Source organism: Cydia strobilella, chromosome 18 (genome assembly GCF_947568885.1).
Source record: "Cydia strobilella chromosome 18, ilCydStro3.1, whole genome shotgun sequence".
Taxonomy (NCBI): domain Eukaryota; kingdom Metazoa; phylum Arthropoda; class Insecta; order Lepidoptera; family Tortricidae; genus Cydia; species Cydia strobilella.
This window is the reverse complement of record NC_086058.1, coordinates 6,766,770-7,005,529: the sequence shown is the minus strand read 5'-3', so window position 1 is coordinate 7,005,529 and position 238,760 is coordinate 6,766,770. Positions and strand designations below refer to the sequence as shown.

Here is a 238,760-nt window from a genome sequence, read left to right as displayed (position 1 = left end):
CTACTGGGTCAACGTTTTGTTTAGGTATTGAAGGAGGGTTTAAGGGTTTATCATTATTTACTTTTACTTTATGTCTAAGTAGTACTATGGATTGCTTAGCATTAAGATAAAAAATATGTTTTTATGTATGGATTGTTGAAGTAGTTTCGTAGTTCTCGATAGCGTTCTTGTATTGTACTCTGGCTGCGTAGCACACCTTAGCGCGTAGCAGCATCTTTCCGCTTTGTAGCAAAACTGTGGGGGATAAACCTATCACTATTTAGCAGAGATCTATAGCACAGTGAAACCAAGAAAGTGAATACTCGAAATTTATTCAGACTTTACATGAGGGCTGTTATTGACCGACTGACGTATCTAAAAGTAAACAATCAATTCTAGAACCGTTGCTATACACATATAAGTTACCAACGTACTTACACGCTGTGTTAACTCATAATGTAACGATCGCATTGTAATAATTGTAATATTTGTAATGAATAATGAACATGAAGAATAATTTAGTTGGATATATTGGTTTATTATTGTACCTATTGTATTGTGACCATTTTGACTTGTAACCTTGGCGTTACACTTGCCGTGTAAACTTGGCGTGGGGCTGCAGAGGAAGAGGAGTGTCGGTGTTACGATGTGCCGTTCTCCCTGTCCTCTGCAGCCGAGTTGTGGTTTTGCGGCAGAACCATAGACCTGATCTGTCGCCGGGCGCCGGGGAAATTCCTGGCGCCCGTGGCTTCCTTGTGGCGGGCTCGGGGGGGTCCGCTACAATACAGAATGGAAGCCGAGGAGGAAGGCACGTCTTACCATCTGGCGCGCCTAGCGTGAAGGGCCTTCGGGCATTAGCGAAGGAGCTGCGCTTGTGGGCGGCTGCCGCCGGTGGGGTCGCGGATACAAGCGCAAGCGTTCCTGTAACCCCACCAATAGGACGGCGAGGCGGCATATGGGGGGTTTTTTAGTGGGTACACCGTGGGCCTCATTAGCCTAGACGAGAGTCCCACATAATCACTCGGGTCACCCCCCGCACCCGGGTGGTATGCGTAATGCATTTTTCCCTCCTAACAAAAAAAAAGGTTGGATTATGTAAATTTGCGAAATGAAATTTCGCCCGACTAAAAATATGGGATAAATAGTTTGGGAACTGAAAGTTTGTCAAGTAATTTTCGCCGAAACATCAGTAAACCATGTACATCACATGTACATTGACACTTCACGCCAAAACAAGTGCTGCCATCTTGTGGGCTACTTTAGAAGGGGCGCCCTCTGGTCGCATAATCACTTTTGTCATATTTTTAATTGTCATAACACTTTATGCATAAGATTGTAAGTCATAAAAATCTTTAGTCAGAATTATTCCTGAGTATAACTGGGTTTTTGTCATAAATGAGTTTATGTCATAATTACTTTAGTCATGAATTGAATTCGTATAAAATTTTAAGTCATATGCTTGATATCCATAATTGTTTTTCGTTCGAAGTATTACAGTGCATACTATTAATATAGGCATAAAAAAGTCATATATATAGTGGTCATAATATGTTTTTTTCATAAATGTTACAAAGCATGAATAATAAATATGTATGGTTGTAAGGAACGCATGAAGCAAATATTACTTTAGTCATAATTATAACCACACAAAGACCGTATAAAAGAGGAGATCGAAGGAGAGGAGCGACCTCCAGTAGGAGTATTTAATAAAAGAAACTAATCATAGATGTAGATTTATTTAAATAGAGAAACTCCTCGAAAAAAACCTTTTCCCTAATCTCCGTCCAAACACTTAATTCGACGATTTCTGCGTCGTTTGTCCTTCGGACAAGTAAAGAAACCTAACGAACCTGACCTACCTAAGGTGCCTAAGGTTGTATGTTTATACCTCGCGCCAAAAAGCTGACGTCTCCTGTGCTGCCCCCTACAGTTTATGCACGCTCCCTATAGGCGCAACAAGATTCTACAAATATCACATTAACATAATATTTCAATACGCCCCCTTAATGTGCATATTCAAAATAAATTGTAACACAATAAAACATACAAACAAATCAAAGTGATATCAAAGAACAACTGTAAAAAAATAAAAAAAACAATTAACAAGCAATGCCTAAACCGCGCATGCACGTATAGTGTTTTCTCTACGCAAAGCCATCGTTAATATGTCGGCAAACATTGAGTTGGTTGGTAAGTACTTTAACTCAATACTCTTATTGTCCTTTAATACACTTCGTATAAAGTGGTACCTTATGTCAATATGTTTATTCCGAGAATGGAACATTAGATCGCTCGCAAGACAAATCGCCCCCTGATTATCTACATGTAAAGATAATGGTGCAAACTTACGTAACCCAATTTCCGTAAGCAAGCTGTTCAAGTAAATTGCTTCCTTCATTGACGAGGCCAAGCTTACGTACTCGGATTCACAGGATGAGGTACTGACACATTTCTGCTTCTGCGACTTTCACGATACGCATCCACCTCCTAACATGAAAACATAACCGGAGTAAGAACGCCTATCTATCAAACATCCTCCCCAATCAGCATCCGAGTAACCATGCAATGATTTACCTGTCTTTTTGTAAACAAGTCCATATTGTTTTGTATGCTTTAGGTATCGCAGCATACGCTTTGCAGTATTCCAACATTACTCATTAGGGTAATCCAAGAATTGACTCAGTACAGCCACGGTATTCGTAATGTCAGGTCTCGTTCTCGTAGAGAGGTACATCAACGAACCTATAATTTCACGATATGGGTACTGTTCACTTTCACTGCACTTACTCGCAGGTTTTTCTATCTTTTGTTTAACTTCTATAGGCGTAGATATTGGTTTACTTTTATCCATATCCATCTTTCCTAGGGGGTAACTGCACAAAAGATCCCTATGGGTCGAAGTGTATCCGCAAGGGCCCCCGAAATTATAAGATAAGATCCATATGAAATTTAATTAATACATCATCAATGTATTTTTCTTGTGACAATTTCATGCCTTGTCACATCTGTCAAACTCTACGCCTAACATATATTTCACAATGCCATAATCTTTCAATTCAAACTTAGTGGCCAGTTCCTTTTTTAAATGTTCAATACATTCACTCTTTTGCGAAGCGACGAGAATATCATCCACGTAAACTAATACAAAGAGTTTAGTTTGCGAATCTATATTTTTAAAATAAAGACACGGCTCATTTAAAGCTGTTCGTCCAGTCTGATGTTCCACTGTCGACCAGCTTGCTTAAGCCCGTACAGCGACCTTTTGAGCCTGTACACACTGCATCCAGACCTCAGGTCGCATAACATCTTGCTAGCTCTTTCATGCAAAACTGAACCTGGCTGCTCCAATCGTGTTAGATCTTGCAAACATTCGTCTAGAAGATCTGGCACTCATGTATATCTCCTCTTCTAGTAATCCATTTAAATATGCCGTATTAATGTTCAACTGATGAATTTCAAGATCTAGTTCCACTGCAAGTGCAACTAACAATCTTACCGAGTCAAGCCTAGCGACTGGCGCAAAGGTTTTCTGGTAATCGATGCCGTAACGTTGGCTAAAACCTTTCGCGACTAGTCTGGCTTTCTTCTTCTCAGTTCTGTCGACATTCAACGTCGTTGTCAATATGTAACGGCAACCAACAACATTTAGACCTATAGGTTTCTTGACAACATCGAAAGTATCGTTTTTGATTAAATTTTTTACTTCTGAGATTATTGCGTCTTTCCATCCTTTTCGCTCATTACTGGATAAGGCCTCCTTTGGTGTTATTTCGGCCACTCCAACGAAATACTCGCATTCTGATGAGTCATCAGTCGACTCAACACCTTCTTCCAAGGAAACCTGTGGCTCTACGTCAACCATGTTGTATATCTTCCGTGGACGCCCAATATGACCTCGCTCCAGTCGCGGTCGCCCTGGACCTCTCTTTACTATCCTCCCCCTTAGCGCGTAGCAGCATCTTCCCGCTTTGTAGCAAAACTGCCCAACCACGTGTGAGGAGAACCCCGGTAAGTCGGTAAATTGTGCGTTGAAATGTAAAACTTTCTGCCAACCACTTACAAATTTTAATGAGCTCATCAAATTAACACAAGTTCGCACGCAAGCTCAATTCCTGAATCAAGCCGCGAACTTGCCTGCTGACATTACAGGCACAATATTGTATAACAAGTTACGCCGTAACTTAAACTATTTACCTAGTGAGCAAGTTTCGCGTGCCGACCGGATGCCGCGGGCGTACGGCGAGATTATAGATAATACGCACTGGAGATGATTACAGTACGTCTGTAGATACCCAGATTCGATTAAATATTGCACGAAAAAACAATTCAGGTACCTAAAGTAAACCCGGAAAGCCTGAAAGGCTTAAATAGCGTATAAAATAATTTACATGGTGGAGTATTTAGATTAAAAGAAGGATGTTGTAATACTTACCTACTCTCGTACAAATAAATAAATAAGTGAAAACATTTTTATATCAACAATTCAACGTGTAGGTACCTATAGATCTATTTTTAACATCTTACTTAATCGAGTTGCCGATCTTATAATATTTTTTAGTTTCTTTACTGCTTTTCTTTTGTTAGATTATCATACAAAGGGCATTTCATAACTTCATTTCGTAAGTAATTTTGAACCTTATTGTAGCAGTTCAGTTCAAAATATTTTTCAGGCTGTAATCGAGTTAGTATTTGAGATTTGAGCATTATACAGCAAACTATGGGTTATTTATCAGAAACACTATCACTCTGAGGCTGTTAAGTGTGATCACCAACCACTTGTCGCGTTAGCCACAAAAGCCGCTGCTTCAAATTGGATCTCGTTGAAATAGTTCAACGCTGTGTATAAATGGATTCTTGGTGGTCTTTTATTACACATCTATACCGCCAAAATGGCTTATTATTTCGATGCTACGGTGGAAAACATTTTATGAAGGATACCCCTATATAATCTACCTACCTATTAATAATACTGTTATCTAACTAACTATCTACGTACAAAAGATTACTACAATCATAACTCATTCTTTTGGCTTTGATGTAGTCTTGTAACAAAGATAGATATAACTCCGTAATAGATGGATACAGTCTAAGGAAAAAACGTGCCTTGAAAATCACGAAAATTTGATTCTCGATCAGATGGCGCAACTAGTTTTGGCCTACTCTCGCATAGAGGGAGCTGACGGTTTCGTTTGTTATTTATAATTTTAAAGCATGTCAGTGAAAGAACATGGGTCAAAATCATATAAAAATAATTAATGCAAATAAAAAAATCATTTATCCATATTTAAATACATTTTAACGTATTTTTATAAATCTTCATTTTTAGTTTTAAAGTATGTCGATAGATGGCAGTGAATTTACAGTGGTTACAAAATTGACTATGACAGTATCGCTCTATCTTATTATATCCTCTTTGCTTGTAATTAAATAGCAACATTTAGCCTAGCTGGACGTTAGAACAAACGTTGGAATGTAACCTACTGCACCGTACGCTGTGCCCGTCATATTTTCGTCTCCGTGAAGCGTTGCCTAGCAACGCCACAAGCCTAGAGTCAAAGCCGGAAAATAATGACGTCCCGAAATATGACAGCTCGCTGTTTCACTGCAATACGACGCCGGAAGATTAGCAAATTTAATGTGTTATTTCTACTTTTTGATGGATGGTTCTTCAAGATTTTTCGTGGTGTTCCTGGTGAAGAGTATGGTTGCCAAAGTTTTTAAACAAGTTTTCAAGTTATATTGTGTAGTTTCAAGTTAAAAACACTTTTTAATGATTTTGCTCAATCGCACCCGCTGTTCCAATGCATGTGCTAATTTAAAATGAAAAAACATGAGGTAATATATTTCTGTAAACAATTATACAACATGTAATTTTGACATGAGCATTTAAGAAATAAACACAAACCTAGGCTATCTACAACTACATATATTTATTGTATTGTGTGTAGATATATTTAGTCACGTATAGTGAAATACGAGTATGTAATTTTGTGAGCAGGCTGGCATAGTTATGCGGTCAGCGCATTCCAGGCTGCATCTACAATCCAGATACGACGGAAATTAAACGCTTCATTACGTCCCCAATACAGCCTACAACGTTACATGCACATGCACATGCTACATGTGACGTGCATGCTTAATAACCCTATTTTCATAAAGGCGGAGCAATGTCCAAAAAGTTACGTTACTTATAGCACAAAATAATTATGCGACATTCCGAAAACTGCGGGCATGTCTAGCACGGTTTTTTTTATCGAAATGTAATTTGTAATTCGAATTTGTATTATTTTTGTCAAATATTACAAATTTATAGAAATAATCCTCTCAAAGTGGTCAAGTTTCAACATTATCAAACTTGGTACAAAATCCGTTATGGTTTTTAATTACACAGACGCTATTGCAACTGAACAGATGTCAAGTCGAACAGGGTTACAATCCAATAGTGGCAAAAACGACGGCCCTGGAGTAAAGGTGTGGCTGTTTGAGCAGTATGTTTTTTAGGGTTCCGTACCCAAAGGGTAAAAACGGGACCCTATTATTAAGACTTCACTGTCCGTCTGTCTGTCTGTCACTAGGCTGTATCTCATGAGCCGTGATAGCTAGACAGTTGAAATTTTCACAGATGATGTATAACAACAAATACTAAAAATTATATTTGTATGGAACCCTAGGTGGGCGAGTCCGCTTCCCACTTGTCCGGTTTTTTATTTATTCAATTCCATCTGCGAGTCAGTATCCCCGTGATGGTGACACTGCTGCAGCCGCATCTATTTTCTGACGGTTCGGATAAAACTTAAACGATGATTATTAATGATGTTGATAATTAATAGGTCTGTAGCCAAATCAAATAATATTCTTGCATTATTAAAATGAATACATAATAATGTCCTCTTCAAATTGGAAATAAAAAACAAACAGGAATAATCGATAATTTTAAACGACAAAATAAATATTCGGTATTCGATTCCATACTTCGGGCGGGTGAATTTTAAAAGGCTTATTATTGGGTGTCACGACTTGATATACGGACGGCTCGGTAGTGGACTCGTAATCAACTATCGATTTTCATTTTCACCCTTCCGTTAAGCATAATATATATATTATATCTGCGCACTTAAGTTACGTGGGCTACGATAAGTTGTAATTGATTCATTGGTGTAAGTTTTACGTATATCTTTTTTCTGATATTACCTAAGTATCTAAAGCTTTACTTAAAAAAATGAATGATTAAATTAATTGTATAGGTACCTAGTGTTAAAAAGTTTTCTATTACCCTTTGCCCTCTCGCCTTCGCGTCCAGTGCATGAGCACAGCGCACACCCTCCCGGTTCCTCAGCTAAATCAGCTCCGAATCCTCGGAACTTGCGTACAATACAGGTTAGTCAGGCATGCAGCCCCCTATTTATGAAAAATAACTAATTGAAGTAAGCTCGCGTTTCCCCGCCATAGCGACAGGCATTTAAATTAAATAGTATTACTGGCATTTGTTTCTGCCCCATTCTTACCTACATTGAAAATAAAAGGGTCTTCGTATATGTGTAGGTACTCTTTAACGTCAAGCTTTCGTTTATGTGTGCAAGTACGAGTGACTAGCTTTATTGGAATGCTTTTATTACAGCACTTATTCCAGCACTCGTAGACACAGATATTGTTGTTCGTGACAATAAATAAGACGTAAAATTTTATTTTACAGCTGTAAACGAAAGAAGCTAACGAAATTACATTCAATTACGGGCTGCGTCGCGGCATTCCTCGCCCGCAATAAAGGCCGCAAACCAACGTTCCTGGCGTAAATTTTTCGGACGTAAAACTGTAAAAGTGAAGTTAGTGAGATGTAGAGCGACAATAAATGTTTATAGAGGTAGGACGCATCGTGGGCCGCCCGCCCCACTCAATTAAGTTTTCGCAAAAGAAAAATTAAAATTCGCCGTTCCTCATTCACAGAGCAAACACGAATAAGGCAAATTAAGTGAGCATAATAAGGTTTCCCTAAAATTAGGTCACGCAACCAAAGTGAGTCTTGGAGAGCCTGCGTCTCGTTATAGGAATGGAACATCGCCGCCGTACTTAATGTAATTAAATTTTGAATTTTTAAATTTTGTGGACTTTCTTGATACTCAGGAATGCGGTCGGATTTAATTTTTCTTATTTTGCCAGCGCCTATTTAAAGGTTTTTTGCTGGTTTAACCATCTTTGAGCACTTACACGTAGCAAGCTTTGCAACGACGTTACGACGAATCATTAGTTAGTGGGTATGAAAACACCAAAATGAAATCGCATAGACTTGCATTAATAATATAATAATAATCTTATACTTATTATTATAATTTTCACCCTTCTTACCTTAGTAAACCATAATTTCCCGATGTTATTACGATATTTAATACCACAAATGCACGGTGGGACGGCCATAGGCCATAAGTCCCCAAAAGTAATTATTCGATAAGCCGATAATTCGAAAAACGGAAAAACCAGCTTTCTAAAAATATATACGTTTCATTTATTTATTTTCTTTATCACTTCGTTTTTGACCCTGCAATTCAACACAATCATTAGTTTAGTGCAATCGCTCTTATTAGTGACTTGACCGATAAATAGTCTGCGGGTGTGATTTTTCTGGAGTCCGTGTAATATTTATTTTAACTATTGAAGTGGCATGAATATACAAGAAAAAGGTATGTTTCATATTTTTTTGTATATTTGTGTATACTTAACGTCACCTATTTTAAACTGTGAGCCCTCTACGCCGTAGGTTTTTAATTCTCGTTATTTCATTGAATACTTTTAACTTTACGTCGACCTATAAATTAAAGGGGCCTAGACCAAGCATTAAGAATTACATAAAAAAACAATAATTGTTATTATGTATACTTTTGACGAAATTAAAATAGGCTGCCGATTTTGGCAAGTTTTTTTTTGTGTAGAGGTTCTACGAAATAACACAATTTTTATATGTTTAATTTTGTGAACAGAAGAGGCTTTTCTCTTCTTCGATGTTGGTGTATTATGTTTTAATTTGTTATTATACTACATAACCAGAATTAGAAATCTATATTATTATCTATATTATTTTAACTTTTAAAATAAAAATAACAGTAAATATAGCTAAAACCTACTTATGACCGCCGTTGTTCCAGAGGGCGGTCCCACCGTGAAATGCCTTTGTAAATAATTGTCATTCAAGCCAGGAACCGGAATCACCCACTAACATAACCAATTTTCTTACCTTTGACAAAATCACGGTTGCTCTCTTTACCTATTACGTAACATTACCCAAAGGACGCACGCGGAGCGAATACGGCCAACCCCAAACATGTGGCGTACCGTTCATGCGCTTTTGGTTCATATTCATAAGTGTTAAAGTACATTTTGCCGTGCGGCATCGTTTGCCGGCAAAAGGCAAGCGATTACAAGACGTTATATTGAGCTCTATGTGCAGGGCGTTAGGCCTATAATTAGTTTGTGTATCAAGGAATCTGGGAACCTCATATGCTCGCGGCTCCTGCTCTCGTAAAAGGAGTCACGGTGCGCTGTCACCTAAAATAGAAGGAAGTCAAACATATGAATCTCGTAGATCCTTACTGCCTTGTGACTTTGTACGGCGGAGCGAGCAAATTAGAAAATCTTTTGGAGAATAATTTAAGAAGTAAGCCCTCCGCGGTTCCCTGGGCTAAGTTTGTTTCGTCTCCGCGGCGCACGGCGATCAAAGCCGAATGCTCATTCCGACTTGTTTAATTTGGCAGTGCAGCGGCGTTGTAAATTGACAAGATTACGTGGAAGTTTGTTGAGACATTTGCTCAACCTGTAAAGGATTGCACGTTCAATGATATTTGCATAAGCAATTAGTGTACGTGCATGCTGTGCTGTTCCATGAAACAGGTATACAATATTTAAAATGCTTACTACCTAGGTAATACAAAAACGTTCCGTTTGGTCTTATAGACACTAAATGTAAATGATACGTAATGTAAACGTAACCTTATTTATAACAAAAACTGTACCTAGGTACTTATTGATCCATATACATATTAAATTTAAATAATCGAAATTTTTAACTTGATTATGTGAAAAGCATTCTGAATATGATGGAAAAAGCCAAGGTGGCACCTGTATGTAACTACATTTTTATTTATTTAGAATTTGTCGAAGAGTAAAATTAAGTCAACCATGTCTTCGTTTGACTTCCATGTCTGACTTTTATAATTTTGTTTTCAAATTGCTAAGGGACCTAAGTTATTGTATTTACAGATTTGTAATTTGTTATTTGCCAGTGCTGGTCAAAACTTTACGTGACCAGAGGGTATGAAACAGCGTATTGTTACGTTATGAATGTTCCACGTTTCAATGAATGATGCCCATTAGCGGACGGTCAATATTATTCGTCATCACGCAGACAGCTCGCACCATTGGCATTGTTTAAATTTGCCGCAACACCAATGAAAACATTAAAACGTGATCAGTCATCAGAATTCAGCTGCGATAGGGTACAAGTAGCGATATAACATTCACTTTGTACATAAGGTTATCAAAATTTTATTTAACGGCATTTGACAAAAATATTTTAGTTTTTTTGGTGACTGATGCTTTGTTTGAATTAAAGATTCATAGATTCTATTAATAGATGTGCAAAGACTGAGACAAATTCGTGCTTCGAATTTGACAGCTAATGTAGATGGCGCTATAGGGTTCCGTACATTACATAACACTAAACATGTACTATGATGTAATATATAATACAGCTTCATTTATTTCCGCTGTTAAACATTTTAAGGAGGCACCTTTTTCTCTTACACTATTTTTTGCTTTGAATATTCAATTGTTTACTGAGATCTTTTTGAGATCTAATTGATGGAAAAAAATGTTAGGTTTTGACCTAACTGGAAATACCTCTTAATCAGCCGCATAGGTATATAGAACTATAAGTTGCAATCATGGAAACAGCACGAATAGCACGATAAGGTCAAACCGTCAACCGGTTTGAATTTTAATGCGTTTTCACTCATAAATATTGTTCTAGAATAATGACAGATTTGTCACACACACACACATCACACCACAGTAAACAGTGAATTTCGATATATAAAGGTATAGGTTCTGCTACGAGTATACAAACCGTACCTATACTATATGCAATATAATGTGCATATAGATGCACCCTGTTACGTCGTCGCCCAAATCTGTTTAATTTGTTTTGTTTTGATGTGTTTTGTTTTTTGTTTCCTTATATGTATTTTTTGTAGTTTCGCAGTGCCTTGGTTTTACTGTAGTAAGAATGCTGTGTAAAACTAATTTGACTAATAAAATAAAATAAATAGATAATAAATATATTGTCGTTACGTTAATAGATGAAGTTACGTAAGAGTTGGCTTGCGGTTATATCGTTACATATATTGACATCAGCCTTCATCTATTTATGGAAATTCTCGCGTTAATTTGGTTTAACATTATAATACTCGTAATATGTGTTTCCTATGGTTTCATTGAGTTTCAAGCCAATTTCGCACTTGCAATACCATTCAACATAATGTAATGTATATGCATAGATGTTTCTATTCTGAGAATGTAGTGCTGCGAATCAGTATAAATGTAATTTTCACTCATTAAATTTGGAAAATATACCCGAACTCCTAAGTCAGTTTGCATTTGGTTATGTAGGTTATGTCAGGCTAGAACGGAAAAACTAATGGATATAAAAAATAGACGTCGGTACTAACGCCGCAACTCGTAGCAAATAGGTACTTTTTGTGTACGGCAGAATGATGAGCTATGCTGCAACGACCTACTTATATGAACTAAAAAAGATATTTATCTACCAACCATCGATGTAGGTATAACAATTAAGGTACCTACATTGAAATTACAAACAGAAACATCATTTTGTTTATTATGTAACATAAATTACACTAAAAGCTAAATAATTGACGACCGGTCTGGCTTAGTGGGTAGTGGCCCAGCCTATAAAGCCGATGGTCCTGGGTTCGAATCCCGGTAAGGGCATTTATTTGTGTGATGAGCACAGAAAGTTGTTCCCGAGTCATGGATGATTTCTATGTATTTAAGTATTTGTATATTATCAAAGAGGATATAATATTATAGAGCTGTACTGTCATAGTAAATTTTGTAACCACAGTAAATTCACTGCCATCTATTGACACACTTTAAAACTAAGAATGAAGATTTATAAAAATACGATAAAATGTATTTAAATATGGATAAATGATTTTTTTTATTTGCATTAATTATATTTATTATTTTGACCCATGTTCTTTCACTGATATGCGTTAAAATTGTTAAATAACAAACGAAACATTCAACGCCCTCTATACGAGAGTAGGCCAAAGGTAGTAGCGACATCTGATCGAGAATCAAATTTTCTTGATTTTCGAGGCACGTTTTTTCCTTAGATTGTATCCATCTATTACAGAGTTATATCTATCTTTGATATTATATATATATCGTTGTCTGAGTACCTACAGCACAAGCCTTCTTGAGTTTACCGTGGAACTTAGTCAATTTGTGTAAGTACATCCCTATAATATGTATTTATTTAATTAACCATACCAACCTCATATTTATTGGGCTGGATTAAACGATAGACTAGCAATTATATCGGAGTTGCTGGTTTCCTATAAAATATTCTTCAGTAAAATATCGCGACAACCCTGCGCTCCTGCGCTGCCGCGGGCTCCTCAATTTCTTTGTCTTACACCCTTTAACATATTTAATTAACCACCGGCAGTACTCGTTTGCGGGTGACGCCGTTATTTACGAGTATAGCTCTAAATTTCCAATACCTCTTACCTCACATACATGTATCGAAATGTAAACCTTATTTCTACAAGACAAGAGCGAAATTGGATCTATTGCAGTGAGTAAAATGAGGTTGCGAGCGACATCCATTGGTTTGCTTGGTACAAGCGTATAATTGAAAGGTGCGTTCGGATGTTTTAAAACACCGTGATTACGAATTTGGAAGATGTTTTCCGTTACGTGCTCGTTCGTAATCCTATTGGGGAGAGACGTAAACAAGTAAGGTATGCGTGATGTAGGCTATATTCCGTATATTAGTGAGCTTTTTCATTGTGTTAATTTAAAATATAAGGCATACAGTAGTATAGTTTTTTTTTTCACTTGACTGTTGTGTCAACCGACCTTACCCTGTACCACACCGAGTACTGGCCTCCGCAATACAGGCAGTTTCTTACATAGTAAATTAGTGAATAAGTCTGTACTTAATAAGTTTATTGTACCTACTTATCTTAAATAAATATTTTTTCATTTTTCATTTTCATTTTCACATATAGGAAGATATATATTAATTATTAGTGCGGGTATAATTTTATAAGAATACCTACATATCAAAATATCGTTTTATTATTGTACTTCACAGACGACATTTTCGTTTTCAATCGGACAAGGAGCCTAAACAAATCATATTGTAATACCATACGAGATTTTCGTAACGTACCAGATTTTATTTACATTGAGTTAACCGAAAATGTATATTTAAGAACGTCGAAGAAGCTACGTTTAAGGGGCGATAGGCGCCCCCATATCGCAAACCTATCTAAACATTTCAAACATTGGCAAAACTTCCTCCAGCAAACTTCTACTCGGATCATACCGTCGTATTTTTCTTCTTTGAAATGTGAAGCGTAACGCTAAAATGTATGCCATAAATCGCGATACACTTATGAATTTTGTACAAGAAAGGCCTAACCAAAATACTTTCTTAACAATTTGTTAGCATCTTATGAACGATTAGCAAATGTGCCTACAGTTAACATCCTGGGGACTTGTAAATTAATAAAGTTAGCGATTGAAAGGCCTCGGCTTCAATTAGATTTTTTTTACTAGATATGATAAAACTCTTGCCTCGATGTTATATTATTCAGAATGAACGTACTTATATGATGATATGGCATGGGCCATTGGGCAGAAAATTTCTTAGTGCCTGATACTCGTAAGCAGAGTTGGGTGTTATCTAGATAATTTCTTATCTAGATAATTATTTCAAATAAAATCATTTCAAATAAATTTATTCGAAGATAAATCCAATCACAAATAGTGCGTTGACAATTTTTAAATTTAGATAAATTATCTAGATGAAGATAGCTGGCGTCGTTATTGAAGTAAGTTTATAATAATAAATTTATAGAATGTCACGTCGGGTCAAACCGTCACACTGACACTGTACTACTGACATTCATCTTTTATTTAAAATCCCAACTAATTTATCTAGATAAAAATTAAACTGATCTAGATAAATTCAAAATAACAAATGACGGATTATTTAGTTATTTCAAATAAAAAATGATTTAGTTATCTTCCCGGTTATTCGTAAATAGATAATTTTTGCCCAACTCTGCTAGTAAGTACTCAATTTGCAGATCGTAGATTTTGAATAGAATGTTATTGTTTTTTATAAAAAAATATAGTAATGTTTAGTTTAATTTCTGAAGCACTGGAAAATTTTAATAGCGTTTTTTGTAAACGTGCTACCTAATACATGCTTCAATTAGTCTTTTTTTTAATATGCCATTTTAACTTACGTATTTGTAAGAAAGTATACTCACTACACGTAATTAAACTAGAGGTAATTAAGTATTTGGTCAAGTTAAATCACAAAAAATATATCAGCTAAATAAGTCTTCGCGTATCGACTGAGTCTGTAACCGCTCGACATAATGTTCTGTAGGTATGGGGTGCCCATCCGGCATCCTAGTAAAATATTGACACAAATCCCTTAACTTATAAAATCGTGCTTCCGTCCCCGATGTAGGCAATATGGGATTTCCGTCGTCATTTTGATGTAGGGCCCGGGGCGGCGCGAGAGTGGGCCGCAGGACGGCGGGGGTGTTTGCGCGGGGGACACCTGGCTACTTACTTCTTGTGGCCTACAGACTTGTTTGCTGATCGATATGAACCCATTTTGTGAGAACTATGCTCTACAATCGTCGACCTTTGCTCAAATCTCATTAACATTTTAGAGAATTTACTTAAAATATCATGAAAAAAGAACAAAGCGGCCGTGGGACCTGCTGATCTGCTCAGTAACTAATTTTATATTTACAGCAAAAATATGGAGGTACATAAACCAATCAAATTGTGTTCTCCCTCTGCCTAATTAATGATGATTAACTAGATCATATTACTTTTGAGATTACTTGAGTTTAATGAAATTGGTATACTTTGTAAGTAGATTGCTCACTACTATAAGTATAATAGTATTTCAGAGAGGAGAAAGGATATTTAATGAGAGCTAGTGCTATATTGCTGTGCAAACAAATTTAAACATACGTAACTACCGCTCAGTACTTATTCGCGTTCGATCGCTAACAGGAAGTAACGGCGCAGTACTTTAATATTAGTTCGATTATTAACAGGCACTCAGCACCGATAGCGAAGAGATAAAAACTGTTCCGAGCATAAACACGCTCTTAATCCTCGATTTGGGAGGGTCGGTGGAAATGGAAAAATATTTGTCTGGAAACTCTCAACACCACCATCGCCATTATATTCAAAAAGACGTAACTACATTCCGAATTTCAGTTCTCATACCTCCTTCTAACTTAATGTATCGTGGACTAGCGATAACACGTACGCTTTTATTTTACGTCGGTTAAGACAAGTGCAGGTTGTCTATTGCACACGTTTTATTCTTTTTACGTTTGCATCACGTACAGCTAACACGAAGCCACTTTCAATTTCCTTTTTTTTGGTTGTTAAAAAGCCATTGGATTGTCGATGTCGCTCTCGCCAGTAATGTAATGTTCGAGGCGAGACTGGTTAGTCGAAGCTTTCTTATAGAACGCGTCAGGTAAGATTTGGTTTTATAACCCTAGTTTGCTAGCATTCTGTGTAATAATGAGACTGAATTAAACTTACCTACATAATTGTAAGCTAAGTGCACACAAAGTACAAAAAGTAGTGGTCACAAAAAATAAATTGCAATATAGTCGTGCTACAAGCTACCAAGAAACATCATTTGTATTGTCACATCCGGAATTCAGAGCTACGCTACGCGCTGTAAAACCTCGTAGCGCGTTGGTAATTTTTTCCGATTAGTAGCACATTGTATGTAACACATGGTAAGAGGTCAATTCGAACGTACACTTGATATTGAAACCATATCTCAATGATGTCAGTTAGACTTGTCCGTACATGTAAGCGCAAACAAGAAGCATGGGCGAGTAATAATACCTAACCTGACTGACATATCAGATATCGTTTTGATATCAAGTATACATACGTTCGCATTGGCCTCTATGCTTAGCTTTACCATGCGCTGTGGTTAACCACAGCGCATGGCAAAGTAAGTCCCTACATACCTGCTCTTGTATAGACATACTTATACAGATAACCATGGCTAAGCTATGCATTGATAGTCTTATCTAGATCCCAGCAGTAAACAGATATAATGTTAAGTCGGCGTAAGCTCGCGTTTATTCAGCGTCCGGTTCATTTTGCAACTTTTCAAATAACTGCCGCAACTTCCTCGCATACCGCTTGCCCTGAACATTATGCAAACTGAACGAGATCGCATTATCGTTATTGGGGTACCTATTATGATAGGTTCTTAGCGCGTCTGGGCACATGTTAGAAGATTGTGCGGTTACATCAACAGTAAAGTTTTATTTTGTTACGGCAGTTATTTTTTATTTAAGTCGAGATTTAATAAACTACTCATACATTTTTCAATTTCGTTCCAGAAATCGGTAGAAAATGGTTCTTTGCAGCTAAACAGGGCCTAAAATACAGCAGCTAAAATATAAAAAAGCTAATCAAAACCCGATAAATTTTTAGTTTTCGACTGGCGTTTATCGATAAACGATTGTCAAGGTAACAATCGTACATCAATAAACCTAAATCGTACATCAGCAATCGTACATCAACAAACACCAAACGAAAAGTAAAAATGTATTGGAATGATAGATTCTACAAACTATTTTACAAACTGCGTGACTATTTCCATACATTATTTAAGTTTAAATAAATAAATACATCAGACATACTTACAAATCAAATTATTTTATTAAATATTTTGATTTGTGTTTTTTAAGTAATCACACTACTATATATAAATTATAAACTGAAATAGATGTCATATATTAAAGAAAAGGTGACGAAGCCCCCCAGTGGTGAAGGCCGGATTCGAACCGGCGTCTTTAGCAATCCGAGCTAACGCCTTGAACCCCTAGGCTACCCTGCCACTTCGGAACCGGTCCCAATTTCTCGACTACATGCCATCTTGCTAAGACTAGAGGCGTCTTTGACCAGCTCTAAGGGCGTACGTGCTTGCACCTTCTATACAAATTCCTTACGAAATTACGATATAGCTAGATAGACTGGTGCTGCCATCTATACACAACTTTGGGAACAAATCAAATTAGAACACAACACAATTATTATTCAGTTTACAACTTGGATCAATTTGTGTTAGTGACAACTTTTATCTGTTATGCGTTTAGTTTAGACTGGTGTTTTCTATCAACGACTGGCATCTTGGTTAGGCTCCCTGATACACGACAGGAGGCGTGTTCTGATTGTAATAACAGGTTGACAATTTGATCTGGATTTGTCATGGATATAATCTGTCAGTGGCAGTAGATATGAATCCAGAACAAATCCAGATCAAAGTCATAACCTGTTATTACAATCAGAATACACCTCCAGGTTAAGTGTTCGTTGAAGGGTCCTGCCAAGTACACGAGAAACCGGTTTCGGACTTTCGGCACTTCAAAAATCATTTAAGTTTTAGTAAGCTAGGCTAGACTAGACTTTACTTTTGAAGTCATTAAAATACATAGTCATTAGGTCATTACAGATTTTTTAATCTGAATCAAAATGAAACATTAACATCTTTGTCTCGAAAGCGCATATTCTAAGAATGAGTAGAAAATGTTTAAAAACATTAAGTAAATGTAATTGTCGTCAAATTATTTACTTCTAATATTAGTCAAATTTGCAAGCAAGAGTCAAGTTTAAGATAATGTTAGTCTCTAAAGCACAATGTAATTCGCTATTATGGCGAGAGGGCACCGCAGACCCGTGGCAGACGCCGTCCGGTTAGCCAAATCGTTCTCAACTTACTCTTCAATTCCTGAACCACGAGAGATTTTGTAAGTTAGAGCACTTAAATCAGTATATTATGTACCTAAAAGTTTTTGATACTAACATACACGTGAACGAGAAAGAAATATTGCCTCGACTGATTTAGGCACACACACCAAATCAAACGATTGTAATATAACTAAAGGGATGTTGACTTAAATTAAAATAAACTATTTCACATTATGTACGAAATAAAAACACAAGATTTTTTTTACATTGTGTCATTTGTGTCTATTCTAGAAATCTAAAAGAATTGCTAAAGAGACGGTAATTTGAATGTGACGTCACACGTTTTATATAAACTCAATAGTGGGTAATCGTTTTGACAGTTCGGCAAAAAAGGTTATTTAATCTGTCAGCTGACATCTTTCCACTTTCCACTTCATCAATCCACTAAAATTCAGTACCACTACCCTAAAAAGTAATTTGTGTTCCTAATCATTTGATTGAACAATCAGGGTGCGTAGCCAACGTGCAATCGTTAACGCTCCGTAGCGAACGAAATGCAACTGTCACTGTCGCACTAGTGTGGAAGAGTGATAGAGAGAAATGACTACGATATGCTACGGCGCGTTAATGATTGGTACGTTGGCTACGCGCCCAGCGTGTGCAGCCGGACCACGACCCACGACACGGCACCGGACCGCAGGCGCTGCCGTTTAACTGCCGGTTTTACGGGCCCGTCCGGAGCCGGCTCGGTTTACTATTCCCGTAACAGTGCTCTTATTGCTAATGGTCTTGTAAATAAACGTCCACTTCCGTTTAATGTTTCCGAGTGATATCTACCATGTTTTTAATTAGTCGTAGATTTATAGGTACCTACATTTGTGCCATTTTCAACCAAAAGGGTACTTATTGTCGGTTGTTAATAAGGCGCTTTATTCCATATAACTTCAATTCGAAATCAACCTTATCGACAAGCGACAATGTGGTACCGTTTGGTTGAAAACGTCACATTTTTGCTTATAATGCCTTCATAAAAAATCAGTGAGTATAAAGGTGATATTCTAGTGTCTATTCAATTCATTCACTATTTAGTTGATCTCATAGCGCAAGTAACCCGCAGTTTATCTAGGCAATTCGTTGTTTTTAAATAAGTTTTAATCCATACGAAGATATTCCAAAACTAGTGTTTTAGATTCGAACCAATGTGACAAAACCCTTTATACAGCCTTCATAGTTTTATATTTCTCTTCGTTGAAGTCACACTGGTTATTTTATTTGTTATCATGGAAACTTTACGGTCCAAACTTTGAAAGGTGCTTTATTTTTAGGAAAATATGACTGAGCCGATATAACAAAATACGTGTCCATTATTTTTTCATGTTCTAAAACATATAATCAAAGTGGTAATTAACTAGCAATTTGCTTGAACAAAACTTTCTTTACAAGTTATAGGGTTTAGTCACCTTTTGATTACTTTGCAGGACAACTTCTCCCAATAGGTTGAGATTGAGCAGAAAAAAATACGTGTCTGGTAGGTACTTTAGACTATACTCTCTAACATATATCAAAATAAATCAAATCGGAGCCGGGCAGTTGGGTTCCTTTCCTTGATAGATGGACTATTGTTCTATCGCCGGTATTCAAGCAATAGTTACAAATTATCACAGAGAGTAAACAAAGAAATAAAACACGAGACAACCGAAAAGTGACGCCGTTAACTTGTTGCGCTTGACGCTTCGAGAACAGTGCTCTTCGCTGAAGCGTGAGGCTCCGCTACGTTTACTTAAGTAACTTAGACACTGAAACATAAAACTCTGTTTTGGGATTGGATTAGGTAGTTTGTTAGAGAATTACCTATTTTATCATTTTTTCTTAAGTGCTGATGTGATTCAATTTTACTGATACTAACAGTTAAGTATAGTGAAGAAAACGTAAGTAAGTAAGTAAAGAAGATTTCGCAAAAGTCGAAATATATTTTGTATGATCTAATGAATTTGGATTGTTATATCCTTAGCCGGATATCAACTAACCGTAGGTCCATACCTACTGAATATTGAATCCAGAAATATAAAAAGTTAATAACGTAGTAGTCAACTATAAGTATGTAATTATTATTGCATATAATCAAACAGCTTCGGTGGCGAGTGACATTAAACCGGGCATAAAGTGAGCGTGCAATATCGAGTTAGCGAGTTCAGACCAAACAAGAGCTGGGGCTTCCGGGCGTAAACTACTTAAATCTTGACGCGGTGTTTGTCTGCGGACCGCAAACTTGGCCGTGACTTGGCTGCCGGGATGCCGCGACTTGGCCGATGGGATGCCGTGACGGTGCCGTGTCGCTATGAGCGCTAGGTTTTTTATCTGGCAATTAACTTTATCGTATTTAGGTACTGAAATGTATTTTTGCAACGCATTTCTTTATATATAGACCAAAAAAAATAGGTAGAGAGGATTAGTGAGTCGCTGACCTATACAAATTTTATTACGTGTAAGATTGTTATAGAAACTTATAAAAATAACGTTTAAATATCTAGAACTGTCTCTAATAAACGGAAAAACATATTTTTGGGAATGTTTATGTTATTTTTCATTATTATAACACTCAAGAGCATTTTAAAACTTTAAAAATCCAAACTAAAAGTATCTTATTGAAAAATAAGTCCATCTATTATAGTATACCTGTCAGATTAGTTCTAACAAAGATAGATATAACTCCGTAATAGATGGATACAGTCTAAGGAAAAAACGTGCCTCGAAAATCACGAAAATTTGATTCTCGATCAGATGGCGCCACTAGTTTTGGCCAACTCTCGTATAGAGGGCGTCGACGGTTTCGTTTGTTATTTATAATTTTATCGCATATCAGTGAAAGAACAATCATGGGTCAAAATCATATAAAAATAATTAATGCAAATAAAAAAAGTATTTATCCATATTTAAATACATTTTATCGTATTTTTATAAATCTTCATTTTTAGTTTTAAAGTGTGTCGACAGATGACAGTGAATTTACTGGGGTTACAAAATTTACTATGACAGTACCGCTCTAGTATAAGTTACTCCATGGTTCTAACTAGCTATATAAGTGTCCGTCTTGCCAAAATACCACTAAGATAGTCCGAGTTTAAAGGACATTCTGACATGAGAGTAACTCATAGTGCTTGGTGTTTGTAAAGTAGAAAGCCGAATAAATCTTCATTTTCCTGTCCCAGATGTTCCTAGCATTCCCTCGGGGCAGGTCTTAGCTGAGGGCATGCAAAAACACATATTATATTTTCCTTTTTATTCGATGTCGCAATTATGGGTATATTATCTTTTATTTAAGGATGTTTTCAACAATGGTAAAGTCTACATTTCCGAAAAAAAAAGACCGAAAATGTTTAATTAGGTAGGTATACCAGTGGATGTTAAATATGAATATAAATTTATTCTAATACTGAAATAATATAAAATAACAATTTATATATACACAGATTAAACAGACAAATTATCATCAATTATAAAAGTAAACCTCGGAAAATTACGCGCGGTTTCATATTTATGCTATTAACTTGATTCTGCTTTTTCGTTTTATGAAAAATTAGTTTAATTAGAGTACTTAATTACTTTCAAAATTGAATACTTAAATTTATAACATAAAGCTTAATTTTCTGTTACAATTCTAAAATAAAGACGTAATGAAAAAATCTTTTGGGTTTTGGCATTCGATACATGTGGCGGACTTAGCTGGCTGTACAGATTAGGAGGGATGACGGAATGCCCAAATTATCTAGACACGTTTGACTTTTGAAATTCTGCTTAATCAAAGGGCCTGGTATGCTGGTTGTAGCGCGGAATGCTTGGTAGATTTTCCCGTTGATTGACATGGTTCGCACTAGATTTACACGGTACTTCGCGTCAGTTAGTAAGCTTGTTAAATCCATCGCATGGTTTTCTGACACCATTTTATTCACAGAGACTGCTAAATATTGGTTTTACTTGTGAAAACCCTGTGAAACAACTATCACGATCATTATAAATGCTGCCAGATATTTTTGCTGCAGTAATCTCTTAAAGTAAGCGCTAAAGAAAAACTCAGTCACTTACAATCTTGGTAGTGCTATTTAGCACCTGTTACGTCCCATCGCCGGCCATCTCGAGGAAAGGCAATTACATTCAAATTGATAAAAGAACCCACCTGTTGACTTCAGCCTCAAAGCGTATAAATGTGCTCGAAAAAGATTTTATTGGTAGAAAACGGTGGCTCGACAGATGTTCGCGGGAGATTTGCTTTCAACTCGCCGGAAAGTTGCTTGTTTGAGGACGCTTTTCAACTTACTGAATACTGTTTCATTCTACAAGCACTTTATCTTATTCCTTTTGTGATAGTTAACTTCTCTCGAGGTTTTCGGCTTTCGTTTTACCTCTTGAAAAATATTTCCTTCGAGATTTTGTGCAACCTGGAAAACTTTTACAATTGTTTTGTGAACCATGTACTTTTTAATTGTCTGGACGCTGAATGTAAAATTAAATTATATCTAACTAAAACATGTTGTCTACTGTTACAAGGTTGACATGCTCTTTTTTTTATCACGTAGTTATTCTTAAATTAAGTTATTATATGTATATGTACTAACTCGTGTATTCTCAAGCAATAATTAAGTTAAGTTTTTACATATTCCGTCTTCCTTATTTGTACCTAAAGTGAGTAAATTGTTTTATGTCTAGATGCCTGCTGCTGTAGAAGTGGTGCCGTCGCCATGTCTGCACAACACCTGAATTGCAAAAGTACAGGTGAGTGTTTTTTTTGTCAGATAAGTATTTACTGTTTAAAACTGAAAAAAACTTTTACGATTTTATTGATTTTTTCTATTTTAAATATATTTAGATATGTTTATTTTTAGATTAAATAATCATCTTATTTCGTTTTTGTTTAATTTCTTTAGAAAAAAAAGGTTTAGATGAATAAAGCCAGTTTTACCCAACTGTGAGTAAGAATGTATACTTATAATAAAAAAAATAGGCTATATATTTATGTATACTTCTTACAATAACTAAAACTGGTATGTCTTTAGGGAAAAACATAAGGTTTCCAAATTAACTTACCAAGTTTAATTCGATTAAAAATTAACTAACAAAATACGGTAAATACTAACTTTGCCAAAAGCGGGCTAATAAAACAACATCAAAGTCAACACAACGTAAAATCAAAATGGCACCGAAATGGATACATGAAGTTCACAAAAGTGTACCATAAGCCGCGACCGAGGCGCGACACACACGGAGCAATTACCTAAAACACACAAGCAGTTGACCTCGAATTGACTAATGAACGCCCGCGGGCGCGCCTTATCGCCTATCAGCGGCTTATGTCGCCGCAATTAACTATACGTGCGATGTTGTACGTGAACTCCTACTTGATTTGACGAAAATTAAAAGACATTAGCTTATCCACAGTCTGTCACATGTCACAGAAAACTTTATTCAATTGATACAATTTTAATCCAAAAATGCAAATTCATACATATTTTGTTTTGTTTACCAACTGATAATTAAAGCAAGCTCTCACCAAGAAGCAATCAAACTGCCTTGATATCATATTTAGTCGATATGGTAAAGCGAGATGAAACACACTAGTCGCGTAACTTGCTCTTATTTCAAAAATAAATATGTAAATCTTGTAAAATATGTACTTACTAGTACACATTTGCTTTAGTAACTAGCACATTTGTCTTCTTTAACTTCATAGGTCGCTAACACGCTATCACAATTAGCATAATGTTGAACATCATGAAATGAATTGTCATAAAAGCCGAACAAAACCTAATGAACTATCGAGTGGCTTCACATTAATAGGAACTAAACACTGAATCTTTACAATGTACTAACATTAGCTAAATGCTACGGAATCCAAATTAAATGAAACCACAAACAAACGTAGAGGGGTAAGAGACCGAGACAATTTATGTCGCCGGGCCCCACCGGCCTGTATCGGTGTCGTTTGCATCTGAAATCTTTCGAGGCAGGACTATATTAGAGAGGGGAATTGGCTGGATCTTAATTTATCGAAGTTTTTATGGTTTAATTAACGGAATTCACTTAGCCGCGGGGAGGGGCGTCGGCGGCGACAGCGCGACGCATCGCCGCGGTTAGCGCTTTATTTTATACTAATAGATGTCCTCCCTGTGCTATAATTAGCACCAGGACGCCAGGACGCCAGGACGCCATTGAAAGTTTTAATTGAAAAGGCTTTGTGCAGTTTTATAGTCCGTGAACAATGTTACACGGTATTTCATGCAGCCGCTGCGTCGCTTAATCTTGACACCTCGGCTTTGTTCGAGGGATGATCGCCTTTTAAACAACCCACCCGAAATGCTCGTTCATCGTTTCACTGATGCCATAAATTAAGTAGGTATCTTAGAACTATAGTAAAAGGAAGTATCGCCTAAAGTTTAGTTACCTACTTTAGTTGATCATTATACGTCATTATTGCTCCGAAGGCACTTAAACTTAAAAAAAAACCGGACGACGCCGAGGGTTCCGTACAAATTTAACTTATTATTTTTCTATTTTATTTATGTTTTACAAAGATATAGTTTTCAGTTTTTTCCCTGTACATGTAGTGTAAGACGATATTAGATGCCAAACTTCATAGTTCTAGAGGTCAACCCTATAAATTTTGATTTGATTTTGATTCCAGTCATAAACGACCGTATCTTTTTTAAGTTAACTTAGAAGTTTGATTTTTTTCACAGCTTTAAGGATCTGTAGACCTGAGTATAATTACGGTTTTAATTTCAACTCAATACCTCAACGCGTTCCCGAGATAAAGGGTCCTGACAGACAGTTCTGACAGTCCATCCGTCTGGACGGACAACAGTGATCCTATAAGGGTTCCGTCTTTTTTTTTTGAGGTACGGCACCCTAAAAAGTAACATAAAACCATTCACGTTTTCCCGTTAAATTTGCCCTTTAAAATAACATAACGAATAAAAAGAAAGATTTAAATAATCCCATCTTGCTTATGATAGATGTTTGACGAGTGAAGACAAGAACAAACACGGTTTCACTACAGTCAAATAGTAATTACATAATATATTCCATTTGAGATTTTTAATAGACACAAGTAAGTAGGTACATAGTACGTGCACACCGATTTATACGAGACCGGTGCCCTCATAACTAGTTACTCGTGACGCTCGTGTAGACCAGAGAGGGGCTATCGCGAAAACTGAAATTCGCAAATTGCAGGGATCTTTCTCTTTTACTACAATGCAGGCATAATTAGAGTGACAGAGAAAAAATGCTCGCAATTTGGGAACTTCGATTTTCGCGGTTATAGCCCAGGTACCTACCTACTCGTAGCGAAACAACGATACGAAGTGCAATGAGCACCGCCTGCTAGTACATTACTTACGCATAAAAATACACTTCAGCCAGCCTAGCCAAGGTGACAATCGCTTGCGCTACGACAACGAAACGCTTTGTCTCTATCCCTCTCTCTCTCTCTATCACTCTTCCATACTAGTGCAACAGTGACAGTTGCGTTTCGTTAGCTACGGAGCGTAAACAATTGGCATGTTGGCTACGCGGCCAGGTCTTAGTTGTTCGGTACTAATAATAATGGACACACAGTAATTCAGTCATATTCAGTCAGTAATGACGGTTAATCGATATTTTATTCATGTCTTTCTTAAAACATAATTGTCGTACCTACATACATATATAGTTATGACTGTTAATCAAACATTAAAAAAAACTCCTGCAAATCAGCCAATAATCGTTACCTCAGATCCGCTCCAAACCCCGAATACTTGAAATAAATAATTAAATTTTACAATTAATTTGTTGATAGGCCGAATACACTTTTCATTGTGTTATTATTGCGTTGTTTCAGAAATTAATTCACCCTTCCGAAATTTGGTATTCTAAACTGTAAATTGTAGCCTCTTGCCCCAATTATTACAACATTTATTCTTTATGGGATAAACAGATCCCTATTTATTAGGGTTCATTATTCGAATTAATTTGTTTGTGTTATGTTGCGGGCGGGCGAGGAGATAGATGGAAGCTAACCGCGCTGAAAGAGGCTGTTTTGATATTTAAATAAGGGTAGAGGCTTGATTGTAGCCATTCACCTCCGGCCGGCGCGGGACGGCACATCTGATCATACAAGTGCCCTCAAAACACATACCTCAAATACAAAACTTTATTTCCCAAAGCTCAAGAAATATATTTCCAATAACTATGCAACCGCTGACTGTACGGCCAGTGACCGAACGGGCTTCCCTATTTCACGAATATTAATGACTTATTACTATTCATATGAATTTTAAGGTATAATTTATTCCATTATTCCATATAGGTACATATAAAGGGATTTTAGGTCAAAATGTTTTGGAAGAGGAAAAGGTTACTTTATCACATGTCATGTCAAAGGGCATCTATTTAAACTTATTTACACAACTTTATTAAATAAGTCTTTTAAAATGGGACTTTGAAAGATACCCAACTAGAGCGGCATTCGGTTTTATTTTATGTGTGTAAGTTATTATTATTATGTCGTACTTATGGCTTTTAACACTGAATAAATATTTAATTTATAATTTATATAGTTACACAGTACGGAAATATTTACAATTTAATATCTAAATTGAGTTACCAATCCCTTGCTTCCGGTGTGAGTGCTATAAACAAGTCCTGCATGCTTCAAACGTCAGCTCGAGCACCCCAAGAAGTTCCGGCCAGCTTATTAATAAGGTTTACCCGGGTCTACCTTTTGGGCTAGGTTTTCCATGTGTGCCTTACATGTTAGTGACCGATCTAAAGTGACCCCTAGTTATTTCGGATTGGGATTATGGCGGATTTTTCGACCGCAGAAAGTAACATCCACCTCCCTATTTGCCAGGCTGTTCGTTAGATGGAAAGCGGTAACCTCTGTTTTTGAAGGATTCGGGTGGAGTCTTCATTTGATGTAGTACTATTGTAAGGCATCAAGGCTCCGCCGCCGTCCAGCACAGCTTCGCCAGCCTCAAAACACCTAGTCTGGGTTGTCAATATCATCGGCGTACAGAAATTTGTCACTGAGTGGCAGGCATGTCGCTGGTGTATTGTATATTAAATAGGAGGGGAGCCAGTACTGAACCTTGCGGAAGTCCGTTGTTTAGTTACTTCTATTTACTGGCTGTGTCGCCCAACAGCACGGTAATCTTTCGGGGCCCCATCATGTTCCCCACAAGACGGCGGATTTTCGCAGACGGAATTATCTTGCCTACCTTGTGGATCAATCCGCTTACCCAGACAGTGTCATACGCTGCGCTTAGATCCACGAAAGTCGCCAGTTTTCTGTCCTCGTTAAAATCCGACTTCAATATGGCTGACGCTAGAATCCGGTCGCAGCTGCTTCTACCGGCGCGAAATCCGGCCTGCTCAGCGGGAATGTGTTTGTGCACGACATCTTTCATTCTGTTGTACAGTAAGCGCTCCAATAAATAAAATTGAAATTAACCGGATCATCGGGAGTTTTTCCGGGCTTGAGTATTTATTATTTTTTTGAATTGAATATTTATTTAACAAAATTAATTAATGCAAAAAAGTAAAACTAAATTACAACAAATACAATATTACCCCCCACTCTGATTATCCCCCGGACCAAATGTGCCAAAAATGCTGGCGGCATTACCTGAATGGCCAGGGATATCTTTTGGACGAGGAAAGAACCAGAGCGAGGGTCGCCGCCCCTTTCCCGCCTCGACGGCAACCGGGACAAAATCGTACACCTGTTCAAGGTTCGCGTACTTGCTGTGCTTGAACCTAGCAGCACTTTCAGCCGCTGCACCTGCCTTGTTCACCGTGCGCGCGAGATGAGTGGGAGCAAAAGTACTCACACACGTGGCATCCCAAATTAAGCTGCGGCCCTTCGCCCAAGGAACAAGCGTAAGGCCGTCCGGTCTCTTACCGTCCAAACGACTTAGACCCTGGGGCTTCATGATGTATGGGACGTTCGCCGACACCAAAACTCGCCTTATTAAATCGTTAATGGCACAGTGCCTGGGTATCCTACCCACACACCGCAAGCAGCTGAGCCCGTGGTGTCCATCTGCCTCCACCATTACCCCACACTTATACTGATGTGGCTCACACACCTTGCCCCCAATTCTTAGTACAATCGCCATCCGTAATGTGTCATTATCAAGTAAGGTTCCCAAGTGTGGTGTCGGCAAGGCATGTAACCATGCCCCGGACTCAGGTTCCCTAACAGCCTTTAGCCTGGCAACGTCTTTCCCCACGGCACCCTCCAACAGGCCCTTATGCCACTCACGGCACAAAATATCATCCCATAGTCTTTGTGATGAGGGGTTCTCTGGTCGTTCAACTCCTGCACAGCGGAACGAACATACATATATATTTAACATACTTCAAAGATGGCAGACCTCGTCCGCGCTGAAAGGTGAATCAAAAGCCACACATCGATTTTAAGAACCGAATAGGTCTTTGTTTAGGGCTCGCGTCTGATGTTTTTAGCGCGTCTGATATTTTTGAGGCGTTCCGCGATGTTGTCAGCATGTAGAGTAGCTGGTCTAGTGTCAGTTGGTGCTCCACCACCCAGTTTTCGCAGTAGAGCCCAACTTTTTCTGCTCGAGTACGTAAAGTTCATACCTTCGACGCTATTTATCCACTTCTGTCAACGGGCCTACCACAAGGCGGCCAGGAGTTTATTGGCAGTGGAGGCTTCGTTTTTTTTTCGAGGCACTCTTGATTTATTTCTTCGATTTACGGAGACCAACCGGGGATATATTTTTTTGCGGTGCAGGCTACGGGGAAAATCATTTAGGATACTGCTGATAGGTAATGTTTCCATGTTCATCCTCAGAGGCAAAACAAAGATCCGGATTAGTATCGTGCTGCCAACGTATACCGATCGGTAAGGTCCCTGCTGTTTGGCATCGAAGATAAGATGAAGGTTTTTTTTCTATACACCGCTTATTTAGAATCTCGCCGTTGGGGTTGCTAAATGTGTATCCCCAGGCTGTCTCGGCTATTGAAATCCCCCAGAAAGATCGCTGTACGGGGATAAGTCTTAAATGGGGGATTTGAGAAGACATTGTTAGGAGGTTTGTAGACTGATGTCAAAGAGATGTTGCATATTTTTAAAGTAGTAACCTCTTAAGTTAAGTTATTATGGGCGGACACCTATTATTTGTGCACTTGTGATAGTGGATCTTACGTAAACAGCTGAACCATATATAGGTATAGGCTACTAAGTTAAAACCCGGGATGATCCCACGGTTGTCAAATTTGCTTACATTATCTATATGATGTTCCTGGACGGTTATCACGACAACATAGTTATCATGAGCAAGTCGCGCAAGGTAGTCGCATTTTGATTGCGACTAACCTAAGGACGGAAGGTCCTAAACTTTTTGTTGCTGAGCCCATTAAGGGGCAAACCATTGAGCGCATTGTATTTTATCTCAAGAGTATCGAGTACAGGAATATCTGGGAGGCTCAGAGGGAGCAGATTCAGCTTGCCAGGAACAGTCGGAATCTTTTAGCCGTCTTCAGTAAAGCCGTTGCCCGGGGTGGACCGCGAGGAGCTAGATTCTGACCAATTACCATCCCATGGATGTATATATGATACACATATACTAATATCACATCAATAGCAAAGTTCCTAAATCTGAATAAAGTTCCTTCTGTAGAACATTGTCAAATATTTTAACCTCTTAACCGACTAACTCAAAGCCATCTTGTTAAACTTAAGAAGAAAATGAATATCTCGCTAAATAAAATCGTGTTAATAATTTGATATTGCTGAAATAAATATCCCATTACGCGCGAGTGGGCGATTTTGGTAGCTATACCGATAACAATAGAGTCTAATTTGTAACTGGCAGGCGTTGGGCTCGGCTTACGGAGTTAATTAGAAGTGCCGTTACAAGATCCCCTCTCAGCAGACTTCTTTGAATCCTGACTTTAAAGTTAACCGCCAAATTGACTGGCAATTACATGCCCAGCGGGAAATCTTGGATTGCCGTATCACGTGTATAACTGACGCATTCGGTTAACTAACTAATGATGTTTAGGGCTAGGTTAGGTACACTTATGCTTACACTTAGGCAGAACTTATTTATGCCACAACAAAGTGAAAAAATGCTTGCATTTGAATTTCGTCATTAAATAAGTTAATCGTATTAGGTATTAAATAAATCAGTGACAATGTTAAGGAAACCCATATAACTTTCTTACTAAATATAATAATTCATATTTACCTTGTTAAAACATTCGTTTATTTTGTTTATTTATGTAGGTTGAAAAATAACTAAATGTTCAATAAAAATCTTAGTTGCTAACAAAAAAACGTGCACCGCCCGCGGCTTGTTTAAAAAATATATCTGATAAGCCTATATATTACACACGCGTGCTTTTTTATCATATATCGCACTTGTGCGGTAATGTATGACAATCCGTTCGAGTTAAGATTGTAACTAATTGCTAATAACACCTATGTATGGAACCGGAGCCTTCTTAATTTGTCGAGTGGATTTTACAACAAGGACTGGCGGGCGCTGGCCGGGTCGCCAGCCAGGGTCGAGGGGCCGGTACTCCGGCAGGCAGTATGACAGATTTTAGACTTTTACTAATTTTCCTAGTTTTAACAATTAAAATTTTGTTAATATGTATGTTTTATTTTGTCCTCGCAAGTGTGTTGAAAAACATCGTATGAAACTAGTGTGCATTGGTCATTACACACATCGGCTTTCTAATTGCGCGCTCGCTTTCATCTCGAGCGCACAATATTACCTCGTGTATAATGACCAACGTAGCATACTTGTATCACAATGTACTATTTTTATATAATATTTTTTATATATTTTATAATAAAAAAAACACAAATCAATAACAACTTAAGACTAAACTTAAGCCTAGTCAAAGAGTCGTCCCCCCCCCCCCCCCCCAAGTTGTCCCTGGCGCAACGGTGCCCATTACACTAGCCGCGTTACCACGTTGAATTGCGATGGACAACCTTTGCACCAGGTACGAACCCGCGCGGGCGTCAGACCCCCTCTTCCTAATACGACGTCCGACTACCCTAATAAAGGCAATAATAATATCACTTTTTTGAAAATTCTACACTCATTTATTACTTAAGAAAAAATGTAATTTAAATTGTAAATATTTTTCCAAGCTGTCATGGGTACAGTGAGAGCATACTGTACCTGTACCGACCATTTTTTATTTCCATTCTGCATTTACGACAGGGTCTTATGTCATGCATATTAAAACTCTCAACAATATTTAGTCTAGGAGGAGGAGTCAGTATGGGCTGTCATAATTTTTACAAGCACTAATACTATACGTAAACTTAAAACATCACAATAAAAAGCAATTCAACTTGCAGAAGGAACATATTTACACAAACTCTCAAACTTCTACTAAAAATCTGAAAATAAAAGCGCACTGCGCGAGCGGAAACGGAAATCGGATATTCAAACAAACGTCAAGCATTCGACAAGCGGAAGAATGAATGAATGCAAATCTCTCGCTACTTGTCCGCCTCCTTACACGACAACTCTACAATAGATTCTGAACATATTTATTGCCGACGTTTTCCGTCCAATAATTTTGTAAAAAACAGCCGGTTTAACCGGTAAGTGGTTTTGTCACAATGTAGTTACTTTCCGGTAAGAACGTTCTCTCGATAAGTTTTTAATAAAAGTGAGATTACGGTATCGGCTCGTCGCTTTCATTTATAGTAGGTGCGAAGAATGTCATATAAGGAGAAGCGCGCTCGGCTACATTTCACGTCTCGCTTCACGCTTTCCCTAAATCTGTTGTCATTTCAGCGCGATCCCGTGGAAATAGGGGCAGGAATCCCGGATAGTCGCGAGATATTTGGAGCTATTTCTCACACGAGCGCCCCCTCGCGACACCTCCACAAAGGCGATTTCGCCGTTTAAATATTTCAGCATGTAAAAAGTGAAGTCGTGTAATCTTGTTACCCAAGCTTCCGGAGTTAGTACAGGATACGCTCTGTAAAGATTTTTGTTTTTAACATTAGTAATACCTTAATCATATTAAAGTACATATTGTACAACGTAGACGGTAAGTAATATTTTGTAACTCAAGGAAATGAATCCACTTTAAACCCAAAATGAAGTTACTTACGAGTAGGTGCAAGACAAAAAATACAAGTATTTATTTCTAAGATATATATCGTCAAAATTCTCTGTGGCGTACCTAAAAGTTTAGAATACTTCGTCAAACAAGTAATGGCCAAAAAAGCCGTTTAAAAATAAAAAATAAAAGCAAAATACCCATTAGGAACTTACGTATTAGCGGTCTGCAATTGAAATACTTTTAAATAAGGCCTTTCCTAAACTCATTTTTTCGAATCCATAGGGAAGTCTTCATGCAAATTACGAAAATAAATAGCGTATTCTCAGATTCTCACCCCTTTTCTCGGCGAGGACAGGCCAAGTACTTCCCGACGGTTGAAATTGGTAGGAAACGCATCTGCGGCCGGTTACCCGGTAACGCGACGTCGACCGTGGGTGCTATCGCCTACATCGTTCGTGTTCGATTAACAAAGAGCTTAACCCGCCATTTGTGTTTTCCCGTGCAGACAAATCGGTAACAATAAAACGCGGGCCTCCTAACAATGCTCGTACGCATGGCCTGCTTTTAATTTGCCCAACGTATATCGAGCCGGACCCGGGACTTAAAAACACTCCCCGGAAAATCTCGCCACGTCCGACGTGTATTTAAGTCGCTTGTCGGTAGCCTCTGTTTTCGCTGCAAATATCGTGCTGTGCCGACCGGGCGGCAATTACGGCTCGATCGATTATTGCCAGTCAAATCTCATCGGATTTTAAGATGATACCGGTAAAGTGAGTAGAAAGTAATTAGAGGAGCGTAGGCTCCCAGGCGTACGATGTTTTGTTGATAATTCAATAATCCGCCCTCGGCGAATCTCTTCATGACGCCTCTTCGCCCCGCACCCCGCCACCGCCTTCTTCCATCCGATCCCGATACCATTCTTACATAATCAGTTAGGGTACCAGATAACTTAAGCGTTTTTTTTATATCCGACATGATATTTAAGAACGACAAGGTACTTGGGAAAAAGTTATATCAAGTTCTAAATATTATCCCGATACAAATAAAGTTAAATTGGCAAAGTTATGGAGGGATAGGCACGAGCTACAGGTGAAATCCAATACGAATCTCGAAAATGATTCTGTAAAAAGAAATTAGTTCTTATGATCGTTAAGGGGATGCTGATACTTAGGGCGAATTTGATCTATTCAAAGTTCAACCACTGTAATTCTATTCTCGAAAACGCGTGGAGGTATCTAGTTGAAATTAAAACCATATACCCAGGTCTACATTCCCTTGATGCTGTGCAAAAATCAAACTTCTAAGTGAACGTAAAAATAAAGATTAACGGTCGTTTATGCCGCTAAAAGCGTATTTCGACACTCAAGGGAATAAAAATTGATAGGGTACTTCCCGTTGACCTAGAACTATGAAATTTGGCAAGTAATATCGTCTTACACTACAAGGACAGGAAAAAATCTATAAATTAATAAATTTGTAAAAAATAATGTAAAAATAAGTTAAATTTGTACGGAACCCTCGGTAGGTGAGTTCGACTAGCACTTGTCCGATTTTTATACATTAAACTAAATTAGGTCTCATTGAATTTCTACACATCAAGATTAGTACTATTCGATACAAGTGATCTTTAAAGGCCTACTATTGAAGCATTATAAGTAAATATGTACCAATTACGGGGTCGATGAACTCTTGAGGAGAGGAGCCAACCGCAAAGGAAATAACTATTTTTGGTACCTAATTTCGAAGAATTAAATTCGTTATAAGAGACATAAAATTAGAGTGATCTATGAACTCAAGTTTTCGTTTCGGATGCCTTAAAGAGCCGTAATTATACCTCCAAAGAGCCGCATGCGGCGTTTTCCGACCCTTGCTAAGTAATTTACAGAGAGGTTGCAGGATGGATTATATTTTGTGTGTGTAGATCATCTTGTTTAGTCACTTCGGTTAAATTGCAAGTTTGTATTCAAACCCCACCTACTAGTATGACTCTTTCCTCTTATTACAAAAACCCCCTCATTAAATTTTAATTCACGTACGTTCATAATAAAAATAAGCTTAACATATTTACGTAAGCATTTCGGTTTTATTTTCTTTTATGAGGTGAAGCTCGGTAATAACCTATCCAATATGTTGGGTCTTGATGTAAGTGAAAAATAGTGTAGTTAGCGATGGCTGGGCGCGGCGCGTGCGGTATATGGGGAAATGGGACAATTAATTAAATTAGCACTTAAATGTATGCTCGCATTTACCGGCGCAGCGGCGGCCCGCAGCCACTAGCACTTTATTAAAACTATTTAATATTGTATGCAATATTTCACTCGCTAAAACCCTAACACAAGAAATGCGTGGAATTGCTCCTTGATTGGGTTTATTGCCGAAAGGTAAATAAAACGTAAAAATTACCTAACAAATTAAAACATTTTTAAATTCTAGATCTCTCTTCCTAGAGTTAAATATTTTTTAGTTTTGATTATAGTTTCCTTTCAATTTCAATTTAAAAATCTAGTTGGTAGTTGGTAGGTACCTATTGAATTAGATATTTTTTTAAGTTTGTACTTATTGTGTTTTTTGATAAGGTAGGTAAATAAACAAAAATTATCTCATTAAAAAATAAATTCTTAAGTCTTGAGCAGCAAGCAGCAATTGTGCAGGTGGTGGGCGCAATAAAGTGTTAATTTTTTTTTTTCTACTCATCCACTGTAATGATTGAAATAAGATTTCGTATACCAAACTATAATTAGGGAAGTGGGACGTCGCATTAGGGAGAAGGGGTCTGACGCCCGCGCGGGTTCGTACCTGGTGCAAAGGTTGTCCATCGCAATTCAACGTGGTAACGCGGCTAGTGTGATGGCCATGGGCACCTTTGCGCCAGGGACAATTCCAGGGGGGGGGGGACTTTTTGACTAGGCTTAAGTTTAGTCTTATGTTGTTATTGTATTGTTATTTTTTTTGCATAATAAATTAATTAAATATCTAACTATAATTGTGTACTTTTCATGTATGGACTCCCAACTCAACTATAATATTCATGTCGATACACTGTAGTCAACTATAAAAGCATTTGACCTATCACGTGCCGTCGGGCTCCCATAGAAAAGACATAAACACGCGACTATTTTTTCTACTGAGATAGTCACCAATTCATTAATTATTATTTAGAAAAAGTATTTTATACAATAGTGATATAATCAAGTTTTTCAATCTCGTACCTTACTTAGGCTACTCAGCAAGCTTTGTTGCCTAAACACGGTACTCGACTAAAAAGCTCTCTATTATATCACGATTGTATATAATACTATTTTTTACAGAAAAAAGTGTTTTAGTATTCAGATCTTTCAAGCATTGTCCTAATCCACTTAGCAGCTTCGAATCGCCGCACCCGCACATTTATCATGCGCTATCGACCACTCTTTAGACGCCACTGTAATTCACACCTTACACGACGGTCATTGAACCCTCATTCCTTTGCATCGGTCGGTCATAGCTAACTAATCGACTGCGAACTTTTGCAAGCTCGTATGTCTTTTACTTGTCTCTGTAAACAGAACCTTACATTGTACACGGTAAAGTTAAAATTTTAAATGAGCAAGTAGGAGATGTTCCTTTATATAGTGAAAATTAGTTGGTTAGCTAACTAATGTGTTAATGGCTTGGTGCTCGGGCTCGTTCTGGGCATTAGTCGATTGCTGCTGTAAATAAATTAAGGTGAAATGTAATTTTTGAACTAAAATTGTGGCAAATATTTCACAACACATATCGATATGTTGATTCATTTACTTTACGGGATTATAAATGACAAATATTATATATATATATATATGAGAAAATTTATAAAAATACAATTAACTACTATTAATTGTATCTTTATAAATTTTCTACCTATGCCTGTTTAGACTGGGAAGAAATATATAAGGTATCTATTCCTAGTAAAGGGAAAAGACAAAAAAAACGGCCAAGTGCGAGTCGGACTCGCGCAAGAACGATTACGCAAAAAACGGCAAAAAATCACGTTTGTTGTATGGGAACACCACTTAAATATAAATTTTATTCTGTTTTTATTATTTGTTGTTACAGCGCCGGCAGCCAGACAGACAGCGGAGTCTCAGTAATAGGGTCCCGTTTATACCCTTTGAGTACGGAACCCTAAGAAGGAAGTACCTACACAGAGAACATTTATTATTAAAATAAACCTAACTGAAACTTGCTAAACTTATACCCGAGTATAAATAGGTCCCAAATACACTGTAGCAAATACCGCCATCAGATTGATTTGCTCTCAGTTCACCGGCCCACCGGCTTAAATGGAAACAGAGCAACATGGAGACGTAACGAGTGGGGACCTATTTTCCGGCTCAATCATCCACTCGAGACGGCCGTTGTCTACCGATTGCTCTCCGGAATCGACCGCGTAATAGATTGCATGAAATAATCTCGCGCATCCTACGAGTATATGTGTTTTCAATTGTCTATTAATTATATAAAATACATATACAACTAGCAAGAAAAATTTAAATTTTATTATATGCTTTTCGGTATGTGTGTCGGTGTTTCGGTGTAGATTGCGAGTCACTTCTGGATGAGGTTAGCTCAGGACCGGGACAAGTGGCGTACTAGAAGAGAGGCCTATGCTCAGCAGTGGGCAATAAAGGGTTGATATGATGATGATGATTTAATTTAAAAGGCTTTATACATTTTACAACATTATTTAATCTGGTCTATTGCGAATTTATTTTGTTTACTTTTTACTTTTCCGTCGTTTCCTTACCTTGTTACACTGGTTGTGGTCCAGAAGTCAAGTAAAGCCAAGGGATCTATCGTCGGATGTATGCGAGGATGTAGTGGTGTTGCGTGTCGAACTATTAACAATATAATAATATATGGGTGGTTTGAATTTGTGATGTCTACCCTCGACTTTTTTTATAGACTTTTCGTCGGATAGTTATACAAATCTGTTTTGAATTTTTTGCTGTGAAAACGTCAAAACGTCGGAAATAAAAGTAACAAATTCGCGATAGAACCGATAAAATAATGTTTTAATACGTGTTCAAATCACGAATGTTTTAAATGTTTTATAAATTGCATGCACAACTCCATAATGCATGTCTATAATTTTTTTATAATTCTATTTACCATATTTATCAGGCGTTTACTCAATCCGTCCTGCATCCTTTAACACTGCTACATTGTGCTACGGGTATGTCTTCGTCGTAGCTCAGGCTACGCAAAGCTTAGTTTCGTAGCAGGCAATTCGTTGATTGTACTATATAGGTACATTTTTAAATATACAGGAGCAGGATTTAGGATTTTTAGTGATTGTTTTTTTTATGTCTGTGTAATTAGAAATGAAACGATGTGATGTAATATGATTAAAACTATTTTGTATAAAAAAAATATTGTTTATAATAATAATATATTATTATTTTTTTAATATTATTTAATTAATATCTGAATTAGGAGTGTAATATCATTGATAACAATATGATTAAGAGATAACCACTCATTTTTAAGCTTAAGAGTAAGTTTTAAATTTCCTTCAACATTCTCAACATCTTAAAATATTATCCAAATAGGACTAGTACAGTTCAGTTCATGTCAAAAATTTCGTTTTCGATAAAAGTTTATTCCCGACTGTACAGTCAGCCACCAAAAAGTGCGAAACAATCCCAACGAGAATAAAACAATTTACCTATTTGAATTTTTAAAATTGATCTTGATTAATTGTTAAAATGTACTTCGGACTCGATGTTCGAGAAAAATCTTAAAAGGATATTGTTGGGCCCATGCCCGCCATCGTGCTACAATATTGACGAATTCGTTAACTGCTACAAGTAACTGACCCATCTACACAATTGTTAAATCTGTAAAAATCTGTTATGTTATTGTATGATATTACCTAATGTACCTAATAATAATTGTATAGTATCTACTTATAGAATAATAATAAATAAAATGACATATAATTTTTTTAAATACTTTTTATTAATAAATTATTTTCTATCTATATTACAATACAAGCCAGACCATTATTAAAATACAAGCCAGACACACCACCTGTAAGTGTTGTTTTAGGTCATAGTGAGATCAAAATCATAGAATTTTTTATAGGTAAGTAGGACTACGCCCCGGACTGTAAAATAGTTGGCACAATTAATCAAACTACGAAACGCTACTTATGAATATGGTTATTTAATAAAAAGCTTGTAAAAGATTAATAACATTTTATATAAATCCATGTAAGTGGCGCCCTTACAGCAAACAAGGCTAGCACCGGAAGCCGCGGTATTATGTTTCGGGTACTGAAGGCAGATTTTATTTTCCGCTTTTTGGGTAATCAATAGGGGGAACCCGACGCCCTTAACGACGGATCCGCGAAGTTGGGCTGTGAGGGTATTTTAAAATTAACGGCATTCAGTATTATTACAAGTCAGATTACCAATTTCACCTGTCCCGGTATTTGAAAAGATAACGCTTTATAGGGCACAATTTACTATACTTTGGGCAAAAATGACCACCCTTTAACATCATCCTCCTTCATCCTTTTGTATTTTTTCTTATGCAGAATTTTCAAGACTGAAGTGGCAATGAAGCTTAGGAGTAAATTGTAGTATTTTATTTGACGGGTAAACTTAAAATTTGATACATGATTGATAATTGCGTCGTGTACAGCGAACATTCTTCTCGTGCGTGGTATGCCGTGATACATCGTCATTGAGAAAATCATTTGCTTGCTTGCGGTAGGCAATTGCTTGCTTGCTGGCTTGTTTGTTACTTGGTTAATTACAATGAGCGAAAATTTGACAATATTGATATTTATAAATTAGTACCTTATTTTACTTCTCTAAATAAATATTTGTGATCTAAACATTAGTAGAATTTTATGGTTTTATTTGCATGGCTATTTTTTATTAAGGTGCATAAAGCCAATTAGTCTGAGTCGGATAGCCCGACAGATTCAAAGTCTGTGTCTAATAATAACTATAGGTAATAAATTATTTAAAAAATTAAAAAACGACTGCGGAATTTTAATCGTCTCTCAAAGCTCTTCATTTTGATACCCCACTTGATAAAATTGCAAGACTTTTTTTTTCCAAATGTCGCGCGTTATTGTGTATTACGTCCGCCATGTTGATTTTATTATGACGTCATATAGCCTATGTCACCCGGGATGACGTAAGGATTCTAATGATATATCATACATCTAAATCGGTTAAGGCATTTAGAAGTTATGGTGGAATAAAGAAACTCACATACAAACATGAACCCTGAAAACAATACACTCCTTTTTTTGGGCAGTCGTGTAAAAACCACATCATAATATCATTATTATGATGGTGGCCTTCACGGTAGTACGAGATAGTTCACGATAAGAAATACGTTTTTAATATATTATGTCAGTTTTTTATTTGGAATTGAACGTATATCTACTGTTCATATCTAAGCTTAAATTAAATTGATTGTCGCTTAAGACGAAAGTGAACGACCGCTCCGAAGACGCCTTTCGCCTCCAAACCCTACCAAATTTTGTAAACATACTTTCTATAATGTTGATATCTAGAGAGGAAAATGGGGACTACGTTTGTATAGAAAAGCGGTCGACCCCTTTCCTTTTAGTACAGAGTTTGATAGTTCATTGCCAGAGGCCTATTTGAGTCGACAAAATAACATGTTGTGATGTGGATACCTAATGTTTTTACACATAAGTCTTACCACCATAAGTCAACTTCATGAGTCATGTTGTTTTACGGTGGTACCTACTGACAGCTCTAAGTCCCAAGGCGACTTCTTGGTTCATCATTCTTCATGAAATCGCTGCCAAGAGGCTTTGCATTCAATACGCATAGAAACATTCATTGCAAAAACGGATATATCAACCTTACATATGTTCTAGCGAACGTGTCGAATAGAAGCACACTGCTCGGTATTCGGCCGACTTTACCCGCAATCTTTATCGAATAAAGCAGTTTGCAAGCGCCGCCCGCCACCCTTTATTATCTATTTATGAAGAATTTAAATGAACAGAATTGCCTCCTGAGACTGCGGCAGATTCGTTTAGGGAGGTTTGAGGAGATGAACGTTTAGTTTAAACGTAATTTACTACCGGGGAATAGTTTTGGGTACACGTTGTTATTGGTGGAATGTATAAATTAGACTAAGAATTTAAATTTACTGCGGAATTGGTTCAATATATTGAATACACTAGAGAGAAAGGAAATATTTTGTTTGAAATTAATATTGATTATTTTATTAATTAATTTATTTATTTAATCTTATGGCATGATAATAATTGTGAAATAGAAACAGTGTAAGCTAAATTTTATTAATTGATAGATACTAATATTGTCTTCGGTTACCGCGATAGTTACTCATGAAATAAAACTATGAAAACCCATGGTCACCCGTTGACCACGAACGCTGTAAAGGGTTCGAAACGTCGGGATGTATTATAAATTCAATATACGCGATATAATCCGTTTTCATAGTTTTATTTCATGATGGATACTAGTATAGTTGTTTTGCTGTCATGTTTTTATTTCTGTTCCACACACTGAGCTATCATCTTAAAATCTTAAATGTAACTAACAATTATGGGACAATGTTGTCTTTGGAGTATATAAACTGAAATTGAATAAACCGTGACACATTTGCTTCATTTGACTAGTGGTAAATAGTAAATCATTTACAATACTCATATAAAAATAAATACACTAAATTTTGGTGACAAATTGATTAACTACGATGGAAAAAAACTGCGATAAACATTCCGCAAACAAATAAGAGCATCGCAGCAAATTCGCAAAAACTTTTAAGCATCATTTTTTATCACACATTCATTTCACACTTTAAGATCCAATATTAGATATTGTGCTTTAAAGGAATATTTCATAGTTCCCCGTATGTGAGGGCTGTTCATAATAATAGGGGACACAGGGGAGGATGTGGCGGATTTATTCCGTTTTTATTACTATTTTACGGGGCGGGTACGGCCCGCGCGGCTCGCTAACAGAGTGTTATGTTACGACCGTCGTATCTGATACTTCGTATACTGGCGAATTTTTATTATTATTTGTGGGGAAAGTGACAAATTTAAGGTGTGAAAAATGAGAAAACCTTGAAATGAAAAATGTCGAGTATGACGAGCGATATGTCAATCAAAACAGTGAAACGATGAGGCTTGTACATTTATAAATGTTATGTACGTCATCGTTTCGATAGTTTTTATAATGTAACAACAAAGAACCCGCCAGCGTTGCGTTAAAGTAAGAGAAAGGGACCCAATGGCCGGAACGAGCCGCGAGTGTTTGCATTCGATAAGATTGTGAAGGGTGCTCATGTCAGGTCTATTGTTTCTCGCAGATTTTTCATTTTCACCTAATCTGTAAGGGTGCGCCTGGAGCATTTGAGTGGAAGTGAAGAACATTTTCTTCTTGAACTGTGCGCTTCCTTTTATTTATATATCTTATATTTCATACATAATATTTATAAATATAAGATATATAAATAAATGTAATATGAAAATATTTACCACTAACCAACCGACGTCTATTATTTGTAATTTATTTTACGTACCTACTTATTTACTCATTTTGTTGAAGGATTGAAAAAAAATGGATCATACTTATCTTTGATAAAAACAATTTACGATTCATTGTATGTATATTTAAATTTTGTCTTAAGACAGATGAACACTAAACGCCTCTTAATTACGGCGACATTTTTCTCTTTCTCATTCCAAAATTAATATAACTCAAATATTAGTCTACATTATTAATGCAAAGGGCTGCGACCGGCCAAAGGACATCGCACTCCACAAAAAGACTAAAACCGAAACACAATTTAAAAGAGAATTCTTAAAGAGCGAAGATGCGCTCGCCGGCAAAAAGATAATTTGCCCGTCTGCCCCGGGCCCGCGTTTGTCTTTGCTATTGTAAACTTTTATTTCGCTTACTTTTATGAATTATTTTCAGTTGTTTTTATCACCGGTAAATTCAAATGGAAGCTCCGGGCTAAGTTCTTTTATGTGCCGACCGCAGCATTCGGATTTTGTTTAAACAGGGACCCTTTTATACCGAAATTGCGTCGATGCGGTTCAACTGCGGCCGCGGCGCTTCGATCACTGCGCGGCGCAAATATACCGAGCATATAGCATACCCGAACGTGCCCCAAAACATAAGCAATTAATTCGAGTGGGAGTATCAAAGTTCAAATTAGGCATTTGTTTGCGTGTAGACGCTTGGCGTCTTGTTAGCGCGGCTTGTCATGGTAATACAACCTTGTCTAGCTCTCCCTCAGTCGCTCTTAAATTAGGCAATACTCGCATGTAATTAGCGGGTTCACTGGCATTCATACCATAAATTGGTTAGACTATTAAACGTGTAAGTCAGTAATTGCATATTATTTGACGGTTCGCCGCTCAACTAGCTATGATTTACTAATATTATTAAGTCTGCGTACGCGTAGTATTTAGATGCTTTGACTAGATTCGTCTTATATAATAATATCTCCGAGAGCTATAATTTAATGATAGCTGTTGAAAATGAAAAGACAAGCAGCAAATAAAAATGCCGACAATGGCAAATACGAATGGAATAAAGGCAGCTGAAAAGAATGCAAGAAGCATCACCGAGTATAAAATTTACACGCATAGTGAGCGGCCCGCCCGCGCGAGGAATGCTTTTCATCGCGGACAAACAGACACGCAGGAGCTAAAGGAAAAAGACGCCGGCAGTCTCAAATCCAACAAACGTAAAAGAGATTACCTACGCTCCAACTGCTTTCAACTTGTATAAACAAAAAAACTCAATTCGTCCGCTTTAAAACAAGGCGAAATTGCCATAGAGCGAGCAAAGACGGTCGAGGAATATTAAAAACGTTTTAAAAAAGACAACTGAGAGAGAGAGTGCAAGTTATTTGAATTTTCATCGTGACAAGTGATGCACGGGGTGAAAAATCCCGAAACAGTACGAGTTCAAACCGACGATTTTATAGCAGTGATTGTTTTGATATTTTTTTAATATAGGTACTTAATTTTTATAAGAATCTTTGCTAAGGTACTAATTTGATCTAATAATCATAATAGTACTTTGAGTATTCAGGGCGGGAAACAAGAATTTACGAACGTGTGTGAATTAAGCCTGAAGCTGAAGGCGAGGGCTTTATTAAAACGAGTTCGTAATTCCTGTACTGTCCGTGGCACACAATATTTATCATCACACTTGTGAGGAAAAAAGGGAAATAAATAAAACTTAAAGGCTCTCTTGATTAAAAATAAAACTATGAAAACGGATTATATCGCGTATATTGAATTTATAATACATCCCGACGTTTCGAACTCTTTACAGCGTTCGTGGTCAACGGGTGACTAAGGAAAAATTACAAAATGCAAAAATACCCACATACTAAAATAATGAACAATCATAGACTACAAACTTTAAGGCTGGTTGTACATGCAAAATCGGTTCATAAGGCTAGTTATACACTATAATTATTTTTCAAGTAAAGATATATATATATATATATACGCGATAAAAAAAAAAAAAAAAAAAAAAAAAAAAAAAAAAAAAAAAAAAAAAAAAAAAAAAAAAAAACTATGCCGGCTCCAACCCTACACCACGGACCCGAGAAGATTTAATTCCCTCCTAAATTGTAGGAGGGTATCCCAATATGGGACCGGCAACAAACTCGGCGGGACACATCTTTTCAAAAACATCAGAATGTCCAGCATCATCCAACACTACGGTCTCACAGTCTATGTCTCGCTTGCTCCTTTATCAGGTGGACTACAGGATCCCAAGCTGGTGGTAGAGAAAAGCCATCTTCCCTATTAAGGTTTGGATATTTCTTAATCTCAATGGCCTCGCGCAGCATTCTGGGTATGTAACGCTTCTCCTTGGCAAGAACCAGAGGCTTATCAAACTTGATTGAGTGATTCTCTCTTGATTGTTCAAAAACTGATAAGAAAGTTGCATTTAAGTCACATGTGAGGCAAAGTAATCAAATGCCAATTTTGGGTTGTTTTCTTATGTTTGCTGGTAGAATTAACTTTTAAATGATGATTTTGAATGATAAATATTTAATAGCATTCATTTTGAATCGATTTTGTTTGATATTTTACAGTTAGTATTTTCCTTGTGTTGGTGTGGTGAAAAAGTTTTTGTTGCACTCGGGGGCAAAATTTGTTTAACCCTCGTGCCTTGAAACCCTCGCAACGCTCAAGATTCCATTTTTCAATCTCTTTTGGAATCTCTAACTTGCTCGGGTATCAATATTTGCACGCATTAAACAACAACTTTGCCCCCTTGTAAATCAAATAACTACCAATTTTAAAATATGCATTTGCTAATAAAGTTACTTTTACTTGTTTCTTCTTAAAAGCTCTGATGAAATTGTATCAAGTAGTAGATAAATAAGCTAAGAGAGAAATTATGAAAAAAAATTGTAGACATTGGTTGTTTACACAAGATTTTTTTTATGATATAAGAGGCAAACGAGCAGACGGATCACCTGATGGTAAGCGATTACCGCCCATGGACACTCACAACACCAGAGGGGTTAAGATATTAAACTAAAGGTATATTACATCATATTACCTACCTTACCAAGTCATTACCATTTGCAATACACAAGCCTCAAACATAGGGCGAAGTATTTTTGTGTTAAACGCCCCTCGGTGATTACACACAAATTGATACAAATTGAATTTTAAACCACTGCCTTCTGAACTGCGAGCCCTGCGGGGCTCGGGGGGGTGGGGCGAGGCAAGATGCTGCAAGGAAGGGTTATTGCGTGCCAGGGCTGCCATGTTACTAAACCATGCTGTCACATGCTATGCTATGCTATGCTATGGGGAGAACGCCGTCCTCGAAACGTGTAAATTTAAAACTTATTTTACGCGATTAAGTCCCGTCGTTGTGATAATGCGTAACAGCATTGTTTCGCTATTGGAAATGTGTGTGTGCGTGCGTGGTGGGACTGGGAAATGTAAGCGACAATAACGCACGGCGCGGGACGTGATGTGAACCTTCAAAGAACATAAATCTCCATACTGTTTGACAGATGTCATCAGTCAATTGACTTGTGTCCCATACCCACTAGGGTGGCGCCACACAGAGCAATTAAAATGACATTCGGCGGTGAGATGAGGAGCATCGGCCGTATTCGAACAATGCTTATAAGATGCCACAGCGATACGATACTAATCTGTCAGTGTCAAAAGTGACGACGAAGTGACGGTTGAAGAAATGTCACATTTGACACTGACAGATCGGTATCGTATCGCTGTGACATACTCTAAGCATTGTTCGAATACGGCCATATAGCATAATGTTCTCCAAAAAGTGTAGGAACCCACAGATATCCAAATTTAAACAATAGGGTATTCTCCTACTAGTCAAATCAGTTTATTTTTTTGAAGTGTCAATACGATTTGCTAATATGGAATTTATATAATTTATAATTTATTATATAAAAATTGCAATTGGTATTTATATAATTTATAATTATAAAAAATATTAAATAAAATTAGCTTACTAAGACAAAGTCCTAAATTAGGCAAATACATGCTAAAAACTAGATTAAAAGAATATATTCTCAATTTATCAAGATTATAAGTTGGACCTAATAAGAAAGTGAAAAATAATGTGAACAAACAAATTTGTTAATTATTTATTAATATTTCAGTGAAAATCACCCGCGTAAAATATTTAGGTTATGTCAAATGCTAACGCATACTGACATATTTGTTTACATTATTTGCCATTTTTTATTGAACAAAAGTTTGTATAAGTATGGCTTATGAAACTGTTAGTTTAAGCGTTTAAGTTATAAAATTAGTTTATTAGGTTAAGTGTATAAAAACTGAGCGCATCTCGCCATCAAACGTAACAGTTTGGCGAGAATATAAATGAAATAAAACTATGAAAACGGATTTTATCGCGTATATTGAATTTATAATACATCCCGACGTTTCGAACCCTTTACAGCGTTCGTGGTCAACGGATGACTGAAGAAAAATTACAAAGTGCAACAATACCCACATACTAAAATAATGAACAATCATAGACTACAAACTTTAAGGCTGGTTGTACATGCAAAATCGGCTCATAAGGCTAGTTATTCACTACAATTATTTTCAAGTAAAGATATATATATACGCGATAATAAAAAAAGTTCCGTCCGTTTTCATAGTTTTATTTCATGAGTAACTATCGTGGTAACCGAAGACAATATTGAGAATATAAATGTTTAGTAAGTAAGTTGTAAATTTGAATATATAAATAAATGTATATATATATATATATATATATACATTACACAGTGACGTCACGGTCAACTCTAGGTGATTTGACCGTGCCGTCACTGTGTAATGTTTCATATATTTTTTTTAGGGTTCCGTACCCAAAGGGTAAAAACGGGACCCTATTACTAAGACTCCGCTGTCCGTCTGTCTGTCCGTCTGTCTGTCAGCAGGCTGTATCTCATGAACCGTGATAGCTAGACAGTTGAAATTTTCACACATGATGTATTTCTGTTGCCGCTATAACAACAAATACTAAAAAGTACGGAACCCTCGATGAGCGAGTCCGACTCGCACTTGGCCGGTTTTCATACTTCAATCCGATTGATTAAATATAAATTGTGTTTAAAAATAACTGCTATGTTTTTCTAATAATTATCTGGAGCTTTATTTCATGCAGGGTGTGAAATAATTTATTCTTCACCTCAGCAGCTCGAACAAGACTACTTTCGTCACTCCCTGGAGTGAGGAAAAGGAAAGTGCTACTTTCGTCACTCCAGGGAGTGAGGAAAGTGCGACTGAGTAGCTTTTTTATTTAGTGAAGGCCATGAACTACATACTTCGGGGTCTATTACAAATTCGAAATACATTTTAACCTCTAATATGTTCTCACTACTGAGGTGAAAAATTATGTGTCACACAAGACTGTGTTTTTGAGTCCCTCGCTACGCTCAATATTCTAACTTAGATACTCGGGACTCGCTAGAAAAACCAACTTTCCTCTCTTGTTGCACAAATAACTATTAAATACCCTATAAATTTGTTAATATTTATATTTACGCATTTTTTACATATAACAGTAAAATTTTGCGAAACAAACCCTTTTCTCGCTTAATGGCGGCGATGATTTCTCGCTGCGGCTTCATAACGCGCCCTCGTCACTCTCACTTAGCGCCGTTTGCTCTGCACTTTTATTCACTCGTCGCCTCAACGCGCTCTTTTGTTGTCGCTTTAAAATATAGGTACAGTTGAAACAAAGTACACTCAATTTAGCATTTTATGCTTATGATAGAGAATATATTGTTTTGTACTACCTATAGCTTTGTACGATCTTGTAATTAGAATTCTAATTAAAATTATCATTATAATTGTTTCTAATACAATCTTCCTGCGATTCTTTATCTATTGTCACATACAAATAAAAATATTTCCAAACGGACGTTTAACGATGAACGTTTAGCTAATTTTCCATGAAATAATAGGAACTTTATGTCATGAATCTGCAATTATTTTTATTTAACTATTTAAAATTTACAACATCCATTCCAACAATCATGAGTGTAATTACAATCATACAAAGGAACAACTAAATTAATTAAGTAACAGCAAGACAAGATGCCGAACACAATAGAGATCGGTCCGATTACATTTACCGTCAACGTGTCGTAGAGCTCAATCCTCCGGCACAGACAAACCCTAAACGCGACACCGAACCGGACGTCCTAAGTGTAAATTAGTGGGTATAGCCCAACGGCGGCCGACCACGGTTCTATTGCATTAGTGCGGGAAGCCAGCCTTTATTGCTCAATTTGACTTTATTTAACGCAATTCGCAGGCGGTCGGGGAGGACACGGGCCCCCCTCTCTCTCCGTCCCGTCTCGGCGGCTGACGGCGAACAGATGAGGTCCCACTTCAATCCACTTAGCACGCGGCAAGCTAGTAGGTGATCGCAATCTACCGACTAACTCTCAGAATGCTTTTGAACATGTCCTTCGCGCCTCAATGGGAATTCCCGTATTTCTACTGTTTGCGAAATGGCCCAACAAAGTCCGGCAAGATATGAAGCGCTGAAGTTGGAAGCAATTCTATAGTGAGCGGCTACTTAGTTTCAACTCTACAGAACAGCTAACTTGTCCCGAAACAAATTACTTCAACAGTCGTATGTCCGCGCGAGGGCTTCCTAAGATTACGACCACCTGCATTCAAAGTTGAGGCTCGAACTTCCCGACTATCCAAATTTAATTAGAGGCGCGCACCGTGCGACGCGCCCGTCTCGGCAGTACACGTTGACTATGTTTATTTTGGTTAATTCATGAACAAGTTTGCACTACAAAGTAATCTCCTTAACCGCAATGTTTATTATCTGGTTGAGATACGATATCGGCCGTAAGCTCGGGGCTTACGGGGTGCGGCAGGTCGGGGGGCTCTGCCATTTTCACGCTCGCTATTGCCGCGTCGGGTCATAATTGAATCATAAAATTGTTGCAGATTTCGACACTGCGCTCTTTGATTCAAAGCGTTTGATGAAGTGACCCCTATTACATTTTATATATTTTTCCGCAGTGAGCGAAAAGCTATATTTCTCAAATTTGTCTTATATAAAATTTACATTGCGCGTAATCACAGCGAATTGTCAGACAAGAATTTTATTAAGCTTTAGGTTCGTGTCACGTATTGTAAAGCGCGTCGATTCGGGCTTCCTTTATGTGTAGGTAATTCACGAGTTGGCAAATAATTTGTGTACCTTAATTTTACGCCACTGAATACTAACGGCAAATTTCCATCAACCAGATTCTGTTTACAACGCACTTCTTTTTTCATCAAACGAGATTTATTTTCTTCAAAAATATGTAAAGTTGACGGGGCGCAGCGGCGGTGCTGATAGCAGCCGCGGAGGGCTGCTAAAATTAAAATGATATCTCAGTATTCGAGTCACGCGAAACATTAAGTTCACCCTGCAATAAACCGCGCCTTAAGCTCCGTCAGAATTAAAATTTGCCGGCTGATCTCTCCGGAGTGACATTTACTGATGGATTACGGAATTAGGTGTTTTGTTAATTCCGAAGCCGAACAATACTTGCTCCCTTCCAATTCACTCCTGCTTGTCGCCCGAGTGACAAACAAATGAGCACGTTCCGTAAGTTTCACTTAGGTACACTTTGATACGCGCCATATATTTAATTAACAAAAGGACACATTTCCCTATCCGATAATTTTGTTACATTTTATTACATTTCAAAAGTTATATAAATAAGTTAAATACCATTTAACTTGTCTCTTTTTCAATTAGAAAGTTGTATCAAATTTTCTAGTCACTGAAATTAAATCTTAGAAGTATACTTTGACACATATGACGAGAATTTAATTTGGCGGAATTATGATTGTTAGGTATATAACAGTTTCTATTGTCACATAACGAAACCTAAATAAAATAGTATTTTATACAATCGTGATATAATAGAGAGCTTTTCAGTCGAGTACCGTGTTTAAGCAACGAAGCTTGCTGAGTTGCTTAAGTTAAGGTACGAGATTGAAAAGCTTGATTATATCACTATTGTATACAATACTTTTTCTACGAGACAAAAAATTATACTTTCAACTAGTAGAATCATATAGATAAAAAAACCAAAAGTACCTATACAGCTAAGATACGCGAGCTGCCGCAGCTAACAAGGGTATGGATGTTGCTATATGAAGGGTGTCACATGCGCGTTTCTGACTTATGAAGCAATTGTTTCTACTACAACACAAAATAAAATGTTTTTGTTAGTCGACCAATCACAAAGCAGATGCGACGCAGCAGGCAGCAGGCGATAAAGTAGGCTAATTTGCATTGAATCGAGTCTCCTTAAACAAGAAATATGTATTCGAAATGTATGAGGTTCTATTTTCAAAATTTTTATAATTGACTAAACCGTATCGATAAAATTCTTATACTTGAGTCGGAAGTGCCATAGACTATCCAACGTTGAAAAGAGTAAGGTTGTAGTGTTGCTTATGAAGTTCTAATACACAGATTATACTCGACGAGTAGAAAAAAAATATTAGAACTACACTCGTTTTTGTTATTATTAAGAAACGATATTGCATATGAGAATATTACACCTTGGGTATTCAGTGCTCGGATCAGATTGAGCATACTAACTAAGTACGTCGTAAAAGCACGGGCTGAGGTAAAATAATGAATATAAAATGCAGTAAACGAGTTAGTAGAAGGGAGGTTTTAAAATCATTTGTAAGAAGCACTTGGTATTCAGCGGACGAGCAGAACGTCACGCACATATTTTAAATTTATTAGAAGTAACGCCGATACTTATGAAAAATTAAAAATGCAATTGCACATGCACGCACGTATTTATGTAAGTTACTCGTGCAAATATAAAAACGCAATAATTGGAATAAACTTTGTTTACTTTATTGTACTCGTAATTTGCACGTAGATTATCAATCAATATCTATTAATTAATATATGTATTAAGTATCATTCCCGGGAGCCATAACATTTTAAGAAAATATTTAAATGCACTAGGTATGCTACCCACATAAATAAATAAAAACATAGTATTATGTATTAAATCATATTTAAAATCGCCGCGACCACAACCAGTGAAACCTGTGTCGAAATGTCGGTAAATAAAGGTAACAAAATAAATTCGCGATAGACCCGATTTTAAATATGTTCAAAACGCGAAAGTTATAAATGTTATATACCTAGTATTATGTAAGACTTACAAATATTTGCTCTACTAATAATAATATATTGACATTTGTAAATCCATTCAGTTCTCTATCGTAGGTCTTCCTGTGCAAAAAAAAAATCTAATTATAACTTATTTCCATATGTCGTGGTAGTTATGCGTGAAGCATCTAAAGGCGGGATTCCACCAGTGTACCAGCAACAGTGTGTTCCAGCATTTTTGTACTGAATGAACACAAGCCGCACAGTGCCGCACACTGGTGGAATCTCGCCTTAAGCTCCTAAGCGATAATGGCTTAATGAACATAGGAATCGTCTGCAATTTGAAGTGTGTTAACTATTACTATTTTCTTCATTTCATTGTAATTTTATAAGTACCCGTACCATGAGTCACTAGCACTGACATACGCCAACCTCTACGTAATTTACTTTCTATACATCTCGCTCGCACTAATATGTCAGTACGAGCGAGATGCAACGAAAGTAAGTTACGTTCACGCTAGCGTTTATGTCAGTGCCAAACAAATTTATCTGTGGCTACACAGAGAAAATATCATTACTACATAGTAAATTATGCTTACTTATGCTTATGTTTACTGATCTCGCCTTTCTTAAATAACAATCTCAGCCACCCGCAAATAAGTATCCTCGAATATCATAAGCAATGTTGATGGAATCAATCATCCGATAATGAGACAATCAAACAATGACCCCAATAATATCATAATATCGGGGTGTTGGCACAAGAAATTTGCCGGAGATATCGTCCAATATCGGGGAATCCCTTCGAGGGAACCGGGGCCTTTATTCCCGAACGGGAATTGAACGTATGAAAATGACTTTTTAAAAATGTTGGTTCGGTGCATTTGCTATTGCAATTTGAGCACACAATCTATAGTTTGTCATAGGACTGTCTCATTTCTAACATAGACAGAGATAATCATACTATCTTCGTCTTACACTAGTACTAGCGAAAAAAGGATGAGTATAGTTTTTTTGGTTCTTATTTACTGCCAATTTGGTTTGACCAACTATAGATATAGACATAATTTATCGGTAATAAGGTCACAATTTTTAACTAACTTCTACACATCTATATAGGTATATCTATCTATATATGGAAATGCGTGTGTCCTGACTGACTGACTGATTCATCAACGCAGAGTTGAAACTGCAAAAGATAAAAAGTTGAAATTTGCACACCAGGTTGCATTTATAAAATGTAAATAAATTCAACCTCTAAGGGGGTTAAAAAGGGGATGAAAATTTGTATGGGGTTCAAGTTTTATTTTAAGCTAAGAATTTGAAACTTTGTAAAAAAGTATTTTATTAATAGAGAAGAAAACTAATTTAAAATTCATCCCCCAAAATGGTGAAAAAGGGGTTGATATTTTGTATGGAGATCAAGCATTTGTTTGAGTGCGAGACTTGAACCTTTGTATAAAGGCATATTATTAGAATAAAAGAAAATTGATTGCAAAGTTTTTAAAAATTCACCCCTTAAAAGGGTTAGAAATGGGTTGAAAGTTTGTATGGAGATCAAACATTTTTGTGAGCGCGGGACTTGAATTTTTGTATAAGGGCATATTACTAACATACAAGAAAAGTAATTTCAGCGTTTTCAAAAATTCATTCACTAAATATTTTTATTACATTGGTATTATAAAGATACCTATGGACATTGGAATTTGGTTTATGAATGTAGGCCCAGATGCCGTGAATCGATGGGAATAATTATCTTTCAAGTCAGTTATTGGAGAGAGTCAACACGACAGGTGTTTGGATACAAAATCGGTGATTTTTGCTTCAAATATATATAGGCCTCGTTGTTCTTAAGCACAAATATATTGTGGTTTCCCTTCACTGTTCTTTATATGGATTTAACTTCATATTACGTTAGGTAACCTCTCTAACAAAAACCGGCCAAATGTGCAGTAAAGCGTGAGTCGGACTTAATTACTTAGTTTTCGATCTGACCCCTACGGATTTTTTTAGACATTTCACTCACGTTTCACATAAAAAACACGTTAAAAATTGTGTAATGTACGGAACCCTTGGAACGCGAGTCTGACTCGCACTTCGCCGGTTTTTTCCTTTTGAGGTACCTACCCTAACCCTAAACGCTAAAAATTTACCCACAACACGATATTTCAGTTAAGACGAGACGAGTTTAAACCGCACGGGGCTCAAATCATTAATAAGTTTAGTTTATTTACACATAATATGTAGGTATAATTTTCACGCAGTATTACTAAAAGGTGTAAGCTGATAGACGGAGGCCTTAGAACGGGTTTAATTTGTTGATAGCTAATTTGCGTGTCTCCCGGGGGTGTTTGGGAGCGAATCAACACTACTGTAATTAAGGAATTCATTTAAAGTTATCGCCGGATTATTTGTGAGCGGGTTCGCTTTGATGTCTGAAGTGATCGTGTGTCGTTCGGTACGTGACTGCAAATACGCCTCCTTTATAATTCAACTACGCAATAGAAAAAAAAGGAACTACTAGATCTATTTTATTACGACTGCCTGACTGCTGGCAGGAAATAGTCAAGTAGGAAGCGACAAGTTATCTATTATTATTATTATTATTGGGCCGTTGTGGGCCTTTGAGTGTCACGTCGACCAAACAGTGATCTATTGTGACGGCCCTTAAAGCTCATTACTAATGCCCGTTGAATCCAGAAAATTCCAGATTCTTTGGGCCGTAATGTTCTGTACCTCATAGGGTTGCATTACGTGCCGCCCTAAGTAGGTACTTCTTTTTGACATTAGTGGTCCACAGGAACAGAGAATGTGCATTGCAGTCTCCTCTGACTCCTGGCAGAACCTGCATGTCGGATCTTGTATCTTTCCTATTTGAAACATGTGTTTGTTCAACTTGCAGTGTCCAGTCAGTATTCTAGTCACCGCGCAGGTTTTGTGTCTTTTGAGCCCTAGAAGCTCCTTAGCAACTTTTCTGTTGAACCCTTTGATTAGAGCTTTCGAGTGTTTTTGTCCTTTGACGAACTTCCACCAATCGATTGCTCTCGTTTTTTCTAAGTTGCTGAGCAGAGAATATGCATCCCGTTTTGTGGTTCCACAGAACGGTTCTGGGCCGACCAGGGTTGTGTCTGCGCCCTTTCTAGCAAGTTCGTCCGCTTCTTCGTTTCCGTTAATGTCGGAGTGCCCTGGTACCCATCTAAGTATGACTTTGTTGGAGTTAGCCAGTGCATTTAGGTTTTTTTTACAGTTCTGGACTAGTTTTGAGTTTGACTCAAGTGAATCTAGTGCCAGCAGAGCAGCCTGGCTGTCTGAGTTGATCTAGATATGTTGGTGTCTTAGGTTTTTATCCAGGTTGATCTCCGCACATTTGTTGATGGCGAAGACTTCTGCCTGGAAGATTGAGGCCTGTGTGCCCATGCTGACGCTAGCTCTGAGCTTAGGTCTTTCACCATAGATCCCACATCCTACATCATTGCCTTTCTTGGAACCATCTGTGTACCAAATATGGCTTCCCTCCTCAACGTACATTTGGCCGTTGGTCCATTTGTCTCTAGGAGGTATTTCTACTGTGAACAGTTTGATAAATTGACATTCTGTGTGCGTGTCATCAGTGGGCATGCTAAGGGTTTTATTTGCAAAAACCCAGGCCTTCAGTTTGGTTAGTGCTTGAGAGCGCCATTTTGGCCTGTTTAGCGTGCATATTCTGTAGACGCACTGCTTAGCCTCCTTTTGCACCTGCAAGTGGAATGGTAAAATGTCCAGCAGTGCATCGAGGGCCGCCCCCGGTGTCGAGGAGACAAGTTATCTAAGTGTTTTACGTTATAATCCAGAGTAACTTTGTCGCCCTTTTGTAATGGGACGCTTGCGTCAAATCTGGTTCTAATTTTTACAGTTGTTTATAAATCATAAATAATTTACTGCGAACCGTACATATGAGGTTGTTACAATTAAATTATAGGAGGGTATTGCAAAATATTCTTAAATCTAATTAGAACTAAAGTTTATTACAGTAATACACTCGTTTTAGGGCATTGCTTATAAATAAGTAGATACATGATGTTGGCTCAATGAATAATCCAAGTTTGAGACCTCGAGCGCCAAACGCCACTTTGTCAAAAATCTAAAAAACCGCAAAAAATTCGGATTTTATTAGATTTGGGCGATTATAACCCTAAAGAACTAGTTTACTAAATTTGCAACAATACGAGACTAGAATTGTCTCTGTAGATAAATTAGTTTCCGAGATAACCTTTAAAAAAAAATTTTTTAACTTGTATACGTAGGCTATAAAGTGCAGTGAGTATGCACTTTTGTCTCAGGCGATGCCGCTTGGCACGATTGTTCTTAAGGTCAAACAAAGCTGATAAGAAAGACATTTTCCCCTCACTAGCTCGGAAATCCGTCTTTTATCCTTTAAAACAAGCGGGTAAATACGTATTCTATCCACTAGTGGAGAAAGTAATTTGGAGCCTGTTTAAGTAGCTTTTGACAGCTAACATAACTTAAAATGGTTCGTTCGATATTAATTATCAATAAATAAATGTTATTTAATGATTTTAAGCCATAGACCTTAAAATTCCATAAGAAGCGTTTTTTTTAAATAATGATGTTGAATATAATTCTGAACGCACAAGTTGAGTCGATGCAATTTCAAAACGCACCGTCAGAAATGTCAACATTGTCGAAAAAATTGACTTTTATTGATGATGGGTGATGATTATAATGTGTACAAGTTAGACTTATTTTTTATGAGCTGTTTATTTGCATGTTTCACTTTCCTCGCTATAGTGAGGTGAAAAGTTTTGTGCAAATATGTAACACATTTCTGACGATGCGTTTTGAAATTGCATCGACTCAACTTGTGCGTTCAGAATTACATTCAACATCATTTAAAAAAACAAATGTTTCTTATGGAATTTAAGGTTTATGACTTAAAATTATTAAATAAAGCTAAATTTGGTATTTTTTATTAAATTTCAAACCATTTATTTAATGATAATTAATATCGAACGAACCATTGTTATGAGCGTTTTACGTTTTGTTATCTGTCAAAAGCTACTTAAACACGCTCCATCCAAGGTCAAATTACTTTCCCCACTAGTGGATAAAATGCGTTTTTCCCCGCTTGTTTAAAGGATAAAAGACGGCTTTCCGAGCTAGTGAGGGGAAAATAACTATTATTCTATAAAGCACACATACACAGGACAAAACGATGAAAGAAATAAGATACTTAAAAAGAGAAAATAATAAGAACAGCAAAAAAAACAAAGGTTTTTCACATACATAATTTCGTTGGCCCTTTTCATGGTTATTTCAAGTTCATGTAATGTTCACTAAAAGTTTTACATTCCTAATTATTACGGTCTTAAGCTTACCATAATTTTAATACGTATTGGCTGCCTTTTTATTTACACACTACAAAGTACCGTAAAATGGGGTGAGTACGAATAAAACTGACATTCAGACCTCGATAACATTTTATTTTTACATATGCAAACTGAATGGTGTATAATTATAATAAGTATTCCGGACGTTTGTATTTTAGTTTTTATTTTATTTTGGGTAGTTCAATTTCATAACTTTGACGATAAACAGGAAATCCCACCTCACCCCGTAGTCCCTCGTAATTGGGGTAGATAGATAGATAGATTAAATATATTTTATTATGAGTATTACTAGCTCCATTTTAAATTGGAATACATTATTTTTGTAGCAGTAGCCTTAAAATACCATCTCACCCCCCTTCCATCCCTTCTCTCCCCATTCATAATCCAACTCTCTCCGCGAACCCTACTCACCCCATTTTACGGTACGTCTGACAGAAAGATTCTCCATTATAAGCCGCAAAACCTGACTAAGGTTAACCAAGAAACTCGATAAAACAAAGATCTCATCGTCTGTGATGCGTTTTTGAGTTTTCCTTTAGTGTTTCGTCCTAGGCAGGGTTGTCTTGCGCTTCATTAGCATATTAATTACCTGTCGAGCGCCAGACGCAGCCGCGCCGCCACCTGCGCCCTGCGCCAGCCCTAGCCCCTTTGCCCCAACCGCTTGTTTGACAATTATGTATATTTTTGTTTAACAACTCGCGAATTTGGTTGAAAAAATTAGAATCCCATGAAAATTCATTACAAAGTACAAAGTTTATGAACCTTCTTGAGAAAAATATAAGCAGCATGAAAATTTTATCCAGCCATCGTAGTCTCATACTTTAAACCTTTTACTTAACAATTAAAGTCTGATAGCTATAATAAGTACTACATCTTGGTAACTTAATCGATACGCGCACACCAGGTATCCTGTAAACCTAGCAGTGTACTTGATCGAGCTGATTTATTAAAGTTGCCCGTAGTTTCCTGAAGCCTTTGTTCGCAGTAGAGATTGGCAGTTCGATTATCCATGGCTCTTGCAAAAAGGCATGTAAAAATTAGACTGTAATGTCCCAGACTTCTTAAGCACCCCGCGGGGAGCGCAGGCGCTCGGTAAATTAAAACGACTGAAATAGGAACCTCGCCGCGCCTCAAAGAAATATTTCTTCGCTTAATAACATACTTGTAACAAGATCACACCCTAGCTGGCCGGAAACGGTATTCAGGAGACTCGTTACCGAGCTCCGGGGTCAGTTTCTAATTCTAAAAGAAATTTTAAATGAATCATAAATGTTTAAAAATAACTGAATAATAAAAGAAAGATTAGATTTAAACAGAATATGTGCTGGCACCATTGACTCAATCACGTCCGCTTTATTATTTTTAAGTCCTTTGGAGTGTTCCCTCGCTTCAAACTTTCCCAACCCCAGTCATGGCTGAAAGTTAATTTCTTTTCGTGTATTTTAAAATTAATTTGCTTTTGTAGCGACCGCACGCCCCGGGACGAATTGTAAGCGGCCGATTGTTAAAAGGTTTCTGTTACGTATAATGGCGCATAAAAACCAGGAAAATGTTAATGATCTTAAACAAATGCGTGAGCACGCACATCATGATGAAATTCGGCCTATTTCTTTTAAATTTCGTAACTTACATTCATTGCTTATTTACTTTGGATCGCGGAATATTTCAAAAGTATCTGATTATTCATTGCAAAAATCTCATGCATAGATTTTTATCTATGAGGTACCTTCCTATCGATAAAATATTATTGAGATTTAAAGAATACTATCGGCTGACATGATGATGATGATGATGATGAAAGAATACTATCCCAATACTGTATTTATGTACTACAGGTACTATAACAGAGTTAGATATGTTGTGAAAATATGTATCCATTCTGGAAAAATATTCATAATGGCCACCAAATACTTTTATAGCCACTGAAAACGCGCTGTGACTAGCAATATTTTAGTGTGAACAATAAAATCAATGGATGCACGCACATTAACCACATACGTGGCGCACAATGCAGTGTATTTTGCACCGACCGCAACGCAAAAAAAAACTGGACGATGCGGAATTAAAAAGTTTGGATTAATACCTACTTTAGTGTAGAATTGTGGAAAATTTTGTATTTGATTTAAACATTTTTTAATTGTGTTTAAAGAGCACCGTACCTAAAATACCCGACAATACATATACAGTGTGTGAATTTAATACGAGCGAACATTTAAACGGTGGTTAGCATAGGACCTAAGAAATATATTGAGCTAGGTTTTGCTTAGAAATACAATGAAAATTTTAACCATACAAAATAATTCGGCCCGCAATGTTATTATACCACACAAGTTACGGGATACGAGCTTTTTAAAGTAACTGCCAACGCTTGTTGGCAATTACTATAAAAAGCTCGTATCTCGTAATGTCACGTCATCTTATGTTTTTTAATATTTGCAGTACATTGCTGCTCGGTAAATTAAAAAAATAATAATTACGGGGTCATAATTAAGTGTAACTTAAAAAAACTTCCTACTTAATGATTAGACGGATAAATTCTATATCTGGTTTAATTTATTGCCCGTATTAGATTTGCACACTGTATAGCCTTGGTTGAGTCTTATTCTTAGTTAATTGGTTGCTGTCTGAAATGAAAACGTTGTTCAAATAAATTATACTTATACCTAATTTATATGAAAACCTTCGTTATGATATGGAGTCAGACAATAGACGAAAAAAATTTTTGAAATACATCCTTCATTCATATTCCATAATTACTTTACCTAATCTAGGCACAGATCATATAATACTATCTATGTATTAAGTATATCATAATCTATATAGGCACAAACATGAATAATAATAAAAAATAAAGAATGTCAACTAGAAGTAAAATTATGACAATAACAGATTAATAATAGTTAGAAAACAATTGCCAAAATGATTATAGTGGGGCCCTTATAAATACGGACCATCATTTAAGACTTAACTTTGACGTAACCAATATTCTCAAGCTTTAAAGGATTTTTAAATTGTATAGCGACCGAGACTAAACACTAGGAGCTGAGTTCCACAGGTGGCAGGCAGCCAGGCAGCCAGGCACAGGCAGCCAGGCCACCTAATTGTCGTTCATATTTATGAGACAGGCTTTTCGCTCGCAGTCTGTAGTTGCATTCGGATTTAATCGTTTTACATCCGAGCTCGACTAAGTAAATGCGAGTTTAACTTTTCGATGTCTTTTTCGGACCGTTTCGTTGCACGGGTGAATGTTAGATACCTTTTTGCTGCTGAAGTGAGACGTAAGATTTAAAACGTTAGCTTTTATTTCTTCTATTTATGTTGTTAAAAGTATATATATAGAACATTATCGATTAAGTTTTATAAGTTTTTATTCTTTAATAATAACGCTACTAATACAGTTTCTACAATCGCAGGCTAAAGAAAACTTTATTTAATTTTGAATATTTTTACAGTAAATCAGGATTGAAAATACTTTTGATTTGTAACGTTGATATTTGTTAGCAAGAGCTCATCTTATTGTTAATAAAAACACACATTATAGAAACACACCACCCAATCAACAACTATTGCTGTCTATTGTATAAGTAGACTAATACAGACCCAAAAGTAAATCTCAATCGAATTACCGATAAGGTCCTAATTAATCTTAAATGTAAAAGCCCATCATGTACCTATATTATCCGGAAATTGAACAGCTTACAGCCCCAATTACTTTCTTCGTAGCAGGCTAAGGATAGCGGAGAATGTTTTGTTAATATTAATTTAGTACACGACACTATTCGTCATGTACCTAATCATTAGTTATTTAGGACAGGAGAATTAAATATCTTTTTTAAACATATGCTTTGATGATGTTTGCAATTATTTGCGTTGAATTATTACATTTAGCAGGATAAGAACATTTTTCACTGAAAAGCAAAAAATTTAGGTGACTAACATAATTAATTATATTTAAGTAGCGTTTAATTGTCTATAAAGTAGAATTTATTTTAATACGCTAGATGAATTCCTTTTCAAAATATTAAAGTCTATGCTAGTGACGCAAAAGCTTTGCTCTCCAGTGTATTATTAAATATGTTTGAATGTAGTTATCACTAGTTCAGAGATCCACCCAAAACGACAATTACATACTTAAGCTTCAAACGATTGTGCCGCTTCTAATAGTGACCATACAATGTCTTAATCGTCTACAGGCGGAGGCGGGCGCTGGGGCCCGGGAGCGACAAAGGGTCGCCGTCAAAGGATCAAAGCCTCAGATAACAGATAAAACCTCCGACAGGTAAGCGCCTGATACGATTGCAGCCTACAGATCTCTAACAAATACTGAAAAGGTTACATTTTGAAAGCGTATAAAGCTTATCCGATCTTCGAGTCCTTAAGAAATATTTGTAGTAAGAATATTTCAGTGATATTCAAAATAGCTATTGTATTTTGATGTTAAAAGAAGGATAATTTTATACAGCTTAATTTTTTAATTAAATATTTTTAAAGGTCAAAGTTTCGAGTAATAATAATAAATAAAAACCGGCCAAGTGCGAGTCGGACTCGCGCACGAAGGCTTCCGTACCATTACGGAAAAAAACAGCAAAAAAATCACGTTTGTTGTATGGGAGCCCCATTTAAATATTTATATTATTCTGTTTTTAGTATTTGTTCTTATAGCGGCAACAGAAATACATCATCTGTAAAAAAATTCAACTGTCTAGCTATCACGGTTCATGAGATGCAGCCTGGTGTCAGACAGACGGATAGACGGACAGACGGACAGACGGACAACGGAGTCTTAGTAATAGGGTCCCGTTTTCACCCTTTGGGGGAACCCTAAAAAACACCGCAGTTTTTATGTTTGCAATATACCAGACAAAAATAGATTTCGTTAAAACCATTGTTTTACATGAATAAATTAACATGCAGCAAAATAAAATCTATACAAACAACTATTCACATTTTAAAAGCTTCGGTAATTTTATGAGTTTTATTATAGAACGCTGTAGGTTAGCTGTACTGTACCTGTGCCTTCCTATAGTATCCATGCGCCTTGAGCCGGTTAATTTCGCCTAGACTAGGTTGCACATATAAAAAATGTTATCGAATATAAATAACCATTCGTATCGGCAAAAACAATATGCATTGGTTGGTAACAATTATAGAGAAATACCTAAGTACCAAAGCTTCTAAGAATGCTTACTCCATATATAGATAAAAACTCATTTATAATGAGTTCTAAGCGAGCTTTGCGAAAACTTATATGTAATAAAATTTAAGCTTAATAATTAATAACTAAGCGAGTTTTTAACTTATCTTCCATACAACTTATTATTTATTAAGTAAGGAAATTGGTATATGGAGTGAGCACTTTAAGCTTAGGTAGTTAGTATTTCTCTAAAGGCATTAATTAATATATAAATGTTTATTTATATGGATTGATCAGACCAAGCACATCACATCTAGATATGTACGCACAATATAGGTACGTGGGTACAATAAACATTGGACTACCTATGCATATGCTTTAACGACCTTCGAACGTATCAATTCGCGATTATACGGGAGCATGCCCTAATTGGCTGCGTGACACTGCTGAGTTCGCTACAATCCTTTACATGACGATGCCAAGGTTTACACGGAGCACGAAATGGGCCATTTGAGTGTACAGTCCACCAAATGGAACCCTGGAACTGTCGAAGTGACGTTATGAATTACATTGTAAGGAATCTTTGCTGGTCAATTTGTGGACCTACGTTGTTAAGACGATTGTTTTATATGTAATAGTCAGTATATATGTACGTATGTCAAATCTCAACGTTTATTTGTATAATGACGCAATTAAAATATTATTTGCATTAGTTCATTTATCTTACTTTCACAATTTAAAAGATGTTTAATTTATATTTGTACGTAACATACATAATATTAATAACCTACATAAATAGTTTCTTTACGATTGCTGTTTATTGTCTGAAAGTAGTTTAAAATAAATATACCTACACTTTCATTTATAACATATTATTACATTACAAGTAGTTCCGACCACAAGTACATTTTCCGATGGTAAATTCAAACGACAAATAAATGAAACAATATGAACTAAATACCTGTACCATCAGGTTCAACAAACATCAGCAAATCTCTCTAAAATACTGGAGAGCTGCGTTTAATCTCGACAATCATCCGTCTGTTTCGTTCCACAGCTAAACCCGTGCGGCGCCGGTCCGGGCATCGCCGTACGCCGTGTTCTGCCGGATTACGGCCGGGTCCGGATGTGCACGGGCGTGCTCGGGCACTCGCCGCGGCGATTAGGCCCACTGCCCTCCTTGTCCCGTGATGCTCGGATTGCCTTAGAAATAGATAAGTAGAAACAAATATTGAGTGAGTTTCATTGTTTCCTTTTTTTTCCTCATTTTATTTTCGGATTATCTAAATAATATATTTTCTGACTGTAACCGTCAAATGTTTGTTTACTACCGTAGTTCGTTACTTCTTTGTTATTGTTGTATGGCTATGACTTGTTGAATTGTTATGTTATCGACATTGCTGTAATGTAAACACTATCTGTTTGTTGTATGCCTACCCACTGTTTTCCTAACCTGTTTGTATAATGTCCAGCTCTACTATTTTTTTAATAATGTAACTAGATGACTGTCAACGATCTGGTAGGTAGCATAACTTTAGTTTTGTATTGACGCGGAGAAGTTAATAAAAAACAGTAGGCTCAGGCCTACCAAAGATAGATATAACTCCGTAATAGATGGATACAGTCTAAGGAAAAAACGTGCCTCGAAAATCACGAAAATTTGATTCTCGATCAGATGGCGCCACTACCTTTGACCTACTCTCGTATAGAGGGCGTTGACGGTTTCGTTTGTTATTTTACTATTTTAACGCATATCAGTGAAAGGACATGGGTCAAATCATATAAAAATTATAAATGCAAATAAAGAAATCATTTATCCATATTTAAATACATTTTATCGTATTTTTATAAATCTTCATTTTTACTTTTTAAGTGTATCGATAGATGGCAGGGAATTTTCTGTGGTTACAAAATTTACTATGACAGTACCGCTCTATCTTATTATATCCCTCTTTGGGCCTACTAAAGGTATAAAGGTACTTAAGCGCTAGAAAAAAAGTTCCTAGTAAACTGTGTTTTCCTTCCTGTGGAAGAACGATTGACGCGGGTGACGACGTGATAGTAACAGGATAAAGCATCCGTCACTTTCTTTCGAGCTGTGTAAAAAAAAATTGCTCTTATCTGTCCCTTCGACATCCACGTACGTCGTACGGTGTAGTAGCGTAGTGCACTTTATGTCGAACTACGCATGCTTACAACGCAGTGGTTTTATTTTACGACGCTCAACATTAATAACCAATATGAGCTTATTATGACTGCTCCATATTGACTAATTCTCAATTTGACAGAACAGCACTAATATTTGTAGTAATAGCTACCAACAAGAAAAACCTTTATTGTGGCAAAATCCTCCATACAAATCAGTAGGTCTCAACGAGCGAGAAACGCTCTGCTTATATTGAATAATGAGAAAAGTTCTTTTCGAATTGTGGCTTTTCTATAAGGTATACCCTAATCTAGGTTGATCTCTTATAACAAGACTTAAGAGGCCGGTGTCGATTTTAGTCGCAAAAATGTAAAATTGATAGACTTAGTCGGTGAAATTGTACACCTTTTGTTACCTAATTGAAATAACAAGTACTGGTTTCTATTAGCACGTCTTCTTATCTTACCTTTTATCAGATCAATTTTTTGAAAACAGACTCACTAAATTAGTAATGTTGGCTTTTAGGTAAACGCGTGTAAAGCACTGATTTTGTCGCTCTTATTTGTAAATTTCGTAAAGTTTGGACGGCTAAACATGGTAATTTTGTATTACACATATCCTGTACTTGACGTTTATCAGACTACATTTTTATTATTATGACTTTGAAGTAGTGTAAATGAAAGTTCGACGAAATCAATTTTCTCCAGAAATTACTTCAAAACAAGTGACAATTTCTCTGAAAATCGACTTAATTTCAACATAATTTTGATACTTAAACAGTCTACAACATTTGCTGAAACTATTCTTATACATCAATATGTATAATTTACCACCATACATTTTTGATGAATTTTTAAAAACTACCCCTTCTTTTCATATATTACCGGTGACGCACGCCCGCGACCTCATTATTAAGAGGCAAGATGAGAAGACGTGCTAATAGAAACCAATACTTGTTATTTAGATATTACGTAACAAAACGTGTATAATTTCAACGACTAAATCTATCAATTTTAAATTTTTGCTCCAAAATCGACTACGGCCCCTTAATCCTTGACTGATAAAACTTTTTTTTGCCTCTCATCAATAAGTACTCTGAAAACCGCGAAAAAAGTAGGTATTTTGTACAAAAAATATTGATGCCAATCGATCCTAAGAATACCTATATGAGTTAACGATTGATTAGGAACAATTCCGGCTCATTGTTGATACTAATTTGTACACAAGATCACGTGTGATTTAATAGGTAAACACATGTAGGTATTTATTATAATAAGACAAATCAACAAGATAAACACACGTAAGAATCTTATCTTCAATCCGAGGCAGTTTCTCTGCATGTAAAAAAATAGTATAACATTGCACCAACTAAGTATGTTTTAGTACTTTTATACAGTGTGAAATCCAATACGGGGATTAGATCAAACCAGACATAGAATTTACCCGTGTAATCATGAATTAAGAAGTCTTTTTTAAGTTACACTTAATAATGACCCCGTAATAATTTTTTGAAAAATTACTGAGCAGCAATGTACTGCAAACATTACGAGATAGGTACTATCTCGTTTCTCGTAACTTGTGTGTTGCTTTACATTGCGGGCCGAATTATTTTGTATGGTTAATATTTTCATTGTATTTCTAAGCAAAAGTTATCTCAATATACTTTTTGGGTCCAATGCTAACCACCGTTTAAAGGTTTGGCCGTATTAAATTTACACACTGTATATGTAATAGTTACCACATGCTCAGTTCATTGTTGAATTCACGGCACTCGACAGTGCCGGTAACCGCACTCAGATTGCAAAGGAGACTGTACAGTCGCCATCAGGTATATCAGAGCGGCCGAGGTGCTCACAAATATCTGAACACGCACTCTAACGCCTTGACAATAGAGGCGTGTTCAGATATTTGTGAGCACCTCGGCCGCTCCGATATATCTGATGGCGACTGTACATCACCAGGTGCAGCATTCTCTTCTTGGCAGTTGAAGCATGGTTGAAGCGCCGAAGACTAATTGGACAATCTGACTTGGAGGTCACGCGTATTCTTGGGGAATTAACACACATTACGAGATGTTATTGCTTGAGAATACACGTAGCTGACAAGGAGAAATTCATCAGGCGAAGATCTTCTCATCGGCATACCATCTGGATATTACAACAACATCAAAATTTTAATTGTTTTAGTGTTGCGCCAAAGACAATCGATATTCAGGAAGATGGGTCGTCCACGCGGAAATCGTATTCATTTCTGAATGGACGGAATCTTTGACGAAACCCTAAATATAATGATCTGACCCTAATTTTGTCCATATGTGTATATAAGTACATGTGACCGTTTAACGTAAAAATAACAGCTAGTAATGCACCTTGTCTATGTAGGTACACGAGGCGCGTACATTAGTACGCGCCGCCGCATAAAAGTTTGTTTTAGCTATGGACAGCCACGTGTACCTATGATTGTTTATCTGAATGTTTCAATGTGTTGTCTCATCCACTGCGACACCAGACTGAAAACAGGTGAATACGAGGGCTGATCCGAAAGTTGTCAGCTGCTCCGGCTCTACTCATGCGATCACAATATTATTTATACCATTGTGAGGGATATTTCAATGCTAATTATGGCTATAATTTTTTTTTTTAATGCGAATATATATTTTTTATTATATATTTTTAACTGAAAGCTGTTTTGTACGGAGTTACGAATTACACAATTAAATGAATTTCGTATTGAAATCTTTGAAAATTGAACTTACATTTACCCGGGACTAATTATTCTGTTCCTTCTGCTATTTCTAATGTATAAATCGATAAATAATGTTATATATATATTTTTTTTTTAATATCAGAAATTTTTACTTTTAATGAAATTACTCATTGTTGACACCTATTAAATCATAATAATGTTTAGTCAATTAAAACGATTTACATGTAAAAAAACGGTCGAGATTCGTAATTAACAGCACCTAAAAAAACTATATTTTTTTAACAATACTGTTTATAAAATGACAGCACATATGGAGTCTCAATTACTGATTTTCATGACCAGGCATCGTACTAGGGTTGTTACTTAGTCAAGTTAAAGTACGTCATTTCAATGGATTTCGCTCGCAGTCTACGTCATGACTGATGGTTAGGTTTCGACGGGTCGAAGTAAAACAAAAAAAAAAAAAAAAACTAATCGTTTTCTAAACATGTATTTACACTACTTCAATAAGTACTGAAAGATCCCTCACAATGGTATAAATAATATTGTGATCGCATAAGTAGAGCCGGAGCAGCTAACAACTTTCAGATCAGCCCTCGTATATATTTTGTCCATTCAAATCGGTACACTTAACAATGAATATTCTGTTTCGTTTGCCAATTTTATTGGTGGCTATTTTTAGACATTGTTAATAGTTTAAATAACTGGGTACAATGAATATCGATAGCGAATTCTACCAGATGATAATAAAACTACATATTAATAGTATCTACAATTTACAAAAATCTTAGAAGTTACCTACGGCTGTTTTGTTGGCTTCAAGATTTTTATTATACCCAGGTTTTTTTACGTAGTATATAGGGTTTTTGTATTTATTTTAACTAGCACAAGGCAGAATTTAGAACGATAATTCGCTATTATGTCTTATTAACTCAGCGTTGTGTTTTCAGAAGTGGAACATCTCCCCGTCGAACCAGAGAATTGGTCTCCGCCTTTGAAAGACCTATACGAAACCTACCAAATAAAGTTATAGGCATTCCAGCCTTTTTTTAACAAAATATACTGCGTGAGAGATCTTGAAATATCACAGCAAAATATACCGACTGTACTCTACTGTATTGTACGAAAGTATGTAGTTTTGAATGTCGACAGCGCCACTTGCACTATTCCACTAACCGGGGGTTAACCGGTTAAACCGTTAACCCAGTGTCAAATTGACTGGTAACCATGGTAACTCCAGGTTACCAGTACAATTTGGCCCTTACTGTTATTAAATTTTAAAATAAAATGTTTTTCAAATAAAGGTATAATAAGGTATATAAAATTTAACTTTAAAGAGAGATTTATAGAGCTTTAGCGTAGGCATGGGTTGACGATAAACGATATAGTGATATAAGTAAAGTAAGTAAAATAATATATGTTGGTAATAAATTCCTAAACTACTTACTAACTGGAGTTGAAACTCTAGGTCCATGGGGTCCCAGCGCGCATAAGTTGTTTGCAGAAATCGCGAAGCGTCTGGTTGACGTAACTGGTGACCGAAGAGCTGGCGGCTTTCTCGCACAACGTATCAGCATTGCGATACAGCGGGGAAATGCCGCCAGCATCCTTGGTACAATGCCTCAAGGGCCTATTTTAGATTTAAGCTAGTTATTAATTTCGTTTCCTTACTCAAAACAATGTTGTATATTGGTTGTTCTAGTTTACCACTAAACTTGTGCTTAGCATTTTCCATTATTATAATGTACATATAATAATGGAATTTTTATATGTACATTATGGTTGTGTATTATTTAAGAGTATCCTTCGTAGCAATAACCGTTAAATTGTAAGCATGTACTATGTGTATAATAAATCTTTACAAGCATTACAATCGTTTTATTAAAACCTTTTTCGATTTAGGTACAATACATTTTTATTACCAATATCAGACTACTAGGTACGCATAACAGACGTAATGCATTCAAAATTGTGTGCAGTATTCTAGCACAACAAATCCCGAATTAAAACTAGTTTTCCGTTGGCTATTATAGGAAGTTATACAAGGCGGGACAGAGTAGCAAGTGTAGTACCAGTGCTTGATATTATTTTCCGAAAGTCAGCTTTAGATTCGCAGAGACATTGTCGAGTTAAATAGAAGCTTTCTGCTATTAAGGTCAATGTATTTTGAATAATGAATAACCATCTTGCCCTGACGTTCATAATATCATAATGTAACTAGTAGGTACCCGCATTTATTAAGGCGAGATACGTTCAGCCTGATTAGCGTATCTTCTCAATCTTCTGTCTTTCGAACTTAAAACACCTGTGCCTGTGTTGTGTAGCCGGCTAACTAGAGCGGTAGAAAATGAAAACTAGGTTCTTATAGTAAAACAATATAATAGTAAAAATATGTACAATAAATAAACTAATTTCTATCAGTACGCGAGTCAAAAGCAATAAAATATCGTCACTTGCCTTAACGTTTTCGAATGCCAATTTTCGTCGTGCCGAACGATGAATTATTGCCCGCAGTAGCACCCGGCAGCGGGTGCTACTGCGGGCTACGCGGGCTCACCAGGCGCAAGCAGATAAAAACTTCAGGAGCGAATATCCAGAAAATAAGTAGCGTCAATCATGCGCGTCTTCAGCTTTAAACCAAAAGAAAGGGCGGCATTAGACACAGCCCTCGCATTAATCATATTATTATATATAAATTGAATACTAAATGTATAGTTGGTCAAACCAAATTGTCAGTAAATAAGAACGAAAAAAACTATACTCATCCTTCTCTTTTGGGTGCTAGTACTAGTGTAAGAAAAAGACAGTATGATTCTATATAGACAGAGAGAAATGATGATGTTTGAAATGAGACAATCCTTTGACAATAGTTATTTGTGCAACAAGAGAGGAAAGCTGGTTTTTCTTGCGAGTGTTTATATTGAGTCCCAAGAAAGCGAAAGATTCTAAGGTAGAATCTTGAGCGTAGCGAGGGACTCGAAAACACGAGATGTAAAATAACTGCTCTCGTGTTGCACACATAATTTTTCACCTCAGTAGTGAGAACATATTAAAGGTGAAAATGTATTTAGAATTACACAGAATAAACAGAAAAAAAAAGTATTATAATATGTACCATACCATACGATACGATACGATACCAGACCATACCATACCATACCATACCATACTATACCATGCCATACCATACCATACCATAAAAAAATGTAATAAAAGTATGAAGTTCATGGCCTTCACTAAATTAATAAAAAGCTACATTGTTTCACTCCCTGGAGTGACGAAAGTAGGCTTGTTCGAGCTGCTAAGGTGTAAATTATATATTTCACATCGCCTGATTCACTGCGCCTACTATCTACTCAAACCAGCCTTAACTTTTCGGACGCCAAGGACCGATATAATAATACACGCACCACGGGTTCAACGCCAAAGACCGATTCATCGGTCACATACCACAGAGCAACATAGACCTACATGCATTGCATATACATAAAGTTCAATTTCAGTTTTGACACTTCGGTAGTGTGGCGTCTGGATGACAGCTTTTGTGTTTGACACGGCGTCGAAAAGGTTGAAAAGTCAATTCTGCGCGGTTATTGCGGCCACAGGCAAATTTAGGTAGGCAGGTAGTGTCTTTACACTACAAAAAATGTCATTTACGGCAAATGATGATGGAATTTATTTGCGCAGTCGGTTTTTTTAATTTATACATTTCATATTTAAAAAAAATACCGAAGAAATGTGAAAAAAATGTAAGTAGTCACTTATTTGATAAACTTGTTTTTTTTTTACGTTAAGATATAAATTTGAAGGTAGGAATGATTTTGCATTATTGATTTACACGAAAATGATACCAAACTTACGACTCGGACTTCCGGTTCGAGCGCCATCTTGATAGTTAGCATCGTGATTAATTACTTTGTTTTTTGCTTATTAATATTGTTTAAAGTGTAATATCGATAGCTTATTATACAGTAAACTAATGTGGTAGTGTGCAGTGAATGGAGAATTAATTTTGAAGCGCGTTTAACCACCATCTTGGAGTCAACGGCCGGTAGTCCACGTGCTTCTTGTAAAGTCTAGCTATCGATTTACAAGAGCTAACAAATCACCGTACACTGTCTTGTACAACCGTACAATTTTTGTCGTTTGTAAACCTCTCAATACCTTGATACTGGCGAAATAGTCCCTCTGGGCTGAAGCCATAATTTTAAAAGAAGAAGAAGAAGAAACTTACGACTCTAACCTCGACGAAACGTAACCAGACAGCAAATTTTTTTGTAACATTTTACGTAGGCACCCCGCTTTAAGTCAAAATTTTGCACCAAAAATTAGATAGGCTCCCCTTCCTAAAACAATCTGTGAGTCTAAAGGACTAACTGCAAGAGAAAATTGCATTGTCAATATTTGCCGTACAATTAAGTGTACATCTCGGACTTAAGTAGTAGTTCTTTCCCTTTACTTTTTTTGGGTCCATAGTTTTTCATAGCGTTCTCGATTAGAGTTTCCTTAAAACTACAAGAAAATCAAAATGAACAGAGATTTAGTCAAAAATGTGAACAGGAAAGTGAAAACGAACGAATTGATGTAAGAACTAGATCATCGCTAAATAAGTGTCATTTATTACCACAAGCAAATAATACCTACTAAACCACCACACCTTGGGCCTTGCCCCGCTGCCGGCGGTACCCTAGGTTAGGTTTTTTATGTCTTTCTATATTTTTTGTATTATTTTGCGTTTTTATATTTTAACTTTATATGCATATTGTAGAAAGCCTAGCCTAAGAAGAAAAATAAATAATAACTAAAACTTAATTCAATAACAATGATATCCGCCATCCCGTACACGCACGACCGTCTGTTCAGTGCTAAGCGAGCTGCGTTCGGAGAAGGACCTGAGTTCACTGCGCTTAAAGCTCTGTAGCAGTTCAACAAAACGCGACCACAGATAGGTAAGGACGAGTGGTAAGGACTTTATTCCTACAATTGTAAAATACTTAATTCCCTTAAATATTTAGAACACAGACAAATAAGACATTATACCTACGGAAGTAGCTACAATTTTATATCAGCCAAATGAACAAGACTTCCATTAGCTTCATCTTACTTAGTTCCGAACAATTTCTTTCATAAAAGGTTATATTTGGCTTTCAATGAAAAGCGAGAACAAAATGAATGAAATGTATTCAATACTGAATTACCGATCTAAACGTCTTATAAACGAACGCTTATAATTGCCAGGGTTCTTAAATTTTAGCTCAACCACATATTGTCTTGAGCAGTGCATTTTTTATAGTAATCTGTAGATACTAGTCCATAAAATCAAATATAATCGTATTTCTCTAATAAGTTATCTTTAAAAGATAGACATACACCACCACCAATAAAAGAGAGACAATTCCACCATACATTGTGTTGTTGTAACTCAAACGGATTGGGCAGCGTTTTCGATTAAAGCTGGCTAAGGCCAGCGTGATTGTTAGGGTTCCGTAGCAAATGGCAAAAAACGGAACCCTTATGGATTCGTCACGTCTGTCTGTCTGTCCGTCCGTATGTCACAGCCACAGCCACTTTCCGAAACTATAAGAACTATACATATACTATCAATATGTTTAATAAGAACTATACTGTTGAAACTTGGTAAGTAGATGTGTACCGCATTAAGATTTTCACACAAAAATAGAAAAAAAAACGATAATTTCTGGGGGTTCCCCATACTCAGAACTGAAACTCGAAAAAATTTTATTCATCAAATCAATACGTCAATCAATCTATGGATAGGTCTTCAAAAATAATATTGAGGTTTCTAATATCATTTTTTTCTAAACTGAATAGTTTGCGCGAGAGACGCGTCCAAAGTGGTAAAATGTGTGTCCCGTCCCCCCCCCCCTGTAACTTCTAAAATAAGAAAATGATAAAACTAAAAAAAATATATATGATGTACATTACCATGCAAACTTCCACCGAAAATTGGTTTGAACGAGATCTAGTAAGTAGTTTTTAGGGTTCCGTACCTTATAGGATCACTCGTGCGTCTGTATGTCTGTCTGTCCGTCTGTCACAGCCTATTTTTTCCGAAACTACTGGACCAATTAAGTTGAAATTTGGTACACATATGTAAGTTTGTGACCCAAAGATGGACATGTAACGTAAACATATTAATTTTAAACACGGGGGCCACTTTTGGGGGGTAAAGCAGAAAATTAAAAAATAAAGTTTGTCAAACTATATCGTGTTACATATCAAATGAAAAAGCTCTTTGTGAGAATAAAAGATACATTGTTTAAATTGTGTAATGTACGGAACCCTTGGAACGCGAGTCCGACTCGCACTTGGCCGGTTTTTTTTAATACGTCATATAGAGTAAACCGCAATTTACCTTTCATTCAATTAACTCAAATATAAAAAAAAAACATTTAATTTCATAAACATAAACCTTATGCATAAACCGTGAACCATTATTTTCTAATATTAAATCTTTAATAGGTAAAATAAATTTTTTGATACATTTGCGAATGCTAAATATTGTACGTTTACGATTTGATACTGTTTTCGTTGGATAAAATTATTTTGAATTACTTACATCGAAATTATTCTTTTAAACTCATTTACTGCCTAGAAATAGGTAAATACTTACTATAAAACGTCAACCTAATAAAAGTTTTGAGATATTCTATTCATTTCCTCACATCTAAATACATAATATACCTACCTACTTCCATAATACCTACTCATATTAGAATAAAGCTTAAGTTATTTTAAGTATGAATTCCTTGGATGATGATCTTTCTCCTATGTATTAAACCCAAATAACGTTCTGGAAGATGACGTCGTGCGAGCATGTCCGTCTGTCTGTCTGTCACCAAGCTGTATCTCATGAACCGTGATAGCTAGATAGTTGAAATTTTCACAGATGATGTATTTCTGTTGAGTCCGACTCGCACTCGTTCTGACTTCGTTAGCAAACATCGTCATATTTCAACTAATTTCCACAAAACCTTAGCAAATTACACGCCTTAACATTCCCCAAGAAGAAAGAAGAAGGTTACATAACTCTATTCATAGGTAAAAACCGCATAAAAATCCGTTCAGTAGTTTTCACTGAAATTACGATTTACTTACTTCTCGCTTAATATTGTGACAAAATACGGGCCTAGAGTTGCAACCGCTGTGTGGCGCTGTCGTCGTGCACGGTCCCAATACTAATATCGTAGCAAAAGGGCCTAATGTTATATACCTAGACGTGCAAATGACCGTAGCGAAGAAATGAATGAAAATACACAATGTGACTCAAATTATTTTATTGCAGTAACTAAATCACTGTGAATAGAATATGCCAACTTCTAGCGCCATCCACTAAGCATATTCAAATTAACAAACGGAATTAATAAAAATAAGATCCTAATAAATATGTATCGACAACAAATTATTTACATATTGCCTTAGTGGCATACATAGACTTATAAGCTACAATCACCTTTCAAATCATACGTACTATGATAAACCTACAACAAAATCACTAACAAGTTTCTTAGAACAACGCTCTTCGTTCTACAGGAAATATGATGTTGTTCACCAGTCTTCCGTAGTGACAAGTTAGGGGAAAAGATAAAACACTGCAGTATAAATCCTACTACATTTAAAAATATTGTTTAATGTCAAACTAATCACGTAAGCAGATTGATCAATGGATACTGAATATACTCGATGCAAAGTTGACAGGTATAAGAATTACATGTAAGATTCATTAGTCTAATTCATCAGCCTCAGAGGAGGGGTCGGGGGCCCTTCTTTCGGCAGCCGCATCGTCGGGAGTCGTCGACAGTAAAGGAGGATCGGTGTCGGGCACGCCACCGCTGACCTTTCGTCGACGGTCTAAAATAGACGTTTTATCTTGACCATTGCTGAAAGCCTCCTCACCATTCGCACTATTGGGGACGGCAGTAGTCACATTACTGCTGGTTACAACTTTAGCTTCATCCCGAGAGTTCTTTCTCGAGATCTCTTCTATTTTAATATTATTTTCACCATCAGAACTGATTGAGTCTATCAAAGTTGTTAAAGAGCTTTCCACATTCTCGTTAACGGTGCCAGTATTGGTACCAGTAGCGGTTGTTTCTGCGGCCACAGTTCTTGAGGAGACGACGTCACCAGTATGGGTAGTGTTAGTTTGTGCAGTAGAAACTTCAGGGGTTGTCTGCGTAGTGGATTGAGTAGTATCTTGAACGGTTTGCGTGGTCGATTGAGTCGTCGGAGGAGTGGCTTGAGTGCCGGTGCCGGGAGCGTCATGATAAGCAGCTCCACTGGCTAGGGCGGCGATACCGGCCAACCCTACCATGCCACCCATACCGTGATGAGTACGAAGCAGCAACTGCTGCAGCTGAGCCTGTTGTAGTATCACGGGCAGTTCGTAGTGATGGAAGAAGTACAACATGGAGTGCTGAAACAAAACATTGTATTATTTTAAAGCCAATAAACGTACCGATGCTATGTAAATAGCCTCAATCCGCAAAAGGATGTGGAGCGTGTAACAATAAATAAACGGTAAAGAGATAAGTCTGCAGTAGGCGATGGTGGCGCAGCTAAGTGGCGGCCGCGTCGATATTTACTCGCAGACGTTCCCGGTGCAGATTATGAGACACGTCCGTCGAACTGAGCAAAACTCCTTTAGACAAATAAATGAGCGACTCGTGACACCACCGAGAGTATCCCCGTTTCTATTTATTTATTTCTGGGTCAAAGTTCCCTCCCCTCGCGACGTCCGACGTAAGTTTTAATTAAGAAACTTGTGACCGCCTGGAAGTGAACTTTTATTTGAAATTATATTTTGTGATCCTCTCGTTTTGATTTTTTCCCTGTTGCGGGTGTAACGGGTTAGGCGGAGCGGACAAGTCGGGACGCCTCTGTGATTTATTATTCGAAGCGCATGCCACGCCACCGCGAAACCTCCGTTACCACTTATTTTGCACCATCAGTAATTGACATACTTGGTAGGAGTTTGGCGTTAGGTAGTTATATAACTAGTTATTGAAATAAGCGTTTCTTAAGAGCATTCTCAGTTACTTTGTATTCGTCTGAACTTAGGAAATCTGTAAAGAAAGTGACTGGTTACATAATTATTAAGTACCTACAATATTTCATCCTCTCAGCTGAGATGAATGAATAAACGGTCAAAGTTCATCGAATCATTTGGGACACAGATCACGCTAAATAATCAGACATATAAACATACATAATAAAACTTACTATTTAAGTACAAAAAAACCTAAAGATAAAAAAATTGGCCCAGATCGCAGTCAACGGGCAAGGTGCCCAGAAAACTGGCCGTATTTCATCGATGTATGGCGATACTAATACGCTGTGCGAAATAGTGGCCAGCCCTCTGTTCACCAGTAGCCTCTATTAGGCGCGCCGACAAGTCTTTGTACAGTCGAACATACATTATGTTTCGTCAAACAATATTACCTACTTGTAAATACATTGATAAACGTCATCAAGCAATATATACGCGCACAAAATAAATCCGTTTGTCCCATAACGGAAATATTCTATATTGTATGACCTTAATTAACACGACACGCCCCAATCACATGTCGGATCATCGCAGCGACAGATTTAAAAAAGGATCAAACGTTTAAAAGGTATTTAATGGGCAGAGATGATGCCCTTTTATCCGTCCATTAACATCAACCGCTTTGAGATTTACCGCGCAGTCCGTCCAATCAAATATAGGTAAAATGATACGTGTACATGCAACAGTGGTAGATGAACACAACCTTTTTGTTAGGAAAATGAGACCGTGTGCAGATCTAACATTTAAAACTAGTCCACTTCGCTACTTATGCTAGATACTGAGCTGATTGTACAGCGATTTGTTCGAAACATTGAATTTCGTTTCGTTTCAGCGCCGTATCTTCTTTTATTATTCTAGCAACAAAATTTTAGGAGATTGATGCTAATCATTTAATTATAATAATTTTAATGCGTTTAGTTCTTTCAAACTCTTGATAGTGTAAGGTTTATAATTGCAAAGAACGTTATGCATATTATGTCTGAAATGCCAGATGCAACGCGTCTTAGACCTTTGAACGTCGAGCGCGCACTTTATGATCGTGGTTGCAGTTGTGAACAACTGCGGAGAGCTGAACACCTCTCGAGAGTTGACTTAACACTTCAAAGAAAAGCGAGCGCTCTTTGTGATGATATTTTTTCTGCCGCAAAATTGTCTTAAACACTTTAGAGCCGGCGCGTTGATTATGCCAAGACGGTAGAAAACTCGGACGAAAATAAAGTTATTTTGATTTAAAATGCAAAGAAAAAACAGCGAACGAACTGCGTGGCACGAGGGGCATAGGAAAAGAAAAAATAATCCCTTTTCATTTAACTAATCCTGCTAAAGGAAAGGAATCACGAATTAGAAGCGAAAACATTGAATTAAATAGGAAAACAAAACAAAGATCCTAATGCAGAGTGCATCGAACATCTAAATAATTAGAGATAGAATCATCACTTATGTTTCACTGCTTTTGTTTACTCAACTAGTATCTACTTAATGGAAAATGGGATAATAATGCGTAGTTTCCTTCTTGGCTTCACTAACTCGATTTCAATACTTCGTCGCATGGACTATAAATAAATAAATAAATAAAAATAAAATAAAATAAAAATAATTAATTTTCAGACAGTTACAGTCCATAGTTGTTAGTATTAACTTACAGGCTATGTTATGTTACAGAACAGTACGTAGTAGGTACTACTATGTATAAGACTATGATGACTTCGTAACTCAAAATCCCCCACGTTACAAATTATGCTAAAATTCTTTACTGTAATCTATTTATATTCGTATACCTAGGACGGAAGCACAATGTTATACCTAAAAGTGTTGGATTTAAGCGAAACTATCATTAGTGGGAGATCTGCAAGATTACCGCTCTTCACCCACCCTGTAATGGCGGACGTCGGCTGTTTATTTAGGACTTGACAAGAATTAGGCCAAAGCGTGCCTGTTATCTTGGATGAACCCCTTTTGCGGAATTGAAAATGAGTTGAGGTGAGAAATTGAAAAATCTTTTAAATTAACTTTATTAAGACGGACTTTAGCAGGCTTTAGTTTGAGCTTGTTGTCAACAAGTAACGACGATTTAAATTAATGTAGCGGACGGCCCTACGTTGGGCGCCATCAATGTTATGCGCGCCGCGTCCCGGTCGGGGAGGCGACCTCGTGAAATATGATTTTTAATAAGTTGACACGCTCGATGATTATAAGATAAGCCCTCACTTTGCATTCCGAAGGGGCTTCTTGTTTTTCGACGTCGCCCTTCCCGCGCTTTAATCCAGCAGCGCCTACCGCTCCAGCTCGAGGCGCTCTCGTTTTGCATAACAGAACATACCTTTTCCATGTTATTCAATCCCGTTCAATACATTGTATCATATTTGATCATATATTTTTTTTAGAAATTAGAAAAGATGTCATAAAAAATTGTAACTAATATAAATGAGGAACCTTGCTTGTTTAGTTAAAATATCCAAACAAAATCTCGCATGCAACAAGCGAGACAGTTGTTCTATACAAACTAAACCCGAGCAAGCCGCGGTTCGCTCGACGCGTTATTAGCTTCCGCAAGCGGCGATCGTATATCGACTCGAGCACTTCCCGTTCAAGACAAGCTGTCTGCGCTTAACTATATTAACCTATACAATGGTTTTTAACTAATCTATGTGTGCCATTTTAAGAATTTATTGGGTATCTACAATAACATGAGACCGCAAAATGAGAAATAGGTATACCTTTAACCTCTCTCTCTCTCTACCTCGTTTCACGCAAAATAGGCACATTGGATGTCGATTTGCGGAAAATGCCCAGCAAAACTAACTAACTAACATACCTTTTCTCAAAAATGGACGGCAAAGTCGACGTTGCCGGTTAAAAAGTAGGTCGCGAAGTGCGTAGTTTATGGTCAGTCAAAAAATTTAAAAGTTAAAAACATTGCAGTCTCGATTTCGGGACTGCAATGTTGTATACAAATTCCATTATTTGTCGAGTTTTAAACTTTTTAAAAGTTGAAGTGGCCATATCAAATGAAGGCATAGGTCCATTAAACATCCAAACAGATGATCAGTACTTATTATTATAATGTTGGTACCGCGACTATTTAGGTGTCTCAAATAGGTTGGCGTATTTTCGGCAGAAAAATACACTTCCATTTTTAATTAAAAAAATAAAACGGCGGCAAAGCAAATCTTTTTATTTTTTTATGTGAAAATATATACATAAGAACGTTGCTTCTGTAAAATATTTCTATTATATTTGCATTTATTGCGCCATTTTTGAGAAAAGCACTATATATGACTCGGCTAGAAGGCTACTTGCTGGCTTCGGATTCAATTAAACGGACTCCCAAGGTCGTCCGTTTAAAACAAATCCTCAGCCAGCAAGTAGCTACTTCCGAGCCTCGACAATAATGTACTATTAACGTACTAATAATACGTATGTATAAAAAAATATTACGTTTTCATAATCTACGTTAAGCAATGTTTTATACATATTATGTAATTACGTTATTTAAGTGCGTTACCGTCCATCACGGCTAGCGGCTCCCAGGCGTGCGGGAAAAATTACGTGCATGGATGTTATTTGGGAATTGCCCGGGAAAACATTTGACAAAACTTTGACGCAGCGGTGACGTCCATTTCGCGAGCTAGGCCGACAGATAAGCCGCACGACCGACATTATCTTTTATTTTTGGTGCGGGAAAGTTGATTTTTGTGAGCTAACGTCCTGGAGTACGCGACTTCGTCACAATAACTTATGGGGACGTGATTTGTTGACAATTGCTCGCGGGTCGACCCCGACTTTTTCTTCAATGTAGTGTGCTTAAAAATAATAATAACTCGAAGGACCAACTGTACGTACTGTGATGACATAAAATATACCTATTTTAGGTCGGAGTTTGAAAAACCACTTCATTAATATCGCTTATTATTCAACGTTGAGCAATGTGTCAACGTATGTATATAATCTATTAGCTCAGGATTTAATAACTGGAGTATGGCAGCGGAATGTTAATATCTCTTTAGATAAACAGTTTATCTGCAAACTCCACGTGCGCATATACTGCGGCCGGCGCCCGCGGCTGGCCAACATCAAAGTGCTCTGGACAAACAGATGGCATGGCCCACTGATGTTATACACACGCAGTCACGCAGGTATTAAGAGATTTGCATGACATTCCCTTAATCAAATCCCCGGGAATGGCATGACCCGCACCAGGGTCGGTTGTCCAAGTAATTATTTTGTTGACAAGCTGTCTGGGACAGGAAAGGGAAAGTGTTTGAGATAGATAAATGGTCTTATCTTGTCTTATGGTTTTCGGGGGCCCTGCATCTTTTGTGCAGTTACCCCCTAGGAAAGATCCGTCAACTACTCAAGAGCTTGTTCCACCACCTCCATATGCCGGGTGCCGGATGATGGAGCTCATGGGTAGAATTTTGAATTCCTTTGGTTCCAGATAGCCTGCTCAGCTCTGCATTCACACATAAGGTGTTTTACGACTTCCTCTTCACCACACATACGACAATCGGTGTTGTCAAAGTGTCCCATCTTGGTCAGAATTCCTTTGACCCCGTAATGGCCAGTGTGTCCCGTGTTATTATTTGGAGTTGTTTTTGCTAAGTTTCCAAAGCTTTTTGCTCCAACCGGAGTACTCCTTGCATAAAGAGCTTTGAGTGCTTTAGACCCGTCAGACTGTCCCATTCTTTTTGATGTTTGGTCTTAGTAAGGTCTTTGATAGTCGTTATAATGGTTCCCTGTGAGAGCCCCACGAATGGTTCCGGACCTATAGGGTTACTTACAGATCCGGCTCTGGCAAGTTCATCTGCATTTTCATTGCCTATGAATCCCTCGTGCCCTGGGATCCATATCTACCAGTTGCACTTTGTTTTGCCTACCAAGCTTGTTCAGAGCTTTGACGCCATTGTATACCAGTCTATATTCTTTCCTATGGTCAGAAAGGTAGTTCAAGTTACTTTACGCTTTATTGTACTATTAGCTTTTGCCCGCGACTTCGTCTGCGTGGAATCAATAACAGCAGCTAGAGTAAGTACAGTGCCTGGATAAAGTGTATTAGCAATCATTCAATTTGAACATAAGGTTAATTGCTTACATCAATTATCAAGCAATTCATTAACTCTCTCAATTCCACCCCCCTGCTAACACTTAAGTGATGATTTCAGACATAAAGACTATCCTATGTCCTTCCACGGGACTCAAACACTATCTCTATGTCAAATTTCAACTAAATCGGTTCAGCGGTTTAAGCGTGAAGAGGTAACAGACAGACACACTTTCGCATTATAATATTAGTATGGATATGTTCAGAAGTGGCCGTCAACTTAAATAAGAATTTATAGTATGCAAAAAATGGCAGAACGTTTGTACACGTATTGTTGACACCCAAAGTGAAATCAAATCAGAAATAGCCAATTCTATTTTATCTACGCCTGTGGTTACGTATCAACAACATATCATAGTAATAATAGGTATGTACGTTTACACAGTGCTCATGTAAGAAGTGTTAACACGTGCAACTTAATAAATATGTCGCAATAAAAGTACGAGGCGATTGCAAGTGCGTGATATTACAAGTAATATATTACCTGTATAAAGAGCCACGAAGTAACAAGCGCAAGACTGCTATATTGCCCATTGAAGCGGTAGTGGTACGCGTAGAACGAGAAGTGGTACAGGTAGAAGAATCTGAGGACAAAATACACAGTATTATAAATAACAGTTGTATTGGCACTGTGCCAAGTGCATGGTGGAGGCAAGAAAAGCGATCGCAGCGCATAAGGTCGGCAACGCGCATGTTATCTGGTGTTGCAGGCGTCCATAGGCTACGGTGACTGCTTACGATCAGGCGGGCCGTATGCTTGGTTGCCACCGTCGTGGTATAAAAAAAAGAAAAAAAAAAGGTGGTAATAATAGGTACTAACGGAAGTTAGCGTCTTTAACATTTCGTACAAGTTATATGGCTCGAAATTGAACTTTCATTTTACGATTACTCCTGAGATATTCATTTAAATTGTATGGTGTAAGGGACCATTGTAATCTGTATGCAATGCTTAATATAAAGAACGTATTTAATTTGATAAAATTATTAATACTGTATCAGTGTAAATAGCTTTGCAAATACCACATATTATGAAATCTTTTTTAGAGGATAAGAATGGGATCGCGGATTTTTGTAGACCAATGAAAGAGAGACAATTCCACAATATATTGTGTTGTTATATCTCAAATGGATTGGGCAGCGTTTTCAATTAAGCTCTTAGCCAGCGTGATTTTTTCTGACTTCATTAGCAAATATTATCATATTTCAACCAATTTACACAAAACCTTAACAAATTATATACTTAGTAAGGCATCTTTGTTTTCTAAAAACGAACGAAATCTAAGGCATTAAATAGAGCGGCACAATCTCAATAAATCAACCCAATATATATAAATAAGCTACAACATCACCACGAAGCACTCCGCTAACAAGACGCGAGAGAAATATCTAAAACTAACTCTAAAACGTCAATTATTTTGACACCGTAAAAGCGGCGGTTCTTCTATTGCATTCGACAAAAGACGTCCATTGAGGAGCCAATTGTCGGGGTCGTATATTTCGCTAGCTGGAGTTACCATTAGCTTCGTTATCTGCTTATTTCGGTGGATAAATTCTCAGTGCGAGACGCGAGCGACAAACGGGCCCCGGAAAGGGGAAAATGTCGCCTCGTTATCTGAAAAGGTTGCAATTTTATTTGAAATCGATATTCACTCTGATATACATTTTTCTCCGAGTGCGGTCTGCTGTTTTGTAAGGCGATGCCACATGTTGCTCTTTATTGGTGTTTATGTTTCAGGCGGAGCGCGCCTTATTGTACATTAGATATTACGTCTGTGGTTATATTTGCGTCCACTCGGTTAGTCAACGCATAAGCATGGTCAGTTTCTCGTATAAACGATTGCTCAATGTACACAGGATAAATAACTGCTTTATGAACTGCGACTACAACTGTTCAATAGTATGACTGACATATTCTACAGAATATGGACAGTCTTCTCGTAGGATTAATGTATCACAAAATGCTCCCTGTACAACGAAATAAACAAAGATTTCGAAATATTCCAATACTTACAGCCTCATTACATTGAAGCATAGAGTTATTTAAAAACTACCTTACTATAAATCGTTAGCGTCGATGAGTAAATTTAAATGTTGTGCACAGTTGTAATGTCAAATTTACTATGATTTGTTTTTTATTAAATATGTATGTATTTATAAATACATACAGTTTAGACACTTGGAGACAGTAAACTCATTACCATTCTAATCCAAATCACGAGTGTTACATTAATAATTATACTAAAAGTGAAGTCGAATTATCACGTACATAAGCATTGAAACAGTGAATACGAGCATTAAGTGGATTGCGATTAGCATGATAATATGAGCACAACGCTCACTAATTAGCAGCTGAAGATTAATGCGACATACCGGGTGTATGTGTAGATTAACGTACCCGTAATGATGCAACGTGATACGTCATCACATGTGGCCCACAAACGGTTAGAGCCGACAGCCTCTACAGGCAGCTTAATTTTTGACATCAAACAATCGAAGATCTACATATTTATGTTAAGATGAAACGCCTCTTCTAAATGAATGCGATTTAAAAACAAAATAGAAACAAATGTTTCGCAAGAAAGGACGGTAAACATCGAATTCAATAAAACGTTGTTTGTAAAACGTCCAGCACAAAGACAAAGAGCGATGCGTCGATTAAGTTCTTAAGTAACAATTTCACGGGTAGATCGCTCCGGGGATGAATTAAAGAGGGGCAAAGCGAGGCAATTCCGTGTCCACTGTTAAGCGGCTTCGGAGGCGTCGTCTTTGAAAGACATCAAACGAAAAAGATTAAGCATTAAACATACATGTTAGTGGATTTACAAGAAATAAGCGGCGTTTTCTTAATGTTACTTCGGACATAAATATTTTATGGACCGCCCGAAGCGCTGGCGGTAATGGAAAGATGTAAATGACGTCGCAAGTGACCAACGGACGAGGTTTTCTATGCGCCATTTTAGTTTTTGGCTTGATCGTATTTAATAAGGTAACAGGCTGTTAATAGCTTAATTTCTGTAGGCAAAATAGCATTGAGGAGCACTACGTACGTTACTATTCCACACTAGTGTTGCCAACTCGGAATTTGAAAAAATGCTAGACATGTCAAAATTATGCCAGAATTATGCAAAATAATTTTGGAACGTGCTAAAAAAATGCTAAACAATATATTGGTTGTAGGTAACTAAAAAAATGAGGATCATCCACATAAATCAAACGATGCTGTTTCTGAAAATTTAACACAGTCAAACCAAGCTAACTTTGCACCGACTTGGTTAGCTAATGCCAAATTTCTTTAGCCCCCTCCACACTCATGCGCGAATCGCGGCTTCATGCCGCGTTTCGCGCACGAGTGTGGAGTGGGCTTTTTAAATGTGACGTTTGTAGTGACTCTCCACACTTTGTAGCTGTCGATGCATTACCATACCATAGATAACACAAAAACAGATTAGTGAGTGTCTAGACGAGACAATTTTACGCATGATTAGATTGACAATTTAATTGGTAACGCGTATGAAAAAAAGAAACGCAAGGATATTGTCTTGCCGATTTCACTATGTAATTGTGTATTATAATTTAATTTCTTATCACAGTGACAATTGTATTTACTCGTCTGGACAAACCTTAAAAAAAAGAGGAAACCTACAACATAATAACAATATTTCACCGTTTTAAGCAAACTTCTGACTGTGTCACTATTAATAAGGTCCACGAACAAAAAAATACAAAAGCCAGGTGGTTAAGGTCTGTCAGTCTGCACCGACGTACCGACCTTACAACAAATGTCATGTAATTTTAAATAACTGCTGGCTATCACCTGGTACCACCTGGCACTAAGGTCGCGGTGCGGTGCGGAAGTCTGTTACGGTTTATAATAGGGGATATTACTATTATTACTGCAATGTTCTGCCACCAGAGTGCAGCACTACCCTTTATAGTAAACCGTAGAGTAACTTATACATACTGTAAACCTTACATACCTAAACTTATACATACCGGTAAACACGAATCCGAAATTTTGCTATCACTCTTTATCGTTCAAATATGCAAGAGTGACAGAGATGTTAGATAACGAAATTTCGATTTTCTTGTTTCGCGAGAGACCCTCATATTGAGGTAGTGGCGCCACCTACGCAGAGTTTCGCGTAATATTCCCTATTTCTCACACTCGCTCACACTCGTGTGTGGAGCGGGCTTTTGACGGTTGTGGTAATCCATGGGGATTATCTATCATTGCTAAGTAGGTTTCAAACTTGGCTTAGGGACATAATTCACTTCATTCACTAAATTATACCAGATGCCAAATGGAAAATTTCGATACCAAAGGGTGTGAAATTGTGCCAATTCTGGCACCATTTATGCCAAGTTGGCAACACTCCACACTATTTCGATACTTAGGACGAAAGTGCGCTTTAGTGATAAACGCTTAAGTTCCCTCGTACTGTACCGCAACGCAACAGGAACATAATAAGTGAATCTCGGTACTATGTAGGTAAGAAAATACATCGTCGATATTCATCACACCATTATCGGTGTTAAGAACGTTCAAATGAGATTATGCCAAAATTATTTATGCCAGTTTATCACGGAGCAATAAATCATATGATATACAAGAAAGTTATACAGGGTGGAAATAGATTTTGGGTCAGTGAGGGCAGCTACCAGATCTCGTGTTGCTAGGCGAAAATGATCTTAGGAGACCTTCCTTCGATTTTAAATTATTGAAGATTGGCGTTTACAGATTTTGGAAAAAACATACAGGATGCGAGAAAATGGTTATTTTTGACAAACTTTTTTTTATGCCAATCGATCCCAAGCTTGTATGGGACCAAAACGAAATTTCCGGCTAGAAAAGCCATAAATCGAGAAAAAGTTTTTTTTACATGTATTTTTATTATGTCAATCGATTCCATTTCTATCCAGTATCAATAGTTTCCTTGGGGTCAACTTTCGGTAATGTACAAAAAAGCCCGAAATTAAAGAAAACTGTTTTCATACATTTACAACTCTAACCTTTCTTGATTCCACGTCATTTTTATAACACTTTACAAATGCTCGCAAAATACCCCGCTCGATTTTTTTAAATTTAAGGTGATAATTGGCTTCAAGCTTTCCAGCATTGCTGTTTGTTGTTAAAAATTTAATCGAACCAAGAGAAATAACTTAAAATTCCCTTTTATTGCTATTTAAAATTTTAGTACTGTAGTGTTTTCATACAGTCATTCAGCATAGGAGGACGAATTAGGGTGACAGATAAATGAGAATAAGTTTTACTTCTCTCTCTCCATAGTAAATGTATGAAAACAGTTTTCTTTAATTTCTGGCTTTTTTGTACATTACCGAAAGTTGACTCCAAAGAAACTATTGATACGGGATAGAAATGGAATCGATTGACATTAAAAAATACATGTAAAAAAAAAAACTTTTTTCATTTTCATACAAATTGTATGGGGAAAGTTTTTCTCGATTTATGGCTTTTCTAGCCCGAAATTTCTTTTTGGTCCCATACAAGCTTTTGATCCTGGACAGGAATGGGATCGATTGGCATCAAAAAAAAGTTTGTCAAAAATGACCATTTTCTCGCACCCTGTATGTTTTTTCCAAAAATCTGTAAACGCCAATCTTCATTAATTTGAAATCGAAGGAAGGTCTCCTAAGACCATTTTCGCCTAGCAACACGGGACCTGGTAGCTGCCCTCACTGACCCAAAATCGACGAGGTTAAAAAGGACTTCACATTACATAACACTCCAACTGACAAAAGCCGCGGCACGAGGGTTGAAGTCAGTCACGTGCCGCGATTCACATCATTATAATAACGTGTAAACAGCTACTTCAGCTTTGCTTAACTTTTAAATATCAAGTCAGATGCCCATTTACAATTTTCCTTATTATTATTAGGCACATCAAAATTATTCAAAAGTCAGATAGGACAGGCGGGGTGAAACTGAATCTTGTTGAACTAACTCGGTGCGAAATCACTTTCGCCTTGGCCTTTGATGTCGAGTGCGCCAAAGGAATGTTATTCAGTAAAAACATGCAAATTCGATAAAGTATAACACAATATTACTGAGAGCAGCTGCCGTGCCCGCGCGACGGGCTGCGACGGCGACGTCGCTACAATACGTCGCGCATCGGAAAATGCTTTGAATATTATTTATCTGCCCCGACCCTCCCCGACCCGCCTCGGTCAAATAACTACCGAACAGTTTTATTAACTCCAAACAGATATTCGATCACTTCGCATACTAGTTTCAAACAAGGAATTTCAACTACTTATAGAAACATAAATTAAATGATTTACAGAAATTTTGACATTCATTATTATTAATGTTACAATCGTAGTGTCGATGACGGTGTAAGTAGTAGGTACGTTCTGTAAGATTCAAGTTTCAAAACTATAGGCCACGTACATTTTCATATCTAAATGATGGCATTACACCATCAATTTCGCTCGCACTTTTGTCCATGTAGTGGTGCGAATGAGAGGCCCGGGCGAATGATAACAAAATTTGATGTCAATGTGTAAGTTTGAGTTGACCTCTCGTGAGTAGAACTTGGTAGAACGTAGTATTGCAATAGCGCCGCCTTATTGACAAAATTAAAATAATAAAAACTGTTTTATATGTATGTACATATTTACAATCGTCACTAGACGTGGGAGAATCAGAATATGCATTCACAGAATAAATTGAATTTGCAAAATATACATTAATTAATGCTTAAATAGTGTATACTGATATCTATCACAATGAAAAACTGAACTGTGGTCAACTCGTTAACGTGGGATTCGAACCCAACAGTGCATAGGAAAATAGATGGCTAATTGAAACTTTAGACATAATATATGTATCATAAATATCAAAATCCGTCTTGCAACTATTTGTTAGGACATGTTTACTGTCAATAGAAATAGAAAAATATGCCAGAAAACGATTCGTACTACTCCGTGCAGAAAACAGTACTCGTATCTACATATGTAGATATGATAACAGTTAAATTTCCGCAAGCCCGCTCGCGGCGTTACTAACAAAATGAAATTCCGCAGAGCATACCATGCGGACGCGGAATGGCCGCGACTTGACACAATACCGAGATTATCCAATAACTATAGCCAGCTGGTTTCACACCCAAAGAAGGACAGGTTTATTTCGATCGATAAGAGGTATGAGTGAGAGCAGACAGATGGAATGAGCTTAACTTTCTTGTTGTTTATGAATATGAGAACTACTTTCCTATGCACTTTCTGGCATGTTTTAGCAAGCCCTCAACATTTCGATGGTATTGTTACTTGATAATTTCTGTATCAGCCACAAATATAGATATTACCTTCCTATCGCTTTAAAGAACTTTAATCCCGAAAGTTAAGATACTGGAGCCTTATTTGTGGTTGTGAGTTATTTCGACTGAAACAGTCTCGACATAACAGACCTATACTAGTAGTTTGTACCTCTAGTCGGTACCTAAAGGGTGGGATCACTGGGCCTCAATATTATAACGTCCGGTGAAATTTTGCTTAATAGACAAAGTTATATATTGTGACTGTGAGTGGATTCTAGACTGGTATACAATGACGTACAAGCTCTAAACAAGCTTGGAAGGCAAAACAAAGTGCAACTGGTAGGTATGGATCCCAGGGCACGAGGGATTCATAGGCAATGAAAATGCAGATGAACTTGTCAGAGCCGGATCTGTAAGTAACGTTATGTAGAGGTCCGGAATCATTCGTGGGTCCCTCACAGGGAACCATTATAACGGCTATCAAAGACCTTACTAAGACCAAACATCGAAAAGAATGGGACAGTATGACGGGTCTAAAGCACTTAAAGCTCTTTATTACGTGAGTAGACTCCGGTTGGAGCAAAAAGCTTTGGAAACTTAACAAGAGACAACTCCAAATTATAACAGGGGTGTTTACTGGCCATTACGGGGTCAAAGGAATTCTGGCCAACATGGGACACTGACAACACCGATTGTCGTATGTGTGGCGAAGAGGAAGAGACAGTAAAACACCTAATGTGTGAATGTCACGCCCTTGCGAGACAAATAATAAAGGACTTTGGAGCAGGCTATCTGGAACCAAAGGAATTCAAAACGCTACCCATGTGCTCCATCATACGGCACATGGAGATGGTCGAAAAAGCTCTTGAGTATATGACGGATCTTTTCTAATGCACAAAATATGCCTATGGGTCGAAGTGTATCCGCAAGGGCCCCCGAAAACCATAAGATAAGATATATATTGTTTAGAAACATTTAAAACTTAAGGAGTATATAACCAATGAACAGCAACATAAATACTACGCCAACAATGGCTTACTGCAGGTAGCAATCTGTAATCCGAATAGGGGAGTTATCGAGTACGCAGAGAGAGTTGGTGTCGATGCTAATCGAGAGAAGAAGTTGCGATCGACCCCGACGAATGCGGTTCAACACACAAACTTGCTCCTGCGAGTTCACCGAGCCTGGGAAGCCTCTAGCTATTCCCAATATGCAATACAGGTTGATTTGAGATATGATGCGATTTAATGACGTGACGACTGAATTTCAGTTTACGTTGGAATAACTGAAGTTCAACTATTCAGAGGTTTATTATTTTTACGTGCATTTCCAGAAATGTGACTTTATCAACTAATTAACATTATAACTTATATGATATGTTCTGACATCGTTCTCGGAAACTACTTACAATTTCGATATTTGACAGTGAATTGACACACTTAGTGTCTTAAGTATTCGTGTCTACATACATGGTTATTAATTTTAACATACTTACAAGTTTAGTTTTGAATAGAAACACAAAGTTATTCCAACTTAAACTAAAGTTAATGCTCAGTCGTCGCGTCATTAAATCGTATCATATTTAGCCGATTAGAAACTGTTACGTTATGAGCTTGAATCTCCGGAAGGGTTCAAATTAGCCGTAAACCGTCATCATAATTACCAAGCCCCGGCGATATCAAGAAGACAACGCGAGATGTCATGTCGCGGCCTTCCGCTCCACTTGTCAAAGGCTCTTCGATCCACTACAAAGATATTATATCCAAGTTGGGACTTCACAGTTGTACACATTCTATTTTAGTGAGTTTGGAAGGACGAAGTTACTACTGCCGACAGTTCAGATCGCTGCGGATTGTCGGGATATTCTCACCCCTGTTTAAGGTTTTAAGCCAACCAAACTGATCTTGCGAAATTTAAGTTTTCAACTTTTGAGTTCAACTGTTCAAAACTTGTTTTAAATGTTTGATTTATCTTTCAGGTTTCAATAAAAAGCTTGAGTTTGTTCGGTGACGCAAAGGAAAAGTTGCACTTCGTCAGGTTCGTAATTAGTGCATTTTAATCGTCTTTGTGGCATTTTGTTTGTGATAATTCTAAGCAACTGAGGGTAAATACTTATTAGAGATCGAACTCGAAACTTCTAAGTTTTACATGCGTAATTGAATGCGAAATTATTATAAATTATTGAAATTAATGTTCCGGCTTTTGGGTATCATTAGAGGCGGCAGGGCGCGAGCCGGCAGCGATTTGTCGCTGTCTGCGGGCCGCCTATTAAATTAACTTATTGTCGGCACTTCGTGCCTCAAAGCGCGCTTCCAGCTAGGTCACGTACTTCGGAACGTTTTTAAGCGCACTTCCGTTTTTTGAGTTGCTCGCAGAAATTCTCAGATTTTTTTATAAATTATAACACTGCTGGCAGATTTGCTATACCGGACCCCGTCTCACCTAAAGGTATGTATTTATTTACATTTATTTTATTTAGTGGAATGTGTTTCTAGTTATTAATTACATTCGAATGGCATTGCTAAATACTGATATTGATGGATCGAAATTTAAGCTTTATGGTGAAGTCACCGAACTATCAGTTTCAAAATAATTTATAGATTGCTGTAGTAGCAAAATACACACAGCTTTTTCGAATTAAAAATGACAATGCTACAAACTGGTTCGTTTCATTAGAGGAAGTGTGTTCGCCAGTATTATAGAGGCTCGTGGGCACCGGAGCGTCGATGTTTAAGTACCTATTTGCTATAAGACGTGTATTGGCGGTGTTATTAAATTCCCGTATTTTTCCCTAATCTCGTTGTCGACACGCCCCGCGGGCCCTCATCGGAAATGGCATTATTTCCCAGTCGGAGCCCCACAGCGGTCACCGGATACTCCCCGCTACCAATCCTCCGGCCACCCCCAAACTCGCGTTTGAAAACTTTTATCTATTTCCGTATCGTACACTTTTACATTTCTTTGTCTTTTAGGAATAAACAATCATAATCGAAGCAAATAGATTTTCAACAACCGAGGTAAAGCGACACGCAAGGGGAGGCGAGGTTGCTAAGACGTCAGTCTTCCGTGACCACAGCTAGTGCAACCTGGCTGAAACGTCGAATAAACGGTAAAATAATGAAATTTAATCGCGTTAGACCCGTTAATGGCATTAAATCACTGAGGTAAAGTTATCGATTAATGATTCTCGGTTACACTGAGTCATGGCATGACCTCTGCTCAAGTTGCAGTTAGTTTTAGAATTACAATAACTAATTCATAATTATAACGTACATAATTTAGTTCACAAAATGTGTAAAGAAAAAAAAACGAGATCTAGAACGGTATTCTGATTCTACAATTTAATACAGTCTTGATAATTATTGTTATGCTACGACCTTGATACTAATCGTAGTACATCTTCGCGCGCATCAATCAGCGCGAGCGATCGTATCACGTCAAGTGCATTAGTTCTTACTGTACCTATAATGCTGTGTATTTTTTGGAAGAAATAAAAAATATCAAAACCGTAACATATTATAAAATCAGAATACCGCGCGCTTCTTAATCCTCTTACCTTACTCATTATCCAACATTATAAATGAAACACTTCACAATTTCGAGAGAATTCGCTCAGTGCCTTAATCGCTAGTAAAAATACAGCCCGCGATAGCGTGCAAATAATTTAATCTTATTAAAGGCAGCGCTAATGAAGTGAACCGACATAAGTCAGCCGCTAATGAAAGGAAACACAATCCTTGTTTACTTTCGCCATTCAACCAGGCATTGTGTTCGCAGGATGGTTCATATTGCGTTGCCTAACGATTATCACAATATTTTTGCTCTCTGCAGGTTAGATAATTCGATATTATTCCGTAATATACAAAATCATAACAGGTAAGACCTGAAATGGTCGTAAAAAAACAACATGAAAAACCGTTAACGTGTTGTTGATAAAAGATTGTAATAGAAATATATTTTGGCCACAATAAATAAAATTGACACATGTCGTTTTATTTCATTTTAATAACTATTAAAATGAAATACTCGTAATAATAAAACGACGAATAGTTACATCCTAAAAAATGTGTGTAAATATTTACCATTACTCAAGGTCGAGTAAAACGCATTGTCTAAGTATTACTACTACATGAAAATTTAAAGACTGGCTGTTTAAATAAACAATATAATTGTAACACGATTGTTTCTGTTTTACAAAAGAAATCCGATACAGATGTAGGTCGTGTACAAATGCTAAAAGATATCAAAGAGCCGCAAACAGCTTCTTAAAAACCTGGGGTATTGTTGTTTCAGGAACACTTTGAACATTTCTCACGTTCCCGATATTTGTCGCGCCGGTCGCATTGTATGGAAAGTTGGACCCGCCACCTGCGAGAGCTTATGAGGACGTCTGTTCTCTCATTGTTCCACAACTTCCTCCCTACAACTTCTACCCTCACTTATTGTGCGAACTCATATCTTTCATTTTTTTAAATTTAGGTATCAAAACGTGTTGGAAATATTACCGTCTCGAGTGCTGCGTGCGCAAAAATAATATTTCATATTTGCAGATACGTAATTCACGAAAAATCTTCGTAAATTAAGGCCTCCAATTGGCATTCTTATTCTTACATGTCGCTCGTCACATGTCTAAGGTATCCAAAGAAGCTTTTATAAAATTAGTTAAATGTGTTGAATAAGTAACTGCATTCGGTATCAGCATTTTCCTGTAAGTGCGACGGCGGAAATTCGTTTTGTGCGATACGGATGCAGTGTAGAAACTCGGGGATCGTACTCGGATTTCATGCAGTTATGATGATGAAGTATTGCTTACGCTATTCTAGTTTACTATAGTGCTTTTCTCTCTTGTGAGCCATTGTTATTTCGCGCGGACTGTTGAAATATTGTGGCGGAGTTTTCAAAACTAAAGCGGACTGCACGAAAATCATCTTTGTGGCGAGGCATAATAGAGATGGCGAGGAATTGTTCATTTAGGATTTAGTTTTTCGTTGTCGGAGTGGGTGTTTTGGCGGAGTGAGCCTTGTGTATGCGTTGGTGGGGTTGTGTTTTGATTGGCACGGTGGCCGCAGGTGGCGCAATTCCGCAACCGTCGACGCGCGTGAATCACGGGCGGTGCAACGCGCCGCATACATCTTAGCTCACTCAGTGTCACACCTCGTTGCTCTTTACAAATTTACTTCCAGCGTTTATGATTTACACAAGCTACCACAACTGAAGTTTAGGAAGTTGCGTAGTTCGTACTTTACCTAATTCGCCTTCATTAGAAAAAATAAATGTTACAAAAGTTCAACTTTTAAACTTATTGTTTCTCAAAATCTGTAATTTTCAGCTTGCCACTGAATAACATTATTTATCTGGGCTAGTTGCTATAAAAGCTAATAGAAATAAACGTCTAAGGTAAATACGACACCTACTTCTAACTTAGGTAGGTATTATTCGAATAACGCTCGAGGCCGGAGTGTGGCCGTCCATTAAGGTCTCGGTGTCACACACAATGGCATACAATGGGCGCGACGGACAGCCTGACGCTTCACCTACAACGGCTACAACTAACGCGACACCAATAAACTATAGCTTACAAGTTAATATGTGCATAAGCAAACTCTACGAAGCCTGAGGGTCAAAATATTCTACTAATATAATGACACAGGAGATTCTATTTCCTTAATGTAATAGTATCTTCGAACGAAAAATAAAATACTGGGAAGTATAAGCCCATTCCTGATGGACACTCCATTGGGAGATGAGTGTAGGGTGCATATTGCCTAAAAAGGACGGATTGTTGGTCAAACAAACGCCCCGGTTTGATAAATTTACGCTTGGTCAACCCGAGGGTCAAATGGACGGGTTACTCACTCATATTTTTGTATTCGCTCTTTGTAGGTCATTTTATTCTAAATTCGTTTGTGTATCGTTCGTGGAAAGTGCGTCACAAAACACACAAGACATTTGGATGAGGTTGACAGGTCCTCAAAGTAACTGCACTCAATTCGATTCGGCTGCTAGCCGCGTCTTGTTCAAACATCTCAGCCGGCGCGCCAAACATATCAGTTTCCGAGGCTCAGCGGCGCACCTCGCCAGCCGTGTTTGAGCGAGCAAATATGAGGGAGGAAGGGTAAGAGAAAAAATGGAGAAATGCGCCCCAAATAAACACAAGAGAAATAACGACATCAAACAATAATTGAAATCATAGCTCGCTCGGTAGCGGGGGAGTCTAATGCGCTCTACAAGCCGCACGCCGCGGATGAGGCGGCGCGGCGTGCCATGCCTCTCCTTATAGCGCACGTCTAGTGGGAAGGTTATTTCAGACGGTTCTTTCAATATCATCACCGATTTTATCTTGCAAACGACTTCCTATCCAAAAGGGCAATCAGTGTGCAAAAAACCGGCAATTGGAGGTTGCTTACACACGTCGTAGCTATTAATCTCGGCAAATCGAATAAAAGGTAATAGAGGCTCGTCGAGGGAGAGGAAAGATTGCCTTCATCCTCAATGGGCGAGGCGAGCCCTATGCGGTCGCGATACCATTATTAGTGAGTTAACTCAATTTGCGGCATATTGTTTGAGAGGAGCTTAATAACAGAGGCGAGAGGTCGCGGGGCATCGTCATGACTACCCTTGATCCGCGCCGCTCGCCCCACACTCAGCTGGAGTTCCACTAACTAATACCTAAGCGGAAAACATGTGTCCCTTTATGATAGCCTCATTCCGCATAATTAAACCAATAGCGAGAATATATCACGCAGGCTTAGAAACAGTTTATAAATTTTCAAATAAGGAATGATAAGAAATAATAGTTATTTGTTATACAAGGGTGCAAAGTTGTATTTTACCCGCGAGTGTAGAATTGAAACACGAGAAGTAAAATACATTTGCGCCCGTGTGTAACCTCACTATAGCGAGGAAAGTGCAACATCCACAGGCGTTAGATCATCTTCATCACAGGAACCACACATTTTTTTACGATATTATAACAGAAAACTCTGGAAGTTGTGTATTTTTTCGCGAGTCGGTGAGAAAAGGTTTTAAGTAAAAAAATTGTTGACAATGTTGACATTTCTGATGTATGAAATGTCAACGATGCGTTTTGAAATTGCATCGACTCAACTTGTGCGTTCAGAATTATATTTAACATCATTATAAAAAAAACGTTTCTTATGGAATTTTAAGGTTTATGACTTAAAATCATTAAATAAAGCTAAATTTGGTATTTTTTATTAGATTCTCAAACCATTTATTTAATGATAATTAATATCGAACGAACCATTATCATGAGCGTTTTACGTTTTGTTATCTGTCAAGCTACTTAAACACGCTCCATCCAAGGTCAAATTACTTTCCCCACTAGTGGATAAAACGCGTTTTTCCCCGCTTGTATTGAAGGATAAACGACAACTTTCCGAGCTAGTGAGGGGAAAATGTTTAAGCCGATTTAAAGTTTCCAATCCCGTGATGGGCCGGTTTCCAGTAAAGCATAATTATAGAAGCAGTATCGGAAAGGAGCCTTTACAAATGTTTCCGCGAAGACTGAAAATAATTTGTCCATTGAGGGTTATTTAACAGGTAGGTTTGTTTATTTACACCGCCGAGGCCTCCCCTTCGCAGAAACTACTTAAAGAAACGAGGTCGGTCATAAATTCGTATTGTATTGATCCTACTGTAGACCTTATAGCAGGTGAGTAAGGCAGGCGTTACAAAAGCAAGGGGTTGTCGCTTACTCGTGGCGAGTGAATACAATTTGGGGTAAATTATTAAAACGAGCTGTCGACCAAACGAAATTAATCGAAAGTATTCTCTTAGAATTTGAAACGGACGCAGAGAGGCCCTTGTAGTTTACTGGCAATGAAGCCGGCACTCGATCGGGACCAGCCAAGCCGAGCCGAGCGAGTCGCACCAACACTTAGTAAATTAACCAATTATTGAGTTACGATAAATAAAGCACCTTCATTTACCTGCAAAAACTTCTCAAATTGTATCAATATTTGAATAAACCTGCGCAAAACAAACAAACTCACATTAAAAAGGTAAGATTTAGGTCTGACAAATGAATTAGTCCCATATTTTGCTTATGTAGTACGTGTCAGTGTAATGGCAACAAGGACGAGTGGCGGGGACAGCGCCGCGGGGGACCGGGCCCGGATGTCATGGAAAAATTGCTACTTCCGGGCCGGGGCACAAAAGGGCCTGTCTGCGATATTATTATCATGTGTAAGTAGTGACCTCCGTTACGAGCAGTCCATCAAAAATATGTCAGCTAGTGTAAGTTTGTAAATGTAAATAGAAGTTCAAATCCCTTTTTCATCCTGACTATAAAAAGAAGGGAGGGTTATGTTTTTGTAGTGTATTTATTTTCTATTCATCATTTACGAGGACAAAATTAATAGTAAGTAGGTATATTAATATAAAAATTGGCTTTTAAATTTAATTGAATGTTTTATTACCTTTAGGCTTTTAAAATGATTATGCTATGCCAAATGCGAAAATTTAATCCTGATTGCAAGCTATGCACATTAATTAATATTTTATGATGTTGAGTCAGTAGTAGATCTGCAAATTGATATGGTTACGAGTATAAACTGCTTTAGATTTAAGCTATGGTCACAAATACTTAGGCCCACTTGTCCATCCCACTAACCCGAGGTTAAGCGGTTAAACCGTTAACCCAGTGTCAAATTGTATTGGTAACCATGGTAAATCTAGGTTTAACTGGTTAGCCCCGGGTTAGTGGAATGGTGCAAGTGGCCCTTAAACATTAAGCACCTTGTTGGGTTTGGAATGACAACAAAAATAATATAAATTGCAATACTCAAATGTACTACAACACTGCTGACAGTACGTCTTCTAAAATAAACCTTAAAGACTAAAGACTCGTATTTAGCAGCAGAGCGCTTTGGGAATCATAAGCTAACGCTTGGCAGAGTTAGCAGTGTTTAGCACCAGAACACACTTTAGCAAAGATACAACTCATAATACTGTCTTCGGTTACCGCGATAGTTACTCATGAAATAAAACTATGAAAACGGATTATATCGCGTATATTGAATTTATAATACATCCCGACGTTTCGAACCCTTTACATACTTAAAATACAAATACCTATATTAATACCTCAAAGCGATAAAACGATTACAAATAAAAATCTTAAGACGACTGCATACTCAAATCTGGAATCAAACACAGTATAATTAAAAACTTCTCTACTCTACTTGGAAATCAAGTATGCTATAGTCACCTGCAATTATATGAACACAACGAAAGCCGCAAAAATATCTGACACGATCTTCTAACATTTAGTTTTTAACTTGATTTTGTTTAGCTAATGAGTGTTGTGTTTTATTTATTTTCCCTATCCCTAATGCGAAAAATTAGATACTGCCAATTTGAATCAACGCACACATTGTGCGAATATTCATGTAAATTCTAAGCCCTTCGCGTATAAGGCGCGGACGCAGCACGGGGCTTACGATTGTCCCGCGCCGTACCGGGCTGCAGGCTGTCAGTGTGCCAATTTCGCGGTATTCACAACAAATTACGTATTAAAGCGAGTGGAAGCGCAAACAAAACAGCAGTGTTCGTGACGTGAATCGCGCATTGCACGGCCTTTAGAGAATTATAGTTTTCATTTTTATGCAAAATGATAGGTCTGTCTAAAGCTGTTTGTAACAAAGCCAATTTAACGTCAATGATATTGGTTTTGACACTCGGTACCTAGTATTATTTTTTAAACACTGTTTCAACCTACCTTGTAGCCTTAGAAGCAATATGTTAAAAGATCAGTCATTTGTAGTCTTTTATAGACTACTAAACCAAATTTTAACAAACAGTAATCAGTAATGACTGTAATGAGTGTGTTTAGTGTAAACAACTATTTGTGACATAGAAAAAAAATATACCATGTTCGTCATATCACTTCTCCTTATAAAACAAAGATAGATAGACAAACCATTTATTCGCCTGCCACAATACACACTTATAGACAAAAAAAGAAACAATAACAATACCAAAATTAAAATAAAATAAAGAACAAGAAGCATCAATAAAAGGTAGGTAGGTTTGCTAGTGTGCGTTGCAGCAAAACAAAAGGGTTCTGGCTCAGTAATACGCTCCACTCTTTCGAGTGAAGGACTGATAATTCTGCTAGAACCCAGATCACGAACAGATTATCGATGTACAAAAATAATAATATAAATATACAAAAATAATTAGAAGTTTGCCTATTAAATAATAAAAAGTGTCGTAATATGGATTATGTAAAAGTGTGGTGCATGTTGGTGTATTGTATTATATCAGATATGGAGTAGAAGGCGGCCTACAATAAGATAAAGTATTTGTACACATACAGACTAGATTCGGTAATCTGTAACCAAGTACCTGTGCGGAATTCCTGTGTTTTGTTTATTTAAGAGGTATATCTTAAAATGAAACTTAAACGACTGTTTTGTTTTAAGGCATCTTAATGGTGGAGGGATATTATTCCAGCACTTGGTTGCGAGATACCGGAAGCAGCCCGTAAATGCGACAGTTTTGAGTGGGTGTGCTTCTAAAAGGCAACGCCTGGTGGATCTAGTACCATGCCGTCTGTAGAATGAAGAAACGTGTATTTTTGAGTATAAAATATATTCCGGTTTTTTGTCATTCAGGACACCAAACAAAAGACTTGCAAGGTGTAGGTATAGTCCCCGGCCGCGTCTGTCTGTATGTATGTTCGATAAACTCAAACACCTGAACGGATGTTCATGCGATTTTCAGCTATCAATAGGTGTTTTTATAGAAGGTTTAGGTGTATAATTTGTTTACCCGTGCGAAGCCAGGGCGTCGCTAGTAACTTATAAATCTTATAATTCAAAAGTAACAAACCTAGATTCGAGTCACATTTAAGTTCAGTCAAGAGTCAGCGTGTAATTGGCCCGAAAGCGAATACTATAGTATTTTTCTATTTTTCTTAATTAATCACGTGATCCTTTCATATGTTATATGAAAAAAATACGTGTTCAAATTTCCAACCAATAATAATACCTAATGCCTACTTAAGGTGATTCGTGAGTTATTTTTGGGCTAATTGTTAAAAAGATTTCTCCAATTAGCATCGCTGAGAAAATCTAATGATCAACATCGTTCTTAAACTGAAGGAGTATTGACTTATTTATACGTTTCTATTTCAGTAAACAAAAAATAACAGGTTTTATTGATTTATATTAATACACAAAATAATGGTCTCTTTGTAAACCGCGGACAAAGGATTCTAAAGAAATTATTAGTTTTGCCGGAAGCTCAATAAACATTTCTTTATAAATAAAAGAAAACTAGCTCAGATCAGATCGGATGAAGACCGTAAACTTGGAAAATATCCGATTACGCGCCAATTAAAAAGAAAATCTCGCAGCACTTTATTCAGGTATCGAGTGAACTGTATAGTTTGCAATCCAGTCACAATTAGCTGCTTCGAGGCCAGCTCGATGCCAGCTCGATATCGGATAGAGTTGTTGTTGCATAAAACAGAGTCACATAATCCATTTAATTAGTCCAAAGATACGAAACGACATCATAGAGCTAGCTAGATCTCCAGAAGTATTTTATACGTAATAAAAAATAGAATTGATGAAGGGTGTGTAGAATACGTCGTTCAAAGATGTCGTCGGACTGAAGACGATCACTAATTCTTCACAGTCAAATTAAATGTAGTTTTGTGGAGCTTTCTTAACCTGTAATTGTAACATTTACTTACAAGAATAAACAAATAAAATAAATTTAAAAACTAATCTTATCGAATTGTCGATAAGATTAGTTTCGAGTTTAGATCTTAAGTCTGTGTAGTGCCTCTTTTATGATTACCTACCCGGGTACGAATTTACTTGTTTTGAGACTTTTGAGTAGCTTACTCCGACACTTGCCTATTTTTTTTCTTCACTGCGACAGCGACATTAAAGCAAAACTAGGTTTAACACCACAAAATGCTAAGTAACATATGTATCTAAATAATTGTACTAAATAGGATAGCGTTAAACATGTAAAAATACGGAGGCTAAGTAAATAAATGTCACGCATGGAGGCGCTCAGTCTAGTCGCCTGCTGCCGAGACAGCCCGCAGTGTCTACGACTCGTCGTGAATGCCTAATTACGTCACGACAAAGAGTAAATAACTTTTCTATTTGCGCCGGGGTCGCGTTCGGTAAAACATTAATCATGATTGAGCTAAGTGGCTTAATACTGGAGGGATAATGGCAATGATCGGCGGGGGGCGGCGCCGCGGCGTCGCGCAGTTGGAAGTCTCACTACCGTCCCATATGGTTTGTACGTTTCTTGTTGAATTGACGGTTGATTAATATATTTTGAGAAATGATATTGATGACATACACTGTTAATGTAACAAGAAAATACAGTATCAACATGATACTGTTTAAACACTATAAATCAATAGCAGTGGATACATTAAGCCTCTGACTGATCCGATAAACGTATATTAAGACTGAAAGAGCCTTCTCTAATAATCTGTGCAATGAGGACAAAATCGCGTTATCGGTTTGGAGCCGATTACAGATGGACATTAGTGACTTCTCCATAAAGTAATTTCCGTAAAAACCTTACACTCAAACAATGTACGAGTACATAATGTATGAATGAGACTTGAAACATAAACCATACAAGAAAAAAGTTTATGTTTACTTTGTTAAAGAAATATGAGTCTCGTCACTATTAAGACACGCCCTTTTACTAGTCAACGAATTACAGACAACCAAAATGAAAGACCTGTTTTGTAAAGTTACTAGATACTTACTTCTTATTACAAATTTTTAAATAAATTCACTGTTTCAAAATGCCAAGCGGTCAATTAGGCCAAGCAATAAGAAGGTATATATAGAGGGAAATGCTAAGAACACAATTTTTGACTACGTAACTTTGTTTGGACTAGTTAGGAGATGAACATATCAAAAGTCCCCGGCCGTAACCTTGGTGCGGGGGGGAGAGGGGGGTTTGAAGGTTAAATTTTTCGGTTTTTCACATATCTTGGAAACATTGCGTCTTAGCGACATGACTACTTAAACAAAACCAAAGCTGATTAAATTTGCTACCTTCCTACCTTTTCTACCAAAGGAAACACTGTAATTTACCAGGGGGCTAGCCAAGTGAAAATTGTTTATAGAAAACGCCTATTGAAACTTAAATAATGTACGGAAATGATCACGTGACGTGACTTTTCGTTCGCATCTTTGATCCCGATACATATATATAGATTTCGACTGACTTTTGTCGATAAACGATTGTTATCTTTGCATGCCTATAAAACAGAAATATTCAAATTGCCCAAAGATGTGTGCATGTGACGCTAATCACTTTTGTGTAAGATCAATAAATATTTGAACCGATACAGTTCGATCGTTAAGTCTGTTTCCTCGGAGGTAGTTAGTTCGAGAATGAAAGCACGATGCCTCGTAAATGGAAAACACAAACATCGGTTACCGGCTCGCCCGCGGGCGCCCTGCACTGTTATTGTTTGCGAACCAAAACTAAACCGAGCAGGAAGCACGAAACAAACTTGAGAAGAAACCCTTGAGGTTAGACAAAATGTTATGTTAATTTCGGCTCCTTCCTATCCCCATTATGTTGAGAACAAAAAATACCGCCCATGTTGCGCATGTCGAGTTAACTGTTTAAAGTAGAAGTGGGACTTAAATGAGCGAAAATATCCCAAAGAAGAAAATTATATTTTATTATATTTCCTTATTCATAAAACTACGACCTTGAATAAGTTAAATTATGTTTTATTCCTTTCTTACAAATGCATAAGTCAAAATGACAGATAAAGACAAACGATTCATAGCTAATTCAGGCTTGTAATGCGTTTATGAATAACGCCATAAGACAATAAAATAACAAAGCCAACAAAAATACCAATACCTTATCTTCTTTACTTTATGTGTTTTATACTTATACAATTTCTTTAGAGAACATTATTGACACTATCTAGAAAATAGATCGACAAATAAATGCACCAAAGTTGGTCTAAATTTTACAAATATCAGTTCAGCGGTTAGAAAAGCAAGTACACGCTGATGCACGCAAGTGCATGGAGTCTGGAGACTCCTCGAAAGTGGCACTCGAGGCGCCGCGGGAGCCGGCAGGGGGCGAGCACGTCGAGAGCTTTTCCTTGTCGCCGCGCATAACGCTAAACGATAATCTTGATATGCCGAGGATATTGCCGTAGACTTCCGATCCGTAAACGGCAACAATTGCCGTCTATCGGCGCTAATGGAGCCAGAACTCCGAACCGGCCGCCTGTTGCATTACCTCCGACCGCGCACAATGTGATTTTGTTAAGGAAGTTTTGGTAGACGGTTGAACGATTTAAAATAAATGGTTTACTACATCGTAAAAGTAATACAAAATAACGTACCTATACATAATTCTAAACTGTTAAATACATATAAATTTCTGATTAATTAAACAATCCGAATGGGAATTATGGCTAAGCATTTTTTATCATACCTATCATCTTTACCTACAATTTTTCCAAATTCCAATTTCCACAATAGAAAATTCAATCTGACATGAGTTAATGACTGTGCACCGAAATATGTGATAATATTTCCGTGTTTTTAACACTAGGCATGAAATTTTTACTGGGATTCGACTTTCCAAAATATGAAAAAGAAAAAAACATTCTGATAACGTTAGATACGAATATAGAATTTAAAACCCAATCAAGGTAGAAGTTAAACATATCAAAGGTAGATTTTTTGTATAAGCGCCTACCTAATTTCAAAGATTGGTCGTTAAAATGATTTCGTACCTATAAGTATTCGCGTGGTAAATTGGAAGCGCCATTGAATTGCGGAACGAGCCGTACACCACGAGTATTTGACGTTAAAAAGTCACGCGCAAAAAGAGGCCACTTTGTGAGGATTCTTTCCAATTGCGCTTTGATAGGGCATCACCTTTCAGCGTGGACGGGGAGTCGACAACAACTTCAATACGTTTTCTGTGTCCCTAAGTCGGCTTCCTCACGATTTGTAGGTGATATTCAAAATGTTCGATCAAGAGACGTTACTTGCCAAATAAAATTGTAATAATAGCTGGCTTTCAGTCATATTTTGTGAAAACTGTGGAGTTATCATAAGTTAGATATTTATTTCATCGCAAATAAGGTGCAGGGGGTTCAGCCAGCAGTTTTTGGAAATTCGTGGCGCTTTTTAGAGGCCCTTGAGGCTTTTCTCTAGTAACTTCATCGATTCGAAACCTGATTAAACGAAGAAAATAATCAGGACATAGGTCTAAAATGCACCATTCAAAACTTAAATAAAAATAAAAAGTCATTTATTGTCGCAGTTAAATAAAAACAGTAGTAGGTACAATAAGCATATTTACAGCAGTATTATACAAGTACATTTACAAGTAGGAAATTTGTGACAATTTTAGCATAAAAGCCAAAAAAAACCGAACTAAACTTAACAATTCATAAAAAATGAGAGCTGTGAGAGTGAGAAAAGAACGAACTCATGGCGCCTTAAGGTTACATAACAGAATACGACATATGTGTGTCTTCTGCCTCAATGAACGCAGACAATCTCTATAAGACATTTTCTTATAGGCATTTTTTTTAATACTACGTCGGTGGCAAACAAGCACGCAGCACAGGCATTGCACTTAATGCCTCCTCTACACTATCGGCGATGATCGTTGATAGCATAATCGTCTATCATCGGCAAGATCATCGTGCAAGCATCCACATGATCGCTTGTACGACGCAACCGCCCGACCATTCCCTTTGATGACGTGTCCAAAAAACCGACAACTCAAGAGTCGCTGGCGATGATAGACGATGACTGGCGGGGACTGCCGAGTATGCCCGCCAATCATCCTCTATCATCGCCGATAGTGTAGAGCCATAAAATAATACAAAACAAACCGTTTGATAGTTATGAGGCTAGTTTATTTCTATTTGATACAAATCGACAGGAAGTACGCATGCCGCTCGACTTGATAATTGGAAATGAACGGAAGGCGTTCGGGCGGCGAACATCCTACAAGCTAATGAACGACAACACTCACGGGCCGATGGTTCATTTAGACAGGTGAGCTCTACGCGTGCGTAGCACCGCGACGTGGCTTCGTAGACGTGCTACGATGTTGTAAGGTTTAGTTAGGTTAGTGTAAAAAGAGCTGGCGTGAATTAATTTCAAATATTACCTTGACTTGTATTAATTTTAAACATAAAGTAGTTAGAGTTTTGAATAATTCACGGTTAATTTCACTAGACTTATACCCGTGAACATGATGCATGTAACTGCGTCGAAATATCGGGAGCTCACAAATAATACAAAAGATAATCACGGTCTATATCCCGGTCAATATAAGTCTAGTCATAAAGTAGTTATTAAGTGTGCATATATATTTATATAGGTACCGGGCAGGTCAATTAGAATGTAAACTGACATCAGAATGATATCTAAATGATGTAATTTAGCTATCGTGCGTCTCGCTCACGAGAATACATGTTTGGACAAGTACGTTCAAAATGGCCAGTAAGTCATTATTAGCGCATGCTATTAAAAAAACCTAATATCGTCATGTGCTGCGATAAATAATAAATTGATCCGGTAAATTCTACGAATAACGCAGTTCCGAGTTCATAAGCATAAATCCGTATTTCTCAAGGTGCACTACAGGGGAATAGCAATATTGCAGGAATCATGTCGCACTTCACTGCACATAGAATGTAGAGTTGAAGCTTAGATTGACCTAATACGATAACTACACCGGGAAATAGATCAGGTCTTTTTTTTTCAAATGCAGTTTAAAATAAGGTATTTTATTATTGAGGATGTAGTCTATAGCTGTAATATTGGTGCACTGATTCTAACTGCTTGTCCTTGTTGATTGTGAGAATGATGTGTAAGTACTAAATTTAGATTGTTACGCAGTGAGACAAATGGCACAAATGATTATCTCTATGCGCCATTAGTAGCTACAAAAAAAAAACTATTATTCCAAAGGTGACTTGATAAAAAGATATCCATTCGATATTACACTGTAATCTCAAGCTCCTGCGAGTTCACGCCATTAAGAGAAAAATTGAAATGCGACATCTAAACTTACCTTAAAATATTCAAATTAAAAACGGACAAATACCTGACGGAAGCCGGTGCGAAATTACGGAAACCGTCCATGATAGCGTAAAAAATCTTGGTAACCCAACAACAAACAGCATCCGAAAACGAAACCAAACAAAATTCACTCCGGATAGAAGTGCGCGGGGCGCGGAGCGGCCGCCCGGCTCACAATGCTGATTGAAAGCAAATAATGAAATCATAGGGCACGGAGCCGAGCCCGCAAATACTGTGAAAAATTGCACTCGCGCTTTCACAACAATGAATGCACACAAGACAATACCGCTAGTTAAGTATGTTTTTGCGGGCGTCTGAATGCATGTGACCGTATCTCTCATATTGCTTTTTCGTGACAATCATGAATCTTAGTTGTTCTTGTGTTAAACTCAACTCATCAAGATCGTCTTAAAGTATATATGAAGAATTTAAGCGACATGCGGCATGGCGCTTCAAGTGTTGTTTATAACAGTAAAGATGAGTCCTGCCCGCGCAGCATGGTTCCCTTATCACTAAGTCCGTCACTTTCGCACTCACATACTTGTTAGAACGTGACAGGCATGGTGATAAGCGTACCGTGCTACGACCCCTGTAGAAATATTAAACTGATAGTGATGATCGTCATTAAACCACCCCCCACACCCACACACCCACATTCCTCTGAACAAGTCGGACAATTCAAACCTGTGAACTAAGAACTGCGTCAGACGGCTCGTAGTAAATATTTTACTGTATACAGGTCGTCCCAAAACTGACATGAAGGGAAAGTACCTTAAATATCGTAGATAGGATATTTTGCTGAAAGAAGACTTTGTTATTTTTAAAAGTTAGATTTTCTGTTAAGATACTATGTTACTTAAGAAGAATTATTATTTTTTGACCATTCTTTCGATTGGCATCATCATTTCGATTGGTATTTTCAAAAATGTATAATGATTCGCACGTGGCCAGACAAGGCCTTTGTAAATGTGATATTGTTACTGTCCATATTGTCCATTGCAGACAACAAGTATCGCATTTCCAGTTTTACTAAAGGACTCGGGGAGCCGTCCGAGGTTCGTAATAGTTGCAACACTTATTATGCAGACTGTAATTATAGCACGACGTATTATGTACCCGGATGTGAATAGCAAAGAGTTATTAAATTGCAATAAATCCATCATTAGATATCGTTGAAATACGTGTAAATCCAAATATTCAATTAGATTTTTGACAAATGTCATTACAATATTAATCCCTTCTAATATTATAAATGCAAAAGTAAGTCTGTCTATCTGTCTGTCTGTTATCTCTTCACGCTTAAACCGCTAAACTGATTAGTATGTAGATAGTTTGAGGCCCGGACAAGAACATACAGTTTTTACCCATTATCATCAACATCATACCACGCAGACGAAACCGCCGGCAGAAGCTAGTTTATATAATATGACGTTGGATCTGAGACTAAGTTCTTATTCGAAATCGTAAAAAGAATGTTAATGTTAATGACTTTTGGTGATTGTTAATAATCGATTATCGTTAAGAGTACTTAATTCAGTTCGATAAGAACATTGTTCTTGACGTGGCCAACATCGTTTACGATTTGTTATTTTATTTAAGCGTTATTGAGACAATATTCAATGTCGCCATCGACATACCACTACAATGAATATCACAAATTGATAATGAGTCATCGGCGCACATTTTCGAAGGCAACAGTAATTCGTAGCTGTATTGGCCGGGCCGTCGTCATAAAGAAAGCGGTCAAACACTCGCCGCAAACAGAGGCGCGGCAGCCGCGCCCGCGCGCTCAAACAACACTTGACCGATCATCTTTACGCCAACCCTGTTTTATGTGAGAAGAAAAAACATACGGATCGATAACTGCAGTCAAAATTGTAGAATAAAATTTTGGGAGTCTAACTTTTGCTACAATGATGTCACTAGGAGTATATATACTTGATATGTAAGTCCGGTCACTATGAATAATGAGCGGTCTGTGTGTATAATGCCCGCATCAAGTGGGCAATGTAATTAAAACTGCATTCAATCACTTTGGCCGGTCAGTATGAATAATGAATACCCTACCTTGGGCAATGTAATAAAACAGATGAGCTGTAGTGTAGATTTTGTTTAGGTAAGACCTGCAACCCCGCACAGAAAGGAACTACTTACAGAAAAGTAGGGTTGTAAACTAAACTACTCACAGAAACGAATTATTTATAGAAAAGTAGGTTTAGGTTAGGTGACTACAGCCCTCCACAGAAAAGAACTAATGCTTTTAGAAAAGTAGATTTAGGTTAGGTTAGAACTGCAATCCCACACAGAAAGGAACTGCTTACAAAAGAAGTAGGTTTAGGTTAGGTTAGATCTGCCACCCCCCACAGAAAAGAATTGTTTATTGAAAAGTAGGTTTAGGTTAGGTAAGAATTAAATCCCCCCAGAAAATGAAAATAAAACAAGAAGAAAATGAAAATATTTTAATACATAAAAAAAGTGAAAAAAGTGTTTTTAGAAAAGTAGGTTTCGGAGAGGTTAGTATTGCAACCCCCTACAGTTATATATAAATGGGTTTTGTAGTATAATTTCTAAAATCAAATATCCTAAGTACGAAATTCCTAAAGACAGAACATCGAAAATCTTTAGGAATTTCGTCCATTAGACATTTTGATTTTCGATGTTCTGTCTTTAGGAATTTCGTACTTAGGATATTTGATTTTAGAAATTATGCTACATAACCACAGAAATAAACTGCTTTCACCGCGGCGCGACCAATTTTTCCGGCTAGAAGTAGGGTAGTATTCATTCCAAGTGATAAATTCAAGCTATCTCAAACATTGATTTATTAAATAGAGCACGGGCCGTCGGACATTATTAATATTGACCGGCCAAAGTAATAAATACATCACTTTGCCCGACGCTCTTGGGCATTATTCATAATGATCGATCATTATTTATACTGCCCGGTAAATCAAGTTGCCCGTAACATATTATATAACCAACTTAGTCCTTTGTTTAAGAATCATGGAAGTCAATTATTAAACTATATTTTAAAATCTTTATCAGTAATACATCACTTTGCCCGACGCTCTTGGGCATTATTCATAATGATGGGTCATTATTTATACTGCCCGGTAAATCAAGTTGCCCGTAACATATTATATGACCAACTTAGTCCGTTGTTTAAGAATCATGGAAGTCAACTATTAAACTATATTTTAAAATCTTTATCAGATACTGCAAGTTACATCAAAGATCTTGTGATAGCCATATTACGACTTTCTTATGATCAAACTATCGAACAGAAAAACTTACAGTGCTAAATGCTCCAAAAATAAGCTTTTAGATCCGCAAAAAATTAGTTTAAAACAATCCTATCGAATAATGCACGGAAGTCAAATTTAATGAGCGGATTACTCATTAAATTTTACTTGAATTATAATATGTATGATTAGCAAATCTTTTATTTTTGCCAACTATTCGCTTTATATACATTACACTCAACTGAGTAAGACAACAAATGTGCACGTCGACACGTAATGTTTATACGAAGTGACAACAAAGTTCATCTATTCTAATATTATTTGGAATACATCCCATCGAGCGAGTCGATTATGAAAATAAGATGTCAATCTACAGACGACACGACTGGGGCCCATTCAATGTTGGTATTATGATCATAAAATCGTCACCGTGGCATGATGTCGAGAACTTTTGCTCATTCAATAAATTAGTAACTTTGCTTTTAATAAGAATTATAAATCATATAAATTATATGATTGTAGTGTAAACATACCTATATAACGGGTACCTCGGTTTCCGCTGTAAAAAAACTAGTTAGTCCAGGTCAGGAATACGGAACAAATAAGTTGTCTAGTCATGATGTCGAGTCCTCAGAGATGTAATGAAATTATGAGTAAACGAGTCTTTATAATGTTCTTCGTCAAGTTACCTAGACCTAAGTGTGTTAGAAGAGGTCACGTAATTAGAGTATTTTAAGACATGTAATAATCAAAGTATTATTATAGCATCATCTATAAATTAAGTTAGACAAAAAAAAATGTGAAGTGAAAATTGAATATCATTTTAGTGCTAGGTCATAAAATATGACAATTTTCAGTTTCAAACCCTAAAAATATATGACCAATTAAATTTTAGTTTGCAAACCCTTATAAAAAGATGTTTTATATCACAGGAAAGTTTTATTTTTAAGTTACTTTAAGTTAGCAAAAATTTTTGTAACGTTAGTGATTAGGATTTGGATAACTTCGGCAATAGTTCGGTAGAACAATTTGGGAAATCGCAAATATCCATTAAAATAGAAGCATTCCACTTTCACTTATATTTGAAGGCTTTGCTTCTGTTTGGTTAAAGAGAGGTTTGTGATTTTCAAATTTAAGATTTTTTCTTTTCCGAAGTTACTCTTATATTCCTTAAAACATTTTAATAACAAAACCTCCTCCTCCTCCTTTCGCGTTTTTTGATTTAAAATACGTGAGTGACCCGTTATTAATATATTTAATATGTCTTTAAAACATAATTGTCATGTTTTCACATTAAAAACAATTTCCCTTAAAAAAGCCAGATTCGGTAGTAAGTAAAGTTCCCTATTAAAGAGTACAATCCGGGAAGGGTGTCGTCGGTCTATGGCGTATTGTCCATAATGAGAATTTAATTGAGGGCGTACCAGCGTCGACAGATACGCTTAACTTCATTAGTCGGCCGCGATTAGGTTACCTAATGTAATTGCTCTGTTACACAATTTCGCGCTGATGTTTGCCAAAATTAACTGTTAGTGATGCCTTTTCACAAAATCCATTAATTTGTGTATTAGAGTATGCGTCAATTTAGTATGAACATCAATATAATGTAAGTGAAACTATATTGTAACAGTGCTTCTCTTATCGTACAGTAATGTAGGTATTTCTGTGAGTTTCCCTATTTATCTTTCCTGTTGCTGATAGTTACAGAGAGCAGAGATGGGGAAAATAGTTTATAAAAAAGTATTTAAATACAAAATACGAATACTTCCTTGATATACGAGTACTATTTCAAATGCAACATACAAAATAGTTTTTAAATTTGTATTTAAAATACTAAATACGAAATAGGTATTTTCAAAATACTTTTTTTATACAAATACTTTGCGATAAAATGCAAGGCATAAATATACATTCCCAAAGTTTCAAGAATATGTGTACACCTTAGACAATAAAGTCATGTTCACACATTTTTAAGCCATTAGTCTGGAATGTCTGGATCGATATTTTTGCCTTCGACTGTACTCTGAATAGTGAATAGTTGAATACCTAGTCTGAATTAAAAAGTATTACTCGGAATTTCCGAGTTGGAAAGGCTCTCTTTATTTTGAAAACTGTGTATAAATCAGTGCTCTTATCTAATAAAGGTAAAGTAAATATTGAAAAGGATTAATTTAGATTTGTAATGTTTTACAGCTAGTATATGCCTCTCGTTGGTGTGGTGAAAAGTCTCGTGCCTTGAAACCTTCGCAACGCTCAGGAATCCACTTTCTTAACCACGCTCTCTCTCGCTACGCTTGTGGTCATGTGCGGCGTTACACATAATGTATAATGCATATATATGTTAGTATGTAAGGTATTTGTAATATGGACCTTGTTGCCTATATGAATAAATAAAAATAAATTGTAACTAAACAGATTCAACAGTTCCATGTCAAAAGAACGAGAGATTTGCAAGGATTGTAACGCCAGAAGAGATTGTTACAATCTCCACATACTTACTAAACAGTATTTTGTATTTTGAAAATAGAAAGTAGGTCTAAAAACCTATTTCAAATAAAATACAAAATAGTTTTCTTAAAAAGGTATTTAAATACAAAATAGGTATTTTGCATTTGCATTTTAAATACAAGTATTTCAAATAAATCACATCTCTGACAGAGAGATACGAGCAATAAATACTACGTAGTAAGCGCAATAATACCTACAAAATTTTAAATGCACAAGCTTCAATTGGCCTTAACATTCAGGAATAAATGAAGTATTTGTTGGGTTTTCTGCATCAATTAATCATATTAATTATTTGTGGGCATATATTATTACAGCAAGAGTTTAACTTGTATGTAATTTGGTAAATAATCGCCCCATATTTTATAAAATCCGTTTAAACCTCATTACGCAATGGCAAACTAAAATGCATTCAAAGAAACAACAATCTACAAGTAACATTTGACTAATCTCCCTCGAAATTCAAATACGCCGCTTACAAATCGTCGGACAAGGGAATTACTTGTGCTCAGTTCACGTGGTTTCAATTACCCGGAGCCCCATATTTCCCGTGGACAGGGACAGTGAGCGGCGATTAGCGCCGCGATCGCTGGCGCCGGCCGTCCGCCGCAGCCTCATTTGCATCTCGACACAGCGCCGCCGCCGGCGGCCGGCTGGTATATTCTACTAAACAATGACTATAATTATCCGTGAAACGTACACTTTTATGGATAACTGTTTGCCGGTTGCCGCGTGATTTACAGCTCAACCGAATTCGTTTTATGATTTTAGCGTTTAATATTTCCATGCTATGATTAGTACTTGGTGCTTGGCAATTAAATAGGTTAGATTTTACAAGATAACCTACCTAACCTTGCCTATAATACTATATATGAAGAAAACAAAAAAAAAACGTATTTTACTCAAGAAAGCTACGGAAAACTTGAGCTGAGAAAAATTAACATCTAAATTGCTAAGCGGCTTGCTGTCTACTAGTTTAATATTAAGAGTAATTTTTAGTAAAACTGTGTCAACAAGTACCTTTTCCCAAAAATGATGAAAACAACACTCATTAACACAAATTACCTATCTGCGTAAGTTCCACATTGAAATGTCAGGTGTGGTAAGAGGAACACTTGTCAGGGATTAATATATTATTCTTCTTGGATACTCCGTGCACAATAAACTGAGTTCATATTACCCCACCTGACTGTAAACCTACTTGAACTAGGCACAAATATAAATTTGTATTCCTCAACGCTACCGACAAGTATAATCACGTAGCAATGACAAAATATTGGCATTAAACTTAATATTGATAAAAACCAATGCAGACCTGCAAAAACTCCCAGCACATAAAACCGTGGTAGCGGTAATTCCATTCACCGTGTCATGTAATACTCTTAACATCCAATATCATGCATATTCGCAATCGGATTCAGAATCCTCTTTGTGTATGCATCGGCATGGTACTTGCTACTCAAACAAAAGAAAACATTACAAAAATAAACCAAACATTTCAAAACGTTCATAAATCATAAACAATTTAATTCCTGACGGCATTCATATTTATTGGATTTTGAGGTTGCCCATATAGTAGGACGGCGGAACAGGGTTTAGGTTACTGAAAAATGTGATATTATCTATTTGTGATCTACTCACAAAGCCACCATTTGGTACCCCACATGGTATGTTTAAAAGAAAAAAACTGTACTACCTACTTTATGACGTCACAGTTCCTACCCCCACGATTTTCACGCTTGTCATTTCATATATTTGTGTTCAGGGCATCATACTGAATGCATGCATCCATATTTACCCATATCCGAGATGACATGAGCGAAAATCGAAAACTTCTAGACAAAATACCGACTCACTAATAGGAATATTGACAGATTTACTGTGAATATACACGGTAGTGTACAGGTGGATCAAAAACATTTCCGAAATAGGTCTCTTCTGTGGACAAAACAATAAAAGTTAACTACCCACCCGATGGCGGGTATTTATTACGTAATATTATCAAGTTTTTTCTTATTGGGGTCTCGAGTACGGTACTGAAAAAAACCGGCCAAGTGCGAGTCGGACTCGCGCACGAAGGGTTCCGTACCATTACGGAAAAAAAACAGCAAAAAAATCACGTTTGTTGTATGGGAGCCCCATTTAAATATTTATATTATTCTGTTTTTAGTATTTGTTGTTATAGCGGCAACAGAAATACATCATCTATGAAAATTTCAACTGTCTAGCTATCACGGTTCATGAGATACAGACAGACAGACAGACGGACGGACATACGGACAGCGGAGTCTTAGTAATAGGGTCCCGTTTTTACCCTTTGGGTACGGAACCCTAAAAATGTATCCTGCCTGTAAGGGTGCAGCCTATACATTAGCTTTTGATTTTCTTAATTTTTCGTTGTCTACAGGAAAGACGCCAACGGACAAGCTACAATAAAATGTGTATGACCCAGGTATTTATGGGATAGCATTTTTGTTTTTTAACTATGTACCTACATCCAAAACATCTAATGAATTTATCGTCGTATAGACAGGAAATCTACCTAATCAAATCAAATCATATAATCCGAGCACGTGACATAATTTTATTGTCATACTTATTTTGAAAGAATGTCAAACTGTTGAAATCCAACAATAGCACAATCGGATTAGGACTAACCTCGAAATCTCTAGAATAGTCCTGAAATTTGGTATGTATGTTAATTAAAGGTCAATTTTTCATGTCTACACTAATTTACATTTGGGGACCTCGAGGAACCGCCGCCATCTTGGAAAATGTGTACAATCTTAGAGAACTTTGCATTTTTCTCGGAATCTAAGTTCTCTATGACAATATGAGTGCATTCATAAGAAAGTTGGAGAAATAAAAAATCTACTTTTGTCTATACATTTGTAGATCCATGATCTACCCCAGTAACAACATTTTACACAACTTAACCAGAAAGTAGGGTTATGGGTACTGATATCCGGTACAATCTGTAGCTTAGAATACTGGACGGATTAGATTCCTCTTGCCCTTGACAACCTGCTTTCACTTGTTTTATTAAAGAAAAATCAAACAGCCGCCTTGAGAGGACACCGAATATAAAATCATATTTTTTCTTCTAGCGCCTAAACTATTGAGCGGATTTTAATAAAATAGACATCAGTAGATCCATAATTGGTAAACGAGTGCTATGCATAACAAATTTACAAAAATTTATGTAAGAGATTTATTTAGGGCTAAACACTTTTAGGATTTTAGGTCTTAAATGCAAACATTAATGACAGTAATCAAATTTTACACCAATTCATTTTGGGATCCCTGTTTGCGTGTCTTAAAATTTGAGCGTCAGGGACCACGGGGATCAGACGGCATCTTTGAAAGTTTAAAGTATACGCCTTTTTTGTTTTTTTTTTTGTTTTTTTTTTGTTGTTTTTTTTTTTAGAATCTATGGATTTTATGTGAATATTGTAGGTATTTGGCAAGACGAAAGCTTATTAAATTCCACATTAAAAATATATACAATACCATGGTCCCTTAAACGAACACTTATTCCAGAAATATGGTTCAAAAGTTAAAAGGTATGTAATCTCCTACTGAACTTTTTTCTCATAGAAAGCTCAGAAAAAAAAAGCGTAGAATTGTTTTTACAAATTATCGGAACACAAATACACTATCTAGTATATCTACACGACTGCGATTTTTGTTTTGTAGAATCTAATAAGCTTCTGGACCATTTCTGAAGGTTACACTTTTGGAACATGGTGTCATATAACTTTTTTGTGTCGAATTTACGAAGCTTTCGTTTCGCCATACGCAATATTCACATAAAACCCATAGATCCTGAAAATAAAACAACAAAAAAAACAATAAAGGCATATATTGATAAAATTCTGAGAATTTTATCAATATGTGCCATAATTATAACATATATATATTTATAGCAGGTAACATATATTTATAGCAGGTAAGCTCTTCTGAGTGTTTACATGATTTAAGTTTGTTTTTTTCGTAAATACCCAAGCTTCGGTAAAAAAGATAGAACCTACGTATAGTCGCGCGTTGAGCTGTAATTAACAACTGCGAACAGCCGTCATCGCGCATTGGTCGCACGCTCCGCTGGGCGCGATGTCGACGACTCGCGCCGCGACGTTTAAACACATCGACGATTCATTAACACTAGTGGAGTGGGTGTGTTCGAGGGAGGTAACAGGCGGACTCAAACATAAGGACAGGAAATAACAGTATGTCACATACTGTATGTGTGTTTAAACATGAAAAGGAAAGTATTAGTAGTTCCATGAGCGGTTCTTTCAAAATCTTAGTTTAACTTTGGGCGTAGACGCAATGCAAGTAAAATCAGACCACCAAAATATTAAACAAAACAAAACCGCTGTAGATTTATATGCTGTGAAAAAAACTAACTAGTCTAGCATCCACCGATAAATTTGGTCTTACCAACCGTCTTAGCACAGGGGCGCCGCGACAGTATCTCACGCGCGAGATATACTATCCGTTTTTCTCTAAAAATTAAAATACTAAAAAAATTAAAATCTTTTAGAGCCGTAAAAGTTTCAAAACTAATACAAAATTACTAATTATCCTAGAGATGCATAGGGTCTCCAGGAGTTGAAGCAAACAAACGCAAAATCCCAAAAATGGGTTAGGCTAACACGAGTACTATATACCTATATATATATTTAGCGCAATGAGAGGTCTATGCCCAACAGTGGCCAGTGTATATAGGCTGGTAGGAACGGTAAGGATGATGTAGGCTGGCGATAATGATGGTAAGATTTAAACTAACTGATGTCACCACACTAGTCTGTGTTGGCATGATTACTAGCGCTGCCGCACTAGCTTGACATTACCGCAATTGGCGGCTCGTTGGGTGGTCAAGCTGTCAGCGAGTGTCATAAAACTGTAATGACTGTAACGAGGCGAGATGTGCGCGGAACAAGTTTATACTGTACCAAATTAAGTAGTTTATCGTCTACGGTCTGTTATTTAATTATTACAAGAGAGGCATTTCGAAATTTAATTAGGTATCACTTTTATTCTGCGTTGAATTCAAGTCGTGCAGTGTATCAGAAAATTCAGACGACGTAAATCCTTGTATCGAAAAATTAAGTTTCTGTTCTGAGGTAACTTGGTTTTTCATTGACATGTTGTCGCCAGTACAATTTAATTAAGCGCGTATTGGTAGGCGGTCACAATGCACTGATTTACTGGTGAAATACAAGTGAGTATAAATTTATTTTCCCCTTTCCACTGACACAGATATGGGCAACAGCACACTAGCGTCTTTTGAGCGTTGGCGTCTAGTCAGCGCTATGGAAAATGGCGTCGCTGCGCAATTGCGTCAACGTTGCGTCGAGCAGCAGCCATAGAGTTGACTAGACGCCGACGCTCGGGAGACGCTAGTGTGGGGAGGCCCTAATTGGGCCCAGCCTAACCAGTCGTTTGACTACACATACCAGTAATTGGAGTTTTCGTAATAATTGTGCGCAATTACCTATTAGTTTCACATACTTCCCTAACACATATTAGGAAACCTTGCAAGATAAATAAAAAGTGTGTAAAATTGTTATACCTAAATTTGATTTTATTCCCAAAACCTAGACGCCTTCTACTAGATTACAACGGCGCAATATGTCAACACAATGATCGCTTCGTAACTTACATGTAACTTCCACAGGAAAACTTCAGTGCATCACGCAGTCGCACGTTCCTTTTGACCATCGGTCATCACACGCGTAATTTTCATAACCGCAATAAAAAGTGTCGTATTAGTTGATATAAGAAAACTGACCTCGGCCGAGTATAAACCTCTAATCGAACCCGCTAGGGGCCGGGGGCATAAATCAGTCTCCCCTCGCTATGACGCCCGACGGAGCCTTCAATTTGGCACATCCTTAAAATGACACACGAGAAGGGCGCCCCTAACGACGCCGCCGCGTCAACTCTAGCGCCGCGCTTATAAATAAATCGCACGCACATTACCGCTTCGGATTATCATTATTTACACGCGGATCGCTTTGCCTCTTATCATGCGTGGTCTCAACACTGACGTTATTTCAGATGCTACTTTCCGTACCGTCGGTGAACAAGTGCGAATTTTCAGCACGTCATATTATTATCAAAATTGGTTCGTGCGTGTAAACGGACAAGAAACAGCAAATAAACCCACCTTAGCAATTTACATTCAGTGACTTGTTTATTTTAGTGAATCGAAATAGCAAAAGGTAAATTTAGCTCTATGAAGAAAACAATGAAAGAAAAAAACAAGAAATAAGAAAATTCATTAGACTTATCACGGATTTACATTTCTAAATTCTAAATATAACCTTTACAAAAAAAAACAACTGTTTGTTTTTACTACTATCCGTTACTGGTGTACTTCGATCCATTATAAAGGAAAGGTATTCAACTCTGCAAATAAACAGATTTTGTTCTAAACGGGACACTCAAGTAAGGCCTGGTGAAAAATGCGATGCTGTTTGTCAGTAGTATCACGCCTTACGTAAAAGTACTCTAAAAGATTTAAGTTTGTTATGTACGCATGTGCTAATGCTATTACGCCGTTGATGAGGCTAAATGACATTTAAATCAAATGTCAGCCGTTTAGCCAAAAGTGAACCTTTCTTTTATGATCAAGTTAGAAATAACGTGTGACCGGTGGAACTAAATTGATCTCTTCAAAATAACACCTGTTTACCAACTCTTTTATTCGACGCTAGTGACAGGTTCGGTCGTGTTGATAGGGTCATCGAAGCCGGGGTTATCGATCTGATAGATCCCAAGTGCGTGTCGCCGTCCGCGGGGAAAGCAATCAGGGCGGCGTCGTAGACAAACTGTCGGGGTGGACCTTAATTGGCGGTCCAAGAGATTTATATTTATGCGGGGAGACCGCTCGTCACGCGGTGCCCGCCCGATTTCACACGACCGCAGGAATCGCAGGATCAGACCCTCCAAGTACCGATACGCCGACAAACATTTATTTGATAGCTGTTCAAATATACTAATCACTGACTCTAAAATTTTATTTCTGGTTCTTTAAAGATAACGCTGAGAACATGTTCAGATACTGGTTGAAAACTACATACCTATACAATATGCCTTTGTGCTCAATTAGTGCCCAACATACCTATTACGTAAATAAAAATCTAGCTGTCGTTCCAGTTTTAGAACGAGAATTAAACAGCCTATGAGAATTCAAAGGTGAATTAAACTAGGGTTAAGAAGGCAATACAAACCACAAGAAAAAAACCGGCCAAGTGCGAGTCGGACTCGCGCACCGAGGGTTCGGTACTTTTATAGGGTTCCGTACCTCAAAAGGAAAAAACGGAACCCTTATAGGATCACTCGTGCGTCTGTCTGTCTGTCTGTCTGTCTGTCCGTCTGTCACAGCCTATTTTCTCCGAAACTACCGAACCAATTAAGTTAAAATTTGGTATACATATGTAAGTTTGTGACCCAAAGATGAACATGTAACGTAAACAAATAAAATTTAAACATGGGGACCACTTTTAGGGGGTAAATGAGAAAATTAAAAAATAAAGTTTTTTAAACTATATCGCGTTACATATCAAATGAAAGAGCTCATTGTGAGAAACTTAAATATTTTTTTTAAATAATTTTAGGATAAACAGTTTAGAAGTTATTTCATTTCATTTCATTTCCTTTATTGACTGCAATCCATGGTACATATAGGTGTTATAATCATTTTAATTGTAACAGCATTGACCCTGAATAGGGTATGGCAAGATAATCTTAATAACTAAATACTTAAAAATACTTTACAAAACATAACATAACATAGATTTGATTAATTTCTAAATTAAATAATCCAGACATACCTCCGATAACATTTACAATACATTATCAATTAAAATAATAATTATTCAATATAAATACCAAACATTAAAATTACAATAAGATTTACAATACGATATTAAAAAGAATGCAGTAATGTCAAAAGGGATATTATATTGTCAGTTTATCCAAATGTTCCATTATCATGTCAACAAATTGGTATTCAATTAGGTAAAAAATATGTTATCATATGTCATAAATTCTTGGTAGGAATAAAATGATTTATTAAGTAGCCAAGATTTTAGGTTATTACGAAATATATTAAAGGTTTCGGCTTGTTTGATGGAGTCGGGGATTGTATTATATATTTTTATTGATTATTCAAGAAAATATACAAACAATGACCATTCCCCCCGGGGATGGGAAGGCCACATTATCTCCGAAACTACTGGGTCTAAAATTTTGAAAAAAATACACAAAATAGTTCCCTACCTATAGATCACAGGAAAATCTATTAGAAATGTGTAGTCAAGCGTGAGTCGGACTTAATTACTTAGTTTTTGATCCGACCCCTACGGGTTTTTTAAAGACATTTCACTTACATTTCACATAAAAAATACGTTGTTTAAATTGTGTAATGTACGGAACCCTTGGAACGCGAGTCCGACTCGCACTTGGCCGATTTTTTTAGTATTTGTTGTTAGAGCGGAAACAGAAATACATCATCTGTAAAAATTTCAAGTGTCTAGCTATTACGGACAGACAGACAGACGGACAGACAGACGGACAAACGGACAGACGGACATCGGATTTTTATTTTTACCCTTTGGGTACGGGACCTTAAAAAGCACTGATTTAAACTTTCACGATTTCTACACATTATTAAATTGTAAAACGGGACTTAACGCGTATTTAAGTTTCATGATTTACCTCCGACGTTTCGAGGACGGCGTTGTCCCCGTGGTCTCGGAGAAGACTGGCTAAAGTTGACATCAACATCTTCTATCGATCTATCTATCGAGTTTTTCGAACTAAATACCCGCACTTGGTCTTGTTTATCACCTTGAACGTTTTACGCACTAGGCCGCGATACGCGATTAAGTCCCGTTTTACAATTTAATAACAAAAAAAAAGCCTAAACAAAATTTTTAAACTGCACTGGATAATGTCTTCGTCGTTTTAATAAGTCTTTTAATGGAAAGCAAATTTAATTTCATACTTTGTAAGCAACATAATGTTCGCCTTATTTATTTAAAATTGCATATTTCAATTAAAAAACTGTACGAAAAATTCCGCTACATTTGTATAAAGGACAGCTGTTAATTAAAATTTTGTGAACTTAATGAAATGATGCATTATTGCATGGATAGCCTGGCGAGAAATGTTTTCACTGACGTATGATACATACTGTAACGCAGAAATTATATCATCGGCTCTGTGTTTTAAATCAGGTATCTGTAGTTACGAAAGGTTTACAAAATAATTAAATTTAAAAAGAGGTCCCCGTATGCTGAGTAGGTAGTAGTGATATTGCATTTTCTGTTTTTATTGGATCACACTAATTTGTCGACAAAGAAGCCTGAACAGGCAGGTAGCGAGGCAGATTTAAATTATCAAGGACCTTTCGCTCACAACGACATTTTCAACAATTTTATTTAAATATTTAGAGCGCTTACCGTTTACTATATGCCTTTATTAGATTGTATATAATTTATTAGTCGGAACATCAAAAAGGGAAGTGCTCTGTGAATAAATTGTTATTTTTCTAAGCGAACACATTAAAATAGTAATTAGATTTTAATGAAGAATATATTCCATCCTATACTCAGTTACAAAGTAACACAGGTGCATATTATAAAAATATACAATGAGCAATAACCCATTCAAATAATTATTAGAATGTAACCTACTGAGTACCTCATAGTTTACATATAAAACTACAACGAAATAGTGTATAAAAAACCGGCCAAGTGCGAGTCGGACTCGCGCACGAAGGGTTCCGTACCATAACGAAAAAAAAACAGCAAAAAAATCACGTTTGTTGTATAGGAGCCCCATTTAAATATTTATATTATTCTGTTTTTAGTATTAGTTGTTATAGCGGCAACAGAAATACATCATCTGTGAAAATTTCAACTGTCTAGCTATCACGGTTGATGAGATACAGCCTGGTGAGAGACGGACAGACAGACAGACAGACAGACAGCGGAGTCTTAGTAATAGGGTCCCGTTTTTACCCTTTCGGTACGGAACCCTAAAAACCACACGCCAAAGCCCTGAATAGCTCTCAGCTTGATAATTGGCATATCCGGTAAAGTATTAACGGAATAGGATCGCCTCGTCAACGGGCAGGTGATAATGAAATTGTTCCGAGCCGACCATCATTAATGAGTGTCGACAACTGCTGGCGCGTGTGTGTCAGCTATTGTCAGTGTCATCGCCGTTCTGTTCTGCATACGGTACTCCCATTACAATAAATACACATAGACCTGGGGCTGCATTCGAACTATATTTTTTTAAACGCTTTATTATTGATATATGTTATTCGCAGCCCGACTTGACCGAACCAATATACCGTTTATTTTTTACACGACCGCATAATCTAAGGATAAGCCCTAATGAACACACTTTCATAGGTTTTATAAAAAATGTACTTACTACTTTTATTTTTCCTTATAAAATAATTCGGCAAGCAATGTATCACTACGTTGTTTTAACGCAAAACGTCGCATTTACTGACGCGACGTCACAACTGTCACAAGTGATCACGATATTAACGATGTACGAAATTCATTGTTACTCGAAAAAGATTCAAACATTAGATACGCTCTGGTAGTTAAAACTAAATTTAAAAAATGTTTCTGAATAGTTTTAAACCACTAGAACCTAGTAGAACCAAGTATATGTTATGGTTATAAGCGGTTGTATCAAAAATACACACTGTACAAAGCCGATATAAAAATGATATGAAATTGACATCAATTTTTAAGCTGGAATCGGCCTCTGAACGCCCTCTGCTTGATAGTGTCCAGATAAACAACAAAACTGTTGCTCAACTGCCTGCTCCTCCTTAATCAAAAGTCGTCCGAGCACGAAGCAATTTGGCTGACCGTCCACGCGGCCAATAAGGAGAACGCTATTAAAACAAGCGCAAATAAAGCAAATTGAAAACGGCACCGTCCTCTCGGGTGGCTGCGATTCCTAGCCTTGGAAAAATACGTCTGGACATCTATAGAAGCTAGTGTATAAATGTGTATGTATATATGTCATATATTATGGATACTATATTGGAAATATCTGGACAGGACCGAATGGTGAAAATATGGGGAGGTATTTGTCCAACAGTGGCTCTAAAATAAGGTAATAAAAAGCGGTATTCAGAATTCTAAAATATTAACTTGATCTCAAAAAAATTATATGCGTGTGATACTTATATAATTCCTCGCAGTGCATCTAGCTTACATTAACTGTACTGCGATAACATAACACAACTTTATTTTCAAAATCTGAATGCCGCACTAAATCAGTACACAGCGCTACGCCGTAGCGCGTAGCATATATTTCCCGCTACATAGCAACTCTTCCTTCGTTTACGCTTTCAGGCCAATCCGAACGTGCACCGACATCAGAATGATATCTGGGAGCATAGCCAAGATGACAATCGTTGATGGAAATCGCCAATCGAAACTTCAATAATGTACGGTAATAGTCACGTGACTTTTCGTAGCATCTGTCATTCCGATACACTTTTTTCTATTTATTTGGCGTTATATATATAGAGTGTGACTACTTAAAGAAAACACAAATCAAAGAATAGAATAGAACGCGACTTTCGGAACCACCACCACCACGAACCACCAACGCTGTAAAGGGTTCGAAACGTCGGGATGTATTATAAATTCAATATGCGCGATATAATCCGTTTTCATAGTTTGTTTCGGAACAAATCAAATTATTGTATTAAATATTTTGATTTGTGTTTTTTAAGTAGTCACACTACTATATATAATTTATAAACTGAAATAGATATCATATATTAAAGAAAAAGTGACGAAACCCTCCAGTGGTGAAGGCCGGATTCGAACCGTGGCGGGGTGGCCTAGGGGTTCAAGGCGTTAGCCCGGATTGCTAAAGACGCCGGTTCGAATCCGGCCTTCACCACTGGAGGGCTTCGTCACTTTTTCTTTAATATAATATATGACATCTATTTCAGTTTATAATTTGATTTGTTCTCTAGTTGAATCTAGTAAAAGGATTCGTATAGGAGGTGCAAGCACGTACTGCTCGCCCTTAGAGTTGGTCAAAGGCGCCTAGTCTTCCAAAGAATTTGAATTCGAACACATGAGAATTTGGGAAGACTAACGCCGTGGCCGGGTGGTCTAGTGGCCAGGACGTTAGCCGCGTAAGCTGAAGACGCAGGTTTGATTCCGGCCTCGGCCACCGGTGGATTTGGTAACTTTTTCTTTATTGTATGATATCTATTTTAGTTTATTATTTATATAATACTTAACTGTAACTACTTAAAAAATACAAATCAAAGTATTTCAGAAAAAAATATTTAGTTTGTTGCCTAGTTGGGTATTTATATATTATTTAATAGTAGGTATAGGTAATATTATTATTTTTTAATAATTTTTATTCCCGTTTAAGAGTATGCACTGCTGAATCAATATTTCGAACGCCTAAAACACGTATAATATGCTTTAAAAAACTGCACATTAATACACTCTGACCCGAAAAACGAGAAAAAAAAATCTTGTCATCCATCCCTCGATTCGGAATTCGGTAGCGATCCCTAAAACGTAACTAATTGAAAATTCAGAAAAAAATCCACATTTTTTTTTAGTGGAACTGTGGAACTGAGTGTGTGTGTGTGTCTAAGGTTAAACCAAGTAATAATTATCTATAACCCTCTGTGTTGGAAAAGCAGCGGATATTGTGATGCCCTGTGCAAAAATTGAACATAGCTTATTTATACAATGGCAAAAGAGCTTTCAAAACCCCAACAGTCACTTATTTTTGCTATTACGCGAATATAGAAAGAATGACGCAATATTACAATGAAAAAGCTTTTGTTGTCGATCTCTCACAATTAGAACTAAAAATCGCTAAGGGATATTTAATTCTGCATGTTATTTACCTACTAAATGTGTATTGATTAAAGTTTGACTTTGTGTCAAAGTAAGATAGACTTTGTTAACTAATAGTAACTCCGAGTTTTGTTTCCGAGTTAAATAATAAACACCCCTATTAACGCATTGTTTCCTGTGGCGTAACTCAATATGCGCTGCAAATTAAAGCAGTAACATAATATCAATATGTAAGCAATATATGGTGCTTATAAAAAGTTATATAATTCATTTATATAAGACTTTCAAATGAAACACTTACCGTTTTTATATCCGATAAAAGGATCTGGCCAAATATAATGGACTCGTATTTAAGAGTATCGGTGATAACTGATAGTGACAATTCACTTTTAATCGACGAGAAAATCAAAGTTTTTTTGTATTACTAGCTAGTTTTCTGAGACTTACCTCAGCCAGTGTCTCTTGGCAATGGCGGTGTGACAGCAAATGGCGTCGTACTGGTCAGCGATCCACACGATCAGTATAATGTAGAAAGCCGTAGTCGTGTCGTTGAAGAACTCCGACATTATAGCCTCCATGCCTGAGGACAAAATTACATATTTTTGATTCGAGAAAGGCAGCATTCCGATAAAGACAAAAAAAGTATTATAACACAGAACTGAAGATTTTATAAATTACCATGTGACTAATTTTGTGACGGTTCCATATTTCGATTCGTCGATTGGTACTTAATTAATAAAATAAATTAAATTAATTGTTAAGGTTTAAAGTCTACTGAGATACCCGTCTCGATTTTGCCTGCAAACACTCAAATACATACATGTATATCTCAGATCAGATATGAAATTCCAAGACGACGTTAGTCTGAAGCTCCCGTCGCCACCGTTAAGGATCCGCAACGAATCTACTTTATTAAGCGCGTTAGCCGGTGCAGCGGCGCATCGCATTAAACATGGGGTCATGTGTGGGAGTCACCGGAGCCCGAGTCAGACTAATTAGGTGTCGACAATTACGCACTAACGACCGAAATCCGAGCCGGGCCCCGGCGCGAGCTTATTAACAGCGTAAGTCCTGTATTACGATCACTTGCTACCTCATGCGAGGGTTTAACAAGAGATACCTAACTAGTCTAGCTGTGGACTCGAGATCCGCAACAATTACGCGAGATCGAAAATCAAGTTATACTGGTTGGTCTCGGGCGATCGCGCGCCTGAAACTTGTATGAATTAGGAATAACGTTTCAGGACCTGCGATTTTGCCCCGTCTGAAGACACTACATTTTCACACGAAAATTCAAACCTGATTTGGAGTTATTGCGTTTTAATTAGCAGCTTATATTCTGTCGACGTTATTTGGGAACTGATAATTATGAAATTACAACACTATCTTCTTTATCAGAAAATTGACCGAATATCTGTAGATATGGTGATTCCGATACAATTGCTCTTGTCAAAACATTTTTGGACCTGAAAACAGTTCAGTCCCTAGAAATTTTAAGCTGATCTATGGAATTATTCAACAGAAAAAACTTTGTAGTTGAAAATACCGAGAATACTTGCGAAAATACGATTCTCGGAATTCGTATTGTTAATTTGGAACTAAAACACAATGGATGTTTAAAATTATACAAAAAATACATGAGAATAGGTACAATGTGACATTGAGGTTGATGGCAAAGATGTCTCAGGAAGATAAATGACGATAAACGGTTGGTCATTAGACATAGTAGGTACCTATCATATAAAAGGACCGTTAATGTATAGAAATGTATGCCAAAATAAACATTTTAGTTGATTAATAACGATGTAACATTATATCATAATTGAACATTATAGTACTAAACCGCCGCTTCGATTCTTGTTATACTTAAACACTTGTTGTTACTTAAAAATCCAAACGCATTGAAAATCTGTAATAAAACTAGAAGCTTTCCATAGAAATCCCACTGCCTACTGTTTAATGTAAATAAACCATATTAATCGTCGCCACAAGATTATAGCGTACCACATTTCCACGGGCATATTGTTCATAATAACACAAACACACAGCACGGGTAGATATACATCCTAAATATCATTAGAATATAACTCAATACGAAACCAGCAACTGTCCGGCGCCGACGTTCGGTCGGTGCCTACTTTATTTGCATTTTGATGAGAATGATGAGCGTCGACACTGATACAATAAACACGGCAGGGCGACCGGGAGCCGGCACGACACGCCGTCGGCCCGACTTCGACGACGTTTAACTGAATCATATCTAACAAGGGACATTTAATTATTTCGGAGTTGGGGATGTATCAAGCGGACATACAGACGTAAATGAAGAATAAGGTTTCCATGTTGTCACCAACCGAATGATTCAAGGGTTTGGATTATTGTACACACCGACAAGACTAAATATTGACAACAACAAGATAAAATGGAGAGTTCATTAATAATAATGCTCATCTACTCGAAATTAAGTCTTTGAATAATAAGGCCTAAAAGGTGAGTCCGCGGACACCCGTAGAAAAGCAAGTACCCCATTGGTGTTACAATGTGTCCCGTCTTGATCGCTAGTAGTGTCTCACTCAATCATTTTGCTTTGGCCTTATTTAGACCTGTCATTTATATGAAACTAAATTCTACGCCATAATAATTTATCGTGGCCCTTGCGAATTAGCCAGAAATAGCAAATTCGTAAGGGTAACTTCCAATGCCTTACCGAAAATGGCCACTGAACAAAGATAGAAACACTCGCTTAAGCAACCCTCCATCGGCAGTCGGGTGATGACATGTGAGTTGACGTAAGCTTTACTGGTAAATTATCAATTTATCTACAGGTACCGGTCCCGAGCCTTACAGTCGGCAAATGGGGTGCGACGGAGCGTAAGTGTGACGGGAGTCACCGGCCGTTACCTATTCAACAGAGCATGCGACATAATCCTAGGCGAGACGAGTAAACAAATTACCCGGGCCGAGTCGGGCCGGTCGACGTGCCGTCCGCTATTAATTTTAATTCCGGCGCGGGGCGAAGATCGCCGAAGATGGGTGAGAGGCACGCGCCGAACATCAGCCCCTGTCGCGAGTCGGGCGATAGAAAACTTGGGAACCCGATCAAATTGACTGTATTTAGTAATTAGGATTTCATATACTCATAAATAAAATACAAACTGTTTTCTACGATTTGTTAACTTGGTGTACATAAGTTATTTAAAAGATAACATTACATATATACTTACCTAATATATTATGTGCATGAGTAATTTATATAAACAGTAAGAGCGGGTGGAGCTGTACGGCTTTAAGGACCTTCGAGGAGTAAACCAGAGGTCTTGGTATGAATCACCCAGGTTTTTACTAATGAGGTCCTCAAAATCAAGGTGCAAAATATCATTTGATATTAATTACCAGTTGCCGTTTGGTGAAGGATAAGGTTATATGAAGTGAACGCCAAGAAATTTAAAGGTGTGTGTGAAGTCCTCAATTAGTATTGGGCTAGGAAGGCGGCTATGGCCGAATTATGCCAAGCAGTGGGATGAATATAAGGTATTAGTGTTGATTTTGATGATCAATTTATTTGAAATAAGGCTTTAATTATACCGGACCGGCCCATCTAGATAATAAGGTCTTTTATCTTATTTGATAAGATATAATACAGGGTGCAACAGGACAAAGCCGAAATGTACATATGCATTAGGGTATTTAGAATCAGTATACCAAGTATCATAAAAACCGGTGTAGCGGTTACGAAGAAATTAACAAGTTACGATTTTTTACTTTGGAGCAGCCTGTATGTTTTAATAGCTGAGGTAATAAATAGTATGAAACCTTCTTCGACCTTATTGATTATCTTTTTTATTTATGACATTAATAAGATTCTACGTAATACGTAATTTGGTCGGGTTATTTGTTGCCTTATATGGTTCATGATATACTCGTGTCCCAGAGCCTAACTAGCGCCACCGGAGAAATTAGGAACTATTATTTAAAGCTTAAAGCGGTCACTTTTGCAACAATTCTGCCATAAGAGATTGCGATCCTTTCTATACCATCCATAATTCTGACTTATGACAAATGTCATCATTGCCGCACATTTTCGAACAAGTTGTCAAAAACACTGCCAATGATTTACAGCATGTTTCTTTTTGTCGTCGATCATTGGAATTATTTTTTCTTTGATAATTTACTTTCTTATCTTTTGTTCTATTTAAAAAAATATTAACGTGAGAGCATTCTTGAGAAGGAATCCTACGTGGGATTTCAGGGTTTGTCCAATGGCTAAGATCACACTTCATAAGATCGTTACCAAAACTAATCGTAAACGCCTCACCTAAGTGAAATTCTTCTTTAAGTGAAATGTATATACCAATGACAATGTATGATTATTACTGAATAAATGATATGATATGATAAAGATCTATACTTATTGTTTATCGCACATACCATATTGTTCAGACAAGAAAAAAAGAACACCAAATTGCGCATTATGAATTTATTATTCCAATTTCTGCAGCTCGACACCTTTTAGATTTTTTCCCCTTTCACTTAAATTCTGTCTGCGGCTAAGACTTTTATCAGTTGTTTTACTTGGGGATATTGAAAATTTAAATTGGATTTGAGTTTATGACCCGGAAATATTTCCTTGGCTGGAAAGAATTATTTGCATTGCGGTTTCACTTTTGACAACAATAACAACTAAAAATGAAAATTCGAGATATTTATATTTCGAGGTATGAATTATTGACATTACAATCGCACAAAAGATAGTTACAATCTATTTCTCTTACGCCTTAGGCCGCGTTTCCACTAAGTCGTAACGACAGTGCATTCGTGGCCTGTATATTTAAATGGAGGTGTTCACATGACACACGACACGATAACAGTAATCGTCTTGTCATAGCGTGTATTTTTAAATAAACGGAGGTGTTCACATATAGGACGGTACGATTAGTTGTTACGACAGTGGGAATGCGACCTTAGCGCACGAGCAAAACTATTCATGCTCTAACCGTATGAGTACCTACGAGTACCTAGAAGAACAGTCTTTTTCGCATGTGACCCTGTCAGATACTGCATTATTTAGTTACTCGAGCTAATTGGTGTAAATAACGTATAATTCTGATAGCCTGTTTTCATCCGATTGTCGGTCAGCATCCCGTGCACCTTTTTCCGATATTTAAATTAAAATAATAAGATATAATATTCGGATGCAGAATAAGCGCCCCGGCATGTCAATATCAGGTAATCGGTAGGTGGTTCAGGCTTGCAAGCGACGAACAGGACAGCCCATCGAGCCCAGTCCGTTCCGTACGCACCGATCGTATCATAATGGACCATAGAAGCAATTGTATGTTTAACATACTTCACTTCGTTTAACTTTTCACCAAGTGGCCATCTGGATGATATGTGTACCTAGAAATTAAGCTAGCATCAATACGAGTGGCCTAGGTGAGAGTACCTATCAGAGCTATCTCCAGGGGCCGTAGCCAAGGTGACAGTCGTATAAATCGTAGAAATGTATCGGGATGACAGATGCAACGAAAAGTGACATGGTCACTTCCATACATTACTTAAGTTTTGTTAGATGTTTTCTATAAACGATTTTCACTTCACAGATGTAAAGTAGGATAAGCGACATGAAATGTTTTTGTTTTCGGTTTCACAGTTATTATTTTTAAATTATTATCTGTATTAGTTATTCATCGGATCATTCAGGCTATAATTAGTATAGTTAAATTTATAAATGAGACATAAAACAGGTTAACTTAGTCGTTCCCATAAAGTACCTCAGTTTTATTTTCATTTTATTTGTACATAGCTGCAATAATCACATAGACCGTAAGAAAAGATTTAGGAGAATAAGATTAAGAGAAGAGAAAAATTTCAGTATATAACATACAATAACAGTTATAACAACAATACTGTATGTAAGTATACATACAGTAAGCAGGGGAGTCAGTTATCTTTGCAGCTTATTGTATACATATTATACATACATACAATATTATAGGACATTATTACACAAGTTGACTGTCCCACGGTAAACTCAATAATTAAAGCTTGTGTTGTGGGTAGTTAGACAACGATATATATAATATATAAATACTTAAACAAGTACATAGAAAACACCCATCACTGAATAAATGCCCTTACCAGGATTTGAACCCAGGACCATTTGCTTCACAGGCAGTCACTACCCACTAGGCCAGACAGGTCGCCATAAGTGCCATTTTCGACCAAAAGGGTACTTATTGTCGCTTGTCAGTAAGTCGCTATTTCCATATAGCTTCAATTTGAAATCAACCTTATCGACAAGCGACAATGTGGTACCTTTTGATTGAAAACGTCACATATTATTATTGTACAACAGTTCTTTTTTTCTGTGCAGGTGCCATATTTAACTTGAAGTTTAGATCAACCAATCATTAAATTATGTTGATGCACAATCCTCATAGAGCGATTTTTGATCATGAGATGTATTTAAAAAAATAGACACAGAAGTATACGTTTTCAATATGCTATTATTATTATAATGTAATACGTCAGTATCAGCCACGCCAGATGGAATGACTAGCTTTTATGCAGTTGCCATAGGTAGACGCCCGATTGTTTGAATGGTGCAAAGGCGATGCACATTTCAGCTGAGTATCTGGCTATGACAATATTAAGGTTTGCAAACTGTACATAATATTTACTACTTAAAAGCAATAAGAGTGGGTCATTTTGTATAGAAATTCCGCACAAACTTATCCATTTCCATAGGTTTGAAGTGTAATGTAAGTATTGGGTGTATTTAATAAGAAAATGAATTTGTTGTAAATTCAGTCAGCCGAGTTTAAGCGTCAAGGGCATAAATATATATACATTCCCAAAGTTTCAAAAATATGTGTACGCTCTTACACCTTAGACAACAAAGTCGTGTTCACATATTTTTGAGCCATTTGTCTGGATCGATATTTTTGCCTTCGACTGTACATATGCAAGACCTTATTATGTTGCATTGTGGAATTTAGCCGCTTTGGATGAAAATGTTAAAATACAACCTTTTGTACCTTATTAAATCATATTTATAACCGGGTCCATCGTAAATTTCGACACAGGTTACACTGATCGTGGTCGCGGCTTTGATTACTTTTTTTTAAGTAGCACCGCACCACTCACTTATAAATAAATGTTTCATTTTAAAGAAACGTTATTCATGACTATCCACAATACTCAAATTTCGAACAAGACGCGCGACAGAGTGCACTAAGCTCAAGTGCAATCCAAGACGAAGTAATATAAATTTTCCAAGGTGAATAGAGAAAATGCACACAAATTGTTACTTCTTACTTCCAGAGGTTTAATCAAGGGGGACACCCGCCGCGTTCGCCAGCATCCGAGCTTCCTTGAACTTGGCGCAAATTGAGAATAATGGAGCCCGTACGCCATTTTAGGGTTCCTTGGAAAAATCTAATCATCGACATCGTATTTGCTTTCTCTTCGCGGAAAGCAATAAAGGGTATTACTCCGTCTTCCGGTTTTAACTTTTTAAATGCGCAAACTACTCCATAAATTGTAAATCTCTTCTTTATTTTTTTGAATTAAACCCGTAAGTAGATGTGATTTTTGCGTAATTGGAGAGAGCTTAATTAGTTTTGTAACTGGCTTTCAATTTTAAGGACGTAATGCAAAGGAGACAAAGTACCTAAATATTGAAATATTCTTTGAAAACAAATTGACACCTTAAATTATGTTGTACAAAAAAAAACTGTGAAGGCCAAAATACCCGACAACTGTACGAGGGTTAAGATAATGACCAGCTGGCTACTATGTTTCATCATTGAAGTGTTATACGGCAATAACCGTAAAACGAGTAAGCTTATTAACACATTTTCACGCCAATAAATCCTTGGACTTGCATTATCACAGAGCTTCATCTCTACTGGTGAAAACTAAACCTTATTACATCGCACTTTAGTAATGTAACTAAAACAAATCAGCCTCATAAAAGTTAGTGAACAACGGAAGCCGCTACACGTTCATTTACTTACCTGCCTTCTTTCCAAGGCACTGTAACAGGCACTGTATTCAAACACCAAGACAAATCTTAGCTAAAACAGTACTTAAATACTTAATTGCTACGTTTTTACCTCCAGATTTTAGATCACGCGAGGGTTTAATTTTACGGGGCCAAGTCATTGAATCGCTCCCTTAGGATCTGGATCATTAAGTGGGTAAATGGTTAATGAAAATAGAATGAGCACTAAACATCGAAGCGGAATTTCGCCAGTCACCTAGCCGTCATTAAATGTTGTTATCGTCGCGATTAAGTAAGAAAACAAACTTGGCCGGAAGGCGCGGGGGCGTCGCGAATAATAATCTCAGTTTACGACAGGAGCCGAGTGAATCAATAAAAACACTAATAATGCACAAGCGTAATCCGGCCGTGCAGCGCGATTACCAACACTAACGAGCTCGTAAAGACGGATCTCCAATGCAAGGCTTAGTCAAGCCGAAACATTAAAACGCGGGATGGGGCTACAGGTCTACGGGTGCTGCACTATTCTGATTACCTCTACATAGACTAATCGCAATAAGTTTAAACCATTATTTCTAAACTGAACCTAATATAAAGTCACGTAACACGCTGTACGTGTCGTCCTCAAACCTTGCCAACGCCTACATCCGACTACCATCATCTACCACATGTCAAGATGACTTAGTTTAGCAAAAAAACACTGTAAGTAATTTGATCAGTTAAGCTTTCACGATAAAAAATAATGGTTTAAATTATTTTTAAAACAAATTGTTCCTGGTTTCCGTTAGCTGTGATTGGCACCAATGCTTACATGAAATACGAGTAGCAATTGTTTAACGCCTACGTAACGATATTTTGTTAAAATAAGCGCTTATATTTTTCCTGGTAATGACAATGCTTTCTGACATTTTTCCATGCAGTGTTTCAGCTTTATTCCCCGTAAAACATACACCATATATAATTTTAAAACGAACACGGGACTAAAACTAAAATTATGAGTCAAAATCGTGGTAGTTTAAATCAATATATTGTATACACCATCTAGTTTACATCACCTTATTTTTCTCACTTCAGTAGGTACCTTATTTTGATGTGTTGGAATAGTTATTTACGATACAAGTGCGGAAAAGAGGAAATCCGAAACGAGTGGCGATAAATTAAAACACGACCGCAGGGAGTGTTTTAAATCGACACGAGTTGCGAATTACCTATTCGCACGTGTGTCGTACAACGTTTTACAGTACATATGGCCGTTTAAACTTTTGACATATGCACGAAAAGTGCTCTTTTACGCATTAGTGCGAGAAAGTAGCACCATATGTACTGTAAATTTTATTTATGCGCTTAAGTTCTTAACCATCACTTCAAAGGAGCACAATTACCCTGTGCCAAGAACTGCTCTGAATTAAATTCCTTTAACACGAACATATTTTGTCGCTGCGGATATCTAAAAGGTACCAATTTAAAGTGACTTTATCAATTGGGGACCGAATTATGAAAATACAATTTGCTCATGCATTGTATCTTCCGTTGTGCTGCAGCTCTGCATAGATTAGACGACGCTGGATTAATCTTGTGGAGCGGAGGACACAATAGGCTTTATTAACATGCATGCGCCTGGCCCGATACAAATTGCCGATGAGTCGCCGTATTTGTGTGGCAAGACGCCGCCCGGCTGGCCTGGCGTGTAATAATGTCGCAGCCGTTTACCTTGCCTTTAAGATTAGACGGTATGGTGGTAGAAACGTGCATGGAAACTAGGAATCCACCCTCGACTACCAAAATAATGTTGACACAACAATTATCGGCCTATCACTAAACAAAGGAAAAAACTTTCTGCCGTATAACCAACTCAATAGAAAGAATTTAAAAAAGTTGAACAGAGTTACGAGTATATTACAACGATGAAGAAATAGCAGCAGTCAATATAATACACTGATATTTTTATTCTCAATAAGCAATATTTTTTGTTTCATTTTTATTTGGAACTTGGGTATGTAGAAAAATAAATCAACAATCAATTATTATACCTATTATAGGTATAATACAAAATCTCGTTAATACTAAAATAATAAAGAGTTATTAAGGATTATTATTAGCTACACCATTTGCGTCTTACAGGCCCCCGCCGCTCGAGCAGAAGATGACTCAATCATTAGACCCGTTGAAGAGGTTAATTTCGATAATCCGCTTTGCCGCTCACCTAAAATCTGGTCATCTAATGCCTTTGCTAGACAAGTCATGGCGCTCAAACGTTCAGAAAATTAAGTGTAAATGGAATGAGGCCTCGCAATACGTAACAGCTAGGCGTTGCAAGAATGTTTACTTATATTGGTTCGCCTGAACATTTGATTGGTTTGCCCTTTAAGCGATTGGAATACCAACCTTGCTCTGAATTACAGTGCAACCCCTGCGAGCCACCGGTAACCATTTAAGTGAATAGCCTGATGCCATCCCGTATTACCATGATTATAATGAACGAGACAGTGCGATGGTAGAGTGATGTTAGGAATTAGTTGATGATAGTTAATAGCAAGCTAAAGCAGCAGCAAGCAAAGCTTGAGCAGATTAGAGTCATCAGTGAGTTACACAGATGTTAATGCGTCAACTAAGCTACATGTATAACTAAGGCCTTTGTAATAGGTACCTATTCGTCGCAACAAAATTTGCAGCTAAATATACGTATTATTTATTTTATTTGGAACGGACTAATTGGATTACAATCAAATCAAATGAATAAAAACAAACACCCCTAAAAGACCTCAGCATACCTTCAATATGTGTACCTATGTAAAAGCATAGGTACAGTCAAGTGTAAAAATACATATCTTACTCAAAAATATGTCGCATAGCTCTTATGTCAGCTAATTAAGAGATATGGGACATAATTTTGAGAAGTTGTATGCTGGTTGCATTTTTACACTTGACTAAAAAAAAATTGATAAAAATTGGGACCATCAACGAAACAATCCCAAAAAGGGTGTGATACCCGATCACCTACCCTAAATAGAAAGCGTCCATCCGATATCAGCGATTGAAACCGTTCAATTTAGGGTCCGAACATTAATTGGGGCAACGCTTTTACAAAGTGTTAATGAAGAAAATAGATCAGTGAGGCAGTCCGATGACGCCCAAGCGGCTTGCCCGTGATAGCCTTAAGGTTTGGGACACAATGGAGGCTGTTTTGTAATGTATTTATAAGTATAACATTGTGATATTTTTTTTCGTATGCTTAGCGAATAAGAGTAAAAGTAAAGTGGTAATCAGTTATTAATACAAAAGCTTTTGCAAAAGCAGAGTTTCTAGTGTGACTGTATTTTAATATCTTTTTGAATTGTGCATAGGTACTTATCTGGGATATCAGATCAGGGTGCCTAGCCAGGATGCCAATCGTTTGCGCTACGACAACGAAACGCTATCTGTCTCTCTATCGCACCAAAAAGGTAGAGTGATAGAGAGACAGAAAGCGTTTCGTAGTCGTAGCGCAAACGATTGGCATTGTGGCTAGGCCCTCTGATAAGATTGGCTGCCTTATATTAACAACAATAATAATTTTGAATCAAAATATAATGTTCGTTTTTTTTTTTTTCAAATTTCATGTCCCAAAATTTTTCTCCATAAGTGTTGCTATTAGGGTTTTTCTTGAAGTAACTCATGTCATGTACCTAATTGCAATATTAACATATCGCTCACATTGGTTTCAGAGATGTCAATTACCAGTATTTTCTTAGGGTTCCCATAAATATTTAACATTTTACTCGACTGACGGGTGAAGTAAGTTGCTAGCTAGGTAGGAACGCTGGTTCTGGAGGCCACTCAGTGTGTTACGGGCTTCATTCCGGACATGCCCCGCGGTCGAATCAACATTTGCCGACGGATCGAATTACCGCGGCGCGTCAACGTAACGTAATTGATTCAGCGTCCGGCGGGCGCCAGCACTCCTTTTTGTCTCCGTTCCGGAAAAAAAAATGCGAATTTCACCACTAATTCAATATCCGCACGCTTTCCGGTACTTTCCGTGGCGGCGCGGAAAAATAAAATCGGTTTACTTATTTTGCATATATTAAATAATATTTTCAATACTTGCGAATAAACAAGATCCTGGATATGGATGGCACTTTCGATGGGTTTTATGAATAAGTATGTTGGACAAATGGTTAAAAAATAAAACAAAACCTCCGTAAAACTCACATATCAAATAACTCAGACAAATTAAAACAGGTCATTCTAGTTTTTAAGTCGAAAATTGCTCGACATAACATGGCGTGAGTGACCCTTTTAATCTAATAGATAAAAAATATATTTACTAAATTACTACTAACGCGCTCAAAAACAATTATACTGATTATTTTGATGCGAAGACCGATATAATGTTGCATAATTTTTGGAGCTGTTGTACCTATTATCTACCTTAAATGTACCTAATTGTAATATAACATTTTAAACTCGCGTTTTGTACACATAATTAAATAATAATAAAATTTAATAATGAAATTTAATCGCGTTAGACCCGTTAGTAACATTAATTATGCCTAATGTAAGTCATCAAGAATCATTGAAAATATTTTGGATAAATCTTCGACAATTTCTGAACTCCTTCCTTGAATTCCTATTTCATTTTAATAATAAACAAGATCTTAAGACGACAATAATTAATGTTTTTCCTCTACTCTGTACTTTGCTTAAAATGCATGGTTGTAAAGAACAAGTAAAGGTACCGAGATGCATCAGTGTCTGAGGCAGGTCCGTTACGCGACTCCCCACCTCCGAGTGCATATTCCCCTCAACATGTACAAAATCGTATTCTTGTAAATAGGCGTATTTCACAACTCGTCTTAGAATCATCGGAATAAAGACGAAATTCGTAAGAAACGTCGACGTGAGATAGGAACTCGCGTTAGTTACGCGACGTCGTGCAATTGAACACCATGCGACGTGGAAACAGATACGCGACAAATGTACGGGAACGGTACTGAATGATTTCACTGGAAACACTCAAATGTTGGTTGCATTTGTGATACGTTTTAGTCCTGTATCATGATAGATACAGAAAACAAACATAACCCCTATATTTAAAATTGTACAGTGACATCTTATAGTTTGGCTAGTATATATGTATTTACGTATAATATTTTATTACTATCTGATTTCGCACAATACAGGAATTTAAAAATTAAAAAATTTATACCGAACGAAGGAAGATCCAAATTTTAATAGAAATTTGGAACTGGTGGTTTGGAAACATTTAACGTGATGGTTCCGAAATAGTGATTTAAGCCATATAATTATGGGCCGCAAGCCAGAAACAGATTCCCATGACCAATTGTTATTGGCGGGCGATAACTCGTAAAGTGGTTAAGGGCGATGCGTAATGAATCCTCGTGAACATCAGTTGCCGCTCCGTTGAAGGGTTGAGGAACAACAGCCACTGTAACAAATCACCTTATTCTATTTGATACATATTTCTAATTATGAAAAGTTGCTTTTCAAAATTATTTTTACAAAATGTAATAAGTATTATTTTTACAAGTGCGAGTCGGACTCGCGTACGAAGGGTTCCGTACCATTACGCAGAAAACGGCAAAAAAATTACGTTTGTTGTATGAAACCGCCACTTAAATATTTATTTTATTCTGTTTTTAGTATTTGTTGTTATAGCGGCAACAGAAATACATCATCTGTGAAAATTTCAACTGTGACGTCTGAAGGTTAGCTATCACGGTTCATCAGATACAGCCTGGTGACAGACGGACGGACGGACGGACGGACTGCGGAGTCTTAGTAATATGGTCCCGTTTTTACCCTTTGGGTACGGAACCCTAAAAATTACCGACGAAATTTGCGCCCGGCCCGCGGCCTAATACTTAGACGTGGCTATACAAACCCAAAGAAGGTTTGACACAGCAATGACAAAAATAAAATTAAATAATGTAGCAAACAGACATTACATAATTTCACAAGTAGTACGTAAAATAAACATGATGCCACATCAAAACAGAATTGAGTGGAAAAACTACGAACTCACCTGGGAGGGGAGCGCAAGCAATATTGCTGGAGTCGATTTAAACAACGAGGTTTCAACTCAATCCTACGCCCGTGTCGTGTGGAAATAAAACAGTTTCAAATGAAACGGGCCGGCTAATTCCCAGGCCAGAGCAACAAGGTAACATACCCAGGGAAATGATATAGTTCTGATTGCTGTATTTGATGATGTACTTTCCGATATCGGATATCGAATATGATATTTATCATATTTTTTAACGTATTTACGTTGAGTCTAATCAAAAGAGCAAATAAATAGGATTTAAAATATTCGGAAATACTTTCTCAGCTCTCTCTATTAGCTGTTTATGTACTTCATAGTTAGTACACATAATTAATGTCATTACCGGGTCTAACGCGATTAAATTTCATTATTTTACCTTTTTTCCGACAAAATGAAACTTAATCGCGCCGGTAATGACATTAATTATTCATAGTTGTATGTCCAAGACTAATAGCCATGGGGCGCGCCATGCTCGGTATCAAGCTTCAAGATCGAGTAAGGAATGTCGAGATCCGTCGCCGCACCAAGGGGCAAGACGTTGGTTTCGTCATTACCAAACTAAAATGGAGTTGGCGGGACACGTTGCTAGGCAAAGTGATGGCAGGTGGACTAAAATGTTAACGGATGGAAATGGCCGCTTTCGGATGATAGAAGCCCCTGGCGTCCGTTGGCTCGTTGTGTGGACGACATCCAGAAGATTGCTGGTCACTTCTGGACGAGATCAGCTCAGGACCGGGACAAATGGCGTACTAGAAGAGAGGCCTATGCTATGGACGATAAAGGGCTGATAAGATGATGATAGTTAAAGATAAGATAAAGATAGTTTATTATTCAAGTAGGCATATTACAATGCGCTTATGAACGTCAAATAAAGCTACGCCGGCTCTAACCGTAGGGTTAGAGCAGAGGTGTAGACCTCTGCCTCGAGAAGACTTAAATTATAGTTATACAATATATTAAAAATTTTGTTATGTTATTGTGAAACATAATTTCATGACATAGGTAGCCACAGCAACTTAAGTTTCGGTTAATAAGGCGGGGGCGAGCAAGCAGCCTGCAGTCGCATACGCATCGATTACGGTGTTTTGTTTGACTTTTACCCGCCCGGTGGAGGGCTGATCACGAAACTAATTATATCTCGAGGCGCCCGTCCGGTCTTACTCGGCTTACTCATATACATTTCACATATAGCTTACGAAATGGATAGCATAAAGAAGTTGACAACAATATAAACATTGATTTGTTTTGGATGTTTTCGCAGGAGAAATAAAATTAGAGTAGTAAAAAACTCTAACTTTAACATATTTTTTTATTGTGTATCGTGTAAAAAGGCAAGTACTGACAAGAATCACGTAATGGGTCAATCCACGTAACTCGGACACGACAACAAAAAAATAAAATATTGAATTTCGAATGTTTTTGAACGTAAAATAAACTAATGAGAAACGTGAGTGAAATGTCTTTAAAATAAGTTTTTGGCAAAAATTTCATTTTTGGTACAAGCTTTTATCGCTGACTGTCCTTTTTTTCCACAGGCAACTAATACTCATCGAGACAATTCTAAAAACCTCAAACAGAATTAGGTTGCGTTGTTTTATCACAGAGTTCCTATGACCATCTCCTGTCTTCATCATCAGATCAGCTCGATGGTACCATAATATTGCATTGTCACCCGACTTACATGCGTATGCAAATTTTCAGCTTCATCGGAAACCAGGAAGATGGTTAAATTAGTTACCTTAGATTCCATTACATAGTTGATTCCATCATGAAGTTCCAGTTCATATCTTCCGGCTCCATCATCAGATCAGTTCGACAGTACCATATTATTATATTGTCATCAGAACTACATACAGCTGCCAAGTTTCATGACGCTACGATCTTTGGAAGATGGTTACCTATAGGATAGTTACCTTAGATTCCATTACATAGTTAGTTAGTCACATACAGGTCGACTTAACAAAAGCGTGTTAAAAACCCGTAGGGGTCGGATCAATAACTAAGTAATTAAGTCCGACTCACGCTTGACTACACATTTCTAATACGTTTTCCTATCATCTACACGGTGGCTAAAAATAAGTTCATTCCCGTTGCCAGTGAGGTTTTGGGATTATACTGAGCATTTTTACTATGGGACCAACCCCGAAATCGCGAAAAAAAATTTGGCTGTTTCATACATTTTGGCTGGTCCATTTTCCATGGGAGGGTAAAATTTCTTATCGCGATTTCGTGGTTGGTTCCATAGTAAAAACTCTTTTGACTATTTTTTTCAAAATATTAGACCCAGTGGTTTCGTAGATAAAGGGGGAGGAATGGTAATTTTTTGGCTATTTTCTTAAATAACTTCTAAACTATTTATTTTAAAATCACAAAAAGTATATATTTGAGATTCTCACAATGAGCTCTTTCATTTGATGTGTAACACGACATAGTTAGAAAATCGTTATCGTTCCCGAAGTACCTACCAATGTAACCTGTACTAAAATGTGGATATTTAATTTATTCTCTTAATATTCAGCAAAAACCTTTAGATATTGCCAAAACCATCAAAATTAAAACTTGTGATTTCTAAGTTACTTAGTGCTTACTATTTACCTAGCAATTATTTACCTAGTGCTTACTTTATTAAATATATTTATTTACACGTGGCGTACATGAACTGAAGCCAAGTAGCAATGTATTGCTTATTTACTTTCAACTGAAAACGTAAACGATCGAATATGTGTGGTTTCTAATTGGAATAAGAGATCTACAAACACGCAGATGGAAGTATAATTGATTTATTCGCATTTACTAACTTGTTGCATCCTTTGAACAAATAATTTGATTAACCAAGTGGGCGTGGAGGTAAAATACGAATTTGTTAATTTTTCCTTTCCATTTTCTCTGCCTTTTTCTTCAGAGGGGGAGGGGTCGGCATCTCATCTGTGTACTCGCTCCAGGGAACGAATGTTCTATCTAATTAACTTTATCATAAAGCGCAGGTTATTACCTTGTCGGCGGAATGGACGGTTTAATCGAAAGCGCACTTTTGAAATATCGTGAGAATTTGAAACATTAAGTAAGTAGATACAATTTATAGGAATGAACAACGTTCCATTATCAATCAGATATTGTTATAAAACTAGACATGACTGAGGCGCTTGAGGTCCAATTAATATAAACTAGTACGTACCTACCCAACCTTATTTAATTAAAATCATATAATTCATATACTTATATTTTAACTGAGGTCTGGAATTGAAAAAAAAATGCTCAATGTGAGACTGAATAAAAATATAAAAACTGACACACCTTAATGCGCCATAAACACCGTCTTGAAATCAACAGTACAGTCATTTCCACATTGATACTAATATTATAAATGCGAAAGTGTGGCTGTATGTCTGTCTGTCTGTTACCTCTTCAGTCTTTACGCTTAAACCGCTGAACCGATTTAGTTAAATGGGGTGGAAATTTGTATTGGGAATCAATAACCGCCGATTCAGATGCAACTTGGTATGGGGATAGTTTGAGCTGTGGGGAAGGATATGGTATAATTTTTAACCCCGAAATCATCCCTTAAGGGTGTAAAAAATGGGGTGGAAATTTATAGTGGACCAATTTGGGGGTGAAAATAAGGATGGATTTAAGCAGATTTGATTCAAAACTAAGGTACCCTTCCACGCAGACGAAGTTCCATCCTTACTAATTCCACGTAGACGAAGTCGCGGAGAAAAGCTAGTATACAAATAAAGCCAGCACACGACGCGGCGAGTGCCGAGTAACAGAGTTATCTCGAACGGACACGATGGCCACAATAATCGCGGGCTAGTAAACGGCCACATGATTACCATAGCTTACCTAGTCTTCGCCTAAGTCGAACCAATGTTTTATCTAGGGGTGCTAGCTGTTCGTAATCAGAGATCAAACTTATACTAGTTAAACTGAGAGAAGCGCTATGCAGGTCTTAGAAATATAAGCGCAGTAACCGGCACCGCCGTCACCAATCTACTAAGTGAGTTATCTCGCACGACACAAGTTGCAGCCGATGATTTTTGGGAATCGTAGTCGGCCTATTTCGACGAATTAGGGAACCGGTTTACTACTAGTGACACACCTGGCGTACTCGTAGCTGGTCTTCACCAAACAATGTAAGTTTGGCATTTAAATTAGTCACTACATAATTAAAGGTCTGGGTCCGGGTCTTGGTGCGTAGACAGGATGCCAATCGTTAACGCTCCGTAGCGAACGAAACGCAACTGTCTCTGTCACACTAATATGGAAGAATGATAGAGAGAGATAACTACGGTACGCTACGGAGCCTGAACGATTGGCATCTTGTCTGATTTGATTGACTCTAACTACAGTCATTAATAAAATTCTGTTCAACAAAAAATATATCTTAGCAAACTTTGTGCTTGGTTGGCGAACAGTTTTTCTTAATAATTGTAACTCAAATTGTTCGCATGTCATGCCGAATATTCGGCGCTTCGGCCGAGAGAGGGGCCGAATATTCGGTATTCGACCAAAACCACTACCTTTTCTGGGCATCTCTAGTTAGAATGCCCATATCATATTTCACTCGTTAAGCATTTATTTCAGCCAAGCCAGACAATCTTAACTTAATTCATCAGGATAGTGCCCACAAGAACACAACGCCATTCCGTGAATGGTCCCCGTCGGACCGGCAGGAGGTCCGCTGCGATTCACTTAGTAAGATTAGTTCGGACTCCATCGAAGGTTTACACCTCGAAACGCGTCCAACATTACCAACACCCTAATGCGCTTGGGAAATCTATATGGTGCAATTTACACGTTCCTTGGAACGGAGATGGAAAGTATTGTGAAATGTAAGTGTATGTAAATGGCTCGTCAGTAAAAAACGTGTTGTTTCATAGTACAATTTAGAAGTTGCACATAAAGATAATGTGATACATCAGAATAATCAATAAACTTTGTTAGAAACCTACATTAAGCCCTAAATATTCTCCTATAGCACGGGTAGGTATCACCTCCCCGCATATTCTAGCACACGCAAGCATCCACACCTTAAAATGCTTACATATGCTGTGAGCCTGTGACATATTTGTGGACGTAAGTACAGCCGTTTAGTTTTTCCATTTTAGATAGGGAGCCCTAAACAGATAGGACATTCTCAGTCGCATCTTAGTTGTACCAAACAATAAAACAATACAGCAACCTTAAGGGTCCCCGGCAAGCTCGGTTCTCTATACAAACGTGGTTACGCTCTCATTTTAAAACGAGATGCTAGTTTGCTCTGAAACCTTATACGATAAGGTATATCTATGTATGTAACTAGTTTACGTAGCTTCAGATACTATACTTAAAAAAATACAACCAATTTCAGTTTTTCATACAAAAACTTGTTTTTGCTCTATTTCGTTTGTTTTATAAACTGGAGCTATATAAACTAATTACAGACCTAGATATACCTCATATCATTGCATGTGCAAAGTTTCATTACAATTCGACACGTAGTTTTAAAATGAGAACGGAACTTCGTTTGTATGGGAAGGTGCAATTCGGCCGAGCTTGCCGGGTACTCTTAATCCACAAAAACTTTATTAAAAATACTAAATTCTCAACAGAAAATTAATGCATTCAAACATAAAGGGAAAGAACGCAGACCAATTTCCAAGCGGCGATTATAAATAACCTAAGCGACCGAAAGATAGCTCAGCACTAATCTTGGAAGTTAAAAATTAAATTTTACCAATAAAATTCAGCGAGAGAATCTACGGGCAAAGTTTTAGCTCTCATGAGATAAGACCGCGCGTCTAGGCTAGTTTCTATCGAGTGTGGATTATTACAATCAGGGAGTTAGTAAAGAGGGTGCTTAGTTTTGAACATCCGTCCGACCATCAGTATAACAAAGGAAAATCACTTTGATGTTTGACTTGAGTGGTTTACAGGCGAAATAGCAACAATTATTTGTTGAAACGTATAAATATTTTACAATGAAGACAACGGGCCAATTACAAACACAAACTGCAGAATCTGAAACTTATTGCACTAAGTCCATAAGGAAATAATAAAAGTATCAGTGGCTCTCGATGTGAAGGTATCGGAATCGAACAATAGAACGTGAAACTTCGACTCGCACTGGAGCGCTGGGTGGAATAACTCTTATTGCAAACTCGCGCGACCCGCTACTTAAACGACAACTCTCCCGACTAAAGCTCGGTACAGACTGGAAAGCACAACGACCAGAATTTTATGTTTTTTATGATAACTTTTTATGATGTTGATAAAGAATCGTAAAGTTTTGGAGTGATAGGCCTAAACAGATTCCCAAGATCCTTAAAAAAAATCATAGATTTTTGTTAGGAAAATTTAAGGTTTTTGTACAAAAACAGAAAATTGTCATATCCAACCACAAGTAGGCATGGCGTCGTTCCACAGTGCGGCATTGCCACTTGAAGTAACAAAATCACGCGATTTGTAAAATTTGGCGGGTTAAAATATGTATCTATATTTGATAAAAGTAGATTTTTTATATTCTTGTTAATAACTAAAGTCTAAACCTATGTAAACGAACATAGCGACAAGCCGGTAATCAAAAACGCCTTAATCTTGAGCCTGGACTTTGTTTTGGCCACTTTTTCGTATATGATATTTATTTTGATTTAAGAAGCACTCGGCTTACTCCACGTTTATCTATTTCAAAACAGTAACGCATAAAATGATTAGCGTTATATAACCTAGGTCAATAAGTGCACTGTTGTATCCGTAGCTTTACAAGTTTATAAATACGCTTAAAGTTGGCACCGTATTGAATGTAAGGAAGTGAGTATCTTTGTTGCCTAAGTTTTTTTCCATTCGACTAAGTATGTATAAGAGAATGATGTTACAGCTTATATCGAGAGCTTTAAAATCAACCGTCATATTTCTGTACTACTATTTGTAATGATGAGGGAAAATGTTTATAGACTGATATTAAGCTAAAAGTCTCCTACTTGATTTATATTTATCGTAACAAGTAATATCTTCTAATAACGATTACTCATTTGTATATAATTAGTTACTCATAACATGATTTTTCTTGGAAATAATGTTTGCATTTATTAGAACATAATATATTACTAAGTTACTCAATATATACGTAACCAAGTGAGCGGAAAATTTAATGTTAGTGGCACTTCCACGTGGTCAGGTTAAAACTATAACAATTGGTCAAGAGCGAACCGACCGTCATCAACTGAGGCGAGCATTAACAAATAGGTTAAAAAAACTGTGTGCGTGTAATTTTTACGCGCGATTATTATTATTTTTTTAATCCTATCTGGCTTTTACTTCCCGCAATTTTGCACGGGGTGAATTTGCCAATGTCGGTTTTTGACTTTCACACGTGAGGAGAATGTTCGGTAGTCTGGGAGGTGTGGTTGGGAAAACCTAAAAACGAATATTTAATTGTTATGAACATCACAGACACGCGCGATTAAACTAAAATTCTTTGACGATGACGTTTATCACTATGTTTTAACTTTGACGTGTGTCCTATTGTGCGTGTGTCACTACTGAGCGTTACTTCCGTCAGAAAAAAAATCCGAGTTACCCTCTAGTCGCGCATAAAGAAGTTTTACTTCAAAAATTCACCTAAATAGTTTAAATAGTCCCCACCTACATCCCCACCATCACCCACATCTAACTAGTACCTACCCACAACACAAGCCTTACAGAGCTTACTGTGGGACTAGGTCGATCTGTGTACATTTAACCTATAATATTTATTTACTTATACTTACCAATAATTCATGCTAAGAGCATTGCATTTCACGTGAAAAGGTGAACATTAGAAATGTGGCATGAAGCTAATAAGGACTTAATTATGCTTTTCCTACATATTTTATTCTTATACAAACCAATCTCACGTAAAATAGCCCGTTAAGGTTTTGGATTTGATTTCCGGAGGCACGGAACCCTAAAAATGCACTTTACTGAAATTCGCTAGCTTACCCTAGGAGCTTAGGCCTATAAGTTAACCTAATAGCTATTAGGAGCACTTCCCAATAATAGTAATTATCGTCAAAAGTGTATGAAAGTCGATACGGCAAAGCATATGAAGGGCGTTTGAAACTCGTCCATAGATATAGAACAGTACTCAGGCGGACGGAAAAGATAACTTGAGGTTGATTAAATAACTTGACAAACGGAAAATAAAGTTTCTTTTCAAAACAATACTATCAACAATACTACAGTAATATTATTACATAAAAGCTTGAGATGAGCTGGTGTGGTGTAAACAGATAAGCTGTACATTTTGCGTTGCATGACCTACAACGCTAACAATGATCACTATTGATCATAGTTTAATTTAACATGTTGTTTACTTATACGCAACTTATGTTCCTAAATAAATGTAATACCTAATTAATCTTTTAACAATACGCACTACCCAGTCTACATAATCAATAGTAAGCAAATGCCATATGTCCTACTACTGTGCACGGGTCTCTTCTTTAATTGACATCGTCCAGCAGGAAAGTGATTTGAGGTTTGATTTTATGTTATTTAAGCAGTAACGCCGACATGCAAACCAAACTGGACGACCTACGGCGAGACGCTTTGGAGGTGGGACTAAAGATTAACATCCGGAAGACCCAGGAAATAAGGTGCGGAGCGACGAGCTCGTTGCCGTTGCTCATCGGCACAGAGGGAGTAGAGAAGGTCCGCAAGTTTACGTACCTCGGTAGTGTAGTGTCGGAAACAGGAGGGACCGAAGAGGACATCGCTTCGAGAATCGCCAAGGGGAAAGCAACCTTCGCACAGCTCCGTCCGGTATGGCAATCGCGGAAACTGACTAGGAGAGTTAAGCTCAAGATATTCCGGTCCAACGTGAGAACCGTATTGCTGTACGGATGTGAGACGTGGAAGGTCACTAACAACATCTCGCGTCAGCTCCAAGTCTTCATCAACCGCTGTCTTCGCCGTATCCTCGGTGTATACTGGCCCGAGACAATATCCAACGTAGATCTGTGGGAACGTTGCGGTGAGACTCCGATCGACCAGCAGATCAAACGCCGCAAGTGGAACTGGATCGGCCACACGCTCCGAAGGGACCCGGATCACATCCCGAGGCAAGCCCTAGACTGGAATCCCCAAGGAAAGCGGAAACGTGGTCGCCCTAAGCAATCCTGGCGGCGGACGATCATCGCAGAGGCGGCGACCATTGGCAAGACGTGGAGCGAAATGAAGCGCGAATCTCAAGACCGAACGGGATGGCGGAGCACTGTGGATGCCCTCTGCCCCATCTAGGGGATATAGGACCATAAGTCAAGTAAGTCAAGCAGTAACAAGCAAACCGTTACAGACAAAAGGAATTGGCAATCACTAATTCTCGATTTATTGGCCCAAGAATTTTTACTCGTGCATCACCGCGCAATCGAACGGTTCATACATCATAAAAGCATGACCAACACAGCGGGAGCTTTATCTCGCCATATTAATTTCGTAGGTATCAGGTCAGTTAAAAGGACGCGCCGCACTGACACATATGCACTGATCATATCGGTCGGACTCACATTGTCCCGGTTTCAATATGCATAGCTCAATACCGGAACTCGACGCTAGGGGTGGTGTTCCCGTAGTTAAGAAAGCGGAGGCGAGAGATTGTCACAAAACTAGTACAAATTGGTTACTGTACACTTATTTCAGCTTTCAAAACGATTATTTCCGAAAATACTTAGTACCTAGACTGAAAAACTTCTTAAGAAACCATAAACCGAAATAAATGTCATATACGAAGGAAAAAATTACCAAAGCCTGCAGTGTCCAGTGTCTAGCCCGTAATCACCTGAGTTTCATTCGGTTAGAAGGTCGAACCATACTGTTCTACCTTAGAGATGACGAGGGGGTGCCACAAGCCTTCAGGAAATTGTCATATACTTGAAAATTTGGTCCCATGCCACCGTGACCGGATAGCCGAGTGGTGCAGGCACCTGTCCGGTAAACGGGGGACGCTGGTTCGATTCCAGCTCTGGAAACTGGAGGCTTTGGTAATGTTTTCCTTCGTATATGACATTTATTTCGGTTTATAGTTTAAATAGTAGTGTGTCTACTTGAAAAAACAACCAATTAATATATATTATCATAGAAGGTAATTTAATTTGTTCTTAGAAACCAGTCTTTAGAGTTCTTAAGAAACTATCAGGCATTTGCAAGGATAGAATGGTGGTATGCAGCTGGCCAAAAACACGACATCACACAACACTTTAAACGTAATAATGTTATGTGATTCATAAGCTGTCCTTCACAAGTGAAGTGAAGCTTACTTCACTTTAACCAAAAATAGAAAAATCACTATCCTGTGCCTACAATATTTAAAGAGTAGCCTTAAACGACTGCCTTGGCAGTATGAAATTGACATATCGTTCGCACTAATATGCGAGTACGAGCGAGATGCATAAAAAGTAAGTTTCGCACACGCTAGCATATATGTCAGTGTCAAACTGCTTGGTGATAGGCGTAGAGTTCCTTCGATTTCTCAAGGATCCCATGACAATAGGACTAAATATATATGATTTAAACAAAATTTTTGAAACATTTTGGCAAATCGGTCTATCTTTCTTTGATTAATCGGGAAACATACCTATCTGCGCTAGACGACAAGAGGCGTAAGCTCGTCTGTGCTCCGTGAGCGATGATTATACTGGACCAGTTCATTTGTCAACGGCCTCTGTACTGACAGTGATGCACCGGCGATGGACGCTTGCTGACAGATTATCAAAGGTTGCGACAGTCGTGGTTCCACTTCAGGCGGCTATAAAGGCACTAGTAGGCGGCAATAGGCTCAAAATTCGTTGAAAATTCTCTAAACCTCATTAAGTTGGATGTTTTAGGTTACGTTTTAAAAAAAACTCCTTAATGGAGACTGTCTCTGATGTTTGACGGATCTTTGTAAACTGTACTAGAATTGGTTTAAATGTTGTATTCTCAGTGTATTCTTTATTCGGAAGTGCTTGTTTAGCAACAACTACCTACCTACTTTTGAATCTTTAATTTTATTAATTTTAAGAAGAATGCGCATGAAAAGAAATGGGTCGTTTTAGATTTCTTTCTTTTGGTTATTACTTACATAGTCATTTTTGCGTTGCGTTAAGTTATGATCTGCCAGAAATCTTAACATAACAAAGATGATGGCTGCTGATTTAACATCTTGGTGGATCTAACAGTACGTATTACCTAACTTGATTTTGTTTAAGTAGTAAAACAAGTTACCTTTTATTCTAATAGTTTTACGTATATAGGTAACTATATAAACTTTTCTGGCGTTTCTCCAATGACCAGTGGACAACATTCCCGTCGTACGAATAACTATTATTTTGACTATCTACCTGGAAAACACCAATAAATGCAGAAAATCAAACAAAAGGCCATTTCGCATACGGTAAAAGCCTATTTTGAAATTTCATTATACGTTGGAAGCCCGTGAAAATTCGCAGTGGAAAAAACGTAGAGGTTAATATGTAAAAGTGCAGTGTATACGGTGACAGTAAATTGAATGAGGCGGGCGCGGTGTTTGCTGCGCTCATCAATCATCCCCGTATGGATTTCGTTTTAATGCGGCGTCATCGTCGTCTCGTGGCCGCGCGTCACGCTCCGCGCATATTGTTTTACGGGACCCGATTTTACGCTCAACCTCAACTATACAATGGTGTTTGTGAGGGAAAGATGGCGTGCCGGTTTCCCTCGTGTTGGGTTGGTCAATGATAAGTTCACGAGCTACGTAATTGTATGTCTATCATACATATCATATAATTCAGAAGTAGAACTTAAAATATTTTAGTACTAGTATTTTGTTAGGACACTATATGAAGCGAATCTAAAGACAATTTCTCCCGGAATGTAAGTACCACTGCCAAAAATACCACATATGAGAGTATTCTAATTTTAATTAATGTCAATTACCTTCAACACATTCGAATTATCCTTCTACTGTTTCATATAAAAATTACATTAATGAAATAATTAATTGTGTGGTTTTAGGAAACCACGATGAATGTGAAACTTTCTTTCGGATTGTAGGCATTAAACTGAATTTTTTCGAAAAATTATTTTTTAATAAATATTACGTAGAAAGGGTTTTAAAGAGTGGAATAAAAAAAAATTGTATGGTTTTAGGAAACCACGATGCGAGTGAATCTTTTTTCGGATTTCGGCATTTAACTGAAATTTAAAGGTTTTAAAGAGTGGAGAGAATATAACAAAAACATAATAGTAAAGTAAGTATTTTTATTGCTTTCAATTTGTTATACAAAGATAGTAACTAATAAAAGCAGGTGTAAGTACCAAGTAGGTTGAATCCACCGCTTGCAACTTCTGATTCTATATCCATTTTGTTAGCAATAATTAGGTATCACATTAGGAGAATTTCGGGTTATATCGCCACGCCACGCTCTGTAGCTCCGTACACAGTTTGCTCCAGAAATTCTTTAAAATTAACACATGAGTAATGATGTCATGATTCGGGTCCATCGCGTAGCTGAAGAATTTCAGGCATAGCTCTTGTATAAGCAGGTACCTACATAGAGGCGCTCTAGTTCCTCCCACGTGCCTTTAGCGGAATCAAATCGCACTATTTTTTGCAGAATGTCATCGCACATGGTTGTCGTGAACAAAATTAAAATGCCTTGAGCACTACTAAAATTTTAAGCCTCCAGGTGTTTTAATACTGGGAGGCTAATTTCCCTATTTGAATCATTCTCGTTATTAATGCTTGCTCCATTGTTATTCGGTTACACTTTAAAATTAACAGGTTGCGCGGTTGAAGTGGCAGGATCGTGTTCCAAACTCGGAGGTTCTTCGTCGAACAGGCATGCCGGGTATGGAATGTCTACTCATAAAAGGTCAATTGCGTTGGTGTGGGCACCTTGTACGTATGGCATCATCGAGACTGCCTAAAGCAGTATTTTACTCTGAGCTAGCCTCAGGTAAACGCAAGGCTGGTGGGCAGTACCTACGCTACAGGGATGTCTTGAAACGCCACCTTTTGGCCACCGGCATATCATGCGAGTCGTGGCAGGAGCTTGCATCTCGGAGATCGGACTGGCGAACTGCTGTCAATACGGGTCTTGATAACTTTGAACACACCCGACTTGAAGATCTTGACGCCAACGCCAGCTCCGAAAAACTCGGCCCAAGCCCTCCTACCATTACACATACAACGCATCTGGGCAACTCTACTGTGTTTTGTGTTGTCGCATTTTCAAAACTAAATTTGGATTTGCAAGCCACGCTCGCGCCCACGCACGTAATAGTTAAGACCCTTTTTATTTAATTTGTCAGGATGTCGCCGTCGACGGATACGTCTGGGAGGACATCATCATCATCAAAATTAATAGAGAAAAAAATGCTAATATTATATCTGTTTACGACATTTACTTTTGTCTGACATTAAACAATAGTTGCTAGAATCTAAGTAGCGAATGTTCTTTCACATTTAGAATATCGAATATCTACATATATAAACGTAAAAGTCCCGACTCGCTTAAATCAACACCCAGCCCAAACCGTTGGACCTAGAGAGCTGAATTTTTCACATTAGGTAGCTTTTATGACGTTAGTATCCACTAAGAAGGGGTTTTTCAAACTTTATCCCCTAAGGTGGTGAAAAAGGGGTTGAAAGTTTGTATGGAGATCATAATTTTTTTTGAGTGCGGGACTTGAAACTTCGTATAAAGGCATATTATTAAAATACAAGAAAAGTCATTTCAGCGTTTTTAAGAATTCATACCCTAAATGGGTTAAAAAAGGGTTGAAAGTTTGAATCCATTACAAATACTTTGAAACTTCCTAGAAAGGCATAATAGCCGATTACAAAAGAAAGTAATATTGACGTTTTTGGAAATTCAACCCCTAAGGGGGTTAAAAAGGGGATGAAAGTTTGTCTTGGGGTTCAAATTTTATAACATAAATGTTTATTAATTATAATAAAAAAACAATAACTCATTTCAGCGTTTTTAAAAATTCATCACCCCAAGGTGGTGAAAAAGGGGTTGAAATTTTGTATGGAGATCAAATATTTTTGTGAGTGTGGGACTTGAATCTTTGTATAAAGGCATATTATTAGAATACAAGAAAAGTAATTTCAGCGATTTTAAAAATTCATTCCTTAAAAGGGTTAAAAAGGGGTTAAAAGTTTGTATAGGGTCCAAATTATATTTTAAGCTAAGAGTTTGAAACTTCGTAAAAAGGTATTTCATTAAAAGAGAAGAAAGCTAATTTCAGCGTTTTTGAGAATTCGTCCCTTAAGGTGGTGAAAAAGGGGTAGAAAGTTTGTATGGAGGTCAAACATTTTTTTAAGTGCGCGACTTGAATCTTTGCATAAAGGCATGTTATTAGAATACAAGAAAAGTGATCTCAGCGTTTATAAAAATTAATCCCCTAAAGTGGTTAAAAAGGGGTTGAAAGTTTGTCGTGGTCCTAATTTTATTTTAAGCTAGGTACTTGAAACTTCATAGAAAGATATATAATTAAAAGAGAAAAAACTTATTTCAGCATTATTGAAAATTCATCCCCCAAGGTGGTAAAAATGGAGTTGAAAGTTTCTATATTTTTTTGAGTGCGGGAATTGAAACTTTGTATTAAGGCATATTATTAGAATACAAGAAAAGTCATTTAAGCGTTTTTAAATATTCATCCCCTAAAAGGGTTAAAAAGGGGTTGAAAGTGAATCTATTACAAATGCTTCGAAACTTCTTAGAAAGGCATTGTATAAGATTCCAAAAAAAGTTATTTTAACGTTCTTAAAAATTCAACCCCTAAAGGGGATGTAAGTTTGTATGTGGTACAAATTTTATTTTAAGCTAGGAACTTGAAACTTGGTAAAAAGGGCATTATATTAAAATAGACGAAAACTAATTACTTACACCGTTTTTGAAAAGTTTGTATTAATAGTTTCGGGAGCGAATTTTTTTTTTTAAATAGTGGACTTGTAAATCTTCTAAGAGGGTCGAGAGGGATTATATCGGGAACAATTTTTTTCGATTAGGGTCTTGAAACTTCGTAGTTTGTGAAGGACAAACTTCATGCGTTGTATAATTATTAACAAATGATTATCCGTCCCTACTGATATCTTTTGCTGCATAATGTTCTATATTATGCTCATAGTAGAATATATAACCACCAACGAAGTCGCGGGCAACAGCTAGTTCTAGATAAACATAAAGAATAATGACAAAAGATTATGAACTCTGATAAATACGGGAAGGAGCGAGTAAAACCATAGACGGCCGTTAGCGCACTGTAACTTCTAGAATTAAAGTAGAATTTTAATAACGTACATACCCATTATTTATGTATTTTGACTGATTCTATTTGAATTTGACAGAAGACCATCACCGTATTTAAAGTTAATAAGGTTAAGGTTAAAGGTAATAAGAAAATATAAGCCGTGATGTTCAAAAACAAAAAGTCGTATGCTTATTTTAAAGACTATGAACTCTAAGTACTAGGAACAAAGTACAATTTTACTAATGCTGTAATGCATCACGCGACATGCTAAAGATAGCCCAAAAAATTTGGCGATAGATTAAGTTTCACTTTATAAAAAAAACTACAACACTTTTCAAAGCTATTATATACACTTCGCCATAAGACGTTCCTTCCTTTCGCGCTGCCTTGCTAGGGAACTCTACGTTGCACATCTCGAACGTGCCAGCCAGTCCGGTGGAAGTTAAAACGAGAAATTGCCCAACAAAGAAGTGACCCCTTCCTCGGATGCAGCGGACGTGAGCGCGGCAGGTAGGACAAACAAATTCTGGCCTATTGTATTTGCGGATGCTGCAAATTAAATCCCCACTCGTGGAGGCCGACTTGGGATACGTGGAAAGAGCGCTCAGCGATATCATTATAATTTAAATAAATATGTAATCATTACGATGATAATACGTTACTAATTTTTGAGCTTGCAGCGGATTTCACAGTTTTCTATGAATATGTTTTAGGTTATTCCAAAAATACAATAAAAATAAATAATATTAGTAAGTTTTTTAAGACTTTTGTCTTGTATTTAACATTATGCAGCAAAGACAGCAGCTGCTGTCCCAAATATATATGAAACAACGTGTATTCTGCCGGGCTATGGACGTATGGACCGCTAAACAGATTTAGATGAAATTTCGTATGAAGATTGTTTGAAAAACGGGAAAGGACATATGATAGTTTTTATTAATTATAATCATCATCATTCCACGCAGAAGAAGTGGCGGGCAGAAGCTAGTCACTACATAGTATAAAACAAAGTCGCTTTCCGCTCTGTATGTATGTCTGTCCCTATGTATGTCTTTAAAACTGGGCAACGGATTTTAATGCGGTTTTTTAATAGATAGAGTGATTCAAGAGGAAGGTTTATATGTATAATTTGTAAAGGTTTTGTGTAAATTAGTTGAAATACCCGTGCGAAGCCGGGGCGGATCGCTAGTTGGATATAAATTCGAAAAAACTTAATTCTTCACGCGTAATTGTTTGTTAAGTGTACGAAATTTGAAGAAAGGCCAGGTCATGAGCACCCTAAACCGGCGAGCGTGTATGAGGAATGTTATGAAAGTGAAGGAAGCGAAAGAGGTATGTCAGGATCGTAGCAATTCCGTGGTCTCTGCCTACCCCTCCGGGAAATAGGCGTGATTAAGTATATGTATGTATGTATGTATGTGTACGAAATTAAAAAAAAAATTAAGTGCGTTAAAAATCATCATCCGCTCCTCATATAAGTTTGCAACGCACGTGTTCAGTAATCCACGGTGTCGTCCGTCGCCATTGTCGTCCGCTCGTGCCGGGCTTAAGGGCTTCGCGAGCCGACTCCACGGACATTTCGTAAATTAATAACCAATCACGCCGATACTTCGGGAATATTAACGCCGTCGGCTTATCGGGGATGTACTGCGCGTTCAACACGCAGGTATTAAATTAGGGTATTTTCGAGACGTATTAATTGAACCTAGCAGGTCAGTTTTACCGTTGCAAACCACGACTAGTAAGGATTGAGGCAGAGTCACAGAGTGTACTCGCTGGAAGCAAGAAACGGTTCAAACAAAGTAATTGAAAATTTGTGATTTTTGCCATTTGAAATTTTTATTTCCGACATATCAACAACAGCGGACTTTAATGCCTTTGCGTTACAAACATCATATGGGGCATTTTCTATTAAAAGGGACCTTATTGTCGATGGCGCTTACGCCGCACAGCTTCGCGCGGCATTTTATTTATATCGGAGCAATCGTTAATAATGGCGTAAGCGCCATCGACAATAAGGTCCCTTTTTATAGAAAATACCACATATGAAAATTACATTCTTTTGATTTATCTGATATCTCATGTCAACAATTCTATTTTTAAAATATCTATTATTCTTATCTGTCTTAAAATTTTGTTTCTTTGTGGTGCAATAAAGAATACTTATTATTATTATTCTTGTAAACGTACAATAAAATTTAATTATTTGGATAACTGGGTGTTGAACCTATTCAACAACATTTTGGTGACCCCGACGTAAATCTCTTTTACTGCAACTAGGTGTTTTGCTTTTTTTGTTAGCCAATCTTAATGCAATCAAGGCTAATGACTACAGCCGGCCTAGCCAAGGTGACATTCGCTATCGCTTCGACAACGAAACGCTTTGTGCCTCTCTTTCACTCTTCCATATTAGTGCGACAGTGACAGTTGCGTTTCGATCGCTGCGGAGCGTAAGCGATTGGCGTGTTGGCTACGCGGCTAGGATATCGAAGTCAAACCTTAATGAAGTTTTTCATTTATGGGGTGGGATGTCAGGAGACAAAACTACTACTATTACTAAAACTAGTACTATTAGTTATTCTGTGATATAACTGAGGCACGTTAAGTTATATGAAACAAGGTTTTTCCCTAATTGTAGCTTCTAAAATCGTCATAATAAGGAATATCGGCACATGGCAATTGTTATCAATAAATATTTTCATTTTCATGGACGTGACTAGGGAATGCAATCCCGCATGAAGAATTTAATCCCGGTATTTAGCGGGATTGGCAGTCTCAGTTCCGCGGGATCCCGCAAGTTAGTATACAATTTTACGAATTGGTACTAAATTTGAAGGTTTTAAAACAAAAAGTAAACAAAATTTAGAAATGGTATTAAGGGCGGTAAAGTTTACCGCCCTTAATACAATTTCAAAATTTTTGTTTATTATTGTTTACCAGGTAAACAATAATTCACGAACGAGTGTGAACTGAAAGCTTAATCAACACGAGTTCCTAATTCCTGTACCGTGGCACACACAATTTGTTTTTCATCACACTTGTGAGAAAAAAAGGAGGAAAAAAAAAATAACCTGCCAAATTTCAGACGTACATTACAGCCCTGGGTCTAAATTTAAGATTTATGGACCGCATCGCCTAGCAAAATATATTACAACCCTGGGTCGAAATTTACGATTTACCGCATCGCCTACCGTGTAATAACAACTTTGACGAGCAAGTGTGATGAATAGTTATTTATTTAACTTCTTAAAGAATAATTAATTATTAGACATTACTGGTATAAAATACTTCCCGTAGTTTTATGATTGCTTTACACAACTTGCATCTAGCACTCTGAGAATCTTCCGCCTTCAAAAAATACTTCCACACACATCGTAAGCTTCCTACTAAGTACTGTTGCCAGTACTTGGAAACTCTTTATACAACGTCTCCAACATACTTAATATTTACAAGCAAAAACATTTACTCATAATATTACTCAATGCACTCAACTCCGGGAAGCCACATATCTGACCCGACTACAAAACCGAAAGGGTTTGACCTTCCTTGTAAAATCTGGTGCCGCCTGAACAGGCTGAGAACCGGACACGGCCGCTGCAATTCAGCCACACACAAATGGGGATGGACGGCTTCCCCACTTTGCGAATGCGGAGAGGAAGAGCAGACCACAGAACATATTTTTAAACGCTGCCCACTCCACTCATACCCTGGGCCTGCTGAGGATCTGAGCACCGTGACACCTGAGTTGGTTGCTTGGCTTGGCAACCTCAAGGCTACACTCTGATTGCCCTCAATGTATATATGACATACGATTAAATAAATAATGCACAAGGTAGCAAAAATAGACAAATTCGGGCGAAATTCTCTTCCGTGTCCCTACCCCCTTCCTCTACAGATGCATCTAGGCTCCGTAAAGAACTTTCGCCAGTGGGCGCGCGTCCACGCACGTGTTACTTGTAGTAAAATGTAAGAACCACGTCGCTCCACAATCCCGCAAATCCCGCGGGATCCCGCTCAATTTACGAGCGGGATTAATCCCGCAAATTTCATGCGGGATCCCGGTATTTCGGGATCCTGGTATCCCGGTATTGCATTCCCTAGACGTGACGAATTATAATATGTGCGAGCCGTAATCCCCTCGCAGAGGCGGGCGCGCGGCATGAATCAAGGCTGTACCGATGCACCGTGTTGTTTCTGCATGCCTAGTTGTTTTATACCGAAAGTTATAATTTTCAACTCTATTGATAGCTATTAAAGTTCATTTTTAAACAAATATTTTTTATTTATGGCATGAAGTAAGTAAGGGGTTAATTCTATAATCTGAGCGTACAGTATAAACAATATAATGTAAAGCCTGACCAGTAATATATGATCACACACACACACACACACGCACGCACGCACGCACGCACGCACGAACGCACGCACGCACGCACACACACACACACACACACACACACGTATACACACACACACACGTATACACACACACATTCACTCGCAACAATTTACTTGATCGAGTCGCACGCTGATGGTTAACTTTAAAATTCCAAGTTTAATTTAGTTAGAGTCAATATAATTTAAGATAGTTTTAGAATGCTTGTTTCTTAATCATTTATTGTAAAAAATGTGAAATTAATTCTGTTTTCTATCTCCTCTTCTTATAGGCTTTAAGTTATGTTAATTAATTGTATAAACTCATTTCGAGTCTGGGTTACCTACGAGACAGGCTAAGCCTAGTGTAGGAACCAGAGTAACCTGACTGTATTTTTCTATGCCAGGTACATTTTGTCAACTGTGTTTAATTCTTTAATTAAGTTAATCTTAACAACCCTTTAAATATTTTTGTGTACCTACAATAAAAACTTTTAAAGTTTTTTTTTGAAGTTGAAGTTTAAATATGCTTTTATCAAGCAAGCTGCAGTATTCAGATGTTTGAATCTTATGGGTTTTTTTTTAATAGCGATAGGGACATTTGCCCTCCTGGACAAAGGGAATAATGTTTAACCTAATCATAGAGTAACTTATACTAGAGCGGTACTGTCATAGTAAATTTTGTAACCCCAGTAAATTCACTGCCATCTGTCGACACACTTTAAAACTAAAAATGAAGATTTATAAAAATACGATAAAATGTATTTAAATATGGATAAATGTTTTTTTTTTATTTGAATTAATTATTTTTATGATTTTGACCCATGTTCTATCACTGATATACGTTAAAATTGTTAAATAACAAACGAAACCGTCAACGTCATCTATACGACAGTAGGCCAAAGCTAGTAGTGCCCTCTGAACGATAATCAAATTTTCTTGATTTTCGAGGCACGTTTTTTCCTTAGACTGTATCCATCTATTACGGAGTTATATCTATCTGACCTAATTGTAGTCGCCAAAATCGTCATAATAAGGAATATCGGCACGTGAACGTGACGAATTATAATCTGTGCGCGCCGTTTAATCCCCTCGCAGCGGCGCGCGGCATGAATCAAGGCTGTACCGATGCACCGTGTTGTTTCTGCACGCCTAGATTGCCTAGTGCCGAATGTTGGTTATACATAACTGGAAAATATTGCTCGGTGTTGTTGTATATCGTAGTCTGGCTCACCATCGTTTTACTATAAAAAACCGGACAAGTGCGAGTCGGACTCGCCCACCGAGGGTTCCGTACTTTTTAGTATTTGTTGTTATAGCGACAACAGAAATACATCATCTGTGAAAATCAGCGATGACGGTTTAAGAGATACAGCCTGGTGACAGAGAGTCAGACGGACAGGCGGACAGTGGAGCCTTGGGTCCCGTAATTTACCCTTTGGGTACGGAACCTTAACAAAGAAGGAAAATTCAAAAATGCTATCCTGTCATTATTTAGATTTCTCACCTTCCTTTTACAATGACAATATAAATGGCCAGATTAAGCATATTGTTTAAATATTTTTCTTACCAAAGATACATTTTTAAACAAATGCATTTATAGCCAAATGTATACCTAAGAGTTTAACAACAACCTTGCAATAAATAAATCTGTTGAGTAGTTCTATATCAGGAAACAAGGCTGCCACAATATGGTCCAAAAAATAATAAAATTCATTTGAATACAATAACAAAGTTAAATCAAATCTGGCGGGCGGCGCGCAGAATTCGAGGTGTCGGGGCCGGCGCACTTCATTTGATTGGGCATTGTTTCGGGCGGCCGGACGTTAATACGCTGCACTGGATGCGATGCGAATCCAATTTTAGGCCACGCAACCTGAGCGACCTATCCACTACTTACGTTCTTATTCTCTTACCTGCTTGTTTTAAAAATGAACTTTATTAAGCAAACAACACGATCCCTATTACAGTCGTACATGAGTATCCGTTACGAGGTTTACAGAGCTAGTATTAGATATCCTCTACCTGATATGTATTAGTATTCAGAGCGGGAGCGGCCGTACGTGCTCGCGGGGAACGTGATGCGAGCAAACAAAACAAGGGCGTACTTGAAATAGACCTGGTTCTGAGATTACTCAGGATTTTGTCGAGCCTATTCATTCTCAGAGAAAAACCGGACTGTGGCCTGGATTCCGAAACAATAACAGACTGAAGGTTGCCTACCCTGTTAAAACATTCCATGATCTTTCTCTTAGCTTTCACTAAGAATACTATATGCAATTAACATTGACTGGTGTCAAATTTCATGTCATGTCAAATTATGCGAATAACAAGAACATTTTCGCAGGGAATATTGTCGGCATCACGGCTAGTCGATTTCAGGTCACTTTCGACCAAAGATAGATATAACTCCGTAATAGATGGATACAGTCTAAGGAAAAAACGTGCCTCGAAAATCAAGAAAATTTGATTCTCGATCAGAGGGCGCTACTAGCTTTGGCCGACTGTCGTATAGATGGCGTTGACGGTTTCGTTTGTTATTTAACAATTTTAACGCATATCAGTGAAAGAACATGGGTCAAAATCATAAAAATAATTAATGCAAATAAAAAAAAAACATTTATCCGTATTTAAATACATTTTATCGTATTTTTATAAATCTTCATTTTTAGTTTTAAAGTGTGTCGATAGATGGCAGTGAATTTACTGTTATAACAAAATCTACTATGACAGTACCGCTCTATCTTATTATCTCCTCTTTGCTTTCGACAACCTATTAACCTGCTCCAATTTGGCTAGGACATAGAAGCATGGCAATTGGACATTGTGTCCTTGTACAACGTACAATGAATTGGACAAAAGCAATCTATTGATAATGATATTAACTTACAAACACGCTTTCTGTCGACAGTACACTTACATAAATGTTGGGATTAGCTCTAGCGTAATTCTTCATCTTATAAATCTTATCTAGTCCCCGAATATCGTTTGAGTAAGATGGAATCGATGTGCTGTCAAGTTCTGAAAATTGCTTTGGAAACTAATTTTGAACAGATCTACGTTGGTATATTTGTAAGACACACGAAAGATCGAGGGCAAACAGCAAGACGAGACGTGCGGCCGAGGCGGGCACCGGGTCTAACAAGTTCACAATCTGAGCTGGTATAATTGAAACGTCTGCTAGCTCCCGAGACAGAGTGACGTAGAGATAATAGACCTTATTAAATATGCCGAACCTCTAGGTGGCTGCTGAGAACGGATTGAAAAATAATCCCTTCGGTAGACATTTTTAGAGCTCGCGAGGCTCGCAGACGGCGGCCCGGCCGAGCCAGCGATACCATCGCCGGCAATCGCCGGAGACAGATTGGAATTTAAAATGCGTAAGCCTCCCCCAAATTAACTAACTGAAAGGTACATTGAAAGATCAAAGAATAAATAGATAAAAAATCTACAAGAGTCTTTCAGCAATGTTTTATTTAGGCTAATAAAAATAATACGTAACACGGCTTACTTCGGATAACAGGAACAAACAAAGAGCACGGAAGTCAAAGTTTGAATATTACCTACTTACAATATAGTAAGTACTCATAGTAAACGCAAAGGTACCCCTATATGAGCCGGGGTAGGTATAGCACACAAAGCGCGGTCGGGTTCGAAAATTGTGAGAAGCCGTATGACGGAGGCACGACTCAACCGGCGATATTAATCAGACGATATGCAATGCGGGCGCACACGTGCTCAACTTCAAGATTAGAATTTCAGAGCAAGCTCGTAACAATAATTGAGTCTGAGGAACTGCAGTTCGTCGAACAAGTTAAAGGGACGAGGACTTGTAATGTATGTAGGTATATTAACACTGTCAAATGAAACGAATCGATAAAAGATGCAATGCTATAACGTCTTGTGTTCGCGTGTCAGAGGTTTTATTTACCACCATTTGACGTTCAGTTTATATTTTACTTAGTTTGTATAAAATTAGTTTGTTTTGTTGTTTATTTATTTAATCTTTGCACAAAAGAAAACCTTACAGTACAAAAGGCGGACTTAATGCCATAAGGCATTTATAAACTAACTATAGCAAAACTTTCGTATAAAATGAGCGATCAAGATATTTCGGAGACGCAATTGCAGAAAAACGATGCTTCAATGCCAGTCGTAACATGCAGTTCCTAAACACATAGAGAGAATATAATAGAGGCTAATTTGTGAGGAATGCAAAAACCTTTGTGAGGCAATGGATGACCGTCCGTTCTCAGTTAGTTATTAATATTTCTTTGTATATTGTTTTATTTTGTGTATATACCTCGTTTCTTTGAATTTGTGTAAATAAAAAAATAAAAAAAAATTGTCATACCTAGTCCCAGATTGTATACTGTACCTTGTTTGTATGTATTACTTTCTGTCCTAAATTTCGCAGTGCATTAGTACCTACTGTAATGCTGTGTAATTTTTTTTAATCAATAAATAAATAAATAAAATATGCGTTTAGATACATCACTGTATACTGTAGTTACATACACTTGTACAGTGAGCTGCGAAATTGCGTGGAGAAATTATGAATTAAATAATTCATTGATAAAGTCGCCATGCACTTTTACGGCTGATGGTACGTAGACATAGTGTACGTAGACGTAGACATACGTGTACATAGGTACAGTTGTAGGTACATAATTATAGGCATTAAAACACTCACTTCGTTCGTTTCATAGACACGCACTCGTATTTTAATATCGTTCATTATGTAGCAGCCACATAAACTACTATTATAGTATGTACTTTTCTACAAAAATATAATACAAACCGTTGGAGTGATGAAGCCACTGAAATAATATTTATCTTGCAGAGAAGTTGCTAACAGGAAATTTCATCCTGCTTCGTAACTAGGACTCCCACGAAATGTTTTTGTTAGAAAACCACTCTATAAAATGTAATTATCAAACAAAGGATTTATCTCGATTTACTTTAATACTGGACCAACAACGCAATTAGCGACATAGCGACAAGGTAGTTTAAAAAAGTGTTTTAGTTGTTTTTTTCTGTTTCTGTGCCTCTAAATATTATTTTATTGAGTTATTAGTGATCCGCCCCGGCTTCGCACGGGTTACACAAAAACCTTAACAAATTAAACACCTAAACCTGCCTCAAAAATCACTCTTTTGATAGGTGAAAACCGCATGAAAATCCGTTCAGCGGTTTTCGAGTTTATCGCAAACATACGTACTGTCCGCGCGCCAATTCCGTGCATTCGGAGGTCGAGGAAGTGGGAGGGTGTGCGCCGCGCCCGTACGTACAAAATGACACTACACTGTCATGACGCCCAATATTCTAACATTCCTCAGCCGTGCACGGAATTCGCGCGCGGACAGTACACACAGACAGACGCGGCGGGGGACTATGTTTTATGTTAAGGTGTCGTGATGATAAATACGCATCTTAAGAAAAACCGCTACATAAATTGTAAAAAAAACCGGACAAGTGCGGGTCGGCCTCGCCCACCGAGGGTTCCGTACTTTTTAGTATTTGTTGTTATAGCGCTAACAGAAATGTATCTGTGAAAATTTCAACTGTCTAGCTATCACGGTTCATGAGATACAGCCTGGTGACAGACAGACGGACGGACAGACGGACAGCGGAGTCTTTGTAATAGGATCCCGTTTTACCCTTTGGGTACGGGACCCTAAAAAACAAGTAAAGAAAATAACTAAAAATACACCTGTACCCACGCTTGAAGCATGTAGCATTTGATACCGTTGGCAACCAAATAATGTCTACAAATCATTAGAAGGCAAATATACGCGAGCAATTCCAACGACTCAATCGCTATTGACGTCTCACTTTGACGTTGCGAATGTAGTTTTTCAGTGACAAATTGTCTCGTTAGAGACGTTTGAACGAGTGAAATGTTGCAGACAAGCATGGAATGAACTAACGTTGAATGCAATCGCTGTATGAATATTTTATGTACAACTATGATTACTGTGGTTTTTTATTATTATGATTACTGTATGTTTAGGGGTTCTGCAGACGCTAGGTACTTATTAAAAAATCCATATGAACTTCGCTTGATAGAAAATTACTTTATAGCTTAAATTTCGTAAACAGATCCTTAATTCTAAATATAGTTTTCTGACACCTACATCATTTTTAAGGTTCCGTATCCAAAGGGTAAAAAGTAAAAACGGGACCTTATTACTAAGACTCCACTGTCCGTCTTTCCGTCTGTCTGTCACCAGGCTGTATCTCATGAACCGTGATAGCTAGACAGTTTTCACAGATGATGTATTTTTGTTGCCGCTATAACAAATATTAAAAAGTACGGAACCCTCGGTGGGCGAGTCCGACTCGCACTTGTTCGGCTTTAAACACATTCACTGCCAGCGACCCGCTAGGCGGGTCTTCTGTTTTTAGACGCTTTTCGCTAGAAACGGGAAAACCGTGTTATTAGCTACACTCCTACCAAAGATAGATATAACTCCGTAATAGATGGATACAGTGTAAGGAAAAAACGTGCCTCGAAAATCACGAAAATTTGATTCTCGATCAGAGAGCGCCACTAGTTTTGGCCTACACTCGTATAGAGGGCGTTGACGGTTTCGTTTGTTATTTATAATTTTAACGCATATCACTGAAAGAACATGGGTCAAAATCATAAAAATAATTAATGCAAATAAAAAAAATCATTATCCATATTTAAATACATTTTAACGTATTTTTATAAATATTTATTTTTAGTTTTAAAGTGTGTCGACAGATGGCAGTGAATTTACTGGGGTTATGAAATTTACTATGACATTACCGCTCTAGTATAAGTTACTCTATGCTCCTACGCTCGTAGCTCGCGCTGACAGTGAATGTGTTAAAGAACTATCTGTGTCGTTTTCAAGCAAAAGGTACCACATTGTCGCTTGCCATAAGGACGCTGTGACAGGTTATTCCTATAAGGATACAAGCAATTTTCGTCCTTATAGTAAGCGACAATGTGGTACCTTTTGCTTGAAAACGTAATCTAATGACAACAATAGGGTTGGCGTTATTAAGGCCAAATAACGGCTTTCTATAGCATCAATGTTTACTGAACTATGTTGTAGGCTGACAAACGGACGCACAAGGCAAAACTATAAGGGTTTCTTGTTAACTAGGTTTGAGGCACTTAGTTATGAATTTATGATATAAACAAATCTATTAGTATATCGGGTCAAAAGTCGCAATGGCGCCTATGAGACGCGACATATGTCTCGTGGAATATCATAAGCGATAAAATACGCTAGTTACAAGCAGGGGTCCTACAACATCCATCGCGCGCCAGGTTTTCGGGGCACCCGTAGCTTTATGAAGATAGTTCGTCAAGCCCTTTATCATGTGCCTTAGTAGAAAATTGGTAAATTGGGTCAAAAGTCTCGATACATGGACAAGTACGGGTGGGCGGTAAGGCGCCTCTGAGACGCAACAGATGCCCCGCCCGCCCGCGCAACAGGCGCCGACTCGGGCGGACCGCACCCGGACTTGTTGAGCGAATCGACCGACCTACTAACGTTAAGACAGTATGAGAACCGGCACTGAACTTGATGTTACGACTTGGCCAGCTGCTAGCATGGACGGGTATGCCGAAAGATGTAGAAAAAACATGGTATATGAAGGGTGGGCTACGCTTGCTTGATTTTCTTTTCCTGGAGTAACAAAGCAACATTTATTTCAAAAACAAAATGATACGAGCTACTACAAAACAATGACAGTATGTAGTATACTAAGATAATAGTCGTAGTTAGTAGTCTGTAGTTCTGGACGTTTACTGATATACGGCTTGTCTCTCGCCTCTTAAAATAGGTAGATACTAGGTAAAGCAAATCATATAGGCTTCAGCCTGCTTGCTTTTCGTACTTTATAAAACAAAGTTGTGTAGTAGTAGTGTATTTTCTTAAAAAACACGATAAACAATGGAGCTAAAAATATTCGGGTGTCATTCGATCTGCAAAATATTCCTATTTTGATGAACAAAAATATATATTTGGTCTGCCAAAATGGATACTTGGTTAGCAACTTAAGGCTAGCAAGTATTTCTAAACCAGATCGCTATTAATGTCATGGTGAGCTGCCCTAAGTTGATTTGGTTGGCAAACTAATTATTTGAGCGGCAGAAAGACATCCATCATTAATCAAATTTTGTCAAGCAATCAGTGGGTAAGCGAAATATTTCATTTTGGATTACAATTTAAGTGATCCGCACATATTGGTTAGCTGAAAAATCAGTTGATCAGCAAATGTCTAACCAATCTAACCTACCCTTTGCTGATCAGCTGATTTTTTAAACAAAAACAATATTGCCCATCATTTGATTACTTCCCTTTCATTTTGTCCTTCAATAAACTTACTGCCCACTAACTTTGTTTTCTAGTAGCAGTTGGTTTCTGTGAAGGTCGCAGTTCTAACCTAACCTAACCCACTTTTCTAATAGCAGTTGGTTTATGTGAAGGTCGCAGCTCTAACCAAACCTAACCCACTTTTCTAGTAGCAGTTGGGTTTTGTGAAGGTCGCAGTTCTAAACTAACCTAACCCACTTTTCTAGTAGCAGTTGGTTTCTGTATAGGTCGCAGTTCCAACCTAACCTAACCCACTTTTCTAGTAGCAGTGGTTTCTGTGAAGATCCCAGTTTTTGTAGTAGTTGGTGTCAAACAAATAATCATCGAATGAAATGCACGCACACGATTGGCTGCTCGTGTCACGTGGACTGATTTCGCTCCGCCTGTAACTCTGCCGATTATTCAAATCAAACGTAACCCACCTTATTATATTAGATTACCATTTCTTTAATATGCATATCTCTCAATTAAACTGCTTAAAGACATTAAAAACTGTAATAGATGCCATATATTAAAGAAAAAGTGACGAAGCCCTCCAGTGGTGAAGGCCGGATTCGAACCGGCGTCTTTAGCTATCGCGGCTAACGCCATGAACCCCTAGGCCACCCCGCCCCCCCGCCCCGCGTATGTGTGACTACTTAAAAAAAAAAAAATATTTAATAAAATAATTTGATTTGTTCCCAAACTTGTGCTTAAAGACATGTTTTTTCTACCGACCAATTCTTAAATCTTGCTGACCAAGTAATTATTTTGTAGCTCGACTATTTATTAAGCAGATAAATTATAACAGAAGCAGATCGACATTGGTTATAATGTTGACCGTTTGTGAATTGTTTGCTGAACAAGTTGTAACTCGATTTTTATTTATTGGCAGCAAAGTTTTTGTATGCTGTCCAAATTATTTAATTACTTCCCATTTGACCGGTTTTGCATTTAATTACTTCCCAAAATCTTCGCTTCCGAATGAAGACAGGTATGATATATTTTCTTCTGCCTAAAAATACTAAGTAAATCAGATTACGAAAGTTTTGTAGGAGATACTAAGTGCCAGTTGCACCAAACCGCATGTCACCGTTAAAAAGTTCGTTAAATTTTATTGTATGGGAAGTTTTATAGTTCACTGCTGAGTGACGTTGATCAGTCTGTTAAATGTGGTTGGTGCAACTGGCCCTAAATACGAAACGTCCACTTTAACTTAGTCAAGAAGTTTATTACAAGTAAACTCTGGCTGGCTTTGATCGGTACGTGATTTTATTTCTAACCAACATCAATATCGACTAGGCCCTAATATAATTTGTGGTGGCAGAGTTGTCGGTAACCTATTTTAAAATCCAATTTACTCTATAACCTAGGAACGCCACATCCGTTTTGTTTACTGTTGCCACAGTAAACAAAACGGATGTGGCATTCGGACTATGTAATGTAAAAACGACATAACGCGCAATGCATCTCGCTCGCGCTAATACAATATAAATAATAATAAAATTTCAACCCAAAAACATTAAAATTACTGAATTTGTTTTCGAAAGAAATCTTCAATTGGCCGGCTACGAAACGCAACGAGCCCTTGTGACACAGTAACCCGAGGGTGATAGGTTCGATCGATGCGCTCTGTCGTAATCGTAAACATGAGCCCAAAACAGAATGCAATTATCACGGCGATAGTGGACTTTCGCAGCGACTTTTTAATTAGTAAGTTAAAAGAAGTAGCGATGAATTATGACTGTATAATTGTTTTATTCTATCAAAATATTTCACCCACTTCAGGACTGTATCGTTTATTATAAATAAATACAGATAAAACCTGGTCTAACTGTTGCTATGTGTATTATTTAGTATTACTATGTTCTAAGGGTTTGATCTGAGAGTATTTTTAAGCCATATCTGATATAAGAAGGTTTTTAGGGACTTTGTGATGATTTCAATATCGTCTAACAACTCAAGCTAAGCCTATCGAGCTTAATTTGAGACTATTTCACTGACTCCTTGATACGATTTAAAGAAATAAAAGGTTAATATGCTGCTAAAACATGTTATCTTTTAAGTGTCCTCTTCATGATTGCTCAATTGAGCAGCTGCGGAATAAATGTGGTGAGTTTTTATTTTTACTTAAAAACGACTTTTCATCCCACGTTTTGGATTCCCTTCAATTTCTGATGCAAGCAAAATGAGGGAGAAAGCTAAAAGAATCAGCTAAAAACCAAAGCCTACGGACATTCATGGCCTTGAACCATCACTAGAGCGGGTCGATAGAAATGCTCCATGATGGATGTCAAAGTCAGAGTTGTGGTAAGTAACATGCCATATTCTCTAAAAGGCCACCATGCACAAATCCAAAAACTTTTTTTAACTAAAAGAAATGATTAGACTATGCCCAGATGCTTCGCTTTACGAATCATGTGTATATTTTTTTGTGTAATATCGTTTTGTTCGCACACCGTAAATTTTCTTGTAGTATTTATCCGAAATTGTTACTATTACTCGGGAGGATTGAGTAAATTTTGTCTAAACAATATACTTACGTGTGTAATTTTTTAATAAAAATGTAACACCAAAAAACGGCTAAGTAAAGTTTTATTTATAATAAACAATACAGTTCTTACCTTATAAAGACCGTATCGTTAATTATAGGTACAGATAAAACCTGGTCTAAATGTTCACATGTGTATTATTTTGTATTACTATGTTCTTAGGGTATGATCTGAGGGTATTTTTACGCCATATTTCATATAAGAAGGTTTTACATTTTTTTTATTTTAGGGACTTTATGATGCTTTCAATATCATCTAGCAAATGTAATTTGGCCAAGCCTATCCAGCTGAATTTGAGACTATTTCAGCGACTTCTTGGTACGATTTATAGAAACAAAAGGTTAATATGCTGCCAAAACATGTTATCTAAGTTTCCTCTTCATGATTGCTCAATTGAGCATCCACAGAATAAATGTGATGAATTTCTTATTTTTACATAAAAACGACATTTTACGCAACATTTTGCCTTGCATTTTTTTGATTCCCGTCAATTTCTGACGCAAGCGGAACGAGGGAGACAGCTAAAATAATCTACCAAAAACCAAAGCCTGACGGACATTCATGGCGTTGAACCACGACAAGAGCAGGTCGATAGAAACACTCCATGATAGTTATATTGCATATCAAAGTCGCAGTTGCCGTAACAAACATGAAGGCCACCATGCACAGATCCATAACTTTTATTTTAACTAAAAGAAATTGTTACACCATACCCAGATGTTGCGCTTTACGAATCATGTGTAATTGCTGTTTACATAGTACGACTTTTTTTTGTCGAACATCGTCTTGTTCGTAAACCGTAATTTTTTTTGTTAGTATTTGTCCAAAATCGTTATCGTTACTCGGGAGGATTGGGTAAATTTTGTCAAAAACATATGCTTTACGCATAGCTCCCAGGACGAAACGTGTACCTTATTAAAGCACTAATTAAACACCAGGCCAGAAAGGCCAGGTCAAGAGCACCCTAAACCGGCGAGCGTGTATGAGGAATGTTATGAATATACGGTCTTTAGTACGTGTTACTCTTACACTTTACACTATCTAACGATTTTTAAATGAAATAGTACATTACTACAGAGGCCGGGAAGTAAGGGGTTGCCGGCCGAATGCATATATATGGATAGTTATGAGGCCGACAACCCCTTTTCACGCCGATGTATGTATAGTGCTTTTCTCAAACATGCAATGAAATAAATAAAGAAATCTCCACGAAATCAAAGTTTTAATTCTAAAGAAACTAAAAGTAAACTAGGCACAAAATATAACTACCACTTGTACCTATCTTTATCACACGTGTCGTATATTTTACACATGTAGTTAATCAATTTATTACACAAATGTTCAAAGGTATATTTATGTATCTTTGATTTTTCGCCTTGTATCCTCTGACTGTAGTTTTAGCCACATAACTAAGATTACATCGTTTTTTATGTTGATATTATGCTTCACATACATCGTTGCCTTAAACATGGAGTATAATTAACAGGTATTCATTTAATATTTTCGTCGGAACTCATATTAAATAACACAATAAACAACGCACAATAAATCCAATAAAATATAATTACAGATACACAATGAAAAATGTTCAACTTTACCTCCAAAACGATTAAAAAACCACCAACGCGTGTTTGAGTAGACATTTTTACCGCTAATATTTAAATGAAATATGTTTGTCAAAGGACTGTCTCATTTCAAACATAGACAGAGATAATCATACTATCTTTGTCTTACACTGGTACTAGCACCCAAAAGAAAAGGATGAGTATAGTTTTTTTGTTCTTATTTACTGACAAACTGGTTTGACCAACTATATTTTAATCTGTATTTGTAGGTAAATTTGTAATTAAATATTATTGGAATTTGTTAATAATGTTTTATTTATATATTTTTTGTAAATTCGATACAAATAAAACTGCAAAATATATTAATAATCGTTTATTGTTTTTTTAAGGGGTATTGGCAGAATCTCATTCCGAACCATAAGCAAATATTGGTTATAATTTTTTTTTTTGGCTAAATGCCATGATGCTGTGTCTCAAATATATGTGAAATGGAAATTAAAAAAGAGCCACTTCCCGGCCTAGGCCTGCAACTTTGTATGAAATTTCATTACAGGCCCCTGGTCTAACCGCGCCGGAGTCGTGATACTTCCCAGCCAAATATAAAGAACGTAATATCAATATTACATAGCATGTTTGAGAAAAATAAATTTTAGCTGTATTCTTGTTTTAAATTTAAAAGTGAATCTTATAAAAGTCACATATAATATTACAAAGTAATAAAGCTCAGCTACAGTTCAAGTTTTACATTTCAACGCTCATACAACCCGTCGCACTCGGGGTATCAAAGGTTTTGCATCGAGAAACGTTTAAGCAAACTTATGCTGAAACGAACGGGCGCAAAGATGTTATTAAAAATGCTAACCGAGCGCAGGCCAATCGAACACCAGTGTTAACGAGCTCTCCGATTACGCGTCGCTGTTATAGCTCTCAGGGTAATAGATTCACAGAGATTAATATGTGTCTGCGATTAGCAAGCGTTTGGAACAACAGTTCAAGAGAGCTGCCAGAAAGGAGCGACAAGTCGACACGTCACTCGTTCCGACTGTTTGCTCCATGCATTGCTATGTCGAGTACTCTTAAGCGTATCTAGATGAATTATAAATTTCTCAGCTACGTGGATGAACAACGTCGGATGTTTGGTATCTTCGCAGTGGCATGTGACGTCGTTTAACCAAAGATGTTGCAAAATGATAAGGGTAATACAAGCACTTACCGACTAGCGCTAAAATGACTGTTAGCAGAGGTGCGGCTGGGAAGGACACGGTCACATTAAACTCAAGCATCTGTAGGAGATCCACTGAAACAAAAATAAGATGTTAGCAATCTGTTATGATATGATAATTTAAAAAAAACAGGAAATTCATTCTGGAGGTACATAGTTGTATTTCATTGTATGTTGTGTGGTGGTTTGATTATTTTTATGTCATTAAACAAACGTAAGAAATGTACAACTGTAGGAAATATAGTTGTAGTACGCAACATCAAAACAACCTTCATTTTTTTCTGTAATCAACCAAGTAAAAAATTAAACTAATCATTTGAACTGTACCTGTTAACAAACTATACGAGTATCCCACCACTCCACCACTTCCTTCACACAGAGCAAGCTGCATCTCACGCTTCGTAAAATTGAATTAGAGTGCGATATAAAAGTAATAAGGGTGAAAATGTTGCAAAATAATATCGCAGGCACCCGCAACGTAGATTTAATTTAAAGTAAGTGTAACGACGGCGGCGGTATGCGCAGAGACCATAAGCCGAGCTATACTGTGGCGCTATGCGTTTTCGTCCTATCTGCGTTTGAAAATCGTGCAATTATGTAACTTATTTCCTGGGGAAAAAGTATAGAGTTGAATAAGTTTTCTAAAGCAGATAGGTTGTGTATGGCTAGTGTGAGAGTATAGGGGCCCCCGGAGGTGCGCGCGCGGCGCCGCACACTAACGCGATCAAACGACGGCCGTATGAATTTTTCATGCCGTACGAGAAGTAATGGTGTCGCCGGAGACACCGGATCATTCTTTACGATCCGACAGCGTACGTTAAAAATATATCGCCTATCCGTTTGTACCTGTCCCGTTGCCTGCTTTACCGCGTAATACAGTTAACTCGGATGTTTTGGACGTGTTTTAAATCCACTTTCACGTTTTAGTCCTACGCTTCGCTCCGCATTCAAGGATTATGTTTTGTGCCGAAAGATAAAAAAAAACCTAATGACATTCACTCTATTAACGCCAGAACGGTCGGAAAATAAAGTGTATCGGTATAAAATAAAGCAACAAGCATTATTTCATTACGAATCTACTCATATTAAAATTGCACCTACGCTATTACAGTGCGTACTTAATCTTTACCTAAGGAATACTAAATATAGTATCATCATATCATCAAGGTAATCATAATGGGAATGACAAGTTTCAAGTGATTTATAGACAAATAATAGTAGATTGTACAACAAGGGCATAAAGCGATCCATTTTATCCGAGGCAATTTATTGGTTCGAGCGCAGCAAGGACCAATATAGTAGAGGATAAAATAGTACATTTTACAACTAGTGTGAAAAGAATGTCTTTTTACCACTAGTACCGAGGTATCTCGGTACGAGTGGTAAAAAGACATTTCACACGTGTTGTAAACGACGTTTTTTAATACAATTGCGAAAAAATAATAAATTAATATATCATTAGTAGAATCATACCACCAAACCAAACCAAAACCAAAAGTACCTATACAGCTAAGATACGCGAGCTGCCGCAGCCCGCGATACCTTCATACTCGTGCGCGCCCCGGCCGCGGCCGCCGCGGGCCCGGAGCGGGTTGGTCGGCGACACCTCCTCATAACTCATGAGGCCCTGGTACCTGCTCCGCGCTAAATTCAATTTTAACTGCGTTTCGAAAGTATAGTTTGGAACTAAAAAGTAAAAAGCGCTAGTTCGAGAAATTGAGCTTCTCGCACGCTACGCAGCCACAAAAAGTACCACTTTTTGAGCAACTGTATTAAAAATGGACATTTATGCCAGAGTTATACACTCTACTTTTCACTTCGATTGTGAGTAAAATATACAAAAATATCCAATATTGTAGGTTATTTTACCGTATTTATTCAAGACTAAAGAAAATTGAACTTGGTTGTGTCGGGGGCGCGGGGCACGCCGGTCGGGAGCGCGCCGGTCGGGGGCGCGCCGGCAGGGCTGGCAGTTTGTATGGCAGATTTTGGACTTTATTGCTAAGTCAATAAGGGTCGTAATAAATGATTTTACTTTATGCTCTAGAACATAATAAGCAACTTTATGTCGTCTACGCACGACTTAAAGTCGAACTTTACGAGCATGAGAAGTGAAAATTATATTTATAACGTATTCGTTTCATGTAGTAACTTGTGATTGAACTTGTGATAATTATAGTTTTTAAAGTCAATTGTTTTTATTTTAATGATTAATGTCATTGCTTCGCTAACCGTTTATATAACTAATATAAAAAATATTTTTGTTTCATTTAAATAATTTATTATTAACGAACTAAATTCTCATTTGGTAAGTCAATTATTGTTTTAACATTTGTACGCCAATATAATAAAATAGGCAAAACACAGTTCTATAATTATTTTCTTATTAGATTAAGACTTGAACTGTATCACCTGTGTTCCACAAATATGTTTTACTTAGTTACGATCGTTTGAGTAACTCCTGTAGTAGATATACATTCACTGGCTTATAATTAATAAATAGCATTAAGTTAGTAATGCGTCGCCCGCCTCAAACGTAACTAAATGTCCCTCACATTTACGACTATAACTGAAAAGTCCAGTAAGCCCACCAACTAAATAGGATTTATCCCAAAGTGACGCTCGGTTTTCGAGAGTTTTTTCAACATTCAGATCCGTAATAAGATAAAGGATTTGCTCTGTCTGTTCGTTAGCATAGTTCGCGTGTGCTCAGTCAGTTCGGTGGAGCTTTGCGGCCGCTTGTTTACTCTAGATGGGATAATCCCGATACAGTTTGCCGGCCGTAGGTGCTGCCTGTCGCCGGATCTTTTGATGCCGCCTAAGGGATCAAGACAGGGGGCAACATGTATAGAAAATCTATTTTTTTTAAAGAAAAAACTTGTGGAAATATTCATTTGCTGCTGAAGCAAGCCGACCATTGTGGCCCTTTATGGTCGGCATCAACTATAAAAGCTTTAAGTAGGTTGAAAGAATATATATCATCACTCGCTTAGTCCTTGAAACATTACTTAATGTAACTTGTAGTATTTGACATGGTTAACAAACATTAAAATATTAAATAATTTTACGGTTTAGACTCACTTGTTTTTAGTCACTCGCGAAACATGATTCAGAGGGGTTTTCCTTTCTCAAGCACTAACAGTCAAGCACAAGTGAGTATAAACCGTTAAATTATTTAATGTTAGTATGTCTCACAAAAGTTTAAATTCGAACATTAAAATACTTTTTGCTCTTATGAAACTAAAATAACAAGACTGATTTGAAGAAATGGAACAAGTATCCCACATGATTCCTAAATGATCATTTCGTAGACATGTCCCGTATACCCACTAGAGGCTTTCACGCTTGCCTGAATGTGTCACCGTTGATGTTAACCAAAATGTGTTCGCGGCGTTGATGATAAAAATATTCACACAATTTCGTGCTACTGTCATTTATTTTAATGGAAAAAATATTACCAGTACCTACTCTACTACTCTAGCTTTTGGTAAATGACATTAACGTTAAGTTTAATAAATGTCACCGCAAAGGCCAAGTTTCCTCTTTGGGATTCTTTGTTCACTTATCTAAACGGTTTTAAATAGTTTGACTAATTTAAATGCAAACCAGTTAATACTTAATTATTTTGTCAACTTCGGGATTTACTTTGTCACATTTTTTACTATTCGGTTAGTAATGAATATATGTACCTGCATAGGTACATTATCTTCACTGTTCTGTGTTCTTTTTTTACCAATTCTGGTTTTAGTTATCAATTTAAGATTTAATAAGAGAGAATTTTTCTATATTTATTACGTTATAATTATGCAATGTAGTCTATTTTTCATTGAGTATTAAATAACTAGTTCTTTAGTATAAACATAAACCGAAATAACTTCCTTAAGAAATAGTTAGTTAGTGTTTCCTGGAAAATTGTATTTAGCATAAACAAAATTAGCTAAGATAAATTAAGAGAGCGTCGGTGGCTAACACTTTTAATATATATACAAGAAACGAGTCAAAGCTCCGCCTTCGGCCTGTGTGCGGGTTTTTTACCTTACTGTCAGAACAGATTTGTTATTGCAGATAAGGTTTAATATTTTCAGAGAAAATTGTAAATCGCATCGTCGAACGCAGTGTACCTACTCATTCATCATGTGAAATTAATTTTGCTCTCGCTACCTATCCCGTTCCCGTTTCGTTCCGTTCTGTGGATATTCTGCGCGCCGGATTCATATTACCGTGAAGTATTGATAGCAGAGAGCGTTGTTGTCGATATTAAAAGTCGTGAAATACTACCACTCAACAGATTTATTATTGGCTTCTTAAGTAAGATAATACCAAATATTTAGGTCATACTAAAAGTTCCTGTATTCTCAAAAACTGTAGTAGATATTTGATAATTAGTTTTCTTAATTCTTTATGACAGTGCGTACATTTGTACGGTACTGGTTTGCAAGTGTTGTGGTGTTGAAAAGAATATTTTCTCCAATATGCTCGGAAACTAGGAGGATATAACCAAACGGAGACGCCACGTCTGTAATTTTCTGTACAAAAAAGTCTGCCGATTTTTGCGGGGGAGGGGAAAGTCAAATGTATACGTAACGTAAAAATAGCCATGTCAGATAAACGTCAGTGTATTGTGTATGACCTTTGGCCAAATATTTTTGACAGAGGGGAACGCCTGTTAATGGCTACTCCGTTTGGTTATATCCTCCTTGCTCGGAAATGTTTGCCTTATTGTATCGAAACTTGTACGGGAAGATGTTAACTATGTCAAAATCAAATAAAATATAATAAATAATTCCTGTACAGTTTAACTGTATTGTTTTTTATCTTTTAAAGACATGTTTAGACAATCAATTGTATACACAACCAATATAAGTGTAAAAAATTATAACGCAAGGCGTTTTTCAAAGTGTCTTAAATAACTTAGTTTTTTTTAACCCCTCAGCGCGTTCAGAAACTACTTCGAATTATCCAATAATCAATATTATATGCTAAAAACAATCTTATTTGTTTAAAATTATTAAACAATTGTTTGTACGTTTGGTATTTTCATTGATGTTTTACAAATGAATACGATATTTTAATAAAACTGGCATTTTGAACAAGATTCCACGGATTGCCCTTTCCCGGCTTCTGCAATAAGTTACTATTATAACGGTGGAATGCTATCCTTCCATAAGTTCCACATTACAAGCAAGTGTGAAAAAAATATTAAATTTTTCTTTTCAACACACTTGCTCGTAATGTGGGACATATTGAAGGAGCATTCCACCGTTACGTAATCGACATTTGTACACATTTTTTTGACTTTCTAAGCCTGGTGCATACTCTTTTGGCTTGTCTTTTTATCGTGTACTTATTATTAGTATGATCTTAAAGCCGCATTCGGCATTAAAGCAAACGTTACGTAAGCGACTCGTACTCATAATTACGGCAATAGTTGGAGTTACAATTAGACATTGCTTAAATAATGGATTTTGTTAAAAAAAAGCCTAGATTAAAAACTAACCGTTTTCTTGGAATGCTCCTGAACCGCTTTTAGGCCTATAATCCTAGATATTAAACTAACGTGTTTTTTTATTATTATAGTTATCGAACTTGTGCGGTAATGTTATAATGATCGAACTAGTGCGGTAATGTATGTTGACACTTTTTTTTATTCACTGTTTGAACAATTAAATTTGATATAATAAAAGTTATGCTTTTTCCTTACAAGTGTGTTGAAACATGCAACATATGAAACACGTGTGCATTAGTCATCACACACATCGGCTTTTTTATTGCGCGCTCGCTATCAGCTCGCGCGCACAACATCGCCTCGAGTGTGATGAGTGTAATGACCAACGTAGCACACTTGTATCATAATGTACTATTACAATGGGATATACCTGGAAAATACTGCCCATTTTTCCTGTCACTTTTTGTATGAAAATCCTCAGTGGTTTTTTATGGCGGTTATGGGCTGTTTCAAGTTTTCTGACGCACCTAGGATTTTTTTACTTTTCCACTTGGATGTCTGAATTTGCTAATGTTTGTCTTTTTCATACTTTTTATCATTGAGCACACAACAGCGATTTTAGTTTTGGGTGTCGCTGTTGAAAGACGTCCTTCTCAATATAATCATCTTTAAATTGAATACCAAAAGACTAATGGCGTTATTCATAAACGCGTTACTGGCCTGACTTAGCTATGAATCGTTTGTCTTTATCTGTCATTTTGACTTATGTATTTGTAAGAAAGGGATAAAACATAATTTAACTAAATCAGGCACGTAAAGTAGTAGTGAATAAATGGGTAAATTTATAAAACCTACTACAAACAGTCGCAAGAGAAGTGGGCTTCATTATAAAGTGATGCTCGAAGCCTGGTCTAACTTTGTTATCGACTGAGGACACATTGGAAATCGTATAAGATTCTAACACGAAAAATTTCTTGGGTTAAAATTGTAAAAACGCCCGACATACAATTTTCTAACCGCCAGCATTCCTAAAATATATATCACAACCGAATGAAGTACCTCAAAATATAGGCACAGGGTTATACATATTTTCAAACAATCTTTCACTGCGTGATCTCTAAGGTGGTTCATTATAGAAACTTTCATTATTGCCAACGTAGAAGCTCTGTAAATTTTAATGCAAATTATTGACTTCAAGATCTTGGGTGAGAGTTTGGGCGACGGCGAACGTAGATCTTTTGAGTGGGTATTAGCAACAACAATACTCGAGGCCCTGCGTTGAACAATAGGGTGAGCAAGTAATTGGCATTAAACCCTGCTTGAACCGGTTGTTAGTCCAGCCAGCCAAGAGGTTAGCGGGCATCGAGCGAACGTTCATAAAGCATTGCATCGTCCCTTCTCTAAGTCCCCAGTATAGCCAGACCCTGAATTTAGGCCTTGGTCGCCACTTGAAGCAGCTGGCAGCTGCGATTCAAAAAGTCAGTTCATTATAAAAAATATTTAATAGGTTCCTTAATAAAGATTTTGGGGACAATCTTACATAGATAGACTTATGACTATGGGTACTAGGTGGCGATTTACATACTTATATAGATATATAAAATAACAGATAACATCCGTAAGTCAGGAACAAATATTCGTGATTAACACATAAAAAAATGCCCTTAGCAGGATTCGAACCCGGGACCTCGTGCTTCATAGGCAGGGTCACAAAGTAACTACGCTAGGAGGCCGCTCTAAATACTGTTTTAAATTTCTGTGTAATTTTTTTGAATGAATAAAAAAAAAATAAGTATAGGAAGCCGTCAACTGCATAACGGCAGTATTTAATAATGTTGCGGTCTTTCAGTATTGTCTTACCTACACAGCATACGGTCTCATTAGGAGAACAATACCTAAGCATAATCACGGGGTCCTACTTTTACTGGTTATCAAACGAATTGGTATCTAGATAACCGCCCTGAGGCGCTAGCGAGTTACCGCTTGCCCTAATTAACAAGAAACACGAGAAACGAGAGGAAAAATGAGCTGTCGCTGAGATATCGACTTCGTGAAGCGCTACCCTTTTTGAGTGGGTATTAAAGTAAATCAAATATTGTGAGGTGAATTGCAGAGGTACCAACAGCAACACTCTTAACTGTTCATCGGTGGACCTTATGCCTTTTGTAACAAGGTTTACTGATGGACAGTCACCAGTGTGGGCTATAGTATGATGAAATCAAAATTCTTCTTTATTATTGTGTTAAATATTTTTTCCATTCCCGTACTTTTATTTGTCATATAAAGGGTCGTGCACACATCTTTAAAACCCTATCACCCGGTCTTGAATTTTATTAAAATATTTACAATTATCACTTTTCTTAAAAGTTTCCGCTTCTTTTCAAAAATATTTATATACTTTATATATGATTTCTCGTGATTGACCATTTACCACCATAACTTAGGTAAATATTCAATTTCATATTTTTCGGCAATTAATCATATTATTTATTTTCATATTTTTATTAATGGGGACTCATCTCAAAAAGGGTATTTCTCCTTACGCCGCACAGCGTCGGGCATCGTTAATAATGGCCTAAGCGCCATCGACAATAAGGTCCCTTTTTATAGAACATACCACATATAGGTTAAGGCTGGCTTTCTATTCCGCGATTTCGTCCGATTTTACCCGAAAAACGAATGTCATTCTGAAAGTTAACGGACTGTATTGTATGCAACGTTGTTTAACTGTATCAAAAATACTCTTGGAGTCTTTCTTAACAGTTTTAGACTTCGCCTCAAATTGTTACTCACGCCTCAAATTGTTGCTCAGAGGTCTTGTTTGACCTCTTAAAGAACGGTTGCATAATAGTACATTGTGATACAAGTGTGCTAAGTTGATCATCACACACGAGGCGATATTGTGCGTAAGCGAGCGCGCAATAAGAAAGCCGATGTGTGTAATGACCAATGCACACGCGTTTCATACGACGTTTTTCAACACACTTGCACACAAAAAAAGAAACTTTCATATTAATCAAATTTTAATTGTTAAAACAGTTAGTAAAAGCCTAAAATCGTGTCATACTGCCGGCCGGCTGGGCCGCGGCAGGCAGTCGGGGGGGCGCCGGTGACCGCCAGTCCGACCAATTAAAGAAGGCTCCGTTTCCATGCATATTATTAGCATAGAGCATAGAGTAACTTATACTAGAGCGGTACTGTCATAGTAAATTTTGTAACCCCAGTAAATTCACTGCCATCTATCGACACACATTAAAACTAAAAATGAAGATTTATAAAAATACGATAGAATGTATTTAAATATAGATAAATGATTTTTTTTATTTGCATTAATTATTTTTATGATTTTGACCCATATTCTTTCACTGATATGCGTTAAAATTGTTAAATAACAAACGAAACCGTCAACGCCATCTATACGACTGTAGGCCAAAACTAGTAGCGCCCTCTGAACAAGAATCAAATTTTCTTGATTTTCGAGGCACGTTTTTCCTTAGACTGTATCCATCTATTACGGAGTTATATCTATCTTTGGCATAGAGTAACTTATACTACAGCGGTACTGTCATAGTAAATTTTGTAACCCCAGTAAATTCACTGCCATCTGTCGACACACTTTAAAACTAAAAATGAAGATTTATAAAAATACGATAAAATGTATTTAAATATGGATAAATGATTTTTTTTATTTGCATTAATTTTTTTTATGATTTTGACCTATGTTCTTTCACTGATATGCGTTTAAATAGTTAAATAACAAACGAAACCGTCAACGCCATCTATACGACAGTAGGCGAAAGCTAGTAGCGCCCTCTGAACGAGAATCAAATTTTCTTGATTTTCGAGGCACGTTTTTTCCTCAGACTGTATCCATCTATTACGAAGTTATATCTATCTTTGTTATTAGAGATCAGTTACCTTCTTAACTCTGTCGGATAATAAAATGAAAAAGCACAAGTGTTATAATATACTGAAAAAGCACGCGTGTTTAATATCTAGGACTATGTTATGAGCCAAAAATCGGTGAATAAAAACGTCGTTGTGAGCAAGTGTGTTGAAAAATACTATTATTAATCTTGCCTCGACTTACTTATAATATGTATTACAATAAATGTAAACTTAAACATCGAAATTTGATGATCGGTTATATCTATTGATTCGTCTACATCACGTGTATTACATTATTCGAAAGATAAATTCCAATCCACAATTAGTTAAGCCTTCAAATTATTGAAAATGTAAATAAATAATCCTCCTTGGCAATCAGGTAAAAATAGAAAGTAATTTTATTCATTTTCAGTTCAAAGCACATTTTTGTTATGATTTCAATATCATCACATCAAACGGTTAAGGTCAACAGGTCTAGAGAAAAAACCGGCCAAGTGTGAGTCGGACTCGCGCACGAAGGGTTCCGTACCATTACGGAAAAAGACAGCAAAAAAAATCACGTTTTTTGTATGGGAGCCCCATTTAAATATTTATATTATTTTGTTTTTAGTATTTGTTGTTATAGCGGCAACAAAAATACATCATCTGTGAAAATTTCAACTGTCAGCTATCACGGTTCATGAGATACAGCCTGGTGACAGACAGACAGACGGATAGACGGACGGACAGACGGACAGCGGAGTCTTAGTAATAGGGTCCCGTTTTTACCCTTTGGGTACGGAACCCTAAAAAGAGAAGACAATTCAATAAACAAGTATTAATTCAATCATTTGAAAACGAACATGTTAAGGAAACTAAGACAATAAGCTCAAAGGAAGAAAGCAATAACACTGGCCCTTGATTGAATTCTTTACTTATTTAAACTGCAAGTGCTAGTAATTTCAACGACAGTTTTTATACAAAGTAAACAAAAAAGGCGGAACTCAATTCCCACTGGCTTGTTTGGTCTTAAGAATTATATTGAATCAACCAAGAAAATATTATCAAGATCGGCTGTAGTCCATTTAAATGCTTAGGATCCATGAAATGTAACTTATTTATTTGACTATACCTTTGTACCAAAAAAGTAACTTAACATAAAACTAATGGCCGCAATCAGTATTAGCGTTTATTATTAAACTTTTTGTCATACAGAATCAAAAATAACGACTAAGTACCTAATTAAGATACATTGTCACATCAAAATACATCAAGTCGTACAAACATAGTACTTACTCGTACTCGATAAATGCGAGCAAGTTAAGCAAGTACGCATTATAGAATCTGTTTACTGTGAACGGGGCTGTTTGTTGTATGAAAACGGCCGCGAAGCAAAGAACGTCAAGTTTTATTGATGTCGGCACATCATTATTATCTCCTTATTTTCTGCTTCGCCTCGATACCTTCTAATACCTCGCTGCTATGGAAAATTGCGCTCCATTTGAGAACGAAATAATTGAACAAATTACGTTGTAAATCGCCTTATGGAATGAAAATATTGCAAATTAGATACTTAAAGGATTTATAAAGCCACGTAGTCTAAAATAATAAAGTAAACATCAAGGATCTTTTCGATGAATTTTCTTTTTATACCAAGTAACATTTTATTTTATTTTAATTATTATGAAACAAACAGTCATGCAATGATATGGTTACAATCTCTGTTTTACGTTTAGATCTATAGTTTCTAATATTTGTTTAAATTTATAGCTAAACACGATGTAGCACGAGAAAAACAATGTATCTTAAATATTAATCAACTCAACTCTACGTTTTAAATACACTTTTTAATGAGCCTATAGTAATGCATGTGGTATTTTGGTGAAACTAAATGGCTTATGTGAGAGGACGGCAAGCAGCAGTATGCCGGTCACACCTTTTTAGTTTCCTAATAATTAAAAAAATTAAAATAAAAATAAAAATTATTTATTTTCAGATAGCTGTGATCCATAAATTGTTAGTTACAAGACACTTATAAAACTACATTAGTAAACTACCTATTACATAAAAACATAAAAATACTTAATCTTAAGTATTATCAGTATTTTTTTCTGATAAAAGCCTTTTTAAGCAAACAAGTTTCTATGCATGGGGGTCAGTTATCTCTGCAGCTTACTGTACAGGTTTGTTATATTGTAGTAAATTTATTTTTAGGGTGCATACTGTTCGTTGTGTTTATAAGCGTTGCTTTATTACTTATATGTTTTATTGACTTGTCAATATCCATTGAATCATTCAAAAATTTTGAAATTCTAAAAACGGATAACCTAACCGAATGAGCTGTTTTAGGGAGGAGGTATGTTCGTGTCTGACTTATTAAACCCTAAACGATATACGCATTAATTGTTGGTCGATTTAACTTAAATATTAGTGGCATATGTAGTAGGTATACATTTATGTAATCTCGACAGCCTTTTTTTCGATTCTCGATTACTCATAGGCAAAAACAAGTTGTTATTTTTTTAATGATTTTTTATAAGAAAAATACGAATAGGTAATTAGTGAGTCAAGTTAGGGGCTTATTTCTCAAATAACATCGACTATTAACAATTTAACATAATTATTTTGGAATACACACTTAACTTAGCTACTTAAAGATATTTTCGCAGTAAAATAATTGGGGATTAGAACTCGGCGATCCCAAGATAGAAATTTTGTTGAAATAAAATAAAAACTAAACAAAATAATAAACAAGTGTTGATGTTGAAAAGGGTTGTTTTATTTTTTATTCTATCCATTAGCGACAGGATAAAAATTCTCGAGCTTCTTAAAATCGAAAACATCCGTGTTAAATTCCGAATGGATTGTAAAAACAGATAGGTCGGCAAAAAATACCTCAGGGCTCCCCTATAACTCTTAATTATCTCCTTAAGATCGCAGAGTTAATTCCGATATTTAATTATGCAAATGTTAAAGCCTTTTTTCCCGGGATGCTTTTATAAAACCCTTTTCGGTTAATTAAGTCAAGTGAACAGAATAAGCTTATTCTTTTTGCAGATGTCTGTAGGAATTGTGCTATGATATTACATGATACCTGTTAACATAATAAGAAATTTAATGAAGAAAACCGGCCAAGTGCGAGTCGGACTCGCGTTCCAAGGGTTCCGTACATTACGCAATTTAAACAATGTATTATTTTATGTGAAACGTGAGTGAAATGTCTTTAAAAACCCTACGGGTCGGATCAAAAACTAAGTAATAAAAGTCCGACTCGCGCTTGACTGCACACTTCAAATAGGTGTTCCTGTGTGTAAAGATCTATTTAGTGTACTTTTTTCAAAATTTTAGACCCAGTAGTTTCGGAGATAAAGGGGGGGAATGGTCATTTTTTGCCTATTTTCTAGAATAACTTCTACTGTTTATCCTAAAATTGGTCCAGTATAGTTTCGGAGAAATTAGGCTGTGACAGACGGTCTGTCTAGACAGACCGACAGACGCACGAGTGATCCTATAAGGGTTCCGTTTTTTTTCTTTTGAGGTACGGAACCCTAAAAACCCGTGTACCTATGACAAGACTGGCATTTCTATAAAACTATTTTATTTCTAACAGTAATTCTTTAAGCATAAGGCGTTTTAAATAATTAACCTGTTGCTACCCAAAAAACTCAATAATTAGGGCGACAAAAGGCTGTTAACTTTAATAAATTAATTATTAACCGAAACTAATTAAGTCAGCTAATTGACTGCCATATAGCTGCTAGTATCAGCAATAATAAGGGAAAATGAATTCGTCATAACATCAAGCGCGCCACAACGCAGTTGCGGTCTGTTTGACACATTCCGCGCAGAGCGGCTCTTTTGTGGATGCGTCTAGTCTAGTGTGACCGTAGCGTATAATACGCGTTCATAAAATAAATTCGGAAGTTTGTCGCCTCTTGATATATATGAATTTCAGTGGATGCAACACAGCTTAGCACAGCTTATAAAACAGAGGAACAACTAAACATGTGATACAACATCCATCGTGTGAACATCAAAATGTTAGGCATAATTTTAAATAGTGTCCGGGCATAGTCGTGCCTAATAGAACACACTGTGATACTTCCAAGTTTAATTTAACTGCTATAAAATTAGGTACAGTCGAGTTAACAAACATGTGTATAAACCACCGCTGGCTTTATTGTCACGCGTGCAATAGAGCATTTAAGAGCAAGTTTGGCCTGGCCAGCCACATTAGGGCTCACGCTAGACAACGTCCATAATGTTTATTTAGGGTCGCCGTCATCGAAAACGATGAGGAGGACGACTATATATAACCCAACTCTAAGAAGACTGATACTGAGAATAAGGTCGTGTAAATATATTTTTGGACGTTGGCTTGTAAAGATGTATGTGAAATCGACCGTACCAACAGCAAATAATTCTACTTATAATAAATACTGCAGATAATTGAAAAAATAGTTCACCAATAACTTGACGGATTTGTGTTCGCCCTAAGGAAACTTAGAAACGCGGTATCTTTACAGGCACCAACAACTGCCTATCACGGATATGTGGCATCTGTACTTAACTACGGTCTTTTACTGTGGGGCAATTCAGTCGACATTGAAAAAGCGTTCATTCGGCAGAAAAAGTGTATTCGTGCGATAGCCAACGCTTGGATCACGGACAGTTGTAAACCACTGTTTAAGCAATTTAATGTTTTGCCTTTGCCTTGCATGTACATCAAAAAAGCATGTCTATTTGTGAAAAAACACCCTGAACTTTTTAAAAAGAGATTTGATGTATTTGCCGGAAATCGGAGAGCGCAATACAAGGATTTATTGTATCAACCTCCTTCACATTCTATTGTATACCACAGAAATGCATACAATATGTGTATAGTTATATTCAACAGTCTTCCTGATGAGCTAAAGCAAATCGATAGTAACCAATTTAGCAATAAGATTACAAAATGGCTGTCTGAAAATTGCTTTTATAGTGTGAGGGAATTTTTAGAGCACAATAATTATTTAAAGCAGTTAGAATGATAATTTAAGTTGCATAAATTATGTACATATTTTGACATCTTATTATTAAATTATTTTCCCAATGACTATTAAATAAATTATACACGACATCCATTTTGTAATTTGACTTTTTATATAAAAAAAAAATAAACTTATCAATATTAGTTTTATTTATTCATGGACATTTTATTATTTAATATTCAAATTGTTACCAACTTATTATTAGTTTTTTAACAGGAAAAATTACCCACTGTTTTCATTTCTGTCGTAATATTTTCTATATTGTACTTTATTTTATGTTAAAATTATTAAATTGTCAATTATTTGCATGTCGTGTCCTCGACTGAATACTGATACATGTAAACCTTTTCTGTTGTCATCTTATACACGTATTCTGGCAAATAAAGAAATTCTATTCTATTATATTCTATAATAATCAGTCAGTCAACAGTATTACTGTTAGTACCAATAGTATTTAGTAGTAATGTGCCATCCACAAGTGTCTATAATCCCGATTCCCGACGATATTAACGCCGCTCATTAAAAAAAGAAGCTATTAAGCCGATATCACTAAAGACAGATAATGGTTATGCAATGTACAACATTCATCATTTAAAGGGTATTAGCCGCAATTAAATCGCAAAACCCTCCCGGTTTCAACAATATTGATCATGATGACTAACAAGTACTGCATTCATTATCCCGACCGCGACAGTATTGGATTTCCACTCTCGTCTGTTATGAGCATATCGTGTTTATTATCGGTGGCAAAATGCACATATCGCTGGACATATCGGTGGTAGTACCGCTGTTGGTTGTGAGACTGTAGGACGATCTACCAGTTAATTACCACCACCGGTAAAGTTGTTGTGCGATGTTTTTTTTTAGTAGAAGGTAATTTAGTTTTAGGACTAAACCTAGTTTAAGTATTTTGTTTTACTTACTTGACATAATGCAAATTAGTCGCAAGTAGCAGCCTTCAATTAGTTCGTAGTTAACCATAATAACATTATACCACCCGCTTAAGTGTAGGGGTACATATAAAATATGGCTTCAAACAGTACAGCCATCACCCCATCACACAGTCCGCACAATGAAGTGTCTCACAGTCACCACTCGTAAGCATTCTTTTATTCGCAAAATACTGCATCGACACACAGACAGCCGCATTACTCAGTTGCATCCCAAACCATTTTACACTACAACAGACTGCCAACGACTACCGACCATACTACTACTAAATGGTTAGGTTACACGATTACATTATATTCATTATATCTATTTTTGATTTGATAGAAACAAGTTAGCATATTATTTCCCTTTTAAAACTGTAGGACAAGCAAAAAAAGGATCAGTTTATTATGTCGGAATTATTTGTATTAAAGTAAGGTAAAAAATACACTTCTTTGTTAAACACTTTTATGTTAAGTAAACGTAATTACTTTAATAACCAAGCAAGCAATGATACGTCCATATTTTATGATTTGTTATGTTAAAAACATCTCAAGCCATTGCAATTGATTTTTGTATTAAGTGAGATTAGAGATATAAGATTTTCTTTTCAAGTATATTTCAAAACCTAAGCTTAAATATGTAGAGAAAAGCTTCGTAGAAACTTAGGAAGATATATCTCTCAAAAGAAGAAAAATATTATATTTCAAAATCGTCAAAGAACGTACACGGGTCTCGCGTTTGTGTGAAAATACTTTTCAAATCGTACCTAATCTCTTTTCCCTCTCACACCTTTATTTGTAGGACATTGCTGCGGTTGTATTGAAGAAGTTGGCACAAAGCTTTAGAGCGCAAAGTATTAATATTATCAGGAGTATTAAACGGTACAAAGGTGCACGTGAGAACTCAATACGATCGGACACAATAACTAATCCCATGAATTTCCAAGACACGACGACTTCGGTTTCGCTCAGGCCCGAAGCTCTCGATCATGAGTGTTTTATTACCCCGCTCCACATTCCCGTTTTGCATGAGAGTACTACACTGAAAATATTTTCAATAAGCTCTCTAATCTCGAGTACGAACTCGACAACAAACAGAGATTAACGAAAAAATCGCAGGAATAGGATTACTCGATATTTTCGGGACCTCTACCCGTTTGTTGGTACGGTTTTTCGCGAATTCTATTTAAGCACGGATGGGTCGCCATAGATACCAACTGGATCCCATTGAAAAGATTTACCTTCCTTCTATATCGCCAGTTGTGAATAGCTAATTCGACAAACGAAGCTTGGATCTGATTTAATAAAGTCATATCAAGTTGTTTTATAAGGTGGTATCTTTATTTTACCATTTGTTCTTATTTAGAGTTTCATCTGGGAATATAAATATTATTTACTTTTAAAAGGATTTTCTGCGTGGGATAGATAAGTGAAAAACTTACTCAATATAATTTTAATGGGTGTAACCTAAAACAATCGCCGTAAAGCCTTGTCTTTAAGTTGCAATGCAACCCAGTGCAGTGCCCGGCTAATTGTAAGTTTCATTGTTGTTCCCTTCAAATTAAAGTACCTACGCTATCGACGCACACGGCTCGCATTTATATAAAGCATGCGCTGCAGTGGATTTCATTTTATCGTTTCAGCGCACATGTCGTCAAGTAAATTATATGATCAGCTCAACGCGAGCTAAGAGCGTACCGACTAATGCGAGCCAGCGTCGCGTGAATCCCGGATATCGTAATGAGCTTATCGATAACACTATAATGACTACAAACCTACTTGGTTCGGTACAATTTACACGCCTACTGATTCTGTTGCGATTTACAAACATAGCAATCTCCAATAATTAAGAGGAATAAGGATTATACGTTTCTACGGAAAACTCTATTCTGAAAGCAGAAATAGAACAACCACCGGAAAACGCTTATCCGTACCGGCACTGAACAAATAGGCAAGGAAAAAAATTATCTCTATCTAGCTAATTGTCGACGGATCAAAGTGGGGGGCGCTAGGTAAATCCGACCCGCGATATTTTTATTTTTCAGTACAAGTGGAGGGCGGGTGGGCCGAGCCGCGGGCGCTATTCGCAATTGTTGTTATTACAAAGAGATTGCCGCTGAGCCGGCTCACGACTCGAGAATTTTTCACCGAATTAATTCTAACAGGCCATAATTGCCATTTTTATAACACGAACGGCACTAAGAAGTCTTCTAGAGCCTGACGGAGATGCCGTTCAACAATTTCATACTTAACTTTGAGACTTTATGCAAGGTCAGAATTATTGTAGGATTTCTCTCGTATTTGTTTAGATGAAATGGTAAAGCAAATACTTACATAGTAAAAATTACGTACATTAACCTATATGAATGTTTTAAAATGTACAGTAGCGGTAATAATATTTTTTCATATTTTACCAAAAATATTATGCAAATGTATGCATAATATTTTTGGTATTTTTCAGAAACGGCTGTAACGATATCGATGAAAACGACAATTTCATCAAACTAGAGTACAGTTTAAAATTAATTAGTTTGTTTTCGCGGTACACCGGTGGGGATGCAAATTGTAAAGTACTGATTCGATTTAATTTTCAAACTAGAGGCTAACGAGGGCGAAAAAATTGATCCATCTAGGTTTTATTGTTGGTAAGTTTCGCTTTTGAGTGTTTTAAAATAAGAAATTCAATAGTTATAAAATACATTAATTGGTGTGTGTGAAGTCATCAATCCGCATTGTCCTAACGTGGCTGCCTATGTTGCACGTGCAGTGCATGGGACGTAAGTATATATGGTCGTGATAATGATACAATCATTGTTTACATGATTTAGTCTAATTTCACGAATTTTCGAATGAATGCCTGCAAAAAATAGCATTATCTTATGATAGTTTTATTTTCGCTATACTGTAGGTTCGGAAGACACAATACAATACATGTTTATAACATGCTGTTATCTATTAATCACAATAATAAAAATCCTCTGTCTTAAAAATATATGTATTTGGTTTTTGAACAGTAGATTTCAGAATTTAAAAGAATTTTTTCTGATAAAGAACTGAGTTAAAGTGCGAAATTAAATTATATGGACCTAAAAAAACGAACGTCAAAAATGTGACAGTTACGTAGGAAGTGGCGCCCTCAACAATTTTCAACAATTTCTTGTCGGACTATAGGTACTCTGCGACTTCTAAGTTAAATTAATAAGAACTTACCTATAAAAACGAAGATCTGGTGGTGAGCGTAGCGGAGCAGCATAGATATGGACACCGTCTGTAGGAACAAATATTATGCTTTACAAAATATTCGCAAGGATTCATTACAAAAATAAGATTTTTTTAATACGCCTTTTCAAAGGTAATTTTGACAGCCATTTTGCAGTCATTTCAATGTACACAGGTGCAACAGTGTATCCATAATGGGTCCATGTCCACGCAATTGAGCAGCTCGCGGTACGTTATCTGACAACAAGTGAATTTTTTGACAGATACTTGTATTAGAACTATGGTGTCAAATAATAACATAATCTATAACAGTTTTTAGTTTATAGGTGTTGTAGTTAACTTCAAGCATAGAGTAACTTATACTAGAGCAGTACTGTCATAGTAAATTTTGTAACCCCAGTAAATTCACTGCCATCTGTCGACACACTTTAAAACTAAAAATAAATATTTATAAAAATACGATAAAATGTATTTAAATATGGATAAATGATTTTTTTATTTGCATTAATTATTTTTATATGATTTTGATCCATGTTCTTTCACTGGTATGCGTTAAAATTATAAATAACAAACGAAACAGTCAACGCCCTCTATACGAGTGTAGGCCAAAACTAGTGGCGCCATCTGATCGAGAATCAAATTTTCGTGATTTTCGAGGCACGTTTTTTCCTTAGACTGTATCCATCTATTACGGAGTTATATCTATCTTTGCTTCAAGCGACAAACATTTCAGTACCGTCAAACGGGGTGAATAGGGCCAATTTTGTCCTTTGAGTAAGATTTTTAAGAAATATTTCCATGAGCGTTACAAGTGTTAAGGTTTAAAAACTTGTGTCTTATGTTTAAGAATCGATTGGTGATAAAATATGTCTTAATATTTTTGTGTACATTAATATTACCAAGGTAGCGGTTTTTTACGAAGTTTTAAAGCCCATATCAATTGATACTGTTAGTTTGACAATATATCACGACTTTAATTCCTTTCCAGTGTGTCCATTACCAAAATAACATAATTTACTATTCTTTTCAATATCAGGATACAATTTAAGTTTTATTAAATATTTAATATTTTATTAATTATCAGGTAAATGTCATTCCCGGTTTTTGTCCCTATTCCCCCTACCGTCCCTATTCACCCCGTTTAACGGTAATTCATTAACGTGGAAACCATTTCCAGAATAGCCTCTAATAAGCTGATCACATTCCGACATTTCCGACATTTTAATTTCACAAACTCATTTTCGTTAATTGTAAAACAATATAATAAAACTCTACTGCAATAAAAGACCAAATAACCGTACGGGGGAGGTTGACCGCAGACAATTAAATTGAACGCATACGGGAGGATTCCGGAGACATTCGTAGCAAAACGTCGCTGCATAAGGCAATATTTAGGTATCGTACTGTTACTTAAATGGATTCAATCTGCACTAAGCGTTTCGTTAATGAAATTCAATCGCCGATGCCGCCCGGGGAGCAAATGATGTGGCGAAAAGATTGATAGCGCTCCGGCGACGCCGACCCTACCTCTACGTACGTGATTCTACGCAATGGCTTCGAATTGAACTTTCTAATAAGAAACGCTCCGCACTATGACTAATTCCTGTTTGCCGAGTGTTAACTATGGGATTTTAAATATAAGGATCGATTATACAAATTGAAAGAAACTACTTTTAGATTACAACTTCTTAGAATTAAGTAATACTTGTCCCAGAAAAAAATGACGCATTTTAATTTTCACAAAATCTTACACAACAGTTAAAAATCAACTGTTTAATGGTAAATTCTTGCTACAAATTTAATAAACAACATGTATGTACGCATGTTTTGAATCTTTGATTTTGTAAATCCAGAAATTTCGTAATTTTGTTGTAATGGCTGCCATCCGGCTTTGTACATAGGACTCTGTTATTTATTTTTGAGCTTTTTTTCCACTCGTTTTCAACTGATATGGCGTTAGTTTTAGTTTCTGCTTCATACGAGCCCATTAATTTTCAATGGATCGTAATTCAGAGCAGTTGGGAGGAATAAGGTGTTTTTTCCACAAATTTGATATTGTTGACTTACTCGCTTTATTGGATAATGATAGATGTGGTTTCCATTTCAGTTTACTATTTTGCATTTTAGTTAGGTACTTTAGTTTATTTGTAGGTCTTTATAGAGTAATTTTGTTAAGGACTTTGCACTGTTCATTTGTACGTTTTGCACTTTTGGCTAAATATAGTACAGACAGGGTAATGGGCGTTTTTTGCAACGCAGCTATGATGTTCTTCTCTGTATTATTTATTAGAAAACCCGGGCTTATGACCATTTCCAGTCCGCCATCGTCTACCATCAGTTTCTTAGAATTGTTTTAACACCCTTTCAACAGGTCTTACTAACTTCACTGCTAGTTTTTCGTGGAAATGCCTCGATTTTGTAAGTGTTTGTACGACATTTTGATGTAGTCTGAGGTCATGCAGCCACGTTCGCATAAGAACATTGACGATAGGTATGTGAGTTAAATCGTGGCGTGACAGTAGTGTATTAAATAGAGCCCCGAGCGCAAGTTGATCAACGCCAGTCAACCAAAAGCAGCACGCCCAGAAAATGGCGGCCACCAATTTGTCCATGTCCAGGTGCAATATGTAAGTTTTCGCAGCGAAAGTATTTTCGTTGGACGGGGGCACTGCAGTGCGAAGAGCAACCCGACGGAGCGTGGTCCAGCAAGCAATGGGCCGGACGTAATCCAGCCAACGGCAAGTTAGTTTTACGGCCACCGTAAAGTAAAAAGCTCGCGTAGTTAATATTAAAACCGCCGCGGTTAATATGTGGGCTCCTGCTTTTATTATCGCCCCCAACGGTGATCGATCTGCCACTACCTAGAGTACTTTGTTGTTTCCAAAACTCGCAAGTTCGAAATTGTTGCCCGATTGCTACGGTGTTTCCTTGATGAAGCACTATGAACGACATAACTTCAACCCGTTTAACCTTGAGTGAGCGCTTACTAGTTTCTTATTAACTAAACAATTTTGTACATAATATATTTAATTTAAACCTTGTTTTGACACTTATACATTTGATTACGAACTGTAATTATTTTCAAAAACAGATACGTTTTAGTTGCCGATTTCTACTAAAGGGATATTGTTAAATCTCATTCGCTATTATTACCTATGCATTTCAAACTGGTAGCTAGTTAGTTTCAAATTCACGGAATATCAACCCTACGATATGTATTGTATAATGTTGAATTCTGTGCTCACTGAAAATATGATAACACCTACCCGTTCCGCAGTCAATACACAATCCCACGAATGGATGGATTATTACATTATTAGCGTCGAGTTCATCTCATTATTGATGGATCTACATTCTACATCGAACTAATTAATACAGCGCCATGGCTAATGCCCCGAACAGTCACTTTTATTTTTCGTACCAGTTTCATGTAATTGGAAATGCGAAGTGAAGAATCGCGCGCTGGAATTTATCCATAGCATAGTTACGTTGACGTTTTAATTTGTCGTGTTAGAGCAAACTCGCTTTATTAAAATAAGGCAGGACTTTATTTGAACGGTGATGCGCAAATAATAAATAGCCGGATAACAGAGCATGGAATTCCTAAAATTCATTTTGTGCTTTGACATCGCTCATGACACCGGAGATGTTTTACGCAATACGTGCGGCGTTTGACAATTGATTAATGCAATTTCTCTGCTTGGTGACGTTCGGCCAATCTGATTTGCCGCCTAACGTATTGAGGTGAGCTACGAGCGAGCGATGGCAGATATAATGCGTCAGTGGCGCAAAATTTAATAGTTATCGATTCGGGATTGGATTGCTTTATTGTCATCAGCGGGTAGAAAAACGGACACAGTAAATGTATATGTAACTACACTAACTACCTTTGGTGTTCAAGACCGAGATGATACGATACGATCTAGTTATTCTAGTTTAATGGATTGAAAATTGACTAGACAGTTACAAAATATATCGAAATATGATAAAAAAATCGGCTTCCTATCAAAGTAGTATTGTGGCAAAATGATAATGTCACTCAAACGACTGGATTGTGTAATATCGCTTTCCTTTTCTCTAAAAAACACCTAGACATAGTTAAATGGGTTTTATTATAATAGTACCTAGAGTCAAGACATAATTTAATAGCCATTATTAAGGCCATATTAGTATCAAATTCCACAAAGCAATACAATAAGTAGAAAATACATCACAACAAATGTTTTTTTTTTTTTTGCACAAAATATTCACAACTTCACTACATAGTATAAAAGACAGTCGTTTTCTGCTGTCTGTCCGTCTGTCCCTATATATGCTTAGATCTTTAAAACTACGCAACGGATTTTGATGCGGTTTATTTAAATGGATACCTACAGTGATTCAAAAGGAAGGTTTATATGTATAATTTGTAAAGGTTTTGTGTAAATTAGTTGAACTACCCGTGCGAAGCCGGGGCGGGTCGCTAGTATTTAAAAAGTACCTAATCAAATAGATGAAATTAAAAAACAGTAGAACTCGCTTCATACGATTACGTTTAATATGATTTCTCGCATAATACCCCATTTATACTGGTCCCACTTGTTTTCATATAATTCATATAATGTTTGAACAGTTAATACGATTTCCTGCTTAAGACGCATTTTTGACGTGGTCCCTTCAGAATCATTTTAATTGTAATTATACTTTTGGATAACATTAAAAGCATTCAAAAACACCAGTATTGACTATCCATTATTTATAATCGTAGCCATACCTACAAAAACACGTCAAGAAAGCCCAAAACTTCGCTTAGTCTTATAAAAACACATGCTCGTATCGTATCAGCGTTGCGTCAGAGGTGGAATTTGGACCCGTAATAAAGTTTGAAAGGGCTGTAAAAGAGCAATAACTGTAACTCGGGGAGAGCGCCGTGATTTTAGTGGCGGTGCAGGGCCGCGCCTAGCGATACCTATTAATTGATCTGGTACCCGTGCTGGCATGTGCTACTGGCCAAATTACAAGTTAGGGTTTTTATTCTAGTTTTAATTTATAAAAAAATATATACCTATACCAACAAAGCTTTGTCCTAGGTTTATGCATGGGAAATTTTTCTCTCCGTCACATAAATAACAACTAATAAAACATGTCGCCTCTTTCAGACTCCTTAACTTAAAAAAAAAACTTTTTAATTTAAGATTAGAAGTTAAGTATGTAAATTAGGATGCTTTTTTATGAAATAAACAGTTTTTTTTTTAATGTCACCACTGGCTCAATCCGAAACTCCATTTTTTACCAACATCAGTATATAACGTTTATTATTCTGACAAAGCAGTCCCAATGTGAGATTTTTTGCAAAACAAAGTCTGATGTCCGTGTAAGTACCCCTTCGTCTAACTAAACTAACGTCGATTCAGTGGCCGTACAGGGACGCGACTATTAGCGATACCCATTAATTGATCTGATACCCGCATGTGCCAATTGTGTGGGCCAATTTCCTATTTATTTTTTTTACAAAAAAGGTCTACTTTAAAATTGATTTTTTTTTCCTCTTTCACATGCAAAAATTTAGTACTGAAACTACCTACCCCTTGGTCAAAAGTGTAACGCGATTTTAGCGGCGGTGCAAGACCGTGCCACACCGTGCCTAACGATATTAAATGAGCTTTTTTTTTACTTCATAATATTTTTCAGCATTTTAATTAGGTATTTGTTGCATGCATCTTTGTAATTTAATCGAATCGATGACACTGACATTTTATAATTTAATTATTAATTTATAACATTATTCTATGATTATTAACTTGAACCAATAAATGACATATTGAAATTGTATTTAATTATATCTATCGTACATTAAGTCTAATCTTAAAGCATTTGGAAATATGACGTGTAAAAAATTGTATCATTTTTACCAATAAATAATCTGAATCTGAATCTGAATCTATTTCATCGGAATGGTAGTAAAATTTTGTCCCAAATATTTTCACGCAAAATTTTATTTCCTCTGTCACACACAAATAACAATTAATAAACAATGTCGGTACTGAAATAGACAGAAACGGATTTTTATCGACGTTTACGATTCTAACATAAAAAGTCCCAACCTGTTCCGGAATAAGATTTGCTGTGAAACAACAAGTTCTGATGTCCATGTATTTTGATACACCTGTATGGTTTATCCTCTCTTGGTCTGAACTGTACCGTGATTTTAGTGGCGGCCCAGCGCGCCTAGCCTACCTACAAACTTCACAAACGATCACATGACTAATCATTCACAGTATCACAGTGCACTCTGTCAAGCTATGGAACGCGCGACCACCTCCTTCAATAGGCCTAGCACAGAAGCACCGCGACAGTATCTCGCCTGCGAAATAGGTTACCCTTCTTTATTAGAGTTCCGTACCCAAAGGGTAAAAACGGAAACCTATTACTAAGACTCCGCTGTCTGTATCTCATGAACCGTGATAGCTAGACAGTTGAAATTTTCACAGATGATGTATTTCTGTTGCCGCTACAACAACAAATACTAAAAAGTACGGTACCCTTGGTGTCCGACTCGCACTATTGTATTAATTAGAGATGGACGGGTAGCCTATCTCGCGGGCGATATACTGTCACGCCGCTCCTGTGCTAGGCCTAATGACAGTGCCAGTCAGTAACGTCGTTAAAAGCTAAATTGGAAAAGTTACGGCTCTCACTCTTTTTTTAATAGTATGTAATAATGTAAGATTACTAATTTTTGAAGCTGGAAGCGGTCCCTCAAGTTCGCCTTTGTATGTATGTACTTTCTAATGTATATTAGCTACTGTTACCTATCCTTCGTTATTATTCGTTTAATCAAAAAGGATATAATAGGTGTTATATCTATCTTTGGTTTAATAGACCTCACCTCACTCCGAACTTCTAGACCTATACCCACAAGCTTGATGTATCTAATTAGAAGCTTCAATCGCACAAAGCTAGCCTCAGGAAGCCTTTCTCGCATGGATGATTGACATAGGTACTAGCTATTAAGCTACTAAGGCAACGCTGCCTACCACATGCTAACGCACTAGTGGCGTCAGATTAATTAACAGGTATTGTCTCAAAGCTTTGCTGTCGCAAGGAAGGTTACCATATACGCAGTGATCGGGGTTTTGGTTGTCACTCGGAGAAAATTACCTTTTTATTTTATTTATTGTCGTATATTTCATAAATATATTACCTACACTTCAATAGCATTATTTTCTAGCACTACCAAAGGTATCGCGGGTTTAAGGTATCCATGATACTATTTCAACTTGAAATACCGCGGTGTGACATGCAAAACTCCGATCACTGAGTATAAGTTATTGGAAAGCATTTAATCTAAGTATATAGTTATATAATATTCCCATTACGTAGAAGACAGTCACAAACACCGCAAAGCATAAAAAGTTAAAAGGAGCTCCACAAAAAAAAAAAAGGATTTGATGAAAATCAACCCCTGAGAACGTATAACGCGATATTGTCAGCTCTTCATGCGAATTCAATTTATATCGTAAAATAATCTCTATACCACATTTGGTGGTAGTTTTGTTATTATTTTGTGATTCTCTTAATTCAAAACTAATTTGCATTACACATAGCTATTAACCCTAAAATCTGATGAATAGAATAGAATAGAATGAGATTTTATTCGTAAGCGCAAACAAACAAGACATTACATAATACAAAAGAAAACATAAAATAAGATTAAAGTGCCACGAAATGGCCTCATCTCAGCATGTTGCTGGTTCCAGCGCTGATCTTCCGATGAGACCATCAGGTGAGAAGAATCACGGAAGGTAACAGACAAGAAGAAAAGATACATAAAATAACAAACAATGAACAAATAGTTAAATACAACAAGCAAGAAGATACAACATAACGCTTAAATTAAAAATTATTATATAAAGTAAGCATCGTACTTGTAACATAACAGTCAGTCCCTGTATCGGTTGGTCCAACCATACCTTGGCTGAACATTACAGCTACATATGTTGATGTTTATTGATGATGTTTATTATGTACTTCTGCTGTGAAATGGCCACATACATTTCTCCATAATTTTCTTGTTTTTTCTGCCGTCGGCTTTTTTAACTGTCGACGCAGGAAGAGAGGTGTTACAGGTCTAACACCTGAATCAGTGTGTCTGTGTGTGGCATCGTAGCCGTAATGAGAATGTTTCAATCTACATTCCAATTTAAAAAAGAAAAGGGTGGTATTCTGTCCCAACTCTACTATCCGCAAACCATAATGACGACCGAGATCATTTTACCAGCACTTTCACTCCTGCTACGTCATGCAAGTGTAAATTAGAAGTTTTATGAACCCAGTCATCAGTTTGGTTTGCAGATAGTATAATTTCAACATCTGACGTCAGTTTTGCTGCGATGGAACTAATAATAACCAGTAGTTTTTGACAAGTTCTTTCTTATGATATTTTTTGGTCGATACGACCGTTTTGGAGATAGTAGTGTCGGCGGCAGATCGTAAATAGAAAAAAGGTAAATAATCTTGACGTCTTTTTATTGAAAAATATTCAAAAACGCTTTTAAAAAATTAGTTTATATTACTTATGAAAGCAAAATAATGTAAAAGATCCTATATGATATGTAATTGTAACATATTTGCTGTGACTTATTTTTCAAGTGATTTTTAATAAAAAATACACGTCAAGATCGCTTAATTTCTTTCTAATGCTAAAAAAACGAACTATACATCGGTACCGCCGACCAAAGAGGATATAATAAGATAGAGCGGTACTGTCATAGTAAATTTTGTAACCACTGTAAATTCACTGCCGTCTATCGACATACTTTAAAACTAAAAATGAAGATTTATAAAAATACGTTAAAATGTATTTAAATGTGGATAAATGATTTTTTTGTTTGCATTAATTATTTTTATATGATTTTGACCCATGTTCTTTCACTGATATGCGTTAAAATTATAAATAACAAACGAAACCGTCAACGCCCTCTATACGAGAGTAGGTCAAAACTAGTGGCGCCATCTGATCGAGAATCAAATTTTCGTGATTTTCGAGGCACGTTTTTTCCTTAGATCGTATCCATCTATTACGGAGTTATATCTATCTTTGCGACGACTGTGACGACGGCGCCATCTATCGTAGCTGAATACTGTTATGTGGTACGTATGCACAAGGCCAGATAAACTTCACGCTATGTCCAGAGTACCGCTATTGCGCACGAGGTGGCGCTTACCGCAGAGGACGTCGTCGCTCCTTTGTGCATCGAACCTATGTACCCAATAACTTTCACTACTCGACTCGAGATGGCGTTAATATCAACATTCAACAACTCATCCGGAATTGTAATCACAAAACCCTTTGGTGCCTATGGACATCATTTAGTGTCCGTGGATATGAGCGAAATTAGTAATGAGGGAAATACAAGCGACGCCAACGCACGACGTGGTGAAAATAGGAACTTTTGTGGGATGACATCTTCATACTATTTGGAAGCTGCAAACTATCAAATAAGTAATATCCCTCACGCACTAGGGCGAATGCACAGAGCGAATTACGCAAGATTCAAACGTAAACGGCTGTATTCCTAAGAATTATTATCCAAAAAGTGGCGCAATTGGCTACCTGTTCAACACTTGAAAATACGAAGATATTTAACTATTTTATTAACCTTTTGGACGCCAATGACGGATATATCGGCACCGCAGGTCCAACGCCAAAGACGGATTAATCGGTCACAGACCACAGAGCAACATAGACCTACGTACATGTGCATAAAGCTCAATTTCAGTTTTGACACTTCGGTGACGTGGCGTCCGAGTGACAGCTTTTGTGTTTGACACGGCGTCGAAAAGGTTAAAACTTTAATTGTAACCTTTTTACACAAAAAGTAGGCAATTATAAAGATTTTTGCCTATCTATTGCGAAGTCTGGAAGTAGGACCTTGGTGGATATGAGCGAAATTAGTAATGAGGGAAATACAAGCGACGCCAACGCACGACGTGGTGAAAATAGGAACTTTTGTGGGATGACATCTTCATACTATTTGGAAGCTGCAAACTATCAAATAAGTAATATCCCTCACGCACTAGGGCGAATGCACAGAGCGAATTACGCAAGATTCAAACGTAAACGGCTGTATTCCTAAGAATTATTATCCAAAAAGTGGCGCAATTGGCTACCTGTTCAACACTTGAAAATACGAAGATATTTAACTATTTTATTAACCTTTTGGACGCCAATGACGGATATATCGGCACCGCAGGTCCAACGCCAAAGACGGATTAATCGGTCACAGACCACAGAGCAACATAGACCTACGTACATGTGCATAAAGCTCAATTTCAGTTTTGACACTTCGGTGACGTGGCGTCCGAGTGACAGCTTTTGTGTTTGACACGGCGTCGAAAAGGTTAAAACTTTAATTGTAACCTTTTTACACAAAAAGTAGGCAATTATAAAGATTTTTGCCTATCTATTGCGAAGTCTGGAAGTAGGACCTTGGTGTCGCTGTTTGTTAGGTTGGTAGGTATTCTGACCTGTTCAATTTCTTTGTCCAATGTGCATTGCGTCTCACTCTCTCATTAAGCAAAATGCGAGACGCAAATACACATTGGACCAAGATATTGGACAGATGGAATACCATCCTAAAATAAAGTTCTTCCATAAAGGTCACACTAATAATATTTTAATGCGGTAGTTACTTACAAAAACGAGCATGATGAAAAATGCCGCAATGTAAGAGCTCCGGGCCGTCAGCATCGAAACGAAGCGGTAATGCTCGCCGGTGATCACATTCCTGTTGATAAATAAAACATGACATTAGGGCGTTTTCTAAAATAAATATTGAAAACCTGATTCTCACAGATCCTGGTGTTTTTGGGTTCTTTCAACTCAGAATCACTAGCATATTTAATCCTGATGATAAAAAAAATGTCCCAAAAATGTATATGAAAATTTTATAATTACGTCACGCACATACATACAAGTGAAAAAAAAATGTCACAACTAAATTACATCTTTTTTTAATAGCCGGATGGAGAATGCTGTCGATTCTGAGTAGAATGAGCCCAAGAATGTCCGGTTTTGAAAGAATTTTTATTTCAATATTTATTTTAGAAAACGCCCACTTACCTACTCATTTTATCCACTCGGCGTATTCGACCACTTTGCCGAATATTGCGTACTATACGTCCGAATATCAATTACCTATCACACCTAGTTATAAAGAAACATTGCAGTTAAAATGTATCGCAAAATATTAAATTTAGGTAATATTTAAAATATTTTCTTGGGAAGGTGTTATATAATAAACGAAGAGTTTTTTGGAGCATTTGCTGATCGTAAATAATAACAGTTTTCATAATATATGTGACTCTAATGTACACATGTTTTGTCGAATATTCGGCCGCTGAAGACTTGACCAAAGCCATATGCAGATCGAAAGTACCCAGAAACCCACTCAGAACGAATCTTGTAAAATTGTAAAGGGGTCTCAAGTGTGATCATTAGGATCTTGAGACAAAGTTGTGATTAAAGTCACGATATTATTTATAACAAAATCGAACTAGGACAAAGCTCAAAAGATATTTCGTAAAGCCCCGAAATTTGGTAGGTATGTATGTTAATAAAAATTGGTATATATGTTAATAAAATTAGAAATGCCATTATCATGTCCAAATCATTTGACTTTTGGGGACCTTGTGGAACCGTCGTCTTGGAATAGGTATGTGTTTCATCCTGGAGAATTTCGCTGTTTACTCTGAATCTAAGCATTCTATGAAAATATGGTCTTGGGCAATATTATAACTTATAATTTAATAACAGAGACAAATGAATACGTCAAACTTCTATGAAATTATAACGTTTATATAACACTTGCACAGTTTGTGCTGTCAAAAACGCTGCAAAATTATCTTGGTCTAACTCGACATATCTTTTGCAGAAAAAATACACCTTTTTAGGAGCATTCCATAAAAACATCAACTTTGTGTCCCTTACGAAACGCTATGGCAGCTACCCTTATAAAACGTATTAGCTGCTAAGAAACACTACCAATTTTAAAGCCGAGTTATGATATTACAATGCTAATAATTAGTTTCCTAATTTTACTTTTCGCAAGTATTAAAAAGGTGGTGTCCCTTACGAAATATTTCATGGAATGCTCCTTTAGAGAAAACACTTAAAAAAATCAAAGCTTTTCGTTAATAACTTTCCAGGGTGCGTAGACAAGATGCCAATCGTTCACACTCCGTAGCGTAGCGCAGTTATCTCTCTCTATCACTCTTCCGTATTAGTGCGACAGCGGAACGTTCGGCGGGGCGTGCAGCGTGGCGTCGGGCTCACAAGTGATGTGAGCAGCGTGCACTAAGGCTGCTCCTATACGTTTGCATTTGTTTAACATGCACGCGGCAGGCCCCGCCCCGCTGCGCGCTCATACTTACTAAATTTCAGGACTATCCTTAAGATTACATCTTTTGTCCTAGTTCGATCGTAATAAAAATATATCTAAACTTTACACACAACTTCGTCTCAAGATCCTAACGAAGCTCGTCACTTGAGACCCCTTTACAAGATTCGTTCCGCGTAAGTTTCTGGGCTATTCCGACCTGCATATGGCGTGGACCAAGGCTTTGGATTGTGTTATTACCTCAAATAGCCCTTGTTGTCCTCCTGCTCAGCCAAAGACTTAATGGACGCCATCAGCAGATCGTCATAGCCGAGAAACTCGTCAAGGACGAATCTCGAGAAGGGATCGCCGAAGCACTCGTCTTTGCTGGGGTCTAATGTGACGATCTTCACTGGGATCTTGAGACGCAGGCGCGCGTTGGGCGAGAGCCGCAGGAAACCGTACTCGAGGGAGTACTCCAATATGTAGTCGTCATCTAAGAACAAATAAAGTTAGTAAAATATCATGGCATACGATTTCAAGCTATAGTGTGAATTTCCTTAGATGATTTTTTCGGGGCTCGGGCCCCAATCTGTTAAACAAAGGCCTTTGTTTCTTTTAAGAGCGGTCTTCAGCACGTGCCAAAGCAGCCATGTCGTTTAAAAAGCAACTATCGTGATAGTATTAAGGTTCAAATATATGTGACAGCTCATTCAGAGAACAATCTCCGAATGGGCTGTTTTATGAATTTGAAGATATAAATAGAATGGTAAATTTTATTCTTAAACGGGCTTATTTCCGTTACTTATGCCGAGGCTATAAGCAGTAAGTAGTGTAACCACTGCATAAAGGAAACGATACCTTTTGTTTAACAGATTAGGGCCCGAGCCCGAAAAAATCATCTGAGATAATTTATGCTATAACATAACATGTTCATTTCCATTATAAATTTATAATCATACCCCGGGGGTTTTGGAGCAACAATTTTTTATGTTATACTTGAGTTGTGCCCTTATATAAAACAATATATCAGACTTGAATCTACATCATACTAGTTTCGTGAGATTTGACTGAAACCACTTTTTCCCTATGTTTGCTGATAACTACGTGACTGAATGTTAAAGAGATCGTCTAAGATTTTTTTATGGATTACAAGTTGCATTGCTAACTGAAGATAATAATATACCTTTTGATGAATCACTTGAGGCTCCTTCATCCAGAGATTCCTGCAACAAAACGAACGTCTTAACAATACGAGTACACAATTTTTGAAATACTACCCTCTTAATGCAGAAGAATTGTATTCTTATTGCGTATCTGACAGTTGACAGCTGTCAAATTGCATGAAGATGACGTCACATCGTTGTCATCGCTTGTATTTTCCCCACCAAGAACATCGAACATATATACTGAAACACACCTAACTTGTCAGTAGAAAAAAGCGCGAAATTCAAATTTTCTATGGAAAGTCAACTCTACGCGCTTACATTTTTAAATTATACGTAAATAGGGCAATGACGTTCGAACCTAACAATATAATAGTAAGCCCTACTATCTACCCTAGTATCTGGACGATTTAAGAAACAGAGCCTACCAAGAAAAACGTAAATCGAAATTTCGTTATCTGCCTCTCTATCACTCTAACATATTAGTGCGACAGATTTGCGTACCCTTCACTACGGGGCGAACATATGGCATCTTGGCTAGGCACCCAGGGCTTCTAAGCCATTTAATGACTTAACTTGATGTTGTTCTCAATACTAGTTTAAACATTAAGAAGGAGTAAGATGAACACTATTATTTATATTTTAACCTAATCGAATTTAAACTATCGTGAGACATATTAACTTAGCTAAATTAGCGGTTTCACTCACGTATTTTAACCTATTCAGCGTTTTGCCTCTAGAACGCACTTTCGCTACATATTGGAAAACCCATGTTATCGACCCGTAGGCGCTACGACCGTGTTTTAGCGGTTTTGTGTTTGTTTTTATTTAAACTCAAAATATAATACTTAGGATGTAAAAAGTTACTCAGTGTTTAACCTTTTCGACGCCGTGTCAAATACAAAAGCAGTCATCCAGACGCCACGTCACCGAAGTGTCAAAACTGAAATAGAACTTTATGCATATGCATGTAGGTCTATGTTTCTCTGTGGTCTATGACCGATTTATCGGTCTTTGGTGTTGAACCTACGGTGCGTATATATCGGTCATTGGCGTCCAAAAGGTCAAAAAAAAAAACATATTTGTGTTAGTATAGATATATAAATATAGGCTTCTGAATTCAATTGTAGTTTATGAAACATTATTTTAAAGCAATATGTTATTGTTATTATTGGCGGGGAGAGCGGTTTTTTTTTTGTAAAGTTTAATCGTTAAAAAACGTTCATAACATTTACCTAAGTATTATTAACCGTAGTTGTACTTGTACATAAGACGGACAATTTAACAGTAAGTGTATTTGATAAAATTAGCATTTTACGTCACAATTAACCTACATACGTTTATGTATTAACATAAAATACACATATTAAATGAGTACATTCTTAACATAAAATGTAAATATATCGACTCATATAAGTCTCAAGTCACATCCCTGCCATTCTACGGTAATATGGTTTCAGTTGCAGACTAGCACATAGTAAATATTCAAGACGGACACCCTCCATACATTACCGCGTTCCTCGCGTGTCCTTACAATTTTTCCATTTTAACTTTATACGTATAAAATCTGTCACCTACTGCTATTTACATAGTATACAAGTAGTTATAGACGCACCACCGAGCGACCGGGGGTAAGAGAAAGAATATTCATATAAAATGTATACTACGCAATTTATCCGGTTTGCATGTCCAATGTCTTTTCTCTTTCGCTCTTATAAATTTCGGTATTTCGCCATAGCCTCCTTGCTATCAGCAAAGAGGATATAATAAGATAGAGCGGTACTGTCATAGTAAATTTTGTAACCACTGTAAATTCACTGCCATCTATCGACATACTTTAAAACTAAAAATGAAGATTTATAAAAATACGTTAAAATGTATTTAATTAGGATAAATGATTTTTTTATTTGCATTAATTATTTTTATATGATTTTGACCCATGTTCTTTCACTGGTATGCGTTATAATTATAAATAACAAACGAAACCCTCAACGCCCTCTACACGAGAGTAGGCCAAAGCTAGTGGCGCCGTCTGATCAAGAATCAAATTTTCGTGATTTTCGAGACACGTTTTTTCCTTAGACTGTATCCATCTATTACGGAGTTATATCTATCTTTGCTATCAGTCACATAACTGCGATCAGTCAAGTCCATTTTCACTTTGCTTTGGCTTTGAAATTATAAATAGCATTAGGCAGGAGTGGCAGTTTTCATACGCAAATAACTAAAATGTAAAAATGATATTTAATGTAATTTACAACGATTCGCGCGGTGTTGTATGAGGCTTATCAGTCTTCTATATTTACTAAGATTGGTGTAAATAAAAAGATCAATATACTTTTGGATTGATAATGGTAGTAATGCAATGTTGCTGTCTCATCATTAATTAACATTTTTCAGAAACAAGTAGGTATGTGATAAAAACGAGTAGGTACTTAAAGTTTGGTTTCAGGACAGCTTTATAATATGCTGAATAATAACTGACAAAAGTGAAATAATTAACAATTTTATGATATTTCTATTAGTCATTAAATAAATCATTTACATATTAAAGTACTGTCATTTGGGTGTGCTACTAGCGAAAATCATATCGTCACAATCATTTCAGTAAAATAACATAATATTGTCAAGGAACTAAGCTATTTTTTTTTAATGGTAATATTACCCTGGTGCCTTCAGACCTGGCAATCCTATAATATTCAATTGAGAAAAGTGCTTAGATGAGGTCAAGTAATTTATATTGACCCGGGCATGTCCTTAAACTTACTACTAAAAAAAACCTCAGCAAAGCACCAAGAGAATCTTCAATGGTGAAGTTGATTTCTAATCAATATAATCAATTCCCACTAATTAACTTGTTCCTCACCTCTAAAACTTTCTCTCTGTCAAGATCTTCCACCAACCCCATAATCCCATCCCAAATTGATGATGAAGGCTCTACATCGTCTCCGGAAACTATTGTAGCATTGAGATCAGCATCATCTGGATCTGCCTTTTGGACTGGAATGGTATCCGCCTTTTCAGACTTGGGTTTAATGTAGGCAGTCTCCAGAATACGCTCCCGCAGACCATCATCACTCTCATAACGGATAGCAGTTAGGTTGCCAAAGTCTGTGCCATCGGCAAGAAACTCATCACGGTTGATTTCATTGTTGGTTGAAGCCTCAATATTGATGAACCTGAAAAGTGAATACGTATTATGTATAAATTATAGAATAATCAAACATTTAACATTTAATTTATAAATGCGTGTCGGGCTAGGCATAATGGGAGGTTCCAGGCGCGGATCGCGACACTTACGTCCTTTTAATAATAATAAAAAACCGGCCAAGTGCGAGTCGGAGTCGCGCACGAAGGGTTCCGTACCATTACGCAAAAATCGGCTAAAAAAGTCACGTTTGCTGTACGTTAAATACTGAAGTGGGCTCCCATACAACAATTTATGTTATTCTGTTATTAGTATATTTTTTTTGTTATAGCGGCAACAGAAATACATCATCTGTGAAAATTTCAACTGTCAAGCTATCACGGTTCATGAGATACAGCCTGGTGACATACAGATGGACAACGGAGTCTTAGTAATAGGGTCCCATTTTAACCCTTTGGGTATGGAACCCTAAAAATTGTGTCACATAGTTAATACATTCCTGACTTTGCATCTATTGTACTATATACATTTTCAACTAAAAAGGGGTAATTTATACCTTTGCTGTGGCCATTAGTGTAACTCTAATTAACAATACTTTGCATGGGGTCTTTCACCCCCTTCTGCAGTGAACATATTAAGTAAAGATTTAACTTCTACTGGGAAAAGCACATTTTAAATTGTGCAAATAAGAAAGTATGAGAAGAGTTACACAGTTTTGAGGCAAGTTTGACATAGCTGGCAATATCACTAAGTACAAGTGTGTATTTGTAGTCCTCTCACCCTCTCAGATACTAGGACTAAGACTAAGGCAATATTTTATAGCAATATGCTTTCCTGTATAGGTTCTTACAATTGTTTAACCAAGTGTTAAGACAGGAAATTCGGATGTTAATGAAATAGCAATAAAAATGACTGGATTAAAATAATGGAAGCTATAATTTTAAATATTATTTGAAATTTTCTTAAACAATAAAGTTTAACTGTATTAATTATTGCAAAAATTTTAACATAGCAATGACATTGAAATAAAATTCCAACCTGACTTAACTCTAATAGGCTTAAACAAAATCACTTAAATGTCAGGGTCGTCTTGCAAGACATATGCAAACTTGAGTTCTAGTGAACTGGAACATGATTGTTTGTTTTAGAGGTGTGAAGTCTTATTGTGATCATCAGATAAACTAACATTTTCACAAGTTTTCTCTTGAAAAAATAGCTTTTGATACAATAATTATATGTCTTAATGTTTTCTTTGTGCATGGTGGTCAAAAATTGTGGGTTCAAACCTGTCGATTGAGCACAAAAAAAATTACATAAAAAAATTACTAAAAATTCGATAAGGATCCTTATCATACACAGGCAAGAGGTTAAACTAACAAAACTGTAATAAACATCATTTTGAAGATATAGAAGTTCTAATTAAAGTCCTGAGTCCTTAAAGATCGCCAAAGTTACTCCTATTCATAAATCTGGCCCAAAAACTGACCCGGGTAATTACAGGCCGATTTCTGTTTTGCCTACACTATCTAAAATCTTGGAAAAGGTCATATATACCCGTTTGAGCGAATATCTTAACTCTATCAACTTTATCTTTGAACGTCAATATGGCTTCAGGCCTAAAAGTAATACATTAACTGCAACAATCGACCTTGTAACTAAAATTAAATCAAATATAGATAAAAAAAACATAGTCCTCGGCGTCTTTATTGATCTAAAAAAGGCGTTCGATACGGTATGTCATAATTTGCTACTTCAAAAATTAAAACAAAACGGTATAGATGGTAACGCACTAAAGATGATTCAATCCTACCTTGAAAACAGACATCAAGTAGTCAAAATAGACAAAACCCAAAGTGCTAAATTGCCGATAACTTGCGGAATTCCTCAAGGCTCCATTTTAGGGCCTCTACTGTTTTTAATCTACATAAATAATGTACACGAAATAGGCCTAAAAGGTCATGTATCATTATATGCAGACGACACATGTCTGTTCTACTTCGGCTCCTCGATAGAATATTTAATAGAAAACGCTCAAACCGATTTAAATAAATTACACTCCTGGTTTCGATACAATCTCCTCACAATTAACATATCTAAAACTAGTTACGTAATCTTCAAAGCAAAAAATAAAACTATCCCACCCCACAGCCCACTGACGATAAATAATGTAGCTATAACAAATAAAAAACATGAGAAATACCTCGGTCTCCGAATGGATAGCTATCTTACGTGGAATACTCAAATTGAACATATAAGGTCAAAATTATCGTCAATCACTGGTTCTTTACGACGCATATCAGGCTGTATTCCGCATAAGCTACGTTATACCATATATAATTGTCTAATTAAACCGCACCTACTCTACTTGATTGAGCTGTGGGGCAGCGCAGCCAAAACCAAACTAACTCCCCTACAAATACTCCAAAATAAAATAATCAAAATTCTTTTTCACTATCACCGTCTAACACCTACCACGCGTATATATGCAGAAACTGGCCTAATGAACATTAAACAATTGTATATGTATAGTACCAGCATTCTTGTTAGGAAAATATTAAACAGCGCACTCCATACTAACTTAGCCTTTATAACGAAGAAGCAAATATCCAAACGCACTACTCGTCGTGCAAGTTTCATTGTGCTACCGAAGATAAGAACACAATTAGGGAAAAAAATGTTTACATATGAAGGTGCACAGCTTTATAATAAATTACCGTCTGATCTGAAAGGGACAGGCTCATTCAATGCGTTTAAAACTAAATTATCGCAATACATTTTAAACCACTACCCACCTTAAAAAAAAAAAAAATGTGTGAGCGTGTACCTCTCGAGCTCGACTTTAATGCTACCGTAAATAGGATAACTTTTACTTATAACTCTGTTCTCGTGTAAGTGACTTGTATGTCTTTTATGAGAATAAATATCTTTAAACCTAATTAAGTGTTGACGTTACACTAAACAATTGTAGAAACAAATAAACATAAAAGAATAATATCTATCACTCACCCTTCAGTATGTAAAATGCCCAACATTGGGATATCATCCTTGTCTTTTTTCAATTTATTCTCCTTCGCATAACTCTGCTCAATACTATAGTCATGAGCTGGATTCCTTAATATTTCCACCCGCAGTATGCCATCTCTAGGCCATGAGTCCTTCACATGGTTCAAACAGGTTGTTGGTGTTCTCGAAAATGCTATATGAATGTAAGCAAGCACGAAGAAAGCCACAATTGCTTTCAAGAGCACCAGGAACTCGAAGAACCTTCTCACTGGCCTCGGAAATGTCCTTGCATAGGCCACAGCAAACTTAAAAAACAAAGCGTGAAACAGCCTTTCTCTCACATTGAATAGAGGATTTTGATTATTATTCCTATTACGATTCATTGTGGCATTCAATATTGGCCCTCCTGGCAACAAGTTGTTCTCAGGATTCACTCCTGGTGGCAAGTTATTCATTATCTGGGGGCCTCCTGCATTACTCATGGCTTCAACTTTGGTGTACTGGATGGTAAACGCACTATCTCAATCGCATTTTACGCATGCCACCTAAAAGAAGAAATAATAGTAGAACACTTCACATATTAACCTCCTGTCACTGTTAGAGGACGTAGGTCCAAAAGTTGCCAAATGCGTGGTACAATAACATCGATCGAATCTAGTTTGTTGTCAGGTTTCGTTAATTTTATTAATGACGTTGGAATCGGTATCAACAAAAAATATCCATAATCGAAACAGAAGGGACTGACCTCCGTTTCACAAAATAGTTATCAAGATGATAAATACAATGTTTTTAATCAAGGCATGTATTATTTAGGGACACAGCTTTATGGGACGAATAACACTAATTTCAAGATTTTCAAGTAATAAAAATCCTTAGACAAGTCACTTTCTAGTTGAGAAAATACAGATAAATATGTGAAACTGTCAAATTCTTGACATGTCATTGGATACGATACAAGTTGAGAAGATTTGAGATCTTGACCATGGAAATTGAATGTTTTTAAATAACCATAGACAGATTTCTTTAATTTCACTAACAAAAAATACTACCATTTTAGATTTCGCTACAGACAAATTTCAGTTGGCCAACATTAGAAGCAAAGAATATAATACTCGGATTACTCGGTCAAATAAATACCGTAAATAGGTGAGGTGAATGGATTACAAGAAAACATACTAATACTTTATAATTTAAGGAAAATATATTTTTCGTTTTGGTTCCATCGGTTCTTAGGATTATATTAATAATTATCATTAGAAGTGGCGAAGAAAGTGTTTGTGGTGGTTCAGAGGTGTACCGCTAGATGGCGCTTGTAGACCGAATGACTGTAATGTCGAAAATTTAAAAACCAAACTCAGCTCAGTCACATTTCAGTCACTTTGGTCAAATAAACAATTTTTTTAAATATTTAATTTAATGACAATTTATCTAAGAATTGTGACAGTATAACAACAACAATGAGACAATTTCGCACCTAAACCGGCGGAACTAATGAACTAATTGCTGATACTACACACTGGCGCTGGTAAGCCTTCAATCCTTCATTTGTTATAAATTCCTATCAGTTATCTAGATCAGCGTTGGTACCTAAAGAGTTTTTTGATCTAAGGGCTACAGCCAGGCCTTTGGCACACCCGATGGGGGCCTAGCCAAGATGACAGTCGTTTGCAGAAAACGAAACGAAACGCTCTCATTTCCATACATTATTTACGTTTATCTTAGCGTACTTTTAAATTACTGACATTTATAATTTAATATTGTCATTTTGACGTTCCAGGGTTATGAAATAAAACTATGAAAACGGATTATATCGCGTATATTGAATTTATAATACATCCCCACAGTATGAGTAGTACAGGGGATGTATTATAAATTCAATATACGCGATATAATCCGTTTTCATAGTTTTATTTCATGAGTAACTATCGCGGTAACCGAAGACAATATTATGTTCCAGGGTTAACCAACCTATAGAAAGTAATAAAAAATATTATTTTGCTATAAAATACTTAATTTGATAAAAATCATTTTAGGTTTAATATGTCTTTTATACATTTATCGCCTATCACGTGTCGGGTTGTCACTATCATCAATTAGTAAAACCAAGTAAAATACTACCCGCAAATACCCATACAATATTACCTACCTGACGTGTGACTTCTAGGACGTTTCTTGAGTGGGGAAAGAGGAACATTATCTTTCCTGTAAATAAAATGTTATCTTTATAATTATAAATAAGAACATTAGCTACATACATCAATGAGAAAAGTAAAAAATTACTTTATAGTTTTTTTGGAATCTAATGGTGGCGTCGAGTTAGTACCAGGCGTACCAGCACCCAAAAGAAAAGGATGAGTGTAATAGGGGGTATTACTGCAATGTTCTGCCACCAGAGTGAAGCAGTAGCCCGTTTAGTAAACCATAGAGTAACTTTTATACATACTGTACCTTTAACAGGTTTTTGACAAGTTTTCACGTTTTCAGAGATAGGTAAGTAATAAAATATGACATTGATGCACCAAGGCGGTTTGTTTACAAAGAACCTACCGGGAAACGCGAATCTGAAATTTCGCTATCTGCCTCTTTATCGCTCAAATATGCAAGAGTGACAGAGATGTTAGATAACGAAATTTCGATTTTCTTGTTGTGCGATAGACCCTCAGATTGTGGTAGTGGCGCCCCCTGCGCAGAGGTTCGCATAATATTCCCTATTGTTTTTGTTCTTATTTACTGACAATCTGGTTTGACCAACTATATTTTTACACTATTTTTAATCGTGGCTGATTGCTGGATGGTCAGTGCCTTCGATGCCTAACCTGTCAAAAAATCGAATGTTTGAAATGTCACCGTATTTATGTAAAATTTAAAAAGGGCCCACTGACTATCAGCCCGTTGATCGGAACGTCAAATTTTTGTTCTAACTAACAGGCCGATATCGTCCGGCCGACTGATAGTCAGTGGGCCCCTTTAGATTTTTCTTCGCAAGTGTAATGATTTGATGAAAAACATTGTGTGTAACTCCGGGAGTAAGAATATTGCAAACTCGAAGCCCTTAGTCTAGAGAATAATAATAAAGTTTTTATAATCGGAATCCTCGGCGTCGACATTTCGAGGAAGTCCAGTTCCGCGGCCATTTAGAGGGTAAGGCCAAATTAGCCTCAAAAAAGCTCGGTGTGCTCAACAGATCGACAGTATTTCACGCCGGCCCACCGCCTACAGCTGTATAAAGCGCAGGTTCGCCCACACATGGAATACTGTTCTCATCTACGGGCAGGGGCACCCCAATACCAGCTTCTCCCTCTGGACCGCATCCAGCGGTGCGAATTGTCGACTGCCAGCGTATTTCGGAACGGCTTGACTCCTTGGCGCTGCGTAGAGATGTGGCCTCGCTCTGCATTTTCTATCGCGTGTATAACGGGGAGTGCTCCGAGGAATTGTTCGGATTAATCCCTGCCGCTTCTTTTCGCCATCGCCCTACGCAACACCATTACCATCCTCACCACTTAGATGGTTGGCAGTCCTCAACTGTGCGTTTCTCTAGAAACTTCCTGCCTCGCACAGCTAAACTGTGGAATGAACTGTCGCCTGCGGTATTTCCGGACCGATATGACCTTCAAACCTTCAAGAAAAGAGCGTATTCCCATCTTAAAGGCCGGCAACGCACTTACAACCCCTCTGGTGTTGCGGGTGTCCATGGGCGGCGGTAATCGCTTACCATCAGGTGATCCGTCTGCTCGTTTGCCTCCTATTTCATAAATAAAAAAAATTGTAATATCGACATATTTTGTGATAGCATATCAATAATAAATATAAATAAATTAGATACTTTATGGGTGACAATGATTCTGGCGCAGGTCAGGGCTAATGTACTGTGGCTAAATGTAAGTACTACCTAACAGGTTTTACCTTCTTTTCTACTTATTTTTTGTAATAATCGATCATATTCATATCGATCCTCTGTTCTTGTGCTGTAAGAACTTGTACATGTGTAATTAAGTTGGGCCTTGTATATTTTATTCCGTTTCTATAAGTGAAAACCTATAATTGGCTTTCTGATTCTATTATAGTTTTTGGATATGTACCAAACTGTTGTCGCTGTTGGTTTTCCATGTACCAAAATAAAATAAATAAATAACAAACCCCGCGGGGGCAGCTTTGTGGCGAGCTGACGGTGAGTGGCGATACCGCGGACCCTATTCCAGAAGGTACTTTCATCTGGCCCACAGGGGCAGCTTGTGGCGAGCTGACGGTGAGTGGCGACACCGCGGACCCCTATTCCAGAGGGCACATTCATCTGGCCCTTGCCTCTGCATGCCTTCACCGGCCGGCCAGAGTGGAGTCGCAAGAGCAGGACTTATGCTCCAGGTTGGAAGTGTAAAATGTCATAACGCCGGCGGCCTGCTGAACGGATTACCGGGATCTGGCTACCGCAGACTCAGCTCTCGACAACCTTACAGCTGCTCCAAAGTGTTGCCCTGCCTCCCAAACCCGCCCATGGTCCCGAGACCCGCCCATATGATCCCGAAATATGGAAAGACAGACATAATAATAATAATTTCTTTATTTCAGGCCAGTTTGCCCATAGAATGAACACCCTCGTTTACAAAATTTCACTTACCCCCCTTCACAATGTACTATTTTTGCTTCTTTGTAGTGGTACCTTGCCTAGCTCTAACTGCTCAAGTAGCACCCTCTAACTAACCACGTTAACTGACTAAGTACAATGTATGGACTCTTTGGCTTTCTTATTATCTGCATTATTGCTTATTTCGAAAACTTATTTAAAGCTCTGAATAACTGAATTTTGACAAAAATTAAATCCAAATTCTCAAAGGCTATCTTTTTACAGCTTTAATTCCTACGCAAAGGAGCAGCCATTAATTTTACGGATTATTTGTAATACAATAGGGGACTTTTATGCCCGGACACAGCGTGAACATTATGAAGGATCATTGTGTGCACATGTCAGACAAAACCTTTACAGAACGTACAGAACCATAGGGTTGACTGACAGCTAAATTGTGCGAGACTCCTTAAGTTTTTTTTTAAATTCTATAAAATTTGAGCTTTGGCTGGGGACGGAATGACATGGTGAAACGATTCGTTAACATTAATGGTGTTCACGTGTCATTTAATGGCAGGTTGATTGACTTGTTATATGCTTGTTATTCACTAACGAGCTAACAGGTTTCTGGAATAAATAGCCTATATTTTATAGCGTAGACTAGACAGTCAGCGCGAAAAACATACGATGTTTTATAATTGACCACGTATATTTTAATCTCATGACTTGAGATCTACTGAAATCGGTTTTTTGGTCTTGTAGCTTGTAGCTTACAAGACCTATAAAGACTAAAGTAGCTTTTAGCAGTAGCTTTTAAACTGAAAAGTAACCAACATTAATAACTAGCAGGAACACATATTTAATTATACGAACGGATCTACCGCGATTTAATTTCATTGTTTTTACCTTAAACAGCCTTAGCAGGAACAGTTTTCGAAAACGCGAAACAATTAACGAATGTACATACCTAAAAATATGTCTCCCTTTAAAGTACTTTCACTACCAATCGGGCTACCAATTGTTTGAATCAAACTGCGATTAGATTTATACAGAAATTAACTTTTATTGAGAGCTAAACATTTATGCTACTACATTCGGTTATGGCACAGAATGAAGACACAGAGTTGTCACTTTTTCGTGAATTTAAAAACAATAATTAATATTGTTAAGGTCCCTACTTCATCAGTATACATACCTATAAATATAATTCGATAGTAACTGAGGTTATTTAGGTCGGTACTTATTGAACCCGTGAGATTAAGTTAGGTCGGCAGATTTAATGGCTTCTATTTTTTATACAACATTACCTTCAGCTAGTTCTCCAACCTGTTGGAATTCATTAATCGTAGCAGAAACAAAACGAACGGTCTTAGATAGAGCCTCCGAGATAACGAGAAGTACCCGATGTTAAATTACTGGCCACTAGAGTTATAAATATTCAAAAAGCTTCGAGTCGGCTTGAGAAAAAGTTGACGTCTCAATTATCGAGCGCCGAGGGACGTTGACAATGGATAGAGATTCAGTAGGCAGGCTCAGTCGTGGCTTTACAAAGCACTACGACTAGCGTTGAGCTACGATCATACATTATTATGAATTTATGACTAGGTGCTTTATAGAATATAGAGCATTAGTTAGGCCCTAACGACTTTAAGAACATATATAGAGTAGATGTACAATTTGTAGATAGGATTTCAGTTCTTAGGCTGTGTAGGCATTCATAAATCTTTTTGACATTCTTGTTCACGTTTAAAAACTGTAGTTTTTTTTATAATATCGCGTTAACAGGACCGCGTTAGCTCTATCAGAATATTTAGGTGAGTACAATATTTTAAGTATTATTTTATGTTCTGTCTAAGACTTGTTTTACGCAATCGTGTCCCAAATTCAAAACGCTACATAACAGACGCAAATACGGCACCCTAGGCAGTAGTTACATTTTTGAGGCGTTTGGGGTCGAAACGCTGGGGCCGTGGGGACCAAGCACGTGTCGGCTCTACAAGGACCTAGCGGCGCGCCTTATAAGATAAGATAATCATTTATTGCATAATTACATGTTGTTACAGAAAGATGGATAGACGCCACAGGTGACCAGAGGGCTGGCCAGTGTTTTGCTCAAAGGATAAGCATTGCCATTTAACGTGGCAATGCGGCCAGTCTTCTGGGCACACTGCCCATTGGCAGTGACTTGGGGGACGTTTTTTTATTTATAAAGCCTTTAAGTTTATTTGTAGTTAATAATAATATTATTTATAAGTTTATTTATTTACTGTTAATGTTATGTCATTTGTAACCTCGTTTTTAGGGTTCCGTACCCAAAGGGTAAAAACGGGACCCTATTACTAAGACTCCGCTGTTCGTCTGTCCGTCTGTCACCAGGCTGTATCTCATGAACCGTGATAGACAGTTGAAATTTTCACAGATGATGTATTTATGTTGCCGCTATAACAACAAATACTAAAAACAGAATAATATAAATATTTAAATGGGGCTCCCATACAACAAACGTGATTTTTTTTGCTGTTTTTTCCGTAATGGTTCGGAACCCTTCGTGCGCGAGTCCGACTCGCACTTGGCCGGTTTTTGAGTAATAATGATTTATTAAATGCCTAAATGAACTATTATTCATAGCAGACTAAATCAAGTGAGTATAAGAAATATAAAACGCTATCATATGAAATATTTTCAACGAAATTGCCTACTGTAGTTTCTTCCGCTGTAGCAGGGGGCAGAGGACTTAATTTATATTATTCTCACGTTTTTTATTTCCTGTTAGCATCTCGTTGTGGTCGGACGAGATACGTGGCGTCGGTGCCTCAGTGCCTCAACTGTGATTTGGACGCTAAATTATTAACTCTTATTATAAACACATTTCTGTGCCTGAATATTTATTTTTATTTAACGCACCGATCCATTTTATGACTTTATCTCACAATTTCACAGGTAGAAAAAGGTAACATCGATGACACGTCCCACTATTAAGTGCTGTTCGTTTTTAGGGTTTAAATTTAATAGTACATTGTGCAACATGGGGCGTAAGTTAAATATTGCAAACGAGCGTATAGTTAAATCGCGACGGCTTGCCGGAGCGATTATACACCCGAGTTTGCAATATTATTACGCCCCGAGTTACACACAATGTTTTTCATCACACTTATGATACAAAAATGGATTATAAAGACAAAATTATAGTACTAGAAACTTCATAACTCCCTAGGGAAAACGCTTTTTCTATAGTTCCCGGTAAGCCTGCGTGCAATTCCACATCTACTGAGCGAGTGTGATGAAAAATAATAATGTTACGTCTGATACAGAGTTTGTTTCTTCAGTGCAGTTTCAGATAAGTAGGTAGGAAATACCCACGTTTGGACGTAATCAGTTTTTATATGTACCTACATTCCTACCCATAGCTGACTTAATCGCACTTCCATACAAAAGCGCCTATAACAACCCCCGGGGAATAAATCCTTGGATAAACCGAAAAAAGAAACAAGCTACTCTGTGTGCCAAATGCCATTTTAATGCGGTCAGTATTTTTTGCGCGAAAGAGCTGCTAATATTTATACACAACACACCAACACCAACTCAATATCTTTCACATTTACCTAATATTAAAATTTATAATTGAGATATATGCAAATGTACAGCTTCATGGCAAATATTTTTTGTACCTAATCGCATTATAAACTAATAACGTACCTACCTACCTACCTACCTACGTACAGTCGCCATCAGATAAATCGGAGCGGCCAACGTGCTCACAAATATCTGAACACACATTTATTGCCTTGACAATAGAGGCGTGTTCAGATATTTGTGAGCACCTCGGCCGCTCCGATATATCGACTGTACAAACCAACAAAACAAAAAGATCAGCTTTATCCACGACCGACTCGTATAAATTAATCTGTCCATTTACGCCGTCACTTTCAAGGAACTGATTCAAGATTAGATTCGACGAATTTTTTTGGGCGATGAATGACAGACTCCTTAGTCATATTTTTTAACAAACTCACGAACGTGTCACAAACGAACCTACCTATAGACCTTACGAGCACAAACACAAACAAAAAACATTTGAAATAAAGCGATGGAAACTAATATGTAATTTCAGTTGTTCACTAAATTAAGACTTGATGTTTTTTTTTGTTTTTATTGCAGTAAGAATTAGTGTGAGAATTATAGTCCCTGTTAAAATGGCTCCAAGATTGAGTTTAGTACCAAAAAAACCTAGAAAAAAATACAAGCTAGGTGCCGGTTATGGGCGGAGATGTTAGTGTGACATAACAACATTTTAATTTAATATCGCTTCTCGGAACAGATTTTTATCGTCTCATGCATATTAAATTATTCCTCAGAATTCCTCAGTCACCCGTTGACCACGAACGCTGTAAAGAGTTCGAAACGTCGGGATGTATTATAAATTCAATATACGCGATATAATCCGTTTTCATAGTTTTATTTCATGAGTAACTATCGCGGTAACCGAAGACAATATTACATATTAAATTAGTTCTTAAGTCGAAAAAGCATTAAATTGTAATCTCTTTTATATAAATCATAAGGTTTTTTGAATTTACGAGCGATAAGTATTTGTGTCTGCCGATGCTGTTAAAATTTATTCGCATCGGTTTTTACGGTGTTGTTTAGTGAAAGAAACAAATGATGTTACCTGCTCCTTTTTGTCTGCTCGGGTAGGCTCTGACAGGATAACTAAATAACCTTTAGTTCGATTGTTCGGCTGTGCTTTCCTCGTTGGAGTTCAAATAGTTAAAAGGCAGGCACACGGTCTTGGATTATGCCTATTGGCATACACTATATACTAGCGGGATATGTCATATCCCTATTCTTTTAATTTTGGATCAAATTTCTAGAGGCCCATTGGAGTTTCATTCCATTTATTCATCTGTCATTTACTAACAAAGATTATCCGTTTAGTAAAACGATTATGTGAAAAAAAGCGCTGGTAGTCTACGTACCGTAACTTATGGAAGCATTAAAATGAGTATGACCAAATTCTACTTAGAGTAGAAAAAAAATCCAATTTGAAGGTAGCCGCAAAAGTGCATGGCAACTTTATCATGCAGCAGTGAATAAAGTGAATTCATTATACATAGTATAAAAAAAAGTCGTTTTCCGCAAAAGTACGCAACGGATTTTGATGCGGTTTTTAGGGTTCCGTACCTACCTCAAAAGGAAAAAACGGAACCCTTATAGGATCACTCGTGCGTCTGTCTGTCTGTCCGTCTGTCACAGCCTATTTTCTCCGAAACTACTGGACCAATTAAGTTGAAATTTGGTATACATATGTAAGTTTGTGACCCAAAGACGGACATGTAACGTAAATAAATGAATTTTAAACACGGGGGCCACTTTTGGGGGGTAAATGTGAAAATTAAAAAATAAAGTTTTTTAAACTATATTGTGTTGCATATCAAATGAAAGAGCTCGTTGTGAGAATCTCAAATATATTTTTTTTATAATTTTAGGAGAATCAGTTTAGAAGTTATTCAAGAAAATAGGCAAAAAATGACCATTCCCCCCTTTATCTCTGAAACTACTGGGTCTAAAATTTTGAAAAAAAATACACAAAATAGATCTTTACCTATAGATCACAGGAAAACCTATTAGAAATGTGCAGTCAAGCGTGAGTCGGACTTAATTACTTAGTTTTTGATCCGACCCCTACGGGTTTTTTTAAGACATTTCACTCACGTTTCACATAAAAAATAAATTGTTTAAATTGTGTAATGTACGGAGCCCTTGGAACGCGAGTCCGACTCGCACTTGGCCGGTTTTTTTAATAGAGTGATTCAAGAGGAAGGTTTATGTATAATTTGTAAAGGTTTTGTATAAATTAGTTGAACTACCCGTGCGAAGCCGGGGCGGGTCGCTAGTTCATAATATCTCCATACAATTTTGCACCTCACTGTGCCTACAGCGAGCTGCAAAAGTAGATATCCTCACATAAAGTGGGTATGCACTTTTGCAGCTTTGTGTACATAGTGTATATGCGTAATTTAAGAAAGATGTATATTCGGTTACGATACTTACGATATTAAAAACTGTTCATATTTATTTCAGTTACATCCTCTAGCTTCCCTATGCAAATATTTAAAAACTGTTCCTTAAGATATCAAGTGATTACTTTCGCGTCATCCTATATTTACCTTGCACCCATCTCCCCTGATAATTCAGGCTACAAAGAACGCTAAGCTGTTTGAGTGATATATTTGCTTTTCCGCCTCATCGCGCACATAACAAGATAATCCTAGCCCGTGGCATAGATACCTGCCTACTTATTCACTAATTCTTAGCTATACTACCAACGTAATACCAACTCATTCCTAATATAACTTGAACCCCAACTCTCTAAGAACTACGCATATACTGAGGTGATAGTTATACTAGTTCTTCCCCACGCGTTCGTTTCCTCCTGATGTGAATAGTCTTCAAATTATGTGACTGTTTGACTTCTAACTGCTTCAATATTTGCTCAGTGCCTACCGTGTAAACTGCCACTTTTACAAACTTGTATATGCGGTTCGGAAACTAGAGATTTCGGGATTCTGGAAGGTTTAAGGATGCTTTTAGAAGTCTTCGGGTGCATAGGTTAGGAAAGTTGGTTTGCACGTGTCGACAGCTCCCGTTTTTGGCTGGTTTTTCATGAACCTATGATTTTTAGGGTTCCGTACCCAAAGGCTAAAAACGGGACCCTACCAGGCTGTATCTCATGAACCGTGATAGCTAGACAGTTGAAAATTTCACAGGTGATGTATTTATGTTGTCGCTATAACAACAAATACTAAAAACAATAGATAATGGTACGGAACCCTTCGTGCGCGAGTCCAACTCGCGCTTCGCCGGTTTTTTTAACTTATCTGCGTTCTGCATTTTTAAAAGTGACTGAAATCATTCTAAAAAATAATTTTGTTTATAAAATACCGTTTTAGATTTTATTGTTATTTAAGGGTGCCCGGCAAGCTTGGATCTCCATTCAAACGTAATTTGTAATTTATTTGCTAGAATCATGGTTAACACAGATCTTACATCATAATTTTTAAAAAAAAAACCGACTTCAATGGGGGATGCCGCTGAAAGTTCACTTATTGTTGATGGTGCACTCTTAGATTCCAGACAATGAAATGAAAAAGACAGCATCTTTTGCCCAATTATGTAGAAAAGGAGGTAAAACGACCCACTTTTCTAGTAGCATTTCGTTTTTGTAAGGGTCGCAGTTCTAACCTAACCTACTTTTCTGATAGCATTTCGTTTCTGTAAGGGTCACAGCTGTAACCTAACCTAACCTACTTTTCTGATAGCAGTTCTGTTCTGTGAGAATCGCAGTTCAAATGCATCATTGAAGAGTTCCGTTCTGATCATCATCAGCAGTTCCACTTCATCAAATGTCACTTTTTAAATGTAAGTGCTTAATTTGTTGATGAAAATACTAAAATCACTATATGTATGCCTTTAATATTTGAGGAGTTCCCTCGATTCCTCATGGATCCCATCATCAGAACTGGTTTTTGACAAAAACGGGACCAATCTGTATATATATATATATATATATATACTTATAATCAAAAAAAGAATTTTCAAAATCGGTCCAGAAATGACAGAGTTATGGAGTAACAAATATTAAAAAAAAAAAAAACAAAAAAAAACATACAACCGAATTGAGAATCTCCTCCTTTGAAATCTTGAAGTCGGTTAAAAATATTAGTCCAGCACAATTCTGCCAACTTCCGGCGTGCAAATTTTACTATAAATACATTAAATACTTAATTACCAACATGTATTTACTCTATATTTACATTTCATAGATTCATTTTTACGTAGTTACGCTCGACGCTCTCATTTTAAAACGAATAGTTAGTTTGCTCTGAAACTTTGTAAGTACTTAGGTAGTACTGTTGTACAATAGGATAAGGTATATCTATGTCCGTAAGTAGTTTATGTGGCTTCAGATACCATATTTAAAAATATACAGCGAATTTAAGTTTTTCATACAAAACTTGTTTTGGCTCTATTTCGTTTGTTTTATAAACTGGAGCTATATAAACTAATTTCAGACTCAGACCTAGATATACCTCATGTCATTGTATGAGCAAAGTTTCGTTACAAATCAATACGTAGTTTTAAAATGAGAACGGGACTGTTTGTATGGGAAGAATGGTAAGATGAAATTCAGCCGCCGCCGCCGGGGGCTCTTAAGGTCAGATGGCAGTCGCTTTCGTAAAAACTAGTGCCTACGCCAATTCTTGGGATTAGGACCCCAGCTCTCATGAGCCGTTGCATAAAGCGGGGACAATGCGAGGTGATGATGATTGTTATTGTTAATACCAGCTTTCTGTTTGGGTCCTTTAGAAACAAACTTGTAACATAAGTGTTCCAGTTATATTTAGTTTGAACACTAAAAAGAAGTAAACTAGAAATTAAATTCGATATGTTACTTACACACGTATCAATAATATCAATATATATAAGTTTTTATGCGTTTTATTCGAGCTACAAAATGTAATATTGTATGGCTTTAGTATCGTACCTTCAGTACCTTAGTAGCATCTGTAGACGTTTTGATGTTGGGCTGAGTCGTCGTAAACCTTTTTTCAGAAAAGTTTAAATTGGAAATATTTTCGACTCAATTTTCTATCGGGCGTACTTACACATGGATGAATCTTGGGTTATTCCCACTAATAGTTACCACCAAGTTCTTACCAGTAGTAACTACTGGGAATTTTCTTCCCACCTTTTACCAACTTGCTCTGAGCTTGTCTGATAGGCAGAGGGAGAGCATTCCACAGCCGAACTGCTTGGTTGGAAAGTGAATGAGTTGGACAAGAATCCAGTCCGATGAGGAAGGACAGCCGCTTTCAGAGTACGAGAAGCTCGAACAACACAACCAGGACAGGCTTTTATAAATTCGAGAAAATTTAGATCCGAGATAAGCTGCACCCAAGCTAGGTCAAATAAAATTGAATACCGAGTACATAAAATTCGCAGTGACCTGCGTTCAATGGCTCATATTGGAGTTTACGGCGAAAAGCAGAATTTACGAAGCTGCGTTAATTATTTATCCCCAAATCCATATCTTAATTACTATTCACAAAGCGCTATTCACAAATTGTCCCTTTCCGTTTGCGTTGATATTGACTTCTTTTTTCCGATATTCCTTTAGCTTTATGTCGGTTTTCAGATTCAGATTCAAATTTTTACTGGTAAAAATAATACAATTTTTTGCACGCCATATTTCTCCATGATTTAAGATTAAACTTAAATGCACGGTAGATATAATTAAATACAATTTCAATATGTCAGTTATTTGTAGGTCCTTCTCAAGTAAATAATCAGATAATAATGTTATAAATTGATTTGAGCCTGCGTTGCTGATCATGAACTATGTATATTAGCTTAAATAAATAATTTGTTTATTAAAAAAAAAGGAAATATTTAGAATTAATTGTTATAAATTGATTTAGAATTACAAAATGTCAAAGTATCGTCGATTCAATTAAATTACAAACAAAAAATGCATGCAACAATATCCACTACCTAATATTGCAAATTATCACTTAGGTATTTCGAATTCGTTTATATCGTAACAAGTTTTCAACTGCACTTGTCGCCTCTGAACTATTACAGTTGGTATGTGTTGTAAAGCGCATTGTAGAAACATCTAGATGGGCCTCTACTTACAGTAAGTAGAGATACTCGTAGTTAGGTAACGTAGTGCCCGACACAGCTCCAATAATCGACATTTTCAATCATAATGCAAGTTGACAGCAAGGTGTCGAATATTGGGTCTTAACATGTCCGCATGTCGATTATTGGGGTGTTTACGCTAGTACCTAATGTGATTTAGAATTTCCGAACTTTGTTAACAAATTGTATATTTATGGAAGAGACTTTGAGCCTTTGAATATACTTGCAGTATAATTTTTGAATTTTGATTTTTTGAAGACTAACATATATTAACTCTATAAAACGGTTGCCGACCCCTCACATCCAGCTGCGATATCTTCATTTGGCGGCCGGCAGGTGTCACGTGGCTCCGACTCGTGCATCCCACTCTAACCCCCACTAACCCCTACACCCGTCCCGCTCGCTTTTGTGCTCCGCTCTGTAGGAAAGCTTGTAAGTTTTTTTTTTTCTTTTTTAGTGAAGGTTTTATTTATTTCTCTCGTATTCTCGTGTTTAAATAAATATGTTTGTATGTGAGTTTTAAACGTGAGTAGGAGTGGGTACTGGCTATCGAATAGCAGTTATGTTTTATATGGTTTCCGTTGAATCGGTTGAATGTTGGCGTCATATGTAGTTCCTATCCCAACTATGGTCGGAAAATAAGATTAATACAAGATAGGTATAATAATAGTGTTGTTGACTGGGTAGTCAAATAAGCTACTTTTTAGGATTCCGTACCCAAAGGGTAAAAACGGGACCCTATTACTAAGACTTCGCTGTCCGTCTGTCTGTCTGTGTGTCTGTCTGTCCGTCTGTCACCAGGCTGTATCACATGAACCGTGATAGTTGGGCAGTTGAAATTTTCACAGATAATATATTTCTGTTGCCGCTATAACAACAAATACTAAAAACAGAATAAAAAAAATATTTAAGTGGGGCTCCCATACAACAAACGTGATATTTTTCAGTTTTTTGCGTAACGGTACGGAACCCTTCGTACGCGAGTCCGACTCGCACTTGGCCGTTTTTTTTTAATTAGCAGCCAGTACCTAATGCCGACTTATTATTAGAGAAGAAAGAAGTTAGAGATTATGAAAACATGATGAATTCCACCTAAACTAACTGTGCAAGTCCGCACAGACTTTGAAGTGACATAGTGTGGAACTACCGCTATAAACGGCATATTTTCATAGCAATCCGACGTTTATGGCGGTAGATACTTCCGTGTTCTGTCACTGCAAAGTCTGCGCAGAGTTAATTAGTTAACTATGGTTAGATTCAAAGCTCTAGAGAACATTCTAGATATTTTTAGCTATCTAAAAAAACTCAAACAAAAAACTTAACGGCCTCCTAGCCTAGTCGGTACTCGGTAGCGAACCTGCCTATGAAGCTGGTGGTTCCGGGTTCGAATCCTGGCAAGGGCATTTATTAAAGTGTTTATCACATGTTCTTGAGTTATGCATGTTTTCTATGTATTCAAGGCCCACTTGCACCATTCCACTAACCTGGGTTAACCGGTTAAACCTGGAGTTACCATGGTTACTAGTACAATTTGGCACTGGGTTATGGGTTAGCCGCTTAACCCCGGGTTAGTGGAATGGTGCAAGTGGGCCTAAGTATTTATCAATATTTTATCTATTATATACATACATCGGGGTTTTTGGTGCTGGAATGTTTTACACTAGCCGAAAAATAGGTAAAAACTATAAAAACTCATATTATTTTAATATTTCCTTGGAGCTTCCTATTTATTTTTAATACATAGTTTGTTAATTATTTCAGAATAAGAGAAAGTTTATAAACTGTAAATACAGATGTCAATCACAATAAAAAAATCAACGATGATCAATGCTGGCCAACGTGTGACTCGAACCCACATCCTTGGATTGCCGGTCCAATGCGACCAATTCCGCAACGGCCGCTTTTTTATTGTGGTACGTCCGACAATAAAAAAAGTAAAAATATATTTATAATAAACAAAGTTATAAATACACGAATTCATTCCCGCACCAAAAACCCCGATGTATGATTGATTATATATGTATATCGATATGTAGTTCCCACAATACAAGCCTAATACCCCAGTAGCATTTTTACGTCATTATGACGTCAGCGACGTCATTATGACGTAATAATGCCGTCACTATGACGTCTCTGACGTCATTTTGCTACCTGGGTACTTACATACAGCTTACTGTGGGATTAAGTCGATTTGTTTCAGAATGTCCCATAATATTTATTTATATCTTACTCAGCTAGAAATGTCAGTAGAAAGAAATATGTACTAGCTTCGCTGTTAATTAATGAAAACTATTGAAAACCCTTCACGCTCATTAAATATAAATAACCGTAAGCATTTCTATGCACCTGTCTCTTCTAAGCGTGATAAAGTAACGTTCAATCAACTATGAACTTTACACTTCAGACATAAGTTTTAAAATGAGACTTGGGCGACCTGAATCGGACATGACGGACATTACATACTTGAATAAGCAATCGTGATCAATACAATTCCATTCAAATATTAAATTGTCGTACAAAAAAAATCTAAACTATGGGATATATGCATGAATTGTACGATAGTGACCCCATTAGTTATGATTATGACTTATGACTTATCATTTATGACATCTGTCCAATAGTATAAAAAATGTTTTGATAAAAGTCTGCATCCTTGCCATGGTTAGCGTCATCATCATTTTGTATTCCTCACATACGAGCCGCAAATGAGTCTTGGCAAGAGCACGCCACTCTGCTCGTTCGAGAGCGATATCTTTCGCCGACGCCAAGCTCACGGAGATCTGCCTCCATTCTATCTGCCCAACGATATTTAGGATGACCAACAGGACCAGTTGGTCGACCCAAGTGTAGGCCTTTTTGGCTGCCCGAAATATTGTATTATTCCTCACAAATAAAAGATATAGTTGCTTCAAGCCCCGATGCATGAAGATCAGGAGAACATAGTGCAGTTACTTAAAACTTACTTTAACACTTTCAAACACTGAAAGTAAGATAAATAATATATGTATGAGTATTTCAATTTCTGGTTAAAATATTATTAAAATACTAAAAGTTATAAAATAACGCTAAGCACTTGATAATGAGAAAGGTTTCTAACTTATTTCGACAGATTAGATTTGTTTAGGCTTTTCAGAAGATTTGGTAGGAGATTATTCATTACTAATAATAAAAACTAACAAAACCACTTATCAATAAAAAATTACAGCATTTAAATATTTTTTTTGTTTACAATTTGCACTTTCCGTATTACATACAAAAGACATCAACGCGCATGGTTTATTCTTCAGACGTGTACTTACCTTAAATTAGTACTTCAGGGTTATAATAATAAAACTACGCTAATTTGATCTTAGTAATACAAATACTTATATGAATTTATTCTTCTTCTTCTTCTTCCTCGCGTTATCCCGGCATTTTGCCACGGCTCCTGGGAGCCTGGGGTCCGCTTGACAACTAATCCTAAGAATTGACGTAGGCACTAGTTTTTACGAAAGCGACTGCCATCTGACCTTCCAACCCAGAGGGTGAACTAGGCCTTGTTAGGATCAGTCCGGTTTCCTCACGATGTTTTCCTTCACCGAAAAGCGACTGGTAAATATCAAATGATATTTCGTACATAAGTTCCGAAAAACTCATTGGTACGAGCCGGGGTTTGAACCCGCGACCTCCGGATTGAAAGTCGCACGCTCTTACCGCTAGGCCACCAGCGCTTCTTATATTATTTATTATCTTATATTATATGCATTTATTAAACCAGTATAATAATACTACCTTTAAATTCTAATACCAATAAACCATGGAATGACACGAGCAAGGGCAGCTCCGGTGTGCCTACTGCCTACCCCTTACATTTCATTAACTCTACGTGTTGGCTTCGGCTCCGCGCATGCCTCCCAAAGGTCCGAAACACCATTGTTCCGTGATAGGAAAGAAATACAATAAACCATGGAAAAATAATTAATTCTTAGAAACCCTCGTAGAAACTCCATATTGCAATTGCCAAGCTTAAACCATTAATTTAAAGTTCAAATTAAACAAAAACGTAGCCTAGACTAAAATATTATCACAATATCACAAAGGGCTACCGACAACTCAAATCACTTTCTGTGCCCTAATTATTATAAAATATTGTCAATTTTAATTACCATTCTTAAAATAAATTCAGGTTTCTATGACTAAGAGTAAAAGGTTGACTTTTCTAGGTTGAGTTTTCCGCTAACCGCATTTAAAATGGTTTTAACTATACGGGGCATAATAAATAGTTACTTTTAGGGCGATAACTTTTTTGTTATTATACAACTTAACTATTTAATGGAGGTTATAAATAAATAAATAAAAAACCCTTATTGGCGAGGCGTTGAACGAGTTAATAAAAATAGTAAACTCTTATTTTAAAATACATTTTATACCTCAGGATTGCTTTGTTAACTCAACTTAAGTTTAATAATTACTTAATAGCTTATACAAAACAATTATTATAGGAGTAGGGAATTTGAAATTGGATAACTTATAATTTTAATATAAATTTAATAAAAAAATTGAAAATACCTATATGATACATACTTTATTTTCTTTACAGAAACCTATACTACTATGTGGGTACCTAAACTTGCGAATACCAGCGTCACTGCTTCCGTGTATTTATGTAAGGATCTCGGTTTACCTAGTTAGGGTGTAAATTTAATTACATTGCAAGAATAAATGATTTAAATTACTTTATCTTTAAATCTAATTACCTACTTAATTTAGGATGACTATAAAATGCTTAATTAAGACTAGAATGTCAAGTACATACATAATATTTGCGTTACGCTCTATCTGTAATTTGGACATTTCTGTTTATTAGAAAGAGACTAAATTTAAAAGAGGTTTGTAAAACGTTGCAAAGTTTTATGAATAAGGGGGTAAGTATATATAAGTACACAAGTGTATATAGGTACACAACTGACAGCTTTCATAAACTAGACATAAATCGACCGGAATATGGACCGTAATTACCTATTGTATAGTTTTCGAGATTTATGTCTAGTGAAACTAACCGTGAATCATTCAAAACTGTTTGTGTGTGTCTGCTTTCATAAATGTTCCTGCTAATACAGGATACATTATTATATACTAAAACGGGACTTCCTCGCGAGTAATTCAGTTTAAAAGTTACCTCGGACTTTTCAAGGACGGCGTTGGCGACCATCTCCGAGACCATGGGGACAAAACCGTCCTCGAAACGTCTGAGGTCATAACAATATTTCTAAGGACATATTTCTCAAATGAGTACATCAATTTATCGAATCTCTTCATTTTAAAAACCAAATAGATACTAATTCTAGAAATGAAAACTATTTTAAAGGTTTGTTTGTAAACCCTATTCTTAGTTGATCGATTTAACCATTCACGTGACGAGATTCATCTTTGAATTGCAGTTGCAACTGTGTGAATTTAATTCATGCATGCATCGACAGAGTCAATGACCTTTAAGTTTGTACCCTGTTCCAGTTTCCGGCACCGATACATTTCTAGAGACTCATATCAACATATCATCATCCGTCTTACGGCCAATTTGTCACATCTACAGAAAGCTTTCTCTTTTTTAGGCCTCTATATTTTTATCGAAACGTTTTTTACGACTTCGTATCGGATACGTCCGAGTTCGACAGACATTTCTTTATACCTTAATTTTTTTAACGTCGGCTTTGATATAAGTTTTCCATGATTTTTTAAAGAATAACTCAAATTGTATGTACTTACAGATGCCTTATAGATAATTACTAGATACCAGAACAATACGAGATATAATAGATACGTTATAGTTTAGTTCTCAACTAGTTATCTTTTGCAGTTTGATTCGAGAAACCAATTGTCACTTCACGCTACAATTATTGTGGCGATGGCGTCCCTCCAGATATTTAAGCAACTTAAGTCGTTCAAGGGAAAATTCGGGATCGCGGAAATGTCAAATTTGACATGATCTAATCTTAAATATCTGGTTATCGTTTCTGTTTCATATATAGTGGATATCTAGTTGATATCTAGATTATTGTTCGAATTGGCCCGTTATTCCTTATTAAAAAAAACAGTATGACTACAATATTCGTAGTTACTTATCTATACGTTATTCTGTGCTTTGAGGTACTGCCTGAATATGCCTGTCCATTGCGTTGCACAAAAGCAGGCCAGTCGAATTCTGGGGCGAACCAGAGTAACAAGACCTCGATATCCGTAACTTGCTATATGTTATCAGAGAGTTATTATACCACAACAGGCAAACAAGCACAAGTCTCGTAAGTGGTCGTACTGATCGCGCGTGAGTTACCATGACAGCGCTCGACTCTTACTAACGCGTAGTGTTTCCTGTACGGTGAAGATACTTCCTCGTCTTCTCTAACCGGATTATGATCAGTGATGTCACTTCGATTCCCTACCATCAGGGCAGAAAGGAACATCGACTCAGCCGTGCTGTGTCAACAGGAATGACACTGAACCGGCCGCGGCCGGAACTGGTTCCCGCTCGTTAGTGCCGATGAAGTTGTTAAACGCGACGACTCGCGCCTGCTTTTATTCCTTTTGCGCTGGCGTCGATATCTACACGTACCTACCTTGGTATTTAAGCACTGGCTTGCTTAGCTAGTTTAGTTTGTTATATAAATTTACTAGTAGGCTAGGTTCTTCATAAGTTTCATAACCTTTACAATACTTTGTAAGATATTAAACTCAAGACATAGCAAAACGATAACTAAAAAAATTACGCTGGGTCCTTATTAAAGACAGACGAAATATGTAAGGATTTGCCACACTGGATGTTTTCTGCAGTCAGCGGTCAGCCACTAACAATATTGACAGCCACCTTTGAAGTTGAAGTTTGACCTGACCGCTGCCCGCAGAACGCATCCAGTGTGGCAAATTCTTAATGAGTTAAAGCTTCAAAGTCTTCAAGCATTATCGAGGCAGGCTACTGTCCGCGACTACATCCCTGTACAGTGTAGAAAGTCATTAAATTGCCCCTGACTGGCCTGACTTCCTTACCCCATAGTAGTTACTCCCGTGTTAACCTTTCAACCGTCATTTCACCCCATTAGGGAGAAAATGTCAAGATAAAATAAAAAGCATCTGCCTGACTCCAAGTTATAAACTATGTTTGCCATATTTCGTCCCTTCAACCGTTTTAGCGTAAATGATCAACAAGCATTTAAGTACCTACATAATTTCACATTTATAATACCTATTAATAATCCTTTATTACAATAAATAAATAGGATCTGTACGATAATCCTATGCCTCTCACTGATGGATAAAAACTCTTCGCTGCCCTTCTCCAACGATTCCCTGCTAGGTATATCTATCAGGTCATATTGTTATGATATACAGCTAAGTAGACCAGCTTATCGAGTAGCTACGGACCTCCCAAATCTCACACCGCATAGGTTTTGCCTTGTGACTTAGGATTTAGATTCATTCATTTGAATGCTAGGCCATTATGAAAATTTATTTTAATTACACCTCGTATCTTAAAATTCATTTGTTATGTGCAACAAAATGTTATTTAATCTATCCAAATTTTTTTTTAGTTATATATATTTCTAAAATATTTTGTTACACTTACAACGATTACATAACGGATATCACAAACTTTCATATTTCGAGCTTAATCGATAAAGCCTAATCCACACTGAAAATAAAGCAGCCTCTTAAACTCTAAACGGCCCGTTTCAATAGAGAAATTTCATTAGTTACGGTCTTTACACTAGCAATCTGGATAAAGTTGTATATCATCCTAAATCTTCAGCATCCGGTACACGTGTGAAGCGTAGGCCTGCACCCACACACGTACAGGTATAATCAAAGACAAGTAAATAAAAGATTGCCAATCTCCATACACAGTCGCATGTTAATAGAGTTCCTGGGCTTAGAAATAGAAACACATCACCATGTAGCTCTTTCAGGTATTTAAGAGAATGTTAACGAACAAAATCATTGGGTCGATCATGTGAATCATGTCATACCAAAGGGTTACTAAGACTGTTTGTTTAATATGATAATTATGTTCCCACTGGCCGAAAACCGAGGCACGTATTTGTTTCATCTACTTAATGCCAGTTGCACCATCCGCACTTGACGGACTGATCAACGTCACCCGGCGCGCCGCGGCGGTTTACTATGAAACTTTCTATACAATAAAATTTAGCAAACTCTTTAATGATGACAAACAGTTTGGTGCAACCGACCCTTAGCATATAACCAACACGAATATCAAGACTCTTGTGCATTCAATCGACTACTAACGTACTAACTCACAATTTACATACGTTATGTGGATAGAATAGTTATAGGTATAGTACGAATTGTATTTACAAATTTTCCATAAGTAGACAATATTAGTATTTGTTTCTCTGTGTAAAATAACAACTTAAAGTTCTCGTAAAGTGTTTTTGACGCGCCAGCCGTAGCAAATGATGCGTCCGTGTTTGTAGAAGTCTTTATTAAAACCAGTCTCTGGTATATAATGAATAAACCTTTTTTGTAAGCCACACAAAAACAAACCTTGTGCCAATGCTATAACGGCGACATGTGAAAGCTTTTCTGATAGTGTCTGTATCTTATATTCCGAGCCCTGTACCCAGCCGCAACAATTGTATTTTAATTTTTAACCATGTTAATCATTTCCTTTAAGAATATGCATAATACGAGTATGCATATGCATTTCGTAGTATTGTCCCTTGCCACGCCTGAGATTAGTGAGATATATTTAGTTAATCGTATGGCATGTATGATTAGGCAATCTGCGTACAGCCTTGAGTTGTTAAGCCAGGTAACTACGCCTGAGATAGATAAAAGACAACTAATATAAAACGAACAGCACCATTTTGCGTTCGGATTGGAATATCATTTTCACAAAACTTTTCTGTTATGTCACGCCATGTTTGAAATCATAATATTTACCTATTTACAGTATAATTCAATTCCATTCAATTCAATTATTTATTTTAAATCATTTTGATCCATATAGTGTTAGTAAGTACAACAAAACTAATACTAGTATAATAAATACTAATACAGAGCATGAAATAATTTAAAATTTGTATAATGGCAGTCTATTGCTTATAAGTGATCTCAAGTAACATTTTAGTAGCTGAAATTAAAAAATATTAAATTTCAGTTTTTTTTTATAGTGTCAAATCATTTTTTCGAATCATTGCGTAAATTAAAAAGCCTCTAACCTTTAGAAAATAAATTTAAACTTATTTTACCTCTACTTTCATGCTTTCTACCATTTTATTAAATACAAATAGTTTAACTGGTGCGTATTCGATCTACTTCGGCGAAGAGCCAAGGTTTGAGATTTTTATTCGCGATTAGTACTCTGTTCGTGTCTGTAGCAAAATACCTACTCTTAAGCGTATCAAATTCCATCGATATCTTTCTGTATAATTTACCCTAAGGGTTACCTTACTTAAACTTTCCCACAAATGGATGGAAATCGTAACATAGTACGAGTATCTATATAAAGTCCGCGATACTTTGAAGTCGTATTTATCATTAGAGGATAACGATTTCCGAAACTCCCGTTTCGTGTGAATATAAATAATTAACGTTTATACAATAATATAAATAAGGTTTACTACTTACATATATACATACGGACTAGATTCCCAACATGATGGATTTAGCTGTATTCAGAACAAAGTCGCTGTGGATTGATGGAGAACTTACACAAGTCGTGATCAGGACTTGATATACAACGTCAACCATTTAAAGTTATAGCCCAAAGCTGTTCCGTATAGGATGGTATAGGCTTACAATCTTATTGAGGTCTGTATTGATGTATTTACTCGTAGAGTCAGACGTCGGATTTGTGTTTTTTAAGTAATCACACTACTATATATAAATTATCAACTGAAATAGACATCATATATTAAAGAAACAGTAAGTAAGACCATAATAACTAAAACCGATATTCTTTGAGCTTAAGAACGCCATACTAATAAATCAATAGTAATGTTAGAGACCTAGAGACCTTTCATTTCTTAACTGCTAGAAACATTGTACCCTTTAGTGCTTTAACTCTCAAAACTGCTAGTTTCCTTTGACAATTTCAGCGCAACATTACCACAAGATACTAAAGTGTATAGTGGCTGGAGGCTGATTCTGATTTAGCAATTTGATATAATTCTCATATTATTATGAGCACCAATCAGCGTTTGCGGCTCACGCTGATTGATGCTGACATTGCTGACGAAATGCAATCGAGTCGTCTCATAAAGCATCTCACTCGCATTTATTGGTGCGCGTGAGATGCTTGATAACGCAAACGTATTTTATTTCGTATATTACCAAAAAATTTTCAACGTTTGAAATCGATGATTATCTTACTGAGCATTTTTCACATCCATTATGATAGAAAGAAAAAAAAATCGCGTTATTACGAGACAACGGTGGACAATTAACAATTTCATGGAATGCTTCTAAAACCCATATCAAGTTCTAAAAACAGAATGAGCCTCCCGAGTCGTGTCTGCCTCTCCCCGCGGCCCGTGCGCGACGAGTTAATCAGACAAAGAAAATCAGCGCTGGTCAAAGTTTACGGGGCAATCATTTGTATTTATTTCTGCAACTTTTTTATGACTTCGGTTTAATCATGGCAGCTATTTGGAAGTTTTAATAGGCACTTCTTAGTTATATACAATTTATCTGGTAACATAAGCAACTAACTAGATGTTAGTAAGATTACCGTTTACCAAGAAACAGAAGGCTTTTTCAAAAGCATGAAATATTATTAAATAGATTTTATTATTCATATTTTATTAACATACCATATTTTAAATTATTTTATAACCTACTGATTTTTAAATTTACATTATCATTGGCGCTATTGAAGGGCGACCTTCCCCTGTGTCTCAAGCGCAAACTCATCGACATGTGTATCCTGCATATCCTAACCTACGGTGCTCAAACATGGTCATTAACTGAGGCGTTAAAGTCCAAACTCAAGGTTTGCCAGCGAGCGATGGAGCGCAGTATACTAGGTGTTCGCAGTGAATCAGAAACACGGAACTGCGCTCCAGAACTCGAGTTGTAGATGTAGGTGTCCAGACCGCTAAGCTTAAGTGGGACTGGGCTGGGCATGTCTGCCACATGCACCCTGAAAGGTGGGCCAAAATGGTTACCGAGTGGGACCCACGGAACACCATAGATGGTGCTGGCCGGGGTGCAGGCAGGCCGAAAAGGAGATGGCGGGACGACTTAGACGCATTTTATCCGGATTGGCGGGACACTACAAACGACAGGGTCGAGTGGAGGAAACGAGGGGAGGCCTTTGCCCAGCAGTGGGACACTAAATTAGGCTAGTAAAAAAAAAATAAAAAATTATCATTGTATGTACTTCACGTTTCTGAATCTTATTCAATGATTTTAACTTTGATCTTAAATATAGAGTGAATTCCTGGTGAATGGTGGTGGTGGTAAATAATTTGGCGATAGTTTTATTTTTAATACTTTTTAAACCTTTGGTTTGGCACGCTAGCCTTATTTCCCGGTTTCATAGAAAAGCCGCCGCTGCTTCGTTTTCGAATTTGAGTTTGTACTAAACATTCGCTGTGTTCAAGTGCACAGCGTCTTACCGCAACAGAGTCTGAACTTTTATATTCAAACATAACAATACATTAGGACGGTGCCCGTTGGAAGCTATCGTTGGCATTTAGTAGATGCTTTACGCTGCTTATGGACGCTGTACGTAGCGTTTCAGTTATTTTCGAACATTATAGCGTAAACACCGGGTGGAACGACAAGGAAAAACAAAGATCACAAAGGTTCTGGAAAACTAGCGTCTTTTCTTTAGACAATATGAAAGATAACGATTTGGGTACATTTTACTGAGGCTTCAAACATATAAGATTTTAAGAAGTAGAAGGTTGGAACATATCTATATGTGTCCGGCAAGAAAAGTAGGCCTTAAAGGCCATTTATTTTATGATGTCCACATTTAAGTATAGCATAACCTTAACTCATACTAAAAATGTTTTAACTCACAGCTACCCGCGATAGCAGATATTACGACAGGTGTGGGTGTAAAACAGCGATATCTGATTGAGCTTAAAAGCTTGATCGAGCCGCACTCTAAACATTGAGCATCCGTGTCGGATAATGGCACATAATGACTCTATCGGCGTCGGCGCGCTCGAAAGCCGACGGCGAGCGGATCAGAGCCATCCGCCCGCTTTTTCTGCCGCTTCCTTCTGGGAACACACAACTGCTTATTACAGACATGTAAATATACATACACACAGCCTGAGAATCGAGAATAAATCACGGCTCAAGAGGAAGCATTCTGATCGTTTTCCGTAACATTAATAAGATCTACAGATGCTTTGAAAATTGGAAGCTATTAGTAGGTAGGTACTTACAAGATGGCGTAATAACGTAATAGCAAGGGACTGGGCCACTCAAGCATTGTATACGTATAGAAAATCATATTATGTATTTATTACTTATGCTTTTTATGAAGCTTTTGTTTTGGAACTAACTTAAGTTATTCAACATTCTCTCAGTTCAAAAACAAACCACTATTGGGAAATATCAAACTTTCAAATAAAATTCGTAAAAAGATCTTGCGAATACACAATTTGTGCAGTTGGTACGTACAGTAACTAATCAATTTTTTAGTTAATGATCTAGAAACATAGAACAAAATAAACTATGAAGTCGCCACGAGTCGATAGGAATTTTCAATTCAACTTAACCGCCTTTTTCCTCACATCAAAAACTATGATGAGACTTTGACTAATTACAATCTTAGACCAATCGTAGCTATTAGGTGTTCGAAACAAATGACAGATCGAAAAAGGTTTAATGAAGACCTCAAGCACGCTGCGGCGAGTCCAGAAAGAACCTTACTTTCACACGTTCGTATCTCTCTGACCCTGTACTTACAAACATTACCTTATTCCAAACTAATAAGGTTTAATTATCCTGGTGATAAAACTTGATAGGATATATCGAAAGGTACGCCTTGAAAGTCGATGTTCTTTTGAAGTTGCCGCCTCGCCGCTCGGTGACATGCGGAGGCGATGACGCCTTCATAAAAACTCAATGATTTATTTATTCCTGGCTGGCTGGCAGGATTGGTTCATGTGTCTATCGAATCGAAACGCAAGTATTGTGGGATATAAAATGATGTGGCAATTACATTGGCTAGTTACTTATTTGTATATAAAAATACTCCAATTAATACATATATGTAGTATAATTAATATTTGTAAGTTTAAGACCACGGTAAGCCATCGGAGCGACCTTTTGCTTGAGTTTCTCGACTTGTCCATAAACGCCTAGTTAGCTGAATACGACCCACTCAAATTCCATTATTCAATACAAAGAAAGGTAAAGCAGATTTACGACATAAGGCATTTCAGTTTTCTTTAACATTTCATAAGTGGGCGTTAATAAAAGATTCTCAGACTAACAAACTGTGAATAGGACCCGGATACCTAACTGCTATTCATAAAGTACTTAATATATTCTTGGGATATTAACATCAAAGGATTATGCAGAAACTTTAATCACCGTGACACATACATATATCATCTTGGTACATCTCTTGCACTGTTCTACTCGTAAAGATACATTAATGGATAATACTTGATCTACCTACTTACATTTTTATCGCATAACCAGCCCACAGCTATCGTAGCCGTTGAGATGCTCTTAATACCATACAAGAAAGCTATTTAAAGCGCTCTAAACCTACACCCACGAATTTAACCTTTGACAGCTTTCGAGGTCACGCCTTGGACATCTTAATTAAAGTAATCGTATGCCATGATTGGCATAGGTATAGCATTGTTTCTACTTTGTCTCCGCGGGTGGTCCCAATTACCGCAGCCTGTCCCGTCTTGCGTAAGCCTTCTAATTACTATAGCAATTCAAGTAAAGATGAACATTAGCCGATACAATAACTGAGGAGGAGGCCGTTCGCTTTTGTTCGGTTTTTCTGTAATTGAACGGTTCGCAAATGGGGAAAGGCCGTTTCATCAGTATGCAAGTAGAACGAACTCAAGTTCTTTTTGAAATGACTGAAACAGTTAGCTAGCGTAAATGATGTACGAGTGACACAATCATGGAAGTCTCGCGAGTTTGTTCACATGAAAAGTCACTAAAGAGACAAGATAAAGATAGTTTATAGGCATATTACAATGCGCTTATGAACGTCAAATAAAGCTACAGAACTATTATGCCCGCCCGCAAATATATATAAAGCCCGTATACTCGTATACCATTCTCCTGTAGGTACAGATGTGGAATACGAATGTGAGTGATACTGCATTTTATATTCTGGATGTTATAATTATATAAAATAGACCGATAATTGCTTCAAACAGAAACAATAAATTAAAACTTAAATCTGATTGGTATGATCTATTAAATCTTTACTGTGCTCATTTTATTGAATCGAAACATTGATAGAAAACACATGAAAAAATTGAGCGACAATCTTCAATTGACAAAGGTCTCGGTTTCAAATCAAGCAAAAGAAACTTGTTCAGGTTCCAGATTTCCAGTAGATACGGGTATTAGTTTAAACTAGACCAGGGCTTACGAAATCCTTGAAGTTTTAACGTTTATTCTCGGTTTAATTCCTAAAATTAGACCTTGATCAAATCATGCCTCTGTAGTTTAACACCTGTCCTATTTAAATCTTCCGTGCCACCGTCCCAGTTACCGTGGCTATTATAATAATAGACATATAAGTTGCTCTAGTTCGAGAGTAACGAAGTATAATTTTCAGTCGGGACCACCGCGCTCGGGCCCACGGCACGACGCTACACGCCTATAATGCGAGACGGATACACGGAGCACGACTGTCTACACTTTGCTGTGATCACCGTTCTGATCGCCGTGAATTTGAGGAAATTTAGTTTTACACGACTGTCGAGGTCCATATTTTCGAAATTTGTTTTTACAGTTTTTTGTTAGGTGTCCTGAATAACTTGTAGAAGTCCCCTCATCAGTTGAGTGAATGATGGCAGAGCACGACCGGTCGTTGTAGATATCCTTATCCTAAGACCTAATGTGCAATATCCGGCAATATACGTCTTTTGTTCCATATAATATTAATAATATAACGATCGGTGTTTATGAGGCCCTCCTACCATATTTGAGCCCAAGCTAGCTTCACCTGCAAGTCGGTGTACCTGCTGTTTGGTTCGCCAATAGTCTCACGAAAGAGGATACCGAAGACCGTGCGAAGTGGAAAAGCAAATAGTGAAAGGGCTGTAAGGTGTAGGTACGCAAAAGAAAACTCAAATCGATGGACAGTTTAGTCGTTTGGCACACGCATACTAGAGGTCAAAACAAAATTTTTGACCCGCAGTACCTAAAAAAAAATCCCTTAGTAGGGGAGTGCCGAGTCATTTTTTTTTAGTGTTCCGTGCAAAACTTTGTTTTGACAAACGGAACACTTATAGGATCACTTCGGTCTTGTGTTTTGTATGGGAAAAATATTTTTTTTGAAACCTATCGTGTGTAGTATCATATGAAAGAGCTTTTTGGGACGATTCTAAAAATACACCACATCATTACATTTCAGCCATTCTTTTTAAAATAAAACTTTTTTT

General features: G+C 37.0%; 1 protein-coding gene and 1 non-coding gene across 3 annotated transcripts; one reads left to right on the top strand and one right to left on the bottom strand.

Annotated features, from left to right (window-relative positions):
• Positions 1-73,487: 73,487 nt before the first annotated feature.
• On the bottom strand, positions 73,488-209,801 carry LOC134749519 (membralin). 2 transcript variants are annotated; one of them, XM_063684477.1, is made up of 11 exons: positions 209,638-209,801; positions 208,896-209,437; positions 205,608-205,920; positions 202,762-202,801; positions 201,837-202,071; positions 199,895-199,985; positions 189,208-189,265; positions 170,714-170,797; positions 123,836-123,968; positions 80,860-80,959; positions 73,488-74,641 (listed from the first exon to the last, which is right to left on the bottom strand). In XM_063684477.1, exons 2-11 carry the CDS (start codon positions 209,372-209,374, stop codon positions 73,949-73,951), a joined length of 2,226 nt encoding a protein of 741 aa, XP_063540547.1. In that variant the 5' UTR covers positions 209,375-209,437; positions 209,638-209,801; the 3' UTR covers positions 73,488-73,948. The 2 variants fall into 2 exon arrangements, with proteins under 2 accessions (XP_063540547.1, XP_063540546.1); XM_063684476.1 differs by lacking the exon at positions 209,638-209,801 and having other exon boundaries at positions 208,896-209,618.
• Positions 122,387-122,459, top strand: Trnas-gga (transfer RNA serine (anticodon GGA)). Its single transcript has one exon. It is a non-coding gene; the product is annotated as a tRNA-Ser (tRNA).
• Positions 209,802-238,760: the final 28,959 nt, after the last annotated feature.

Excerpts from the sequence above, each read along its gene's own strand:
- LOC134749519 (XM_063684477.1), bottom strand. The coding sequence starts at position 209,374 with ATGAGTAATGCAGGAGGCCCCCAGATAATGAATAACTTGCCACCAGGA. Across the intron at positions 205,921-208,895 it reads GGCATTTTACATACTGAAGG|GTTCATCAATATTGAGGCTT; the intron begins GTGAGTGATAGA and ends TTCACTTTTCAG. Across the intron at positions 189,266-199,894 it reads TTTTCATCATGCTCGTTTTT|ACGGTGTCCATATCTATGCT; the intron begins GTAAGTAACTAC and ends TTGTTCCTACAG.